Below are 253629 nucleotides of genomic sequence, written 5' to 3' on the forward strand. Positions count from 1 at the left end.
GTTACTTGGAAAGCGTTAACTAGAAGTTGTAGTTTTGATCCACTGGGATGAGTAGCTGCGCTTCCCTCTCATAATGGCGAACTTTGTAATATTTTGGAAACTTTCTATGACGGGGGGAAAGGCTTCTGTTGGGGAAATTCAGCCAGAAGTAATTGCATGTGGCACGCAACTTATTTGAATTCCAAAAGGCTGAGGGTTTAAAATGAAGCTAAGATCTCACAGATGAACACAAAAGATTCTTCAGGTCATACCCGCTGCCTTGAGTGATTGCCATAAACCAAATATCATCAGTAGTAGAGGGGTGTAGCTCATGTCAAAGTTATTGACAGCTGTCAAAATTATTTGAACCCTCTTCCAGAAGTGTTAGGAGACGGGTTAACCAGTTAGGACAGGGCATCTGGTATGGAACATGTGACACACACACCCCTCCGTGGTAATCTCCAATGTGCCCCCCAATTGGCCCAAACAGGGTCATGTGACTCCCCGCCTCAACCCGCCCCACCACTCCAACCATTAGGAACCAGTTTCGGATCCCTTTGATTCATGCGGACCAAGCAGAATGAAACAGAGCAAAAAGCTTCAGAGAGGGGAGGCTTCCCAACAGCTCTCTATACACACACTATACAAACCAGTCATTTTAAAATAAACAAGATTGTCAATCGAGTGGCTATGCAGATGTTTTCTAAGTATATAGTAAGTATATGAGGGGGAGAGGGTACTCAAAAACCTCTTAGCCTGGGATATTCGATACTGCCCCCCCCCCCCGAGTCTTTCTGAAAAATCCGCATCGGTCTGCATTGTTGGCAGTGAGAATAAGCTTCCAAATTGATTCAGAACGCTCTGTATCGTTCAAGGAGATGGAGGTGGCTCCATTTTATCCTCAAACGATGGCATGTGTGAATAACACTAGGGTTAAAATGACTTGGGGGAGATTCATGAACCCAAAATGTAATGGGAACAAGGATCCCGATATGCATCAGCACTGTAATCTGTATCTCCTTGGGACAAAAAAATATGAATGTAAATGCCCCCACAGCTAACAACATCTTTACTATACTGGTGTGCTTCTACTCATCCTGAAAAGTTATAATCAAAGTTTTCACATAAAAAAATCAAAGCAAAGCCAGCAGATGGTTAAGCTTTTTGCTCTGGGAATACACATCCCCAAAGTTCCCAACTTTCCCTGGCGAATAATATGTATCATTCAAGTTGCTTTCATGCCCTGTTTTCCCAGGTGATGTGAGTATAAACACACGACAACAAATATTTTTTATTGGAAGAAAGAATGGAAACACGTCCATCCCTCAGGAGTGGCAAAACATTGACGGTCTGTACACATCTGCTAGATTATTTCTCAGCACCATCCGCTTGCAGACCTTCTTCCCATGTGGCAAAGGATTAAGGTGGGGTGGGATCTTTATTTTTCCCTTTGGGAAAATATATTCATCTCTGTCAACTGATAACCCACCCACTAATATTTTTAGAAGCCTGAATCAATTGCCACTGTTTTATTCAAAGACTCTTCCTCAAGCATATAACCAAGAGTAGGTAGGTCTGGGCCAGGATCTCTCTCTTCAGTCTGAATGGTTTCAAAAGGCCTGCACCGTTCATGACATCCGAGGCATTCAAAGATGTCCCTGAGGTGATATGATAGCCCTGTTTAAGTATTTGAAAGGGTGTCACATTGAGGATGGAGCAAGCTTGTTTTCTGCTGCTCCAGGGAACAGGACGCAGAACAATGAATGCAAGCTACAGGAAAAGAGATTCCACCTCAAATTTAGGAGGAACTTCCTGACAGTAAGAGCTGTTCAACAGTGGAAGACACTCTCTTTGGAAGTCTTTAAAAAGAGGCTGGATGGCCATCTGCCGGGAATGCTTTGATTGAGAGTTCCTGCATGGCAGAATGGGGTTGGACTGGATGCCCTTGAGGTCTCTTTCAACTCTATGATTCTATGATGAAACTCAGTGGAAAATCTTGGACCAGTCCTGCTCCCTTTGCCTGACGTATTTCCTGAGGTTGTTGTGCAGATAAAGTAGGGAAGAAAGAAGGCCTCTATGACCGTTTGAGGAAAGATGCAATACAGTTGTAACCAATACAACACATTCACACCCTGATCAGCATCTCCTCTGCAAAGTTTCAGAGCAGGGTCCTTCCTAGCCATCATGGAGGTGGTGCCAAGATTTGAACCTGAAACATTTTGCTTGCAAAAGGTATGTGCTCTAGCCCTGATCTACAGCCCTGCACCAAGAACAGAAAACAACCATGCACCCTAATCCTTGAATCACTGATATCCTGGTCTATGGACACCTGTTCCTCTTTGGTTTCTTTCTACCATTAGAACTCTGCTCCATGCTTTAAGTACTGCTACCTTCATTTTAAAAAGCCTGAGTTTTTGCCTTTGTTCCTACAAACTCCTCAGAAATGCAAGAAAAAAAAATCTGATGGGAAAATAGCTAATTCTAAAACGGATCACCAGGCCCTGGAGTCTCAACATACTTTTAGTTGCTGCATTGTCTCCTCTTCAGATACAGCAAAGCAATCTTTCCTGAAATGATGTTCTGGTAGATGCCTCAATGCCACATGGCTTAGCTATTTGTTATCCTAGACTGTCATTTTGCAGGGGCCAGGGGAGAGCCCTAGAAAAACCAGTGAAGCTGACAAGTCGTCAGATTAAATGCTCTTATATACAAGACTATTTAAATTGCAGTTTTATAAGAAATGGAGTTGTTGCTGCTCCATGTTATCCTTTAAAGAGTTTGGCAGGAGATTAAAGTACCAGATTATTGAAAAATCCAACTACCTAGGGACATACTGGCTTTTCCCCTCCTCTCTTCTTTTTTTCCTTTCAGATATGTGCTTTCTGCTAAAGAAGTCAGCTGGCTTCATTTGTGGCAATGTCTGTAATTTTTGCATTTGATATGACCTATAAACTAAAGGGTCACTACAAGTAGATAAATAGATAAAGCAAGGACAGCATTTGCAACATGTTTAAACCATGAACACAGCTTGGGATTTTTCTTGGATAACAACTCCTGCCGTCTTCCAGCCAGCATAGCTAGTGGAGGATTCTGGATGTTATAGTCCAAGAAGTGTCCTGTCCCCCCGCCCCCGAGATGTATGATATGGCATGAAAGAGGAGGTTTTAGCATATACATATAAACCCTGCCACTGTCCAAATCTGTTTCGTCATGTGGAACTGAAGGAACAGCTAGCAATGCAAAGCACCTTGTAGTAGATTATCTACCGAGGGTTTGAAATGTGTTAGACTACAATCCCCATCATCCCCAACTAGCCATGTAACCCAAATACATTTGAAGGACACTAGTGAGGGGAAACTGGCTTGGATTTCTCCTACAGAGCCACAGAGAAGACTTATATTGGGGCGCTCTCTGGTTTCAATGGGTTTCCTACTTCTTTCTGCCTACTGTCAAGGGCACCTGGCTGTCCTTCCTTTCTTTTATTCTCATCTCTAGGGATATTCAAATGAATCAGTGAGACCATTTTCCAGCCAAGCTTCCACCTCTGTTTATCAGAATCAGGGCTCAAATCAACTAGAATTCACGGCTCAGGGTGAGTAAAATACTTTGCAGTGTATGTTTTTTAAAAAAGCATTTTTATTCTGTAGAGAATACCACGGGAATAAATAGCATGTTACAGGCAAGAGAAATAGTCTAGTTTGGACTGAAAGTGCACTCAAAATGATAGCATATCACATTGTGGGTGGATCAGATTTAGATGAATGGGTAAGAAGCAAATCATTCACACTGAGTAATGTCTAGATTTAAGACGGGGAAAGAGGTCTGGGAGAGGGATATTTTGCTACTGATTTTTCCTACAACAAGTCTGCCACAATTACAAAACAAAGCTTAGTCATACAATACACTTGTCCCAGCCCACAAAACAATATAAATGAAAATTGGATTCCTCCTCCCCATGCGTCTCTGGCCCACCATCATTTCTGGTCTTCTGAATTTAATAACATTGGAAATTGCCTTATTCTGAGTCTATCTAAACCAGTTTTGTCAACACTGGCTGACAACAATAGCATTCCAGATTTCTAGACAGAATGTTTTTATAAGCCTGCCTGAAAATTCCTGGTATCTCCTGATGGTTTCCCATCCAGCTACTAACCAGGCTCAACCCTGTTCAGCTTCCAGAATCAGAGACTGGATGTGTTCAGGGTCATATGATAGTGTCTAGATCTGTTTGCCACCTGCATGAATGAAAAATACTGACAAAATAATTTTTAACAATAGACGACGGGAAGGAAAACCACATTCATTCATTGGTTGCCAGATGAATAAACAGGACAGGGTTCCTGTATCTTTAATGGTTGCTCCAAAGAGGAAATTTCAGCAGGGAGACTTTGCATGACAAGCAACACATGCTGAAATTTCACCTTCTATGCAGCTGTTAAAGGTACAGGAGTCCTTGCCCTGTTTTTCCCCTGGTAACCTTAGTTGTGATGTGCTAAACCTTCCCCTCGAGAGTGAATTCCAATATTTGAATACCGTCAGCCATCTACATTTGCAGCTATGACTTTTGCATATCTGATTTATTTGAAATATGTTCTCTCTAGGTCCTCCAAAGTGACTCTGCTGACCATAGAGTCACACTGGTGAACCTAGAAAGTCCTAGAAAAAACACTTCTCTAGGTATTTGTAAGTACTCCAGTGCAATTCTATGGTCAACTACCAATGGATATGAACCACAGAGTCACAATGGAGAAACCTAGAGTTTCCTGGAGAGGTGTTCTCTCAGGTAAAAACAATAGTGATTTTTATTTGCATTTTTCCTACTTTCATGGAGGTCCTGCAGCCCTAACCCCAGTGAATGTGAAGGGCCCACTGTACTGTATTCAAAAAACAGATCTTCTTCCCTGATGATCAAACCATCACAGGAGAGCACCGAGGATTTTGGTGCTAACCAAACACTGAAAGTATATCTTAGTCCGCATTTCATGCAATGCTGTAGCAAAGACATAGTTCCCCTTTTAATGGAAATTATAACACTTCTAAAGCTCAGCTAATTCTCTTACCTTTAAGCCTTTTAAAAGTTCAAACCTGCTTTGCAACATCAATGGCTATGTGAAGATTGTCCTGTAGTTTTACTGGTAGGGGAAGGGGGTCCTAAAAAAAATTCTGCTATAGAATACCTTTTTATGTTGCTGTTTAACTGACTTCTCCAAGCCTTGGCAAAGCTACTTATTTGGACAACTCCCACACAAACCAATTGGCTGAAGCATCTGGGGAGATGTAGGCCAACTAAGTAACTTTTCCAACTTCTGTGTCTTCTTGCATTCAGCTATATGCAACAGAACGCTGGACGAGAGGAACTTTGCTCTGAACTTGGAGGACTTCTCTTTTCCTGCTTAAGAAGCTACCTCTAGTCACCATTGCAGGAAAATAGTAAAGATAACTATCTTCAAATATGTGATGGTCTGTCACTCAGATGAAGCCGATGTACTCACTGGGAAACTCTTCCTACTCATCAGGAGTTGTTTGATAGTACTCTGGGAAGGAGTACACTATGCTTCACTGAAACTCTTCAAAGACTGGACATCCATCCATCATTGAATCTTTTATGGAGAACTGGGTTAGAGCAAATGACCTTCAAGGACCCTACCAACGTAAACTTATACCAATGATTGTATGCTCTTTAAAATTTCCCACCATCCGCAAAATGAGTACGTTTTCAACAACATTAATGGTGAGGGAAAAAACAGTCATACAAAAAAAAAAGTAGCAGTGGGAGGGGAATTGAGTATTTCTGGCTTGCTATGAAAATGCTGATCTCCATTGTGGCATAATGCACACTTTTGGAAACATTCCTTGATGTTTTGCCAAGGACTCTTCAATATCCATTACTGCTCCCTCAGTACAATTGTTCATTCCCTCCCTTGTGCATGAATGATCTTCCATTTTCTGGTTTCCCATCTCCCTGACTTTTCTCATAAAGTTATCTCTAATTTGTTGGGGGAAAAATATGAATAATCTAAGGAGCACTCATAACGGAAGACCTCCTTTTTGCAAAGCCATGGGAATGGGATACATTGCTCAGGGCTGGAAACATCAGCAGAATGAAATCTAACTTTAGATTTTCAGTCCGCAGTGATTCCTTGCCCAATGCACTGCATTTATGTGGAATGGTTAAGTAGAAATGCAGACATGCGATAAGAAGATTGAAATGCACTGCAGAGGCCGCCTTCTTCGCTTCAGATATTAGAGTTTCAGCAAAAAATAAATCAGGACTGCTATTTGAGCTAGTTAAAGAAATGGATTTTTAAAGGACTAAAAAATGTACAGGAAATCGTACCACAACATCGTTCTAACAGAAAGTCTCCTCAAAATGGCTCTCAAAGGCTTTTATGTCCTTCTCAAGGAAGAAAAATCCTAGTCTGGGCCTCGATCAATGAAGGATGATTCCTGTTTGGGGCCTTTTTCCAGGCAGCGTTCTGGATTCTTTTTGCTATTTATTCTGCGGTTCACTTTGGGTAGAAACTACAGCCTAATTTGTCTTGTTAACCAATCTGGGGTTAAAACATGAATTTAAGATGTGAGATTTTTTAAAAGGCTCATTTTGGGGTAGAAGGGTTGGCAGCTAGCAAAAGGAAATGTTCCAAGGCTGTTGCAAAAAAAAGAGGTAGTATGGTATTCCTATATAATCAGGTGTACCTGCTATTGCTACTGACAGAATGTACTGTACCATTTTGGCTGGCAGGGAAGAGACCTCAATTTTGAATGCTCCCCTATGTAAATAGCTTCATGAAAGAAAACTACTATAGTTGTAACCAGCTCTCTGCCTCCTTCAATTGTATTTGTATGTCGCGGAGTGGGGAGTCCATATAAAGAGACCATTCTAATATCATATCCCAAGTTGCTGCCTAAAGTGTTACAATCCATTCTGCTTTATCCACCGACCCAACCAAGACAAGCTGTAAACAAATTGCTTTATGACACCTATTTCCAGGGTGTTGTGAATTTTAACAAAATGCAAAATGTTAATGGTAAAACTCTACACCACTTCTGCTTGTCTAATGAGCCTCTTCCTGACAACAAATGAAGATTCTCAGATTATGAAGCTATGAAAAAGAAATGTCCCACTCTAAGGCTAGGAAAGTGCTGTAAGAGATCATCAAATTTTTGCCAGTTCTTTCTTGGGTTGGCGAGTGAAATGCCAGTAGAATTCCCCAGCAAAATCCCAATGTGTTGCTAAGGTGGGCACAGTTAGTCAACAGCTGGTGGCAGTGAGTTATTTATTTAAAGGTGGTCTCAAGGGGTCCCTTCCACCTCAACAGGAGAGGAAGGGGTGAATTGTACTGACCACAATTCAGTAAGACTTACATCTTCATAAGAGGATGCACATCTGTGGGAAACAGAAGTGAACAGTTTTGCTATGTCCGTATTCAGCAAGTGGCTGCTGTGACATTACTACATGGGAGAGGGGGCAGTGAAGTGACCAGTACACAATGGGACAAGTGCACATCAGTAGAGCCTGGTGCACATTGCAACACTCTTTCCAGTATCCCAATGTGCATCTTCACAATTCATTAACAGGGTTTGTTAGTGCCTCCGCTATATGACTAAGTATGTGTACAGTTACGTAATGTAGACAGCAATAGAGAATTCTGGCCATTAAAAGCAACCACACAACCATCGGAAAGTTCATAGCATGGATCTTCAAAGTTCAAAAAAACGTTAGTTCCCATCCAGGATACCATTTGACCAACATTATATACAACTGTTTTTTCAACTTATTGCAGGAGCAGCTCAGAACAAGCCATGGTTTTGTTCCAGGTTTTCACGCAGAAAGCGACTTACCAAAAAGGTATCCATTCTTAGAACCAATAAAGCAGTTGTTTCTTTACATACATCCTTCAATTGTTTGTTAGTCTGACTCCAGTTCTATTTTGTCCCTTGTATCTTGCCCTTCAAAAGACAACTGTACCCAAAGTGCTTCCGTTTTCAATCCCTCATCCAGCCCTCTGCATTTTGGACTGCTGCTTTTCTGGACTCATAGCCCAATCTCCTATAGGGGTCATCTAGTCCCCACTTTGATTCTGACTTTAATGTATCTCACAAGGAAGAGTCAGTTTCATCAAAAGTACATTTAAAGTACCTTTACCCCCTCCCCCAAAAGTAAACAAAACCCCCACAAAAATCCTCAAGAGTTCTTCTCGCATCAGATAGGTCTAAATGTCATCAGGCTCTGCATGTGAATACAGTTCACTGAGTTTTTCAAATTTGGGGCCCCATTCTTTTATATCCCCATATACTGTATCTTCATCCCATCCAGAGGAACCAAGAGAACTTAGGCTGCTAGCTTCTGAACATTCGCCTTCTGTGTAAAATACCTGCAATGAATCGCAGGGCAGAGTGTGGTGCTGCTGGTCCATGTTTCTTACCACACCTGAAAGGTAACATCCAAAATCGATGCTTGAAAAGGAGGGGCCCTTTCCTGCTGAGAGAGCTTCCAGCTGTTCCTTTGGACTGATGTGGAAATCACAGCTCAAGGGACTCTGCAGCTCTGTCCGTTTCCCTTTCTTCTTGTAGAGAGAGTATGCCGGGCTGGTTTGAAGGGACATCTGGAGCTCTGCCATGTTATATGCATCCTAAAGGAAGAAGTTGGCATTAGGTTAAAGAGGAATTATTGCCAGAGAATATTGGCTTAATTCTCTGTCCCTGGATTTCATTTTCAGGAGTGGTTCCTGCTCAGTAGCCAACATTAAGCCAAGAGGTTACACATATCAACAAAACTTTGCTGCCATCATTCAGCATCACATTTGAACCCAGGTTTCCCTCTTGTCCTTGGATGTAAAAAATTGAATGTAAAGTAACCACCAGCAAAAGCTTACTTCTTTCAATATTGAGGATATTTTTTAAAAAGTGCATTTAAAAATGAATGCAGTGGGTGGACACGTCCATATTTTACTAGTATCATTTTCTTTTTTCAAATTGCCATTAAAAGGTGGTTGGAATTCATTATCGCAGTTACAAATGTGTAACCTACAGTTTAGCATTTGTGACTGGCCAACCAAAATGCGCAAAAAGATGATGCAAGCTTTTGAAACTCCATTGGCTTCTTCATCAGACAAAGCTGTTAAAAATCAAACAGGAGAAAGAAAGAATCACTAAGGCTCACTTTGCTGGTTTTATGAAAGGGCAGGGCATAGTGCCTGATGTGTCAAAGGAACAATGTGGATTTTCTCAAGATATACCCCCCGTGTGGGTAAACCTATTCCCCCCTTCCCAAACAATTTGTGAAGGAAGTTAATCTTATTAAGTGCTAATAGGATTTATATACTTAGCTCCCTATGTGCCACCTTGATGATAAATATCCCTTTAAGTGTTTAAAACACGTTCACAGAAAATCCATTCAGCTAGATGGAAGTTCCACATGTAAAATCCGAACCAATCTAGAAACTAGGTCTGCACCTTTATCTTTCCTCTTTAGTTGTTCTAAAGTTCATGTTGGTCAGCTGAAGGGATGGCCCTGCCATTAAGCTAAATGAGATGGAAACTTCAGGCAGCCATGGAAAGTCAACAATGTGTTTATTAATGGATTATTAGTACATTAATTTATTATCGTTACACCTTTACTCCCAGGAAAGGAGTTAAGAGATTGTGGAATTGTCTGTCCTAGGTGCACTAATAACTTTGCTGGCCTTGATACTATATGCCAGGACTTTTGGGGAAGGGACACCATTTGCTGCTTGCACAGATGTCAGTTGCTCCTTTCATAATACTTTGGCTCCATGAAACTCTTGCTAAAAGCCAAGTATTCAAGATATGGGGAGGTGTACAGTAGTCTGCCTTCTCTTCCCATTTTCTCTCTTTATTCACCATTTTTTAAATTCTAGCCACCTTAACCTCTTAACATCAACATCATTACTCCTGTATACAATCTTGGTAGAACATATCTGTCAAACATTCTAGAACAGGCTTTCCCAATTGTGTTGGATTACAACTTCCATTGTCCCCGGCCACCAAACGCTTAGAAATAGGTAAAAACAATGGGTTGGATCCAATATTAAGTCATACTTAGGGCAAACCTACTGAAATCAATCAAAATTAAATTACTCAATCAAATTAGTGACTAATCAGACACTTAAGAGGCTTGGTTTTAATGGCTCTACGTATTCTAAATCTACATTCAACCTAGTCTTGGAAAGAAAATCAGTCTTTTAGAGGATGAACATGTGTGTTTCAGCAAACAGCATTTCAGAAGCGGCATTCCTTCACATTTGAGAACAAAGGTGACTTCTTTCATTATGGTACTTGTGATCCACAATTTTTATAAGTACTCGCATTAAAATTATTTGGTTGGGGTTTTTTTGATTGTATTTTAAAATGAGCACCGACTTTTATTAGGCAGTTGTTTCTTGGTGATACCCCCCCAACTAGAAGTTCTTCCAAGTAGAGACATAATGCCTTGACAAGTCTTTTTCTTCAATGCTACTTTTCACTGAGATCACAGATTGGTTCAAAGCCCAGACCAACTTTCTGAAAGTAGCATGTAAGGTTTTCCTTCTGACGTTGTCTACTGCATTTACTGTTGCGAATCTCACCTCTTTTTTTAATGTTGCCTATCAGGAGCCTTGCCTTGATCTGTATGTTCTTGAACATCTAAACATGTTAACTCTCCATTTATTTATTTATTCATTATTTGTTACATTTATTTCATTCCTTTCTGCCAAAGATGACACTCGAGGCGGGTCATTAGCAGTCACCGCTCCCACAAAAAAGGTTGTTGTGCAGTACTTTAAAGGAAATCAAAAAATGCCTAGAGGCTTTTATCCTTTGTGAAAATATACAGTCTGAAATAGTGGGCTGTGTATCCACAAAAGCTCACTCTCAAACACCATTTTAAAGGTGCCACGCAATTCTTTGTTCTTTTGCAGCAACAAGGTAACACAGGTTCCACTCTGAAAATCAAAAGCAGCTTTCATGTGAAGAAATATGGCAGCAATATCAAATAAACCGAAAAGCAAACAGTTGAGGCCACGCTTACATACTCCAAATCTAAAAACTGTCTTACTTGATCTTGCTCGCCACCCCCTTCTTCATTATAGTTGAGGATGTTCTCTCGGATGTCCTCCAGGTCATCATGGCAGGTGGTGACATGATAAACTACTCCGTTCTTATTTTTGTGGCTCTTCCACCAAGTCCAAAGGAAAAGGCCACTAAACAGAACTGGATAAAGAGACAGGGAAAAAGGAAAGAATATTTAGAAACCACATGTGAAATGCAGCATCTCAACAGCAGGGACTTTCATTTTGGATAATGCCATGTGACATAACCGGGAGTCCACCTGCCTTGTTGCCTTTTAGGACACAAGTGTGTGCACATATGGCTGCAACCAGGCCTTAACTGAACACATTCCACAATGTTCATCACTTACGTGACTTTTTTCTCTCATGCCGACATGCCCAACCTCTGCTCTCAAACTGGCACCGTTTGAGTTTAGTCTTTGTACCAAGCTAATGGGATTGTGCCAGTTCAACTGTGCACCAATTCAGACCTTTAAGTAGACAATCCAATAAGCACAGCTAGTTTTAGCAATAGCTTAAGCTCTCCTTTTGATTTACTGCTATAAATAGAAGGAAAGCAGTCAGAAGGTGAGCAATATCCAGAGAAGAAAATCAGAGCCCACATTTAGCTTGCAATACTAACATCTCTTGTTTATATATATATGTTTGTGTGTGTGTGTGTAAGTAGTCTATCCAAAAGATGGTAAAGAGGATTGGGTTTAAAACAAGCCAGCTACATACTGATGTGACTTATCTGATGGGTCTTATCTTTCACTTCTCAATCTCTCTCAGCTAAAATGGGAACAATGACCTACCTCATATGTTTGTCACAGGAGATGAATGACATGAAGATGGAAGAGCACTTTACAGATGACAGACAAAACAAATGAGAGGGAAGAAATTCATGACACTGCAGCAATTCCATAGAAGTCATCTCTTGCAGACATTTGTGGTAAATCCTATTAATACATTAGAATCACAGAATTTTAAGAGTTGGAAAGAACCATGGGGGTGATCTAAAATGCAATCCCTTGCTATGCAGGAATACACTAGTCACAGCACTCCTGAAAGATGTCCCTCAAACCTCTGCTAGACTTGGCCATTTATCATCATCCCGATTACTATATTCTTCTTTTGACTGGCCTTCCATTTTCTCACCTTAGTCTTTTCCATTCAACATTTGGCTGCTAAGGTTATCTTTTTGGCCTGTCATTTTGATCAGGTTGCCCCACTTTTGAAGAGAAACCCCGCTATCTCTACATTGGTTACTCATTCCTTCTAGGATTCAGTACAAGCTTCTTTTTTCAACTTTCAAAACCCTACCGAACCTAGCTCTCTGTCTTTCAGCCCTTTTTTTCTTTTCACCAACCTATTTGAGATCTGTATTCTAGGAACTCTTGGCTTCTTAGCCAACCAAGGGTTTCTTCTTCCTTGGCTTGGCTTCGTCCTTTCTCGCTCCCTGCTCCGTACTCTTGTAATTGCCTCTCTGTACATTTGCAGACTGCTCCTTCCCCTCAGTATTTTAGATCTCAGATAAAAAGCTTTTGGAATTGTTAAGATTTTTATCATTCTGTATGTTTTGATTACATGTATTTATCAGTTTGTTTTATACTGTATTTTATTTTTGCATTTTATCTGGATAATCTGCTTTACAGTAGTATTGTATACTTTTATAGCTTTATTATTCCTCCCTCCTGCCCCCCTATGTGTATATATAAATATACATATATTTTAAATTGTACACCTTTGTCAAGGCCCCATTTGGGGTTGTTCTACTTAAAAAATGTCATGTACATCAATGGTGCTATATAAAGAAACAGTAACAATAACAATAACAGTGATGTGAAACTGGCCACAGCCTTAGCTCAATTTAAATCTATGATCAAAACACAACTTTAGCATCTTACATAAAATGGGAAACAGCACAAGCAACCAACTATGTAAAAGAACAGAAGTAATGACCATGTCATTAAACAAAGGGAAAAAAGGTTGTGCAGTATACATTTTATTACAAAAAATAATTCAGGCACAGCATTTGTGTTCTCTAAACTTATTTTTGTTATATGATTGAACTGAAGTTTACATGATTGCAAATGTCTGTAAATGTACCGTAAAGATGACTGAATGAGAAAGCCTGTCGCAATATGTTTTCACAGGGCCAAGCCAGAAGAGATGTCATTCACCTCATTAACAATTTTAAAGCTAAGTAAAGTAGACCTTTGGTATCTGTTGGGGTTTGGTTCCAGGACACACACACCCCATGGATATCAAAATCCATGGATGCTCAAGTCCCATTATACACAATGTTATAGTAAAAGAGTGTCCCTTATATAAAGTAGCAAAATCAAGGTTTGCTTTTTGGAATTAATACTGTATATTTTTGGAATATCTGCAAACTGTGGATAATTGAATTTGTGGATAAAGGATCCTTGGAGATGGAGGACCAACTGTGACAGGCATAGGGCTCCCCGATTCTGGTGGAGGATAGGAATGTTGACTCTTCCCCTCGAATACAGTGGCTTGGGTCTCCTTTTTGCATTGGGAACAAAGGTTCCCCTTACACCAACGGAACATTTTCTTCCAAGAGAGACAGGCATTGCCACACAGGTTGGACATTTTACTTTTTTAAATCTATAACTCTCAAGTAGCCATGCAAGCTGGATGAATTTTGATCACCCTAAAAACATATTCAGGGGTAGCCATGTTGGCCATATAGCAAAGTACAATTAACATCCAAAATCAAAATCCATGCACTTTCCCCACCCATGTTCTAAGGCAGCATAAACACAAAATTGCAGCCGCAGGGCTGCTATCTCAGACTTGTTGTATGTAATCAAGTGATTTAAATGTAATAAATAACACATTCCCATAATTCTACTGAAGTTCATGGCAAACGTTCCAATAAAAAACACTTTTAGGCTGAAATCATATTCATACTAACTCGACACCCTGGGGATTCTATGACTTGTTACTGAGTACACATGTATGGACTCTTGAAATAACTGCTGGAAATACCCAATATTCTAAGTTGCATTCCACTGGTATACCCATCTGGATTATACCTTCTTCAAAATATGTTCGAGAGTCTGATTTTGAAATATACAGTCTTGGAAAGCTTGCACAAACTTGATTCTGAAATACACTTACTTGGCACAATGTGATATATTTTGACCATTCAGAGCAACAACATCAGTCAAGGTATTTTATTGTACCTTTTCCTGTATCATTATGTATTATTTATATGTATTATGCTATTATTTCTTAGATTGTACGCCATGGGCAGGTTTACTTTATTTTATTGTTTGTATGTACAGCGCTGTGTAAATCTACAGCACTATATAAATAAAGCATGATGATGATGATGATGATGATGATGATGATGTACTAAAATGAGCAAGCACAGGTGCCCTTTAGACAGGGCCACACAACTAGGAGAACATTTAGATAACATGACTATCTCCCCAAGGGACAGAGTTTGGCTTCATGTTCCCAGTGCCTAGCACAAAAAGTGTTCTTTTCAGTTTACAAAGATATCTGTTTGAAAAAGAAATGTAATACAGAATGTAGCTCTGTGCCTTCCAAGATGCCTTTCTTCTTACACTGTCAAGGCCCAACTCTCAGAGGAGCTGCTCCTCTGATTCTGCTTGTCAAAAAGAACCGCTGGATGCAAACATTACAGGTAGAAGTCAACATTAATGTGCATCAAACTCAATGCAATATCCACTGAGCTCTCACAGAAAAGAACCTATAAGTACACTATGTTTTCAGTGCCGATGAACAATATTTAACATTGCTCCAAGCCCAACTTTTCTCCTCCTAATTGAAAGTAAAGGTGATACTTGGGAATGAACAGTTAGCTCTCCCTAGACTCAATAAGAGAACAATATGGCCTCATAAAAAGATGCCTCACATTTGGAAGAGAAAAGAAATAGTTGAATCTCCCTTATCCGAAATAAGGGAACAAAGTGTTTTGGATACTGGATTTTGAATATTTGTATTTGCATATGTATGCCTAATCTTCAAGATGGGACCCAAGCACAATTCATTTATGTTTCATATACACCTTACATACATAGTCTTAAGGTAATTTAAACAATACTTTAAATACTAATGTTTATGAAATAAATTTTTTGTATCTTGTACCAACAAAACGCAAAGGTTCCACAATCTCAGCCACCCATGAAAAAAACCTGGTTTTTGGAGCATTTGGGGTTCTGAAATTCCAGATAAGGAAGACTCAAGCTGTATCAACTCTTTACAATCTCCATTTACCTAAAGAGCAGAGGTCCCCATAATTCTGAAAGGTAATTCTGACTTTTCAAATAACTATTGTCCCATGTTTGCATGGCAAACGGATCCATTCAACTACAGTTCAAAAATGCAAATGTAGAAGTTCTACATACACATTTATACTACTCACATGAAAAACAAAGATTTGTCACAGTCAACCATCTGGAGTCTATAGCAGGCCATCAGCACGGTTTACAACTCGGATATTCCAGACTTCTAAGTCATGCAGGTGGTTCCCAACATATAGGCTGGCCTCCTATTAGCTACAAGGTGGTAAGCTAGACTTATGATACCGTAACTGTTTCCTATTCACATTTACAATGTGGTTATGATGGTAAATGCCTCTAAAACCCACCTTAAAATCTAGCCAGCTGCACTAAGGGGCAGATTTCTGAAGTGCTGGTGAGAAGGGCACTGAAAGATGACATGTCCAGCCCATTCCCACCAACAAATGTATGTTGTGACATGACTCTGTGGGGGTCTATGCTTCTGGTTAGTGCACCACCAATTGCTGGCAGAATGGGGCTGGATGCATCATCCTTCAGCATCCCACTCACCAGTGCAACAGAATTCCATCTCTCAGCAAGTGCGTTTCAGGGGTCACATTGGGAGGTGACACCACAACACCATATCTGCTGCAAGATCTTGGCCAAAAAAAAGGAGTAGTTAACTTACTCATTTTACAGAGATCTATAAAGATGGTGATAGAGAATGAATTGACATGTTCTATTCCTTATTTGCCCTTGATAAATAAATAATTAAAAAACCTACACAGGGCTAGCCTAGAAGTGATAGCATACCCCCCCCCCCCCAAATTAATTTTTAATTTCCCATATTGCTGCAAGATCACAACTTGATGACTTCAAAAGAAGCCATGGTAAAATTCAGGACAGAGTTAAATTCTGTTTGCAATCAAAGGATTCTATCCTGCAGAGCTGCCTCAGGTCAATATGTGGAACTTTGGGGGGAGGAGGTGAGTCACTACTGCATATGTTTCTCCTTAATGGAGTTCATAGGAAGAACCAATTTCCTTGATGGAGTCAACTCTTCGAATCTGCAGGCGTTACATTCTGAAACACACGCACGCACACACCCCATACACAGATAGCAAAATCCATGGGTCACACATCCCATTATTTCCAATGGTGGTGCAGCCACATGCACATGCCTCCATTGGGAAGAATGGGGCAGGGCCATCCATGGATGTTCCAGTCCGCAGACGGCAAACCCATGGAAGAAGAGAGCCATCTGTACGTTTGAAAATCTACATGTTGAAAATCTCCATTGGTAGCAAGATTTCCATGCTATGTGCCCTATCTGGCAATGGGACCACTGTAATCTAGTGACCAGAGTGCTAAAAATGAAACTGGGAACTGAGACTTGATACCTCCACTGCCATGGAGTTCAGCTGTCTCTGCCCTACATCCACAGATGGGAACAACAATAATAAATCTCACAAGGTTACCGTGAAGATAAAACATTTTGGTAAGTGCTTTGCAAATTCAGAAAGTGCTGTAGCGTAATAAATACTGTAACACTTAATTATGAATTCATAAATTATTTCATATCAACACATTTTACAATTTTCCAACTTGCTCCAAAATCATGTACAGTAGGTCTTTGGTATCTGCTGGAGTTTGATTCCTGTGGATGCCAAAATGCATTGATGCTCCCATTAAATACAACAGGATAGTAAAATAGTGTTCCTAAACAAAATGGAAAAACCAAGGTTTGCTTTTTGGATTAAAAAAAAAATGTTTCAAGCTGTGGATGCTTGAATCTGTGGATATGGAGAGCCGGCTGTACTTAAGTTGTTTCATGATGAATTTACTCCCTGCAAAACATTTCTCTATGAACAATTCATATTAGACAGCTTTAAGGGGCTGAACAAATGCATTAATGATAGCTCAACCAACAGCTATTTGGTATGTCAGCTAAATGGAACCTCCAGATCCAGAGGCAGTTATGCCACTGAGTTTCAATGGCAACAGAGGGGAAAGTCTATTGGCTTCACACCCAACTTGTGAACTTTCTGGCAGCATCTGGCCAGGATGCAGGATTAGATTGCTCTTTGGTCAGCAACAATAATGTTCTTTTCTAATGTTCATTTCTCCTTTCAGATACATGCTTGGCTTGTTCTTTCTGAATCAATTGCCAACAAAATAATGCAGAAATGCAGCAAATGAACAAAGATGGAAAGTTTAAATCAAATGCAGATGGATCACAATGGAAAGAAGAAATGTCTCAACTGATGAAACAAAGACCAAAAGGACAAAACAATGAAGGCATGATCCAGCAGGAGTTTTCGTAACATGTACACAGGACAACACGGAGGATGGTTTTGGTTCATCACCAAAGATAGTATAATATGTAGTTGCCATAACTACCTAGAAGGGCCAGAAAGCAAATACAGATAGCAAACATGGAGCTGAAGCTCAGCCCAGCATCCTTGTGAAAGATTGCCAGCGTGATTTCACAGTTACGGCCTGAGTAGCCATCGGGACAGTGGCATCGGAACTTGCTTGCAGACTGAGAGATACATGTGCCAAAATTACATGGCCTCTGAGCACACGCAGTATAAATGCAGTGCCGGCCAGTGGCATTCTCCACCAACATGTGTCCTGGAGGGCAACTGAAAGACAGAAATGCAGATCAAAAAATTCAGCAGCAACCTCAGCACTGGTTCATCCAAAGCTCTGGGGCACCAACTTGATTTTTATGTTCCCATTTAGCATCATCAAGAGCCAGTTCCAGAGTAATGCAATCTGCTTACGAATGAGCCCCATGAGTTCAGAAGGCTGGATACCTGGAACAAACCCAGCTCCTATGACTGTGTTTCAACATAGGCTCATGCAACACAAACACACACCAGCTTCCAAAGAGTTTCTCACTGTGGTGCCTTAAAGATAAGTATATTGTAGCAGAAGCTTTCATTAGCAAGAGACTGCTTTATTGATATCTCATCAGGTATTAGAAACAAGCTTTTGAAATGAATGAATCAGTTCTCAAGGGATTGCTGCACAACCTGCTAGCCATCAAGTAAATGCAAACTACTTACCATATTATGTTGTTTGCTAGGTAGTTGAAAACACAAACCCAACCAGTCCAACATTTTTTGCTGCCTAAAGTAAAGAACAACATTGCACCCCCTTTCCCCTTCCGTGTATAAAAAAATTAACCAAACAAATCCAGACTATAGAGAAACTCATTAAAAATAATGGTGTTACTCATTACTTTCCTCTTTAATACGTGCACACAGTATTATTTGCAGTACTGAAACATGTTAGTATATGCTTTAACAGATAGTGTTTACTTAATGTATCTGGAGACTGGAAGGCATTTTTGCAACTTTTACTATTTTAATTGATTTTCTTTAAAAGTAAGATGTTGGCAATTTGTTGTAACACACTACTAATGAGTAAGGCAGTGCATTACTTTTTTGAAACAGTAAAACAAGAAGTAACAACAACTTCTCAAGTAATGCTAACTTTAATACATTAGTTTAAAATTAATTTCCCCAAGATCTGATTATAACTTCCTTCAACATCAGTGGTGGGATAGACTTGTTCTCTACATCTGAAGGTATAAGGAAAGCTTAAATTGCACAGGCTATATAGCATTCACAATCCTGTCTGGCCATTCCCTGTTTCTTTGCCTCTTTCACCTAAGAAAACTGCCCTTCAGTGCCTAATAGTAAGGTCACTCTGACAACCACCTTAGCTTTGCAGTTTTAAGCAAAAAGGTAGTAGCAACAGTATTCTGGGAGATAAAAGAGTCTCCAAAACATGTAGAGTTGCACTACAAAGACTGGGCTACTGGCCAGAAGGAAAAGCTCACTAGTTACACAGGGTATCATCTGGACAGTGAAGATCAGTTCTTAGAAAAGTGATTTCCAATTACGCACAGAATCATAGAACCAAAGAGTTGGAAGAGACCCCAAGGGCCATCCAGTCAGAGCCTCTGCCATGCAGGAACACACAACGAAAGCACTCCTGACAGATGGCCATCTTGCCGTCTCCTGTTCTCCAGAAATTCTCAAAGATTATTGCCAGTAACTCGGAAATTACTTCTGCTATTTTTAAAAAAACACTTGGGATGCAGCTCATCTGGTCCTGGAGACTTAAATTAACCTAGATTAACCAGTTATTCCTGTACTACATCTTTATTTATTCTGTGCTGCATTTCCCCTATTGTGTCCTCTGCTCCATTTTCCTCAGTTTGAGCACCCTTTTCCATTTGTGAGAACACTGGGGCAAAGAAGGTGTTGAGTAATTCTGCCTTTTCTCTGTCCCCAGTTAGCATTTTGCCATCTTCTCCACGCAGTGGCCCTACTGTTTCCTTCTTCTTCCTTTTGCTGTGGACATATCCAAAAGAGCCCTTTTTATTGTTCTTAACCTCTCTAGCAAGCCTGAGTTCATTCTGAGCTTCAGCTTTTCTGACTTTCCCTACACATGCTAGCTATTTGTTTGAATTCCTCTTTGGTGAGTTCCCCATTTTTCCATTTCTTATACATGTTCTGTTTAAAACCTAGCTCAATTGAAAGTTCATTAGTCATCCATCCTGGTTTCTTGAGACACCTCTCATTTTTCTTCCTGATTGGAATTGTTTAATATTAAATCTGTATACCAGTGGAATTGATATTGGGTGAAGAATACACTGACCTTTTTTGTTGTTTCCTGCAACAGTGCCTTATTGTTAATTAATTTAATTTTGGGAAAAAATATTGCTATATTTTTATTAGGTTATCTGAAGGAATACTAAAAGGTCAGGAATACTGAAAGAGAAGGGAGTTCAGGACAGATGGGAGCTTCTCAAAAGGGAGATACTGAAGGCACAATTTCAATTTATTATTAGCACACCTTCCCCAGATATCCATCTGATGAGAAGCTTCACAAGTAATGCTACAAGGATTCATTTCCTTTGCATGTGAAAATATGTTGTAGATTTATGCTGTTCTTGTAATATTTGTTTTATTCAAGCAGCTGAGCATACTGGAGGCAAACCAGCACTCCCACAGCAAGCACCAAACCTGCTAACCTTGCATCAATTTCCAGAGAGAAATCCTGAACTTCAAGGTGCTGCACCTTCAGGCAAACTCATTAACTGCCAGATCTTCTTCTCAATTCAAACTGACTCCAAACTATTTTCCCCTCTGTTCTCTGATTCCAAGGGGCATCCTTTTCTAATCTGAGGATTCTAGATTAATGGTGGGCAAAAGACTCTTCCTTTGTGACTAATATAACATTCCTCTACATTTGCACAGCAGATTATAATAACAACATATGTTAAGTTCAGAGAAAGCCTTATCACTGGAACTTAAACAAAGGATTTGATCTCTTGGTTGGGGAACACATAGAGATTTTTTGCATTCATGCTTGCTCTGTGTATAGCTAGGTACTTGTAAGTACCTCTTCCAAAGGAACCCACCATACTTTCCCCCCAAAAAACATACACATTCTTCAAACCACCAGAACTGCAGCCCTGCGGGAGTGAGTTGATCTTACACTGTAATTTTATGAAACAATATTACCTTACCTGCACTCATGCATCATCCACAAGTCAATACATATAAACTGCTGGCTGCAAGGATTACTCTTGCAGGCTTCAGAGAGGCAGCCTTTTCTCACTCCTTGAGCACTCAATACCAGCTCCTTAAGGGACGGATCTAGAGGTAGCCTGTAGTTATTGAACCTGACATCCTTCATGCATCCTAAAGCGAAATACAGAACAGACTTGATTTTTTTTAAAAAAAAACCCCTCTTCATCAAGAATTGTTTTTGAAATAGTTGTGTCAAAAGCACTGCAAGGCTGAGCATGTATTATGTTTAACAATTGCCTCAGAAGTTCAGAAGCAGGTCAGAGCTCCCACTCCATTCCCTGCTTCCCAGCTGTGATACATACCCCCAAATGTGAAGAAATCATTCTGGGGGTATGTATCATTCTAAAGCTATCTCCACCAGCTAGTGCTGTCCAGATGCTATCAAATACAAATCCCATCATCCAAGAAGCCTTGATACTAAGGATGATAGGTGTAGTTAAAATCTGATGGCTACGGGGAGACTGCTCTAGAGGAAGTAGATTTCAATATATTCTTCTTATATTTATTGTAGAAAGGCAACAATTTATTATTCTCTTGATTTGATGACTGTCACAAACAAAAGTCCTGCATTTGTCAAATTTATTTCTACGATGAAGAAACCTTGGCATAACCAGAAATGGATTTTTGTGTGGAATTCTTTTTTCAAAAAATAATTTTTATTAATACAAACAATTATGCATGAATAAAAGTAGTTCTAAATATCTATTTTTTGCACTAGACTCCAGTTGGTGGATCATGGTTGTCAGGTAAAGTACACACCTCGATACCACATGTGTGAAATCTGCCCACCCACTAAAACAGTCTTTTGCATGTATCTTGCATTAGGATGAAGACATTGAGTTCATTCATTCATAATATACCTCACAGACATGCAAACCAGTAAGTAGGACATGGTATAAATCAAGAGTGAGAACCCTGCAGTCTTCCAAATGATGGTGAACAGCCTCCTATCAGCCCTAGCCAATTGTGAAGAATGCTGGGAGGTGCAGTTCAAGAATACCTGGAGGGCCATATGATTCCCACCCTGGCATGAGCCTTGACTCTTGCTCCATCCTCAATACCACAGAAGAAGAAGAAGAAAACAACTTGAATGTGTTTATCTTTCCTCAGGAATGTGGAACCTGCAATCCTCTACAAGTATTGGGCTACAATTTCCATCATCCCTGGATGAGTCACGCAGGCAAATACAAACACGAATCCAACAACATCTAAAAAACCAAGGTTCTTCACCCAGAAAATGTATATATATATTTTATACTGTGTATACATAATCAGTTGCAGAACTCCATGTCCTGCTTTTCACTATCCAATCTGAACCACTCTGAAAATGTACAGGGCTATTCCCCTGACCAACCACCTAAGAGGAGAAAAGAAAATGTGGACTTGTTCAAGTAGAATAAGTGGAATTACCAATCTCCCCTCCAGCACTCTTAAAATGTTACCTTCACCCCCACTGCAAATTTACACGATGTCACAACTTGCTAAGATTTGTAAGAAAAAAAGTTAAGCAGAAGGGGGAGGGTAGCAGGGGCTGTCGCAAGATGTCTCCTTGGGGCCCTTTCATATTTTTAATCGGCTAGCTTGTTAGCTGTGCAAGAACAACAAAGGAAAAGCAAGGGATGCTAAATGCTAATACACAAACACTATGGGTGCTACGCAAGTGCCATCTCATAACTCTTTTAATAGCTAAGGCTCTGTGATGGACAGTTATCCGAGACAACAGTTAAGTAGAATATTCTCTTTACCTTGGAAACTGTGGCTTTGATTGACAGGGTGTGTATTGCCAACTACCAAGCTGTTGGGATCAAGGATGATCTCTTTGTAGACTCCCGCTGCCTTCAAGATTTCTCTCTTCCCGCCTCCTCCATCCAGGCGAAGAATGAACTCATCTTCATTTCTCTCCAGGGAAATTTGATGCCATTCTCCATTATCAACTTGATAGGAAGGAAGGCTAACTGCAAATGCTCCATCTCCCAGGTTGTAAGATACTGTTAATAAGCCAAGGACCACCTTGCAAAGAAACAAGGAAAGGGTGTTAATAATCTTTGAAAGCTGCACAACTAGGTTCTAGGTAGTGCTGAAAAACAGAGCAAAAGTGGTAGGTGGAAGGACTTTGTGAATTCAGCTATGGGCTCCAAACTGCTTGAGTGCATATGTGTATAAACATGAAGACAGGGTCAAGATTCAGAGATGCATTTCTTTACACACGATTAGATAAATGCAGCAATCTTCCCACAGGGATGATCCTGTATTAATGTATCAGGGCAATGTGAACTGACCAGTAAATGTGCACAAAGCATACATGGTTCATTTATTTATTGTTTAGATTTATACTCTATCACATGGGAAAGAAGGCCATTCTGGGGGGGGGGGGGGGGAGCCAGCAGAAGCAACTATGGTTATGTATGTTCACATGAAAGTGCAGATAATGTGAGGAACTGATGGTATCAACAGAGGATTCTGCACGTTCCCTCATCAATATGGACAGTCGCCAATAGATGTCTGAGTGTGTGAACTAATCAGACATTTTGTAAATTGCCCAATTAAATACTCAGACTCCATGTAAATTTCAGCAATTGACTGTACAATGTGGCTAGCACACAAGTAGATAAACTACACAGCAATTGGCCAATGTCAATAAATAAGGATTTACCATTTGTCATTGTTGTGTGCCTTCAAATTGTTTCCAGTTTACAGTAACCCTAAGGCAAAATTACCAATGGATTTTTCTGGCAAGATTTGTTCAGAGGGGGTTTCCCTTTGCCTTCCTCTGAGGCTGAGTGTGACTTGCCCAAGGGCACCTAGTGGGTTTCTATAGCCTGAAACAGACAGGCCAAAAGAAGCAGCATCCGGCCACTTTGGGGGCGTGGTGCTCAGATAATGCATGCCCCCGAAGCATCCGGAAGCCACTCCGAAACAGCAAGAGCTGCTTTGGGAGTGGGCCATGTGGTTGCCACAGTCCTGGCACAATCGGTGCCAGAGTGGCCAGAAGCCACTACTTCCGGCCATCTGCTTCGGCCCTTTGTCTGAGAGCGGATTTGTACCCTGGTCTCCAGAGTCACAGGCCAACACTCAAACCACTACGCTATGATGTATTTCACTTTACCAACTGCTACCCAATTAATAATTTCCAGAGCGGAAAGCTGTTTTAATCTGATTGCAGTGTTAGCATGAAATATGTCTTTAGGGTCTTTTATCCTACATTTTAAACAGTGTTCATTTTATTGCAGTTAGTTTCCCAAGGGACACAGAACTGTTTGCTCTTACATTTGTTAGTCACTGCTAAGTTGCTGATATTTCAAACAGTGCTGTAAGTTTGCACTCCAAGTTAGATAACTAAAGAAACAATGTTGGTTTCATGCCTGACATTTATTTTACAAGTGCTTGCTTAAGCTAAAAGGTTCTATAAATGCTTAGTGTTTTCAGAATAAAGTTGTCCATCTTGACCACTCTAAGCTGAGACTGAGAGCCTTAGTGAGTGGGACTGGAACACCTTGGCCAATGGTGTATGTGTATGTTTCTTACTTCCTAACCATATTCAGGGCTCATGCCAGCTCCTGTATCTTACCTGGGTTATCACAGTGAGGCTAATATTTTGGTCTCCCCAACAACAGCAAGAACAACAAAGAGTTTTATTTTCCCTGTCAATTTGACAGTGGAAATAGATATGAAAAATATTTTTTTCCTTTTGAAAGGGAAACCATTACTCACCTTCACTGCATACATTCAAACTATCATTCATTTGCATTGCACACAGGCAAGAGTCCATCCAAATTATTCCATGAATGAGACATTATCATACATTGGAGAGCTTATTACACCAGACCAAGGTCACAGCACAGGGCAGAGAGTGCACCAAATTACTCAAAAAACTTTCTGACAGCCAAACTTCCCCAAAAAACATTCTGACAGCCAAACATCCCCAATGTAATTGCATCTACTTAAGGTGGGTTGCATGAAGAAAAGCTAACATGGAGAAGGTTGTACACATTGGGAGGCAACAGCTCATCTGTATAGCCATCACTATGGGAGAAAATACAAATAAAATTATGGAAAAGGCTCTTACTAGTTTCCACCTGCGCAGATCAGCTCACATCCTAATAATGCCTCATATGATTGCATAGCAATATATTGGAATTTTGCTGTGTGAACTGGCCTTAAGGTTTGGATAATGAAGACTCTGTGGTACTCCTTGGCAGCTTCTATAAATGTATGTTTTACAAAACAGCATGGCTGTTTTAAATTTCACTGGAAGGGTAGAGGAACCAAGGGCACAGCTGAATTATAAGCAATAATGATGAATGGAATGCATCAGGAGAGATCAATCTTGCGCATGCCTCGCTGGGTTGGAACAGAATTAACTCTGAATTGACATTTGACCGTCACCCATCATCATTTACCTGCAGGGTGATGTGTTCATCCTTGTTTCGGGAAGACATGCTCATGATGATACCGTTGGGCTCTCGCATCCTTATCATGGCCTCTACCAGTGTTCTGCGAGAAGGTGTGGTGAAAGAAAGCTGGTAACGAATGTAACTCCCTGGCCCAAATGAATATTCTTCAGCAACTAGAGAAATTGAAAAGACGCAGTGAGCCATAAATACACACATACCTTAATTTTTTATTTATATAATTAGAAGACTTGAGTCAGCTGCATAAACAGCAGAGATAGAAAACGAAAACCAGGTGGGGGCATCTCTCCCTCTCCCTCTCCCTCTCTCTCAATCTCCAAGACAGTTGACATAAGGATCATGACCACGCCTTCTATTGGGTTCCTGGCTGAGCATTAAGTGCCACTTTTCTAACCAACAGCTTGGTTGCAGAGTGTCTTTGTTCCTCCTCCCCCTTCTCCATGCCCTTCCACAGAAGCCTCTTCATGCTGTAAGCATTGCCCCTGGACCTATTCTGTTTGGAATCCCACTCTCACTCTTCACTTCTTCCATTCATCTTTGCGGTGACCGTAGATATAGGACTCAAAAGAGGAGGCAACAGTGGAGTTAGGGTAGAGTTTGCCCAGAGACCTCTGCCAATTGGAGGGCTTTCTCCTCTGGTATATAAAGGCATGTCATTAGACATAGGTTTGGTCATCTACATAGAATAAAAAGAGACTCTGGCTGACAAGAACTATGAATTCTGCACAAGAAGGAGGGAGAGAGGTAATATACTAGCAGTAAACAATATATGTTTCTTAATCAGGTTTCAAAGTTACATTGGGAACTTTCCCAGTTGCGTTTAAATATGCAAAGGGATTTTATAGCACCTATGAGACTAACTGATAGAAAGAAAGGTAGTATGAGCTTTCTTGGACTCCACCCCATGCAGGGTTCAAATCAACAAAAGTTCATGCTACCATTCTTTCTTTCAGTTAGTCTCAAAGATGCTGACAAGATCCCTTTGCATACCAATTTTCCAGCCTAACATGGCAATGTCTTTGAATTCTGCCCAAAAGGGAGAAGCACAAACCCCTCCAAGTTGCTTCCATCCCTTTCAATCTAGTTAATGGTCAAGTGAAACATTTTCACCACAAATCCCAGCTGTCTCCACAGTCTTCAGGTGGCAGAACAGAACAGCTAATCCTTGGGAGAGTTTCTTTTCTTGCAGCCCTTCAATCAGGGCTGCTCAGCAAAATATACTCTGCACTATACCAAGAATGAAAATCATTATTCACCTTTGTCACATTTAGAACCATAGTAACCCGGCAAGCAATGGCAGGTAAATGAGCTCCACTCGCCAAGACATCTCCCATGAATGCCACACGGAGAGGAGCCCATCTTCTCACAACTACCATCCGTCAAGGTGCAGCCAGGAGAGCTATTCAGAGACTCTGCTGGAGATTCAAGATCATATAGCTTTAAAAGGGGAAAAAAAAGGAGAATCATGGTTGGCTGTAAAAAAAATGGAGCTTCTGCCAACACTGCCAGAAATAAGCTTTCATCCCTTTCCAACACTGTGCGTGGTTAATCCCCTGGTAACACAAATGCAAATGTAATTTCATCCTCTCAAAAAGAGGTGGGGCACCTGTGGCCCTCCAGATGTTAGGTTGCAATTCACATCAGCTTAGTCAGCTGATGGTGGGCCACACTTTCCCCATCCCTGCTTGAAAAGAAACATATTGTATCATAACAAGATCAAAGAATTTTTTCATGTAATTAAATCTGACAGATAATTCTGTAGAAATTCACCTCCCTAAATATGGTGCACGTTTCCACTGATGTGTGTCCCTTATTTTGGTTACATTTTTGTTCCTAAAGTACAAGGACAAGGCAAATTATGCATTTGGTTGCACAATATGCAAGTCACATACAGGCAGAATGTAATGTGATGACCCCAATTTTGGGGGGGGAGATCTCATGAATGATAGAAGGGAGATAAAACAGAAGCAGATAAGACTAAAGTAGGTTAAAAGAGATGCTGAATCACAACCTTCCCTGTCCCAATAAAAGTGGAACTTTGCTGGATTGAACTAAAACAACCTTCAGATTCTTAGCCTAGAAGATGTATCTCTTATAGACTTGGAATGAGTACAAGGCTTCATTTGGACACATCTTAAGCTTAAAGCAAACTACTATGTGGGAAGCTCCCTGTTAGCATCATATCATAGAAGAAATGTCCATATCCTTTCTAATTTTTTTTTAAAAAAGCTAAAGCCTTCATTAGTATAATGCCATTTATTATTCTAAAAACATTTGACTTACCTGAGTGTCCACAATGAGACTGCGAATGCATCCATTAAAATGTTTCTGTTGTAACTGGGGGTATGAATATGGAATGGATTCCTTTACTCCACCCAACTGAAGAACCTGGTTCATGTTCAAGTACCTTCAAAACACAGAGGTGCTAAATAAGAAATGAATGTTAGTATAATTATGCTACAAAAAAAGAGAGGAGAATGGCCTAGAGCACACAAGTCAACTACTATTGCAAATCTTCAAAACTGACTCCTTTAGAAACATTCATTCAGTTACAAGCGTAAGCCAAATTCTTTGATGACAGAATGTCATTAAGTCAAAAGTGTCATTCAGTCAGAAGGTGTTAAGAATGACTGACAACAGTTACAAGGCAAGATGTATTAAGCACGTCCAGTATTGAATATTTTGCTTTTGGGGATAGGGGGAAATACCCATAGCCTATGCTAGAGACACATGGATATCCCACTGTTTACCCCATATAGTCAGGGCTTTAAACACTGTTTCAAGTGAATGCATCTAAAGTCACAACAGTAAATGCATATTTAAACCAATGAGTACATATTCCTGGAGAACACAATGCAGGAAGAGGAGATACTATCTGTAGGCACTCCATTTTCTTCCACGAGGATGCATCTGAGGGTCCAAGTCAAATACTCCTCTGTGGTTAAATGCCACTGTCACTTCTACCACATCAGAAAAGTCCTCAAGAAACTATCCACCCAGGATCAAAGTCTAGCGAGGTTCCTTGATACTGCTCATGGATAACTCAGTCTAACGGCTGCGACTGGGGGATATATAAAGGATGTGCAAGGCTACCAACAAAATTCAGGCCTAGCTATTCTATTAGGTTCCAAATATACTCTGCACAGGTGCAGTAAAATCCATATGTGTGATTCACAGACCACAAAGAATGAATGAATGAATGTTGTTGATATTATTGGCAAGCAGCAAACTAGCTTAGAAAATGCAGAACAGGTTATATGGCACAAACAGATGTGTCCTTTAGCTGAGAAGACCTGATAGTGGAGTTGAGAAGAACACAGAATTGGTGGCCTGACATGACTGTCTCACTCTACCCAATGATAGGTCCAGCCAAGTGATGATCATTGCCTTCCTTCTGGAACAAGATAAGTAGCTGGGAAGCCTTGGAACTCAAGGAAGAGGAAAGCAATATCAGTTTGCACAACCAGGCCTTGATAATTCGTTTCAGAATAAGGTGCTACCAGTGCTGTAGTTTGCTCCATTTCTGACAGTGGACATTCAAGGAGGAGTGTTTATCACTGAAAGCACTTTTCCTGTAATACTGGTAACAGTTCTACTCAGAGAGAGTTCTACTTTGTGAAGTCAAATGGCCTGCATCCATAGTTTTTTGTGGGTTTTTTGGGCTATGTGGCCATGTTCTGGAAGAGTTTATTCCTGGCGTTTTGCCTGCATCTATGGCTGGCACTCTCTGAAGATGCCAGCCACAGATGCAGGCGAAATGTCAGGAATAAACTCTTCCAGTATGCTAAGGACTTAAATTCAGCACGTTCAGTAGGTGTACGTGAAAATAAATCTGCACAGGATCATGCTGTTGAAGGATTAAATATACAGGAGAGTGTTCTTATACACAGCCTACCATCTTCCTGCCCACACTTATATATTTCCTGTCCACAGTAATATATTTCCAGATACTGCAAGGCTATTTAAATGTTACCTCCTTGCTTGTGGAACAAAGGCCACAACCTCACAATTTGTTCGGTCTTCAGTAGACAGCCATTTTCCTACTCCTTCCATCTCTGACACAATTGCAGCTCTACAGTGATCCAAACTGAATCTAACATCCTATGCCAAAACAAAAAAAGCCATTAAAATATTGTGAGGAAAAGAATTTTCAGGTGCAACACAGGGTAGCTCAAAGACGAAACAAAAAAGAATATTATTCATCACAGATTTTGTTCAGAGATGGTTTGCCATTCCTGAGGTTGAGTGACCCTTGGGTTTCCATGGCCAATCAGGGATTTAAACCCTGATCTCTTAGAATCCTAGTCAAATGCTGGAATGCATGTTTGCTCTCCTACTGCTGCTCTTGCAACAGAACAAAATGTACAATATTTATGGTCAAAATGGCAAGGAAAAACTATGCAAGTAAATAAAATTGGAGAGGGGTGTCAGTGGATAGTCTGGGGGCACTTGATACAATAGCAGTGCAAAGGTTAAGCAAATGCAAACCCAATCAGTTTTGAGGTGTGCATCATCTAAACATCCCTCCTCAAAATCAGGTGGAAACTGGTTTATTTGGCCCATATGTCTCGGGTCTTGGAGATCTCTCATTCATACCATCACCACAGGTCAAAGTTGACTTGAAGGTAGTTAACAAAAACAAATTTATGTGTAGTAGGTTTTACGTATAATCCTGTTCATAATGGTAAATAAATAAATAATGCTCACATATTCATATTTATAATACTCATATAATCATGTTCTTAGAAAACAAGTATGGCATCGTTTTAGAGTGCTGGACTCAGAAGACTGAGGTTAAAATCCATACTGACACATAAAATTCACCAGATGACTTTGACGTCATCACAAAGGATGGCTCCATACTACCCAATTATAGCAGCTAGATGCTATTTAAAGTCATCCTATGCAATCTTGGGATTTGTAACTTGGTCAGGTGCTTAGAATTCTGCACCAGAGAATTTGAATGCCATAATTCAGAGAAATGCACTAGAGACCTACTAATGCTACTGTAGTTTACTGTTTTATTTGTTTTGTTTTGTTCTGTTCTGTTTTGTTTTTGTCTTGTAATAATGTGTATGTGTTAATGTTGTTTAATTTGTTGGTTTTAATTATATTTGATTTAATATTTTTTAAGGGGGGGAGGGAATTTTGATGTACAATGTATTGTATTTTATTGCCGTTAGCCACCCCGATTGACCTCAAGGGGCGGGATATAAATAAATTATTATTATTATTATTATTATTATTATTATTATTTCACCAAACTACAATTCTCAGAATTCTATAGGATAGACCCACAGAAGTTCAAATGGTTCAAGTGGAAGCCAACTGCTCTAATTGTACAAGGTGGATACGTATATTCACAGTTTCTCAGACTAATTCACTTTACATGGTTATTGTGATGATAAAAGTGGGGAAGCATGTACACAATATACAGCTTCTTAGTGGAAGAGGGGTATATAAATGTAAATTAGAAATAATATTACTTCCAAATGTTCACTAAGGAGTAGGTAGACTTCAAGTGTAAAGACATATCATTAGATAATAAAGCAAGAATCATTCACATCATAGTATTCCCACTTTGAATGAATGAATGAATGAAGGTTTATTTATATACCGCCGTTCCAATGATCACGGCGGTTAACAATAATAACAAAAACAATAACAATACATTATATAACATAGGAACCCCCCAAGATAACACCATACAACATCATAAAAGCCATCATTCATTCCTAACTTAAAACCAATAAAAACATCAATAAAACCCACTAGCTAAAACACGATCAACAGCATAACAGGAGCAGGTAACAATTCAAGACATGGTAGGGAAAGCTTGTCGAAACAAATGGGTCTTCAAATTCTTCTTAAAGGACTCAAGGGAAAGGGCTGAGCGGAGCTCGAAAGGGAGAGAGTTCCAGGACTGCGGGGCAGCGACCGAAAAAGCCCTCTGCGCAGTTATTACAAATCTCGTCACAGGAACTCTCAGAAGTTGTCTCCCTCCTGACCTGAGAGTGCGGGGCGGATTATATGGGGAGAGGCGGTCCTCCAAGTACTCTGGGCCCAAGCCATTTAGGGCTTTATAGGTCGCGACCAACACCTTGTATTGCGCCCGGAAGCGAATAGGCAGCCAATGCAGATCTTTCAAGATAGGTGTTATGTGGCTGACCCTGGAGGAACCAGTGACCAGCTTGGCTGCCATATTCTGAACCAACTGAAGCTTCCGGGTTTGGTACAAGGGTTGCCCCATGTAGAGCGCATTACAGAAATCAAGTTGAGAGGTTACCAGTGCGTGTACCACTGTTTCAAGGCTCCCCCGGTCCAGGTAGGGTCGCAGCTGGCGTATCAGCCGAAGCTGGTAGCAGGTGCCCTTAACTGTCGCATCCACCTGAGAAGTCAGGTGAAGCGACGAGTCAAGAAGCACCCCCAAGCTGTGAACTGTGTCCTTCACGGGGAGCGTGACCCCGTTCAGGACAGGTGGACAAACCTCCTTCCCAGGACCAGGGGAACCTATCACTAGTACTTCCGTTTTCTCTGGATTCAGGCCGAGTCTGTTTTCCCTCATCCAGCCCATTACCGACTCCAGACAGGCATTGAGCGGAGAGATGCCATCCCTAGTCACTGCAACAGTCGGAGACACAGAGAAAACTATTTGGGTGTCATCAGCGTACTGATAACACCGCGCCCCGTGTCTCCGGATGATCTCTCCCAGCGGCTTCATGTAAATGTTAAATAGCATAGGGGACAAGATCGCTCCCTGAGGGACCCCAGATGTAAGGGCCCTCTTGTCAGAGCGACAGTCCCCCAGCTCCACCATCCGGAATCGACCCGAGAGGTAGGAACGGAATCACTGCAAAGCAGTGCCCCCAATACCCAACTCCCCCAGGCGCTCCAGAAGGATACCATGGTCGATGGTATCGAAGGCCGCTGAGATGTCCAAGAGCACTAACAAAGACACGCTACCCCTGTCCATGCCCAGACGGAGATCATCGACTAAGGCGACCATGGCAGTCTCAACCCCATAGCCCGCCCGGAAGCTGGTTTGAAATGGGTCTAGATAATCCATATCCTCCAAGACCCTCTGAAGCTGGAAGGCAACCGCCCTCTCGATCACCTTCCCTAGAAATGGCAGCAGTGATTCAGGCCGATAATTGTTCCGGATTAGGGGGTCTAGGGAGGGCTTTTTTAACAAAGGTTTGACAATGGCCGTTTTAAGATTAGATGGAAAACAGCCCTCCCTGAAAGATGAATTGATAATACGGCGCAACATTTCTGTTGTCGCCGTTCCCCCTTGAACTGCCAGCCAAGAAGGGCAGGGATCGAGAGAGCAGGTCGTCTTCTTCACACTATTGAGGATCCTGTCCACATCCTCAGTACTAACAGACTCAAACTGATCCAGTATAACTGAGTCCATGGAAGCACCGGACACTTTCTATGTATGGCTGGGAAAGCTGGACTCTAAAGAAAGCTGATAGAAAGAAAATCAAGTTATTTGAGATGTTGTGCTGGAGAAGAGTTCTATGAATACCATGCACTGCCAAAAGGACACATGTACAAGAGCAAATCAAGCCTGAGCTCCTACAAGAAGCCAAAGTGAGTAAAGTGAGGCTATCGTATTTTGAACACATAATGAGACAACATGACTCAATAGAAAAGACGATAATACTGAGTAAACAGGAAGGCAGTACAAAAACATTACAAACTGATTGACTTAATAAAGAACGCCATGGTTCTTAGGCTCTCTCATTATACGTCTCATCATTACAAGTCAAAGTGGACTTGAAGGTAAACAGCAAAAAAAACCAAACAGACCTGAAGCTTGCAGACCTCCCACACAGAAAAACACACCCTCCTTTTAACCCAAAGCTTCTTCAGCAATATAATTATATAACTAGAAGGAGAGAAAAATCTACAAGAAATCACCTAGACTGAATCTCTTGTCACCTCTGATATATGTCAAGTCTACAGAGAGTGCTGCCTTTTTAAATAACCACAATCTGTTCATCAACCAGAAGTCAGAAAACGGTAGTATTCAGTGTGTAGTTTACCTGCCTGCTGCTCCTCACTTCCAGGCGATGCCACCTTTTGTCTGTAACATTCACATAACTAGGCAAACGCAATTCTGTGGTGCCCAATCCATGGTCTACTTTCAGTACAGGAATACCATTCAGAAGTTCTAATATTAATGACAAAGAGAAGAGTAGGTTTAGATTTGGTCCTAAAGTGGCACTGAGGAGGAAGTAGAGGGTTGTTCCCTCCAGTGCTAATCTTTGCAAACTACAGATGATACTGAATGTATTGCTTGATGTTACATTTGAAATTGCATCAGAAAGCTGATATGGTGAGAGGCTTGGGATATTATCACACATGATTTATTCCATCTTTTCCCTGACGGGATACAAGCATGTTTAACTGTCAATGGTGGGTCTTATTGCATTCTCCCCTGACTGGTCACATGCAACCCATATTTAACCCATGCTTGTCCCATGGCTTTTCAAGAATGGTATTTTCCCATCCTTGAAAAGCCGCAGGATAAACTCAGGTTGCATATGGGCTGCAGACACCTAGCCACAGGAGAATGCGATAGGATCCGTCATTGACAGTTAAAAGGACGTGTGTATCCCATTGGGGAAAAGACAAGATAAGTCATGTGCTATAATTTCAGTGGAATGCAATTTGGGAGGTACTAGTTCAAGTCCCTGGTCAACAGTATCCATTTCATCGCATTTGCATCCCATCTTTCTCCTGAGAGAGAACCCAAGGTGGTTTACAACAAAATTAAAAACCAGGTGATACAAAAATAAAACAAAACAACTAAATTAGCTATGTTGAAATGTCCATCATTTTAAAAGTATAAAATCATTTAAAGGCTAAAATAATAAAAAATAAAAATGCAGCACATACACCTTGCTGAAAAGTTCTTCTTCTGCACATCTGATTAATCTCCAAAGGGCTGTTTAAATAGAAAAGTCTTTTCCACCTCAAGAAAGGAAAGCAGAGAGAAGGCAAGGCTAATGCTTCTGGTTACTATCTGGGAGTTGTGCTGCCTCTCCTTCTGTTGTGCCCTTTGCACCTGCTGTGCTGCCTTTTTATCTCCTGATATGCTTTCTCCATCTAGGAAATCTACTGGGAAGGCACAGCTAAAGAATGCAGTTCCTTCCAGTTGCTCTCTGTCTATGTGGTCCTCTGAAGAAGAACTATTGTTTAATGCCAAGTCAATTTACCCCAGTCAAGCCCCCTTGAGATCAGAATTTACTGCTTCCTCTGGTCCTTCTGGGAAACATCTGCATATTTCTCTAGTTTAGAAAAGGTGAGCTCTGATGTTTTATGCTTTAAACCTTTTTAAAATTGTTGGGGGGGGAGTAAAATTACTAACTTTATAGCTACCTCAGCTCTGTTGGAATGAATCTCCAATGTTTCCTTATGGAACTGACTTCACCAGATGTATTGAGACATACATCAATCTCAATTTAGATTATAAATCCAGGAATGTAACCCTGATGTACATTGAGAGCCACCTGCAATTAAGCCATGTTTCTAGGCAGAAATGAGACACAGGTCTCTTGGAAAGACAATATCCTAATAATGTTTTCAGAACTAAGTTTAATTTATCTTTGTAAAGCTAGTGATACAAAGCATGAATAATAAAGTTTTTAAAACTCTAAACAGCTGCTGAATGAATGGACCAGTCAGGACCATGGCGCACTGGAACAATGGCAGAAGTAAACTTATTTCCTTTCCAATTACTCCATCTACCACCATCCCAGCTCCAATCTGTTCTTCATCATGGGAGAGAAGCTCATCCACATTTTATGGCTTCTTTGCCCTTCTTCTACTCCATGTAGTACAGGGATCCATTCTTCCTTTAACCTCTTCCTTTGCAGGTGGTCAATACCTGCATAAGCGTGCAAAATGGAGCGAACTTGCCCAACATTCAAAATATGCTTTGTGTTATAATATATAGACATTGAGGGGAAACATCTCTAGAGCAACTGAAATTACTATTTTTTTTAAATTCCTCCTTTCTAAAAATAGGATGGTATGGCAGAATTACCCTTTATCTAACAAACCGCAAGTCTGTTTGAGGGAGCGGGAGAAAGAAGCCTTTTAGAAAGAGAACCTCTTAAAAACCAAGTCTGATAATTCCAGCACACCACCAAAAGAAAAATTTAAAAAAATGCATGAGTAGCTCTTCATTAATCATGTAATACCTGCCTCAAAAATATCTGAAACACTCAAAGCAATAAGATGCTTCCCAGTGGACTCCTTTTGATGCAGCTGTCTGTTTTGTTTTCTCTTTGAAAACATCAACTCAGTGATAAGCAAGAAGCCACAATCTGAAGGTACTATAATCACACACTACAACACACAAGATGCACTCAATATCTTTTAGAAGAAGAAGAAGAACTGACATATCATAAGGGACTATGAGCAACTCTGAAGAAGCACACCATGGTAATAAAGTCCAGGAAAACCCAGTTCTTATTCTATGCAAAATCTAAAGCTACCAAATACACATTTTTATACTTTTAGATGTGCCCCCTTCAAAAACAACCCAAGAGAATGCACAACACATCCTTCATTATTAATAAAGAAAACAGAAAAACAACAGCAATGAAGTATGAAAAACAAAGAGCAATATGGATTTTGCAAGAGGAGCCACAATATGTGTGCCTGTTTGTAAAACACACAATTGCCTATGTGTTGACAAGAAAGTTGTGAAAAGCCTGGATTTTTTTTTTGTTTTGGGGGGGGGGGGGAGATATATAAAAATGGCAAAGATGCGGATGCTATATTTGTTAGTCCAGCTTTCCATGCTTTATTTTGAATTGATAAAAACTGTCTAATTAAACAATGGAAGTCATCAGCAGAGTTCTCTCTGTATGAAAAATAGCCTGACACCTACTTTACACTCACAACTAGGACTTGAACTCCACTAAATAAACAAATAATCAATATTACTTGTACCATCACAGTAACCTGCATTTCATGTTTCAGGAGGTGCTCTCCTGTTCAATATATCTTATAGGAATACCTATTGCAATGAAGTTTTCTGAGTTCCCAAAACCCGAATCTGACAAAGGACCATTATACAGCAAAAGCCCATCTGGAACTGCAGTGATAAACTCGAGGGACAGGGAACTCTCAAAACAAGGTCTGATGGGATGGAACCACGCATAGCCATTCCCATGGAAACTGTGTTTTGTCTGCTGGCAATCTGGTCCATGAAATGAAGCAGAACATTGACATCTGAAACAAATATAAATGAGAAAGAGCGAGAGAGAAAGAGGGAAAGGAAGGGAGAGAGAAACTGTGGTAACAATATATGCTTCTTATTTTAGTTTTGCCATCATCATCATCAGGCACCATCTATATTTGTGTTGTTATAAATCTCACATTATGGCCCAGTTTGCACTTTAAAGTGCAAGAATTTGTTGCTGTTTTGGTGCAGGGGCTTGTTCAGGGCCACCACACCAAGAGAGATTCGGGGATCATTAAGATGGAACAAAGACATTGGTATAAAATATTCACTGGTGTTTTACAGATGCAGAAAATGTTTTATAGCAAACAAAGCTTTTCTCCTTTACTATCATGGCAGGCCTGCAAAACCATGGGAAAGTGCGCTAGAAGCCATCATGTCTTCTATGAGTATGTGTAAACCTTTCCATTGTGAGACAAGGCCAAAAGGATTACTGAGAGCAAATATCCCATCCTTTCTACACAACAGAAGCTTGTGTGAATTTTCCCTCCCTTCTACCAGCTCTGGAAATAGTAAAGCAAAGCATCAGACTCCCTGCTACCTTTTGTGCCTAGGTTCTCATAGGAAAATCTGTGCTCTCGTTTTCTTATCTTATCTAATGCACTAGTAGAGTAAACTGCTCAATAAGGCCTAGATAAATTGTCCGTTCTAAGTGAAGTAATGGTCTGTTGCCCAATTTCTGGTTGTTCACAGAGCAGTTGTCCATGACAACTATCTCGGTAACAGGAATGCATTCACAACGCTAGGAATTCAGACTTACAAGGAAAAGGGAATCATGTTGATCACCTTTTCATGGCTTCTCCTGCTGTTGAAAATAGCCAAAACAAGAGGACATATGTAGACTTCCACATGCTTTTGGACTTCAGTTCCTAAAATCTCTTACCACTGGCTAAATAGGCTACAGGGAATGGGATGTGCAAACCAAAAGTATCTGGAGAGCTGCAGTTGTCCACCCCTGAGTTAAACAAACCAGGAAGCTTCCATCCTTGTTGCTCTCCTAACATGCCAGAATCACAAGCCAAAAAACAAATACCAGTTTTTGATTCTGACTTGTTATGAAAGCAACAAGCCAGAGATCCTGGATCAGATAAATCACAAACAAAACTACAGATGGAGGTTCCCAGTTTGTTTAGCTACGCTGCTGGCAGTAGGAGTCAAGTGGAAGCTGTCCAACAGTTTGCACTGGCACACTTGCTTGTTCCTGATTAAGTCTGAATTATAACAAATTTGGGCTTACTGCTATGCCCAAATCAATCGTATGTTTTACTAATTTATGTACTTTATGGTTTCAATCATTTGGGGAACTGCATAGAGAACTTCAGGCACTGGCTGGTACAAAATTACAGATAAAAATACATAAGATGAAATAAAACAGGCTAAGTAGTGGCCCAAGGAGTTAAAATCTAAAAACACAAGAAAGAAAACAGAAGAAAAAGAGGGAAGCAGAGGCAAGGTCTGACACAATGGCATGCTGGATCTCCCAATATGTCCACAATTGAAAATGGTATTTTGTCAAACATGACCCTGTAGAGAAGTGGAGGAAAGATACTAAGAGGAAAACCTTGCAAAACATAGTCTTTCTCACCTGTAACCACTGAGCATGTCAATGCAAGTCCCTCCATTGAAACATGGGCTGTGAGAATAGGAGTTGCATGACCGATGAATTCTCTCTCTAGCTGCACAGGTACAAACAGCACTGACGCTGGTGGTTAAGGAGACAAGTGACACACTTCCAGTGTCCATCACGGTGGGAGTGTCACTCATTGTGATATAGTTTGTGCAGCCACTGCTTCCACTGCAGTCTGCCCTGTGGCATTCATCCACATCAATTTGAGAAACATTCACCCCTAAAGCCAACTGGATCTAAAGGGGAAAGGTAGTTTAGAAAACAGGCCATGAGTTCCTGAACAAGCCAGCTTGCAAATTTCCAGTGTATAAGCTCATGTACAAACTCATAAATGTGGCAAACACTATATGCATTTTATGTCCTTTCGACTATAATTATTCTGTCCACAACTGTGGCAAAGCACATGCTTTGCATGCAAAAATTCCAGCTTCTTTGGCATCTCTAGTGGCTTTACCACATGAGCCCCATTCTCGCTGTGCAATCGTGCACAGCGAGAATTATACCTGTTTGTATTCACCATATGTCTTCACAACTGCACAACTGCCACCATGGCGCACTCTTTCTGACTCCCTCTTAACCCCATTTCCTTTTGCCCTACCCAGCAAGCCTTCCAGGTTTTTAAATTTTATTTTAATTTATTTTTATTTTCACTTTTTTGCCCAATTCCAGAGATCTGCTACTGCAATTTCAGGATTTGCTTGTTTTTTAAGTAAAGGTAATCAGGATGGTTGGGAATAGCATAGAGGAAGAGTGACAGGGGGACAGGAGGGGACACTGAGACCATATGACTGCCAATAACGCAACTCCCCCAGCAGCAACATTTCACACCTGGGGAGCTCATTGACATGTTTTCCTTGTCAATGAAAAAGGCACTAACCCCTCCTGGGAGATCTAGCAGCTACGGGTCAAAAGCAACGTTGTGTGATAGGAATCACGAAGGCTGCTTTTTTCTGGGTCTAATTGCAGTTTAAAAGTTGTGCGTACTAATCTCCTAGGTAAAATGACCAAACAGAAGGTGATCAGAAAGAGATCATGCAGAGCTACTGTCTATCAGAGCACTACAAATGAAGAGACAAATAATCTAGACTAGAATGAAGTAGTTTTATGCTTTAAAGCAGGGCTGGAAGGTGGATAGATTTCTGGATACTTTGAAGTAGATTGACATTGCTTTCTGACTCCTAATTGCTTTAAGATTGGCAATAACAAAACAACTCTCCTTATTTATGTGCAAGGATTGGGAGTTGAATTCAGTTCAATTCTGGTACTTAAGACGTATTCCTCTATACCCCCTGGTAGATCTTAGACAAGCATCTGCTCTGAAATTATGTTTGTGCAACCCACAAACTTCTCACCCTCTAACAATCCACTGACTTCCCAAATTATCTCTCTGGAGCCAGTTATTGTGTCTTACACAGTGTGAGTATATGCACACAGTTAGCTTTATAGCAGCAAAATTTCAGGCTCACCTTGTTTTTAAAGGCAGCCATTTGCCCTTGCAGTTTTTCTGGCCTGTAATAGAATGAACCGTTCTGAACTGCAAATCTCAGATCTGTCTCCCTCCCTTCGATATTTGACACACTGAAAACAATGACATCCTCAGGGTGGACTGAAAAGATTCCTGCCAGAAGGTCTTTGAACTTGTCATGCCTGCTTTCTTCTGGCTCGTCTTTCTTTATGAACTCTTCTGCGGTCATGTCTGATCCGAAAGGGCAATTTGAAAAGAAAAATTGTGTTATTGTGTGCATGTCTCAGAAAAATTATTTACTACTTTATACACTGAAAGCATTTTAATCTCCTCTCTTTGGAGGAGCTCAAAATAGCGCACAGTGCCCACATCCCACCCCCTATTTTATCTTCACAATAATATGATGTAGAAGGGACTGAGAGACAGCAATTACCATGCAGTTGCAGAGTGAGTTGAGATTTATAATTCTCATCTGCTTCTCATTGGTTACAGGCCAACAGTATAACACAAAGATGGGGAAAGTGTGGTCTATGGGGCACTTAAAGCTTCCAACCCCCTTTTTTTAGACCTACCAGTCCTTCTAAGACACTTTTCATGATCCAGATGCCCTATTTAGATTTTTTAGGTGAAATACCTGTCAAATGGTACTACCACAAAGCATTCAAACCTGCAATGGCATAGGCTCGCTTCCCACCATATGCAGCAACTCCAAACACCCAAATGCCAGAAAGGAAAAGCAGAAGCTAAAACTGAAACTATAAGTGATATCAGATCACATATTGGTTGGCCTGCTGGGGATGGGGAGTACTGGGCAAAACTTTGCCCTATCTCTGATGCAGTTGCTCCTCACACTGCAATGGTGCTCATGGTGACTCCTACTGCAACCTGGCTGAAGTGTCTTTCACGTATCATGCAATGGCAAACCCAATGCTGCCACCATGATACATTCAATAGCCATCATAAGGAATCACAGGCTGGTTTCAACTTCAGATTATAGAAGCTAAAATTTCAAACAGCAAATACAAACAGAATGTGTTATTGTTACTGTTGTTGTAAAAAAAGCTAGCACTTTTTGAAAATTTCACAGTTGCCAAAGTGGTGGCAAAATATGAACACATTTGCTTTTCTTTGAATTTTGAATTTGTTTTGGATTTAAAGACATTGTGTGTGTACATCTATATCTTCTAGTCAACTGTAGACCTATGACAACCCCATTAATTTTGTAGGGCTCTCTTAAGTAAGGAATACTCAGAGGCGGTTTTGCCAATTCCTTCCTCTGAAATGTATTAGCCTATAGAGCCTGGTATTCATTGACAGTCTCCCATCCAAGTGCTATCCAGGGCTGACCCTGCTTAGCTTCCAAGAGCAGGTGAGATTTGATGTCTTTAAGATACTTAGGCCTATTAAAGGGGATTGCAAGGAGGGTTTCCAGCAGTGAGGGTTACAATCTATTTCTCCCCCTCTCTCTATCCCACATACATACATACATTTCTGCAGAAATACTATTTGATGCTAGTGCTCTGTGATTTGCCCCCAATTGTTATGTACATAAAATGTATAAACCAATGTGCCCACGTTGATGTCCATCTGATGGTACTGAACTATAGCTCCTAACACGTATGACAACTGGCATCATGTTTCAGGCTGATAGGAGTTGTAGTCCAAAACACATAGTGGGCATACAGTTAAAGAATCTTGTCATAAAAGTCTCATATAGTACAAATACTGGGCCGAATGCAACTGAGGAAGTAAGACTGAAGTCTATGAAAGCTCATGCTGCCAATTTCTTTCTTTATTTGGTCTCAAAGATGCTACAAGATTTCTCTACATACAAATACCATGAAATCAAAGGGTGGGCAGAATAAGAACAAGAAAAGGATGTAATTTAGAGGCCTAAATTGAATTCGACATTAAAGTAGACCTGCTGAATCAACAAGGTCTGCATTCAGCAACTGATTCAATAAGTCTACCCTATTTTCGACTAGCAATCTGATTTAAGCTATAGAAATGTACTGCTAACATCATGATTTATCAAAACCAATAGCAAAATAAGCATTACTCTAGTAGAGATTGGTATCCTGACATGAGCAAGATGTATTAGTACAGGAGTACGCAAGGCAAATGAAACTAACCTGCCAGACGCAGAGTTGCTGAGTTCCGAATGGCTTCATTCTGAAGCTGTTTGACATGTATTTCTACAGTTGCTATAACATCTGGCCAAATTCCATCTGACACTCTGATTTTTAACTCATATGTTCCCTGAGGAGCATTATCCACCATGATCAAAGAGCCAGTCCTTTGATTCAGTCTGAAAGATCTAGAAACACAACACAGCATATCCAAAACAGACATTGATTTTTTGAAAAAATCTGCATGAGCAAGCCATTTCATCCTCAAAGGACATTCCTATCACACCAGCCAAGTTTGTTTATATTAACATCTCAGGATATATATTTTTTTCAGCTGCAAAGTTCAATTCTTATTAACACGGAAAGGAAAAGAGATTCTCTTTCCATCCCAATTTGTTTCTAGCATCCTCTCTATGACTTTCTAAAGGACTGCTTTTCATGTATATGTCTTCTCCCAACAAAGATAATTGTATGACAACTTTACATGCCAACATGAAAGCCACATGGGTTTTACAGGAATGATCCACAAAGACCTGGTCTCCTGCTTTCCTCATTGTTGTCAGTCAATGTAAACTAATTCTCCATTATCTGCAGCATAACCACCTTGAACAAGACATTTCTAGCTGCTTAAAGTAATACTAATTCTGCAACACTGGTGGGCAAATTGTGGTCCCGCATAAGTTGCTGGACTTAGCTTTCACCATTCCTCCTATTTGCCTATTTCTTCTACAGCTGATGCAAGATACCCTCCAGCAACTCCTACTCTAAATGTTTATTCTGCAATTTTATGCTGCTAAGGGTGTGCAATTATACTAATGTCACAAGGCTATTATAAAAGCCAGTATGATGTAGAATTTGAGTTTTGGACTTGGACTCCAGGAAACCAAGGTTAAGATCTCCACTTGGCCATGGAAACCCACTGGTTGACCTTGGACAAGTCAAACTCTCTCAGGGGTCATTCACACTTATTTTTTTGAACAAAAAAATTCGTATCTCCACGCTGATTCAGAACCGATTCAGAATCGGTCCAGTCTTCCCACGTTTACCACGACTGAATCTCTCCATGCCACTTTAACCCTGTTGTCGTTCACATTTGCCACTGTATCGATTTAAAATGGAGATGCCTCTATTTCTTAGAACGATGTAGAGCGATCCAAATCGATTTGGTAGCATGGTCACCAAATATGTAGATCATTGCAGCTCTTTAAAAAAGAACTGCTAAGGGGTCCAGTGATAAATGCACTGGTTTAAGTGGCCTCACCTGGAATACTGTGTCCAGTTCTGGGCACCACAGTCCAAGAAGGATGTTGAGAAGCTGGAGCATGTCCAGAGGAGGGTGACAAAAATTTGGTGAAGGGTATTGAAATCATGCCCTATGAGGAGAGACTTAGGGAGCTGAGGATGTTTAGCCTAGAGAAGAGACGGTTAAGAGGTGATATGATAGCCTTAAATATTTGAATGGGTGTCATATTGAGGATGGAGCTAGCTGTTTTCTGCTGCTCCAGAGAATAGGACCCAGAGCAATGGATTCAAACTGGAGGAAAAGAGATTCCACCTCAACATTAGGAAAAACTTCCTGACAGTAAGAGCTGTTTGATAGTGGAATATATAATCTTGGAGTGTGGTGGAGTCTCCTTCTTTGAAGGGTTTTAAGAAGAGGCTGAATGGTCATCTGTTGGGGTACTGTGATTGTGTATTCCTCCATGACAAGGAGTTGGACTTGAGGGGTTAGTCTCAACTTTACGATTCTATGATTCTATGATCCTTGCAAACCAGCTGAACAACAGGAACAACATAGGAAACAAAATGTAGTGTTCTGGCTCCAACTCTGTAATTTTTCTCTCTTGTGTGATTTTTCCCCACATCTTTTACATGATGAAGAAGCCAGTGGAGCTTCAAAAGCTTGCATGGCAGATTTTAATGTATTTTGGTTGGCCTATAAAGCTATTGCTCTTTTGTGGATTTAGGATTTTGTTTTATTAATCAGAAGCTATTGTTCCTGATGATCTGTGCTACTTTGTTTGGAAGCAAGAGGTATACTGGAAGCAAGATTAAGGAGAAGCAATAGAGCAGGCTTGAAAACTCTGATTATGTGGGCAGCGGCTTGATGCCAGAAGACAACAAATTTAAAGACTTGAGAACAAGCACTGGGACAACAAAGGAGTCACAAAACACGAACTAGGATTTCTAAGGAGGCACATTTGTCATTCACACATTGAGTTTACTCAGTTTAAACATTTTGGTTTCCAGAGAGATCAGGTTTGATCTGGGTCCTTGAACAGGTTAAGCCTGAACTCTCCTTGGAAGCCAAGATGATTAAACTGAGGTTGTTGTACTTTGGCCATATCTAGAGAAGACATGGCTTATTAGAAAAGACAATAATACTAGGAAAGGTAGAAGGTAGAAGAAAGAGAGGAAGACCACACAGACTTAATTAGGGAGGTCATTGGCCTGAATTTAGAAGACCTAAGCAGAGAAATGGAAGCTAGTGGGTTCTGGAGATATCTCATACACAGGGTCTCCATGAGTCAAGGTCTACTCAAGGGTAGCTAAGAACCAGTAACAAACATTGCGTTCTCCACTTTGACACATACATGACTGATGGGCTAAATACAAAGCTGATACAGAATGGTGTCTTTTATCAGTCTTGCTTCACACCTTTTGCATTGGAGGATGTGATATTTAGCCACAGTGACAACAGCAGGATAGCACCAGAAAAATGACTGATTATTACAGTGTAACTTCCAATAAATGCAAAATACTAGTTTAAAAGAGACTGCCATCTCTGTACAAAACAACGATCCTAGCTTTATGCATATAAAATACAGAACAAAGCATAAGAAAATAATTACAAAAGTATAAATATTAAATATTACTCCACTTGACACAAATACAATCCTCACTTGTGCATTTTTCCTTCAGAGACAAATGTTTTATTGTCCCAGTCATCCTGATCGGGTGCAAACACTTCTCCAAGCGCTATTGTTGACCATTTTCCTGTTGAAATAAATTATAATAAATCTGCATTAATTTCCTGCTTTTCCAAAGAGCTTTATATGCCATAGCATTTATTGCTGCATTCATCATTTTTATTACCATTTGGCTTTCACAAAGGTTATGATCCGAGACATTTCAAGTAATGCAGTAGCAAATACGCTGATCTTTCATAGAAGTACAGCTGGGAAGCTAGACCACAAATATTACACATGTAGAATCGTATACACTCTGGTCTCAAATAAAATAAATCATGATTACTATTGCCAAGCTAACCCCAAATTCTGATATAAATAAAACTGACTTCTTCAGCCTGAATGCACTATCAAGGATAAGAACAACTGTCTCCTCACCACAGGTTTTTCTGGTTTGTATGATTTATTGTTGCCTCCTGACAGAACTACCAGAACCATAGAACCATGCAAAGCATGAGGAAGGTTCCAGGTTCATCCCTTCACATTTCTAATTTATAAGGATGCACCTCAATCTTTGGATAGCTGTTGTCAACTGACATAAACCAGAAGTTGGCAAAGGGCATTCTGCAGGTAGCCACCACATTGGTTTTTAACCAATGGGCTCAATCCTTTTCCACCAAAATTAAACAAGCTGATAAAACCTTACAAAAAATTAAAAACAGGAGCTCTAAATGCAGTGTCTTATCAGGCTGCCGCCATCTTTGCCCCCCACCAAAAATTTTATGTATATCTTCCAGCAAATGAAACCAGAAGTGGACTTTAAAAACATCCAGTTTGGGCCCATGGAACATTAGAATTTGCAAACTTCAGCATAAATGGTTCAGTTCTCCAACTCCAAGGCAGCTTCATAGCATAACAGTTTTCCTAGCTCTTCTCACCAAACAACAATTTCTAAGGTTCCCAGCAGAAGAATATGATGACTTTACAAGTTTTTACTGTAGATACAACTATGGTCAACCCAGTACTTACCTCTGTGTAGGTAAACATAAATTATCTTATGGCCAGCTTCATGGCTGTTATCGTTTTCATCTCCAATAGTTATAGCCAAGATGTTTGTAGAGCTCATGGGTGGACTTCCGCTATCAGTTATAACAATGGGTATATGGAACATTTTCTGCTGCTCTCTGTCAAAAGACCTCAGAGCAGTAATTGTCGCTGTATTATTTCCATTGTCAGTAAGAGAGAAATCCAAAGTGTCCTGATACTCTAATGGCAAGGAAAACATAAAGGGTGGCCCATTTTCAGAGCTGTCGGGATCAAAAGCCCAAAGCAGATTAGATGTAGGATTCATATAAACCAGCTGAGGTCCTGGTGTATTTTCCCAGACCACTGGTGTGTATGGTGCCTCAAACCTTGGTCCATTATCATTGACATCCAGCAAGTCAATCAATATTGTAACACTTCCTGTTCTGGCAGGAAGACCTTGATCAGACGCCTGTATGATTAAGCCATATTCTTCAATTACTTCTCTATCCAAGGCTTTTGACACAGTCACATGCCCATCTTGGTCTACTGCAAATTGTCCAGCGGGATCTGAATCCAACTGGATAGAATATTCAATGTCTCCATTCAAATTGGAATCCTCATCTGTGGCTGTCACCGTGATGATGGTGGTACCCACAGGTGTGTTTTCAAAGAAAGAGCTCAGCTGAACAAACTGAGAATTGAAAACAGGCGCATGGTCATTACAGTCTTCCACTTCAATTAAACAGAAGGCAATGCTAGAAAAATCCAGGTCTTGTACTTTGAGAGTAAGGTTAAACCATCTTTCGTGGATCTGCTCATAATCCAGGGTCTTCTTCAGCCTAATAGAAGCACGCTGATCTTCTTTATGGTTTTCGATGTAAAAGTTGTGTTCAGGATCCCCTCCAATAATGCTGAAAGTTAAAAGTGCATTTTCTCCATTGTCTCCATCCATGGCTGATACTTCTAGAACTTGTGAGTTGATAGTGCTAGTTTCAGGGATTACAACATGCCAAATCTCCTGTGTGAAACTAGGGATATGATCATTTATGTCTGCAATCCTGACGGTGGCAGTACCTGTTCCTGTCAATCCTCCCCCATCTTTTGCTTCAATTACAAGGAAATATCTGTCTGATGTCTCTCTGTCCAACATCCCTCCTGCCACATAGATGTTGCCTGTGGTGGGACTGATTTTGAACAAATCCATTTCAAAATCATTTTTTACATTCTCAATTATTTGGTACGTCAAAATTGCATTCAGACCGACATTTGTGTCATCCAAGTCTACTGCTGTCATCTCCATAACGAATGTGTCATCAAGAGAATTTTCAAAGACACTCCCGTTACAGTCATTGGGCATACAGGGGAACACTGGGGCGTTATCATTTATATCCCAGATGTTTATAATCACATCTGCAAATCCAGTAAGTCCTTCTCCCCCTTCATCGGTAGCCAGCACAACAAATCTCCAAAGGGCTCGCTCTTCTCTATCTAATATCTTCTGGGAATAAATGCTGCCAGTGTTCTCGTCTATTGCAAAAACATCATCTGCACCATGCCCATGTATGGAATATCTTATATCACCTCCATCCAGGCCACTATCAGGATCATTTGCCACAACCTAGAGAGATTGAAGTTAAAAAATGAATAGCTCTAGTAAATGTCATCATCATATGCCAATTTGCAAGATATAACAAGCTAGTGCTTGTTCACTTACTGGAGTGATGGAGAAGGCCCGCAGTAGCAGAGTGGCAACAATTACAAACCACATGCTTTGGACTGCAGTCCCTAACCCCCCTATAAACTTATTTATGCATCTCTTCCATCGCCTTGTTTCTTCTGACAAGCAAACAAGCATTCCTCTGTGTCCCACGCATGGAAGGCTTTGCCAGCATGGACCTGAGATCCATTTTAGTACTGCTGTACCACAACATGGAATCTCTGATCTTAAGGGATAAGTAGCAAGGGGCAACATGCAAGCCAAGCTATTACAAAGACTGATAGGAGGTACTGAATCCTTGTGGGACATAGATAAGGAGGGCTGTGACAAACTGGCCCTGACCATGCTAGATTGTGCTAGCTATTATTTAGAAGAGCATACCCAAATATACCTGAAGAACAAAGACTGGAAGCCCATCCAGTTCCTCAATCACACTTCCATAATATTCATTGAGAGCAAAAACAGGAGCTTCATCATTTTTATTCACAATGTTGATGATGACCACCGCATAATCCTCCCATTTTCCATCAGAGGCCAACAAATGAAGTTCATACAGCTGGACTTCTTCATAATCCAATGGCCGTGCAATGAAGATAATTCCCATCTCTGGTTCAACATCAAACACTCCTCCAGTGTTTCCAGCTGTAATTTGGTACCTTAATTTTGCATTTGTTCCTAAAAAAATGGAGGAGGGGAGGTAAAAGGTATTTCACACAAGACCAACATTATTAGTTCTTATAATGAATACTCCTGGCATTCAGAAGCAAATCACTTATTGTAGAAAAGGAGATCTAATAATTATAAGTCATCACAATTGTGCAGTATTCATAATTATTTACATGGATTCCAGCAAAGAATTTCTATCCTTGTTAGATAGCTGCCGACGTTATTAAAAACTTATCAAACAATTAGGTGGTACTGTGTTTTGCTGTCACTGTGCTGCATCTTTTAAAGCAGTGGCTTTTGATCATTGTGTCACATTAACATGAAATGCAGTAGTAGCATCATCGCAATGATTTTAACCCTTTTCCCCTCAACCTTCATTCCATTAAAAATCCACAAACATCCAAAGATGCTATTAGCCACATAAAAGAAACTGTGGAAGAGTTAAATCTTAAACTTCTAGTATTTGATAGGAACCTGCATCAAATCTCTTTGGGGAGATTACACCTTCCCTTCCTCCATCTGCAGTTCACATCTCAGCTGCCCTTTGCCATGCACAGCTGCTGCCAGAAATAGGATTTCAGTTGCCAAAGAATTATTTTTGTCCTTCTCCTTGCAAGCACAGAGAAAAACATGCTCCCACCATCCTCAACCTAGGCACTATTACCACAGAGAGAGAGAGACATGCTGGAGGTATCCCTGTGATGTATTCAAGTCTTTTACTCCAAGTCTCAAGTCATGTCTCCTGTCTCTGTCTTCCAAGTCTCAAGTGGAGTCTCAAATCCTTGCAAGATACTTAGAAGTCAAGTCTCAAGCCACGTCTCAAATATGAGAGCCAACTTTTAACAGAAAAAAGGCTCAATTTCTCAGGAGGAACAGCAATGGGCTTGAGGACTGTTTGGCAGCCTGTCCCTGCTGTATGTTGGAAGAGCCTTCTAAAGCTTTCCAAAAGCTTTAGAAGGACCCTTCCACCTCAAGCCCACTGCCTCATGCATTTGTTGTTCCCCTCTGAGAAATGCATCCTGTACACTTGGGGTAGGTCTTGCCTGCTGCTTGAAGCAAATGGCACTATCCAGTTGTTCACTAAAAATATACAAGTCACAAGTTGAGTCAAGTCAGTATCATTTATTGTTGTGTTGCTGAAGTGAATTAAATCTGACTTGAGTGTCATTAATTGAGGAGTTTTGGGGGGAACAGACTACAGAATTCCAAATTCCAGGATACCATAGGATGGAGCTGTTGCAGTTAAAATGGCATCAAACTGCTATAATTGTGTCATGTGTACATATCCCCAAACTGTGCTCACAGCACAGCCTGCCATAAATAGTTATTTGCCATAAGCCCTCATGCACCCCTTTCTGAAGCAAACAGTTACAACCTGTCAACCTCAAGACATGACTAGAGAGAAGCCTTTAAGATATAGAGAAGCCTTTAAATAAATAGAGACAGATAAAAGAGCTATTTTTCTACTAAAATATGGCCTCCACACTCCTGAAAAATTAACTCATTAATATTTTAGGTGCTACTACTATAAATTCTGAAGGGTTTACCTTCGTCTTCATCATTAGCACTGACAGTAATGACAGTCGATCCCACATCCTGGTCTTCATCCACATTGACTTCATAGACACTCTTGGTAAAGGAAGGCTTGTTGTCGTTCACATCACTGATAAAAACTCGCACGTAGGCTGTGTCTAGAGAGACGGGGAACAAGAGATTAAAATACTTGGCTGTGCCACTGCTGTCAGCTACAATTCCTTAAACTGTCTAGCTGCACATTAAATGAAGACGAATAGCACAGACAATACAGAAATGAACCCTTAGGGTTGTGGGACAATTTATAATACCAACATTACTCAAAAAAGCACTTGGATATCAAACGAATGCCACATTCAATTTGTTTAAGCAGATAACATGTGAAGAACTGATGTCTAATATGGCAATTGTACGGTTTTGTCACAACTTTCCTACCCTCAAGCCTAGAGGACCCAATTTTAACTCCTCCTTTTAGAACACTGCTAAAGCCCCTTGATAATCAGATTTTCAATGAATGCCTTGACCATTTCTGTCACTGTGTTCTATTGCTGGCTATGACAGCAAGGACCATATAGTATGCAGTGGTATGAGCAGCTTGTCCATAAACTGGCTATGCAATTATCTGAGTCTTACACCAACGGGGTATAGAGAGACCACATGGAGTAGTGATTAGAACAGGATGGGGAGACTATGACCCTTGGGCTGCATGTAGACCCTACCCTAAAGCCCCTTCAATGTCCCACAAAGTCCCCAAATCATTAAAGACATTAATTTATCCACTGATATTCGAATAAATCTTCATCCAAAAAACAACCAAAATGACTCAAAACCAGACACAAATACAATGGTTTACTTCTCCTAGTCCCAGAGTCAAAACTCTACAAACAACAAAGTAAAAAAGAAGTGCCAAAATGGCAGCCAAAAGTGATGTGATATCCCTTTTAACAAACACTGAGTATGACAGAGTGGTCTGGCAGTGGGGAGGGGATTCACCCCCTCCAGATCAGACTAGAGCCCCAGACAGGCTGCTCTTGTTGTTGTTGTTGTGTGTTGTTATATGTTTCTAACTTATGGTGACCCTAAGGGAAAGCTATCGTGGGATTTTGTTTAGAGGGGCTTTGCCTCTGAGGCTGAGAAAGCGTGAGGGCCTAAGGATACCCAGTTTGTTTCCTTGGTAGAACAGGGATTTGAACATTGATCTCCCAGAGGCCTTGTCCAATACTCAAAACCCCTGCACCATGCAAGCATCAAGAAGACTGAAAGTCCACCACTACTTACTTTCAACATTACATCAATTACATCATATGCCTACAGACCATTATCTGCTGCTGAATGTAACAAACCTAGTTCTTTCCATTTCTGAGCAACAGATCTTGTACTTCAGGGATGGGGAAAATGCAGTGCAGTGACCACATGTGCCCATTTTGTTCCTAAGGTAAGTTTTGCTGTTTAGGGGCAGATCACTCACTCTGAAGTTGGGTGGAAAATAAAATTCCCCACTTATGCATTTTGCCCCATTTTTTGCACCCTCCAAGTCAAGAAAGATTGTTTGCAAATAGGATGCATATCTGAAGTTGATCCCTAGGTTAAAACAGTCCAGGGGGATATGAAAGTGTATTTAAATTGCACCTTGTATTCCCTAGAGGGCATGGGGGAACATTTTGAGGGGGGGATGCAAAAAAAGATTTTTAAATTCAAGAAGGCATGGGAGGTGCCTCTAAGGGGGAAGCAAGTGCTGCCCTCCCCAATCATCATCCCTGTTATAACTGGTTAACTGAAAGGTCTTTTTTTTTAAATAAGACAAGTAATTTTTTTAAATTAGACTATATTACTGGTTTTGCCCTTTGTCCTCTCACCAGAATTTGGCTGCCCATGCTTTCCAGGACGAGCCGATTCTGAGCCATCTGTTGATTTAACTTCCAAGAGATATGATGCTTTCTTTTCCCTATCAAACACAGAGGTAGTATAGATTGAACCTGTTTTTGAGTCCAAACGGAAAAATGTATAGTCCCCGCTGCGATCGAGTAGCAGAGAATAAGTGATCTGAAAGATGGAGAGAGAGCTACAATGAAAACCAGTTTATTTTTGTCTTTGTGTTGGACAGGTCTCAAAGCAATATTTAGCTAGCAGAGTACACATACATGAATTTCTGTATACAAGAATTGTTCTGAATTATTTGTACAAAAAAAAAACAAGCAAAGGAAGGCAGACATGGTATCTCGTGCTCTTAGCCAGAATGTCACAAAGAATTGTACTGATCACAAATTATGATCTAAACTGATGTCCATTACTACCACCACAAACGGTTCAAGACAGATCTTGTCATTGGCAGTTCAGCAGATCCAGTCTCAGAGTTGCTCTAATGATGCTCAAGTTAATGGGCTTTCAAAATCACTTCATATTTTTAGCTGCAGTCATGAAAAAGTATAATGCGTGAGCACAAAACACATGTACACTACAAGTTGAGGAGCAGTGACTGCATATAGTTCCCTGCAGAGTGTACAATGGGTGAGAAAACATATGCAGGGTTGCTCCTTCTAAAGGCTTCCAGTATTGTCAAGTATGGAAACAACATTATTAAAGTTGAAACCTACCTCACCATTTTGGCCAAGGTCTAGGTCGGTGGCAGAAACTTGAAAAACTGGAGTTCCAACCTCTGTTCCTTCAGTTACCGAAGCTTCATAAATTGACGAGGTAAAGAAAGGGACATTGTCGTTGACATCTAAAATGTGTTTAAAATTCAGAAAATCAGTTCCTGTGTTTCATGAGAGTTGGAAGAAACCACAAAGGGCGGGCAGGCAGGAACACACAATCAAAGCACCTCCAACAGATGACCATCCAGCCTCTGTTTAAAAACCTCCAAAGAAGGAGATTCCACCAAACTCCCAGGGAGTGTGTTCCACAGTCATACTGTCAGGAAGTTCTTCCTATTTAACGTGCTTATTCTCAGAATATAGACACAGACAGATATAGGGGTCATGCAGATGGGGCAAAAGGAGCAGCCAGAAGTTGCTCCTGCCCTGATTAGTGCAGGACCACAGTGACCGCATGGGTACAGGCCCAATCTGGGCCGCCACGATGATCCCAAACAGGACGCTGGCAAAGAGCAGACTTTCTCTGCTCCTTTTCTGGCTAGTTTTTTCACAGTAAGGCAAGCTCTCCGCGCAGCTTCCGGCCATTCTGGGGGCATGCATCACATTCCTGCCCAGCACTGGTAAGTCTGGCTCTTCATCTGAGGGTAGCTGCAGGGAACTCTGCTCTGAGAGTTGTGGCTGCAAGGGACTTTGCTCTTTGGCTGCTGGGAACTCAGCCCCTGTGCTGGCTGCAGGCTCTCCACCTGGTGCTCCTGCAGTCCTGGCATGTCCCCTGGGCTCTCAGACTCTCCAGAGTTTTCAGACTCGGAGGACATGACATCACCATCCTAGTAGTGCTGGACCTATTCTCCAAGGTGGCACATTTTGTTCTTTGTTGGGCGTGCCTACTTCCAAGGAAACCTCCCACTTGTTTATACACAACATTTTATGGCTTCACTGTCTTCCATTGGGGATCACCTTGCATTGATTCTAGTGGAGTCTGCTCCAGGAACTGGACATCAAGCTCACCTGTAATCAGCCTACCACCCACAATCCAATAGTCAGACTGAACGGACCAACCTGACACTGGAGCAGTATCTCTGCTGTGCCTGGTTCATGCTGCCTGATAACCTCAGACCTTGTTCAATTTAAAGATAATACTTTTGCATTTCCCTCTTGGACTGCCATTCGGATTGATTGACTGTGTTTGACTTGGACTGGCCTGACTCTGCTGCTACATCATCCTTGCTGGCAAGCCACACATCCCTCAGGGATTCCTTCATGTTCTGCTGACTCCTGCACTCTCAATTGGGGGCCTAGACTCATGTTGGCACCGAAACAAGACACCCTAGTTCCTTCCACAGCCTGCTAAATATCTTCCCATATATCCACCAGCCATGAGAAGATGCTCTGTACCTGAACAACCAGCTGTTATTGTGGCACCTGATTCTGAACTCAATACCAGGCACCACTGCAGCTAAACATCTGACAAGGTCCTATACAAGCAGAGGGTTTAGCTCTACAATGCTAAAACTAAATTACAAAATACAGTATAGCTGATTTAACACAGAAATCTGACATTGTTCAGTAAAAGCCAGTCCAAAAGAAAAAATATTATCCAATAATGAAAATCTGATTAGTCTTCCAAAACAAACTCCATAATATATCACCTCTTTAAAATATAGTGATTAACACATCAAGATAGGCATTCTAGAATAGTTCAATTGGACACAAGGATGAAACAGGTATAACTAATGTGCTACTGTTTGGTGTACATTTTGCCCCGATGTTAAAAGAACATTACCCACCTGTCACATTAATATAGACAGTGGCAAATGAAGCAAGTGGAACTGCAGCAACATTCTGGGCTCTAATCCTTAACAAAAAATTCTTTGTGGTTTCATAATCCAAAGGTTCAGCTATGAGGATAGATGCAGAACCATCATCTCTGTTTGGGGTCAAGTAGAATCGGATTGGCATGTTGGTCTCTGGAACCAGCCCTTCTTCTAGATTATATGTTATGCGTGGGTCACCAAGAGGGGATGTTGCTTTGATCGTCTGTATGGTTCAAAATGTTTAGAGATTCAGAGGTAGTTCTTTGCATATACAAACAGACACAGAGACACACTAGGGGTAGGCAGACATTCATGCACATTTGTGTTGCACGCACACAACTTAAAAAATAAAGTATGAGTAAAACAGTTAAGAAATTTGTACTGTAGTTTTCAATCACTTCTAATATGATTGACAAACCTCTGCATCTTAAATCACAACACTATATATGCAGCGCTGCATGCACACCTGAAGTTCTACACCTTATCATCAACCCAGAGTGCTCTCAAAATGTGTTGGACTACTTGCAGGGGAGCACAGTAATGTAAGAACAGAAATACTAGTGGCTTTGCTACCACTACACCTTGAAGGCATTCAGTCACAAGGCTTTCAAAAAGAGGAGGATGAGGAGCATGTCCTTCATCTTCACCAAATGAAAAACAGAGTAAGAAGCAATGGCTTTACACCAGGAGATAGTTTCAAGCTGCTGTTGCATGAATATATTCCTGTATATCTATGAATATACATGAATGTGTGAACAAAGATACACACACTAAACAAACACAATATTTTTATTCCTATACTATATGTTGAGCTGGGGTGGGAGGCAATGTCCACATGTAGATGTAAAGGGGGTCATAAGGGTAAAAAGTTTGAGAACCACTGCCCTGAAAGCATTCTCAATTATCCATTTACAAAAGCAGCTGAAGTGAGAATTAAGAGCCACCAAGTTTCATATTAATGAAGAAGGAAAAATGAAACTTGGAGACACCATGGAAGAGGAGATCTGAGGTATTTTGCAGTGTCCTTTTCTCAGTATTTGGAAAATGAAAACAGCGCGTATAGCTCAACAGCTGAAGCTGAAAAATTCTAATTTCTGTTTTTAAGAAGCTTGCATCCCTGTCTCCTGTCCCCATTACAACTTACCACAATGGCTGTATCTCTTGTTGTATTTTCTGGAATGATTACTTCATAAGTGTCCCTTTCCCACTGAGGGGGTTGGTTTTTTGCACTGGTGATAGTAACTCTAAGTTCTACCTTACTGCTCCTGTTCCCTCCATCCATTGCTATGATTTCTTGCGTTATAAAGGATTTCTGCATAAAGAAGAAGAAGAGAAAGGTTGCTTCAGCAAAATATAGTGTGTGTGTTTTTAATGCTGATGTCAAACTTCATTAATATCAGTTCTACCATGTTTTTCTTTATTTTTGCTCAGAAATTATATGTTCCAAATAATGTTAGAGACAGACATATCTATTTTTATCTTTTTTACTATTACTGCTTTTTCTCCTAGTGTGGGACCCAAGGTGGCTCACAATATAGATTAAAAAATAATATGGCTAAATCATGATGGGAAAAAAATAATTAAACTAACAAATTAAAATACCCGTTTATTAGATTTCTACCTTGCCTTTCTCCCCTTCCTGTCCCCTGGGACTTGAAGTGACTAGGAACAAAAAGAATGAATGAAAGAAGCATGTGTTAAAAAGATAACAGAGAGTAATTAAAACACTGAACAACTTTTAAAGCAATTTTTAAAAATGTATCGAAAAGGAAAGGGGGGAAAGCAGCACATACAAATTAAAAATTCCTTTTCAAGCAGGCCAGTATAACCATTAAAGGCTGTCAGAATAAAACAGTCTTTGCCTATTGCTGGAAAATTTCCAAGGAAGGTCCAACCTAACTTCCAGAGGGGGGGAGTTCCACAGCCTAGGAGTAATGGCTTCACTGTCCATGTAATGAATGAAATGGCCTTATTATATCACACTGACAAAAAGAAAATACCAGTGATACGATGTTTTCAGAATGTTTTCTCACAAGTGGGTGATGATGTGCCACTCCAACTTCAAATCTTTATACCATTGATGCATATGTCAATCATGTTAATGGTCTTCTGTAGCAGCACTAGCAGGGAAGGTCCCCAAGCCACAGTCACCATAGTATTAAACCATAAGTATTAAAGCATAAAAGGGTCTGCACATTGCTGCCTTTCCCCAAAAGTTACTGGTCGAAGTACTTTCCTCAGCCTACATCACTAGAATCAACAGACACCATCTATTTAAAGCATTTCAACTGCTAGAGCTTTACAATCTCCCTAGTGCTAGTCAGAGCTCAGAACAGCAACTTGAAACTTTAACTTGTTCCTTTAATTACTGATGAGCCTCTCAAAATCAATAGACTATTCAAAATGTTACTAGTGAAAATCTTTCATTTAAAGACCGCAGGCTATCTGCACACTTTCCAGAGATGCAAACCAGAGTTCATTTCACTACAAAACCTTTATATAGCATCTTATCCCCAATCACTGACTGGAGAGTATAATTCAAGAACACTGAGTAACAGTCAAATTATACTACAGGTTGAGTATCCCGAAATCCCAAACATTCCAAAATCCAAAATTGTCCACATGGGTAGCTGTGATTCTGATGGTACACGATGTACAAAATTACTAATAAGAAGAACTACAAAAATTATGCACAAAGTTACCTTCAGGCTATGTTAATAAGGTGTATACAAAACATAAATCAATTTCATGTTTAGACTTGGTTCCCATCTCCAAGGTATCTCATCTATATGTAAAAAAACCAAATCATAAATCCAATACTGTACTCTTCTGGTCCCGGGCATTTTGGATGAGACTCAACTTGTATTTATGATACTAAAAAATTACTATAAGGGCCTTGCTAAATTAAAACCAAAATGTGAAAACGTTTTTCCTTGTTATTCAGGAAACGCCCACAAATTAACATAACAGGTTAATACCAAATTCTGTCTAGGATCTTATATTTCCACACCTTTTGTGATGACCATCGGGCATGTACTGTTTTCAAGCATCTCTCTTTCCCTCCAGCAATATTCAGTTTTATTCAGTTTGTAGATTTTTTTAAAAAGAGATTGTTAAACTTCATAGAGCTTTACACAAAAATAAAAATAAAAATAGATTCCATCCACTCCCTCTTGGATATGACCTGCCAACTTTGTTTCTTAGGGTTTTTCCTCTTTTCAACCAAAGCAGAAATCTGCATGATGTGACAGCTGTGAATGACTATATGCTTATGGAAATAATTCATTCAAAGGAAGCAGGCCCTTGGGTGGTGTATAACAATCAGAGTGACACTAATGCGCACAAGAAGAGAACCAGGACTATGAAAGCACATGCTTCTGCAACTTGGCATCTCTCTGAATCTACCAGCTACAGATTCCAGTTGACATCCGGCTACAGAGAACAAACCAACCTGCAACATACCTGCAACAGAGGCTGATTGACATAAACCCAGCCTGTGGTAGGATTGACATGGAAATGTTTCATTTTCCCATTGGTTGCAGAATACGTAATGGAAGCATTTGAGCCATAGTCATCGTCATGGGCTGCAACACGAAGAAAGCTAGTTCCCACATCTGTGTCTTCTCTTAAGAAATCTAGGAAAGTGGAATTGATGCTAGCTGTTATTAACTCACTTGCTCAGTATAACACACAAAACAGACTCGGAACTGTCACAAACTACAGACAGGATTATACACACTGTTCTTCATTCTGGGATTATGTAAATGTAATGCTTTAGTCTTTTGGATAAAGGATAGTGGGGAGTGGAATTATACACCCCTCTCTAAAAGATTCTCTTCACAGAATTTCACAGAACAGCAAAGTTGGAAAAGGTCTTATATGTCATCTAGTCAATTACATAATGAAGATGAAAACTCACTGCTATGTGTCACTAGAAATGGCTATGTGTTTGTATTGTGTGCCTACAGTTTTTTTCCACATTGCCGTAACCCAAAGGCGAACCTATAACAGGGTTTTCTTGGCAAAATTTGTTCAGATGGAGCTTAACTTTGCCTTTCTGTGAGGCTGAGAGAAAGTAACTAATAGTCTCCGCTTTAAAATGTTTAATGAAGGTTTATAACATAAGCTTTCATAGACTATGTCTGCTTCATCATCATATGCATCTGGGTCTCCTTCTTTAGCTGCATCTAATGAAGGACCCCTATGAATGTGGGAAAACCGTAAATAATAAAACCACCATTCTTTTTACCTAAGACAAGACCTATCTAGGAATCTCCAGTTCCTTCAATGTAACTCTATGGTCAACATCTGCCAGACGTTGGCCACAGAATCATGGTGGAGGACCTACAAATGCCTAGAAAAGTGTTTTCTCTATGAATTTCTAGATTCCCCAGCACAACTCTATTGTCAATGTTCAGCAGAAATGTGCTAGAGGACTTAGAGATTCCTAGAGATGTTACATTAATCAAAACCGCAAATAATCAAATCCACAAAAGTCAAAACCCCAAATGTGGAGGGCCAACTGTACAAAATCCCTTTGCATACTGATATAAACTAACATGGCTATATCTTTGAATATAACACTAGCCAAGTTATTTTGCTACCTAAGGCATAAAATTAGTCCACCGCTTCTCTTTATCACTGGCCATAGGACATTATAGGCTCCACCAAATGGCCAACAGGCACAGTAAATGTCGGGCTATTCTGTTTTCTGATTGCATGCACACTTTGTAGCAGGAGTTCTTGCTCACATCTAATGATACTGGAAACATACCAGGCTTCCAGCCTTCTTTGTGATGCCTGGAGTGCAACATGTCATCCAGAAGTATCATCACACTACCCAGAAGTCCATAAGGAACCAAGACAAGGGAAATGGATGGGGAAATAAATCCCTATCTAACTCTCAGGATAGGGGGGAAATGCCTGCCATGCATTGGAAAAGTCACTGCTGGTGCTGGAAATTCACAGTTAATTAACTGGGTCAGGAGATATGTCATTTGGATAGTTTTACAGTCACCAGACAGAACAGGCATAGTGCCCACCAAATCCTAGGCTTTTTGCCAGAGCTTTTACTTGCTGCCTGTGATGCTCTGTCTCTATCTCAATGAACATGCTTCATGAATGAACCCAGAAGAGTTTACTGGGAAAATCAGCACAGCAACACATTCTTTGCCAGAGCTATAGTAACCAGCTAAGTTTCACTTCTGTAACCATCTTGGGCTTTCCTCCCTCTTCCAATCCATGTTTTCCCTCACCAGCCGCTATATGACCTCGGATCACACACAACAATCCCCCAAAGCTGCTCATCCCATTTCACACACTCAAGCTCCATTATGGCTACAGCTCAGCTAAACGCCCAACTTTAACATGACAGAGAGCTATGGAGATTATCACACTAGAGCCAATCCCACAACTATAGCGATCTATGTTTCTGCACAGCTGCACAATCACGCTATATGGACAATATAAAAATGAAAGGGAAATGCACTTGCATTCTGCATAATCACTTCCCTTCATCATTATTATATCATGATTGAATGTTTGGTGCATGTGTCGTTTCCCCACTACTACACATATCTGAAAAACATGGTTCCATCCCATAAAATAAAATTTCTGTATCTAAGAACATGATGTTTATTTAGTTCAAACAAAATGATGTCCTGCACCTCAAACAGACACAAATCTCCTCTAAAAACAATCCCAGTAATAAGAATGAATTGTCTGTACCACAAAGCAGTCTGGGAAAAGGTCCTGAAAAGCTCCATGATAGTGCGAATGACTTCCGCACGTTAGCAATAGCGTGAAATCAAGCACTATTGAGAAACCATTCACGGGATTTCCCTGTGAATGAGAAGTTTATACAACCTGTACAATGACATGTACAGGTAATTCATGACCGAAGTACTGGATGAGCATGAGATCATGTGAAAATCTTTGCGTGATCATGACGGGACCATTTCATTTTATCCCATTTTAAATCCATGTGATAATCTCCTATAGGGGCAACTCTGACACTATCTTTTTGTAATACTCCAAATCTGCTGCTTAAAGTGGTCAGCTCACTGCTTAATGGTGTGTCATTCCCATCACTACAACAACTGAGAGAATGAACTACTCCTTTGGCACATGGTCTTTTCTTTTTTCTCTCTCTTCTTACATACAAGCAATAATAATTGAAGATTTAACTGCATGGGGGGGGGATTAAAGAACAAAAATCAAACAAGAAACACACACACACAAAAAGAGTTTGGCCCTCAGGCAAGTTCACAGTCAGATAACCGAAACATTGTCCAATAAGTTGCAATTACATTCATAGTGGGTGTTTTCAAATCTGGGGCTGTTATCATTTTCATCCAAAATGACCACATTGATCTGGCAGATCCCAATGAGAGGCTCTGCTGCCTGGTCCGTTGCTGTTACAGTGATTGGATGCTCCCTCTGTTTTTCTCGGTCAAATATCTGAAGTGTTGTCAAGATGCCTATAAATGTTATCACAAACAAAAATGGGTTAATTCAGCATATTTCACTAAGCACTGGACTGTAAGACAGGATTCATCATACATAATTGTCTGTTGTTTTCTAGAGGGTGATCACTGAAGGAAAGGCAAAAAAGATCCAGAAGAAATGCACATCCCCATCAGTAAGATATAAAGATGCCCTATGCTCACCTGCAATTCAGCAATAGCTTCTGCAGGGAAATATATATGAGCAAATGTAAACAATTTCATTACAGAAAAAGCAGAGAAGGGTATTGGTTTCTCGGGATTATTCCAAAATGTACAACTGAGTAATACTTTTACTAGAATAAGCCTTTCTACAGCTAATTTCTTCTATCTGCATCCACTACTTCATTTCCCTCCCTTTTCAAATCTGTACTGGTTTCAAATCTGGTTTTATCAATTTATAAGCTGCCTTGAGTCCCAATATTGGGATATATATCTATAAAGTAGTATAAAGGGTTTGCTGTTTTTTCAAGACAGCAAACCTCTTTTCTAAAGAAGTTACTGTTACTACGACTACTACTACTACTACTTCACTTACACCCCACCTTTACAGTACATACTTTATAGATATTCTCACTTTCCTAAGAGGGGAGTTCCAGGATCTGAGACTATACATAAGATGGCCCTCCCTTGCACTTCCTCCAAGTGTTCCTGTGAGGATGGCAAGATGAAAAGAAGGGACTCTCTCAAAAATGTCAGGGCATGGATGGTTTAGAATGGGAGGACTCAGTCCTTCACCAAGCTAGGAATTGGATAGGGTTTAATAAGTCATCAATAGTACTTTAAATTGCACCCAGAAACAGGTCAGAACCTAGTACAACTGCTGTAATAAGGGGATCATGTGCTCCCTTGTAACAAGCCCCAAGTTGTTTGGACCATCCAAGGTTTCTGAGAATTCTTCAAAGACAGTCTCACAATACAGTAATCCAAATGGGTTATAATTAAGGTAAGTGTCACCATGGTCAGATCAGGCATCTCCAGGAACAGCTGGCACACTAGTTTTAACTTGCAAACACACTGCTGGCCACCAAAGGAAGCCAAGTGTCCGGGTTCAGGACACCCAAACTGCAAACCTGTGTCTTCATGAGAAGTATAACTCTGTTCAGCAGAGGAGGAATCCTTATTCCCTGATCTGTTTTTTCTGCCTTAACAGGAGCACCTCTGTCTCGTTTGGATTAAGCTTCAATCTGTTTACCTTAATCCAATCCACTGCTGCCAACAGACACTGGTTTAAAACAAAAACAGCTTCCTTTGGATTTACACTGAAAGGAGAAAAAGAGATGATGCTACTGAAAACTCCACAATCCTTTCCTAGTGGCATGTGTTAAAGAGATCAGTCAAGCAGCCAAGGAATCAAACAAGAATCCCCCAGTACCACCTTCTCAGCTCACTCTTCTAGGAAGAAATTAAGCCATTGTAAACAATGCCTCCAAGTAGCAGCCCAACTAAGATGTTTCAGAATGCTACCTTGGTCAATAGTACAGAAAAACACCAAGAGGTGCAGGAAAATCAAATGGAAAATCCTGCCTCTATCCATTTTCCAGAACAGGTCATCCACCAAAGTGACTAAAGCTATCTCCAATCCTATAATCACGTGTGAAGCCAAGTTGAAATGCAGCTAGATAATCAATCTCATTGGAATGGAACCACATGCTCTAGCACCTTGCTCAGAAATGGAATGCTGAAGACTAGCTCATAACTATCCAATACTGTGAGATCCAGGGAGAACTCTTTCAAAAGTGATCTTACAACTGTCTTCTTCAGGAAATCTGGAAAACTGCCTTGCTATGGGGGCATTAACCACTTCTTTACCCACTCAGCCAGTCCTTCTCTGCCCTTTTAAATGATACAGGAAGGGCAAGGAACTAGCACATGTGGTAGATCTCACCTCTCTAACAAACCAATCCACATCCTCAGCTATACACATTGAAAAAGTATCCATTAACACTGGATAAGCATGAGCAAAGGTTACATCAACTGGGCCTGTAATATCCAAGTCAATGCAGCAAAAAATTTATCTTCAGTCGGACTTATCCCTAGTCTTCCAACAGAGTTACTCATTTCATTGCCATCAGCACCGTAGAGAAGCAGAAGATTGGTTTAGTTCCACACTGTGAGAGAAGATGCTCAGGAGCAATTGCGTCCATCACAGACATTTCTCCATTACAAGCAGAATTGCATTACATCAATCAGGGCTTGACAGAATCACCTGCTGAGAAATACCAATTACCAAAAAAGGTCTAACTTTCAAATCCACCATTCTCAAAGGTCACAAGGGTGGGATCACAAGCAGGACCTCTGAGGCTGATTTCAAAACCACAGGCAGGTTGCGAAAGTGGTCTTTAATATCCAACCTGATTTCTGAAGAGCTCAAACGTTTTTTCACTATTTCACAACATGCAGATTGGTCCTAATAAAAGTATTACCTGACTATAAATGCTGAACTTGATTTCATAACCATTATGGTACCATGTACGTCTGTATTTACACCAGGGTTAATCATAAAGCTGCAATTTACCTGTGTCAGGATGAATGTTAAACATGGGAAGAGCACCATCTCTATGCATCAAGCCATATTTCACTCTCCCATTGGTGCCTTCATCTGCATCAACTGCCTCTACTTGTAACACAAATGTTCCCACTGGCTGATTCTCCAGCACAGATGCATGTTCACGATAATGCTGGCACTATAAATAATAATAGTAATAATGATTTTTTAAAAAAGCACCACAAAACATTTTTAGATACTAGCATATGATGCTTGACTTTATGATGCAATCCACTGAAATCCAGCACAGTGGGTGGTGGAAGAAATCAATGGAACTTGAGGAGTTAGTGGGGATAATGATTCCTTTTTAAATATGAAAGTTCACAAAAGAAAATCTAACTGTCTCATTTGAGCTAACAGAGAAGGAAAAAGAAGAAAAGAAAAGAAAGAAACCTTCAATAGGCAGAAATAGTTGTTTGATCTTTCAAAAATTTCTCACTTGTCAAAAAGTATTTCAAGAATACAGAGCACAGTTTTGTTTTTTACAAGTGACCCTGAGGGAGATTTTGTTTGAAATGCCTTGGGTCAAATAAACACCATTTTTTATACCATAATGTCATTTCTTAACTGGAAATGCAAAATTCTCAGTGGTTGTATGCAATTACAGCAGCAAAGGTAACAGCGAGATAGTATCTTACGGTTGCTTTAACCATGGTGAACTATACCTTTGTAATATGCATTTTGATTCTGTTGAAATGTACAGCTGATTCTTTCAGAATCCCACATCTCTGCAGAAAGATTTCCATCACCCATAATCCCCAAAACATGAAAACATACAGGCACTCTGAAATATGAGGAGCATCCCTTTTGCACTTTTCTATCACACCTCTAGCAATCCACCCATATGCGTTCATAGGTGCCAAAACTTGTACCTTCTAAATACAACATCACTGGATCTTCAACAACCTCTGGGAATCCTTCATTTAAAAAAAAGAAAAAAGGATTGGGGAATGTTTGATTCCATGCTTCCTGGTAGAAAGCGGTGTTGTGTGCGCTCTTCCTGAACACAGAACTCTGGATTTCTCACTTTGATGCCCAGTTTTGTTTTGTTTTTAAAGACTTTAGATTTCCTGATAATTAGCTAGCTAATTCTGTTTCTTTATCAACAACTTGTCATTTCTGAACTGTTCTCTCTATCTGGCCTCTATAACAAATATGTATAAGTTACTTAAGTACTCAAGCTAGTTTTCTTTGCCTTAACCATTCATTTTTCTCTATGCATATTTTGGTCACTGTGCACACACTCACCAGTTCTAATGGCTTCATGGATTTTAAAGGAAGTCTATAAAACTGTTTTGAATTTAATATTCCAATTTCTTCATTCTTGGCCCTATAGTAAATTATCAAAACGGAAGCCTTCTGTTATCAGTCAATTTACTAGGAAGATGAAAAACAATACAGAACAGGACTGGGGAAGGTGTAGCTCCCCAGATGTTGTTGGGCTGCAACTATGACCAATATTGGTCAACATTGCCAATAATGACAGACCATAGAAATTGCAGTCCAACCTCATCCAAAGGGCTATACATTCACTATCATAATACAGAAGTTGAAGGCAAGCAAGAGATGACTAGGAGAAGCTAGATTAGTTTCTCTGTGTCAACAGGATAAGGGCAATAGATAGAACTTGGAAAAGTGATTTTTTAAGGGGACTTGAGCTCCCAGAATCTCCCCAACCAGTGTGTCAATTATGAGATAGAATACCAGATCACAACAGTTGGCATCAGTTGGCCACTTTTAATGCATACACTGCAAATAGCATTAAACTAAGGAAACAATTACAACTTTGCTTCAAAAGTAATTAATTTCTTACATGAAAAAAGCACGTCCATGAAAGGGGGGAAAAACAGAAAGCCCTTTTAGGTTCTCAAGAGAAGCAATTATATCCTTATCTACTTTTTCTGTCAGCATATTCACTGCAAGTCAAAATTAGTTATATCATTCCAGCACATTTTTGGCACTCTCCACATGCAATTTCCCACTGCGGAAATGTTTCTCCACAGCAGAAGTGAACAAGGTATGATCCTTTGGCACCCATGCAATCCTCAAGGCTAGAAATGTAACAAATTGTATTAAAAAGTAATTTTCTGGTCCTTGTATATGCTGAAACAGAAGTGATTTGTTACATCCAGTTATTTGAGGGGATACACAGCAACCTACTTACCTTATGAAATACAGGTTTGTTATTATTGACATCATCAATATGTACAACAACAAGAGCAGTGCTTGAAAGAAAGCTAGGTCCATCAGAAGCATTGTCATCTGTAGCTGTAACATTAAGTACATACTCTGGCCCTTGTAGTTTAGGAAGTGGGCTTGAGCGAAGGCGAATCAAGCCTGTAAAAGAGATTGTTCAGTTTTTAATATGCATATTTACATGGTGCTGCTGACCAGAGCTTCGTAGGCCCATGTGAAGATTAAAGCAGCAGCTGCCCAAAGAGTAACATCAAGAAGTCAAGTAGAAGCTTTAGGAGCTCTGAGCCATGACTCAAGGATGTGCCTCCTCCTTCCCATTCTCCAGTCCATTGCCACAGACAGTGCACCCCTTACTGTTTGCACTTGGGAAGGGCCTCTTCCACCCTTGGTATATGACTATCTCCTCATTTCAGAGGTAGGGAAAGGGCATGCCTACATCTTTTTTCTTCCCCCCCAGCCCGTACCTTTAACAAAACTCATCTCGTGGTGGCAGGAGATCTTTAAAGTTTAGGCTGCCATCAAAATGGCTAAACTGAAGTTACTGTGCTGTGGACAAACCACCAGACAGTGTGACTTACTGGAAAGGGCAATAATGTGTGGTGAAGTGGAAGGAAGCAGGAAAAGCTGAGGACCACACTGAAGATGGACTTATGCGATTATGGAAGCGACAAGGCTGATTTTGCGAGATCTATAGATGACCAGGTCTTTTGGAGATCTCTCATTCATAGAGTTACCATAAGATTGTTTCTCCAAAAATAAAAGATAATATCTCCTGATATGAGGCTGGCCAAGTTTGGAGATCTCCAAGGAATGGCTTTCCTTTGATCCCACCATCTTCACAGGCAGAAGGAGACAAAGTTATCCTCACCATCACTATAAATCAAAGAGGGTTTGTCTGAGACTTAGGGCGGTACTGCAGACACAGTGCATTTACTGTGAATTTCAAGCATACTGCCATTGCTGTGCATTCTGACATTATTTAAAAAGCAAAGCTGACAGAAGGTCTGCTTCAACAGGACCTCAGTAGATATTGTGGGTCATAGAAGGGACAGCAAAATATATGAAATTTTATTTTAAAAAGCAAACCAGACTTGAGCTACTTGAAAAGCTTGCAGTGAGCAAATGCCATTCTCTCCTGCAGTAATACCATCACATCATGTCTATTATTTATCCAGCGTAATAAAATGTGCCATTTGCAAATGGACCATTGTTAAAATGACAACTGTCACTCACATTACTTGCAAACACCCTGCCTTCGCCTTTGCTGCTTGATTTCTGACATGTGCCTTAGCTTCACCTTGACATTCTGATAGATCAAGAACACTTTTACTGACAGCACCATCTTAAAATATAACTGCCCAAGGAGACAGCATAGATTTGAACTGGGGGGTGGTTAATGACTGAGTGAGTCAAATCAACAGCTTTTACAGAAAATAAAGAAAAAATATGCTGCTACCATCTCCATAAAAGCTTTTAAAACTACCCTGACAATCAGAATTTTTTTTCTGTAGAGGAACTGGGTTAATCTTCTAGCAGCAAGAACCACAGAGAAGTCATATAGTACCTTGGAGACAAAGAGATTTATCATGGCACAGACTTTCACAGGTTTATGCCTATTTCTCTTCCCTCCCCCCAAAAAAACAATAAAAGACACATAAAACAAATAAATAACAAAAATGGTTGCTTACACATTTAAACCTCCATTACTATTTTTGTTACCATTTCATTGCAGTGTTCGTTTACCTGTCTCTTATCTACCAGGCTTGTAAGGACCACAGATCAACAGATGCCAGGACCTCTTTTTCTCATCCCTGATGCTACAGCTCCCTCCTCCTCACATATATACTGATTTTGTTAGCAAACGTGGAAATTCTTGTTAGGGTCCAAAATTCTAATATCAGACTCCCACCTCATTTCCAGTTTCAGAATTTATATCATAATCATATTTATTGCTGGAAAAACACAATGTTCAGATACTACATCTTTCAGCAGCAAAGCAATCCCACTTTATCGGTGGTTGAAATGCATCACTGAAACAGCTTCAACAGCAAAGGAACACTTTACACCAGTTTTACATTAATACCAGTAGCATTAAGTCCAATTAAATACTTGTAATATAACAAAAGCCATAAATGAGGTAGGGGAAACTGGAATCTACACATGATACTTCCGTCAATTCTTTCTTTAATCCGTTCAATTGCACCTTTTTTTCTGGCTCCTGAAATATATTCATATCTGGAACATTAATATTGCAAAAGCACTATTTGCATGGACATCAATTTTTCATAAGTGAACCCCTAAGACAGATCAAATGAGGAGGAGAAGGACAGATCTGTGGCATCTTATTTACTTGTGATTAGCTTCCTGACTCAGGGGAATGTACAAACCCAGGGTGTATAAAACAGAGAGAGAGAGATCAGAATTTTATCAGGCAAAGTTATCAGATCGTGTCAAATAAAAGTATAGTAGTGCATTTATTTTCAGTTCAAAATGTTTTTTCCTTGCTTAAAGAGATCTTGACTATTCAAAATTAATATGACAGTTTCAAGGTACATGTTAAAGCAAGTGGTGAAGTACATTCAAAATCAGACTACTGGTGGGTTTTCATACACACACACATACATGCACAATGACATCTTATATGTAACATATTAATTTAAACATATTAATTTAACTGACTGTAAAAGCTGTTCCGACAGCGGAACACACTCCCTCAGAGTGTGCTGGAATCTCCTTCAGGGGTCTTTAAACAGAGGTTGCATGGCCATCTGTTGGGGGTACTTTGTGTGTTTCTGCATGGCAGCGGGTTGGACTGGATGGCGCTTGGGGTCTCTTCCAACTCTATGATTCTATGATTTTATTAAATAAATGATATGTCAGTAGTCAGTGCTGGATACAAACAGTGGACCCTTGGTAACTACAGGTTTGGTTCCAGGATCCCTCATGGATACCAAAATCCATGCTCAAGTCCCATGCTATACAATGCCATAATAAAATGGTGTATTTTATATAAAACAGCAAAAATAAGATTTGCTTTTTGGATTTCTGTTTCTGTTTATTTTTGGGTGAATATTTTTGATCTGTGGTTGGTCAAATCCATGGATGCAGAATCCATGGGTATGGAGAGCCGACTGTAACTAGTTTAAGGTTCCAGAAGTGAAATGCTCTTTTACTCTCATCATTAAAAAGGCAGAGCATAGAAAGGATACATACATTGGAGGACAGGCTGATCCTGGGCAAGTCACTCTTTCTCAGCCAAGAAAATCCTGTGATAGGGCTGCCACAAGTAAAAAATAATACAACAACAAAATACACAAAAACAACAACACAGCACACAACCACAATGAAATATATAGGAGCAGATCAAATGGTGTTCTTCTGCTGGTGGAGGGCTGTTTTACTAGTTCAACTGAAATGCTTAACAAAAATGAGGCTTATGTTCAAGCATTTTTAGGACCAAATCATAGGATGCTGATAAATGGCTGAGCTTGCACCTATTCCTGCTCCCCTTCCTAGTCTTTATGACCATTGCTTTAGTCCTTGACCTTGAAAATGAACTTGCCACAGAAATCAACATCTTCCAAGTACACTCATCATGGCAATAGCTAGGAGTGTGCAACTTTCAAGGCTGGGGGAGGTTTCTGCTAAACATTTTCTGAGGAGTGGGGGAAAGATATGACAGAACCGCTTAATACATCACAGTGTCCTGGGTTTGCCTTCTTGCTGAAAGGGGCAATATAACCCCAAGCATTTCCTCAGGAGACTGGCTTCATGGAGAAATGCAAACACTACTGCAGAGAAGAAATGTGGATGTGAAATATTGTCAACAGATGCTTGAGTGTCTAGGATACCAAGTGGCAGGGATCAGCTGAGACATAAACAGCACAACCAGTGCCATCACTAGTGGGGTGTGGACCGCACCAGATGACACCTTAAAAGGGAGAAGACACCACTGTTCCTCAAACACTTCGCTTTTGGAAGATATGGGATGTGGCATTCACCTGCTTCCTTTTAAAATGCTATAAGAGATGGTGGGAGTGGGGAGGGAAGTTCAGTGGGAGGAGAAAGGAGAGGCCCCACAATTAATTAAAATTTCAAAAAAATAATTTTTTAAATATTTTTAAATTTTCTTTAAAAACATCACATTTTACCCAAATCTTCACTATGCATATGTAAATACATTTAGGATGGATTATGTGTATTTTTCACCTTGAATCGGAGTGTCCCAGCTTCTTTTTGCTCCAGTTTTTAGTCCCGAAGCATGGCTTAATTTCGCTTCTCAACCGCTTTCAACTCGTGTGTTGTCTAAACCGCCCGCATTCAAAGCGGCTGGAAGCTACTTTATTTTGTCCATGTGTTTGACCGCACTGTCACTATAGCCTCTTACTTAACTGCAGCATGCAACCTCACCAGTGCCAAAATGGACTGAAGTAGGAAGAGTGAGGGGGGGAAAAGACTAACAGGACTAAGATCACACAGTGATTTTTCAAGACAGCAGGAGTTTGAATCTAGATTGCCCCCATACTAGTCTAATGGACTAAATTTTGTTTTTTGTTTTGCTCACTAATTTTTGTTTTGCCCACTGAACATGTTGCCCATTCCTGGTCAAGCCTGCCATCTTCCAGTTTCCTCTTATGAGTAGAGCTGGAGACTTGAACCAATGGCAATGGCAATGTTCTTTGAATTCAGTACACCAGGACAGAGATGAGGAGCAAGTCCTAACATCAGAAGAGAAAAAACCACCAGCAAGATTAAGTAAATATACTTCACATGTATTTAAACACATGCATAATTAAGATTAGACACAGACTCCAACCCATTTCGCCACAGGCAACAATTAGAAGTCACAGACCTATAAAAGTCACACAAATTATATCATTACCTTTCTGAGGATCAATAATAAAATTTCCCTTTTGATTCCCTCCAGTAATGTTGTAGGTAACACCATCTCCATCAGGGTCTATAGCATGAACTGTTGCTATCAGTGTGTTGGGACCTGCATCCTCAGAAACGAAACTCCTGTATCTGTCAAACACATAAGATTCAATTCAGTTACCAGACCAGATTAAAGGAAATTCAAACAGAACCATCAAATGCAATGGAAAAACATCACCAAAAGATAGTTTTTTGTGGGTTTTTCGGGTTATATGATGATGTTCTAGAAGAGCCACATAGCCCGAAAAACCCACAAAAATATATGGATGCTGGCCATGAAAGCCTTCGACTTCACATCACCAAAAGACATTACTGATTGCCTTCTTTGTTGGCAATAAGAAAAGAACACTTCAAATTACCCTAACAGGATGTCCTGTTAGAAAAAGGGCAAACTACATATTGATTTCTTATGTGCCTGTCTTTATTCTGAAGAACCTAACACCAAACAATATAAACAGAGTTCATAAGCAATACTGTATTATGTGCTAGCTGCAAATCAAAATGTGCCTTCTGACTATCAACAAGGTGAAAGATCACAATCAAATCAACTTCAAATGTTAATGAGTTCCTGCATGTAAATAAGTTTGCTAGTGAACTTACACATATCCTATGTGTCAGTAATCAATCAAACAGGTTGTTTACTTGTAACAGTGGTTCTTTCACGATCATTTGTGACCTCACACAAAATGGATATTTGCACCTGTGAAGTGTGATTTCCATAGTATATAGGCCGTCCTGCCCATCTGGTCTCAGTTTCAAGTCAGCAAATCAGGAGAATTCAGGAAAAAAGGTTAGCAGAACATGAAAGGGGAGGAATGCCGGGATTGTGTAAGGTCACAGATGACTACTCGAAGAACCACAGGTAAAGGTAAGCAACCTGTTCTTCTTTGTAGCCTCTTTGACTCACACAAAATGGGAGATTGACAAGTTACTTACCCCCAGAGATGGGAGTGCCATGCCACAGATGGAGAGAGTAATGCCCTGCCAAAAGCGGCTTCCTTTTGGGAACGATTGTGCATCCTGTAGTGGGAGACAAATGTGAAGGATTGTGACCACATGGCAGCCCCAGATGTCTTGTAGAGGGACTCCAGATAGGAAGGCCATTGATGTCATGTCACTCTGGTAGAATGACTTCTAATTTGAGAAGCAGGCTGTTTGCCCACCATCCTTGTATAACGAGTTGATCGTAGCTATCACCCATTTGGAAAACCACTGAAGTAACACTGGCAGTCCTAGCCTGTGAAGTGTGTAATAAATGAAGAGACGTTGCGTCTTGCCTAGTGCAACTGACCTGTCAATACAGAAAGCCAAGATGCAGTGGGCATCCTTGGAAGGGAAGGATCATTCAAGGCCAGTGGAAAGGTTTTGCATGAATGCAGATAGGGTAATGTCTTGGTAGAACTGGAAATGTGAGACAACTTTTGGTAGGAATGTGATGTCAAGACAAAATACTACCTTATCTTTGTGGAAGTGTACGTAGGATGGATCGGTGTGGAGGGTGCATAATTCTCCTGCACGCCTCACAGAGGTGATTGCTACAAAGAAGGCAGTCTTCTATGTCAGGATTCTGAGGTTATTTGTGGCCATTAGTTCAAAGGGAGGTCTCAAACATTAAGAGAAGACCAGGTGAATGTTCCACTGTGAAGTCAGGGCTTATACTGGGAGGTGTGAGTTCTGGTACCTCTTGAGAAACAGTCATAACAATGGGTGTAGGAAACAAGATGGGTTGCCTGCATGTTGAAAATGGCAAAAGATAGCAGATAGGTAGCATCTAACTGAGCAGAAGGACAGTCCTTTATCCACAAGGAAGATGAGGAAGTCAAAGATGTAGGTAGTGTTCGTAGTCATCAGGAAAACATCCTTGGAACTGAGGAAGGCAAGGAACAATTCCCATTTGTATATATATGATTTCCATGTGGAAGGTTTATAGGCCGTTTCCAGGGTCCGCCAAATTGCAGAGGGGATGCTATAGAACAGTGGTCCTCAAACTTCAGGCTACCACCTCCTTTCCTCTTCAGCAACGACCCTAGTGCCCCCAACACCTATTTCTTGATATTAAATTATTCTTTATGTAGCAACCAGCTGGCCAGTGACATCTACCTCAGCTGCATCCAGTTCACCACTGCCTCCTCAGCTTCTTATGTGTGGATACAGCAGTGGCAGCAGCCCAGGCCTGCTCCTCTGTCTCATTCACACTGGTCTTACTACAAAAGGAAGACCAGTTGACCAGCTGCTCAGTTGCTATTCCCAGGGTGACCAGATGCAAAGGAATCAATGACCAAGCAGCTGGTCAAGCATCCTCTCACCTGCACCAGGCTTGCAGCAAAGGCCAGTGTGTGAGACAGTCTTCTCAGTCACTGATAGACTGGCTGCTTGGTCACTGTTCCTTTTTCCCCAGCCACCCTGGAAATAGCAACCATGCAGCTGGCTGAGCAGTGACTGAGAAGACTCTCTCCTGTGCTAGTCTTGCAGTTCAACCATCTGCTCAGTTGCTGCTCCCAAGGTGATTGGGTGCAACTCCACACATATACACACCTCTTCTCTTGGCCTCTCCAACAAATGAAAGCAGAAGCAACAACATAGCTCCAAACTGCCAGCCAAGTCCTGGAAAGCTCAGAAAGCAGGGTCACAAATGTGAAAGCTCTTTTTTCCTGTCACTTCTCCCCCACCACCATGTGCGCTCACTCTTCACTCCAGTCAGTCAGTCTGTCCCAAAAAGGTACCACATGAGTGTGCTCGCACAGAAAGGCCGAGTGAGAAACACCACCACACGAAGCATTCAATGAGGCTGTGCACTGGTTCTAAGGGACTTTGAAAAAGAAGTTTCGTGAAACCCTCATCCTCACCATGGTCCTAAAGGCCATTGTTTCCTCTTCTCTCTTTTCTGTGCTCCAGTATTTTGACTGAAAGCCCTCTTGCTGCCCCCTTTTCCCTCACCATCCCCTGGAGCTTTCCATCATCCCCAAGGGAGCTGTACTATCCACTTTGGTAGATGGCGGGGAGATCCAGTTGGGATGGAGCTTGGCAATAACCCGTGTGATCATGGGGAAAAGACAGAAGGCATCTAGGAGGGGGTCATGCCAATTGAAGAAGAATGTATCTCCTATCTTCCCTTCTCCCTCTGGGCTTTAGGAACAGAATTCCGATGGAGTTTGTAGGTATGACAATTGAAAGCACTCCAGCTGGAGAATCAGTCACCTCTCTTTCTGAGGTATGCTGAGTGTGGGACGGTTCCAGGAAGGTATCAGCAATAAAACTGGGATGTCTTCTCAGTTGACTGATGAGTTCATCTAGGATCATGGCCATTGAGCCGGTGGGTGGCTTTGTTGTATGGGTAGGTCTTGAGAAGAGGATGGTTTAGCTCTCTTTCTTTTTATGTTATTTTTTTTTTGTGTGTGACTCCTATTTGGGGGTTGGAGAGTAAGGCGGAGGTAGATTACAAGATCATTTCCATGTGTAAGGGTGGTGTTGAGGAGGGTGCTGGTACTGATGGTGTTGCTCTGTCTGCAGAGCATGATGCCAAGGTACCCACCGTTGTTTCCATGGTTAAATGCTTGATTGCCACCCATATGGACAAACCCATCCAACTTTGGGAAGGCTGGATTTTTGTCAATTATATCAACATTGTATTCAGGGCCATGTAGTCCATGAACAAGGCTCTAAGGGGCCTTTTCTCCAAGAAGAGCATTGAGATGGGAAGCACACCTATGGTGGCCCTGGAGGGGTGAATGACTGGCCATGAGAGGCACTTAGAGCGTCCATCCTAGTCCTGGATTTGACACACAGAGAAACACAAGTGAAGCAGGGTTTGAAAGAAGCTGATGAGGCCATAAATAAGTGGTGCAAGGTGGAAAGGAGTGAAGATAAAAAAAACTAGTCAAATCACAAAAAGTAGTTAGAAAAACAGTCCAAGTTGTAAACCAAAAGTGAAAGAAGAGTGCTACGGAGAAGCTCTAGTCAGCACTACTGCTGTGGTAGATGAAAAGGAAATGAGACCAGATGGACAGGGTGACCTATATACCTGAGGTGAAAAGGTCTGGGCTGCCACCAGAACAACAGCTCTAAAGCTTTAGCAGCTCCAGAAATCACACTGAGTAGACACAGAGATCCATTTAATGTGAGTCACAGAGACCATGAAGAAGAAACAGTGATTCAGAAATACTACATAGATTTGTTTTTAAAAGATATGGCAAGTAGTTCTCCATGGCAGTGCTGCATTTACAATCTTCCGGTCCTTGTATAGGTCCAACTAATTGTGACTCATTTGTACTAACAAAGACTCCTTGAAGTTACAATCAATTCTCATTCTTGTAGCCTTTAAGAAGAATGCTGAGACACAACTTTTCAAATTTGGCCTTTTATTTATTTTATTAAAATATTTATATCATACTCTGTACCTAAAGCTCTCAGGAAGATATACAATAAAATCAATTTGAACAACTGAAGAAATTATTGCTGTTGTTGTTTGATTTATTTATACAGCACCATCAGTGTACATGATGTTTTACAAAGTAAAACAACAACAACAAACAGCCAGCCCTACCAAAGCCATAGAACCAACAAGGTATGCATGCACACACACACGCACACCAATACACACACACTTAGGGAAAGGAAGGAGTAATACAAAAATAAAACTAATGCAGTACAATTGTAAAACAATCCAGACAGAATTACAATGCAATACAAGAGAAAAGAAACTGACAAATACATATGATCAAAATATATAAGATTATAAAACAATATTAAACTAAAATGTCCAAAGCTTTGGAAAACAAGGAAGTTTTAAACAAATAATGTAAACAATGAAGTGATTTTAGAAGATTAAAAACATCTTAAACAATTTAAACTTGATTTTTTTTTCCTCTCTCCAACTTCAGCCATCCATGCTGCCTAAGAATCCTGCTTTCGAATGTTGGGAAAGCCTTTGGACCTGGTTTCTGACACTACAGAAGGCTGGAGAGGAAGAAGAAAATCATAATTCTGTACACCACTGGATCTTAGCCCTTGAACTTTCTATTTACAAACTTACTTACTTACAAGATTTATATAACACATTTCTCCAACAATGGGATTTTTTTTTGGGGGGGGGAGGCTCCCAGTGGTAACATTGCATCCACCTGTGTATTCATTTTTAAAAAGCCTCTCTTTATACAGCCAAAACACCACCACTTATAAACCAGAAGAAAATATCCATGTGTTCAAAAAACCTCTGGTATTTGCAGAGGTCTGACCTTTAGAAAAAATATCCCCCCAAAACAGCCTGCTCACTGAGGTAAAAGGTAAAGGAGGGGGGGTCTGGAACGGATGACATGAATGTCTAGTCGTAACCGACTGTAGGGGGTGGTGTACTCAGCCCTCTCCTTTGCTGCTGCAGTAGTGTCACAACAAAGTTGGGAGGGATGTGGAAGAGCCCCATGTTGCTGCAGTGGAACCATGAGGGGTGCACTTGCCACTACTCAGCCCACAACAGGGAGAGCACGCAACCAGATGACATCTCTTCTGGGGTGTCACCTGGTGTGGGCTGCACCCTCTGCACCCCGTAGTGATACCACTGGTTGACTCACTGGAATCTTGGAAAGGAGCCCATCACACTGAAATTTTTCATTGTACATCACACTTTGACAACTAACACTTAGCACTTCAAAAAGCCTGAGGGTGTTCAAAGCACTTTGCTTGCATCATGACAGAATTATTATTTTTTACCCTCAAAGGCAGCCTAAACTGTGGAACGCAATCCCTTGAGAGCTATTATCAGTCTTCACTCTGCTGTTAGAAGAAGTGCCAAGACACACGCGTTTAACTCAGCTTTAAAAACTGTTTTTAGTAGATTTCCATTTTTTAATATTTTAAATGATGTTTTAATGTTATGTTTATTTATGTTTTAGAAAGTTGCTGTCTTCATTTTTAAAAAATTAGTTACATACTATCCTGGTAGTTTTTATAGGAAATCTATACAAATTTTTCTCTTTTTATACATGCACACACAAACGAATACAAAATATTGTCAGAAGACAGAGAGAGAGACAGACAAACACATATTATACTACAAGTAACAATGTAAGAAAAATCAGCGTTACTACACCGATTCAGCAGTTAGGGAACTAAAATTGTGAGTAAATGCCTCTGCTAGGGACAAAGAAGTTTTATTACTGATGAGATATTCAACTGCACTATCCGTTTCTTAACATACTGCTTTCAAGAAACACTGCCGGCATGTTTGAAAGTACACACAGAAAATGCCCTACGGCAATGCAGATGAATCAATAGATAAAGCTCTAATAAAGTGGCACACTTATGGACTTACACTGATTGTGAGAACTTAGGCACTTCATCGTTGACATTTGAGATACGGATCCTGACTGTTGCTGTCCCAGTCCTTGGTGGTTCTCCTTTATCAACGGCCATAATTACAAACTCATACAGGTGATTGGGACGTTCATAGTCCAGCTCTGTTGCTGGGAAGATGGTGCCATAATTAGAAATGCTGAAATCAGGACTCAGTGTGTAATACAGCATTTCTGCATTTTCTTCAGAATCACAGTCACTGGCTGACACTGTAGGAGGGGAGAGGAAGATGAGAAGCTCTTTCAGCGCTTACTGCAAAGTTCAAAAGAATGATCAAGTGGTGGGAAAACCAGCAGAAATAGGAACCACTAAAAAATATAACAAAACACTGTCTTCATGACATCAAAGCAGCTTCATGCCATGTCTGTGCTGTTTCTCCCATGAATATATGATGCTCACACATTAAAGAAACACACATCCAAATCATCCTATACAGAAACTCATATAATTTATCACGTCAATTGAAACACAAGCAGCTCAAAGATATCATCCAAGAGAAAGGAGAAAAAACATATGAAGAAACTTTACAATGACCATATTTACATGTAATGGTATATCATATATCAGAAGGAGAAGGAGCCTCCCTGCAAAAGATATCCTCCCCAGCATAACATCTTTATTAAGGAATGAAACAACATGCAGGCATCTGACTAACATCTCAAGTTGTTTTGTTTTTTCCTGTTTGGTTTGTAACATCTTGCCCTCTTGTACTCTTTTTATTCTACACTTTGCTTGACACAACAACTAACCCTCAGATACTGAAACAGTAGTCAAAATATCTGTTTTTGGATGGGCCAAGCCTCACAACATGATGTGCAATGTCTCTTTTTTATTTAAAAAAATGTTGTTAACCTTGTAGAAGTGCTGTTGTTGCAGTCACTGTTTCAGGAACATTGTCTTTTATGTAGATTGACTGCTGGAATTCTGGGGCACAATCATTCACATCCATAATTACAACCCAAACCTAAAATGAAAAAAGAAAAGTAGCATGTTTATTAGTAGCAAAAACGAACTTTGGTACTTACTCGTGATACAAAGAGAACATCCTGCTAGGAGCTTAGGCAGGAACAAGACTGAGGCCCAGGGGGGCTAGCTCCTCCCTATATAGGGGCTGGTCTTTTGTTTATTGTCCCTGCCTACAGGAGCGAATAGGAGGAGCTAAACCCAGAATACAGGAGGTTAGGACCCTGTCTGCTGGGAAATAGATTATAGATTTATTATTATTATCATCATCATCATCATCATCATCATCATCATCACTACTACTATTTGTTACAGATTGTGATTTGTATATGCCACATTTTTCTCAGTCTGGGACGCATGGAAGATTATATGGCAACCCTAAAGCAAACTTATCATAGCATTTTCTTGGCAAGATTTGTTGGGCTACGGGTGTTGTCTCTACCTTGCTCTGAGGCTGAGAAAGTGCAATTTGCTCAAGGCTACTCAGTGGATTGCCATGGCCAAGCAGGGATTCAAACATGGTTTCTATAATTGTACTTCAACGCTCAAACCACTACACCATGCTGGCTTTCATGCAAGCTTACAAAAATTAAACAAGATACACCTAAAATGTTTATACTGTAACTAGGAGGTTGTCTGCACTAGCCAAATAAAGCAGCTTCGACCCACTTTGAAGCCTAGCTCTTTAGATGACTTACAAGGCAAAACTGGTTGGAAAATGAAATGAAGCCATGCCCTGGGACTAAAAACCATGGCAAAAAGAAGCTTGGGTACTCCAACTTAACTCAAAGGATGTGCATCATTACACTAGCATATAAACAGCCGAGCACCAATGTGGGAATGCGGCAAAACAAAATCACAAAAATACATCAAACAGGACAGATCACCAATAATGCAACTGATGTAATTGCAACATACACAAACCAGACAGTGCATTTTTTTCTTATTAGGCTACATTCTCATTTGCCACAAAACCAAAATTCTCTTTTTCCCCATTTTCCCATGGGTGCCCTTCCTTCTGCTTTCACTCCATCAAGAGATTGACCTTGGATATCCTGCCACAAACTCACAAAGGAATGTGGGCAACACTCGTAGCAATTAACACTATTGTATGTCCCATCCTTGAGCAACTATAATACATCGTAAGTGCACAAGGCAAACCTATGGCAAACAAATCCAACTCTCTGGCAGGCAAGCTGAAGCACTCAGCTTCTGACAGCATTTCATCATAAATAATAAACATTAGGTGACTTCCAGGGAACCAATAGTATTAATATAAAAGAACTGCTGAGACATTCCATTTTTATTTAGCAGCAGAGCAATATAGGTGCTAATAGGAGAAAAGCTGAAAATGCCTTAAAGCATTCTTCCTCCTTTCCTGAAAAAACAGGGAATGATTGCTTTGCTTGTGCTCAGAGCAAGAAGGAATTATCTTTCTGGAAGGTACTGAACAGGTGGGTAGATCATAGATCACTAACATTTATATAGGCTGACTGGCTGTACAGACCAGCAATAAATGGCAGCATCGGGATGGAGTGGAGGCATGGCGACCATACGGCGCACACTCTTACTTTGCGCCAATGCTGGTACCATGCCGCATGCCTGACCAGATGGCAGGCGGTGTCACACAGCTTCTTTGGCGCAGTGTTTAGATGCGCTGAGCCAAAGAATTAGCGAAAAGCTGCCGCCATGGCAGCAAGAGCAGCTTTTTACCATTCTAAAAGGGAGTGGCAAAGCACAAGATCAGGGCCGCGGCGTGTGGTTGCCACAGCCCCAATCCAGCACTGAAAGGGGCAGTGCAGAGCCACTCCTTTGGGGTGATCTGTAGAGCCCCTCTGAGTTGGTATAAAACTTACTTTGGCTCCTTGCTAGTGTAGCTAGAATTCAATATGGCAGGGACTAGTGTAACATCAGGAAAAAATTTATTAGTACACTCTAAGGTGAGACTAGTAGCAACCCACCAGAGAGCATTTTCATCAGTTGCACCAATGTACTGGAATAAACTTCCAGAAGAACTTCGGATGACCTCCACATTGGACGCCTTCAAAAAGGCTTTGAAAACCCATCTCTTCCGACTAGCATTCCCTTCGGACTCCTTATAGAGACCGTCTCCCCTGACATAAATGGTTAATTACAATTGATAGATTCCATGTTTGTTTTACTGATGTTCAGTTTTTACTGGTTTTTATTGATAGATATATTGAGATGTTGTTTTTATGATGTGAAAATTTTAAATGATTCTGTGAACCGCTTTGATCATCTCAGAAGAGCGGTATATAAATAAAAAGCATATTAGTGTGTGTGTGTGTGTGTGTGTGTGTGTGTGTGTGTGTATATATATATATATATATATTACAGGCTTTGTTTCTGTGCCCCCCAAAGCCCACTATGTCTCCCCCAATCATTTAGGCAGAGTCTTTTACCAACTGCATGTGACTCCACTGAATGCTGTATATACAAATGGAGGGATGAAAGTGCATAGTTAATAAGGAGCACTCACCTCAACTGTACTGCTCAGCTGCCCTGGGTTTTCTTTTGCTTGTACCACAAGGAGGTACTGGTGTTGATCACTCTCATAATCCATATTTCGACTGAGGTACACATCACCTGTTACTTCATTAATGCCAAACAGCCCCTTTGGATTAGTTATAAGGCTATAACTCAGTGACTTGTTTTGATGGGACAAAGCAGATACCGTCAAAAACCTAGAATAAAAATTGTCAAGAATAATTTTAGCTAATTCCCAACATATCATATCCTAGTGCGACTAAGAAATGGATAAATCTCCTATAAAGATTAGGAGGCAGTTTGAACTGCAGAATGCATTTTTGTTGTTGGTATCCACCCACATGTTTAAACTATCTAAAACCTTTACTAACATTTAATGCTATCCAACCGTTGTTAAAATACTGAGTTTAATTTATCAATCTAATCCATGTTTAACTACACAGATGTACATACACCTTGAGAGGCAGAAATTTGCAGACAAGATTTAAATATGTTTGTAAGTGTTTTAAACTGTTTTTAAAGTAATATTGTTATTTAATTCTTTTTATTTTTGTAAGCTAATGTTTTAGCTTAATCTTTTTAATTAAGCTAAAAGTAAGCCATCTTGAATCCAATCATGGAAGAAAGGTAGAATATAAATTCATTAAATAAAATAAAAATAAGAGTATCACTAATTTTCATTGGCTAGGGTTATCAGAAGCACGGGAAAAGCTAATCCCTATCTCAAATTATATGTTATAAAACAAGAGAAGAATTCTGTGTAACCCAGGGGTCAAAATGGCATATAAACAAAATAAACATCATGATGATGATGGTGATGATGATGCAGATCATAAAATTATGTTTTGCCGCTAATAACTATTCCTAACAGGCATACAAAAATGTCTGAAGTATGTAGGATACAGGCCTCCTCAGTAGGGTCAAAATCAATTCTGGATCAGTCCAGTAGCGCCTGATTTCATGATATAATATGTCCAAAATTCATAAATTCCCTGATGAGCTTCAGGTATGAAACCACAGATCCAGTTAGGACTGTGTCCTCTTATACTTCACATCATATTGTCTTGGTGGTCTGATGATTAGAAGTGATTTATGTCCTACCTTCATACTGACCAGATTTGAGCCATAAGAAGGTATATATTTTTTTGCTTTCAAAGGAATAGTTAGAAAATCTACTGTTCTTCGAATGCATAGGCAGTAAATCGGATAGTAAACCATTTAGGTTTAATCTGATTGCACATGCACTAAATTATGACAGATTGTCAGATCAGCTCCAAAGTTCAGTAAAGTCTAATAGACTTTAATGGGTCAAGCCCAACATCTGGAAAAATTATAATACTGCTTATCCTGAAAAAGAGGATGAGTTGCTCTACTTGTATATCACCTCACATACTTGTTAAGTATCATCCATTCATATTTCTCAATGGAAAAGCTACAAACTCCATAGAACCCGCTCGCACCCAAAAGATAGCAGTCATTTGAAAGCCAATGGTATCTGAGAAAAGATTTGGGAGATCAATATAGCAAAAGTGACTAATTAATCTGGGGGACAAGAGGAGCATTCAATGTGAGGGAACATTAACTTTCATTTAGCTCAGGCCCTCTTTTCCCTCCGCGAAAAGTAACCTGAACCTTAGCTTTGCAAAAGCCCTAATTGTAGTGCCTTCTGGGTGGACCCCTGTTAAATCAGTGCATTTTCACTGACATAACAGCATTGGATATGTCCATCAGTGCTGCTACTTAGTGCCAGAATGCCCTGTTAAGTGGCACTGTAGAAAATTAGAATGGCAGCTGCCAGACACTCAGCACTTAAAATGGGGGTAAATGCAGGCATCCATGTAAAGACTATGTAAAGACTATGGGGTCCAGCAATGTCAAGGGTACTAAATATCAATGTCAAGGCTATATACTACACTTTCTCTATGAATGAGTATTTTTTTTTCACTCATGGCTCACCCTCTACTACAGCAATCCAAATTCTGGTAATACAGGCATACCTCACTTAACAAAGCCTCTTATAAATATCCATTTGACAAAGTCTGTTTACAACCAGACCCACATTTTCTCCTTGCCCTCTTTCTAGCTGGATTTTTCCTAGCAACTTCAGCACTGATAGGAGGCTGGTGAAATACAGACTTTGATTGTTTACTGTCTGTAGTAAGCAACACAATTAAGCTTGAGCTGGGAAAGAATGGGATTCTACTCTAGCTGATCCTACTACAGCTGTGTGTGTTTGCCCGCAAGAGGCAAGGTAAACAGCCTCTGACACAAGAATCACTTACTAACCATGCATGGACAACAAAACAGAGATAAAAGAGGAGAGTAGATATGCCTGCCTCATCAGATATCTGTAGCATATTAAAAGAAACAAAAACATAGATCTGTAACTCTGGGCCACTAAAGTGAAAATAAGAAAAGTGGAGTCTGGGGAAAGAAGTGTACACACCTATCCCTATTATGTCTCTATTCTGGTATTTCAGTGTCTGGTACCAAACATTCAGTTAAAGAAATAATGCTCAGTAACACATCTAATTGTTAACTGAGCCATAACTGTACATGAATTTGGAACCATATTAACCTATTTTGAGTCATAAACCTCAGGGCATGCAGCTGTAGAATTCAACTCTTCAATTAAATAATGAAACCTCCTGCTAGTACTCACGATTCTTCTGGTGGAGTATTTTCAGGAATGTAAACAGCATACGATGTGTTGTGAAACTGTGGGGCTCGACGGCCAGCAACCACAGAAACATAGGCAGGAGAGCCTTGGAGACCAGGTTTGTCAGCTGCTAGCACAGTCAGTAAATATTCCCTCTCCTTTACCAATGGCAAACCTGTTGTTTTGATCCAACCACTGTCCTTTTCAACCTCAAATCTATCTTCTCCACCTACATAGAAGCAAATAGAAAAATGGCAGCTGTGATCAGGAACAATGAATGAAACAGGCAGCTTCTTTTAACATGAGCCATTTTCATACTGTCTGTTTCATTTCAAGCAGTCCCTACCCATTCCCTATCTACGTTTGTTTATTCATTTAGGGACCAACCTGTATAACTGTATGACTATGAATTATGATTTTGAAAGGAAATTCCCAATGGGAGGCAGATGCTACTCCATGAAGTGGCGGAATTCCTTGTGACATTTCCTTGCAATGTTTAAGAGTATCAGCGGAGATGTCCTGGTAAACCTGCACTTCAGTATCTCCATACTGTAGATTGGGTAGAACCTTTCATAAAAATTAAGGCACTGTGTGTCCTTAGCATTTGGATTTTACAGGGATACCATGCAACTCTTACAATCACATTATTATTATTATTATTATTATTATTATTATTATTATTATTCTTTATTTATAATAGTGCTGTAGATTTGCACATCACTGTACATACAAACAATAAGACAGATACGAGTAAACCTGCCCATGGCGTACAATCTAATCCCATATTCTGTCTGATGTCCGCATGTTGACTCGCTTACTTCAAGACCTGTATGCACATTCCAGTTCATCTTCAGTTAGTCCCAAGTCTGGGCAGAGTTGAGCGAGCTAAGTTATAATGAATTTGGCCATAGTACCATTATTCTCTTTGCCTTCAGAGATTCCGCAAAAGTGCAGGTTAAGCTGTGAAAGTCTCTTTTCCTGGTCTTCAAGCTTAGTCATAAGGAGATCCGTATGGGCATGGAGTTGGCTGAGGAAATGCTTGCTTCTAACCAAGGTTTAATGCTTCCAATGCATTTAAGAAATGCTAGCTGTACGTTTGTTAAATTTAAGGTCTCAAGTGTCATTCATTTCTTTCTTAAAAGTCTGCCCTCTGCACCTTAAAATGTTCTCGCAAATGGTCATCCATTTTGGGATCTATCTTGCCCATTGCAACCTTGATGTTTTTTGCACTGCCGGGTGCCATATTATCTTCCTCCACTTGCAACAGTGACTCTGAGTCAAAGGGCTCTTTAAGCATAGAGGAACTAGTTAACACACAGCTCATACATACTTCCAAATAGCAGCAGAGACATTCCCCAGACAGTGGAAAAAGTTGTGAAAAGACACTGGGTGCTTCCTGGAGCATGAGAACATGCCAAGTGACTCTCCTATTTGTATTCAGGTTGACTGTCAATCAAAAGTTACTCTCTTTCATGCAGGCTGATTCCCATGAACTCGTACTGACCTGATCCCCATGAGCTCATACTGCTATGATCAATAAAGTGGTCCCTCGGGCAAACGACAAGTTCTGGAGTATATGGACCTCTCTCAGGAGAACTCCCTTGATCTACAATATTGTTTATTTATAAGTAGGTGCCTTCCTTGGTTGGTTCAGAGTCTACCCACCATACCTAAGGGGAACTTACTAGAGTTCTAGGATTCCAGATTTTGCCCAACAACGCCAGGACTGAACCTGATACATGAAAATCAAGCATCCTCTTCATAGACCTTTGTTCCTTCCAACAGTTAATTTGACAAGATTTTGTTCAGAATTATGTTTTACCAGTAAGCACAAACATCCAAATACAGACTGAGGCAGGAGGGGGAAATGAAATACATATACATAGATGTGTATGTGCTATGTCAGATATTAAGAGCTGTATTTACCTTCCACAAGAAAATATTCAACAGCCCCATTTTCATCTTCATCTTGATCCTCAGCCAAGAGCTTGTATACTTTGGTGCCTGCCGAGGCTTTTGGTGAAACTGTGGCTAAGTAAGGAAAAGGTTTCATGACCCATTCCGGGACGTTGTCATTGACATCTGTCACTGTAAGTTCTAAGTTTATGAAGTACCAGTTCTTTCCTGTAGATTAATAAGGGAAAAGAAAAAGGAATGCTTAGTGCTAACAAACAGCCCTTCTGGAACAACAACAACAACAACAACAAGAAGCAGCAAAATAAAAATCCAGGGGTTATTGTTTCATTTTAGATATCCTTGTATATTTAGTTATCCTGGTACATTTTGGTTATCCTGGTGTTGGGCTACAATCCTTTCAAGTTTCTACTACATGGGCTTCCATTCTGCATTCCTAAAGGATAGGACTCTGTGTGTGTGTGTGTGTGTGTGTGTGTGTGTGTGTGTGCGCGCGCGCGCATGCGTGAAAAAGAGAGAGAGGGGGGTGTGTACAAAGGCTGCCCCATGCCTGCCTTCCTTGGGGCTTTCTTTGCACCACCACTACCAACACACACCATCCTCCCTAATACACAGCATTTGACAGGGAAAGTGAGTGTGTGCAAGGGGAAAACTGTTTATATGCAAAGGCAAACCAGTCCTTTGTAAAGTGGGATGGGGCAGCTTGAGATGGCAGCTTTGGGTGGAGGGCAGATTTGTGTGATTTGCTGTGGGGAGATGGCAGCTGGAACTGAAACAAGCTCTTATTAGCTCTTTCATTCTCACTACACTCCTCTCATCTCTGTCCTTCCATTTTTCTTAAATGTTATGTGCCTTCAAGTTGTTTCCAACTTATGGGAACCCTAAGGTAAACCTATCATGCAGTTTTCATGCTGTATATTTCTGTAAATGGGGGAGAAAATCTCTTTCCACCCATCTACAAGCCCAGATCTTCTGCACCAGACACTGGCTGGATCACCAGGGGTGCCACAGTGATGTCCTAAAAGGGGAGGGGTTGAACCCTTCCTCTATAATTTCAATAGCACAACATCAAAAACTTGTGACAACACACTTGCCAGGCGAGGATGTCACCTCCCACCAATCTGTCCCTCCCTCCCCTATAACCACTCCACCCACTGATTCCACCACCCCGATCCCAATTCAGGGCACACATTTAAAAAAAACAACAGCTTTTCCAAGAAAGTGTATAGTAAAAAGTTTAAACAGAACAAAACCTCAGGCTTTCACTTCACATCTAGAGGAATGACATGTTTTCCAATAGGACTGGGATCGAGGTAAGTACAAATTATTTTAAAGATGTGGATTCAGCAAATGAGAAACCTTCCTACGGCTGATAAAAATCACCTGAGAAATCAAGAAATTACTGCACCCGAAATCCACGCCAGGTTACAGGTGGGTCGTAACTGTCAGTGGTGGATCTTATCGCATTGCCCCATGCCCGGGCAGTAGACAGCCCATATCTAATCCGGGCTTCTTCTGCAGCTTTTCAGCATGGATTTCAGGTGCGATAATACTGGTCAGCAGCAGCTTCTGGTGACAGCAAGTGATACCTCATTCCCACCACTCTCCATCTTAGACCACAAACCACTGGTGTCTGTGTCATGTCAGTGCAAGTGCCATGCTTCCAAGGTAGTTACTATACTGCTGTAAAAGTGGCCACCATGGCTGTGAAGGGTTGATGAACACAGTAATGTTACAGCTTTCACAAGAAAGCCCTAGCACACAGAAGTAATTTTCTACCAGCTCTCAAGGAGGCTGCGATGTTTAAATCAATGCTCACTTTAACACACAATTGCTAAAATGGTCTTAGCACCTGGGACCATCTTCCATTTGCCATTGTAAGAAAGGTTCAAAATTGCTGCTGCATTCTAGATTTTAACCATCTGTGATTACTAACATACTATAAAGAAACAGCACTATCGGTGCACTTAAAAGAACCCTCCATTAACTGAACAATCAAGCACACGGAGCATTCTAAATATAACCCTTTGTTACAAACACTTATCTGATAAACAGTATAATCTTCTTGAGGAACTATAATATCCCTGACGCACCTTCTAGGGCATGCCATATAGCTGTAGAGATTTGTTTTCCATCGCCATTAGTTCCTATATTTTGGGGAGGTGGAAAGAGATTTCTTGGGCTTTCCTGCTAACTTTGCACAGTCGTTATCTATTAACCCTTTGTTGATCCATCAGATATAACAAGTCATATGAAAAGGGTTTTATTGGGACATCTCACGGCATGGTAGAAAGTTTAGCTTGTACAGTACTACCATAATCTGTCATCTATTTACAACCAGTAAGTGGATTCTGGCAAAGAAAATTCCCTGGCGCAGCGATTAACTATTCCAAGTTTAAGTTTCTTAGTATAGACTCCAAAGTCTTAACCTTTTACAACCCTTAAGTACTTTCTGTCCTTCCTAAAAATAAGTGCCACTCCACTGGCGCTCAGAGAACAAAAGCCGTCGTGACTTTTCGCATTCACAACACACCAAGATCAAATTAATCACACATGCGTAGGACTTAAAAAGTCTGCATAACTGAGGACCACATCTCATTCCCTGTTATTTTTTTCATAAATCCCTGATTGTCAAGTCAAACAGATGGATTTTCTCCCAATCTGGATGAGTGAAAGGTTGAGAATACACTGAAATAAAGAATATAAAACTTTGCATTTCTTTAATTATATGCCTGAAGTTGCCCACAGTAACAATAAGAGTGTGTCATTCTCTTGTTAAAAAGACCCTCACACTGTAGAGGGAGAGAAGGATGCCTAGGTAAAACAATGGGGTACCAAACCTGCATAGAAGGAGCCCTGTTTCCCTCAAATTCCATCCCTAAAAAAGAAGAGAAATCCCAGAGAGGATGTCTGTTATTAAGGTGAGGCAAGAAAAGATAAAATGAGTGGAGAAAGGATAAAATCAAGGGGGGGAAAGGCAAAATGAAAAGCAAACTAGGCAGCTGAAAAAGTGGGATGACAGAGGATTAATTGGGATTGTTCCATGTCAAATCAAGACAATTGGAGGGTAGGTAAGAAAAAACATTTTTGACTTTCTCCTGTACCATGACTGCAGTTTAGGATTTAACAGCGACCAGACAAGACTGTATGTTTTCTACACCAAGACCTACAAATATAACCAGACAAGTTGTGGAAACAAGTCTTTCAGTGTCTGGTGAAGCATAAGTTGACAAGGGCTTGCCAGAGGACTGAGAATGCAATGCAGAGACAAACTGACATGGGAAATAACATGCACTGTCTGTATATAAAGCAGGACATTGTGCTAAGGAATGTCCAAGTCACACTTACACCAACAATCCACTTCATACAATTCACACCAGCAGCCGTTTCAAAAAGTGCTCCCTTGTGGCCATTAATTTCCAGACTCCAATTTAGATATTTTTGTTTTGAACATACCAAAAACTGGTGGCATAATTCTGCAAGGCATATTGTTTGTATGTAAAACTGATATTGCAAGAGTTATGATGACTGGAAAGGAATAGTGATCATGAACAAATTGGCAAAACAATTTCCAAAACACTGTCTCCCAGCTTGGGAGGGAAAAGTAGGAGATAAAGAAAGTAAATGGATAAATAAATTTACTTATTCGGAATAAATAAATTAAACATTTATCTTTTTTTCTCCACAATGTTCAACGCTGAATGGGAGAACACATGCTCTAGCTGTATTTCCAACTGTGCAGCATGAGAATATATTACTTGCCTGATCTACCCTTTGATTTGAGAAGAATTTAGTCAAAACAATCCGTGATTAATTCCTGGATTTTGTAACCTTGCTTTCCTCTCCTTATATATTCACTCTGCTTTCCTTTTGCTGGTGGTGGTTGCAGAGGAATGTGTCTGGCAGTGCTTTTTGCACACATGGGCTCTGAAGCAAACCTTGCTGCATTTTCTTGTATATCAACTTGCATATCTTGTATTTCATCAACATACTTCAGTATGTAAGAATGATTCCTTTTGGCTATCCAGTTGAGGTAGGTCAGACAGAATCTGTTAGAAATGTATTTGGATACATTGTTTTCCAATAGCTTTTAAAGAGGTCAGCCCTAGACCAAAATGGACCATCTCTCAGTGGAGACACTGAACAATAATGAACAGCAAAGATCAAGCCTCACCAAAAACACATATGTTTTGGTATCAAAATGTCATATCGAAAGGAATGTCATTGTTGTGTACTTTTTTTTTATTCTTGAAAGCATCATTTTTTATTCCTAGTCTGAAGGAGCTCTAGGCACACAAAGACCGCTAAGATATGTTGACAGAAAACTTGAAAGAAGGGTGTGCGTGAAAAATTTAAAAACAGACTTTTGACTTTTAATCTCCACTGCTGCCAAAGGACAAAGGTTTCTCATCTATTATTTTATTTTCTTTACTGGCAACGAACAGCATGCTTACTATAAATCTAGGGACTTGGCATGAAAAATATATGTTTTGATTCTCAAAAACAGCTAGGAAGCCTATAATTATTGTTGACAGCCGAACTTTCATGTCCAAACTAATTTCTCATGGTGCTGGATTCTATCATATACATGCATGAGTAGATTCTACATAACGTATATATCGACTATAAAGTCAACCTCATGTATAAATTGAGGGCAGATTTTGGGGCCAAAATTAAGGGTTTTGATGTGACTTGTGGATAAGTCAATGGCAAAACGTAGGGGCATGTAACAGAGGATCAAAAGGATGAAGCAAAGGAAAACACTGCCAAAAAACAAAATCCCAGCAGGCATAACTGTTTGTGCTCTCACTAAAGGTTGGATGGATGAGAGAGTAGAAGGGGATCAGAGCTTCCAGGTGAGACTGCACTCTTGCCTTTTTACCAGGGGAAGGTTCCTTTTTGAAATAAGAAAAACACACTACTTACATTGACTTATACGTGAATGTATACTGTAGCCTGGGTTTTCTTCACTACTCAAAACAGAACTTCAGACTGGAACTAGACACTAGGACTAATGCCCAAAATCACGTTCTGCATCAGGTTCTCTCCCTCTCATTCACAATGTTTAATAATATAAATGAATAACGACAACAACAAAAAACCACCATACAAGTTTCCCACTTCCCGCAAACCAATAAAGTGGAACTTTACAGGAGAATGACCAAAGCTTGGAAACAACTGACTACTTGTAGTCAGTCCTTTCTCTGTAATAACAAAGGTGTAACTATATGACATTTTATTTGTAAGTCAGTGAGAACTGAGATTTTGTGGTATGCAAAGGGATCCTGTATCACTTTTTAGATTAACCGAAAGAAATTTGTAGCATAAGCTTTCACACATAGTCCAAGTCCACTTCATTTTCATTGCTCTTAAAGTTACAGGGTATGACCTCACTAATGTTGGATGTAAATAATGACATGGTTCAAATGTTTAATTAATTATTAAATATGGCTAAAACATTTATATCCCACTCTATGCCCCAAAATTTCAGGACTTCTTGGACCAAGCCCAACTCATGGCAACCCTATGGATGAGACATCTCCAAGCCCCGCTGTCCTCCACTGCTCTGAGTAGGTTCTGCATCTTCATGCCTATGCCTTCCCTGATGTAGCCCAGCCATCTAGTGTATGGTCTTCCTCTCTTTCTACTACCTTCTACTTTTCCTAGTATTATTGTCTTTTTCTAATAAGCCATGCCTTCTCATGATGTAAATTCTTAGGCGGTTTACAGACCGCCCCTTTGGGGCGGCCTGTACCCGCCCCTTTCCCCACCAGATCGGGGCCCCTTTCTACTTTGCGTCGCTGGTGCAGCCATCTAAAGGCTGCGCCAAGCAACGCAAAGCTGGAAGGAGCTCTGTTTCGGAGCTCCTTCCGGCGCTGTCATTCCCATTCCTAGTCTTCTTCTGGTTTCTAGATTACAGTCCCTGTTCTGATCAATATTTAATCCAAAGTACAAGAATTATTTGACTATTTTGACTTCCTCATTATCTAGGTTGAATTTATGTAGATCCTCCATAGTCATTATTTTTGTTTTCTTTACGTTCAAAAGTAAATCTGCCTTTGCACTTTCTTCTTTAACTTTCATTAGTAATTGTTCCAATTCTCTGATATCTTCCTCTAGGAATATAGTGTCATCTGCATATCTTAGATTGTTAGCTTCTTCCTCCTATCTTCACTACTTTTTTGAGTATAAATTTGATCTTTGTATGATATTTTCTGTGTACAAGCCGAACATATACAGTACAGTGTATCATAAAATCCAAACAATATGAATGGTTTTAAAAGGCTAAAAATATATTAAACCATTTAACATTCAAGACCATTTTAAAGCAAGTTTAAAAAGTTTAAAGTAATTTCCAAGTAATACAATTAGGCGCCAAACCTTTATTTAACAGTGATGCTAAGATCTGGCACCAGAATGATAACACCAAAATGGCAAAATATCACCAGAATGTTACCAGAATGACAACAGTGTTAGCACCCATCAGATTTTTAAGGGAAAGTTTGTGTAGTTGGTTCTTGGTTCACAGTAATTCTTGCTCCGTGGGCACTGAGGCAACTATAAAATGGATGGGAGTCAGCGTGATATATTGGTTTAAGTGCTGCACAAGGGACTTCATTAGCCACTGAAACCCACTGGGTGACCTTTTGTAAGCCACACTCTCACAGCATCAGAGGGAAGCAATGGGAAACCTCGCAGAACAAAACTTGCTAAGAAAAACACATGATAGGGTCATCTCAGTGTTGTCATAATTTAGAAACACCTTGGAGGAACACAGCAACAACATGAAAGGAGACAGTATTTTGTATAGCAGCTTGTAGCACTCAAATGTGCTTTCTTTTTAAGAACAACTTAAAGTCACATTATGAAAATGTAAAGAGTTACTTTGAATCTTGCAAATACAACTATGACTATTTGAGGTGCTTTGGAAATGTAACTATAGGTAATTCCATTTTAAAGTAAGTTTCAGTTCTGTTGGTGATAGTGCATCCATGTACTTTGGTTCAGAAGTCCTTGTCCACAGGAAGGCAGCAGTGAGGGGTCCAAAGATTAAAGTCTCATGAGGAAAAGGTAGAAGAAATAGGTATGTTTAGCATAGAGAAGTGAAGGTTAAACAGGAGATATGAGTGATCAAAGATAACAGTGCTTATCTGAGATAGCATTCCCAACTGGGGATGTGAATGGGATAAGAGATTCATTTTGTGGTCCCCTTGCTATACAAAGGGATGGTGAGAGATGGGCTCAACGCAAAGAGAAGAGCCTTAGAAAAAAACATTATCAGGAAAAACCATCAACAGTGGAGCAGAAGCCCACATTCTTGTTGCAGGAATAACCTGTAGCAGAAAGGAACACTAATCAGTATAATAACATGAGGCCAATGGGGAGGGAAGGGGTGACACCTGGATACAAGAATCTGTCCTTCACAGATGGCTTGAACCACTTTGCATCTGACACAAAGGCAACATTTTCTAAACCTGTTAAATCAACACAGTTTGGTAAAACACATACACACACAAACTATAAATATTCCAAGTAATGAATACTGGTTAACATATGTTATCATATGTTCTAAGGGCCACTCCTTTATAAAACCCATTAATTCTTTGGGATACATTCCCAAGTAAGCATGTACAAAATAGTAGTCTAAACCTTTACTGGAAACAAGTTATACTTAACAGGTTGTTTTTTCAAAACTCCAACAGTGTGGGATTTGCCTCTAGACTTGTCATATTACCATGTCAAATCATTAAAAGCATTGTCCATCTACAACATTCAACATATTTGCAGGCTTCTGATTTCATTAGGCTTGTTCCAGTTTCATTTTCTCAGCAATGAATTGCAATGAATATTTCAGATTTAGTTTCATAAATCAGAAATACTCAAGTCATTATCAATATAACATTCTGTGTATCATTATAAAGGGGGGTGGAATGACAGTCTCAGTGATTTAAAAGGAGGGAAAAACTGACAAGACTGGGCATCTTACTCGGGTGAACATGTCTCCACAATTAGAATCTATATTCTGTATTCTTTTATTTTAGTGAGGGAAGAGGTATTGTATTACTATGATTAAACAATAATGTCTGAGAAGTCAGGTTGGGCTTGGCGTTTTTAGGTCATTTTAATGTATAATGCGTGTGTTTTAATGCTGTAGGACAATAAAAATCTTGGAAGTCTTCAAACCAACAATGTCAGACAAACCTAAAATGTACAGCCCATCAATAAATAAAGATAAAAGTTCTGATCTGTATTGTTTGGCAGATGCAATTTACAATTTTGTTTAAAGTTCCATCAATGTCTGTTAAGATTAATATTCAAAGGGTTCTTGTAGCACCTTTGAAATTAACAGTTCACTAGAAGTTGCAGCATACACTTTCATAGTCCTGGTCTACTTCCTCAGATATATGGATCTGAGGAAGTAGACCAAGGGCCTTATTGCCCTGGTCCTTTATATCATGTTAATCTATTCCAGTCATTTGTGGTAGGATTGCTGCTTGTAGATTAACTTGCCACCTTTCTGCAGTAATCTCACCAACAGCGTATTCCACAAATGGATTTCTCTTCTATAGTGCCAACATCATAACCTCCTCCACTATCCTGCCTCTCACTTAATGACTGGTCTGGGATTTTTTGTTTTTTGCTGTTGTGGTGTCACATCATCAAGATAACACCAGGTGACAGATAAAACCTTTTCTCTCCAGTGGTCAGACAGGAAAATAAAGTGACCATGCTGCCCCTGCCATTTCTTTCCATTCTGTGTAGATGAATGCCATGACTTTTCAACTGTGCCAATGCATAACTGTGTTTTGCCTTTTATGTGGTAGGGTCCTCTTATGTCCTCCAGCATGCCTCCTCCATTGCCCTGGCATGCATGCTTAGGTGAAAAAACTTGTGAAGTACTCATGAATTGTCCTTATTGAAAATTCTATGAAGCTGTTAAATTATAATGATAAAACATTAAGGCACTATCATATTATGATGTTATGACAGCACAAGAGAAGGATGTTGTTGTTTTTTAAAATTAAATTAAACATGCCATAAAAGTTGTCTTTGCCACCCAAGCAAGTGGTCTGTGCATTGCCTGCACAGATCTCCTGGGGAATCTTCAAGAGAGAAGCTGGCCACACACAGATCCTGTCCACATTGTTGTTATTTGTTGTGTGCCTTCATGTCATTTCGAACTTGGCAAGATTTGTTCAGAGGAGAGGAGAGATTTGCTATTCCCGTCTTCTGAGGCTGCCTACCCACATCCCATTCACTAATGGACTTTTCATGGAAGGAAACGCACAGGATGTTTCACAACACAAAACGTTTCAGGTTGGTAGCGAGAAAAGGAGTCATTAACACATTCTTTCCAGCATGAAAAAAAAAATTACATTTACAATGGCACTATGATGGTATGACACCAGGAAACTTACAACATTATGCAGCGAGGCATAATCACTGGCAGTACTGATGTGTCACTGTGGTGCTATAGCAACATTAGGGCCTTAGTCTATGAAAAACTGTGCTGCAACTTCTTTCACACAGTTAATCTCAAAGGTGCTACAAGACCCCTTTGCATACTGATATGTCAGACTAACTCAGCTATGTCTCTGAATTCTACTGTCAAGATTAATATTCAAGTGGCATGCATAGCTGTGTTTTAGACAAGACATCGGCCTGTTACAGACTGCCAAAATAAAGCTGCTTCGATTCTCTTTGGAGGTATGTTGTTTAAATGATGCATGCATCCTAAGAATCCGGAAGATGCACCAAAGCTGCACTCTAGTTCTTAGGGCTGGAGCATGGCTTTGGTGCGACCTCCAGACTCTTAGGACCCATGCATCATTTAAACAGCATACCTCCAAAGAGACCCGAAGCAGCTTTATTTTGGCAGTCTGTAACAGGCCATTGTATTTTATGGTTGTCAAATGACTTTTTTCAAGGAATCCTGGTGGTGCAGTAGTTAAATGCCTGTACTGCAGCCACTCACTGACAAACCACAAAATTGTGAGTTAAATACTAGCCAGGGGCTCCAGGTCAACTGAGCCTGGCATCCTTCTGTAGGTCACTAAAATGAGTACATTGTTTTACATAAATCCAGGAGGACAATGAGTGACTGATTCTTCCTTTTAAGACCAGTTCTCTGTTCATTCATAAAATATAAACCCCTCTAAAGAAGGAAGACAGTTTGTGTTCTTCACCCAGACATCTTACCTTACTCAAACTAGGTAAAATAATATTACTTTATCACATACCTATTTTTACTCTCTCATCTTGCACTTAAAACTAAAGTGTTTTTAAAAATCCAGGAAGCTAAAAGCAAATAGGGAAAAAACATTCAAGACAGTAATACTTTGGTTCCCAAATTTCTCAGGAGAATCCGTTTCCAAATACAAGATGCATTCAGTGGAACAAATCAGATACTTCTACAGAGGCTGCACTTAGGAAATGTAAATAGCAAAGACTTGTAACAACTACTGATGAAAGTTAAGGAAGAAAGTGCAAAAGCAGAGTGACAGTTTACTTTAAAGTGGACAATGAAGATATTGAAACAGTTCAAGATTTCGTGTACCTAGGCTCAGTCATTAATGAAAATGGAGACTATAATCAAAAAATCAGAAGACAACTGAAACTTGGAAAGCTGCTAGATAAGATCCTGAAGTATAAAGATATATCACTAGGTATGAAGTTAGGATCATGCAGGGAATAGTATTTCCAATTTTTATTTATGAGTGTGAAAGCTGGATAATGAAAAAAGTTGACAGGAAGAAAATCAATGAATTTGACATATGTAGCTAGATGAGCATTCTACAGATACCATGAACTGCTAAATAGATAAATGAATGGGTGTTAGAGCAACTCAAGCCTAAACTGTCATTAGACACAAAGACAACTACAGTACTAAGGTTGTCATACTTTGGACATACAGTGGACCCTTCCCATCTGTGGCGGTTCAGTTCTGGAGGGCCCTGTGGATGGGGAAAATGCAACACTCCATATTATTTAATTGGTGGTGACATGTGCACATATGCCTCAGCATATCTGTATGCATGTGCACCCACTGAATAATATGGGCAAGGTACTGTTTATTCTGACTAGTTGCAGCTATCCAGAGGCTTAGGCTTACAGTATAAAAAAGTCTCTTCCACCACATTCTACCTGCTCCTTTTTAGCAGGAGACACCAGAGAACAAAGCTCCTACAAACAAGGATGGCAATCTTGGCCTATATCCAAATGCCCTCCAGAAACAAGAAAGAAGCAATGAGTCAATTAGTGAGTTCCAGAGGTGGAGAGAAAAGGCAGCTGCAGAGAATGAATGATGTGGCAAGAGGCAGGCTGGAGCAGAGGACGTAAGTATACAACTTACAGTTAGGGGGAAAGAGGCCACAATTTTATTGTTTACCACTGTCATAATGTTGGCTTGGCATGACACAGAGATCCAGAAACTGGATACCCTTCCAGTTATTCAATATACCAGTCCCCTGACTCACCTGCCAGGGAGAATCTGACGTGTGACAATTGTGAAATCCATGCCAGCATGCAACCACTATATGGTTGCGTGCCATCTACAGGTACAGGGGTTACTATAGGTCCCTTGGCCAGCCGTACCTCATTTGCCTACATCCCCAAGGAAACTTATGGGGATTCCATCAACTGTGAAAGAGGCTCACAAGCACTGCTTCCTCGGTTGGAGCTTGTCCATGCCATACCTCCAACATTGTGATAATGTAAAACAAACATGATCTACTGCATCAACGTATGACACATACTGCATCAACATATCCCCATAAAAGAGGGAGGGTGGGAATTCAGTCAGAGCCCAAAAGCTGGACAAGCTCCAAAATTTTTACCCACCCTAGCTAGTCCACAGTGAATTCCTCTCTTTCAAGGTCTAGTCTAGGGAAAATTGTGTCACCCTTGAGCATTGATTGGCCAATCCCTCAGATGCCTGTGAAAAGCCATGATGACTCTAGAGAGGAAGAGCCAAAGGAGCCATTCCTCACTATTGGTGATGTAGGAGCTGCAATTGAACCATGTCTAGAGCCATGATTTCCACCTCTAGCTGAGGACATGGAAAATCCAGGTTTACATCCCCACTGAGCCCAACTCACTAGGGCAAGTCTCTCTCCCTCTCTCTCTGCCTGACCTACTTCGTTGGGTTGTAAGGCCAAAAAGGCCAAAGAGAGGAGAGCCATGCCCACTGCTGTGAGTTCCCTGGAAGAAAAGAGGAATATAAATGTAACTAATGAAGGACCCTATTGAGCTCAGTGGCAGAGTCCCTAGTGTAACCTTCAAAATCTCTAGACAGTGCTAGAAAAAACACCTGTTTGAAACCTTGAAAGTCCCCTATGAATCAAAATAGTGCTAAGCAAGATGGTCCAAAGGCAATATTAGAAACAACTGCCTGTGTGTATTAAAAAGCCATAGCAGCACACGTTCCAACAGAAAGAAATAAAATGAGTAACACATTATTTTTCATATTTGCTCTGCCCCCTCCCCCCAAAAAATAGGTAAGATGAGAAGTCTGAATATTTTGAGAAATGTACTGGTGCTTACTAATAAAAATTTGCAAATCCAAACACACGATAAACAAATCCCTAAGAATTTACAAATCATGTAATAAACATTAAATGACAGATTAGAGGCTGAAGAAGGGTAATGGAATAAAAGAAACTAGGATAAACAGCATTTTGACTATTAAATAGTCATTTCAAGTGAAGCCAACAGCATATCAGTCTCATGGCATGCCCTCCAATTTATAATGTTACAAGCCAGCTTTAGGAGTCAGATAGACTTTGTCCATATGCTCAACAATTTACATCTGTCACCAGATTAACAGATTTGTGCTGAAATGCAGTTAGATCTGGAGTGAAAGGGGGGAACAAAAGCTGACGGCTTCTGCAGAAATTAAAATGTTTGTATGAAGGGGAAGGGAACCACCAGCAGGACTAAAAAGCTTTGGTGCTCAAATGCAAGTAGTCTCTGATGTTTCTAATCTGACTGCCGGCAGCAAAAGATGTGCTATCTAAATCTCCTGCACGCATAAAACTCTGAGACAGGAGAGAAATAACATTGTTTCCTAAATTACCCCCCCCACACACACACACACACACACACTGCATTAATGAATAGGTAGAGGCAAAGGGCGGGATGAAAGCTTCTCTCAAATGTGTTAGCTGAAACTGGATGAACTGCCTCTCACAACTTGGAAGACAGTACAAGTTGTTCTCTGGAGAACTGCTGCATGTTGAAGGAGAATCTGTTTGCCTCCACTATGTTCTGCTTGTATAAATTAAATAAAGGCACTATTACAAGGTGCCAAATGCATCCAAATAATATTAAGTGCTGTAATATCACCCTGTGCTGTCTCACAGACTGTAGAAGGGAAGAGCACATGGTACACATTAGTTTGGCATACTAATGGAATAGTGTAAATAGTTCAGTATCTCTCATGAATAAAATTACAGCAATGCTCTCTCAACAAAACCTTTTGGTTGTTTTTCATGCAATGTCAGATCCAGGTAACATTATGCTAGGGAAAGGAAGAGGAATATGTTGTCCTTCAGATGTTGTTGAACTGCATCTTCCATCATTCCTAATTATCAGCTACACTAGAGAACACTGATAGCCATTGCCGACCAACAGCATCTGGAGAGATAAGAAGTTTGGAAAAGACACTTCTGCAGAATCCCCACAATCAGCATGGCCAAGAGGATTCTGGGAGGTGTAGTTAAAAAGTCGTATTTCCATCCTCTGGATATAAAAAACTGTTCTTGTGAGCTCAGCCTGTTTCCCATTTGTGAATCCTGTGATCAACGTTAAGTGTCCAATCAAGACTCAACGCTAATTTGGGATCTAACAACACTATCCATTTTAATTGGCTTCTATCCACACCACTTGCAACACATATCCACCTTAATTATAAATACTGCCCTATGGCAAAAGCCCACTCCTCCATCTGCCCCAGTAATATCAGATTGACCTGAGTAGTTTTAAATTAAGCTGTGAGCTGGCCTTGTTCTTACATTTGTTTCTCATGCACTTTGTTCCTTTGTTGTAGAAATTTATAAATCATATCAGTTCAGACTTGTAAGGGGTAAGATGGAAACATGGGCTACCGGCCTCCTACCAGGCTACAAAGCTGCTAGGAGACAGAATAATTTGTTCTTCCTAAGCCAGTCTCGCTGGTTTATCTGCTAGCTGTGGAGAATTAAAAGCTTTCTCACCTGCATGGAATTCCTAATCGCCTATTGCCACCAGGTAAGTAGTAGCAATAAACTATGCCTTATCAACACTATTTTAAAATGTCTGGACTTTGAATTGTCATGTTTATTGCTATTAATTTGATACAGTGCAATCCACTTTAGGCATAAACTGGCGGGAAAGAGACATACAAATAGAAGAACAAACAATGCACACAAAAAGATGAGAGGCTGAAATAATGACTATGATGGGAGGCACTAATTCTTCATGCACTAATGTTTAATGACCAACTGGTCCAGCCACTGAGGAAGACAGCTCTATGAGACTACCTGTCTTGGTTCATATTGGGGGAAAGGCCAGACATATTCTCCAACATTTCACAAATTAAAACCAGAACACTTGTAGCCAAACAACATAGAGAGTGTGGTCAAAACGGCAAATGTTATAAATGAGGAGGATGACACAAGTCAGAGAGGCTGCAACACTTTGCTTTTGCTTGAGCCTACCGGGAAGGGAAAGATTCAACCCACTCTTCTGCTCTACCCCTTGAACAGTTAACTGAGTGCAAACTACTGTTGCACTTTCAATTCCATTTTCAGCAATAGAAGTTGCAGAGGAAGGAGAAAAGGAGGACAGAGAAACTGGGACATTCCAAAAGCAACTGAAAATGTGGGAGGCTAGAAGATTCATCCAAACTATCCCTGCCCAATTGCATCAGTTGGAGGGTATGGAGACATACTATCCCACCATTCTGCTCCATATTCTACAGTGTAGGGCAAAGTTGGGGAACTTCTAGCTCACCATATAGTTTGGCTTAAAATACCCATCAATCTTATCTGGCATTGATAAGGCTAAAGGATTATAGAATCTGAAGTCCCCAAGAAGTGAAGCTTGAATGCTCTCTCCCCTCGCTGCAGAGCTCTTTATGTGCAGTGTTATCACCCTGGGGTGATGATATGTACACTAGTTACCTATTCTTCTGGCCATTAGATGTCTGAAGGCATTCTGAGAGTTTGGGTCCAAAAATGGTACTTTTCTGGACAGACCATAAATTATTTGATCCATACACATGAGACTTCATCCTCTTTCTTCCCTCCCATTCTACCTCTATCTCTTGGTCAAGCGCTCCGGTCAAGCCAGGACATGCACTCTCAATACAGCTAGCAAGCTACAGCCTCAGATAAAACTTATGATCCTTTGCTTTCATTAAAGTGAAAGCCTGGTGCGATAAAATATTCAAATACCAGAGCCGAGTTTTCTCTGCAGTGTACACATGGCTTAAGTGATACAAATATGTGCTTAAATAAAATATAACAAGATCGACGTTACCTATTTGGAGAACATGCTAAACATCCACCCATAGTAAATCCCTTGATAAGAAAAGGAAAAAGGGGGGGAAAGTGAAGGAAAGGGGATTACAAAGCTAATGCCAAGGGATGAAGGAAGGTCAGAGAAGCCCAACATGACAGAGGATTAAATGAGAAAGGATCTTTCAATGCATCCCACCCAAACATTAATGGAAATCTGTAGCCTTCTTAAAATTAAATGTCAAAGTAATGTTAAAACATTAATGCTCATTTCAAAGTTAAGCCCCCTTTCACCTTCCTTTTGTAAGCAAACTTAATAGTGCCTGTCAAGAACCACGAACAAATTACCCACGCACACCTCAAAATTTTAATCTCAGATATGCCGGTGCAGAGATACAGGCATGAGAGCCAGTGTGGTGCAGTGGATCAAGTGTTGGACTATGACTCTGGAGACCAGGGTTCGATTCTCAGCTCGGCCATGGAACCCACATGCTCTCAGCCTCAAGGAAAGGCAATGGCAAACCTCCTCTGAACAAATCTTACCAAGAAAACCCCATGATAGGTTTGCCTTAGGAATACGATAAGTCAGAAATGACTTGAAGGTACACAACACCCTGAGAGAGAAACAGGCATACCTCCTTTTTCAAAGCCTCTGACAAAGAAACTCCTTTTTACAAAGTGTCTTTATGGAAGCCTGCCCCTTCTCTCTCTGTATGTCTTCTGCCTAGCTGGAAGTTTGTTGTTGCTGTTTTGCAGCATTGGCACTGGGAGGGTGATGAAGGAGTGCTTGAGCAAAACAGACTTTCAAGGCTGGAATGCAGTAATGTGCCTGCAGTAAACGATCTAATAAAGCTTGACCTGGGAAAGAGTGGCATTCTGCTCTAGGAGATCCTACTGTAGCTCTGTGTGCTTACATACAACAGGGAAGGTAAACAGCTTCCTCCAGAATCATTTATTAAGCGTGTGAGAAGAGCAAAAGAGAAAAAAACAGGATACTGGCTCCTTGTTTCTCTGCCTTTGCTTCAGTTGCCTGCATGGCTGCCTATGCATCATCCACCAAGCAGGCGAATTTTGGCTTCTCTCCTCTTCTCTACCTCGATGAGATCAGACTAAGCCTTGTACATAGCCCTGGCTCTGCTCACCTCTCCATACTGCCACTGCATCCAGCATTTCTGACCAACTTTTATACTTCTTCCCCCAAGCACTCTACCTCGATGGTGGAGTCTTCCAGAGAGAGGTGAGAGATAAGGATGCAAATTCTACAGTTCAGGGGAGTAGTTCAAACCCAGGTAAGAGGAATGGGCTATGAGCAGATCCCCTAGTAGAGCATCACCTTGATACAATTTGCAAGGATTAAATGATTTCATGCTGCAACTTGCAAGGCGGGTATATGTGTTTACTCAGGTAGCTTCTCTCAGTCCTTGTGGTGACAAGGCTCAAACACCACTCTGCTCTGCATCCACCTTCTGGCTAGAAACAAGTAAGCTAGATGAAAGGTTCCTTCTCATCTCCCAAAGTAAGCTATAAGGGATAATCTCCTCACTTCAGCTTGATCTGGGAACAGATCTTATAGCCAAGATTTCTCTCATAAATTCCAAACAAGAAAATATGTTGTGAGGGAATGACAAGCTGTGAGCAAGTGTGGTTGGAGTGTGTGTGTGCCATTAATTTAGGGTTGTCACTTGTCCCAGAAAACCTGAAAAATCCCAGATTGAAGGCACTAAAATGTCCCAGCTGCCTGGGCCACTTGAAGCAGCAAATCCTGGATTTCTCCTTTGTCACAGGACAATAGTTAAAATGTGCCAGTGGTAATGAAGCAGAAAACCATGCAAGAAGACTGGCATTGGCAGGAGCCTCATTCCCCCCACAGTCTCTGGTTGCTACTGCACAGGGGATATTCAATGTGCAGATTCTTCCTGGGTCATCTGGATATTCTTTGCAGGCTGATACTGTTACTCTTGCAGTTGTCCATTACCTTGTGGTAATGAGTTCCATAAATTAATAAAGCACCACATGAAAAACCTGAATGTCCCACAAATCAGGTTCATTAGATGACCCTGGGATCCAGTATTAGAAGGAGAAAAGAGGGAAAGCCATTCTGTTTATTTTCTATAGCAAATTGTTATCTAAAATTTTGGGAAAAGGAAGCAAGTGTCAAAATTAATTGCAGGTTATTTGACTATACATATTAAAATGACAGGATCATGAAAAATGAAGGTTCAACATAATAGGAATGACCAATTTGTCCATTAGAGGCCAGATCCAGCTCAAGAAACAATTTTATCCATTTTCTGGTGGCCCTAATAAATTTTAAGCAAAATGTAGATTTCAGGACATTTTCATTCTCCCTGTCAAAAATGTTGCTTTTAAAATAAGGCTGCAAGAGATAAGGACATGTATATCACACAGGGATTTGTATTTCTGCATAGCTGTTCCTACCAGCTTTTTGTAATAATGTTTTTCTGGTATTTTTTCCCCCAATTCATACAGCAGTTTCCTTCGCTGTCAACTTAACAACTGGCTCAGCACCACAGGATAAGCCAGAGTTCTGAAAGCAGTTATTTCTAGAATCTACCCATTTTCCCCTCCTTCAATGTGCCATTCTCTCTCTGCTGGAGCTAGTACACATGACACAGAACTGGCAGAAAACATTAAAGAAAATGGATTTGCTCTGGAGAAAAACAAGACGATATATTGGAGCCACTTCAAGAAGCTTAAAACCATGCTTTGGAAAAAACCGTGGGGAAATAAAAGATGGCAAGATAGAAGCCACAACTGGAAAGATATCTTCCTGACAACATTAAAGTCTTTGTGCACTCTTTGGGGCCCAAGGAATGGGAGGGAAAACATCACGATATGCTGCTCTGAGTTTTATAAAATAAAAATTAGAGCACATTCCAGGAAGGCAGAATCCCAGCTGAATAGAATGTCTCATTCTAAGAACCGTCCCCAGTACTTTGAAAACATCCATCTTAAAAGATTTCTACACAACCAAGGAGGGTTTATTTTTCCTTTGAAGTGTTTATATTTTATTCTGTAATTCCACAAACTGGAAAAAAATGTGAGGTTCTATAACTACAGCCCCAACAACAGACCTATGTTGTGTTTGGTGTAGGGTGGGGGGAAGCTATTTTACTAGCAGGACAGCTGTCAACAGCAGAAAATAAGGACAGCTGGGACCAAGTCAAAAACAGGTCAGAATGCAGATGTGAAATAAAAAGAACCTAAGACAGACAGAAAAACTGGCCAACATTAGGTGTAGAGAATCAGAATGAAAGAAGAAGAAGAAAAAGCAGACAGAATACCCCAAATCCTCCCCAGCCAAGACAAAAGTACAGAAAACAGGTAAGAACTACAGCCCATCCCCTGAAAACAGATCCGAATAACTTTTTAAAAGGGAACAAATTAGACATATCAGCAGCATCTATAGTTACCCCATCAGAATATTATCTTGCCTGTGTTGCAATGCAAAGCAACACTTGGGGTGCATCTACAGTGTAGAAATACAGTCGGCCCTCGGTATTTGCAGGGGATCCATTCTGCTGTGCCCCACCCATGGATACTAAAATCCATGGATGCTCAAGCCCACATTGTCCCACGCATCTGCACCACCATTAGAGACAGCCCCGTTGTCCCATGGTGGCACATGCATGCAGCCATGCCGCCATTGGGAACAACAGAACTTAATGGCGGCACAGCCACATGCACGTGTAGCCTTGGGACAATGGGGGCTGTCCCTAATCGCAGCATAGCCACTTGCAGGCACTGCCATTGAGGATAACATGGGCTTGCTGGCCACAGATGTTTGGATCCGGAGATGAAAAGCCCATAGATACCAAGGGCTGACTATATAGTAGTTTGATGTCACTTTAACTATCGTGGCTCCTGCCTATAGAACCCCAGGATTTGCAGTTTTGTGAGGCTAAAGATCTTGTAAAACTACAAATCCCAAGATTCCAATGGATCACTTAAAGTGCTGCCAAACTGCATTATTTCTACACTGTAGACATATTCTTCGAAATCAAGAGAAAACATATTCAGGGATAGCCTTCCTTCACACCTGATGCACTGAAACTGTTGTCTCAGGCACTAGGAAGCATGCCAGGCAGTATTGTTTTCAAGTATGTTTGAATTATGAACACTGGCTACCTCCCCCAGAAAACCACTGAAACTGAAAGTGGTGCTGTTCCAGGGAAAGTGAAGAGCAAGCAAAATCATTAAGTAAATGGGGGAAAGGAGGGTCAGCACAGGCTCAGGAAGGGGGAGGCACTGGGGACATTCAGCGTCAGTCAAGAGAAGCAGTTGATGGCTCTGAGAGGAGAGGCACTTACCAAAAGGTAGTGTGTGAGTACAAAATATGAGCTTATCTTTCTTGCAGTTAGATAATACAGACTGAAAAAAGCTAGAATCTTGCATTTTCTATGGGGCAGGACACTGAACATGCCACAGTCCCCACTGGTCCACTTCTATTCCCCTTTGGCTTGGCAAGCGAAGGTTTAAGTTAGCAACACCTGGTCTGAATATTCAGCAGGAGGCATCAGCTCTCCATTCCCTTCACTATCACTGAGCAGTCAGAATATACGGTAAGGAAAGCACAGGAGCATCACACATTAGTGCCTCATTAAGACTGATCTATAATTGCTGCCTGAAAGAGGTACTATGAGGTGCAGCAATATTCCTCCTGGTAGACCAAGGTGGCAACTTGTAGACTTCCATTACAACTCCCACATCTCTGACTACCAGCTATATTAACAAAAATTATGGAGTTATAAGATAATAACATCTGGAGGGCTGCAAGTTGCCTCCCAGTCTGTGTCATGTGCCCATGCTGATCCTGCAGTTCCATCAACTGCCCTTTCAACTAATGGGACTCAGCAATGGGAGGAACACAATTGCTCTGTCACTGAAAAGAATCAGATGGGCAAAATCAACACTGACAAAGAACCTGTAGAGAAAAACCTTGAGAAGCCGCCTATTTTCTTCAATCCAGTTGTAATGATAATGAACACCATGGGGCTGGTTCACATACCTAAGCAACACAACTGCTGCCTCCAAACAGCTGATGTCCACCTCATCATGGTAATACATGTAAACACACACATATAGGTAAAGCCGTACCACATACAAAGCTGGCACCAGACACTGAATTGCCTGAGCCAAAAGACACGGTGGGATCTTCCCAGTTTCAGTGACAGAAGTTAACTGGGCAGGCAACTGAATCTGACTTGGGTTTCAGTGGTGGTGATGGAACACCATCCTCCACACCTCACCTGAAGGCAACAAGGTGAACATTAGGCAGGCATGCAATTTGGAGTATACAATTTTTTCAATGTGGTGGGACTAAGAGGCAGTCAAAGAGCCATTGCCGCTTGTCTTTCCCTGCATGTCTTCTCAGAAGCAACTACCTCATATGGTCAGATGATGCAGCCAAGCCCCACACCAACATCTGAATGTGGCATTCCTATGCCACTATCAACTCCTGCACAGGCAAAAATGCAACCACTGAAGCTTTCCTTCCATCTCCGTATTGTTACTATATAGTTAAAAAGAAACTAGAGTAACACCTCAGCAGAGTGTCCACCTCTACTGATCCACTGTTCCTTCGGCCTCCTCTCTCAGTCTGTCTTACAGGGTTATTTAATAAACAAATAATATTGAAATTCATTTATAACATGCAGAACAGCAAAAGAAAGAAAACAAGAAAAAGTAGCATAGCACACTTAAGAACACAAAAATGACCCAATGACCACAACCAACCAAGCAACCAAGACTAAAGGTTTTCCCCTTCCCCGTCCTCCCACTCCCTTGATTTCCTCCGCATCGTTCTTATTTTTATTTTACACTTAAAATTACTCCTTTCTAACCTGTATCCTAGGATGGATGGATAGATGTGTGTGTGTGTGTGTTCTTTGCTACCATGCAGAAAAGAATTGGTACTTAAATATCAAAACGTTTTTATAACATCCTCTCCTTTACTGTGAGGATAAAGTGAAGAGGAGAAAACGATTACTGCACATACTCAGGTGTAAGTCTAGAAATTTAGGTTAAAAAATTGACCCCAAAAGAGTCGACTTATCCACAGGTCAATGTAAGTACTGTATTTTAATACAGTGCACCCTTCCATTTTGTGGAAGGCCACTATATATAGTGAAAGGCAAGAGTTGAATCTCTCCTGGAACACTGACCCCCTTCTACTCTCTCAGCCATCCAGCCTTTAGTAGGTGCATAAATAGTTATGTCTGCTGGAATTTTGTACATTCTTTGGCATTGTTTTCCTTTACTTCGTCCTTTACACCCTTCATTACACGTGCCTAAGTTTTACCCTTGAGTTATCCATGGGTCATATCAAAATCCATAACTTTGGTCCCAAAACTTGCCCTCGACTTATATATGAGGTCGACTTATAGTCGAGTATATATGGTATTTACAGTTTCAAATAATATGTTCTTTCCAAGAATCTCTATGTCCTCCAGCACAACTCTTCCAGAAGTTGACCATACAGTTGCACTGGAGAACATAGAAGTTCTTAGAGAAAACACTTCTCTATGCATTTGTAGGTCTGCCAGCATGGTTCTGTGATCAACCTCTGGCAGATGTTGTCCACCGAGTTGCACTGGAGGACCTGGAGATTCCTAGAGAGGTGTTCTCTCGGGTTAAAAGAATACTGGGCTCTTTTATTTGCAGTTTTTCAGCATTCACAGGGGTCCCAGTGAATGTGGAGGGACCACTGAATATACCAAGAACAATCTAGACCAGGCTACTTCAGGTTCCCTGGAACCCAAGGGCTCCACCAGACTTTGCTGGGAGTTCTGCCAGATATCCTTGGGGGGGTAGGATGTATGTAGCAATAGTAATAGCAGCTTCATTTATATACCGCTTCATACAGCACTGAGCAGTCTCTAAGCAGTTTACAACTGTAAGCTAATTGCTCCCCATCAAGCTGGGTACCCATTTTAGCAACCTCAGAAGGAGGAAAGACTGAGTCAACCCTAAGCCCCTGGCTGGGACTGAACACACAGCCTTGTGGTCTGTGAGTGAGTGTATGCAATACAGGCATTTAACCACTGTGCCACCAGGACTCCTAGTAGAACCATGTTTATGGCGGCGTTCCCAAAAACCTATACTTACTCTACTGTGTGAGTTTTATAGATTTACTTCAGTCAATCCCTTCAATGTGAACTCGAAGGGTTTCACAGCCAGCATCCACAATTTTCAGTGGGTTTTTCAGGCTGTATGACCACATTCTGGAAGAATTTATTCCTAACGTTTCGCCTGCATCTGGTGTCTTCAGAGGGCGGTGGCATGGAAGTATGTGGAGCATATATACCTGTGGGGCCCTTGTTTGGGAGGAAGTGGGTTTGTTGGTGTTTTACATGTTCATGGTGGAGTTAGTTTGAGTATTGTGCAGTGCTGAATGGCACAGCCTACAGGTGTGTTGTGTGGAGGATATGTGAGGGGGATTGGTGTCTATTTAACTGGTAACCCATAATCTGCGGGGAAACCCCTTGAGCCTAGTGGGCTTCACTTGCTTGTCTTCAGTCTTGATTTTGGTGTTTTACAGGGCTGGTAGCCAAGCTTTGTACACTTTCGGTGTTTCTCCTTTCCTGTCGAAGTTGCCCAGGTGTTTGTGGATTTCGATGGCTTCCCTGTGCATTCGGACCTGGCAGCTGGCAGCATGGTCCAGAATTTCAGTGCTTCCAAATAGCAATCTGTGCCCTGGAATTCTGGACCAGGCCAACAACTGCCAGGTCTGAATGCACAGGAAGCCATCGAAATCCACAAACAGCTGGGCAACTTCGACAGGAAAGAAACCCTGAAACGTGAAAACCACCTCCTCCCAAACAAGGGCCCCACGTGTGTGTGTGTGTGTGTGTGTTTGTGTGTGTGTGTATTCAGGCAGAAGAGAAGGAAAAGCACTCCTTTCCTATGGACTTATCCCATTCACCTGCCTGGGAAGAGGGCTCTGAAAGGGCGTTGCTTTTTCAGCTCTGCCCACAAGACAAATCCGCTCCCAAACTTTCAATAGATCCCCCTGGGAAGGAAAGAAGGGAGGAAGGAAGGAAGGAAGTTGAAAAGGAAGTAAGGGAAGAAGGGAAGGAAGGAAGTTGAGATGGAAAGAAAGGAAATAACAAAAGAAGGAAAGGAAAGACGGATGGATGGAAGGAAGGAAGTTGAAAAGGAAGGAGGGGAAGTAAGAAGGAAAGAAAAAGTTGAGAAGAAAAAAGGAAGTAACAAAAGAATGAAAGAAGGAAGGAAAGTAGGAAGAAAAGAAGCAAGTTGAGAAGGAAGGAAGGAAGTTGAGAAGGAAAAAAGGATGTAACAAGAAGGAAAGGAAAGATGGACGAAAGGAAGAAAAAGAAGGAAGTTGAAAAGGAAGGAGGGAAAGCAGGAAGGAAGGAAAAAAGAAGGAAGGAAATTGGCATGGAAGGAAGGAAGGAAGGAAGGAGGGAGGGAGGGAGGGAGGGAAGTGTTGGGAAGGCGAGGCCTGTGTCCGCGGGGCGTGGGGCGCTGTCTTATACCTTCTTGGTCGTGGGCCCTGCAGAGGATCTCCCATCGGGGCCGCTCCTCCCTGTCGAGGGCGGCGGCGAGGGTGACCCTTCCGCTGCGGGGATCCACTCGGAGGGGGCTGCGGTGTTCCTGGGGCGAGAGGAGCTGGAAGCGGAGGCCGGAGGGGGCTCCGGGGTCGATGGCGTCGAGGAGCAGGGTCCCCGGCGGGGCGTCCTCGGGGAGGGCCAGGGCCAGCGGGGGCCGGGCGTTGCCTCCGGTGCTCCTCCTCCTCCTCCGCCGCCGCCTCTTCTTCCGTCGGGGCTCTCCTTCTCCTTCTCCTTCTGGGAAGGGGAGCCTGAGGGGCTGCGGGAGGACCTCGAGGAGCAGCGGGGCGCTGCGGAGGGAGGGCCGGCCTCTGTCCCTGGCGAAGAGCCGGAGGGGGATGGGGGCCCGTCGGTGGAGGAGGGAGCGGACCAGGAGGACCCTTCCGCTGCGGGGGACGACGAAGAAGTGCTGGGAGCCCGGGCCCAGGGCGAAGTAGCGGAGCTCGGCGTTGGCCCCGGCGTCGGCGTCGAGGGCCAAGGCCTGCCAGACCTGGGCCCGCAGCGCCAGCGTCTCCGCCACCGGCAGCCTCCGCGGAGGAAGCAGCAGGAAGCGGGGCGCGTTGTCGTTGGCGTCCAGGACGGCGATGCTCAGGGCGGCCAGCTCCGAGGCGCCCCTTCCGTCGGGGCAGCGCTTGCAGCAGAGGGCCAGGCGCAGCGCGTACGAGGGCCGGGCCTCGCGGTCCAGCGCCCTCCGCGTCCGCAGCCAGACGTGGCCCGAGCGGGCGTGCAGCGCCGCCTGGAAGGCGCCCCGGCCCTCGCCCAGCAGCTGCAGCTGCCACCGGCGGCCCTGGACCTTGGCGCACCACGCCTCCCCCGAGGGGCCCAGCCGCGTCAGCGGGATGCTCAGGCCGCCCACCCGCGTCCCCGGGGGACGGTTCTCCGGCACGTGGCCCGAGAAGGACGGGCGCCGCCTCCGGGGAGAAGGGGAGACCGAGGAGCCGGCGGGCGCCCGAGGAGCCCAGCCCAGCAAGAGCCACAGAGGGACCGCGAGGAACAAGAGGCGCATGGCGAGAGAAGCGCCCTCGACGGCGGCGCCGATGCCACTGAGGAGACTCCGCTGAGGAGAAACACCGGAATGGAAAGGGGCGGGGCTACGGATGCCGCCTTCGGACGCTATTGGATGGCACGCAGAGGGGCGTGGCCTTCGCTGGCCAATCAGGAGGAAGGGGAGGAGACGACGTTCACCTGGGCGCCACAACAGGTGGCTCCCTCCATCACTGGAGCATCAGCATTCTCTAGCCTTGTCCTCCTTTTCCAGGACACGCCCTCCTAGTGACGTCACTGGGGTGGGGACACAACAGGTGAGTGCTGCACTCTGGGGCTTTGTAGTTCGGTGCCTTGGGCTGAGAGTTCTAAATGCCCCTTTTCAAACTGCAAATCCCAGAATGCAACAGAGGGCAGCCAGGGCAGCCAAAGTGGAAGAGCAGCACTATATAAGAGGGTAGTAGTGGGCTAATGTGGCAGGAGTGGCCATAGCAGGTGACACCATCCCAAGTGAGGCCACTGGGCTAAGCCTTGATTCCCCAGTTGAGAATAAAAACCCACTGAGTGACTATGGGCAAGCACCACTTTCTCAGCCTTGAGTTACCACACCGGGTGACAACAACACTAGGGACGCCATTGGTGTTGTCCCTTTCAGCGGCCTAGTATCCCTCCCCCCCTAAAATAACAAACCAATTCACACATTAAAACATACCTTAAAATAACAAATAATATTCTTTCATTTATTGTGTATTTGTGCAATTTGCTTAAGGTCAGCCAGTGGGTCTCTATGGCTTACTGGGGATTCGAACCCTGATCTCCAGGGTTATATTTGAATCAGAGTATAGGAGGAAATATATATATTGGGTCAACCCTTAACGCAAGTGAACAGGAGCAGCAAAAGCAGCAAACAGGCTGTTGAATATTTAATTGAACTATCCATTTTGGCTAAGAGAGGCACACGGCGGCGTTTTCCCTTAATCTGTTTTAGGCCTTCTTATTATGCAAGTGTTTTGTTGCTTAAATGTGCGTTTTAAAAAGTCTGAGGGCAGTCCTGAGGGAATGTAATTAAAGCACGTAGCTATAGGAAACAGTTACTTGAAGTATGTAAAATGCTTCAGTTACTGGGGAAGTAGTGAGTGTGTTGTTGTTGCAAAAATGTACTTTTTTAGCAAACCGCTCTCATAATTTATGGGAGCCGTGGTCCAAAACGACAGTGTTCCTGAGCCCCAGAGTCCAACCCAAGATATTTTGCAGCCCAGGGCGAACGGCAAGGAGGTCTATTCTATGAAAAGAAATCAATGTGGATTGCGGTTGAATTTTATTTAAGGATTACATTGGCATCGGCCTGTTACAGACAGCCAAAATAAAGCTGCTTCGAGTCACAGTGTAGGTATGGTGTTTCAATGATGCATGCATCCTAAGAGTCCAGAAGTCGCACCAAAGCCACGCTCCAGACTGGAGCATGGCTTTGGTGTGGCTTCTGGACTTTTAGGACGCATGCATCATTGAAATACCATACCTCCACTGTGACTCGAAGCAGCTTTATTTTGGCTGTCTGTAACAGGCCATAGTATCCTCCCCAAAGCTTGAAACAATCGAATGGGAAGCCAGGAGCCCAAATCCTGGTGTGAATTAGTGAGTAGTAGCCACTCATTTCAAACAACTGCCATATTTTAGACATGTTAAAAAATACTCTGGATGAATTGCTAATCCTTTGAAGAGGCATTTTCTTCTTTGCAGTATAGTCCAACAGCCCCATCCTTTCCAAGGGAAACCTAGAATCAGAATAACACTCTTCAAAAATGGACTGTGTTCCTCCTGACCCTAACTCCGGAAACAATCTCCTGTTGTTCTCTCGCACTGACACCTGGAGATAAACACTGTGGTTACAACTCAAAGTCCAAATCATCTGGTGAAACATCTGCATTCCTTTTAGCTTCCGATTCTCCACAGAGACAACTTCCCATTGCTTAGCAAGGAGAGCGTTGTGAAGAGGAGCTGCAAAAAGGGATGGTGTTTCTTGATTTCTTTGCCTACAACACTGAGCATGAAATGGCATCTCGTGCTGTCTTCATTGCACCCGAGGATAAAAGGACATAAATTAGACATTAGGAATGGGAATGCGCAAAAACCAGTGGCAGAACATTTCAATCTCTGTGGGCATTCCCTCTCGGACCTCAGAACAGCGGGCCTTGAACAAAAGAATTGCAAAGGTAGTTGGAAACAGCAGAATTAGAGTTCATCCACAAACTACAATCCTTCAGCAATAGATTGAACAAAGATAATGGCTTCCCGACACACTACACACATTTCAACACTGGCTGCATCTTCAGGGGGCATCCTACACTCATCTGTTCTCTTCACCATAGGCTAGTTTCTTTGCCAAACTGGATTTGCCACGTCATTTCCATGCACAATGGCTAGTTTACAGTGCTTTTTGTTCACAAACAACCATTGTTAAAACTGGGCTTGCTATTTCATTTCCATACACAAAGAATTTTGAATTCAAATTGACATTCTCACACACCTAGGGCATATATAAGGATCTTATCCCATGGTGTTTTAATTCGGTTTACCTCTATCCGGTTTAAACCTCAATTTGGGCGGCATCCTTATATTATCAGACAGTTTTTGCCACCTAATTTGCCGCCCAAATACAGCCTGGGTCCACCCCTGCTTCCATTTTTAGAGAGAGGCTGGATGGCCATCTGTTGAGGGTGCTTTGATTGTGAGTTCCTGCATGGCAGACGGGTTGCACTGGATGACCTCTTCTATGAAGAACAAGGACTATTGGGCGGTGGGGTTGCACAACTGAAAACTATTGTGGGTACTGCCTTAAAGATCATTTAATCAGAAGATGGGCGTACATAATCAAAAGCAATAAACTACTGACTTTCCACTTGTATATTCAAACAGCTTTTGTTTTCCTTTTCTCTGGTCTTTTTTTCTTTCAAACAGAAACAGTCAGAAGGGTTTTAAATTGTACGTTTTGAATTTTGTTTTAATTTCAGATCAGAGACGCTCCCAAACGCTTTCATAAACTGTTCCTGAGTCAACTTTCCTTAAAGGAACCTAATTTGAATATAGGCTTGTTAGACTTTATTGTTTTGACTTGACGTCTTTTTGTCTCTTTGTTGTACCCATTAAAACCCTGTCATTCTTTTCTTTTTTTCTCAGATTTAAAGCCATGCTTTTGTCTCTGGTTTTTGTTTGTTTGTTTAATTTTAAGTCTGGCCTACACATTTGCTGTCTTAAGTCATAAGCACGACTCTGTCAAGCATGGCTATTAATAAATCACAAACAGAATTTTATATAAAATATCACTGAAGTGTTCCTTTAATAGCGTTCGCCGCGTCGAACGTAGACGCAGCTTCCTCTGAATCCTTGCCTGCCAAAGAAGAAAGAAATGGTTACGTAACTTCAAAGCACATCTTCTAGAAGGGGGACGCACCAGACAAAAATTCTCTGTAGGCTTTCAGTCTCTTTCCCTCCGCTTCTCCCCATTTTCCCCTTCATCAAAGTCACCCTTGAGATGCTGAACTTTAGCTAGATACTTATTTTTAGGAAGCCTTTGGCCTTTCTCACGTCTGGTTGTAGCATTTGAAATGTTAGCAGTCTCTATCCGCTTATACTGGGGTCGGCAACTATAGCAGGGAAGGGGGCAATTTTCACCCATCCGCCCTTCTCCCCGAGCAAAGCAACCAGACCCCTTAAAAAAATTAAATCTGGCAATTTAATTAAATTTGGAGAAAGAACATGGGAAAATCTTGTTTTATATGATCATAGCCACCACAGCAATATATGCCAAATATTGGAAAGATAAGAAAATACCACATGTAATAGAATGGTATTCAAAATTATATGAATATATGGGAAATGATAAATTAACACAGCTAATTAGAAATAAATCAACTGACACATTTGAAAAAGATTGGTTGAAAGTAATGACCTTTTTGAACTCAATCTGAAAAAGGCAGGAATCATAACAAATGTTTGACTTACAGATATGAAATGTCAAAAATAATGTGAATTATGGGGTTAAAGACATTGGAGGTTAAAGACAAAACTAAAGAACTGGTTATAAATGCATGATCATGTAGAGAGTTGCATTTTTTGGTTTATAAAGCCTTAGTGAGAAATCTAAAAGTTGGTAACACCAAAAATCAGAACTGATAGTAGGGGAAGGACCTACACCTTAAAAACTTGCTAGAACCCATAAAATTGATTGAGGAAACTACTGTGACATTGGTTTGGTTTGGGTTTTTTGTATTAAATTTTTATTTCACTTTTACGCCATTTGTTGTTGTTGTTGTTGTCCACCCTTGAGACACTCTCGACCCATGGCACCCTGTAGATGAGACAAGTTTGTCTGAAACAAGTTTATTGGCAACAAGCATGTGAAGGATGTTGCTTTTAATGTCACAAGATGATCGACACCAACATTAATGGTGGGATAAATTTCTGCTTGACTTAAGAGCCATTGTGCAAGAGGGTCTCAGCTGGGGAAGTAGTGGCAGCCCCAAAGGAAATGAGAAAGTATAGCTGCTTGACTTCATAGAAACTTTGCAAGTGAAATCTCCTTCCTTGGAGGTCTTTAAACAGAGGCTGGATGGCCATCTGTCAGGGATGCTTTGATTTAGATTTCCTGCATGGCAGGGGTTGAACTGGATGGCTCTTGCGGTTTCCTCCAACTCTATGATGCTATGAGACACTGGGGCTCAAATAGGGAGGCAGTAGTGGCCCAGAGGAGGAGAAAGACAAATTTATTCTGCTCCTCCTTGGGGCCACTGCCACCTCCCCAGCCAAGCGCTGTTTGCTACATTTCTCTGGAGTCAAGCAGCTCTACGTGGTCAAAGGCTTCAACCAGAATAAGGCACCCAGCTATGAGATCAATGGTGAGGGGGGTGATCGATCACACTTGGACTGGGTCTTCCCAGGTTGGAGGAGTGGGTTGGTGTAGACTGGGATGACTGCCTACCAAATAATGTGATAGCAGCCATTTCAGTGTCAGTCCCCCTGAGAGTGTCACCCAGTACAGTCCACACCCCTGCACCTCGTAGTGTTACTACTGATGCTGCTTATTCACAACGGTTAGTATGTTAGTAGTTATGGTCGGATGAGCAAAGGAACGCGGACCTGAGGACAGGTTCAGGAAGCTTATTGTAGGGAAGAGTTTGAAGGTGGCTGTCTAGAGTAGTAAAGTTGTCATCCCTGTGGGAATAGAAATAAGTGAAGGTCAGTAACAACAGAATAAGCACTTGCCACATCGGGCTTCTCCTCAATATATTACACAACCTGCTTTCTCCCCCAGAATGAATGTACATTCAGGTACACTTATACCACCTCTGCTGTACGTAACAAGTTGTATCTCCATGTGCCCTAAATATGTGTGCCTTTGCTCCAGCCCTAAACCAGTGCAGCCTTTTCCCATTCTTCCATCTCCCCTACACCAAGATTGCCAGATGCTTGCTGTGACAAAGCCGCAAGGCCCTGTCATGAAAGATTAATGTAGGTCCCCCAAATCATTGAGTCTTTGTTCTTCATGACTGACTTAGCAATTGATAATATTAAGACAGCTGTTAATTAACCATTCATCACATCCTTTCCCTGACATAGCATTAGTGCTCTCTCTGTGGGTTTTTTTAAAGTGGCATTAATTTTTTCTTATATATAATTAGCAGAGAACACAAAAGGAGTAATTTTTACAATTGTATGTGCTGGCATGTCAAAGGAAGGATGCTTGCTCACCTGTTCTGGCCACGGAGTACACCCTGCAATTGAGTCAGATAGCTCCTGGCAAGCTGGCATGATATGCATTATCAAGCATTATTTGCTTCTCCTTTGATCAAGAACAACACTTGCTTCTAACAAGAATATACAGTCGAGGACATTTCTACAGTTTTGCTACAGGAACAAGGGTGGAAAGAGGTTGCCTGTGGTTTTAGGGTTTTAGGGCAATATATAGGGTGCATCATAACCAATAGGACTAGCAGCAGTGGCACATGAAGTCTTGTTCTTTCTATCACCTCTTGTTTCCAGCTTTTTGCACAAAGCAGGAATACTTTCAGATGGTGGGATCGCCAAAAAAAAGATTAAATTTCAGGTATCAGATATTTCTTCTTGTTCTTGTTATTTTTAAAAGAATCGACAATCTGGGAAACTCTTGAAAATGTCGATGCAATTCACATCTCACAAAGCTTTGCCATTTGTTCTGCCATATTTCCATAGAGTCAGTAATGGCATTCCCCTGCAGTGCAACCCAGGACAAATGCATGCTGTATACCTTCAGTAACCAAGAGACAATGGCTGGCTCTGCACTGCAGAAATAATCCAGTTTGCCACCACTTTAACTGCCATGGCTCACTGCTGTGGAATTCTGGGAATTGTGGTCTGTTATGGTACTAGAGCTCTCTCTGACAGAGAAAGCTAAATGTCTCACAAAACTACAATTCCACAGCATCGAGCCGTACCGATTAAAGTGGTGTCAAACTGGATTATTTTTGCAGTGTGGATGCACTGGTCTTTTAGAGCTAAGATATGGAGATCAGATATCTTTCCTGAAGGCATAACTTCACAATTTCTAATTGATCAGACAGTTAGAAAGCATGTAGCCACTCCAGTCATGATCCAGTAGTAGGTGTTGAACGCCTCTTTATGCAGCAACTTAAACAGCATCTACACAGAGGCTTATACCTGGATATGTCACCAACAAGATTCCAGCTCATTAACTGTCACCAAGGTATATCTGGGACAGATTCGGAAGAGACTTTTTGTGCAGTCATAAGCTTACTTAGAGTGCAACTGGATGTTGATGGACATTAGGGAGCATATACTTTATTGACCAACAGCAAGCAGGAGTAGAGGCAAAAAAGCTCCCTTATTGGACATGTCTCTCAGACACATGTTCCTGCTATCATTCCCAGATACCAGGTCCTGGTCCTTCAGTTTCTGTCATCTCCAGCCAGGAGTTGAGGGTGCAGATTCTCAAGTTTTGGACAGCTCAGTTCCAGGCAAGAGGAAAGAGCTGCAGATATCCAGTTCATTCAGGTACAGCACCAGTTTGCTGCAATTTGCAAAGCTTCATTGGTTTTTTGCTCCAACGTGCAAATACTGTCTAGTGAGTTTATGTATGCATTTACTAGCTTCTTTCTCTCTCAGTATTTTTAATGCCAAGGCCCACCTTCTATTCAGCTCTGCATCCAAATTATGGCTGGAAGCAAGGAGGCAAGATTAAATGTTCCTTATCCCATCTCGATAACCAAGTGCAAAGGAATAATTCCCTCCTTTTGCCTTGATCTGGAAACAGCTCCTTTAGCTAAGATTTCTCTCTTAATTTCTAAAGGGAAAAATGGGTTCTGTCCCTCATCCCACCTCCGTTCCAAATTTGAATTACAAGCTGTAAACAACTGCGGTTGTATGTAATGCACAAAGCTTAATGACATTACCAAGGACCATTCCTAGGTCTCAGGTTTTGGTCCAGAAATTTCAGAACTTTGGGACAATCTTGGATTCAGAAACACTGCATACCAGATTGGCAGATTCAATCAGAGAAGGTAAATATATCTGATGGGATCCAGCTGGCATAATAACAGCTCTCTGTGATATCTCTACAGCCATTAAAATTGCTTTGGAAAAGAAGGAAGAGTTTTAAAAGCAAAAACCTTACTGTAAACTGGGTTAATAGAAGACATGGGGGTAGGGAAATAAACCAAAATTCCTTCTAAAGAGTGCAGTGGCTCTCCTACTTTTAAACTAAAATGCCTCTGTTTCACCAGAAGAGCAGCTCTCAAAGAAATAACAAGGAAAGTCCATTAGAGTCCCATTTCGGTGTGTTTGACGTCAAAAGCATTTGGCATTAGCAGACTGATGCATCAGGGTCACACTATGACATATCCACTATGGGAAGGGGAGACAAAAACAAAACTAGCAATATTGACAACCCAAAATGAAAGGCTGGGAATTCAAGAGTCTCTGGAGACTTGGCGCAGGGGCTGCCTGTGACTCCCAACTTGGCTGGTTTTGCTTCCTGAATCTTCAGATTGCCCTTTTCTGGTCAAAATGAAAGGGATGAATTGTGTCTCCAGGAAGCTCCAGAACAGAGGTGACGAATCAGATAGGGATTATAGCCACAACACACACAACTTTTCAGAGATGAAAACTGGGGCTTATGTGGTCAAGATGGCAAATATTAGTGGGGAAGAACTTCAAGCTAGGAAATGCTGCAGCAGTTTTTCTATGCCTGGGCCTACTGGAAAGGGCACAACTCTGCCCCTTCTCTCCTCTCCCCTGTTGAGCTGAGTGTAAACTGCTTTTGCACTTTGAATTCATTTTGCAGCAACTGAAGTAAGTTAATGGCACTAGGTGAAAGGAGGAGGAAAAGAGAGAACCGGGGACATTTTTATGGTATCTGAAAAAATGAGAGTTGGAAGAAACTACAGGGGCCATTGAGTCCAACCTCCTGCCAAGCAGAAACACCAATCAAAGCATCTCCACCAGTTGGCCATCCAGCCTCTGTTTAACCTCCAAAGAAGGAGACTCCATTACACTCCAAGGCAGCATATTCCACGGTTAAACAGTTCTGACCATTAGGAAGTCCCTCCTGAGATTTAGGTGGAATCTCTTTTCCTGCAGTTTGAATCCATTGCTCCTTCTCCTAAGTCTCTGGAGCAATGGAAAACAAGCCCGTGCCCTCTTCAATATGGCATCCCGTCAAATATTTGGAATATGTTACAGAAAAACCATCCTACATTCTTCTTTTGGGGCTCTGAGCATAAAATCTTACATTTCCATGGTGGCCGTGACCATTCCAAGGGCAACAGGGATCTGGGGAAGATTTAAGTCCACCACCAAGAACAATTATTATTATTATTATTATTATTATTATTATTATTATTATTATGCCTGACAAATACCTTTAATGCCAAACATCCAGAGCCATTGTAATTAGCCATTTCCCTTGATTCCCAGATATCTGAAGGCAGTGACAGAACCAGCTACTAATTTGGAAAGGTACTTTTGCGTGGTAGATGAGGATTAGCATATATGTGACCCCGAATGACACTGTAGATAGAGGGATCTAAATTTGGTGAAAAATAGAAGCTAACGCGCAACCCAGAATTATCAGTGCTGCAGCAGATAGGTGATATTTGAAGTATGAAAACAAAGTAGCTATGGAACAATAAGCGGAGTTGTTCATACTTTTAATAATTTAATGTCTTTGTAAATGGTATACAGCATATGTGTTGCTACAGTCCTGGAAGGCAGGGTAGGCTGTAAAATACCCTTTGTTTATAAAGAGCTACCACTAATGTAATTAATAACTTGCTCAATGCTTAGTAACTCATAAATGAGATGCAGTTTAAATAGAGAGAACAACAGGGTCCTTTTCGAAGGCATCCCTTAAGCCTTATTCAATCAGAAATGACATTTTAATACCCAGAGTCAAACAAGTTGACATCCCTTCAAACGTTTAACATATCGAGTCACCTTTAACCTTCTCTTTAGACTAAACATACCCAGCTCCTTAAGCCGCTAGTCGTAAGGTATGGTTTCCAAATCTTCCACCATTTTGGCCACCCTCCTCTGGACCAGAACTGGACATAAGAGATAGATAGTGGCTGCTATCTCCTCCTTCTGACATTGGAGTCAGGTGCTCTTACAGTTAACCTGAAAGTTATTCCACAGATACTGATGATGATATAGCTACAGACAGAGCAAGTTAATTGAAATCAACAAGGCTTAATCGCAAATAACTTGTGTGATTAATTTTTAATTAATTCTGTGTAATTAGGGCTGGTGTATTTGCATGTATCGTTCAGATTGAAAAGTCAATAAAATATAAAGCGCCAAGCAGTATATAAAGCTGATTGCGCATATCTGTATAAAGCATAAAACACTGCACCACCTTTCCAGAAATATCTGTTGTGAATCTTACTCCTTAGCTATCGATGTGAAAACCCTAACAAAGAGGCAAAATTCACACCAGAGATTTCCTGAAAGGGAGCAAAGCCTTTTAGGTTGTGTATGTACAAGAAAGCCATTCCTTATCTCATTCTCAGCCTGTAGGATAGGCACAACAATGCTAGCTTGCCTTTTACAGGACTGTTTTAAGAATGACTGAGGAAGCTGATGTCAAGGCCTTAGAACAATTTAAAACAAAAAGGGAAAAAGAAAAATGTACACATGCCAAGCATAGTGCTAACTGGAGTCCTTGATGCTCGGCTGCTTCCATAGATGTGCTCAGTACATATGTCTCGCTGACCCACATGTGTTTCCAAGATATTAAACACAAGCTGCTCGTGATGAATGCTCCTCGAGTGACAGAGAAGGAGCTAAACTATAGGATAAAGCAGCTTGGCTTTAATTCAAAGATGAGCAACTGCCCTAAATCTGCAATTCTGGCTGGCTGTTTACAAGCAAGAGCTATTCTGGTGCACAAATCACAAACCAGCCCAAAGTGCTGTGCCATTGATCTGAAGGTCACATTTAAAAGACCTATATGTTGCACATCCTGACTGCTGTATATCATAGAAGCACTAAACTGGGTTCAGAGGCTTGGGATTCATAATATCATAGCCCACTTAGGACAGGCATTGCTCCATGCCTGTGATAGTATGGCAAGGCATTGATCTCTAGTCTCTGCACACACAGTTAAGTCCAGCACTGTCGCCTCTTTGCCACCACCAATTTTTAAGCATCTGTGAAAGATGCTAATGCTGGGTTTAGCAGGAAGGTCTAAGGCCACAGATGGCCACCCTTTCATGCAGTTACTACAGGAAACATATGGTAAGCTTGTAAATGGCTGCCGTGTGGCTCTGAGTTGTCTGAATCTGTCCTACCAAGGCATGTCTACATTGGAACTTGAGCAGCAGGGTGAAGAGAACCAAATGTCAGTTCAGGGCATAACCTATGCCTCTGTATTCAGGCATAGAGAACTGATTTGTGTGCCCTGTCTCTTTAGGAAATGCTTCAAGATGTTATTTTTTGGATTACAGCTCACAGGATTTGACAACCAGACCACTGGCCTTGCTGGCTGGAGGATTCAGGCATACCCTCCAACATTTTACATGTGAAAAAAGTGACATGTAAGCCCAAGCAACATCTGAGTGCGATCAAGATGGCAAAAGTTAATAACAGGAAAAACACTCAAGCTAGGAGAGGCCATGGCCATTTGCTTCTGGATTGGATTATATTTCCAATTCCCCTTGTCTGATAAACTCCACAGTTTCAAGTATAGCAGGGACTCTAAATGCCACTGAAACTGGCAATGCCAACTTCTCTCTCAGAGGTGACTAGGGCTTAACAGCTGAGTTCATGTTTTGTGTTTCCCCGCCGAGAAAGATAAATGTGCAAGACTGATCTAATATAAATGTTTGACCTTTGTTTCAAAGGACCTTACAAGGTAGCTTGGGTCTTTTAGGTTCAGCAGAGTCCTAGGTCATTGGAAAGCCAAAATCCTTGCCAGAGGCATGCACTAACCATAGACAGGCATAGCTGAGACTGACACTGGGAAGTGGAAGAAGGAGGCAGCATGCAAACATCCTTGCCTCCGCTTCCTCCATGATTCCTGGTTTCTTCAGTCTTCTTCTTCTTCTTCCCTCTTGTTTTCTCTTCAGGCTTTCTTTCCCCTTTTCTCTTTCTATTTCTTGAATCCTACGTTTTATTCTTACTCTGCTGCCCTTTCAGGTATTATTATTATTATTATTATCATCATTATAATTATTATCCATATCTTATTATTTTTAGGCTTCCCTGCCTTGGGGGGAAATCCTTTCTTTTACCTCACAGAGGTCCACATCACACAAATATAATCCAGTTTCAGACTGCATTAACTGCCCTGGCTCAATGCTAGGGAATCCTGGGATCTGTAGTGTTTGTGAGCCATAATAGACTACAAATCCCAGGCAGGGAAGTTAAAGTGGTCTCAAACTGGGTTATTTCTGCAGCTACCCTTGAATGTTAATAATAATAATAATAATAATAATAATAATAATAATAATAATAATAATAATAATAATAATAAAGCATACACCTTTTAAATGATAAAAAGAGAGAGAGAGAAATGCCAAGCATTGCTGGTCTCAAGTGTTTGGTTTGGAGAAGGGAGGCTCAGACACCTTTCACCTGGCAAAAGAAGAGAGGAAGAAGGCATCCAAGTGCAAGATTGCAAGACAGAGTGCAAGATGCAATCATCATCAACAACAACAACACCTGAGTCTCCTCTGGATAGACTTCGGTTTGATCAAGTTCTGGCTCATAAAGAACATTCCTAATACAAGCGCGCCCTCTGGTGCCCACTCTAGAGCACTGCAGCCTCTTTGAGCTTCCTACTAACTTCTATGGATAGACCCAGAGATCGACCCGGAGAGAGAGAGCGAGACCTAGAGATCGACCCACAAAGAGAGAGAGAGAGACCCAGAGTTCGACCCAGAGAGAGAGAGAGAGACCTAGAGATCGACCCAGAAAGAGAGAGAGAGAGACCCAGAGTTCGACCCAGAGAGAGAGAGAGAGACCTAGAGATCGACCCAGAAAGAGAGAGAGAGAGCCAGAGTTCGACCCAGAGAGAGAGAGAGAGACCTAGAGATCGACCCAGAAAGAGAGAGAGAGAGCCAGAGTTCGACCCAGAGAGAGAGAGAGAGACCTAGAGATCGACCCAGAAAGAGAGAGAGAGAGCCAGAGTTCGACCCAGAGAGAGAGAGAGAGACCTAGAGATCGACCCAGAAAGAGAGAGAGAGAGCCAGAGTTCGACCCAGAGAGAGAGAGAGAGACCTAGAGATCGACCCAGAGAAAGAGAGACCTAGAAAGCGACCTAGAGAGAGAGAGAGAGAGAGACCCAGAGATCGACCCAGAGAGAGAGAGACCTAGAAAGCGACCTAGAGAGAGAGAGAGAGAGAGACCCAGAGATCGACCCAGAGAAAGAGAGAGACCTAGAGAGCGACCCAGAGAGAGAGAGAGAGACCCAGAAACCGATCCCTCCCCTGCTAGGGCTCAGCCGAAAGGCCCATTCTGCAGCAAAATCTATTAAAATTACCATATATATATATATATATATATTAATGGCACCCCCCCCCCCAGTTCCTTCCCTCTGGCTTTTCATGGCGGTGCTTCTTAATTGGTCACCCTGGGCTTTGCCGTCCTCTTGAGGCTGAGACAGAGTGACCAGATGTGTAGTTTGGCGAGAGCCTTGGTCCACAGTCCAGGGAACTGGACCAGCTTGAGGACCTTGGTTCCATCCAATGGATGGCAATTCGCCTCAGACTAGAGAGACAGTGTGGAGCAGTGGTTGGGAAGCTGGATGCTGACTCAGGAGCAGGGATTCCCCTGACATCTGGTCACTCTGTCTCAGCCTCAAGAGGATGGCAAAGCCCAGGGCGACCAGAGGCCCTCCTTTCCCAACCCAGGTCCTCCATTTAAACCTTGTTCCCAGGAACAGGGATTCCCAAATGCCTTCCAATTCTGACATCTGGTTTGAAAGTGTAGGGAAACTGTTAATGAGGAGTCACTGTGTCTTGACATCTTTCCAAAACACACTGCAGAGATAATCCAGTCTGAGACTGCTTTCACTGCCTTGGCTCAGTAGTGCTAGGGAATCCTGGGAACTGTAGTTTGTTGTGGCCCCAGAGCTCTTCCTGACAGAGAAGGCTCAATGTCTCACAAAACTACAGCTCCCAGAATTCCCTAGTATTAAGCCAGGGCAATTAAAACGGTCTCAAACTGGGTTATTTCTGCAGTGCGTTTGGGACCTAGGTTCTTCTCTCCCTCAGAAATGGGAAAGGGGGGTTCGGCGCTCGGCTAGCTCTGTCTGCCGGAGTGGGAAAAAAATCACCTCAGTGAGTGCTTTAGGTTTTCTCTCGGCGTTCGATTGGTGCCGCCTGAGTGGTTCGGAGGGCTCCGCGCAGGCGCACAAAGAGGAAGCGACGGCGAGGACGGCCGCGCATGCGCAGAAGCCGTCAAGCTGAGGGGTCCTTTCGCTCAGTGCTGCGGCCTCCGCTTGTGGCGCAAGGATGGCGGACGAAGAGCTGGAGGCGCTGCGGAAGCAGAGGCTGGCCGAGCTGCAGGCCAAGCAGGGGGTGAGGAGCCCGGTTCCCCTCCGCCTTCCACAGCCAGGGCCTCGGGAGCCTCAGGCTGAGAGAGTGGGGCTTCTCGCCCCCAAAGGTCTCAATGGCAGAGCCAGAAGTCTGTATTGGCCCCTCCCCATTCGCTGCCAATAAAAGGCCTCTCTAGGAATCCCCAGGTCCTCCAGTGCCACTCTATGGTCGACATCATAGACTCACGTTGGAGGACCTACAAATGCCTAGAGAGGCGTTCCCTCTAGGAATGTATAGGTCCTCCACTGCAACTCTACGGTCAACATCAATTGGAAGTTGATCATAGACTTACGTTGGGAGGACCCAGAAATGCCTAGAAAGGTGTTTACTCTAGGAATTCCTACCTTCTCCAGCGCAACTCTATGGTCAAAGTCTGGCAGAGTTGCGACGGAGGACCCAGAGATTCCTCGACGGAATCAAAACCGTAAATAAAGCCACAAAAGAGGGCCAACCATATTGATTTTAGTGTTAGACTATGACTGGAGAGCAGAGTTCGAATCCCCGCTCACCATGAAAGCCCACCGGGTGACTTTGGGCAAGTCACACTCTCTCAGCCTCATGGGAAGGCAGTGGCAACCCTGCTCTGGAGAAAGTGGCCACGAAAACCCTGTCATAGGGTCTCTGTACGTCAGAAACGCCTTGAAGCCTAATGCTAAAACCTCCACACCGCCCTGGCTCTCAAATTCCCTCTTTCTCCTGGAGACATGGCAATTCCCTCCCATTTCCAGCCTGGCAACTTCTACTCCTAGCACAGTTCAGGTGTCTTCTTCTCTATAGAGCAGCAGCAACAACAACAACAACAAAATTACCAGGTGTAACAGTGTGTAAATGCCGGTCCTGCAGCCATAGTGCTGTAATTCAGATCCTAAAAGAGGGCTCCAAGGTCCACTCAGCCTTCCTTCCTTTCGTAGGTTGGTAAAATGAGTACCCAGCTTGCTGGGGGCAATTGGCTTAGGCATTGTAAACTGCTTAGAGAGTGCTAGTTCACTGATAAGCAGTATAGAAATGTATTTGGTGTAGTAGACCACAAGTTGAACATGAGTTGACAGTGTGATGCAGCAGCTGACAAGGCCAATGCAATTCTAGGCTGCATCAATAGAAGTGTAGTGTCTAAATCAAGGGGAGTAATAGTGCCGCTCTGTTCTCCTCTGTTCAGGCCCCACCTGGAATATTGTGGGCCCCACAATTCAAAAAGGATGTTGAGAAACTGGAGCGTGTCCAGAGGAAAGTGACCAAAATGGTGAAGGGTCTGGAAACCATGAAGCCCTGTGAGGAAAGACTCAGGGATCTGGGGATGCTTAGCCTGGAGAAGAGAAGGTTAAGAGGTGATATGAGAGCCCTGTTTTAAGTATTTGAAGGGATGTCATATTGAGGAGGGAGCTAACTTGTTTTCTTCTGCTCCAGAGAACAGGACCTGGAGCAATGGATGCAAGCTCCAGGAAAAGAGATTCCAGTTCAACATTAGGAGGAATGTCTTGACAGTAAGACAGTGGAACAGACTCCTTCCTTGGAGTGTAATCTCTTTCTTTGGAGGCCTTTAAGCAGAGGCTGGATGGCCATCTGTCGGGGATGCTTTGACTAGGAGTTCCTGCATGGCAGAATGGGGTTGGACTGGATGGCCCTTGTAGTCTCTTTCAACTCTGACTCTATGAGCGTACTTTCCCAATCCCACCATTGTGAAGTGATACAACCCAGACACAAGTTTACTCTCCAACAAGACTGATACAGTTACCTTACTTATCTTAATTTACCTTATTTTTTAATCTTTCAGGATTCTTCCAGTGAGATTGCACAACAAGAATCAAAACAGAGGTATGGATCGACATCATTGCATTTATCACGAAATTAATGTGTAGGGTTTTTTTAAAAAAAGGCAAAAGTGGAGAAGATACTGAACCTCTGTAACTGGATCTCTTCATGGTTTTCCCATAGAAGAATGTGTCTTTGGTAATCTGAGTTTAAATTCCTTTATGCTTTGTGCCTGGTGATTCTGATACAAAAGTGTACCTTGTTGAGCAGCTGTAATGTATTGTTCCTGGAAGCTCATACAGAAGCTGCAGAATTAGAGTTATGAACCTTAAAAAATTATCATGTTGAAACGCCATGAGGACAATAATTCATAGGTATATTATGCTTCAGATATGTGTACAAAACCATGACATTAAAACATGTGTTTTTCTGAATGAAACATTTAAGCATGTTATAGTAAATAGTTTGGGTTGCCTTCTTGCAGTGTTCTATGACTGAAATCCTGTTAGTTCTGATGAGAGTAGACCCACTGGAAACAATGGAGTCTGCTATGTGTCGATTCAGAAATTCAAAAACTGATTCATTAGTTGTATTCTAATTAGAATTAACTGACAGGATAACATAACATTTGTATGTTAAAACCTTTGGAAGCTCTGTTTTTTCCATGTAAAATGAGTATAATTGCATCATTGCAGGGAGGCAGAAATGAGAAATAACATTTTAGCTCAAGTTTTGGATCAAGCAGCTCGTGCCAGACGTAAGTATGTATTTTGCTCTGTAAATAATGTTGTCCTTCTCTGAATCACATCCATATATTGTCCAATAACTTTCATAGGACGAAAAGAGGACTATTGCATTACTGTGCACACACATGCGTGGGTTTACTCTCTGTCGAATATATACTTCGGTTTCTGATACTACTTTGCTAAATTGTAAACCATGGCTTGCTAGCATCATAGTTGAGCACTCATTTTGACATTGAGGCTACCTATAGATCAGGTTCTTATGTTCATTTATTAAACTTCCTTCAGTCCCGAATAAAGAAATTGTCTATTTTTACAATCTTGACAATAGCTATTTGTGAAGTTTCGGTTAAATCTTCCAAGATTGATTTCAGATGGCCCTGTGATTTGAATTATTTTAAGCCTTTTTCCCCTCAACTGAAAGTTAGTAAAAGGGACAGAATAAGTAGTAATGAAAATGTAACCGTCCTAATAACCTGTTCAGAAAAGCAGTTTACCAACAAACTTAAAATACCAAGGGTTGTTGTCTTTGTTTTTAAGACCAGAAATATCCCACTACTGTTATGTTTGGATGGCGCAAAGAAGAAACTGGTATGCTCCTTACAGTCTTTTATTTTTCTTCTGCAGTAAGTAATTTAGCTCTTGTAAAGCCAGAAAAGGCCAAAGCAGTTGAAAATTATCTTATACAGATGGCAAGATTTGGACAGTTAGGTGGGAAGGTAAGTGTATGTTCTTGTTTGATTTATGTATATTGTCTTGATTGAAATTTTTAAAAAGTAAGATGGAGGGGATTCTTTTGCATTTTGGTCTTTTATTCCACTCCCATTTGGTTTGGGATGGAAAGTAGCCCATAACTAACATGCTGAGTTGTTACTTCTTACTATTTGAAGCTTATTAAACCCAATACTGTATAATTTCAAAAGAAGCTGTTTTAAAAATTACTGTTTCTAGTGGGAAATGAAAGTAAAAGATGCACTATAAACCATTCCACCAAATGGGATTTTCTGCATGGTTGTCTTTTGTTTTCCCTTGGCTTCTTAGGTTTCAGAACAAGGGTTGATAGAAATACTTGAAAAAGTAAGTCAGCAAACTGAGAAGAAAACAACAGTAAAGGTAAGCCATCTTAAAATTAACATGTATTTATAAACAGTACAAAATTGCATATGTGTATGACCTATAGCATAACTAATTTGTTAATGGCGTAGTTCATCCATAAATGTGTTGTGTAAAGCTTTAATAGCTTATACATGTTGAGTCTCCATTATCTGAAAGGCTCCAAATTCCATAATCTTTTGAGTGCCAACATGACAGGGCAGCCATGGAGGTGGCGGCAGACCTAAGCTGCACATTCTTTGGGCTCTCCTTCAAAACTTCCCTACACAGATGAAGCCTGAAGTCTTTCCCTAATATCATTGCAACTCTGAGCAGCTCTGTAACATTCCTGCTTTCAGAAAGCAGGTGACTGTTAATGATAACACATGCAGCCAAACCGATCCATCAACCAGAGAGATAAGGGCATCAGGGTGGCTTATGAAATGCTTAAACAGTTAAGCAGTGAGTGAGGAAATCCTCAGTCAATATTTCCTGAGAGAACATAGGCTAGCCTCTATGTTGCTGCCTTTCCATCTGTAATACAATTATAATGCTGGTCTACCTTAAATGATAGATATATTTGGTTCTGTCTGGGTTGGACAGACTTCAGGCTTGCTGGAAAAACTTTGTTTTTATGCTAGAAACCTGAATCCAAACCACCAAAATAAAATGTGAGAGGTGGCTGTATGCATAGAATTAAGGAACAATGCCTCTGAGTACATGATCAGCCAAGAGATATATAGGAAACCTACAAGGCAATACAAAAGACTCATATTGATGATAGAATCAGCAGATAAGCGAGATATATATTGGAAAAACTGTATCCCCTTGCTTTTGATTTTTTTTACAAAACAAAGACATTTTCTTGCTGATTCAGTCTTGTGTCAAACAGTTGTAAAGCTGCTTTCACGTGTACTATATTCCTCCCCTTCCCCCCAGTTCAACAGAAGAAAAGTATTGGATTCAGATGAGGAAGGGGAAGAAGATTAATTCATGAAATACAAAGATGGACATCCACCACAAATCATCTGGAATATGTCAAGGAAAGTATGCTGCACCTGACATAGCTATAGATGAAAAAAGTTTACACCATTTTTTTTTCTGTACACATTTTTTATATAAAGGGAAAAGAAATGATCTCATGTTCTGAATAATAAAATTAAGTGAAACGTTTTTCTTAGATCCTTTTTATATAATGGGTGGAGAGGTAGATTTTTGCTCACGGTCTCTCAGGCTTCAGCTATCCTTTGGCATGACCTAGGAGAGTTCCCTCTGCTCTTGGCATCTATTAGTGTCACATTAACACAACGGGGAGTAAAAAAGATTGCATTGCAAGAAGTCACAGGTTTTTCCAGTGCTAGTAGAGTTATGTCTGGGGACTAAAGAGAGGATTTTCATTTTGTGTAAACCGTTGTGAAGAAGGACTGCTATACACTCACAGGTATAAATCCAATTCTAGTCCCAACTAAACAAAAACTGTATGGCAGTTATTAGGCACGGCTACTACAAGTCCCATTGATTTCAAAGTGTCAGTTGTAAATGGGATTGAAATTGGATTTAGCCCACAATATTCCCAGCCTCTTAACTACAGCTAAGGGATTCGGTGATGGAGGAACCTCCCCTCCCAAGTGCTTATTTTCCCTACCATTTCATCAGATTACCTTAACCATGGTTAATGTCAGCCAGGATTTGTTGCCAGTTTTTTAAACTAGCTCCAAAGAGCTGGTTGATAGCAGAGCCTTGTTAGTGTGTGCCATGGTTTGAAAGAATCAGGAGTGGCACGAATAGCTTGCCCATGAGTCTGCGTGGTAATAGAACACTTCTTGTAGCTTTGCTGAAATCTTTTTTAAAGCCAAACGAGAGAGGTTGGTTGGCAAAAACATGGTTGCATGATACTGTATCTTGCTAGGTGGTTGTATTAGAAATCAGAGAGATCTTCATCATGAGACTGAATTATTAGATCTGCAGAGGAAGGTTTTATTTGTTTTACATAGGTGTTTTTTTCTTCCTAAGGTAGCCACAGTGCTCCAATTATTGGGCATGATACACTATAGTTAAGAAAATTTAAGTCTAATTTCAACAGGAGACTGATGCATTGTGTCTAAATTGTCTACGGTAAAAATCAATTACTTATCCGTAGCTTGACTGTATACTGTTATGTAACAGTGCAACACAATGCTATGTAAACAAAAGACTTGTTTTTCCTCAGGCTACCTCCATTTTTCAATTACACAAAATAGACAAGGCAGTTGGCCAAATGTCTCATGTTTGTCTTACATGCATGATGCCATTGTAACTTGTTGTGCCTTTTGTTGAAGAATAAAATAAAAGTTTGATTCATACCAACATTGTACATAGGCCAGAATGTAAATTGGGAGAGAGGTTGTTCCCTCTCTGGTTTGTGGAGGTGAAGTATAACAAGATGTTTGAAATGGATATTAAAACCTTTCCCTAAGTGAGTTGTACTGAGCAATTCGTTTGACTTTTTTCCATGAAAAGTCTTATTTCGTCTTACGTGGATATTCATCCTCTTTGTGCCTATACATAGATTGGTGTTCACAGCTTTAACGTGTAAATTATGGCCTGTGTGACTGTTGAGTGTCCATACTCCTTTTAGTAGTACCCAAGAAAAAGCAAGCATACATTGCTTGTATACACCTAGATGTGTAGTGTTTATACTAGGCAAGTTTACATCAGGCTTTAAGACTATGCATTGAAAGTTAGAACACAAGCATCCATCAACCCAAGTTGAAATCATAATATGCTGTAAATATGAGAGCCACACACTAAGAGCATAGATTTATTAATGTTATTCCTTCCATCATTTGGCACAGGCCCAAGGCACATAAGAAAATTAGATGAACTCAGGTACTTAGTAGAAAAATATACTTATCCTCCTTCAGGAACACACTGGAGCTCTACTTTTTGTACAGTACGTTATTCTGTGCAGAGAAATCTTGACAGACCATCCAAAATAGATTAACAATAAAAAACCAAAGTTTTGTATACAAATATTACATAAAAATCAATGTAAATTGACCAAAGTTAACTGTGCTCTTCAAGTTACAATTCTACCCCTTTTTAGAAGTGGAAAATTAAGAATAAAATTCCTAAATTCGATACCCCATTTCTAAAAGTGCACAACGGGCTCATTTAGGAGGTTCTCTAAGGGGAGGGGGAGAATAAAATGTTTAATACATTCCAGATGATACAGAAGTACTCCCTTTTACTAGACTCAGTGAATTTAGTAGCACTGTTTTCTTGTGCATGAATATTTGCTATTTTATCTTGAACGGTAGCAGGCTATAGCCTTGAATTTCAGAATCTTAGCATTGGCAACATAACAAAATTTAAGCTTTCTTAGTATATATATATGAAATCTGCTTCTTTGCAGAAAATTCTGTTAAATTAGGCTCCAGGTCTAAGACAAAATGCATCAAGCAGTTATTGTAACCTCCAACACTGCAATAAAGCCAATGGAAATAAAACTGACTGTGCAATCTTGCATCAGGGTTTATATACATCTCCCAATTCTGGAGTGCCCCAAATCCTTCTGAGAATTAGCAGCACAAAACTTGTAATCACTGCTTTTTCAAACTATAAGATTTAAGCCCATAGAAATTCTGTGGGTTTTCGACATATCCTCATACGTTACTGCTGAAACTGACTTGGCGGGTGCAAGAATACAGAAATGTCTACATATTTAACCATATCTCCTGATGAGGTTTGTTGATATAGATTAACTTCTTGGATTGTGTGAATTTATCTGCAAGTAAAATGATTTAATTCTCCAAAAGTGCAAACTCCATTTGGATTGGAGACTCCTGATCCTCCTGATCCAGTTTTGAAAGCCTTGATCTTAAGCATCTTTTAATACTTCAGTGCTGAGTGGAAAGAGTACGAAGCTGCTGTTGCCCCTCCGAACAAGTTTTCTTGTCTGTGGTTTCTGAAAATATCAATCAGAGCAGCCTTCTAGTGAAGAAACACTTTCATCTCTGGATCTGGATAGATCATAGATGTCACTGACGTCTGTAGCTGAAAGGGCCACATTAACAGTGTGTCTTCGATGCATTAGTTTACTTCTAATGGGTGTTGCTGCTTCTTCAGTGTTGTCATCTTCCCTGGTGGGTTTGCTGCTGTTGCTGGCATCAAGGCTGTGAGTTTGACTTTGCTCCAGAGGATCCACAGGCTTCAGTTTGCTCTTATCAAAGCTCTTAATAGCTAACTTAGGGGGGACAGAAGAACATGAGTTAGGTGTTTGGGTTAACTAGCAGCTAAAAAATCCAAAGCAAATGAAATCATGAATCGACAGAGGTATTGTAGACCAACCAGCCTACATGCTGCTTTACGTAGGAAATCCAGTACTAGAAGATACTTTCTTCCTACCTGGTGAAGCAATTCATCATCAAAGTTAGGTACGCTTTTATCTCTCGTTATAGTCTTCCGCAGGTCTTCTGATCTAAAGAAAAAACATGAACAAGATGGAAATAAAACATTACATTTTTAATACATCTCTTTTGCTACACTAGTGCCTTCCAGCCAGCCACTAGGTGGCAATATGTCAAAAGACAAAAGGTGCCAGTTTGTATTCCTTCGTTTTTAATCCTGGGTCTTGGGAGCCAGTCTGGTGTAGTGGTTTGAGTGACCTGGGGATCAGTCAGAAATGACTGAAGGCATCATCAGACGTTTCTCCAACCAGCTAATGGGGAAGGAGGGGGCTAATTTGGTATTTTTTTATCCCCAACAACATAAAACAAATGTTTTATGCTCTTAGAGTTTTCAAATTAAGTCAAATATGGCCAAGACAAAATGGAGACTTCTCATTATTGATGAGTTCATGCTCCAAAACACACTACAGAAATAATCAGTTTGAGAGAAAGAAAGGCAGAGACACCAGTAGTTGCAGCCCATCTTGTTTCCCGTACAACATGGTTCCTCTTCATCTATCGCTGAAGGATTTTCTGCAGAAGCAGCCACTGCCATACTTTCAACACTGGAACCCTGTATAGTGTCTTTTTTTTTTATTTGCTCCTTAGGACAGCATAATCAGCGGTTAGAGATTTAGAACTTACTTGTTAAATCGATTGATTGACTGGACAAGTTGAAGGCGCCGGGTGACAAGATCATCGGCTATCTCAGGAGACTTAAAGCTGACTGCAGGTTTAAGTAACAAAAACCATTTAATTGGCATTCTTCTTCAGTAATCAAGTCCACATAATCCTGAATTAAGAATTAAAGTTGTCATAAAATATGTTTTTAAAAGAATGTGTCCAAGTTGTAGACAAAGAGATGGCAACACAGGGTTCATAACTGAAGCAAGTCTTAAAAGATGCTGAAAGGGAATCAATCAACAGTTGGATGAAATATCAAGAATGAGGGAGGAATTAACTGGCAAAATGAACAGTACCAGATGTTTGTAGGGGACCATCATGTTTGAATGCTGACTTTTATAGAGAACTAAAACTCCTCACAATGAGAGGGAAGAGCAGAGATGAAGTAGGTTTCAACCCTCTGCCAGCTCAACATTTTACCATATTCAAGTGAAAATAGTTACAAATACAGAAACTGGTTTCTTTGTCACCTCCCTGTGTAGACCAAACTAGTACATTTGCATCACTAACCTCAGCATCTACAACACAGGCAGATATAAGCTGAGCAGAGGTCAATGTAGAAAGTGGGGTTCCTCGCCTATGGTTCTCCTCCATTCAAAGCTGGCCTTTGTTTAGGCATGTACATGTTTATGCAGAGTAAAGCACATCCAACTGAGCAACTAATTCTTCCCCCTTAAAGTTGTGCTTTGCTGGATCCAACCAAAGTCCCCTAGTGTGGCATTACTTCCAAGAAGCCAGCAATCACTTAAGTGGTCCAGTTAAAACTGGCTAGTGATCTGCCAGTAGACAGTAATCTACCTGCTACCCAGCCCTGCCCTGAGGTATCTGATATAATCTCCCAGCTACCCCCACCATGCTCTCTAACCGAAAACAACACATATAGGAAGACAACATTTATTTTAGCACAGCAAGGAAAACAGCATCCCAGCTCTATCCAGCTACCATAGTTCTTCTACTTGCTTGATACGATAGGCCTTGTTCTTGATTTGCATCTGCTCATCAAAATGCAGCACTCACTTTTTCTCCTGATCTTTCCAGACATGTGAGTTTTGTAATTGGTCTCTCTTCCTTCTGATGAGATTGCTGCGGCATGTAGCAGCTTGAGAATAGCTGAATTCTTTAAACAGGGTGGAAGAAAGGAGATAAAAGTGAGGTTTAGTTCTCATTAAAAATTGATGACTAAATTTCTATTTATGTTGTACAGGTCACTTGAGTAGGAATATTTTCAGATTTAAAATAGGAACCAATCACCCCACATTTAAATCTTTGACACCTAAGACACACAGGAAGGTCAATGGTAGAGCACATTACAACTCCTAGCAGCTCCAGGGAATTGCTGGGAAAGGTTCTCCTACCTGAAACCTTAAAAAGTCAGCATAGACCAGCTGGGCTACCTGCAACCCTAAGGTGCAGCTCTTGGACTAATTTCTAAAGAGCTTTGCAAGTAATTGGTTCAGATATCTGCAGGAGCAGCCCACTGTGTGACCAGAAAGAAGGGAGAGAATGAGTTAGCAAAGAAAGAGAGGAAGAGAGAGAGGTGGCAGAAAGAGAGAAAAAGACTGAGCTCACTTACTTTTGGCCCTGCAGTCTGCTAGCTTCAATGATACCCACCGCCAACATGCAGACTGTGACACAGTACCCTTCAGAGAATGTGACCCTCAACAGAAAAATAGTTGCCCATCCCTGGAGCAGAGATGGTATACCATTCTGAGCCAGACAGACCAATGATCTGATTTTGGGCAGCTTCCTATCTACCAGTGTTTGCCTACTAAGCATCATGCTAAAATTGGGAGGTTTATTGCCACCCCAAGTTAGATTCAGCATGTCATAATTCTGGGAACCAACATGGCACTTACAGGCTCAGCATAGTCAAGAGGTGTGCATTGTCTGTTGTTCCTAATGTGCGTTGATGCTCCATATTGCAACAGCAGCTGCACCAAGGCTTCATAACTCCCAATCACAGCTTTATGGAGGGATGTATTGCCTTCATTATTGGAAAGGTTAACCAAGGCCCCATGCTGGAAAAGGGAATGAAAGAGAAGAAGGTCATATGCATATGGCAATACTGAAGGGAAGCAAAACACATTTATTTTTCCAATAACAATTAGGGCTACAGACTTGAGTTGGCAAATCATGCAAAAATGCTTGCAGAACTACTACTATCTATTTCACACTTACAGTTCTTTGCTTTCAACACCTAGCATTCACATTAAGGAAGGGGGAGATTAGCTGATCTGGATCTGTGAAAAATGCAAGAGCTGTTTTTTTGGGGAAGGGGGGAATTGCCATTCTGAGGTTAGATTTTTCAGATGTCCCTTTATGCCATCTCAGTCTCTCTTAAATGGATCTGACAAACACAATATAGTTCACAACTAAAAGAAAAAATATATATTTTTTTTAAAAAAATGTGTACCTGAAGATCCCTCACCTGTAACAAAAAAGCCACTATCTCCCGATAGTCGTTCAAGCAAGCGTACATCAAGGGCGTATTTCCATGAATGTCCTTTTTATTTTGTTTAGCATTGTTCTCTATCAGACACTTTACTACCTTTTGAATGAAAAACAGAAGTATTACCATTTCAGTTTGAAGGAGAATCAACACAAAACAGAGAATTTAAAAGTTTTTGACTTCACACTCTAGTTAATAATTTAACCAGTAGAATACAGTCCAATGCACTTAAACACATGGCTTAGGTTAGAGGCTTTTGAGCTCTACTGTCTACAAAAAGGCTGTGGAACTACTGAAAATATCTGTAGTTCACTCTGTACTTGGTGGCTTTTTGTTTTCTGACAATACAGACAGACTATTTTGACCAGGCCCAGATTACCAAATAAACTAACAACATCCTGGTCCAGGATCTGCAGTTTTCATGATATACCTCTGGTACATTATACTATTTCCCCCCTACAAAATTATAATAAAAAGGTGCCTTTCCCAGTGGCCTAGAGCCCTTGGTTTTCTTATTACAGCTCTGGTTTTGAGTATTTTGGTACTGAAGGGGGGGAAGTGTCATTAAGATACAAATAATGTATGCAACTTGACATACCAATAAATAAATAAGTAAACTAGCTTGTTCACCAAGAACTTCATGACCATTTTCAAACCATATATGAAAACAAAACTCAGTTAGGTGGGAAGTCACAACTATTACCATTCATTCAGTGATATATGGGAATTATGATTTTATGAGTAATGTTAGTACAAAAACATTACTAAGGGTTCTATGTGGTGTGGTATGGACAGAGGTCAATGTGGGTGACACCATGGGTTACAGGGTGAAACCAAATCTAGTGATGCCACTGTTCCTTTATAGGCCATAATGCAGGAATGGCAACTGCAAACCTGTCCAAGCTTTTTGAACTCCAGTTCCCCAAATTATTCAGCTATATCTACAGGACGTTACAATCTGGAAGGCTACACAATTTCCATCCCCAGCTACAATGAGATGTCCCCAAATGAATGCCACTCCCAAAGTCTACCTGTGCTCTTCCTGTCTATCCAAAGCCTAGTCTGGTTGTAATTTTACACAGTGGCCAACTATATTTCATTCCTCTTCTAGTTCACTGACCTGTTAAAGAAAATGTACTTACCTCCAAGTGACCATTCTGGCAGGCTAGGTGAAGAGGCACTGTGTGGTTAGCATCTTTTGCCCCAACATCAGCCCCAAGTTTCAGCAAGAGCGTGACCAAGTCATCATGTCCATGGAGTGCAGCTATATGGAGTGGGGTCTGACCTTCTTGGTTAGTAACATTTACGCCAAAGCCATTACTGGGTACTCTGAAGAATTTCTGTTGGGAAAAATAAAAATTAACCCAAGGGAAATCCAGAACCACACTTTCTCAGCTCCTCACTTATAAAATAAAGAACATGCAGACAACCATTGAGCACCAGCTACTGGTCAGGAACAGACAGAGAATGTGAACACATTATTACAAATTCAACCAATGCAAGGCACAGGGATGTAGAAAAAGAGGCAACACAGAGATCAAGAGCAACGGTCTCGTCTAACTAGCACAGGTACAAAAATTCCTTCAACCTGAGGGCAACCAAATGCTAGTGTCCACTGCTTGAAAGAACAAGGCAATTCAGGAATGTTAAATTCTGCCCTCCTGTCCAAAGTTTTACAGCCCAGCTCCCTCTCTTCACTCAGTAAAATGAACTTCTTGACTTACTGCTACTCAATCCTTGCAAAAGCCTGATTAGCCAGGACTTCATCCCATCAGGTCATGAACTCTATTATGGATGAGGACATATTTAAGAGCTGTTCCGAATTAATCACAGAGCTCTTGCAAACAGAGAGGGAGGGAGAGTGTTGGCTCAAGACATCAGGATGCCTGTAGGAGAAGGCAAGATGTTGTCCATTCCCCATAGAGAAGCCAGGTAGGTTGGCAGCTAAAACATACGTTAGCTGTGGCAATGAAGAGGGATTATCACCACAACTGGGGTAGCAAGCTAATTTGGAGAGCCCAGGAATGTTTCTGGACCTCTATCTTCCAACAGAGAAAGTGCCAATGAGCGCAAGATGAACAGCTAGGAAACTGAGAGTTGCCTTTCAGCATCTACCACCTGAGGCAATTGTTTGACTCTGCCTACTGGCAAGGTTGGCACTAAGATAGGGTGAATCAGGTAAGATAATTGACCAACCTTTTGTGCAAGACCACATTTGGAACACTGACACAAAGGATGACAAAACTCCAGTTTCTCTGCACTGCCAGCTTCTTCAGTGTCTTCAAGATCATCTTCCACCCATTCCAAAAGATAACGTACCTAGAACAAAAACACAGGGTTCAGGCAGAGGGAGAGGAGACAAAAGAGCCATCCTTTTGTCATTTGAACCATAAGTCTTGTTCTCACTGGGATAAGACTATATCTGAGCTATATAAATTCTGAAGGTGGGTGAAGGCTCATATAATGGAATGAGGGAAAAGAACATCTCTGCACACTAGAGTGTCAGAGAAAAGGAAAAGGTACAATCTTTCTTCCTTGAAATCTAGTTTTCTATGTCAAGGGATTCTTTTCTATATAAAGTAGAGTATCCTTCAAATCATGGCAGACTCTACATGCAGTTTGAAGCAGTTTAGCCCAGACAGGGAGAAACTTTCTGCAGTTTTTTTCAGAAGAGGCAAGGTAATTGCTGAATTAAATGAGATGTACCAAAAGACCTAACAAGGCACACTCATGGCATCTCATTTCCTCCAAGTAAAATTGTAGGAAACTGAAAATTAGGGGAAAGAAAATGAAAACATTCTTGCTATCAGAACGAGTTTGTCTTGAAACTGTGAAGTAAATGAGAAATGACTTCCTGAGACTCTGATCCTCCTATTCTGAACAATGCCTCTAAGATCCATTTAGCCTGGATTGCTGAAGATTAAAAAACTAAAGCATATGCCCCAGAAGATGCCAACGTGATCCCTTCACTGTCACCATTTTTATTTTGTTAGCGCTTTGGGCGTTGGACTATGACTCTGAAAACCAGGGGTCAAATCCCAGCTCAGCCATATTAACCCACTGGCTGAGCTTGGGCAAGTCATACTCTCTCAGACTCAAAGGATGGCTGAAGAAACCCCTTCTAAAGAAACTTGCCAAGAAAACCCCATGATAGGGTCACCTTAAATCAGAAACAACTTAAAACCCCAGTTGAAGTTGGTCTATGTCAAAGCCTGCAGGATATGGTTTCTCGTCTTCTAGCCGACAAAGATAAATTTGTTACCTGGCGAGATGCTTTGTTTTCCATTGCTGTGAACAAGATTAGAAAGAAACACCTAGCAGAGATAGCTATAAACTGTAAAGGTGACAATTACATTTAAACATGTTTACTTATTATTTAAATTATTTTAACCTTTTAACTTTAATTTTTTTAATAGTTTTTGTAAACTGTTTTATGATTATAGGTGGGATGTATAATGTTTGAGGTAAGATGATTGATGCTTATATGTTTTGTTGTTATTTGGATATAGTCTGATGCAAAGGCCTTTGGCTAAAAGCAACAATTTTTTTACTCTCTGGGTTTAAAACCAAAAGGTAAGATACACAATGAATTCTAACAGTATGTAACTCCCAAATAGGCAGAGAAACAAGACTGATTTCTCCTTAAGTTTCTTATCCCCTCCTTTTCAACTCAACGTGTATTACATATACTTGAACAACAGTAAGTATTCACTCATGCAGGCTTCTCCAAATGGTTCACTGTAAAGTTTGAATTTGTGCCTTGACAATTTAATAATGCTATTGCCATCGTATCTGTTTCCAATGACAATGGATTAACAGGGGATTTTGGTCAAAAGGTTAAATGTGCTTTAAAATAGGTGCACATGTTAAGTAGCCCTTGAAGCCACTATAATCCCTTCTCATCAATTAATGCATGTCACTCTGTGTCTTCCTTATATTTCAGAGCAACAAGGAGTCCAAGAAAACCAGTATGCTAGAGAATGCTCCCTGGCTCTGCAGAATTTTTGACTCCTTGGAGTGCAAAACATCTCCTATTCTGATGTTTTTGGCCCACAAGTCACATCAGCCTCACCCAGTTTAACAAATGCTAGGGGATTGTAGGGACACATATTTTGGCAGCTGCTCAACCAAGCCATTCTTTTTGTGTCATTGTTGTCAATGTGTGCCTTCAAGTCATTTCTGATGTACAACAACCCTAAGACAAACCTTCACAAGGTTTTCTTAGCAAGATTTCTTCAGAAAGGAGTTGCCTTTTTCTTCTCCTGAGGCTGAGGTCATGCAGTGGGGATTTGAACCCTGGATTCCCACAGTCTTAAACCAATACTCAAACCAATACCAACCCTCTCTGTGTGTCATACAGGCTTCATGTAGACATCATGTCAAATCATATTTTGTCCTTCTAATCATACACCAAAGCAGGTTTTACATTTACTCAGCACTTCTGTTTTTAGGTACAGTGGTCTCCAGAGGGGAGCAACAGCTTCTAACAGTGTTTTATCAATTTAGACACCTTTGTTTGGCAAACCCCATGGATTCCAATTTCAGTTTACTCTATGGTTTTGGATTCCAACTTGTCAGATCAGTGGCGTAATATCTGAACAGAACCACAGTGTTGTGCAATCTTTTGTATTTTTTTAAAGGGAAAACTTCTATCCATCAAACATACAGCAGTATAATTTGCTTTACTGTTAACTGCCTTGTGCCAGAATTTTAAAGGCTTCTGATGAAAAGAATAAAATTGCTATGGCATTCTAAGTCATCATGGGAGACAGTAAATAATGCAAATTATAGGATGGGAACAGCCAAGTTGATATTGATGCATAGAAAGTAAGATATTAAAAATCAAAACACACTCAATTGCTTTTCATTTCTGTAAGGCTTTTTCTGCATTTGTTGGCGGCATAAAGTCTGCCATAACGTCTTGCTCAGATCTGATACTATTATTATAAAACCATAAAGATACAGTGCCTGGCTTCCATCTCCAGATCACCTCCCATCAACATTTTTGCTCCTGGATATGAAGGTCTAAGTAGGACGCAGGTGTCACTGTATCAATAATGAAAGGCACAGCTATTTTAAAACATGGGTTTTCCTCATCCCCTCCCCCCTTTGGGTGGATTGCAGCATTTAATTTCAATCAACTATGGATGTTTAATTTCAATTAACTCTTGGCTTCAGAAATGAAAGATGGGTGTTAATGAGTGCTGGACACTCTTCCCCTCACTCAGCCTTGTCTTCTAGCAATGGAGAGAAGACCAAAGCATATCCTCTTTGGATTCCCAGCCTTATGTGCGATATCAGCTTTCTCAGTCTGGTCTCCTCCAGATCCAATAGTGATCATAGGTGGGGATGATGAAAATTGTGATCAGGAGGACACCAGGTTGAGAAAGGCTCAGCTGTATCATGTACTACAACAGTTACAATTTGCTGAACTGGGGGAGTGGGGACGGACATTTCCAGATGTTATAACTCCCATCAGCATGGCAAATGAAAGGGGATAATGGGACCTATAGCCTAAAACTTCCCCAGTCCTGCTTTAAAGATTCAGCTACGTTGCCACCATCAAGGTGAGGTGTTTATAAGGTGAAATGCGACTTTATAAGACTGCAGCTTCCAGAATCCCCAGTCAGCATGGATACCAGCATCTTTGGGGATTTTGGAGGTTGTAGGCATTTCTGTGCACCTCCTGCCCAAGACAATAGGCAGCTGAAGCACAGGGATGCAATCCAGCCTGGACCCACAGGAGGAGAAAAAGAAGAATCTTGGGCACTTCTATTAAGAAATTAATAAGCATTGCTACTTGATTGCCTTTAAAATTGTACATTATTGTGCTTTAAAACTGTATGCTAACATTGTACACTCTATAAAGTCATCAACACATATGACTGCAAACACCATCAACAAAAGTTCAAAGAAATAACACAGGTTACAAAAACCTTACCATTTCCAAGTCTCCATCAGCAACTGCTCTTAAAAGTTTGTCTACCTATAAAATAAATAAAACCAGAAAGAAATTGAATTTCAGTCTCATTGTTTGTTGTTAACCACCTTCGAGTTGATCCCAACTCATGGTGACCCTGTGGATGAGACGTCTCCAAGACTCCTCCACTGCTCTGCTTACATCCTGTAAATTCATGCCCTTGAGCTCCCTAATAGTCTATCCATCTGGCATGTGGCCTTCCTCTCTTTCTTTCTCTTTACTGGACATGGTGGTGGTGAAGACAACTCTGGCTTAACTCTATTAAAGATGTAATTATTTGCTAATTTTCTTCCTGAAAGAAGCAATTAGTAATTTTAGCAATTTTCTTTCTCCTGTGAGAAAGTCTTTGAAAACGATGCTGTTCTTGAAGCCCATTCACAATTTGAGACTTATTTTGTACAAAATTTGTGTTTGGTTGATTTGGACAGAAAACAGCACTTTCTGCTCAGGAAACAGAGTAGAAAATGCTGTTTTCTCCATAAATCAGCCATGTGCAAATTTTACACAGAATTAAGTCCCCAACTGCTAAGATCCTCATCAGTCTAGGATTGTTCTCATCAGGCTTTCTTAACATTAAAAAAATATGTTTTTTATCACGTTTTGAATATTTTGGCATATTCTTTCCACCCCTAAATTCAATACAGTGAACGTGCAACAAAATGTTGTCTTATTCAATAAGAAAGAACTGCAACAAATTACAGGGAAATGGCACTGAAGTAAAGTTGGATTAAAGAATGAGGCCATGGGCTTCAGAAGCTGAAAGGCCTAAGCTGTTGGTAATCTTTTTTCCCTTACTTGAACTACATGCAGGGGCATAGGTTGGTCCCTTTAAGGAAAAGCAAAACAAAAGAAGTGGCTCTCAATCTGCAACTCAACAAGTGTTCACACTCTACACTTCTTATTTCTACAACAGCAGCTTACAGCCATATCTACACATAAAACAAACACCCCTAAATTCCCGAATGACAGAAAGAACTTTTAGGAAGGAAAAGCAGCTTTGCAGGAAGGCTTGAAAATCCCCTGCCTGCATCAGGGCCCTTGTAAATAAAAAAAGGAATTATTCCAAACCATGCATGACATATTCAATGTCATATTGTTTTAGAACAAACAGGGTAATCCTATGGGGCAGGAGAAGCTCTTTCTACTAAGGAATAATAGATTTGTTTTTTGTCCAGGATTTGTTTTTAAACCCTTTAACTTTCCCCTCCCAGTGATTCCAAAGGGAGCAAGTTAGCTTTTTCCTCCAGTGTCAGAGTACAGATAGTGAACTTTTCTGTATCTGCAACAAGGAAGTCTGCAGGCACCTTCTGAAAGGAGCAAATGGTCTCTCTAGTTTGTGAGTCTTCCTTATTAATAATCTTTGTTATCTTGACCATGTTCTGATGTTCCTTGACCACATGTGTCTTAGTATTCACCTGTGAAATGTTGGAAGGTATGATTTTATTGGATGGGTGCTTTGCTATTATGAGGGATAAAACAGGAATTGCTTTGACACTCTGGATTTCCGCCGCACTGCCAGTGCCGCAATGCTTCATCAGCTTACCTCTTTATGAATAGCTTTTGTTTCTTCTTGTCTCACTGCTGTTGCTGCTGACGCTATTGGAGAAGATAAACTGGTGACAGATGATACTTGGCTGATGGTGTCTTCACCACACTGAGAAGATCTAGCTAGGGGCTGACAGAACCAGCAAAGAAAAAAGGAGGCGGCATCAACATACTCTTAGTGCTTGGGCAGGTAAATATCTTTACACTAAGGAAAGGTTTGCAACAAGCACACTTGGTTTACCTGAGAAACACTCTTCCCTCTTTCAAATGTGAGATATTTCAGCTCCATTAAAGATAAAATCTTCAGGGGGAAAGATAAAATATTAATGAACAAACAGTTTTAAGTTGCTGATTGGAAGACAAAAATGACCTTAGCAAAGAGGAGACGAGATATAAAAGTAAATCAGAGAGCAACTCTGATTTATAATAGTGATCTTGTTTTCTATACATTTCAGAAGGAGAATCATGGCCTTCCTCTACTCAAGGCAAATGGAAATTATTTTTAAGAGGCCCTGGTTCTTTATCTTCTTATTAATTTTAAGCTGCTTTAAAAAAAATCTCAAGAGAATTTATATTTTAAAAACCTCCAAAGAACAGATAAAGAACTGAATGCACATCGCTGGGACATCTCAGAAACAAAATAATGACCTTCATTTGTCAAAACAAAGGGAATTTTGTTACAAGGCCCTAGCCATTTTCCTCTTTGCAATTAAGCAATTAAAAATCACAGAGGAAATTGATTTTTAAAAAGCTTCCAGAGAACAGTTAACAAAAGGTACCGTAGAATTTAATGCACATTGTGATGGAGTCTCTTTCATCCGGTTTTGAATATCTGGGTTGGCTCCATTCTGCAGCAGCACTTCTATGATCCCTTGGTAACCCCAGCGGGCAGCTATATGTAGAGGGGTGTCTCCTTTTTCATTTCCAATGTCTAATTTACAAGAATGGATGTCATAATACACTAAAGCCTTGACACACTGGAAAGGTAAAACAAAACAAGGAAGAGGATGAAAACATCATTCCTCCAGGCAATGGAATTAGAAACATGTAAAACTAGTTTCTACTTAGTAAGACAATTTATCCTGTTGACATAAGAAGAACCATGATGGATAAGACCAAAGATCTATCTAGCCCAGCATCTGGTTCACACAGTGGCCAATCAATTGAACAGGTAACGTGCACAATATAGGACACAAGAGCAAGAGTACTGCCCCATTCCCATTCCACAGCACTTGATACACTGCGGCATTCTCTGATTCTAGAGGGAATGTATATCCATCATGATTTGCAACCACCAATTGCCCAATTCTTCATGATTCCCCCCATTTAACATGTCCAAGTTGGCAGCAATCATTACTTGTTGTAGCGATAGTCTAATCCAATGTGAACAAGTATCATGGTTAACTTGGAATCTCTCTGTCCTATTTTAAAACTCAAATAACTACACCATGCTGGGAACCCTGGTGACATAGTGGTTAAATACGTGTACTGCAGCCACTCACTCACAAACAACAAGGTTGTGAGTTCAATACCAGCCAAGGGCTCTGGGTCAACTCAGCCTGGTAACCTTCCATAGGTCCTAAAATGAGTACCCAGCTTGTTGTGGGCAATTAGCTTACACTTTGTAAACCACTTAGTGCATCGGTAAGCAGTATAGAAATGTACTTGCTATTGCATGCTGGTGCAATATTTTTCTCTAGATAGGACTACAGCAATGAGCCCAAGTTCTAGCCTTCAAGGATGCAGAGATAGCTCTGAAAATGTGATGCCAATTTTTCCCCCAACCCACCGTTTCAATGAAAGCTGAGATTCTACACTATACACATGATAGGTACTAATTAAATTTGCTACAAACTACTTACATCCTCGTGTCCATAAGTGCAAGCTAAGTGCAGTGCTGTGTTGCCATTATTGTCTTGTACTTCATTCTTTGCCTTATAATGCAGCAAGAGGAGCTGAAAGAGGAAAAGCCAGCAAATGTATTTATAAGAAGAGGAGGGAGGAATAAAATGATACTTTGGCACACTGAGCTTGGAAATGTTACTTTTTCAATAGAGTTTCAAAATAACCAAAAGTTAGAGGAAAGGAAGTCATTTTAATTTGATGTGGTTGTGAATGTGAAGTTTTTTTATGTGCTTAGATGGATATATGTTGATAACTATGTCAGTTGTGTTTTGTTATTATGTCTGTGTATAAAAAAAAAGGGGGGGGGATGTTACTTTCTCTGACAGTAATTTCCAGATACCTCCAGATACCTGGATCTAAGATTCTGGGGGTTGTTATCTAAAACAGTAACTTTTCCAAGGTCTCTTTCAGTGGCTCAGCTAAGTGCCCAAGCAAAATGAAATCACTAATGCACTTCTTTTTTTGAAAGCTGCTAAGAAATAATACCACTCTTTCATTTTATTTTATTTTTTTGCTACTGCTTGGACTGCATTTCTAAACCATTTAAAAGCCTCTTGTCATGCACTATTTAAAACCTATTCAGAGTTATGGCCAAGCTAGATAGATGCTGTCTCCCATTAGAAGCTGCAGAGGCAGGCTCAAGGTACATCTCATGCATGGAGTCAATTTGATGGAGGACTTCCTCACTCTTGAAGGTCACAGTGGCTATCATTCAAAGAGTTTCTTTCAATAATGACATTAAGGATTCAAAAGGAACATCTCAAACATTCCAGTTACTTCCCAGATTTTACCCCCATGATACATCACATAGTACACAAGGTGGATTTTATATGATCGTGTTTTTCCCTGCATGTTTTTATCCCTACCTTTCTTCCAAAGTGTTTGGCATTATAGTTATCTGATAGCAATCCAGCCAGAAAAGTTGAACTAGGGTGCAAAACACCCTGCAGAAATAATCCAGTTGGAGACCACTTTAACTACCCTGGCTCAGTGCTAGGGAATCCCAGGAATTGTAGTTTAAGACAGGTAGCTGAGGATAAAATAAATGAAATGGAAGCCCTGCTGGTGAAATGACAGCAGCCCAAAGATGCCAGGTGCTGACTTCACCCCTTATATCTCATATGAGGTAAGAAGTGTTAAACTGGAAGCCCACACCAGGGATTGAGAACCTTTGGGTCTCTAGATCTAGGGGACGTGAGATGGAATTTCAGGGGTGCAACAAAGATACTTATGTTAATCTGGATTCAGTATTCTTTTGTCAATCAAGACAAAATCTAGAGGTCACCTGAATCCATAGACAGTCAAGGAAGAAAGTTCCATGTTTTGACAAAATCATAAATGAGAACTAGGAGCAAAGAAATCATTCAATTTTATGTGCATAATTGGGATTGATTTACTGTTTACATTTTTTCTGAATACATTAGAGTCTAATTGCTCAATTTAGATTTGAATTCCATGCACTGAGTTAAAAGCTTATTTCCTGAATTTCAGTTTGTTCACTTACAGTTAAAAAATTAGAAATTAGACTTTTTCACCTTCAAATGTGGTATTATATTTGCAGAGGGTGCAAACATTCATCATACATTTCCTAGGGTTTTGGGGCATAGAAAAGGTTGGGAACTACTGCTCTAGATGTTCTGGACATCAGTGCCTAGAAGTCCAACTAGCTGACTCAATCATAAGGGATTGTGAGGACTGTACTCCAAAACATTTGGACCTAATATTAAGCAAAAAACTGAGCAAAATCCCCAATTTTCCTGTCCACAGAAGCAACTGAAGGAAGTTTTGTTTTGTTTTGGGTTTTTGTTTTGTTTTGTTTTGCTTTCAACAAACAAGCAGTACTAGACTAAAAAGTACATTAAGTGTTTCTGGGTGATAGCTGGGGTGATGATGATTTTAAATGAGATTTCAGTAAAACCTTTCATTCACCCTTTGATGCTTACAGTAACATTCTGATATCCTTTCTGACAGGCCAAGTGAAGTGGTGTTGACCCATGGTAATCCGTAGCATTGACAACGGCTCCTTTGGAGACTAACAAATCTATTAGCGAGGCTTGCCCTGTGGGGGGGAAAGGCTTGTTACAATCAAAATATCATCTGTTTCATAGTCAGCAAAGGAAGTTTCATTTTTTGAGTCAAGCAGTGAGGTTAACTATCTTTTCCTTTCCCTTGCTTGTACAAAACATATGGTAGCTCTCCTAGCATTTGTTCAAGTGTGAAATGTTGTTCCTCAACTGCCAGCAGGGATTGACAGCAGGTTATTCTAGGTTTGGGTTCAGCAAAGGACTTTCTAACAGTAATAAATGAAACAGACCTCTCTCTGAAGGAAACCTGGTAAGAAAGGAATGCACACGCAAATTATAGGGACCCATAAGAGTGTTCTGGGTAAAGGAATTGTAATTAAGCAGCTTCCCAAATAATAAATTTCCATGTCAGTTCTCACATCACTGACCTACATTCATGGTGGAGCTAAACTCCTGATGCAGCAATAAGGATTAAAGCAGATATTCAGGACAGAATATCTCAGAGTTTTAAGGCATCCCAAAGGCTAGGCATTCCAACCCCCTGCTAAGCTGAAAGATCATCTCAAATAGTCAAAACAATACAGTTGCTACTGCAAATGAGCTGTTTCAAACATACTCTAGAATCCTATGCAACACCAGTAAATACACCAGTGTCTGCTGAAAGTAGAAAGCTAGAATACTACTGGAATATTCCAAGTACATAATATTGCAATGCTCACCACATATTGCGGCTACATGAAGCGGAGTATATCCTCGGTCATCTCTACAAAATGGGGTAACAATGGAAGGATCATTCAGTTTCCTAAATATAAAATTAAAAAAATTAGTTGGCAAAATATTGTATATTTCACAAAATTGCTTTCCTTCCCTCAGACACCAAGAAAGATGGATATATCTATACTACAGTACTTTAATATGGTGGCTACAGTCAGCCCTCCATACCCACAGAATTTTTTATCCATGGATTCAAGCATCCATGAATTGAAAATATTGCAAAAAATATAAATTCCAAAAAGCAAACCCTGATTTTGCCATTTTATATAAGGGACACCATTTTATTATGCCACTGTATTTGATGAGACTTGAGCATCCATGGATTTTGATATCCATGAGGGACATGGAACCAAACCCCAGTGGACAACAAGGGCCTACTGTACTGTCTTTCCTAAGGACTGATCTCATTACCAAATGTTCTTTCAGATTCAGTATTCTCATCTGAAATACTGGAATAATAACATGAATTTACCTTACAGAGCTGTTGCAAGATGATTAAAATAATGTACGTGGTACACAGTGGGTAATCTATGGCCTCCATTGTATGCAGGATGCCACTTTAATTTAATGGAGTTATGCCCAAACACATTACTTACCCAACTGTTGTCCTTGCCAACTCTGTCTATAATCCCAGACATATTAGCCCACTGTGAGGTAGGGATGGGGGTGTGATCTTCCAGATGTTGTTGAATTCCAATTCACATCAGCCCTAGCTAGTCTGGCCAATGGTGAGGCATCATCAGAATAGTAGTTCATCAACATTTGGAGGGCCAAAGGCATCCTACCCCTCTGTAGCGAGGGGGATAATATTGAGGATCCTGTCTTAACTAAGGTTATGGGACCAGAACAGATGGTTTTCTCATACATTCCAGGTATGAGCCACTGTATCTCTTTTACATGGCTCTGATATATTCCTTGAATTCACTCCCTTCACAAATTAGAAACAAAAAATGGGGCCGCTTACACAGAGCTGTGTCATATAATTCATTCTTTCCCCCTTGACAACAACCCAACTGCATGCATATTTACTCAGAAGTAAACCACACAAAGTTCACTTGGGCTTACTCCCAATCTGCATTCTGCAATTTTGTTCTATTAATTCAGGATTGATTTGATAATTGTCAACCCACACACAGTTTCATTTTTTCCAGAGATTTCAAACATCTGTCCTTGTAACTAGTTTGCAGTTTAAAACAACAACAAAAAGACAGTCTACGGTAACAAGGCTTTGTATATTTCTCTCCTCAAAATTATCCATGACTGTTTCAAACTCTCCCACATCCAGTTTCTGAGATTATTCAGATATAAAAGTAAACATACAATCATGATTTGTATGTGTCTGGAGCATAAAGAATTATCTGTATGCATCCCAGTGAAGACTGAAGTGCTCATCTGATGTTCATCCATTATTCCCACTTCATCAAGTAATTTACACACAATTATCCTTCACTGACTTACGCTGCAATCCTATAAAAGTCTACTGAGAAAGTCCCTCTGAAGTGAATGGGACATATAATTTTCTAAGCACAAAAATTATTTAATTATACATTTTTCTATGTACTATTTTAAAACTGCAGGTCATGTTAACACAAAGTGCTGAACAACACCAAGGTTACCTCTGAACCAACCTGCCATAACTGAATTTATCCTGCATTCATTCCCAGTTATGACTTGAATTACTGCAAACCTTTGAAAACATTATCCTTACCCAGAAACTAGTTTCTCGCATGTATCACAAAAGCAGAGTGGATGGCACATTTTTTGTACAATATCCTTATCGTTGTCTCCCTGGCTTAATAAGTGTTCTACTTCTTCCTGGTTGCCTGAAGCAATGTGCTGCAAAGAAGAGCAAAAGATAAGGGGGGTATTCATACAAAATCAAAACCAAACTTGAGTTGGCTTCGAAGGAGAAAAAAGTAGAATAGTGAGTATAATTTGGAGTTCATTCACACTGTTCAGCAGACACGAATCTATGTTTCCACCATGGATTATCTGTTTTCTGTAATATTTGAAGATCATATATGTGTTCAAAAACTCACAAAATATACAAGCTGCAACTGGCATTGGATTTCAGGCTCTTCTTCAGTGTAGGCGACAAATAAAATAAACTTAAATACAAACAATTAAGGATCTGGCTATGAAACTGGATTATTTATGCAGTGTGGATGCAACCTTAGTTAAATGAGGTACCTGTACTAACTGGACCTAACCTTACTTAGCTTCTGATATCAGATGAGATTGGTTGTGTAAGAGTGATAAAACTCTAAAACAGTGGAGACACGGCATGATTAACAGTGATGTTTATCTTGAGAAAGGATGCTTAGAAATTATCAGAATGAGATACCATGGGTCTGAAATAGTCTCAGAATATGATAAAAGAGAAGCATATTTGCAAAGTTACTGCAACATGAATTCAATTCATACCTGAAACAAGCAGTCTATTGGGGTAACAGACATCTGAGACAGCAAGTTCATTCTTTGTTTTAAGAACAGCTTCTCACTAAATCCTGCAGTCTCCTAAGAAGAGAAAAAAGGGCTCAATATCATAAATAATATTTAACTGAAAACATATTTTTAACACAACTTTTTCCAGTTTAATGCATAACTTTGGGTTGATTAGTTTTGCACAGTTAACACCACCAGATTAAAGATGTCAGAGCTGAATCTGGGTTTATTCTACAAAAACATACATTTCCAACACTTTTTTGAAAATATATATACATTGACCTTTCCTTTCTAAGGAAATGAGTCCAGAGGCTTTTAAAACTAAAATCAACATTAGCAATAAAAAGTCACAGCACAGAATTAAGTTCATATAATGTCACTGATTGAACTGAAGCCGCAGCAATAACGATTGTTTCATTGAAAGCATGGGCAAACAAAACAGATTTAGCTTGGTGCAAAATAAATACATAAATAAAAACCAGTAACGTTGGCATTGGACGAGTATCTCTGACAATACTTCCAAAAAGGAGTATCAGTGCAGGGAAGGCCCTGTCTTCCATCACTAGCCACCAAACCTTTGAGTATAACTATTATTTTATTAAATGAATCACATTGGCCTAATAATTTGCTATTTACAACCAAAATAGACCAACTAAATCAGTGGAACTTGCGTTTAACTTTATGTGATTTGATAGGTCTACTCCAGTTAGGATAGCACTTGGATTTAGGTGGCTGTTGTAATTTTTAGCTGCCATGAAGTCAACTTCAGCGTATGATAATCCCTTGAATGACAGATCTTCGAGTTATCCTACCAACAGCCCTACTCAGGTCTTGCAGACTTAGGGCCATAGCTTCCTTGATTGAGTCTATCCAATTTAGGTTAATATATGTATTTATTATGTTAGAATAAATTCTTAAAACAGAAAAAAGGCAGGAGCATATGACAGCTTCTCACCCGGCAGCTAGGAATTTCTGCCACAAAAAATATCCTTAAAATGCAGCTCTACAAGCTAGTGGCCAGCAAGAAACATTTTTCTAGAACAGTGCTTCTCTGGCTATCTGATGTGTGGGGCTGGCAATCCCAGGGACTTGCACCATATTTGTGTCTATAGGCTATACGTGTTTTCTTTCTTTCTTGCAAACCCACCATGGACAGGCAAGCAATGGCTTACAGAACAGCATTGATCCAGGGGCCACCACTTTAAGCAGCACTGCTCTATTCAGTTCCACAGAGTATTCACTAGTCCTTCAGCTGCCAACTTTTGAGAGAATGGATGTATAGGGAACATAATGCCTGAAAGCAGAATTTGCAGGTGGATGGTTTTAGGAATAGGGTTTGAAGTAAATTTAGGTTGCCACTTCTCATGCCTGTATCCACACTGCAGAAATAATCCAGTTTTATACAATTTTTAACTGCCATAGCTCAATGCTATATTCAGGGAAGTGTAGTTTGTTGCGGCACCAGAGCTCTCTGACAGAGAAGGCTAAAGTCTCACAAAACTACAGTTCCCAGAATTCCTTAGTATTAAACCAGGGCAATTACAAGTGGTGTCAAAATGGAGTATTTCTGCAGTGCAGATGCAGCCTTTGTTGTATTTTGGGACAAGGGGTTTTAGTTGCAATGGAATCATGTGTACTAGTGGTACCTTCCTCTCTTTAGTGTGGTGGTACAGCAAAGGAGCTAAAGCTACCTTCTGCTGGTATTATATCTGGGGATGTGGCTACATGTTCTATATACTATTCACCTTGTGCTTAAAAATCTATACTCAGTTTACCTCTTGAATTTACAGTCCCGTTTATTCATTTCAACAGGGTTCTGATAGGGCGAGGCGGGGGGAACTATGTCAAAGAAGTTGGAATGATGGAACACATGTTATTCTAGCAAAATAAAATGAACTTGACTCATGACAAACAGTATCTGCACTTTATAGCCATTTGTGCACCAACTCTTGGAAAGCAAGAACTACAAGGGTGTAAATGGTCATCTTTAGTTCCTGTATGGCCCAATTTAATCAACTCTACAGTAGCTTTCTCTAGATGTTGTTGGACTGTTTGTTCCAGTGCTGTAGCCAACATAGCCAATGCCATATCCTGCATCAGCCCTCCAGATGTTGCTGAACTCCAATCCCCAGCATTCCCCACAGTTGTCTGTTGTCCAAGGCATCTGGGATTGCAGTCCAATACATCTGGATGATATCATCAGTCAGCTTACCTGAACACCAGTGCAAACACATCCAATGCTGATCTGGAAGCATACAATTGAAACGGCATAGTCCTCACAGAGATTGTTTGCCATGCTTTAATGTGAAATTTATGGCATCTATCAAACAGATGCCGTGATAGGCAAGGCAGGTGGACTTCCAGATACTGTTGGACTGCATCTCCCATTACCTCTACTCAGTATAGCCAATGATGAGGAGTGCTGGGAATTGCAGGCCATGTATGGAGGGCTGGCTGATTCCCACCTGATTCTTATACTAGAGTCTAGAAATGGAAAACTCCAAGGCCAGCCCTACTATTATGCAGAGATTTCAGGCAGCAGAGTTTGGTGCCATGAAAAGGCTGCAAATCATTAAATTGTTTATTTTTGTAGCTTTATTGCCAATGAGAGAAGTGTCTGTTGTGTCAAAATCACTTCAATTTCCACCCCAGTTTCAAAGGGTCTAAGGCAGGCTGGGAAACATAAGGCCTTACAGGTATCGTTGGACTGCCTTTCTCACCACTGGCTATGTAGGCTAGCGCACTGACTAACCAACAATAGTTGCAGAATGCTCTTGGAGAGCTGATCAAATTAGACTATGCTGGAACAAAATATGCCCATAATGTCTGACCTAGGAAATTTCCTAGAACTAAATGGAAGGGATCATGACTAGATTAGGAAAGAGGGCTTAGGTTTGAGCTCGGGTTTTATTCACAAAGGGCTTGTACGCACCAAAAGGCCTGTGTTTCCCCCAGCCTTTCATCATCAAGTTCAGATGATGCAGGTCAAACCCCCGGGACCAGGATTGAGCCCGATCTTGGAAGACCACACATATCTGATAGATCTAGCCAAATCCTGGAATAAACAGCCTGTACTCTTGGGTAATTTGACTCCTAGTTTGCTAGTTTTCTGGCAACCCCATGCCAAACTCCAGCTGTTTACACAGCCCTCCACGCTCCTTGCTGCACTGTCAGTGGTGCTCACAGGCCCTCCGTTTCCACATCTGATATGAAAACAGAGGACCTGGGCACATGAATACAACCAGGTGCCCCGTTTCTGTGTTAGATGCAGTGAGAAATGGCTTCTGAGTACCAGCAATGGTAAGGTAAGGAGCACATGCCACCAGTGGGCCCCAGGTCAGCACAGGGACAGGTGTATTAACACCCATCTGTCCCCACATTGTCCCAGGTGAGCACTGGGGCCAGGATAGCAAGGGCTGAGCCTGGCCAGTCTGCTCAGCTCCACACTTGTAAAATAAAAACAGGTCAGATCTTGGAAAAAACCTTGAGCAGACACCCCCAAAATTTGCCTTGAGGATTCTGGGAATGGAAGTCCAAAGGGGTAAGTTGTCTAAGCTCAGGCATGATGTTGCTCTCATTTACCACCACTTACTTTTCTTTACTATTAAAGCTAGTTTTAATTTATTTATTTATTTATTTATTTATTTGTATACCGCTCTTTTCCCAGGAATGGGGCTCATTTTTAAATGTTGCTCCAATGTATATTTTTCTTTTGTAAGTGAACGGCACAAACCCAATGTCTGTGAAAAAAAACAGTAAACATGAACTAGCTCTGGAAGCTGCTATCTTTAGTCTGGGGAAGAGAACATTAAGAGTCGACATGATAGCCATGTTTAAATATTGGAAGGGATGTCATATTGAGGATGGACCAAGCTTATTTTCTGCTGCTGAAGACACTAGGACACAGAGCAATGGATTCAAACTACAGGAAAAGAGATTCCACCTAAACATTAGGAAGAACTTCCACACAGTTAAGAGCCATTTGTCAGTGGAACACGGTGCCTCGGAAGGGGGTGAAGTCTCCTTCTTTGGAGATTTTTAAACAGCAGTTGGATGTTCATCTATTGGGGGTGTTTTGATTGTGTAGTCCTGCATGGCAGGGGTTGGTCTGAATGGCTCTTCTGGTCTCTTCCAACTCTATGATTCTATGATACTCCAGAGCCTTTCACACTACACAATTATAGTGCTAAGATACCATTTTCAACTGCCATTTATTTTACAAGATGGAAGTACAACATAATGAACCACTATACTATACTGGCTTGCTGATTAAATTGAAATCTGGCCTATTCATTGAAATACAGTAGCCATTTTGAAACTAACAGTGAAAAGAGAGCATATTTACACCTTGCTCATTGCTTACTTATTGCTTCTCCACTTTAATTTCAGATTACAAATGTTAGCATGGCTGGGCAACGTATTTGGAGGGAGGCTATATAGAGGTCTGATATTTCCCATTACTTCTGTATTATCTAGGTTGGATTTTAAACATGGGACTACCTTTCTATAGAAAAGTGCTCAAAATTTTTGTCATATCTTCATGGTGGCCTCAAAACAGCTGGAGGGCTGCATGTCATTCATGGGCTAGACTTGCTGTACCATTACCCTTGCACTAGAGCATCCATTCTGCTTTGATTTCCTGTAAAGAGGTGTCACTACAAGATTTTAGAAAATTCTCTTTCAAAGTAAAAATTCTCTTTCAATGAAGTGCAGTTGTTTGAATTCAAACCAATTTTCTTACTGGCAATCAAATAAATCACCTCTGTATTTTAAAAGACAAGCATACACTTGTTGTTTTAAGCTGCTTTACTTTAAAGAATTGCACACATTCATCATCCAGATTCATCAATGCATTTTATTATAGATTCTATTTTACAAAAAGTACCATATGTCGCCCAAACATTTCTACATTAACCTTTTTTTCTGACAGTAAGCTAAGTAACTGATATTATAGAACTGGAAGCTCAAGCTTCCTTCACCTAGAAGACTGAAATCTTACACGTGGGCATTTCTTTTCATTTATCTTCTTCCTCTTGGACATGTTTTTTTTTTAAAAATTAATATGGCCTTCAGATCTAGGAAGCAACTTGTGGTCAACATTTGCATTTTAAGAACAGGATAAGCCAAGTACCACAAGCTTGCTTTTCAATACCAAATCTTAAGCAAAGTGAAAAGTGTTGTAAAAGCCATTTAAAAGGCTACAGCTTTTGTGATGTGAGTTTTATAGAAGACCCTCATCCCTCTCCATTTGTATACAGCCCTTCTGACTGAGCCATTAAACATCACAACTCCATTCCTTTGCTGTGGGGTCAGGTGCAGATTTCATTGCAGTACTTTGTTCACATCATTCAGTCTTCAGATCAGATTGGAAGAACCTAGTTTTGGAAGGGCAGAAACTCCAAAGTGTTTGTCATCAGGTCTAAGAAAACTGTACTACCTAGATAATTTTTCCAGGACTCTCTCTCTCACACACACATACACACACACACTCTTACTTTAACCAGAACTTGAAAAAAAATGGGGACTACAACTCCCAGAATAACCAGACACCAAGGTAAGTGGTTAGGTGGATTCTAGGAGCTGCAGCCTAGAAAACCATCTTTTCCAAGCACAGATTTTAAACTATTACAGGAGGTGCCTAGTAGTTTCACGTCTCAACTCCTGGAGAGGATAGCACCTGCTCAGTTTCAGTAATGCTACAGAATCCCACTTAGTGGTCCTCCAAACAACTCATGTTTGAAATCCAAATAGACTATGCAGGCCAGATTTGTTTTGTTTTGTTTTGTTTTGTTTTTTTTAAAGGCGTGTTTTTAAGGACACCCTCTCTACAACTATCATAAGCAGAAACATAACCAGCAAATCCCTGATTAATGAAGATATGGGCCTTCCTGACTCACAGGGCCATCACATTCCTTCATGCACATCTTCAATGGAACACTTGTAGAGCTACAGATTAGGGAGCAAATTTTGACTGTGAAACCGAACAACTTGGAAAGTTTTCCCTACCTAATACTCTCCAAAGGTTGTATTAAGTGTTTCCAGCCCTTGGCAAATTCAGGATCAGGAAAGAGCAAATCTCCAATGAAGCCATGTTTTCAACCTATCCTATTATTAGTTCATTAGCATTTTTCTATCACAAACACGGGAATCATCTGAATGCATCTGCGGAAGTAGACTCAAGTCTATGAAGGGTCATGCTGCCAACTTCCTTTAGTTAAATCTCAAAGGTGATACAAGCTCTCTCTACATACTGTTCTACAGATTAACATGGTTATATCTTTGAATGGGAATCATGTGGTCATCCAAATGCTGTTGGACTGCAATTCCTATGATCCCTTACAACTATGCTGGCTAAAATGTTAGAAAGCTACTGTACAAGATTTGGAGGGCCATATGATTCCTCAGGTAACCCCAAAATATTGAAATGCTACGGGTTTCTTTTCATTTTGGACATCATCTAATCTAAATATGGGACCTCATCTGTACAAGAAGCAAATGGAACACATGCTAGAGGATGGGCACACATCTATCTCCAGATCATTCCTGGAGATTATGTTCCTTAGCTCACTTTTGTCATTTTCACTCTTTACCCATTAAAAGAAACAGTTAAATACAGGTGTAAAGAGCTTAAAAGTTGTTCTGTTACCAGCCTCACTGGACAACGTAAGACTAGACTTGTTACAGAGACATTTCAAAAGTGTGCATGGGCTAAATATTCCAACAGAAATGTACACCAACAAGCTAGCTAGCCAGAGAACTAGCTAATACAACAGTGAACTACTGCATATCTACAATAACAAGCTCTCTGTGAAATCTTCATGTTGGGACTCTAAGATTCCCAGTAAAGTGGCTTACCGTTGGCCTGTCAGAGAGGTTTCCTTGACGGATGTATTCTATTGCAGCCTCAACTGAGGTCAAACAGTATCCTAGCTCATCCTTTGCTGAGCTGCAAAACCTGAAGTTTTTGATGTAACTCAGATTCGCCATCCTAGACAAGCAAAAAATTATAAGACTAGTACACACAACTCAAGAAAAAGTTTGAAAAGATCATTTATGCTTGTAACTATTTCTCACTGGCCCTATTTTCTCTTCAATAAACAGGATGAGAAGGCTTTCCTAGTAAAAGCTTTAAATTCAAGAAATGGAGAGCAGGAACCACTAGCCAACAATCTACAATCTGACAACCTTGTCAAAGGGAAAACTTTTACCTTTTTATGTAGCCTATACCTCACAAGGCTTGGCTATCTTAGCGTTACAAACAATATACAGTCTGCCCTCTCCATACGCAGGGGATCCGTGTCGGACCCCACCCCACCCCCCGCGTATGGGGAAAAGAGCGTATGCTCAAGCCCCATAGGAAATAACGGAATGCGTGCTCGCAGCAGCGCACGGCACACACGGCATGAGTTCGCACCCCATTATTTCTGCCTGGGCTTGCCTTCCACGTGAGCTCAATGCCGCCGAAGGCAAGCCCACCTATAAGGAAGGCTGACTGTATTACATTCAAAATGCTCAAAAAAGTTAATTCCACAATAAAATAAAATAGTAAAAAAATTAGCTCCACATTAAAGATTCTTAAACGCATACCATACATTAATTTGATAAAATTATTAAATTTTAAAAAATCTAAAACTATTAGAAATAGTAACAAATAAGCAAATAGTAACAAATAGTAACAACTAAACAGGGAATGTTGATTGTTACTTAACTGTGACAGTGCTGACATTTAACAATTAAAACAATGAATTTTAAAATGTCTGTTGGAAAATGTTAATGAATTCAGGCTTAACCAGTTAAATTTCTAACAAATTATTTCCAAGTTTTAGCACTTAATCATCAATAACTGTACCAAGAGACAAGTGACCTATGAACCAGTTACAGCCATGCACCACACTGTGACTTATGCGGCTCTTTGTTTCAAATATCCACGCATTTACAAAAAGGCATCTAACATGTGCAAACTCAAGACACACGGATTAAAAATCAGCACTACGTTATAACTGACGTCCAAGACCATAAGCACATTTTGTTAAATGCACATAATCCCAGGAAATAGCACTCTGCTAATACAACATTTCTGCTGCAAGCATTTACATTTTCTAGTTTTCCATTTGCATTATAACAGGGCAAAAAATGGCCACTGTCTAATTTTGTAACAGATGTTAACAACCTATGCATTTTTCAGATTTGTGGACAAAAATATTACACAAGGATTTGGGAAAATGGATTTTTGGCATAAGGTAGCAAGGAACATGTAAATATGTTTTGTACTCAGATGGCATTAATAAAGCAAGTGTGAGTACTTTGGTCTGGGATGCTTCTTGGCTGGAGTTTAGCATAGCCATCTGTCAGCTATGCAAAGATTTTACAACATATGTATCCATAGGAACACAGCAAGAGAACATACCTCTTTGGTATTTTAATAATATCCAAGTACTGTATTTAGGGAACCTATGGCTATATAACCAAACCCAGACTTCTTGTAGTCCCAATCTAGCTCTCTGGGGATGGCCCTGAAGGTGATGGCTCCTTCTTCACAACATCATCATTTGGAGGTTTCCCCAACTTTTGTTTGGGTCTTTCACATTACAGAACTTTGACATGCCCCTTTTAAAACTATGCTCCTATTTTTGATCACAGGCTGTACATTTTTTTGGCTGCCATGGGAAAGGGTTTTGCTACTACTGGCCTTGCCCATTCTTCTCTAACTACCTTCATGAAATTGGCTGTGAAGGGAACTTCTAGGGACAATGGTCCCGGCTTGAGAAATGAATCCCCACTTCCCGTGGCAAATCATTGTCCTCAAGCTTTTTGTCTGTGAGGCATGGGAGTTCTAGGATTCTTATTGCTTTATATAAAAGTATCTTAAAGTCTTCACTGTGAAAGAGTCTGGTTGAGGCATTACTTTTTGATTCTGTCTCCTTATCCTCCTGTATGAGAGTTCTCCCACTTGTAGCTCTGAGGCACCCTTTTGGTGTGTCAGCTGTCACAGCCACTATCTTTGTTTTTGTTCCCTTCCTCACATGACTCTCTCTCTGGATGCATCTGGGGCAGAAAGGGGATTGCCACCTCTCTCTCTGGGAAAGAGGAGGGCAAAGAGAACGATTCCCTTCTGATTGCTGGATGAAATGCCTCTGCCTTCTGGGCAGCACACTGCCACAGTGTCCTCTTAAGGCCCCAGGTATGGGAGGTGGAAATGGCAGGGATCAGGGTTTTCCTGTTTGCACTGGCTGATTTGTTGGTGATAAACATCCTGAGCCAGGTGAAAATGAATGCATAAATAAAGTAGCATTCTTTGTAGATGACAGAACACACTACATACCAGTTTGGAATCTCTGTCTTCACAAGGAGGTAGAGCAAGACTGAAAGGAGGTCATCTGCACACATGGTCTCGATGTTCACTGAAAGGGGAAGGGGAAAAAAGATACTTTTCATGCTTTTAACTAGGGCAAAAGCGACTGATTAGAGGACCTCAGAAAAACTAAAAATTCCACACTCCTTCCCAGTCCCTATTGCAGTCAGCAGCTTTTTTTTTAAGGGAGAGTGCTTAAAACACTGAGTGATAAGAGCATCTTGGAGATATGCCCTCTATGGAAGTGAAAAGAAAGCAATAGGAACTTTCAGAAGAGCCCCAGGAATGCACTCTGAAGTCCAGAGATGAAGAATGCATGAGCCTCTAGGTATTGTTGCACTGCCGTTGCCATTAGCCCTAACCAGCATAAACAACTGGAGGGACTGTCGACAATGCAGTCTAAGAGAACTGGAGAGCCCCAAGTTATCCATCCCAGCCGTAAATGATTCTCATATCAACCACCATATCACTCCAGCAAACCCATACAAAAGAAGACAAACCCATGGGTAAATATTTGCACCGCTGGCGTTCTTGCTACTCTGGCAGTTCGAGTGCTCATAATACAACCATATACCCGTGAATGAGAGCAATCTTCCCTAAACAGGGCACCTTCCAATTATTGGGACTACAATGTCCATCAACCCTAGCCAGGGATGGTGAATGTTGTACTCCAAAAAATATGGAGGATACAAACTAGGCTAACCTAGACATAAGGAAACCTTTGCAATATATTATTGTGATATTTATATTTGTTGTTTCTTGTTGTTAACTGCCTTCAAGTTGATCCCAGCTCATGATGACCCTGTGGATGAGACATCTCTAAGACTCCTAATTTCCCACTGCTCTGCTTAGGTCCTGTAAATTCATGTCCATGAACTCCTTAAGAGTCCATCCATTTAACATGCCACCTTCACCTCCTTCTACATCTCTCCACATTTCCTAGCATTATTGTCTTTTCCAAAGAGTCATTCTTTATATGCAGATCTAAACTGTAGGCTTTTTACACTGACAAAACCAAACTCCCATCCCAAAGCCAACTTTGTGACTCTTTCCAGAGTATAAATTATAAAAATAGTATAGTAAAAGATGCCATCATAACCAGTGCCAAGAATGTATGTGTATTGCCTACAACTTGCATCTTCTATTCCAGCTCTTGCAAGGGCTAGTGATCTCAGAACAAACACTGCATTCTCCCTACCTTATATCTATATACAAATGTGCATTTATTTTAAAAGTATGTGGCAGGCGCTTTCTACATTACAGATGGATACTCTACTGAAAGTAATTATTTCACTGCCATGGCTACAGACCTCTTTGACTTGGAGACTGCATTATAATTTGAACCACTTTACGGAGGCAGAGGAGCTTCTGTTGTGGAGAGGTGCACTTATTCAGCTGGCTCAGTTCACGTTTTGCACGTGGTATGTTGAAGCTGCAAAGCATTTGTTTAAAAGAAAATATTACTTCACAACAGACTGAGAAGGAATAGGAATTAGAGATCCAGTGTTTAAAAGCATTGTGTTCATTTTAAGGCATAAAAATCTTTTTTCTTAATTACTCCTCCAAATCCCAACTCCTGCCTTTCCGGGTCACACAATATATATACCCAACTCCTTTCCAGGCAAGCATTCTCTGAAGATGTCAGCCACAGATGCTGGCGAAACGTCAGGAATAAACTCTCACAGAACATGGCCACATAGCCTGAAAAACCCACAAAAAACTACAAAAGATACAGCATTGAGCTGTGCTTTCAATGCTCAGTGAAGAAGTGCCTATTAACAGTAAGAAGTTAAAATAACCCCACCTCACACCCACTGCTGGAATGCAGGGCCTGAGACTCTTCCCAATCTGGAATTTAGACCGTGTGCCACAAAAAAGTAGCCCATTCCTGATCTAGACTGCAAAATTACCATCATCCCTTCCAGCATAAAGGTGGATGGCAGAGCCTCACTTCTCCCTCCCTAATTTTCCCTAGCAGCAGGTTATAATCCACAGGCCTATATATTTCACAAAAATATATTTTGTCTTGCAACAAAATCCAGGATTTCTTTGGAGTATAGAGCTGCTCTGAGAAACAGCCACCAAGTTATTTTTTTCCCTCTCATCACACTCCCCAGAATACAGCCAGGAACAAAAACAAGTTTTAGAAAAAGGTTGGTGTCTTTTTAGGTAACACACCTGAATTCAGGCTTGATACCCAGGTCTTTCTGCTGCAGGTCTTGCAGACTTCGTGTAATTTTGTTGAATGCTGCGTCCTAGTCAGGAAGTAAAATGAAAACTTTTTTTCGATACTGGGAAGAAGCTGTAGCTGAAGATACATTATACACTATAGAGCACAGCTGAGAAACCTCTTTCAGCATTCGGGCTGAATTCAATTTCAGATAAATTCTCAGGAGCCATACTGGCTTGGGCCCAGGGCAGATGGATGAGATAAAAAAAATACTAGCATACTTTAGCCTACAGCTCCCCCCACAGAAACTATGCCTTAGAAATAGGATTTCAATTATTTTTAAAAAAGAAAACACCTACCTCACTTGCCTCAATAGTCCCCACATATTTAAAGATCAGATCATAAAGAGCATGGTGAATATAGATCTATAGAAAAAATACACAAAAATGAGTCATATTGGAGATACCCATGCATTACTTTGTCCTTTATAGACCAATACAAACCCTTTCAATCTCTGAAATTATCTGTGTAGCCCCTCCTGGAGTTGTGAAATGCTCTGTAGTTCTTCCAAGCAGGGTGTTTAACATGGCATTCCCCCACATGCACACAATTTGGAGAATACTACTCAGAATACTACATCTACACATTCTCTGGAGACTCATTTTTAGGTTCATGATAAAGCCTTAATTATTTTTGCAACCTTTCACAACACAGTTCATCCTACAACATATTTTATGAATCTAGATACTGTAAAACTATTTTATATTTTTTGGCATAATGTCTATTTTATTTAAGTACACCTCTCTGAAAACTTAAATGTGAGCAATTTAGAAACATCCATGAACACATAAACATAACTACAGAGTACTCACATCCACAGCTTGCTTCATCAAATTCATTTGTGATTCCTGCTTTGCAAGCATTCTCTAATTATCAGAGGGGGAAAACACAGTGTTATATATTGTTATCAGGAAGAAGGGCAACACTATTCTTATGCATTACATTAAAGGACAGTGCCAGTAATGTCATTTTCACTGTTAGTACTTCCTGTCATCTAAATTTAGTTTGACCCCACTGTCAGTATTATACATGCAATATATATACACCTGAGGCTCTAAGATTATGCTTCATGTATCTTGGAAAGCAGGTTGTAGTCCACAAAATTAATACTATAGTACATTTGATGGTCTTAGAATTGGCATTCCTCTGTTGCTTTAAAGGCAATAGACCAACATGGCTATCCCTTTAGAAAATTCATTATGTACTCACAAGGTGGGAGTCCCTCAATAACTGCTGAATGCATTTGGTGTAGAGTGTATTCACAGAATCCTGAAGACAAAAAAAAAAAAAAAAAAAAAAAGAACAAAATCCACACATTAAGGAAAAGAAAGTGTCAAACTACCTAAGAAGAAAAGGAATGGGGCTGGGAGTAGTACTGTAATTTTTGCTGAGGATACACAAAGGTATTACAAGAGCTGCAGACGATTAAATATATGGAGCACAAGTCAGTCACCAAGAGTTATATTACTGTGTATTAGCTATTCTAGATTTGGTATCTCAACTGCTCTTTGGGAAACAGCTGAAAGACATAAAAACACTAAAACTCAATTAACTTTTATTTAAATAAACCATATAGAGTTGAGTAGAGGTACAAGATTCAGGCCTGCTTTAATGAGATACTTACTATGTAATGCCGAAGGATTTTCCTGTCATGCTCCTTGAAAGTCCTGTGGAAAGATGCAACAGCTTTATCAAATTTTTCAGTGTGCTTTCCCAAGAACTCTCTCACGTCTTCAATGTTTTTCAGCGAGTAAGAATTTGATGCCGTTGAAGATTGTTCTGAAATGGAGGGCAGTGGTTAGTATCTTGAAAGATCTCCACATACTTCTAGAATTAGTAGCAATTCATACTGCAGTCATTAGATATAGCCAGACACACACAAAAAGCAGATGACAAGAAACAATGATTCCCTTATTCTTATTGCTACATTTTGACTTGCTATGAAATTGTTCCAAGCAAAATCTGCTATGATAAGTTAGCCTTCATTCTCATTGCTTCATGAAAAGTTTCCAATTCTGTCCAGAGTGGATAGGATGCCTGTTCCTAGCAAGAGCGGACAACCTGTCCTTCTCCAGTTGCTTTTGAACTGCAGCTCTCATCAATCCTAGATATACCAGCTAGGATTAGTGGAGATTGCAGTAGAATAACATTCTTCAGTGTATTGTGCATTTCAGTTGGCCAATCATTCTTCAGTGTATTGTGCATTTCAGTTGGCCAATAAAGGTATTACTGATTGATTTTTGTTTTGATTCCCAAATCTGTATCAGGGTTGGAATTGTGCAGACCTACCAATACTGTTGAACTGCAACTTCCAGCTTTCCTTATCAATGACTATGCTGACTAGGTGTGCTGGGAGATAATGATAATAACAGATATGTTTTAAACTAAAACTAAGTAATAAATAAGGCAAGTATGAATGAGCATTAGGTTAAGTAAGAACACTAACTGCATGTTAATACTGCTGGGACATGAAGTCCATCAACATCTGGGAAGCTGTACAACTCTGAGTGCCTCAAAAAGAGTAATAATGTAAAAACTGGACAAAATGGCAAAAAACAGCAAGCAAGACTGGTCCAAGGCATTTTGCTGGTTGAGTGCTGAGAAAAGCACTACTAACCTTTGTTCTCCTTTTTTTCCAAAGAATGAGCTATACAGAGGATGCTAAAACTCTCTTCCTTCTCATTGTAGAAAGTTTCCTCAAAGAGTACAGGTATTGAGCAATGATGATTAAAGCCAGCCCCAAGTATAATCAAGTTTCCTTGTATGAAGATCTCCTGAAGGAATAGAAGGTAGAAAGAAGTAATAAAGTCAAATAAATAAATAAATAAATACTTGGTCAGGGAAATGTAAACAGTATTAACAATAACTTCAAGCCTAGTGTCAAGAGAGATTGCAAGTTTTGCCCAAAACTAGATGCAAATAAGAATTTGTAATTTACTAGTCGCTCTTTGATAATGCGTTATGAAAAAAATCTTAGATCGTACAACAGTTTTAGGATAAGTGCCCTGAAATATCTTCTGTCAGGTTTTGAAACATTACTTGCAATTTTCTGACAATCCACTGAGCCCACTTAGGTTCAAGAAACTGAATAGACTGAACTGCTCCCCATCATTATCAAAACAAAGGATTCCCACCCTTATACACTATGTACCTTTCCATTCAAGGTTTGAAAGTTTTCCTCCACTGATCTGAGAACATAAGAGTCAAACTGGCAAGTTGAGATGAAGCTGCTTGAAAGACTTCCTTTGCATGGTACTAGTATCTAGAGAAATAGGAACACCATGTCAGAGGTACATATACAAAGAAATACCCTAAAAGCAAAATTATGATATTAAATCAAACTATTAAGAGACCAAATACTGATATCAGACACTTCTGAAATAAAAATTAGTCCTAGTTACCTGACAGACAATTTCCTTTAACTGTTACAGAAAAGAACCAGAACACCAGCAAGGTGGAATAGGACTGGCCCAACACATTTCGCTGCCAGAGATGGACAAGATGGTACTCTCTCCATTAGACATTTAAAAGTTGATTGGACTCCCACTCGAACTTCAACGCTGGCAATAGAGAGCATTTTCTATCACTCCTGAGGGCAACTGGCTAGCATAGAGGATGAAAGGCCATATGGCGCACACACAGTGTTGTCTACTAGCAAAGAACAGAGTACTGACATTGCTGCCCATCAGCATCTGCTACCTGAAGCACTTGCTTCAATTTGTCTAGAGATAGGGCTGATCCTGAGTGGCTGGAAAGAGGGAGAAATGCAACATGTTGTGGAACTGACCTCAATGGAGGCCATAAACATCAGTATTTTACCTCATATCTTTAATAGTTTGACTCCATGTTCTCTTCCAAAACCAGATTTTAAACAGACTTCACGGTAAGAAACAATACATCTCAGTTAATACTTCTCTTTGTAAATAGTCCTATACTGCAGTGATTTAAGAACCTTTCAGGTACAATATCCCTATGTGGAGAACACCAAGAAGTCCTTCTCAGATAGTCCTCTGAGGTAGATGGACCTGCCAGAGTCCTGTTGTGGTACTAAGCTGTTATAGAATAGTTGTGCAAGCAGTGTCACTTTCTCAAAACCTGTGTAAGAGCAGATCCTAATTAGGTGCAGGCCTCTATTCCCACAAAGCATCACATTTTACTTATAACTCCATACCGATCATTTTAAAAACATATACAGACCATATAAAGCACTGTGCAATGAGAAGGGGTGTCTTGGTAGTTTCCCACTAAACAGAAACTCTTATTTCTTGAAGGCATCACATTTTACTTACAATTCCATGCAATTCTGCAACTTTCCTGCAGAGATCTGGACGCCGCTTCTGCATAGTTAAATAGAAGGGGTTCTTCAAGAGATCTTCATCATACACAGCCATAGGGCCTTCAAGCATCTGACACAGAGGCTTTCTGGAAAACAAGTGAAAGAAGAAAGAAAGCTTGATAAATTCATAGTATATTTTGTTTATAGAGAAGTACCACCCAGTGGTGTCCCACACTGGGATGTCACCCGGGGCTGGGGGCCCTTTTTGGGGGTGATGTCAAAAGGACACACCCTCATCCTCCTGCCCGGCCTAGATTTACACACAAGTAAAGCTGACCGGACAAGGAGGAAGGGGTGCCCTGGGCCTCTCTTTCCCTGCCTGGCACAGCTTTACACATGAGTAAAGCCATGTTGGGCAGGGAGGAAGGGGCGCCCTGGGCCTGTGTGTGGGGAGGTGTTCAACCAGGTGTCACCTAGTGTGATCTGTACCCCACTAGTGACACCACAGGTACCATCCCAATTCATTTCATGGTCATAACATTCAGCAGTAAGCACAAAGCATATGCAGAGCGTGAGGAGAAGAGAGAAGAGAAACAACAACACTGAAGAACAGTTTCGGGTAAAACAGGTCCTACCAGCGGCTGCAGCTTACACTTGGCATGAAGTAAGACAATGAGCTACAACTGACCAATATGCCTGCTGGCCAATCTACTCATTACCCATGTGCTGCAGAAGTGAAGTGTGTAGACGGCACAAGAAAAGAGAGGTGCTCAGTTAGCGGATCCAACCCAGCATGAATGTGAGGCTGACTGGACTCCCTGCACATTAGGCCTCTCAAGGAGCAACAGTAATACTGAACTTTAGAAGAGATGCCAACAATTCTGATGAATTAAAGAGGCACGCAGTTACTGTGAAGAAAGGAAAAAACCACTGGCAAAGCCAATTAGCTGAGGCATAAGATTCCTTCCTAGCCCTATTAACTGAAAATCAACTGCTGTCCATAACAAGCATAGGATAAAATGAAAGAAAGTGGGATGGAAGGAGGGCAGGCCTACGTAGTCCCATCCAAATTAATTTCATAGTCACAAGATTCACTAATATACAGAAAACATCATTCAATTTTTGGCATTTTTTAATGTGACAAAATCTTTATTTCTACAGTTCATTTCTATAATCCTCTTCTTTCTGTTTCATCCTTCTTTTTCGTCAAGGCAAGAAAAAGCAAGTGACAAAATTAAGCAACTCCATGACTCCATAGGTCTCTGGTTGTACCAAGGTCTGTGATAATATATCCCATATATCTACCGAAGGAAGAACTACACGATGAGACTGTGACTGGATCCCCTCTCCACTGACTACTCATTCGCCCCAGCCACACTCCAGTACAATTCTTTTTCCTCATTTCACCATAAAGAGCCATAAACATGGATACAGAAAATAAGCAAAAATATTTGAGAGTAGACTCGCCCCTCCATATTCTCTAGGGTTAGGGGCACAAGACCCCCGTGAATATGGGAAAACCGCAAATAACAAAAACACCATGTTTTTACCTGAGAGTGCACCTCTCTAGGAATCTCTAGATCCTCCAGGGCAACTCTGTGGTCAACGTCCAACAGACACTAACCATAGAGCTGCGCTGGAGGAGCTACAAATGCCTAGCAGAGTATTCACTCTAGGAATCTCTAGGGTGGGTTACAACCCGCCATAAAATACGTATTGACTACGTATTAGGGTTAGGAAGGGGCGGTGCTTCCGTACCTCCCTAACCCTAGTACATAGTCAATACGTATAATATGGCGGCAGCTGTTCCACACGGCCACCGCCATATTGACGTAGCGGACGCAATGCGTCCGCACGTCGCGTGGCACTTATGATGTCGCGAGTGCACCATTGGCGCCTTGTGGTGTCATAACCGCGCCACAGGAAGAAGCTCCATTTTGGAGCTTCTTTTTTGCTCCGCAAGGGAGTCGCGCGGTTTGGCTGCTGCGGCTCCCTCGTGGAGCAACAGCAGCGGCGGTCTGTAATGCTCCACGGTCTTTCAGTGCAACTTTTAGTTAAAGTTGACCATAGGGTTGCGCTTGGAGGACCTAGATATTCCTAGAGAGAACATATTAATCAAATCCGTGAATTATCAAATCTGCAAATATCAAATCTGCAAATATGGAGGGATGAGTGTACAAAGGGAACGTAGAAAAGACAGAACACTGGAGTGTCAGCCACAACACTAATGTATACTTCTATTGTTAATTCAAATTTATCTTTCTTTGCAGTGTACAAACAGCAACATAGTTCAAGTTTCACAGAAGCTTCTCCCCAAGGTAACAGTGCCCACTTTGTTCTGAACCAAAATCTGGTACAGCTTCAGTCTTCAGTAGAACATCTTTCCGTTCCTAGCGTGATCTCATCCATTTTTGTTCTATCCTAGAACTCCAAGTTTTCTTCCTTATCTCATGTCTGCTCAGGTTAGTTTCTTTCTCTAGGCAAAACCCCATTTTGTCATCATACAACCTCAACTCACATTTATAGGTAAAGGGAAATGATAATTGTAGGTAAAGGGACACAATCTTCCAGGAACAATACCTATTTTTTACTTTACAAAATGTTTATTCGAACTGGAGTTGATTTCACTGCAGAGAATATGGCTGATAGATGCTGGATGATGAACACATGAGAAAGAAGATCATGCCATGTACAAAATGTATAAATAAGGTGTGGCCTATGTTCAGTGTGGGATGCCGTTGTTAGTGGATGGTTGGATAGTCATTGGTTTGTATACAGTGCTGTAAATACTCTGTATACTACAATAGGGTTGCCTTAGGATTGCCGTAAGTCAGAAATGACTTGAGGGCACGCCACCAATACCACAGCATCATTCCTTCTTAGGGTCAAAAGCCTCAGGTAGTCTTTAGAAACAAAAATAACCCCACACACATCTGTAAATATTGCTATGTTAGTTAAAAATGCATTTACTTCTAAATGTTCAAATGGAGATAGGTTCATTAAGCCAATTCTATCCAGCCCAGATCATTGTGATGTGAAATCATTTTCATTTAACAGATGGCAACTGCAACTGCCCAGAAGGCGTTCCAAGAGAGAGCAATGACAGCAGTTCCCAGGAAGTGGGATTACACGCCTCACACAAGTAACTAGCTCTAAACCGCTTAGTGGCATCAGAAGAGACACAGGCCAAACCTGCAATGGTTCTTGGGGCCAGCTGACAGCTTTCTTCCTCTCCCTGCCTCTTCGTTCTTTCATTATTTTCAATTCATCTGAAAACTCTACAGCCACCTAATCCACACAGATTCATTCAAGCCAATGCCACTGGATGAAAGCCATGCCTATACCATCAGCACAACGAGGTGTGGAGTATTTACAGGAGAAGACTGAAGTATGTCAATTTATATGATGGGTGGGGAAGAACAAGCCAGATACTGCAGCTTTACTTGGCTGCCATCTCCTACAAAATGTACCAGGTTGCATTTATGTTCCATCTTTGCATTTTGTCTCTTCTGAAAGCAGCTCAGACAAAGATGTTGGAGTCTAACCTTTTTATGTTTACAATACCAGTTCTAAAGCAAGCTAGATTGGGAGCTAACTATTCCTGAAAGTTCATCTATTAAACCTAGCATCCTCAATTCAGAATTTAAACCACACATTCAGCAGAAACCACATGGTCTCAGGGTATTACTTCAGAATGTAAAGAAGGCGAGTAGGACTTCATGATGAACGCTGAGCTTGCATGTCAAACAACTTCTGCAGCAGATAAAGAAGTGCAGTACTTGCCTGGTTCATTTTCCCTACCAGAAGCGTATGGGAGCCTTTAGATCTCACTTCCCTGAAGCCCTCAACCAGCAACAGTAAAGGTCTGTGAAAGTTACAGTCAACAACCTTTGCTGAAAATGCAGCAAACACACACACTCACACACAAAGAACAGTTCTGGGAGCCTTGCTTGTCTGATGAAGCCTAACAAGGAGGCAGAATACTGAGAGCAAGCCTGAAAACATGTTTGTAGTGCAAGACTTCCCTCTGAAGATATATGATATGATACTAGGGGCGGGGAATAGCTGGCCCTCCACATCTTGTTGGACTGAAACTCCCATCAACCCTAACTATCACAGACAGCAGTAAAAAATGATGGGAGATGCAGTATCACAAGTGGATGGCCATATGTTACCTTTAAAAATGTTTTAGTCTGTTGCATATCTGGTTTGCTTTTATCAGGCATGAGGAAACTATAGCCCTACAGATGTTGTACTACAACTTCCAACAGCTTCAGGCAGCATGGACAAATGGTCTTGTACTCACAACACACACAGAGAGGGTCACAGGTTACCTTTTTCTATTGTAAATAATACACATTTTAAGGGTATAATGAGCTGTCTTTTAGAGGAAGCCAGGTCAAGCTGCCCCCTAAATTTTGCTACTTGGAGAAGTGTGTGCAACCACATTTTGGTTTCAGAACTAGGGATTTATTGCCTTTCGTTTCAAGTATTCAGTTATAATTACATTTGCTTCTATTTAGGCCAGACACACCAAGCATCAAAATGCCCAGGCATAAACCATTCCATTTATTTGGACACAATTATCCCCTTAAATCAAATCAGATAGTTCTTTATCAAGAGACTATCCTCTGTGACAGCAAGAACATCTTCCTCCCAGTTCTTCAGTCTAGTTAGGAAAACCTTCCAGTGTATTTCAAGCAGCCATCGCTCTCTTTACATGTCAGTAATACCTGCTGGGTCACTTAACTGACCTATGTAGTTAATCTCTGCTTAAGCTTACACTACTGATTTGCAGCAGAATTACAAGTCAGGCATAGAATAAAGTGATCTTTCAACACAGACTGTTCAAACAAGACAGGCAAAATGGATAGCTTGCATTCCATCAACAGATGCCCATAAGGAGGAACTAGTTGGTTTACATACAGTAAGGAGCAAAATAGGGCACTGAGCCAGAACCCTTTGTACTGGATATATACACACAGAGAATGTGCATCACTTCAAGCATCTTCCTGGACTATCCTGACCAGTCAGATATTTTTGGGAAGCCTACAGAAGGCATTATAATTTCATAGCAACCAGTACTGTATTTGCAAATACTTCTTCTGAAGTAGCAGTAAGCAACTGTGGCTCTTCAAAACTTACTGGAATGCGATACCCACCAACTCTAGCCAACAACACCAATGATAAAGAATTATGGAAGCAGATGCCACCTGCCACCTCTAAGAGCTTGCAAACACCACCACCTTAGTACCTTAAATTGAAATAACGCCGTAGTATGAGACTCAGCATAGCGTAACAAAGGCGGAGGAACTGTTAGCTCTTTGCAAGTCATTTCCAACTTATGGAGACCCTAAGATGAACCTACCATGGGATTTCCTTGGCAAATTATCAAATCCATCCTGCACACAAGGGCATAATAAAAATAGTGTCCTTTCTATAAAATGGTAATAAGATTTGCTTATTCCGTCTCCAAAATAAAAAGTTCTGCCAGAGGCTGTGCTGGGCCCTCTCCAGAAGGAAGGTAAAAGGCCCTTTGATTTAGGCCAACATCCATTCACCAACTGGCTGCTAGTACTCCCAGATGGGAAAGTGTTTCCCCCTTTCTTCTCCTATGGAAACAAAACATTTTAGATTGTTTTAATGCAGTGCTTGTTGGATTATCATAACTGCTTGTCATACCCAGCCTCCAAAGCCCTGGTGTGTTCAGGCATAATACAGTAGGCCCTCCACATTCACAGGGTTAGGGCACAGGACCCCCGTGAAAGTGAAAAATGAGATTCTCTAGGCCCTCCAGTGTATATGTCTGTGATCAATCTCTGCTGGAAGCTAACCACAGAATTGCACTGGAGGACCTATAAATGCAGAGAGAAGTGTTCTCTCTAGCTCCTACGATGTGACCTACAACATCTTGACAAAATGCAGGCCTGTGACCCACCAACATCCATCATAATGTGGTTGGAGTGTTGGGCTATGACTCTGGAGAACAGGATTCAAATCCCTGCTTGGCCTTGAAAACCCACTGGGCAAGTCACACTCTCTCAGCCTCTGAGGATGGCCATCTCTCAACAAACCTTGCCAAGGAAACACCGAGAGAGACCCACCGTAGGGTTGTCGTAAGTCGCAAGTGATCTGAAGGCACACAACAACAAGAACAACATGATTTTAAACACCTCTGCTTAATGAAGAAGCCAGTGGGGCTTTGAAAGCTTGCCACGTGTATTTTGTGCATTTTGGGTGGCCCAATACAGGCATCGACGTTTTGAGCATTCTGGGTGCTATTGTAATAAAACACACAAGAGTGACACTGCGACAGTGGCGGAAACACAACCCAAGATACTTTGACACCATTTCTCCACCTCGGGCTGCATCCACACTGCACAAATAACCCAGTCTGACACCACATGCTATGGGATTATGGACAGTTTGGAGCTCTGGTGTCACAACCAATTACACTTCCCAGAATTCCACAGCCCTGAGCCATGGCAGCTAAAGTGGTGTCAGGTCGGGTTATTTCTGCAGTGTGGACGGAGTTTAGATGAAAGCATTCTGGGAAGCGCATGAGGGAACATGCTGAGACCTCCGCCTCGTTGGGGGCCATTATTAGCTCACGCTCTTAGGGCAGTGGTCCCCAGACTGTGCCCTTTAAGAGATGTTGGACTCCAGCTCCCAGAAGCCACAGCCATGGTGGCCCATAGGGATTCTGGGAGCTGCAGTCCAAAAGCCCTTAAAGAGCACAGTTTGGGGGGGACCACTGATTGTATGTATAGCATTGGTCCCCAAACTGTGCCCTTGAAGAGCTTTTGGACTCCAGCTCCCAGAAGCCTTCAGCCATGCTGCCAATAGTCTAGGATTCTGGGAGCTGAAGTCCAAAGTACCTCGTTGTCTAGCTCTTTGCTATGGAATTCTGGGAGTTGGAGTTTGTTGTGGGGCCCCAACTCCCAGAATTCCAAGGCAAAGAGCCAGACAACGAGTTAAAGCGGTACCAAACCGGGTTATATCTCCACTTACCACCTCCTGGAGGCCTCACTTCCCTCCCAGGCCCAGCTCTCCTCCTCGGCGCCTCCGCCTCGCCATCGCCCTGCTCTCCCCTCGTCCCTTCCTTCCTTCCTTCCTTCCCTCGTTTCCCAGCCTCTCTCTGCCCTTGTTCCGACCAAGCCCTACCTCTTCCGACCCTCTTCCTCCTCCTCCTCCTCCCCGCGAAGGTGGAGCTTCCGAGGGGGGAAGAAAGAGGCAGAAGAAGAAGGAGGGTTTGTGGGCTGGCTGTTGCCTCGCAGAGCCGGCTCCGCTGCGCTGGGAAGAAGGAGCCGAGCGGCCTCTGAGGGAGAAGGAGAGGCGACCGCTTCGTCCCTCAGCTGGGCGGCGTTTCACGTCGGGGGAGCCCGACTGAGGCGTTTTTAAACGCAGACTGAACCCACCTGAGGCGTTTCTTAGCGCAGAGGGAGCGTTTCTGAGGCGTTTTTTAACGTAGAAAGAGCGTTTCTGAGGCGTTTCTAACGCAGAAAGCTCACCTGACTGGCTTTTTAACGCCGACGGAGCCCACCCGAGGCGTTTCTGAGGCGTTTTCGACGGGAGGAGAACCCGCCTGAGGTGTTTTCGCACCCGTTTGGGGCGTTTTCAACGCGAAAAGAGCTCACCTGAGGCGTTTTTAACCGATGAAGAGCCGTCTTGAGGCGTTTTTAACGGGGGAAGAGCCCACCTGAGGCGCTTTCGCACCCGTCTGGGGCGTTTTTAACTGAGGAACAGCCCTCTTGAGGCGTTTTTAACGGGGGAAGAGCCAGCCTGAGGTTTTTCTGCGCTTAAAGTGAACAAGGCGCAGAGAGTGTCCGACTGTCGAGGAAGAGGAGAAGCTGAGCCCAGACAGTGCCCCTTTCCCTCCCTTTCTGGTCGAGGGAGAGAGAGGGGGAGATGCAGGGGCGTTTCTGGAGCCCCTCGAGGGCCACCGTCTGAAGGGCAAGAGAGCTGAGGGGGCAATGTGTCAGGGTCTCAGGGTTTTGTGAGGGAGCGAGGAAGGGGTGCCATCATGGCGAAGGAGGAGTGCAAGGCGCTGCTGGATGCGCTCAGCAAAGTGGCGGCCTGCTACCGTCACTTGGTGCTGACCGTCGGAGGTACTTCGGACTCGCAGAACCTGCGCGAGGAGCTGCGGAAGACGCGGCAGAAGGCGCAGGAGCTGGCGTCGGCCTCGCGGGCCAAGCTGACGTCCGCGCTGCGGGACAAAGCGGTGGGCAAGGAGGACAAGGCGGAGCTGGAGCGGCTGTGGGTGCTCTTCTCCAGCTGCCTGGAGCTCCTGGAGGCCGACATGCGGCGGGCGCTGGAGCTGGGCCAGGAGTTCCCGCTCAACGTGCCCAAGAAGCCCCTGGTCCAGACGGGGATGAGCGGGGGCACCTCGGCCGTGGCCGCCCGCGCCATGAGCGCCCAGAACATGAAGTACGAGGCCGAGGCCAACATCGACGTGGCCGACCTCAAGGACCTGGAGAACGAGATCAACCAGGTCGGAGAGATGCGCTACGACATGGAGATGAAGGTCAGTGTCCCGCAGTGGACCGTTGAAGCTAAGCAGGACCCCGGCGCAGAGCTCAAGTCCACTATCAGCGTCGGAGCCTCCTCCATCGGCATGGCCTCCGTCGAGGAGGAGAACAAGGCCTTCTGCGACATCAGCAAAGTCCTGGCCGGCATCATCTTCACCGCCGTCCTCCTGATAGCCGTCATCCTCGCCGTCTGCGTCGCCAAACTCTCCTGAGGCTGGACACAGGCCTAAGGCCACTTTGCACCAAGAAAAAAGGAAGAACAAGGCTGTCTTTTGCTCAGGTTACAAGGAAGGCTCTCACCGTGGGTGAGGCATATGGCCTCATGGCCAAGCCACCTTTTTTGACATATTCTAGCTTTAATGAAACGGCCTATCCGAGGTACAGCTGTATTTGAGGGAAAGGACACTTGTCTGTTTGCAGAGGGAGCTTCAGGGTTAATGAATGAGGGGTATTACAACTACTGGCAGCAGCGACCTTAACGTTGGTGTCACCCAGTGGTGTCCGCACCCCCCGCAGTCACTGGTTGCATCCCCATGTTGCTGGGAAAGGGATCTGGCCTCCCAACCCAGCCATCTTTTTAAAGATATCCTAGCTTTAAAGAAACAGTCTATCCAAGGTACAGCTTTTATTTGAGGAAAAGGAAACTTGTCTGTTTGTGGGGTTAATGAAAGAGGGGCATTACAACTACAGTACCAGCAGCGGCATCCCTAGGGTTGGTGTCACCTGGTTGCATCCCCATGTTGCTGAGAAAGGGATCTGGCCTGCCGGCCCAACAACCTTTTTTGAGATATCCTAGCATTAAAGAAACAGCATTTAAAGGTATCTTTAAAGGTACAGCTTTTATTTGAAGAAAAGGGAAAGGATACTTGTCTGTATGCGGGGATCCTTCAGGGTTAATGAAAGAAGGGCATTACAACTACTGGCAGTGGCGTACCTAGGGTTGGTGTCACCCAGTGCTGTCCGCACCCCCAAATTACACCACTGTTTGGGTCCCCATGTTGCCTGTTGCCCTGTGGTTTGTGAGTGAGTGGCTGCAGCGCAAGCATTTAACCACTGCGCCACCAGGGCTCCTTGTCTGTATGCGGGGGACCAGTGGCATCCCTATTTCAGTACTCTTTCAGGACACCCCAAATCTGCCACTCAGGGACCACTGACTCCAGTGGTGCCCTTAGGGTTGGCGTCATCTTAATTACAGTCATAGACCAGCACAGGGTTGGTATCACCTGGTGCAGTAACTCATGGTGTCACAACCACCCCCCTCTCTATTGATCTCCTCTTCCCATACCACACAGAATCCTCAGTCTTTTGGACTAATGCAGTGGTTCCCAACCTTCCTAATGCTGCAACCCTTTAATACAGTTTCTCATGTTGTGGTGACCCCCCCAACCATAACATTATTTTCATTACTACTATATGTGTTTTCCAGTGGTCTTAAGCGATCCCTGTGAAAGGGTCATTCGACCCCCCAAAGGGGTCCTGACCCACAGGTTGGGAACCACTGGACTAATGTTACTCATAAATTGTCATTCCCGCATGCCACTGAATGCAATCTTCCCCCTGAGCCTCATCCCACTCAGATCATCTCTTCAGCATTTTAAAGAAATACAGGTGAATGCCACAGCCCGTTTCTTTCCAAATGCAGATGTTTGAGGAACAGCTGTTTGAAACCCCCCCCCCCCCTTTTAGGTTGTCACCTGGTGCGGTGTGCACCTCCCCAGTGACGCCACTGCAGGGCCCTTCAGGGTTAATGAAAGAGGGGTATTACAACCACCAGCCATAATAGGGATTTGGTTGCTATTTGTAGATGACTGTTCTAAGTAACTAGAAACAAAATACGGTTTATGAATAGCCTCTGATGGTGGCCTGTGTTTACAAACTGGTTACAAGTTTTGTGTATCATTAGGAGGTTGGAACGGCTTACGGGAGAAAATGGAGAGATTTAGGAATTATATAGCATTCCCTCCAGACCTAAGGGATATTGTGTCCTGGTTGAGCCAAGGATTGGTTTTCTCCTTCTTAACCGTTTTCTTTCTTTTTTTAAATCTCTGGAGTTAGGACTTGAAAGTCTTTTTCTAGAATTAAATCTTATAGAGACCTGAACTTTTAAAGCGGGAGAGGAGTCTAATTGCACTTTTTTGGCAAGTGTACAATGTCAAATGCAACCCAAATCTACAGGAGAAAGATTAAGCACCATTTAGAGTGATCTTAAGAAGCCGTTCTCAATTTATGATTGCATAACATAGTTTACCACGACTATATTATGGGGGAAGAGACTCCAGTCCCTTTTGTTTTGGGTTATTCATTCCATACCAGTCAAATTTAAATGCCCCATATAATGCCACAATATACACAGAGAGAGATTTACTTCCAAATACGTGTTTATGGTTGGCTTCCTTCAGATTATTTCTTTACTTATGGCTGAATCCTCTGCTTAGTTTTCTGGAAGTTAGCTTGATTGAATTTGCTGGATTTTAATTCATGTGTTTAGGCACTTTGGGATTCATGTTTGGTGCACTGAAACACACTTAAAATTTTAGGGCTTGTGTGCCAGTCTAGGTTTGTGGGTTACATTTATATGGAAGTATTTTCTGCTTATGTTTGTGGAAGTTGCTTTGATCTAATGTTGGTGAGATTTGGGATGTCAGTGTAACTAAAAACCTGTTTTGTTTTGCAGTGTAGCATGATGTTAAATCATAGAATCATAAAATCATAGAGTTGGAAGAGACCACATGATGTTAAAAAGTGGGAGTATATGAAGCTGCCTTATAGCAACACAGATAGTTCTACATGACTGACAGTGACTCTCCAAGGAGGATACTTCAGGATCTTCTGTGTAACCTTAGCTAATAGTCTTTCCCAGCCCTACCTGAGATGCCAGAGACTGATCCCGTTTGATTCTGTGGTACAAATAAGAGACCTGATCTCACGTTGACACTCTGAGGTTTACACATGTGCATCTCCTATTACTGTTAATGGGATTTATATATTTACCTGCAGGAATCAAGGAGATTAGAATCAATCTTATAATCTTGACATGCTCACGCATTGGCAGAATGTGACGTGGACGGCACATAAGAGCTGAAATTTATCAGCATCCAACACACACCTACTATCTCTAACCTGTTCTTTATGACATTTATAATTTACAGATTATATACATGTATTTTAAAGGGGATTCATAAAGAATTCAAGTGTGCAGACAAATTTCTGTTTCAAATATTTGTAACACGAAGAACAGCATTTTACTCAGAGTGGTTATTTGAACTGACCGACACAGATGGCACATAATTTGAACAAGGGGGGCACTTCACCCACCATTTTGGGATATGTCTCCCCAGACAATAGGCCTCCCCATTTGAAAATGTGAGTAAACACACTTAAGATGTTGCACCTATACATAGAATATGTGTGTATACTTGACAAAGTGTAGCCTGAGGCAGGGTTAATTTTAGAGCCAAGATTTACAAGTGAAGTTCAGTTCTGTAGAGACTGTATATGCATAAGGGGGGAAACTTGAAATTCTAGGTCTAATTTAAGACCCTGTGTCCTCATTGTTTGGTTTTTTAGTTCTGTACTTTGACTGATGGAGCATCTGTATAATGGCCAGATCCAGTCCTTGGCATCTCCAGCTAGTTTGTCATGGGTTGGGTAGGAGAGCTGGGGAGAATGCTATCCAAAAGATCATGAAGTGCTACTGCCAGTACCTCTAGACCAGTGGTCTCCAAACTGTCCTCTTTAAGAGATTTTGGAATTCAGTTCCCAGTATCCCAGACTATTGGCCAACATGACTGAGGCTTCTGGGAGCTGAAGTCCAAGATCTCTTAAAAGGCACCGTCTGTGGACCACTGCTCTAGACCTATGGTCAGGAACTGTTTGGTCCATGAGTCGGATTCCTGCTCTTTACACTTGGGACCAAGTCAGTGGGCTAGATGTCTTGTGGAAGAGGTTCTCCACCCCTCCCTAGCATTATTTACACTTACCTCCACCTCTTACCCCCACACACTGCTATGTCAAGAGCCTAGATTGTACCAACCAGTAGTCTGACAGTACAGGGTAGCTTACCATATGTAATTCAAGCTAATGATTCAGAAATGGTTCCACAGCCACAACCAAAGTTGTGAAATTATTGAGAAGCAAGTGGAAAAAATCTCCATCTTACATTTTTACCGCGTGCATAGCTGTGTATAGCCACATGGACGTAAAGGTACTAAAACTGCTGTTTGCAAGTCTGTTGAATTTAATTGTAGCAATACTTGAACATGTTTGAAGGGAACGTTCTTAGGGCATGTTCAACATCAATATGCTCTCCCATTAATGTCTCTACAACTAGATATGTACAGCCCAGTCCTAAGTATGTTTATACAGAAAGCCTCACTGGTTTCAAGGAATATGTGTAGTTTTACTAATACTGTTGAATAATGTTGAAATAAGTAGAAGATACTTCTGGCTGTAGATGTAACAGACTGTCTTGCATTCCTTTGTGTACTTATTTAAGGAAGCCCTATTGAAATCATTGAATTTAATATAAGGCTGAAGCTGTCAGTGAAAACCTGTGGCATCTGCTTTCATTTACATTGTCTAAGTTAGATGGCTAGCCAAATCTATTTTGGTTTTGAGGTCTGTTTCATTGAAAAATTATACTAAAGAATGGGTTTGGGATTTTTTTTTATTTAAGACTACAGGAATAATCTCAAAATGTTGTATTCTTATTGGTGCTAAACTACCCAACTCTGCATGTAGATATACTCAAACTGCTGCTATTGATCCTCTGTATCTGTCCACTGTCAATGTTGAAATCATTGTTCATTGCGAGGACCTTATCCTCGCTATCACAAGGGCTAGACATTTCTCTTCAGTGACAGCCATATTGGGAGAATACTTGCACTCAAACTGTCTTAAATGCTCTACAAATACATATGTTTAAATCCTGGAAAGAGAGGGGGGACTTCAGGAGACCGACTCTTCATGGTTGGATTGCCACTTACAGTATTCTTGTCAGGAACAAATTTTGTATTCTTTGCAGATTCCAAAATCCAGTTCAAGTAGTTTCTGCAGCTGTGCTTGTTCTGGAACAATCAGGGAACCTAGGTTCAGTAGCTGAGAGTTGGGATTTGTTATCATTTCAACCTGGATGTGCTGTTACTCATCTGTGCATTTTTGTAGAACTGTCACGTTTATGAGTTGTAAATCTGTCAATTTGGCTGATGTACAGGATTTGTTTTGCAAATGATCTGAACTATTTGTTGCAAAAATTCATAACAGCAGAAGACACTGCTTGCCTGGACAATTTTTCCGTGGCTAATTTCTAAGAAACATTATTTGAAAATAGGTTCTGTTGACAGCACCATCTCCTATTTTCAAGTAAACATTTTTTAAAATGGAGATTTAGCGTGTTTCTAAACCAGTAGCAGAGTTGTACTGCTTGCATCTCCCTTAGAACATAATTCAAAGTTCATTCACTTGACTGTTTTTCAAGTTCAAGTTCATTCCCACTGTCAGCTGGTCTGTCAATGTTCATGAACTGTAAAGACAGAGGCAAGCCTGACACAGGATTGTCACCCTCTAATTAGCTAATGCTCCCAACCTTTAATCCCCCAAGTCCGCCCGGGACAATGATGTGTGCAATGTGACCCACGGACAGATGCCTGTCACTTGGTTGCTAGGTTGACCAAATACAAGGGAGGTCAGGATTCCTATATCTTTCATGAGTAAAGGAGAAGACAGCATTTTGACAGGTTTGGCCTGTGTTTGCAGGAGTCAATAAACAAAATATACTCCTGAAATGCCTTCTTTTGTGCAGCTGTGAAAAGATAACAGAGATCATCAGTCTCCCTTTAAGGTTAACAAGGGCGGAAGGCAGACATTCCCCTCCTATCAACTTGTTTTGTGGGACTATCTTACTAGTGATGAGAGATGGCATGGTGTAGTAGTTTGAGTGTTGGATTATGACTCTGAAGACCAGGGTTCGAGTCCCAGCTCTGCCGTGAAACCCACTGGGTGACCTTGGGTAAGTCACACTCTCTCAGCCTCAGAGGATGGCAGTGGCAAACCCCCTCCCCTCCTGAAGAAACTTGCCAAGAAAACCCATGGTAGGGCCTTAGGGTCGCCATAAGTCAGAAATGACTTGAAGGCACACAACAACAACGATAGTAATAAATTTGTTCTTCAAACCATTCCCGTGAGAGTTTGGTTCCACCAAATACATGGACCTTTGCCATTAAAATAAAGTCCAACACATTCCAATGCTCTTCTAGAAGGACTTAGGTAGGGCCCACATGGATGGTTGAACCACTTGGGTGTTTTTTAAAACAATACTTCTTAGCAAATATATTTATGTACACTGTGCTACAACCACTGACCTATTTACTGGACACCTTTTAAAAGACGACGATATTAAAGCTGAAGTTTAGCTTTTGTTAAAACATGTACAAACTTTTTTTAAAAAAGAAGAAAAAAACAGCCTGACGACTCTCTCATGTTTACAGCCTTAGCTATTTTTACTGAGTAAGAATGTATATTTTCACTGGAAAAGGCAAGGAAGACTTTTTTGTAAAGAAGATTTTTTTAAACAATCAAACTGCTAGATATTAAGGAGTATGACTAATTAATAATAATAATTCAGGTATTATGACTGTGAAGGCGATCAGGGATTATCAATATCAAGTGTTTTGTATAAGAGGAAGAAAAGCACTTTGGACTTCTACTGATGAAATGTTTGTTAAGGGTCTATGTTACAGAATTGTTTTACTATGAATGTGCAAGTGTTGAATTATAATGAGCTGGTGTCGTTCCATCTGTGGAAGAGCGTGGCTTTTGTGCTCAGGATAAAGCCTGTTGCTATTATTTATTTAAAATAAAGTCTGTTCTGTTAACTTGCCAATGTGTTTCCAATACCCTTTTATGTGTGTATAAAATGACAGATGTCTCAGCAGAAGCTTATCAATCAAACTGAGCTGGATTCCTCACTAAATCACTTAGATCATCCAAATAACCCAATTCAGTACTACACAGTTAAACCCCAAACAGTGTGTAAGTTTAGAGCAAGGGCAAGGAACCTGTGCTCTGGGGGTATTGGACTCCAATTCCCATCATCACCGGCCATTGTTGATACCGGCTGGGGTGATAGTAGTTAGAGGCCAACTTCATCTGCAGGTTCCCCATCCTTCCAGGGTTTGGTTTAGTTTTTGTTTTTTGGTTGGATTGGTGTCTGTGTCGCTCAGGACTTGGACATTCACATGTACACAGAGCTAAAATCACCTTTTGGATGAGGGTTTCAGACTTACAATATGGACTTATTTTACTTTCAACTTGAGCCAAATATAGACATTCACATTTTTAAAATATTGTAATTGCATAAAGCAGTGGAAATTTGCTTTACTCTAAGTACAGAGAACTCTGAGTCAGGTTTTCATAACACTGGTATCCAAGCTGCTTCTCAGGCTGCATCTGAACTGCAGAATTAGTGCAGTTTGACACTGCTTTAACTGTCATGGCTCCATCCTATAGAATCCTAGGAATTGTAATCTGCTGTGGCCCTAGAGCTTTCTCACCAAGGTTTAATGTCTCACAAAACTACAGTTCCAAGAATTCCATTGCACTGAACCATGGCAGTTAAAGTGGTGTCAAACTGGATTTCTGCAGTTCAGATGAAGCCTCAGAGATATATTATAGCTAAACCCACCTAGACAATTCTATAAATAGGGAATGGCACCAACTTTAAAGCAAGGGTGTTTAGATCAGGGTTTTAATCTTTTAATTACAAGGGTAGTACTACATATTCAGTAGAATTTATAGCAGCCAAGCCTTTCACATAGAAGAAAAAGAAAATGAAGCCAAGGAATTTAGAGTTGGCAAAATTGAATGTGAGTCTATATATCTCGAACTAACGGTACACATGTGTTTAATCTGGTTTTGTTCAAGTTAAAATAAAAACCGGAAGCGGGATTGGATAATGAAAGATACATTTTCTCATGTATGACATTAGAACTGAAAACAACGAAACCCGAAAATCCATGTTGTGTCCGGGGATTGTATCTATATAAAAACAAAATCCAAGAGGTCTTAAAGCTCCAAGCTTCCGGCTGAAAATTAAGAGTGCAGAATAATTTGTATATAAATAAATGTTTGTGAAGCTCCTCATCAACATATTTACCCTTCACAGATTTTCATTATATAAAAAGTCATTCAGGAAGACCATTGGATTATAGTCCTCTAAATGCTCTCTCTCAATACGATTATGTTAGTCTTTTAATGCAGGCTGAGGTCTGGGTGGAAGAGTAAGGCCACAACGTGAGCAGCCAGTTGCAGTGAGAAGCATACAGTACAACTGGGATTACTGAAGAATGACTGCTTTTAAATCTTGCCTGTTTGTACATGTGGCAAGTATCTGAATAGAGCAGCAAGAAAGAAGACTACATGGAGTGCGCAAATACATGGTACAAAATGCAGTTACTCACTTTCTGCTTTAATTCCACAAGGTATACATTGCAGGTTGTGTTAAAAAGTAAGTCTTGCTAAGTAAGTAAAAATAATGCTTTAGGAAAATATACACTTAGAGGGTTACTCTTCTATGGATGAAACAAATGAGTATACACTTGCAGGGGGAATAAAGTTGCGCTGAATCCCCTGCACTGCATCCTCTCCACAATTATTCATAGCAAGCAGTGGGAAAATACGAATAACGTTATGACAAGATTCACAGAAACAAGGCAGGCCAAGAAAGCCACATGAGACACTCTGTTATCTCTTAAATGCCATTATTGACAACTGTGTATTGATATTTATTGATTGATTTCCAAGATTTATATCCCGCCTTTCTCCCGCAATAGGATTCAAGGCAGATATCCAAGGTCAACATTAATACTTCCACTTTGAAGAATTCGAGTGTTTTGAAGTGACAATATGTTTCAGGGCGAGTTTTACAAATAATTAATATTCAGAGTATAAAACTCACAAAAGAATAAGACAATTAACTCAAGAATGATAATGTAGAACATACATAATATTACTTCACTTTAACTATATGTGCTTCTGTCTCTATTAAGATTATGGCCCGCCTTGTGGCACCCTTAGGCCAAAACTAGGGCTTGGGAGCACACAGCAACCACATGCTCCCAAGCCCTAGTTCATGTGGATGGCATCATTGTTACACAGCACTGTCCACATAGCACATGTATCGATGATGTCATGTACACACCGCTTCCAAAATGCACGGCGCATGCATGATGTCAATGTGACGCCCCAGGGCAGAAATGGTGCCTTGGTGGCATCATGGCAAGGAGCTCTATTTTGGAGCTCCCTTTTCCTGCAGATCCTTTCCTGTGGACCGTATGGTTGCTGCAGCCGCAGATTGCTGGCTTATGTCTATAGCGTGTGAATCTGTGGACCACAACTCAGCTGTTTGGTTCCTTTAATCAATCACATTACAAATATTTTATGTGTTTTATAAAACAAATAAGAGGAAGAGTTTTCCAGATGTGTGGCAAGAATTTTCAGAAAGCAAACTGAATCTCGTTTATTCAAAACTGAGTCTTGAGGAACTGCTAGTAAGTACACAAAGGAATTCAAGAGCAAATTAAAATATCCAGACATATTTGAGGATCAAGTCTGTATACCTTTACATCCAAACTAGCAAAATATTGTATCTAAGAGAAAAATAGAGCAAGCAGATGTCCAGTTTTGCGTGTGTGAGTCTGATTATAGTTATGCTGGTGGTTTGCCCCAGTTTTTGTTTAATGTGATCAGCCAGCTGGCTGACCTCTGCTAGTCTGCCAAGCTACCAAAATGAACTTGCAGCCATGCTATCAGGCCCTGTGCAAATCTTTCAAGTGAATTATCTGCCACTGAAAATCTGTTTAAAATGTTCACAACCTGGCATGGTCCAAGTTAAGGATGGTTAAACAGAGACAAGCAGACAGATATGATCTACTAGGTCCTCAGTGTTTCCTCTTGTCTTACAATAAGTGAATGTGGAAGTAGAAGGGATGGGTTCTGGTACTCTGCTTCCAAGTGTAATTTTTAAAATGATGTTAAAGGGCAATAGATTCACGGAGAAGGTAACTACCACATCATCTAGGAATGCCCCCTTCTCTCAATGTAATGAATGTGATTCTATAGATGTAGAGAGCAATTTCTTGGATTTGATGTGGAAGACTTGTTACCTTTCCTTAGCCAAGGAGTTCACTGTGTGAGCAACATTAATTCAGTAAAAAGAATGGTTATGCATATAAAGGTAAGGCATTTTCAAAATCCCCCCTTGAAAATGTAAAACACTAGATACACAGAGGCTGAAATCCTAAGAACGCTTTCATTGAAGCATTGCTTATGATAATGAGATTTATTTCTGAGTAAACATTTAGACAGAATTGTGCAATCCAAAAAAAGTATAGAATAGATGTTTTATTTCAAAGATTAGACTATATATGTTCCCTTTTGCATTATGAAGGAATGCTGCAAAGTGTATGGCTGGCCTGTGTCTTCTATTTCTTTGGGACACCTAAGAGATACAAATGAAATCTAAGAAGAGGCCACTTTTAACTGTACTTTTGTGAGACTGCCAGAGAGTAATGGTACCACAATGAACTATAATTCTCAATATTCCCTAGCACTGAGCCAGAGCAGTTAAAGAAGTCTCAAACTGGATTACTTTTGCAGTGAGTTTTGGACCTCTTAGGAGCGTATTGCATGGACAAAAAGCCTGCCTGCCTGCCTCCCAACATGGCTGCATCCAGGCTCCTAGGTATGCTTTGGAGGTTGCTTTAGTGGCCTCCAACATGCGCCTGGGACCCAAGATGCAGCCGGACTGCACTCGCATGGCAGAATCAGCAGCAAGTTATGTGCAATAAAATGGTGAAGGGTCTGGAAACCATGAAGCCCTATGAGGAATGACTTAGGGAGCTGGGGATGTTTAGCCTGGAGAAGAGAAGGTTAAGAGGTGATATGAGAGCCCTGTTTAAATACTTGAAGGGATGCCATATTGAGGAGGGAGCAAGCTTGTTTTCTGCTGCTCCAGAGAACAGGATCTGTAACAATGGATGCAAACTATAGAAAAAGAGATTCCACCTCAACATTAGAGGAACTTCCTGACAGTAAGGGCTGTTCGACAGTGGAAGACAGTGGAGTCTCCCTCCTTGGAGGTCTTTAAGCAGAGGCTGGATGGCCATCTGTCACAGGGGATGCTTTGATTGAGATTTCCTGCATGGCAGAATGGGGTTGGACTGGATCAGGGCCCTTGCGGTGTCTTCCAACTCTACGATCATCCCCACTTGCACCGCACAACCCACCTGCGTCCCGCTGGGGTGCAGCCAGGTTTATTGTCCATGCGATAAGCTCCTTACTTTCTCTACTAATCATTGTGTTCTGTTGGTGTGCCTAAAGAGCCTCATGACAGCAAGGCCCAGAGCAGAGCATCTCCCATGTAACCACCTGTTCTCTGTTTTAAACATCCGCCGCCGATGGGGAAGCCATCGCTGGAGAGAGGAACCATGGCAGATAGAGAGGGGTCTGATTTCAATCTGGTTTCCTTTACATCTTAGGAATTAGTAATCCCCCCCAACACACACACAGCATCTACTCATCCCAGCGATACCTTACTTAGATGTTACAATGCCATGCCATGCCCTCCAGCATCTCACAGACATGTAAACAAGCAACATCAGTCTGTTCACGATGATGGGAAAGTTATTAGCCAGGAACAACACACAAAGCTAGAAGAAGCCTGAAGTCCAAGATCATCTCTTTAAGAGGAACAGTTTGGGAACCATTGGTCTAGAAGCAGTGGACCCCAAACTGTGCTCCACCTTAAGGGCCTTTGGACTTCATCTCCCAGAATCCCAGGCTATTGGCCAACGATGGCTGAGGCTTCTGGGAGCGGAAGTCCAACGTCTCTTTAAAGGGCAGAGTTTGGGGACCACTGTCAATTATAACTCTAGTATGTTTCTCAATCAGTGTTTCGGGGCTTCTGACTCCATCTCCCAGAATCCCACTCTACGGAGCAACGTGGCCGAGGCTTCTGGGAGCTGAAGTCCGAAGGGCCTGGGAGCCTGGCTGAGGCTCGTGGATGTTGGGAAATGCCAGGAGGAGGAGGCGGCGAAGGGCGCGTGTGTGGCATTAGCCCCAGGAGGGAGGCCATTGCCCTGGCCGTGCCCTCCTCCTCCTGCTGCTCCTTCCCTCAGAGGCGCGGCCTAGTCTTTCCCCGAAGCCGCTGGGAGGCCTGAGGAGAAGGAGGAGGAGGATGAGCTCCCGGGTGCGGCCTTGGAGGGAGGCGGCCACGGTGCTCCTGACGGCCGGCGGCGGAGGGAGCGGAGAGGTGGCCGGAGGCTCCTTCGACTACCAGCTGCTGCTCCTGAGGCGGAGCCCCCGCAGCGCCTTCCTGCCCAGCGCCCACGTCTTCCCGGGCGGCGTGGCCGACGCGGCCGACTTCTCCCCGGAGTGGCTGCCTCTCTTGCCCCCGGAGCCTCGCTGCGGCCTCCTCCCAGGAGGAGCCTCCGCCAAGGCCCCGCTCTTCGCCGCCGAGAGGCCCGAGCTGGGCAGCGCCGCTTTGCCCGGAGAGGTGGCCTTCCGCCTCTGCGCCATCCGCGAGACCTTCGAGGAGGCCGGGGTGCTGCTCCTGGCGCCCGAAGGGGGACCCTCCTCCTCCTCGGCCTCCTCCTCGGCCTCCCCGGCTTCGCTGCTTCCTCCGGAGAGGCTCCCTCCGCCCGCGGAGCTCTCCGAGTGGCGGCGGAGGGTGCAGCGGCAGCCGGGGAGCTTCCTGCAGCTCTGCCGGCTCTTGGGCTGCGTGCCCAACCTCTGGGCCCTCCACGAATGGAGCAACTGGCTCACCCCGGTCGGAAGGGAGGGCCGCGGGGGAAGGAGGTACGACACCGCCTTCTTCCTCTGCTGCCTCGGCCAGGCGCCCCCCGAGGCCTCCCACGACGAAGGAGAGGTCACCGCCTGCCAGGTGAGACCTCGCTCCCTTGACTGACTCCTCCTCTGGCTCACTGCTATGGAATTCTGGGAGTTGGAGTTTGTTGTGGGGCCCAGAGCGGAGAAGGAGTTAAAGCGGTGCAAACTCCAACTCCCAGAATTCCATAGCCTTCAGCCAGGGCAGGTTGAGTCAAGCATCTTCACATCAGCAGTGCCCCCCCCCCCCAAACTCTGCCCTTTTATAAGAGAGATTTTGGACTTCAGCTCCCAGAAGCCTCAGCCACGTTAGACCATAGCATGGGATTCTGGGAGATGTAGTCCAAAAGCCCTTAAAGGGTAAAGCTTGAGGACTCAGTCCGCATCTAGCACTGAGGGAGTAATTCCTATCAGAGCACAGGCTGAGAATGGAGGGCTTGCTGCCCAGGGTCACCCAGTGGGTTTCTGTTCTCAGATGGGGAACCAAGGCCTGTTCCAGTGGCCTCCCTGGGGTTGGTGTCAGCCCCTCCTCTTCCATGGACCACCTCCATCTCCTCCCATTTGACACCATACAGAATCCATAGGGATGCTTGTTTGCGCAAATGCAGTGGTCCCCGAACTGATTTTGGACTCCAGGTCCCAGAAGCCTCAGCCACGTTGGTCAGTAGTCTGGGATGCTGGGAGCTGGAGTCCCAGATCCCTTCCCAGTCCCAGGTAGAAGGTCCTTCTCCTTGCTGCTCATGCTAGACCCATGGATTCTGTGAGGTTTCATCCAAGGCTAAAATCATATTGTCTGCATCCGCACTACTGCAAAAATAACCTGGTTTGACAGTGTGCATTAGGAACTAGGGTTTTATGCGTCTGACAATATGGCCTATAATCAGGAACAGGAATGTTTCTTAAAACAGACAAGATGAAGGCGCATACTATTTCCTTTCAGTCTTTTAATCTTATATTAATAGTCTATTATTGGGACCAACTACCAGGATGCTTCACCTGTGTGATCAAGGAAGACACAGGCATGAATGTTTGCCTAGCTGCTTTGGATCCAAACCGTGTTGCTCTTTGCATCATGGCCACAGGGTTCATTGGCATCTGGAAGGTACTGGCTTTCACCACCAGGTTTTGCAATGACTTCTGCCATTGCATAAATCGTCATCTCTGATCCAGTCCATAGTACCAGCTCAAGGCCAGTGTGAATGCGTCAGGGACTGTCAGTGAGGTTGCCTTGTCAATTTCTATCTTACTCCACACATCAAGAAGTGCCTCTTCAGTACTGGCCTTTGAGTTCCTTTTGCATTCAAAACTTAAACTATATCATGGTGCTTTAAAAATAGGTCAATCGTGTGTCTTGTTTGACTGTCAGCGTAACCCTCCTTTAAAAGATTACAGGAGAATAATGGGACCTCACATGGCTTACAAAAACTAAAAACAAGATAAGCTGAAAAGATGATCATTAAAAAGATTAAAACACAAATAATCAAATATTCAGAAGGCACATTTCATTGGGAACTTTAGACCATGGAGACTGTCTTAACCTTCCTTCTTTTTCAGTGGTCAACGCCCTCAGAAGCTGTCGAACTCTTTAAGTCGCAAGACATCTGGATAGCACCGCCGCAGTTTTACGAGTTATGCAGGCTCTGCAATTTCTCGTCTCTTCGCGATTTGCATGCATTTGGCTCCAAGCGAGCTTTGGAAGGATGTGAACGTTGGATGCCTGTTCTGTTGGTTGCTTCAGATGGCCACATGCAGATTTTACCAGGTAGATGAAAATGAGGTTCAATTAGGTTGCTTATTGAAGTAGTGATTGGTTTTATTTACTGTCTTCAGGCAGTATGGACCAGAATCCAGTTGGTGGCATGCCGATGTAACCTGGGGCTAAGGCAGCACATGCTATTTGGGGAATATTGTGGGAGAACGTTTTTAATAGCTCCTTGCACAGCCCCTCTCCTTCACAACGCCAGCGCATACCCACCGTAGCCATTTAGTGGCCCAGGGACCATCTGGATGTATATCTGCACCCAAGAAAAAAGCTATTGCCATCCTGGTTTTCCATTGTATACTAGTGTACTCACAGAGATACAGAGGAGCGATGTCTCTTCTGATGTCCTGGAAAGTGGGTGCTACCCAGGCATTGCCAGTTCTCCCCTGGCCAATAGACAGCTATGACCAGGAGGCAAAATGTTTGGCCAAGAATCTTGGCCATAGTCACCTTTATGTACCACCGCACCTTTCTGAAATGATATTTTGAAGAGTTATATGATATATTAACTGTTTGCCAAGAAAGAGTGTTTACACTCAATTGTCTGGTTTTAGTTATTGTAGCAGTGAATAGCCTTGGTTCATTCTAGCTCACTTACATTTCCATCAAATGTAATGGAATAACACTGATACAACCCAGGGTTCAAATCCCTGCTTGGCCACAGAAACCCACTTGGTAACCTTAAAGAAGTCACACTTTCAGCCTCAAGGAAGCAAAGGAAAACTGCTCCCCTGAATAAAACTTGTCAAGAAAGCTTTGATAGGTTCATAAAGGGTTACCACAAGTCAGAAATGACTTGAAGTAACCACACAAATTTAATTCTACGACTTCCAGTTATTATGCCCAATGTTTTGGATTGTTTACAAACAGTTGCATTTATTTCTGTGGTGGTATGTAAAATAAAGCAACTGCTCTGTTCAAAGAAGAATATGCCACAGCAGACCATGGGTTCATGCACACTCCTTTCTGTGTGCAAGAGGGGAAAGTTTAATGTTTTCAGTCATGGAGAACAGCGGTTTGTTCTAACCAACAGATAGGTCAAACAAGGATCTTGATTTATTTGAACTGTTGTCGGAACAAACTACAGTTCCCCATATTCAGACGCAATAGGAAACTAATTTCTCCAGAAATATGTCAAGAAGCTTTAAACTTCCTTCCTTGGTACATTTAGATGGAAGCATGTGAGCGCAAAGCTAGTGTTTCTTTAACCTTTTTAATGCCGGTCCTTAATTTATTGTGTTACATCTGAATGGGAGCTATGTGTATGTACAGCCTGGAACATGCAAATCTGATTTTCCATTCCATAAATATATACAGTCTGCCCTCCACATTCATGGGGCTTAGCGGCGCAAGACTCCCATGAAAGTGGAAAAACCACAAATGGGCATGGCCAGTGGTGCCCCAGGCATGGTGTCATCCAGTACAGAGGGGGAGGCAATGGGAAGCTTACTCAGCCTACCTAGGGCTGCCTTGTGGTGACTGGACAAGTGAGGCAATGGAAGAAAGTAGGAGGCGCATGCAAATGCACATGCCCTTCCTGGCTACTCTGTCCTGGGCTGCTTCTCTGGTGGGAAAGAAAAGGAAGGAAGAGGAGGAGCATGTGCGCATAGGGAGCTGCAATGGCAGGGGGAGGGAAGAAGTGCCCTTCAGAAACTGACAAACTCATGAATAATCAAATCCACAAATATTAAGCCCTCATATTGAGGATGGAGCAAGCTTGTTTTCTGCTGCTCCAGAGACTAGGACCCGGAACAATGGATGCAAGCTACAGCAAAAGAGATTCCACCTCAACATTAGGAGGAACTTCCTGACAGTAAGGGCTGTCCGACAGTGGAACACACTCCCTCAGAGATTGTAATGGAGTCTCCTTCTTTGGAGGTCATTAAGCAGAGGCTGGATGGCCATCTGTCAGGGATGCTTTGATTTGGATTCCCTGCATGGCAGAGGGTTGGACTGGGTGGCCCATGTGGTCTCTTCCAACTCTATTATTCTATGATTCTATGAAATGTGGAGGCCCAACTATATAATGTAACATACACTTTGACAGGGAGGCCCCCTTTATTGGTGCATTGGGATCCTTTAATGCTTGCCCTGATGTACTTGCATTTAGACCCTCTTACGAAAAATTATCTCCCGAACCGCTTCTCAATCTTTGCAAGCTTCCATCCTGCTGTTTGATGGCAGGATTACTAGAGGCAACCAGAATGTTCACTGAAGCAAGCATTGTTTATGTATAACTGTAGATTTATATATAATTTAATTTTTAGGTGATGAGCTATACCCAGAAGATCCTGATCTGACAGGGGAAAAGAAACCCGTTTTGACGTCAGATAAAAAGATTGAAGAACTAATGAAAGGGGCTAATAAACTTCACCGGATAGTGACCCAAAACCTTAATCACGTTAGCGTCCACGTGAACATCCGACAGAAGTACAAACACATCAACCCACTCATTATAGACTCTAAAGCTGGAAACAGCGCAGACTGTAATAGCAGGCTGTAATATATTTTTTCTGATATTGGCATTTTTAAAATAGTTAATATATTTTTATATACAAGGACCCATATGGCAGTTCAGGGTGACGACGTTCTTGTGCCATTTTAAGTATATACCTCAAGCCTAGCATAAACGTATTTAGTGTTGCAGCTAAATATTTGTCTAAATGTGCTAATTCTGGAGCTTAAGAACCTGACCTTTGTTTATACAGTTATGGATTCAGGTCACTAAAGTGCCATGTGGCGTTTCAGCCATTTAGCCTTGAACAGTACTGGGATAAGCTGAAGTCCTTTAGTATCGATATAATTCAATATCTTCAGTTATCCTGCTTTTGTCATCTCTTAGATACAGAGATAGTCCTGCATGCTTACTTACCGTGTTTATTCACATTGACTTTGAAACGACTGCTTAAGATTCCAGTTTTACATCTGGACAAGTCCTTTTAAATTCAATGGACTATTATTAATACGACGTTCAGAAGTTCTGCTTTTGGGACCGAAGGCACTTTGCTAGAGATGTGGAAATGTGTCTATCTGTAAAGCCAAGTAAAGTTTATAAAGTGAATTTTTTTAAATCTGTGGAAATATATTTGGGTTCAAATATTTTATTATTTCAAAAAATGCTTAATGATAAGTATTTATAATTAGACGTTTTGTTTGACTCTTAATTTATTCTTTACACGGATTGTTTAAAAAAAATAAATGTTTATTTTGAATAACATTGCTCTCCTTGACTACTTTCATCATCGCTTACCTTCTGAAATTCAATTTGCTTTCCAAATGACAACGATTTGTTAAAATGCATGTATTACGAAGGCGAAAAACAATGGAGGGACAAGCGCATATATTACGTTGATATATCTTCGTTGTTATTTGCATATAAACGGCAAGGGTCAGCCGGAGCCTAGTTAATAATAATAATAATAATAATAATAATATGTTTTATTTATAGACCGCTATTCCGCGATGATCATAGCGGTGTACAGTAAAATCGTAATACAATACGATAGTTCGCAAGTTGGTTTGCTATTTCTCCAGTGCGGATGAGGCCAAGGGTTCGAATCCCAGGGGCTCAGCCATGGAGGCCCATTGGGTGGCCCTTGGCCAAGAAGTCACACTCTCTCAGCCTTAAAAGCCAGAAATGGCTCGAAAGTACACACAACAAGGGTCCCCAAAACACACACACACCCTTCAGAAACAATAATAATAACAACCCAGTTTGAGACCAAGGCTTTAAACTGCCCTGGCTCAGTGCTAGGGAACCCTGGGAATGGTAGTTTTGTGAGACATTGAGCCTTCTCTATCAGAAAGGGCTCTGGTGCCACAACGAACTACAATTCCCAGGATTCCCTAGCACTGAGCCAGGAGAGTTAAAGCGGTCACAAACTGGATTATTTCTGCAGTGTGTTTTGGACCTTCGTTATTAAAAATGCTCAAGGTCCAATCCATATTGCAGAAATAATCCAGTTTGAAACCGCTTTAACTGCCCTGGCTCAGTGCTAGGGAACCCTGGGAATTGTAGTTTTGTGAGAAAGAGCTCTGGTGCCACAATGAACTACAGTTCCCATGCATCTGAGGAAGTACGCTTAAGCCTAGGAAAGGAGTCGGGGGCTGAGAGAGAGAGAGAGAGAGAGAGAGCTTCCTGGGGCTGTGAGTGTGTGACACTCCAAAGGGTTGGTTGCTCTGTAGCCAGCCTCGCTCTCAGAGTCAGGGCTGGAGCTGAAATGGGCAAAAGTCACCCAAAATGCACTGAAATAGAGCCAGGCACCAAAATCACACCAAAAGCTCTGAAAAGTCCCCGTTTCCGTGTGAAAGTCACCACATTGGCCCACACCCGCACGCCTCCACTGAGGCCCTCTGTCACTCTGATTGGCCTCCTTCCCAATCACTTAACGAATATCTGTCTCTTTATTGGACGACAGGTCGGAATAGCCCGCCCTCCATCAATAAGAACAATGTGGGGCTATTCCTCCCCCATTGGCCTCTTCTCCAGTCACTTAACGGGCATCTGTCTTCTTATTGACCAATAGGTCGGAATAGCCCGCCCACCGTCCGTCCTTCAGCATAAGAACAATCCAAGTTCTATGCGAGGAGGGGGGAGACAAAAAGAGAACAAAATGGGGGAGAAATCTTCCTTTTTTCCTTCATGGCAACAGTTTAGAGTTTCTTCCCCTCCCCTTACAACGAGACTCACAGCGACATCGAGTTGTGTCAGCGGTTCTCTTTTAATCTCACATTTCATTTCCTCCCTACTCCCCCCTCCTTTAATGAATGGTTTAGCCCAAGGTAAACTCTCGCTTTGGAATGGCTGCGAGGCGTGGCCTAATTGGTGTCCTTTTTTTTAACGTTAGCGCTTGAAAGGGAAGCCCCGCCCCCTGGGGCATCATTTCGGGCCAGAAGGCGTCGAGAGGCGAAGGAGAGCGGTCGTGTTTTGTGAGGGCTCCTTCTTCTGAGGTGAAGAAGGGAGTGACTTAGTCGGCATGATTGAGGAAAATTAAAGCCCTCAGAGAGCCAACAACCTGCGATAGGGATATTTTTAAAGGAGGGCTGCGTCCACACTGGAGAAATAACCCGGTTTGATTCCGCTTTAACTCTTTTTCTGGCTCAAGGCTATGGAATTCTGGGAGTTGGAGTTTGTTGTGGGCCTGGGGCCCACAACAAACTCCAGCTCCCAGAATTCCATAGCCTTGAGCCAGACAAGTTAAAGCGGGATCAAACCGGGTTATTTCTCCAGTGCGGACGCAGCCTATATAACTTCTTATTCTTCTTACTATTATTATTATTAAGTGATTAAAAATAAATTTATATTATTATTTATATATTATTATTATTATTATTATTATATTTATTTGTATCCCCCTCTTTTCCCCAGAACTGGGACTCAGAGCAGCTTCACAGCATTAAAACAAACAAATAAAAGCAGTACAGTTAAAAAAACAGAAAGAAAAAAGTACATTAAAAAGGGAATTAAATTATTACAGTATTAAAACAGATAGCTCTTAAGAGAATAAAACACATTAATATAAATAAACTCTTGATTTTGGCTAAGCAGAGACAAATCTTTACCCCGAAGGAGGTGGAAGTTAAGGTGATTTATCTGTTGCTTAAGAATTATATATATATATATATATATATATATATATATAATTTTGTAGACTTGAGCATACTTTCTCAGATGCATTTGGAGCTTGTTGTCAGCCATATATCTATATATGTATGTAATGATGCAGTATGTATACATATATATCATATATATATATTATATATAAAACATATATATAATGTGTATAATATATATATATAATCTCTCTCTCTCTCTCTCTCTCTCTCTATATATATATATATATATGGCTGACAACAAGCCTCAAATGCATCTGAGAAAGTATGCTCAAGTCTCCAAAAGCTTGCACTGCCAACTTCTCTCTTTCAGTTCTTCTCAAAAGTGCAGCGAGATCCCTTTGCATCTTGATTTTTCAGAGGAACACGACGATCTCTTTGAAGACCAGGCTCTGCTTCTCATGCAAAGACTCTGCATACTAGACTTCCTCTCTGCTAAACCGTGGCTTAGTACTGCATCTGAACTTAGCCTTTGTAGGTTGCAACTTGCCTATGCAGTGATGGATTTCATATTTCAATTCAGACAACTTTGTTTATAAACAACAAGGAGCTTTAAAAAACTTTATGGCATAGATTTTAAAGCTGCAGTATTGCTCACTTGGAAGTGACTTCTGAGCTTCAAAGTCATTCTTTTTGAATTCAAGTCTTCTTTGAGGAAATTGCTCAGACATATGTAACAGCCAATTTCTACCATTTGTGTAAGTGGTAGCTACTCCATGCCTGACCTTCCCACATTTTGCCCCTAATGTTTTTACTGTTCCCCTCAAACAGAGTGGAGTCCCCTCTTCTCACCTGCTGCATGCACATCCAAAGGAATATTACCTGATTCTGTGCTCAGAATAACTTGGTTTAAGAAGCAGTTTTCCTCAAGTTGGGCTTGATCGTTCTTGCACCTCCAATGGAGCAAGTTTTCAGTACAATCCTATTCCTGTTTGCTCAGAAGTGAGTTCAATTCTGTTTAGCTCACTACCTTTGTGCTAGGAGGGCACCTTTACTTTTAAAGGTAATTTTTTCCCCTTTGACGTGATTGTCAAGTTGTGTCTGACTAGTCATCTCCATTACTAAGCCGAAGGGCCAGCGGTGTCAAAGACTGCATGGAACACTGTTATCTTCCCACCAAAGTGGTACCTATTTATCTACTTGTGCTTTTACATGCTTTCAGACTGCTAGGTTGGCAGAAGCTGGGACTAGTGACAGGAGTCACTCTGCCACGCAGCACTTGGTTGCCTACCTGCCGACGTTGTGATCTTCAGAGTCAACCTCTCAGCCGCTAAGCCACCATTGTGAGTCTTTATTCTAGTTAGTCTATTTGTGTTTCGAATTTAACACACAAACATGTGCCTTTTTGAGTACATCATTTATTCTGACTTGGAGGATTCATGATGAGGACTTTAACAGATTTAGGGTTTATGACTGATGAGCAGATGGCTTTTACTGAAGTAATTCTTTCATACCCTTACCAAATTACATTCAACACCTTTATATTTTATCTAGTGCAATTTTTAAAAGAAGTTAGTTCATTTTGTGGAAGCACTTTACTAATGTGTTGCTTTTTGTGTTTTCAGATTTGTATGTAAAGCTTGAAGATGATTGAAGTCTTCATAATGAAGGTACTGTGATGTTTTGAAGGTTATATCCACCTGTAGGACACAGTTTGAGTATATATGATGACTGTTAAATGCCCAAGTGTGTTTCAATGTTTCAATTATGGCTTGCTTATTGACCAGATTGAAAATCCAGGCTGCTTTTGGGTCGGCATAAAAGGAGGTGGAAATTTTGTAGAGAACGAAATGGAATATAAAAAGCTTCAGTCTTACATGAATCAATTCTATAACAAATATTATAGATGCATGGATGAAATCAAACCATCGGTATTGGAAGAGGGGCAGGTAATTTTTGGCATTTAATGTATTTTTTGTGGATATGAATCTTAGGACAGGGGAATGGAGATTAATGTTGCAACATTAGTATTTTGCTTTTCATTTAAATGCAATTGCATCTCTTAGGTTTGAATAGGAAATATGGAAATAGAAGGTCATTTGAGGTCAATATTTGTAATTGGGTTTCAATGCTTATAGAAGTATTTGTGTGAGTATGATACCATATTTCCGCCTTTTTTGTCTTCCCACACAAGCAATAACCATTGAAAAACAATGGTACTGTTACTCACATTGGTAAGATGCAAGACAACATTATAAAGGAAGCCACATACCAATGTGATGGGCTTATTTAAACCCCACATAGAATTTACAGGCTTATGTCAGTGAAAACCTCTGAAATAATTGTATATGCCCTCTTTCCTCTTTGTCCACTGTCTAGCTAGAAAATATTGTAGCAACACCAGCATTAGGCAGATGGTGAAGGAAAGTTGAAGGAACGCAGACTTTTAGAGGCTAAACACACGGCTATAAGGCCCGTGTTGTTCTGTGCGGACATTTCAGGCCAGTAGCCCCAGGCCAGGATCACCCAGTCCAGATGCCAGCCTGATGGTTCCAGAATGATCCCAGCCCAAAAGGCCCTTAATGTGGACTAAAAAGACTGGCTGTTTATAGATAAATTTCCTAGAAACTCTGCTGCAAGAGCCAGCAGACTGCACATCCCTGTGTACTCCTTACCTGCTGTTATGTCCACTCTGAAGGCCTCAGTTGCAGCCCCTGATGTTGGAAGGGAGCGCCTGGCCACATGGATGTAGCAAGTCACCACGTTTCCACCCTTATGGGCTGCTCCAGAAGACTTCAGAGTGGACATGGTGGTGGCAGGTAAGAGGTGTGCTGTGGCACCAGCTCCACAGTACGATAGTGTGTTCGCATTTGAATGCCTGTACATTATCACTTTTGCCCAGAGACAGAACTGGATCAGAACTGCGGGCAGGATACCATGGGGTTGGCCTGTGGTATCCTGCTAATTCATACCTGGAGTCAGTAGCAGCAACCTCTCTGCAGTAAACAGTGCATTAAAGGCTCGAGCTGAGAAAGAGCAGGATTCTATTGTAACCGATCCTTCTGTAGTGATGTGTGCCTGTCTACAGCAGGTGAGGTAAACAGTAATAGTTTCCAGAATCCTTTAGTGATCATGTGTGAAAAACAATAAAAAAAACCCAAGCAAAACATAAGTCTGCTTCACTAGTTGTCCTACAACTTGTTAAAGAAATATAGATGTATAAGTTTGGTTACCAGAATTGAAATTAGAAAAATGGAGGGGGGAAAAATCATTCCTGTGAGCATTTTGGAAGAAGCTTCCCAATGGTCACTAGATTTTAAATGTTTTTGTTATGCATGGTTTACCTGACCTGGTGCATATTATTAGTCTCCAAAAGTGCATATTGTGGCCAGTTTTAAATGTGCCAATTTTAAATGTTGAAGTAGTAGTAGTAGTAGTAGTAGTTCTGTGCCTTCAAGTCATTTACAAGTTATGATAACCCAAAGACAAACTTATGTGGGGTTTTCTTGGCAAGATTTGTTCAGACCTTTGCCTTTGAAGCTAAGAGAGTGTGACTTGCCTAAAGTCATCTAGTGGGTTTCCTTGACTGACTGGAGATTCGAAACCTGGACTGCAGAGCCCTAGCCCAATGCTCAGACCACTACACCACACTGGCTTTTGTGTTGGTGCATATTGACAGTTCTGAAAGATGCTGGACTGCTCTTCTTTTGGGAGGGTATAAGACCCTAACCCTATTTTTTCCATATTAATCCTGTCCAAGAACACAGTAATTTCTTAACTGAGCTATACCTATATATAAAATTTTAAATGTACACATCATGTGTTTCTTTTTCAGGTTTGTGCTGTTTATTATCAGGAGCAGAAATCCTGGTGCAGAGCTATTGTTAAATCGATAATTTCATGTACAGATTATTACCTTGCAGAATGTTTCCTTGTGGATTATGCCAAAAGCATTCCTGTGAAAAAAGAAAAGTATGTGATGGTACTAAGTAAAATCAGAGAGCAAACATTGTGTATACTGTGACTATAGAAATCTGAACAATATTTTAAGTAAAATTACCTCAGTGTCTTACTGCATGGGTTTAAATGTCTCTACAGTAATGCACAGTGCATGGGAAATAAACATGATGAACTGGAACTCTTAATGCAGCATAATAGATATGATGCTGTAGGTATGACTGAGAGTGTGATGAGTCTTATGACTGGAATGTAGTAATTGGGGGGTATAACCTGTGTTAGAGAAATAGACCTAGCAAGGAAAGATGAGGAGGAGCTTTATATATTTGAATGCTGCCTCGGAGTGTAGTGGACTGAGTCTCCTCCTTTGGAGGATTTTAAACAGAGGCTGGATGGCCATACTTTGATTGATGTTCCTTATTGGCAGAAGGTTGGCTTGAATGGCTCTTGTGGTCTCTTCCAACTCTATGATTCTATGCGTCATTGAGCCAGTATCATCCTGCTATATACTAATGTATATACTATTGGAAACTACTACATCAAAATATAAACTTTTACTAAGGACTTGTTGGATAATCTTAAAGAAGTTTCTGATTTAGTCCATGCTACCATTTCAGTCGTGGGAATAATATTGTCCTTCATGAAATGGTTGTTAAGGACAAAACAAATAGAATTATGTCATATTTATATTCTGCCTGGAAATTTTATATGTTGTACTTGTGCCGATGGTTTGAGTGAAGTGTATTAACTCTGTTCCACAATCTTTGTTTTCAGGATTTGTGTTGCCTTAGAATCGTTTATGAAATTGCCCTACAGAGCAAAAAAGTTTAGATTATACTGTACAAAACCAGTAACATTGTGTTTCAACTATTACAATGACAATGCAGAGACAGTGTAAGTATGGTTTGTGAGAAATTATTGTATTTTGCAGCGTTATGGCTTCTGTGGATAATTTACAAACAGTATTTTTGAGTGATACTTCCCATAACTACAAGAAGAATCTTCTCCACATATCTCTTTCCATCCTGTTGAATTATCTCATTGTATATCTGCCAAAACACCATGCTATTTTTATATGTAGATTTTTTTTCTTTCCAGTTTTTAAATCTGTAAAATGTACTAAAGTAAAAAATGTTTAATAAATACAGACAAATAATATTGTAGTAAAATAAACATGTGCTTTTTTATAGCCCTGCTGCCAAATGGGATATCGCTGCTATCCAGTATTTTCAAAACCTCTTCAACGGTAATAAGATACACAGAAAAGCATATTATATCATCTCAGACATATGGTGAAAGCATTAAGCAATAGATATAAAATAATCCATGTAGCAGTTTAGGTTAGCAGATTTATATGACACCTAAAGTAAAGAATATTGGTGAACCCAGTGTTCAGAATTTAGTATTCCAAATTTGTTGACAGGTTGTAGTTAGAACTAGAGTGGATTCTGTCTCTTGGTACTATCATTGGCTAATATGGGGTGGGGCAATTTACAGGACCTCCAATCTGCAAGTGACTAGCTCACCAATATATTGGGCCCAGTGTACTTCTAATCAGCTTAATTTGAAGCTAACATACTTATTTACAATTTTGCTTAAGGCAATTAAATAGTCTTGTGCTATCAACTTTCCTGTTTGATTCCTTGAATATAATGTAGGAATTCAGTCGTTTCAATATCCTTACTGGGAGTAGTCTGTGTTGATACACTCCTTTTTCTGACAGGTGAAGATCTTTTTATCTAAGCAAGCCCTTGTCAGTTACTGCTAAACAAGATGTTTTTATGGGGGGATTGTCTGTGTATTCCCCCCCACCAATCGTTTTTAATTTTTTTTATTTAGTTGAACTGAATTGAATTTTAGCTGTGTTTCTTTGTAAATCATTTTGTGAACTACCTTTGGTTCCAATATTGGGAGAAGGGTAGAAATAAATTCAATAAATAGTTAATGTTTATTAGCTATTTATTAGAAAAAACAACAACAAAATTTGGAGAAACAGCAGAAATAGATTATTAATTCTTATTGCTTCTATCATTTATAGAAACTACCCAAGTGGAGGCCAAGTTATGTTCTGTTGAAGATGACACTTTTGATGTCTATCTTTATGTCACAGTAAATGGTGAAAAGGTAACCAGGTGGCATAAATCTGTTTTCATAGAATATTTAAAACTTGAGTATACAATTTGTCCAGTGAACCAATGCGATGTAACAGTTTGAGTATTGAACTAGGACCCTGGGAACCAAGGTTCAGGTCCTCACTTTGCCATGAAACCCATTGAGTGACTTTGGGCAAGTCACATTCAGCCTCAGAAGAAGGCAGTGGCAAAACCCTTCTGAACAAATCTTGGCATGAAAACCCATGATGGGTTTGCCCTAGGATATAAGTCAGAAATGACTTGAGGACACACTACAACAATACAATTTGTCAAGGTAATTGGCAGCATCTGTCACTCTCTATGGAATATTACTCTGCCTCCACAGTAATCTTTCCTGTACTTGGAGCTTACTTGGAGTGGAGAGTTAAGGTAAAGGTCAGCTCCCCACATTAAAAAACAACAACAACGAGTAGATCCTGTAGAGCTGTAAATAGGAGATACAGAACGGATCAGGGGTTCTTACTTCATGGGAGCAGACATGCAAAGGCAAGTAGAAAAACAAAGCTGGCTGATGTAGATGCATTGTTTAGAATTAGAGAAATGATACCCTTGCAAAGAGGAACTGTGCATAATGCAAGTAGTACTTTTTCTTGATAATAATGAATTGAGATTTAAGTTTATAACTCCAAACTATCCCTATTTATACCTTGGCAGAGAGCCACCATGCTGTATAGCTTGTGTGCTGGAGAAGTTTCTTTGGGCTTAAACACGAGTAACTGTTTGCTCTTAAGATAAGAGTAAATACTGCAGGGAACTGCCTTGCCCAGTGGCCCCTGTTAACAGAACTAATTTTGTAAATCCTGAATAATTGGTACATCCATGTCTCAGTGGAGCTTGGGAAATTTTCTTTTTGGAGCGAGAGTTACAACTCCCACAGTTGTACAGCCACAAGCTGTGTCTCTAACTTGGGTCCAAAACGCTGCAGAAATAATCCAGTTTGAGACTGCTTTAATTGCCCTGGCTCATTGTTTCAAACTGGATTATTTCTGTAGTCTGTTTTGCTAGGCAATTCTGGGAACTGTAGGCTCGTGAGACATTTTATTTTCTCTGTCAAAGAGCTCTGGTGCCACAATAACCTACAGTTCCCAGGATTCCCTAACACTGAGCCAGGGCAGTTAAAGCAGTCTCAAACTGAATGATTTCTCCATTGTGTTTTGGACCATAGTTAACTGAAAGCAGAACTGTTTTCCCCAGACAGCCACTTTTGTTGAATCATTCATTAGAATCCAGTTTTCTTTAGTGCTTTTGCTTTCAAGCTGTGTTTCATTTCTTCAATTAGTGCTAATCTTGCTGTGTAACATTGGTGATCCAAATATTGCAAGTGCACACCTTATAGTTGCATCAGCAGTCTGCTGTTCATATCCTTCCATGACTGGTTTATCTCAAGAAACATGGGAAACATCAATATGTTTTCTATACTCTTCCAGTAGGCTTGCAGCATATGTGCACATGTGCAATCCCCTAAAAGTGAAAAGAAGCTGCTTAAAATGTCTGTGCTTTGACCACTGTGATAATCTAGAATTGCAGCTAAAGGCCCATTAGAAATACCACAAGGAAGCTATTTCAAACTGTTGTTTCTTTCAGAGTTCATGTATAGAGCAGCAGCTAGAGAGTTTTTGGTATGGTGTGCTTTCATAATGCTTGTAGTCAGTATTCTTCAGCATATGGGAGATCATTTAAAGTGCTGCTGCAGCCTCATTATTTCAAGTTGATTCCATGTTTTATTGGTCTTCTGCACTATATTGTTACATGTTTCATTTCTCTTATTTATGCTAACTTTTCAAATCTGTGACATCTGTTTACTTTATAGGTGTGTGTGAATGATGATCTTATTGCTAAGAACTTTGCTTGTTATGAGACAAATGAGAGAACATTTCGTATTATGAATGACCAAACTCCCAAAATGTTAAATCACAAGTCTCTCTCAGCCACAGAGAACCTCAGTCCTGCCAGTATTCTATGGCCAAAGTTGCTGAATCTTGAAGAATCCAAGGCTCTTGAAGTGTGTGAGTATGGCAAATCTGTTCCTGAAGTAAAATTATAGTTTGTGAGGAATAGTAAACAATGGAAGTGGATACTTAGCTGTTGCTCAGTTGTTGTGTTGCAATCCTAGTATGTAAACAAGCACAACATTGTGCATGAAGCATGACATCATATCCATCAGCAGAGTCATGACAGCATGTCAATCAGGACAGAATCATGGCAGAATTAACCCAATCCTGACATAACTTCACATAGAATCATACAATCACAGAGCTGGAAGAGATCACGAAGGCCGTCCAGTGCAACCCCCTGCCATCCTGGAATATACAAAGCACTGCTGCCAATCACCCTCTGTTTAAAAATCTCCAAAGAAAGAGACTCCACCACTCTCTGAGGCAGTGTGTTCTTCTGCCGAAGAGCTCTTGCCGTCAAGATATTCTTCCTAATGTTTACATAGAAACTCATTTCCTGTAGCTTGAATCCATTACTCCATGGTTTAGTCTCTGGAGCTGCAGAAAACAAGCTTGCTTCATCCTCAATGGTCTTCCTCGAAGAGGACCAGCCCTCCCTTCAGCCACCATCTGGGAGAGAGAGGCAGGTGAGCTCCAACTGCCTTCCTCGAAGAGGACCAGCCCTCCCTTCAGCCACCATCTGGGAGAGAGAGGCAGGTGAGCTCCAACTGCCTTCCTCGAAGAGGACCAGCCCTCCCTTCAGCCACCATCTGGGAGAGAGAGGCAGGTGAGCTCCAACTGCCTTCCTCGAAGAGGACCAGCCCTCCCTTCCGCCACCATCTGGGAGAGAGAGGCAGGCGAGCTCCAACTGCCTTCCTCGAAGAGGACCAGCCCTCCCTTCAGCCACCATCTGGGAGAGAGAGGCAGGCGAGCTCCAACTGCCTTCCTCGAAGAGGACCAGCCCTCCCTTCAGCCACCATCTGGGAGAGAGAGGCAGGCGAGCGCCAACTGCCTTCCTCGAAGAGGACCAGCCCTCCCTTCAGCCACCATCTGGGAGAGAGAGGCAGGCGAGCGCCAACTGCCTTCCTCGAAGAGGACCAGCCCTCCCTTCAGCCACCATCTGGAAGGGGAGAGGCAGGCGAGCTCCAACTGCCTTCCTCGAAGAGGACCAGCCCTCCCTTCAGCCACCATCTGGGAGAGAGAGGCAGGTGAGCTCCAACTGCCTTCCTCGAAGAGGACCAGCCCTCCCTTCAGCCACCATCTGGGAGAGAGAGGCAGGTGAGCTCCAACTGCCTTCCTCAAAGAGGACCAGCCCTCCCTTCAGCTACCATCCTGAAGGGGAGAGAGGCAGGCTAGCTCCACCAGGCCTGCCTGGAAGAAGCAGAGCCCTCCCTCCGGTCCATCTGCCTTGGTCCAGGCCTCAGAGGGAGTGAAGAATGCTGGACCTGATCCCCTCCCCCCTCACCATTCCCTTCTCCTTTTGTGTCGTGTCTTTTAGACTGTAAGCCTGCGGGCAGGGAACTGTCTGGTTAAAAATAATAATAAATGTAAGCCGCCCTGATAGCCATTAGGGCTGAAGGGCGGGATATAAATACCTAAATAAATAAATAATAAATAAATAAATCCCTTCAAATATTTAAACAGGGCTATCATGTCACCCCTTACTCTTTTCCAGACTAAACATACCCAATTCCCTAAGCAGCTGCTCATATGGCATGATTTCCAGATCTAGGTCTGACTAGGCACAAAGTTTCTTCTTTCGGAAAAACAGTGTTGCCGACATGGGTGATGCTGAAAAACATTGAAGTAATGCCATTAAATTCAGGTCCTGTTCTTTTTCCAGAGTCATCCTTTGAGGAGTATCTTCCAATTTTTGTGTTCTTCCTCCATTGTCTGAAGCATGAACTGATATGATAGGTGTTTCTGCTGTTCAAAACAAAAGCATCAAATATAGCTTTTGAGGGTTCCTGAAATAAATTTTTATCACTTGTGATTTATTAATTTTAACCAGTTGTTGCATTTGGACATGAACATTAAATATGGACATTTCTGTGGAATTTTAAAAATAATTACATCTTTAAAAATAATTACATCTTTTACAAATAATTACATCCTGCATGAGGAATAATATGTAGAGGTCGATGTCTTGTTTATTGTTACTTGAGATCATAAATACGTTGTGTGTAAGAAATTTTACTGAAACCTCCTACACTTCAATTGTGTATTTCCTTTAGCTCATCCTGCTGAGAAAGCAACAAGCAACATTCTACCAGAAACTGCCTCATATAGTAAAGTAAGTGAATCTTGGAGTATTGAACATAACTTTCTTCTCAGCTGAAACTTAAATATTGTCAGATGTTTACAATATCAGTGGCCTGCCTCAAATGAACAGAAATCATCAGTCATTTAGGTCTGAACCCAGTTGCAAGTACCACTGACAGTAGCCTGTTGAATAAATGGCAAAAAAGATGATAAACAATTAAAATAGTTTTTATTTTATTTTATCATTTTGCTGTAGTTACGCAAGCACAGCAAAGATAAAAATACAAGAAAATTCTGGCATGCTAAGGCACAGAGTTAGCCTGCTTTGGGGATAGGAGAAGAGGAGACTCAAGCGTCATCTTGTCACTTGACTGGTGTAATACCTGAATTGAAGTGAAGAAGGTTTTCACCCTACAATACCCATATTATAATAGTGAGATTGGGAGCTCATTGATAGGTTTTGCCCATCAGATGTATGCTACACTAACAGGGTGGCAGCAGGCGGGACATAACAACATATGATACGTACCAGCCAAATACACTTTTATCCCGTTAAAGCCCTGCTTTTTAGCCTCGTGGTATAGTCCTAAAACTGTTACCTTACATGTCCTTGGGAATATGGGGGGGGGGACTCTGTTCAAGTAAATGGGCCTTATGATTTACACTTCTTACGTACACCTCTTCTGTTATCATGCATCTCTTTAAAAATAGAAGTGGAATATCTATTCCCACACAATAGTACTTGTCTATTTTTCAAATACATTTTCATGATTGGTGCATGCACATCATATTGATTACTGTAAAATTCAGCTCATCTTAAAACCGTGTGCAGAATTATCATGACTGTGTGTATAGTTGTTTTTGCATCAGTTTTAATGATGGTGAATATTCTCAGTGTATGTGCCTTCAAGTCGCCTGTTGACTTATGGCAACTCTATGAATTTCATATAGTTTTCATAAGCAAGGAATACTCAAATGTTGTTTTGCTAGTTCCTTTCTCTGAAATATAGCCTACACTACCTAGTAGTCTTTGGCTTTCTCCCATCTAAGTAGTAACAAGGCTGATCCTCCTTAGTGTCCAAGTTCAGAAAGTTGCTAGTACCTTTAGGAGTTTTAGGTTGTACAATTGTGGGTTGTTTTTTTTAGCAATTCAAAACTTCACAGCTTGTCCTTGGTGAACAAAATGTGCTGATACCACAAAAGAGGAATTAAGTAACAACCCAGTACAATCCTTTTGATTGTGTTGGCAAGGTAAAAAAAATAGCATCAGTGCTAGATGGTCTGCCTTATACTGTATTTGGCCTGTTACAGACAGCCAAAATAAAGCTGCTTCGAGTCACAGTGGAGGTATGGTGTTTCAATGATGCATGCATCCTAAGAGTCCAGAAGTCGCACCAAAGCCACGCTCCAGCCCTAAGGACTGGAGTGTGGCTTTGGTGTGGCTTCTGGACTCTTAGGACGCATGCATCAGTGAAACACCATACCTCCACTGTGACTCGAAGCAGCTTTATTTTGGCTGTCTGTAACAAGCCTTTGTTTGTCTTTTTCTGACCAGTTTCAGAAATGAAGTAGCTTCATCTAGAATCATAAATATTGCCTGCTTCCTAAATCAAGAAGAGTAAAGCTTTGGGATATTTTTGTTTACTCTCTTAGGGTGCTGTGATGACTATTCCTCCCTTCAAACGAGGTATAACAGTTTCTGTAACAGATCTGCCAACAGACAGGTATATCTTTTCTTCCTATTTTCTTAAATAGGCAAATGTTTGAACCTAGTTCGTTAAACTAAAGCCATGAATACAAAATTACTGATTGGTCCAAGTCACCCTGTCATTACACATCCTACTCAGGTCTTGCAAACTGAGGGCTCTGGCTTCTATGATTTGAGTCTATCTACCTGCATTGGGGTCTTCCTCTTTTCCTACTGCCTTCTTCTTTGCAAAGTATTAGTATCTTTTCTAATGGATCATGTCTTCTCATGATATGTCAAAAATAGGACAGTCTTAGTTTAGTCATTTTGGCTTCTACCAACAATTCCAGCTTGATTTGTATTAGAACCCATTTATTGGTCTTTTTAGCAGTCCATAGAATGTGGTTCTCCAGCACCACATTCAAATGAGTTGATTTTTTTCCCCTTTCAGCTTTCTTCACTTGTCCAGCTTACAGAACCATGCATAGAAACTGGAAATACTGTGACACTGGGGAACAAGCAGGGGTTTAAAATAAATTAATAATGTAAAGAAAACAGCCATCATGTACAGCATTTTACATGCAGTCATTGTATATTTGCCACTATTTTCTTTTGACTAAGGTTTTGTTAAATTATGTGTTTCATTCTAGCACCACATGTGAGAAAACTACTTGTATAAAGGAGAGGAAAGAAAATCTTTATGAAGAAAACATTACTATGAAGTAAGTTTTCCTTTACCTCTGGACTGTATCACAACAGCCTGTGATCCCACCACAGTAGCGCCAATTTAAGAATGGAAGCATACCAGTTTGGCATCATTTCTTATCACAATTTTCTCCATGATAGTGCTTTGGCGATCCATGATTATGTGACTTGTTCTCCACACTGCCAAGCACTACCTTCAGGAGGGCAGGGGAACGAGCGATGGAGACTGCCAACCACCTCCCAAGGCCATGTGCTGTGTGAATATATATAGACAAGAAGCTTCAGGATGGCGTTGGCAGCTGTGATTGGTGCTCCCCTCCCAAAGTGCAAGGCTGGTGTGTTCACATCTGCACAACAGGCCTGTGTTTTGTGGCGGGAGGGGGGACAACAACAAGTGTTCATGTAGGCCAATTACCTCCTGAAGCCAGCTGCTGTTTGAATGTGCACTCAACAAACAGCTTCAGGAAGGTGTTGCTGGTGCCATCGATCAGCAGGGAGAGGAGTGGAATCACATCCACTCACACCACATGAATTGCAGAGAAGCAGAACTGCAGCAGAAGCAACCTATCACACAGAGGCAGTAATGGAATACCAGTGATATAGGCTTGGAAATGGGTGTAGTGGAAGAGACAGAAGAAGGTGAGCATGGGTCTGTGGAGTTAAATCTCTCCAGTCCCAGAGAATCTTTTGGGAGAGTTTGTTGCAGCAAGGGTAAGGGTCAGTTGGGCTAAGGCTGTTCATTTTTTTTTTAACCTAGTGGAAGCTTGATTGTGTGAGCAATAGTATCTGATGTTATATTGTAGTTTGGAAACCTTTTGTCCATTGGGTCAAGGTTAATTGGTTTGTGTGAGCTGAGTGGAGGTGTGATTGTGTGCTTGTTAGCACTCTGTTGGGTATAGCCCCAGGTCTCTTTCCTAAGCACCTGTTCCCAGGGAGGAGGAGCTTTTGCTCAGTAAGTTGAGACTTGGATGGGGGAGGAATTAGCAGCCAGTAGCTTTTCTATATTGCTGCAGTCTCAGTCTCTGGAGATTGGCCATAGAGCTTGGCGAGCAGGCTTGGAAAATGGGTATTTATCAAGGGAGTTTGAGGGGGATGCTCAAGCGTCCTGTTTTGGTGCCTACCAAAGTCTGCTGCACATGAATAATGAGGGAGCTGCTGTAGTCACTTGTAACAGCTGTGATATGTTTCTGTTCTTGCCAGTGGATGTGGGTAACCTCATCTGTATGTAGGGCAAGTTGGTAGCCCTGTTGGAAGAGAAGGTCCAGCAACTGGAGACTCCAGTATGTACATTTCAGCATATTAGGGAGCAAGAGGTTTTTGTGGACAGAATGGAACCTGGGTGGGGAAGTTCACATACACAGAGTTCATATACACAGAAAGTAGACAGTTGGAGGAATGTGAACTAAGAAAACCAGCATGCTTGCAGTTAACTGATTTGAAACTCCCTGATAGAAAGTCAGATGCTTTAGAAACTGGAGACTGTAGAATGTCAGATGCTTGATTTAGCAATTGAACAAAAATGATCAAGGCTTAGCTTACTGCTGTCCTACATTCCAAATTATTTTCTGTGCAAGTGACTTTGCAAAAATTAGACCTTTATAGCAGCTTTATATTTGAAAAACCTCTTCTTTTATGTTTTCAGGCTTCTTCAGTTTTTAAACCCTGAGCCTTTGAAATCTAAGAACAGACAAGATGAGGAAGAGGTACTGTATCGCTGCCTTGAGTCCCTATATTGGGAGAAAGGAAGGATATAAGAAAATAACAACAACAACAACAATAATAATAATATTCCAAGAAATGAACTGCTTCATAGATTTTTACATAAAACCACATTTTAATATTGTTACATTGGTATTAATATGCAGCCAGATGTTCTAAAATATTTTGTCTTGTCTAAATAGTTTCTGAATTGATAAACGTTTTACCTAAGATAAAAGTATGGCTAAATTTTACAAAATCTTGTTTGATTCCAGATCTATTAACTAATCAGGTCTTTTTTTTTTTTTTTTTTTTTTTTTTTTTTTTTTTGATAGTATAGGAAGGCTGAATTAATGAAACAATATGAGCTTGCATTAGCATTTGTTACCTGAAAGTTGAATCAGTTCAGCTTCTTCTTCATAGTCTCTATGACTCACACAATTGGGTTAGCTTGCACCTGCAAAATGCATCTTTTGCAACCATCTAGAGTATTACGTAAGTGTTTTGGGGGTAGCCCTATCCACCTCCAGCACTCTTTTACATGGTGCTCCCAGCCAAACCCACCAGTTTTTCCAGCATCAGTAGAAACTGCATTCTTCAAATAGACCTTTGGTTTTGTCAGTAATATTAAAAACAGTAATCATCATCATCATCATAAAAATAATACTGTTAAAAGTGGAAGAAATTTCAAGGTTTCTTGAACCCTCTTCATATTTCTTCTTCAGAAATCAATGCCAATTAGGATTTTCTGCTTGTGTTGTCTTCCAAGGGATTGTCTTTGTCATTGACTCAGTGTTACCTCACTGCAATATCTGCAACTTTCCAGCTGCTTGGGAAGTCTTCCTGCTTCCTTGATCCTCTTGTGAAGAGGTTCTTGGGGGGGCTACAAGAACCTCCATCCTCTGATTTAGGGCCCGATACCAAAGTCATGTGTGAGTCATAGAGACCATAAAGAAGAAGGACAGGTTGCATGCCTATAACTGTAGTTCTATTATTCTAATCTGTGAATTCACACAGTCCCGCCCATCCTCCCTTCATCATGTCATGCTGCATCAGAATCCATGGAACTGACAGTTTTGATGAGAAGACCCTTATATAGGGGTACTAGAGGTGAGTGGGACAGCTGCCAAAACACTTATGTAATGCTCTAGAATGTTTTAAAAGATGCATTGTGCAGGTGCAGGATAACCCATTTTTGATAGATCCATGCATCTGAGAAAGTAGGCTCAAGTCTACAAAACCTTATGTTACCAGCTTCTCTCTTTCAATTAGTCTCAAAGATGCTACAAGATCCCTTTGCATACTGATTTTCCAGACTAACACGGCTATGTCTTTGAATTCTACCATTTGTGTGAGTTCACAGATGACCACTCAAAGAACTGCAGTTAAGGTACGCAACCTGCCCATTTTTTATAACCTTATCTTTCCGAATCTTAATACTGTGTTTATGAAATACATGAAATTTCTCTTCCGTGATATCTTAACCTGCACAGGTTGGTTGTATGTTTCTTAAAGGAGAAAAAAAAGCTGACAAAACATTTTCCATGTAATAGAATATTAAATGACAGCCTTTGTGTGTATCATATATAACAGTACTCTGATATTTCACTTTTAGGAGCCTCAACTGAATATTAATACACACATTCCAGTTGTTCTTAGTAATAAAATTGAACCATGCTCATCTCTTGAAAATGCACCACTGTTTCCTGCTCTAAAAAAGGTAATAGTCATCATATTATATAAAAAAGAGGGGGTCTTATCTCTGATATAAATTCTTAAATACTGACAACTGCAACTTTTTCAAGCCAGGACATAGTAACAGTGACACTTGTTCTTCTGGAATACAGGCATATCTCAGTTGACAAAGCCTTTGACAAGGAGGCTTCTTTTTATAAAGTCTGTTTAATAGCCAGCCCACTCCCCTCTTTTCTTGTCTTCTGTTTAATTGTTGTGTTTTGTTTTTTTGCGGCTGGGTATGTTTAGCCTGGAGAAGAGATTGTTAAGACATGATATGATAGCCCTGTTTAAATATTTGAAGGACTATCATATTGAGGAGGGAGCAAGCTTGTTTTCTGACCTTCTGTTCCATGCCAGCCTGAAGTCCTGATCTGCCTCAGAGTAATAGTTAATCTTTTTCCAGACCAGATCCTTCTTCCTCCAGTGTTCCTTTCCCTTCAGGTTTCATGAATGTGGTCAGAGAAAAGTGGTCCAAACTAGCCACGATGCATCCAGACTCCATAGCAGCTAAATTTTATAACTTACCCAATTTATAACTGCCTCTAAATTGCAAGTGAAACTGAAGCTGTCTTCTACATGGAAGATGTTGACACTAACAACTTCCATGGGACCGGCTGCTTCAGTATTTGCCATGGAATGCTCTGTTTTGGTACCCATGACACACCACCTACTACTACTCCAAGGGGCTGTATGGCAACAGCATGCGTCTGCGCAGAGAACTCCATGGAAACATCCCAGAGCTGAGTAACTTGGCAGAAATAACCTGCACCCACCAACTACTCCAGCATGCATGCTCCAGCTTGCCAAGCTACTGTTTCCTCAGTTTCGAAGTCCATTGTAGACGAGGGACCTGAGAAGAGGAGATGTAGGGCAGGTTGCGTGAGGACAAAGATGAGCACTCAAAGAACCACAGTTGCAGGCAAACAACCTGTTCATTTATAACACAGTTGTAAATAATTCCTGACACAATTCTAGGATCACAGTTGATGCTACTCCCCCCCCCCCCCAATAATGTTTTATTTTTCATATACAGAATTTTGAAGTGCCTACCCTGTCTGACATACGCATCTCCCTGAGAGGACTACACTGTGATCCAGTAAATCTTATACACATCAAATAGGAACAGTGTATACAAAAGAGGGTTTTGGGGAGTTTCAGTAGCAGGCCACTTACATTTTTGAATAGTCAAACACCTTGTTAACAGAAAAACTCAGCCTGTGTACATATTGTAGCTTGATTTTATCACAACTGAACCCTTGATTATCTTATATGCACGGATATATCAAACATATATGCCTTTGTTTCTGACAGGATCTTCTGAGGAACCATTTTGTAGGTCCCAGTCATGTGCAGTCATATTCCTGGCCAGCAATAGCTCGTGGTTGTGATTCAGTAGTCATCTGTCCTGAAAATGACCCACTTATTTATCTGCTGCCAATTATTACATTTCTGCAGTCAAAAGGTTGCTACCTATCTTTACCAGCCAGGAATGGTGTAAGTGTAATATTCAGTGTATGCTCAGAGGGTTCCTTAATTTCTGTAACAAAATGTAAGATTGTTTAAGCAAATATGTATGACTCTCTTTCTGTGATTACTTTTGGGGAAGTGGGTTGTGTGCTTTATTGTGCATGGCCTCTGAAAGAGAAGAACATGTGGATTATGTCATTTGTCTGAAGACATTATTCTAAAGCATAGCAGTCATAGTGGCTGTAACCCAGTGAGGTAGCAGATATCTTCACTTTTGACAAAGCAGTTAAGCCCTTTATAATGATCCCTATACAGCTGCTTAAAATGCTAGGAAACAGAGAAGTGTTTATAACTGTAGCTTCTTACAAAAATGGATGAGCCCAGTCAGTTGCTTGCCAAAGTAGTTACAGACAGTAACAGTAAATGTTTGAATGTGACCCCAAGTTGTCTGAAGCTAACTAGACCAACAGACGTCAAGATTAACCCCTTAAATTGTGCAGTAAAACATTAATCCAAGAAGGAGAATGCTTCTATTTGAATAAATACTTCTCAGGTTTCAAACAAAGGATTGATATCCAGCTTTGCATAAGTGAACTTTTATTTGTCCAGTGAAACTTCCCCTCTCTTCCCTCCCCCAGCAGTCCTCCTCCCCCCACATCTATTCCAAAGGAGTCCCTCAGTCCTCACTATCAGATTGTATCCATTCTGCTGGTAGATGGTAAATGGAACAATGCAAACATGTAAGCAAGCAAACTGGAAACGAAGAAAAGCTAGGAGCAAAAGTACTGAAAACATGGAATAAGCTCCAAATGAAATGTGCAGCTCAGATTGTGAACTGGCATGAGAATCATGTGGTCCTCCAGATTTTGTATTCCCTCTGTATTCTTTACCATTGATTCTGTTGCCTTGTGCTGCTAGACTTGTAGTCAACAATATGTGGAGGGCTTGCATGATTCAGTTTCAGAGGAAGGAACAGGCAAAACCACCTGTGAGTATTCCTTGCCTAAGAAAACCTTATGCAATTCATGGGGCTGCCATAAGTCAACAGGTGACTTGAAGGTACATAGAATATGCACATGATTACATATCATTCTAAATTGCAGTGCAATTGTTTTCTCTATAGGTGTTTAAGAATCTTGGATGGTGCGTATTGGTCTAAACAGTAGATTTTTTATAATGATGTACGGTAAAAGCTCAAGTCTTATCTAATGTTATTGTAATGTGTTTTATGTACGCATATAGCCAATAGCATTAATCATTTGTCCTGGACAAAGGAAAGCAGAACTAGTTTTTGAGCTTCTGGAGAAGTACAGTCATTGCTCCAGGCCTCTTCATCCAATATTGCTCTTACTGGGAATGAACAAAGAAGAAATCAAGAGTATGAAAATTCCTAGAGTATGTAAGTAAAACATGACATTTGTTACACTGAAAATAAGAATAAATTAATGAATAACCACATCTGGACTATAGGACTGTAACATTATATAAAATGCAGTAACAGTATGCTATTATTGTAACCAAATATTTCTTACAGAATTTCACTGCTACAGATGGAAAATATTGGTACTGTAAGGAATGCTTTAGTTTTGCAAAAAAGGGTAAACATTAGTCTAACTTCAGTAGCATATTGTGTTGCTTCTACTATATATTATTCCTTTGTACCATATAAACTTATATTAAGAGGCTGTACAGATCAGGGCAGAGTGGGGGTGTGGTATCCACCCAACATGTTCCCCAACGCTGCCCTGATGCTGCTGTCATGCTATGCACTCAACTGCATGGCAGGCGGCGTCACAGCACTCCTTTGCTGCTGCGTCCAGATGGTGCAGTGCCAAAAGAGCGCCAGAAAGTGCTGCCTGGGTGGCAAAGGTGCCTTTTACCCAGCGCGAAAAGAAGTGGTATTTTGCTATTCCTTTTAGCATCAGGGAAAGGCCAGATCAGGGCCGCAGCGTGTAGTTACTGCAGTCCTGATCCAGCGCTGAAAAGGGTGCCAGCAGTCCACTCGAAAGGGGTGGTCTGTTTCGCTCCTAAGTCCCCCTTATTTGTGTTTGGTATTTTTTCTTGCTTTGGACAACAGGTGTTTATCGTTTGTTCCCATGCTCTTTTATGCATTTCTTTTCATCATGGGAATGGATAGGGGTTGTGTGGGGGTGGGTGAGGTGGTCCTTTGTTTTAATATCCTGTCCCCCTCTTTCTCCTGTCATGGCATGACAGCAATAGTAATTTATCACCACCAGATGGAGCATCACACTGCCAGCAAATGCACAAATGTTATGTAGAGTATGAGTTATTCTCCCTGGCTGGATACTGGGATGTGATTCCATGGATGACAAAGACTGCAACCTCCTCTCAGTGTTTTCTGTTTAAGATTTGCTCCTTATTGCAAGGACCAAATGCGACCTTAATTTATTTACATAGCACATTCATGAACCTTATCACCCTTTGTATAGAAACAAGAAAGGATTGGCCAAAAACCTGTGGCTGATATATGTGGGCATAACCTGGGTTTATGTGCATGTATGTCATTTTGTGGAGGGGGAAAGAGGAAGTATTCACTACTTCTTTTGTACCAGCTCCACAAAGAAAGGGTTACATCCAATCAGGTAGGACACATCCCATGGCAGCAGAGTGGGCAGAGGTAGTTTTGCAAATGTATTGATTCCCACACAACCATGTGGGGAAAAGCAGCACACATTCACAGTATTGTAAACCATATGACTGTAGTTTTTTTGTGGGGTTTTTTTTTTGGGCTATGTGGCCATGTTCTAGAAGAGTTTATTCCTGACGTTTCGTTGGCATCTGTGGCTGGCATCTTCAGAGAATGCTGGCAGGGAAGTGTCTGAAGATGACAGCCACAGATGCTGGCAAAACATCAGGAATAACCTCTTCCAGAACACGGCTTTTTGCAGCTCCTTTTTTGGGTGACTTCAAGGCAGATTTGGGCCGCGGAGTATCGTTGCTGCAGGCCCAATCCGTCTTCAGAAAGGATTCAAGCTTTCTTCAAGCTGCCCCTTCCACCCGTCTATTTCGGCTCTTAGTCTCTGAGATACTAACACCTTTGCTTTCTGTTGGTACACAAACTTCATTTCATGTACAAAATTAGTAAAAATGTTGTATATAAAATTATTGTCAGGCTATGTTATAAGGTGTATACAAAACATAAATAAATTCCGTGTTTACACTTGGGTCCTATCTCCAGGATATATCATGTATATGCAAATATTCTAAAATCCTTGGGGATCAGGGAGGAAGGAACATCAGGAAGATTCAACATACCTGGGCAAATACTGATATCTGTTAATATGAAGACAACATTATTATTTTAGCATCTTTGTAGCTGTACAGGCTTTTGTTTTAGCTGATAATGATTTTAATAGACATTGTGCACTGTGAATACAGTTTATTTCTAGGTGACAAAACCAGGAACTTTTTCATAATCCAGATAATAGTTTTTTGTTTTGTTTTTCTTAGGTTTTGTATAGCCCTTGAAGAACTATTCACCACAGGTGTATTGGGGCTGAATAGTAACTTTAGTTAGATCACATGGGTAAATTGTTAATTCAAAATTGTAGTAACTGTTTTCTAATTTTATAGGTGAAGTAATTGTAACAACTCCACATAGCCTTTTGCGATTGCTTGAATATGATAGCTTACTGTTCCTTAGGCTGTGTCATCTTGTGTTTGATGAAGCTGATGTACTGTTCTCTGAAGCCAGCCATCAAGTAAGTGTGGATTTTGTTCATGATAGAAAAGTGGTTCTATGTGCACTCTTCTAATGACCATATAGCAGTGTTTGGACTAGGCTAAGCTTTCACACACCTAGCCAAAAGTCAACTGCATTTTATGCCACTTGTTCCAGATATAGAAAGGTTAGATAAAATTCAGCTCTTGAAACATTGGACTGCCAGTCCCATTATTCCTCACTGTGGGCTCTACTAGTTAGAGCTGATGAAAATATCCTTCTCTCCCAACTTTCAGTTCTCTCCCGACAACAGCAATCTTTCAAGGGCTACATCTTATCCACCCCTGAAATATGTGTTGTTACAACTTGATTCCCTTTCTGTGTAATTGAGTGCATATCGATAAGTAAGAGGGAAAAAGAGCAAGTGTTGAGCTGGGAAATGGTAATGTTGCTGCATGAACCACGCAGATCTAACTCATGTTAAAATAGCAATTAGTCAAAGATGTTGCCCTGTTTTCCATTCATATCTGTGCAACTGAACTATAGTATTACACTCTTGAGAAAAGTGGAAAGTAATGATAATGGTTAATTCCTGTCTTGATAGGTATTTAATATATTAGAATATTACAAAACAAATTTGAATGTTGAAGGGAAGGAGTTTGTGCCGCAACAAATTGTTGCTGTTGGAAGCCGCTGGATCAAAGATATAGAATATTTAATTAAAGAGTTCATGAATGATCCATATATTGTGATCACATCCTTGGAAGAAGCTGCAATATATGGGAAACTACAGCAGGTAAAGTAACGTGGCTTTTTAAATAATTCATAACTGTTTAATATAATTTGTATTAATTTGTGGATGCAAAGAATGTGCAGCCATCTCCATCTTGCAAAGAGCAATTTTAATGGGTCTTTTGGTGTTTGCACATCTTTTAAAAGATCAGTGTAGACAGTAATACAACTAAAGGCCACTTTTTTATCCTATCCAGGTCTCCCATCATCTTGTCTGTCATTTTTCAAATTTTTCTCAGCTGTGACTGTGGTGAAGGTTGCTTTCCCTTTATAGAGGGACATGTAATAATGGAAATTAGTTGTATTTTCTCCCCTTTTTGCTTGTCTTTGTGTGAAATTAGAAGCAAAACCCATGCAGAGAGAATGACCTCCTACCACTATAGAAAAAATCATAAACTAATATATATATTTATTTCCTAATGTAAGAGGCAAAAATGAAAGCTGGCTTTCTAGAATAAGACTTATTTAAGACAAGATCTGACAATTTTGAACTACTTATGCTTCTAGGTCGTACTGGTTTGCCTTGAATGTAACCGAATCTCAACTTTACTTCAAACAATGGATTTTACTCCTACTAATGCTCAGAAGACATTGATTTTCACAAGTTCTGTAAAAGAAATAGATGCTGTTTACAAGGTATTTTTTTCTCTCTGAAAAATACAGACTTTTAAAAGAAAAAAAATCAGAGGTTCTAATAGATGGCCTCTCTTGTGAAAATTGACAGGATTTGTAAGAATTCGTGATTGTTGGGAAAGATATGGTCCCTTGACAGTGAACCAGTAACTATATTTTAAAACTGGGGTAGACAATAAAACTATAAACTGTCTTTTCTATGGAAGAAGTCTGCGGTAACCTGTAACCTCCATCCACTGAGAGATGAAAATTTCAGTGTTCTTTTCTTGCTCTTTCCCCTCCTCTATTTTCACTTTGTATTTGAATCTGAACATCCATGTTGTTAAAGCAGAAAACACTCAAATTGACATCACTGGAGCCCTGGAAAAAGCCCCTCACAAGCAACAGTGGGGAACCTATTTCAATCTGAGGACCAAATTTAGTTTTAGCATTTTCAGTGGCTGCATTACAGTGATGGATGGCGCTGAAAACAAAAGGGTAGGAGGAAAACTATCCATGTATTTTAGCTTATATCTGTTGCTGGTTAACCCTTGGGAGAGGTATTTCAGCTTTTTAGAAAGAAAAGAATGTATACAAAATCTGGGAAACCACCAAATAATGGCATCATGGAGATGGGACTAGAACCGTCTGGGCAACCCCAGAGAGCTGAACTGAGACCAAAGAAGGGCCACACTTACCTCCAGGACCTCAGTTTCTTTACTCCTGCTTTAGAGTGCCAGGATATTCCCCTTTCAGGTCGTATTTGATGAGGTTGGAGGGTTTGGGTGTTTTTTGTGTTTTTTTAGCACAGTGGAAAAATTGGCAGCACCCTAGATACACAGCTCACATTAGAGAAAGTTTTCTTATGCGTGGATTTTTTATACACGGATTCAAGCATCCACGGTTTGAAAATGTTAAAAAAAGTATAAATTGCAAATATCAAACTTTGATTTTCCATTTTTATAAGGGACACCATTTTGCTATTTCATTATATTTAATGGCAATTGAGCATCCACAGATTTTGTTATCCACGGGGGATCTTGGAACCAAACCCCAGCCTATAAGAAGGGTCCACTGTACAGGGTTTCTGTGTCTCTTACAGAGGCTAATGAGTGCAACCTTGGGAATTGAAGTGCAAGACAAGCAACTGGGGTGGTACTGTTGAAGCGCAATAGGAGAAACCAAAAGCAGTACAAAAAAATTATGGGTGGGACAAGGACAAAGATTTTACTACTGCTGATAGATCTGTGCATAGAAGTGATATGTATTCGATATGAACTCTTATCATATGTTAGCTGGTTATACAAATGAATACCTGCATTCATAAATGAGAACATTAATTTAAAAATATATTGAATAATTATGTTGGATATTTGAGAAACCAATGAACAAGCTTTTAATCCTGAAGATAGTAACAATATATTGATTTAAAAACAACAACATTGTCTGCTCCAGCATTCTTAAGTAATTGTAATTCTTCTGCAATTCACATTGCTCAAAATAATTCTTAATCTTTGTAATCAGGCTGTAGAGAGCACTTCAGTATTTTGCTTGAAAATACATCCAGAAACTGGATTTCATGTCACTCATGTTGTAGAACAGTGGAACAAAAGATTTAGCTCTGGCACACATATTGTATTGGGTAAGTTGAGGGGGTTTGTTCTTAGTGTATTTATTGTATGGTCTTTATCAATATCATAGTGACTTTTAGTTTCCCTGATAAGTGTCTGTCTTAATTTACATAACATTATTTAGTTTCAGACTAAAAGCAGCATGGAATCAAGTCTCTTCATTAATGGACGGAATTAAGTGAAGAGAGTGAGAACTTACTGTAGAACAGTTTGTTTGCTATCCTTGCTTTGTTACTCCATTTTATTGTTTTTAATGTTTCCCTCCCGTGTAGTATTTCTTATATAAAAGGTAGGTATAACTTGCCACATTAAAGCTGTGAAGTGTTTTGCAGGAGCTTTCCCATAACTGAAGAATCAGAAGATGAAATGGAATCTGTGCTTGTCATGACTGATGTTATAGGATATTTAACAGTTAGAGTTTGTGTAAAATGGGATTTTGTTTGAGTTCTTGAATAAGAGTTATTACATGTGACAGATATGTTACTGTTAATACTCATGTACAGTATCTGTCTAGAAATTTTAGTCAAAAAATTGACCCAAAAAACCTGAGTCGACTTATCCACAGGTCAATGTCAATACTGCACTTTAACACTTACCAAAAAAGCAACCATTCCCTGGTGAAAGGTAAGAGCGTAAACTGTCCTGGAATCACTGCCTCCCCCTCTAGTCTCTCATGCATCCTATCTTTAGTATAAGCACAAACACTTATGCCTGCTAAAATTTTGTAAGTTCTTTGGTATTGTTTGCCTTTGCTTTTCTGCTAGAAACTTTGCTTTGTTACATGTCCCAAAGTTTTACCCTCGACTTATCTGTGGGCCATATCAAAATCCATAATTTGGCCCCAAAATCTGCCCTCGACTTATACATGAGGTCAACTTATAGACAAGTATATACCGTACTTGTTTTTATGTGATACGTTTTCCTATGTTCTTTCCAGTTCTAACAGATGAATGCTTGCCAGCCTTAGGAATTACAGATGCAACGTGTGTCATTCATTTCAGTTTTCCTGCATCTCCAAGAATCTTTGGTGCACGCTTATACAGCATGTCTGATCATTTCCAAAACTCAATAGAAAAGGTATCTAATCATTAGTCATTTGCTTCTTTCCCTTCTCCTTGCCACTTCTGCTGTCTACACAACTATAATGTAGATTTGTTAGACCCATCCTTTTGTTATAATACTCTGTAAAACCTCATGAGTCAGTTTTGAAAATCAAAAGTAAAATTTCCATTTCCTTCCCCCTATAAAGGTTTCACCTCTAGTAAAAGAGCAATCAAAGGCAAAATCCATCTTACTGTTGACAGAAAATAATGCATGCCACGCTGTTGGAATATTACATTATTTAAAACGCACAGCAGCCGACATTCCACCTGAATTAAGTGATTTTACATCTGGAGTTCTGGAGACTAGAGAAGATAGTAAGACTGGGAAGCCTCTTTGTCACTGCCTAAAATTATATGGGTTTTGCAAGTAAGAAAATTCTGAAGTTCCATTAAATTTAGCTACTTTGTTATGCAATTGTATTAAGTTATAAAATGTTAAGATCATTTGTGAAGTAACAAAAGTAAATGGTATTTGTTGCCTATAGTAACACATTGAAGCACATTTTTTTGTCCTCTATGGAGCCTGCATTTCTGCTAGCATTTGATGTAGGTATGCTCCAGAACCTGCTGGAGAAAATATGGTGATATTTGAAGTGCAAGGCCATAACCTGTGGGTGCTAATAATGTGCATTAATTGAAAAGGGGAGAAAACTCTTGGGTGTTTATTAAAGCACTGGAAATGAACATTTAGTTTCAGCATATGACTGACGTTCTGGGAATAACCATCTGTGCTTCTTCTTTGTGATCCCTGTGATTCATACAAATGGTTACTTGCCCAATGCATCATTTAGAACCTTCTAGAGCTAGGGAATAAATATTTTGACAGTAGCTTCATCTCCACTCAGCCGTGCAATACGCACTATTTCTGCTTAATTCTCCAATTCTTTTTTGTCCACCACAGCACCAGGAACGTTTCTGACCTTGCTTTTCTCGACTTTCTGAATTTCTGACTTGACTTAAAGACCTAATGTACATTTGATTTACCTTTCTTTTCATTTGTCATTTTGGGTTTATTTATTTCCCTTCCATCATGGGTATCATGGTGGTTGTCAGCTGAAACATTTGATATCTTTTTTCAATCTAACATTGTCTTTTCAAAGCTGGTGTGCAAAACTCTGTCATATAATAACTGCTTTATAATACTTCATTATCCTTGTTTATTCTGTCACTTTATGGCTGTACAGGGATAAAAATCGTTGCCCAGATAGACATCGAATTAGTTTACCAGCAGATTTGCCCAGAAAAGTAACAGATGATGTTCTACCAAAAGCTGGAAATATAACTGTGAGTTAGTGAAGCAATTTAATTTTTGCATCTTAATTGTACTGCACTATATTTCGACAGAGATGTACCTTAGCCATAACAATGAAAGTGCTGGGGTTAAGAGCTTCTTGTGCTATAGCTAAATCAGTTAGCCTTTGCCTTTCAGACATAATCTCACCCAATACAGTAAAAAAAATAAAATAAAATACAGAGACCTTGTCTGCAAATTTTGTTTGTAGAATTGGGTAGAAAGGAAGAGGTGGGAGGGCTGATTTAAAACATCAAAGCTGGGTGCACAAATGAGAAGAGCCAAATCCCATTGTCCTTTCCTGGCTTTGGGATATCAATACAGTGGTACCCCGGGATACGAAAGCACCGCCTTACGAAATTCCCGGGTTACGAAAAAAAATAATTTAAAAAAACTGTTCCGCGTTACGAAAGTTTTTTCGGGTTACGAAAAAACTTTTGGTGCTTTTCGGCGCTATTTCGCACCAAAAAGCGGCTTTCGCTATTAGCGCCTATGGCAATTCGGCTTGCGAAAGTCTTCCAGGTTACGAAAAGGGCAGCGGAACGAATTAATTTCGTAACCCGGGGGACCACTGTATTGACAGTGAGCTGGCATCACAAATTAGAAGAAAACACTTTTGGAGTTCAAGGAGGTAAGCCGGGTAGAAATCACCTTTGCTTGCCCTTTGCTCTTTAACTTACACTCCTCACCTCCTGCATCCTCTGTGATTACAGGGTATCTGAAGGAAATAGTGGGTTACTTCAGTCACATATAGTTTTGAGCCTAAAAGATTAGCCTCATGTAGGAAGGGGAGTGGATAGAGCATGGGTAGGGACCTATGGGAGATCAGGGTGCCACCCAGGAGATCAGAGGACTGCATGCCCATAATACCCTCCATAAAAAAAATACCCCCAGATGCCAACTAGTGGGCATGAGGGACATTTTGCCGTTTTTGTCCTCCTTGGCCAATTTTAGGCACAGAAGAAATCTTCTTCAGCGACAAAATGACTGGAAGTCACTTTCTGTTTACTTCCTGTTTTAGAAAAAGGTCTTTACAACACCTAAAATTGCATAGGGAGCAACAATGTGGCAAAAATGCCTCCCTCGGAGGGCATGTGTGGGCCACATTTTTTTAAACAAATGATTCCTGGGAGGCCTTGATGACCATAACAATGACCATGGGGGCCATATGTGGTCCATGAAACACACCTTGTCCACCTCAGGGTTAGAGAATATAATGCCAGAAAAAAAGTTGTATTTTTAATAAGCATTAAATCCAATGATATATATTGCCTATTTCCTGCAAACATGCAGTTACTCATTTCTGCCCTTTCAGATACTGCCTCTTTTTATCGTGGATGCCACAAACTACTTTGGCCGCATAGTAGATAAAACAAAGAATCCCTATACTGCTCTGGCAGAAGAGATGAGTCAATATTATACGAAAGCTGGCAATTGCAGATCAGTTGATACAGTGGAGGAGCATGCCTTATATGGATTACATGAGGCGAATTCTTTTCACAGGTTTATTTTGTTCATTTCATTTCATTTGTCTGGTGCCTTTCTCCCAGAATAGAACCCAAGGCAGCTCCAAAAGAAAATCAGTTCAAAAACCTTAACAATAAACATTTTAAAATCCACACATTAGCCTGTATAGCAGTATAACAGTAAACACAAGTTAATGCTTAATCTTGAAAGAACTTTGAAACACACACGCATACAAATAAAGATTTCAAAATACATAGTTTTGGGGGGGATTTTCCGGTTTATGTGGCCATGTTCTGGAAGAGTTTATTTGTGATGTTTTGCCAACATCTCTGGCTGGCATCTTTAGGGAATTCTAGCATGGAAGTGTCTGAAGATGACAGCCACAGATGGAGGGAACATTATAAGTGCACCAGCAACTCTTAGAAATGAAACTTCCGGTCAGGAACCTACAGAACTGTCTGTTTGATTTATTTTAGCAATTGCAATTTTCCCATTTCCTTTCTTACCCATTCTCTTACAGGATTCAGGTGTTGGAAGTGTTATCACAAGAAGAAAAAAATATGTTTTGTAGAGTGTATATCAAGTATATAGACGAAGGCAGAATGGGTCAAGTTCAACGTTATAAGTTGCTTTACTTACCAGAGCAATTTCAAAGCTTGCCCCCTCAAGCTGTGGAATTCATTGTCTGTAGGGTTAAACCCATTGATAATGAAGTAGACTGGAACCCAAAGGCAAGTTCACTCTTATTTATCTTCTGGGCCAGTGAGTTGTTTGCAAATCTAATGATTTTTCAAATAATTGTGTTGGATTGTCTTGTGGTAGATGATGATTGAGAGCCAACGTGGTATAGAGGTTTGAGCGTTGGACTAGGACACTAGGAGACCAGGGTTCGAACCCCACCTGAGCGATGGAAACCCACTGGGTGACCTTGGGCAATTCTTTTAATGTGAAAACCTTTTAGTGTGTTTGTTTAAAGGTGTCACTTCCAAATTAGCTTGAGACCCATAGGTGATATTTTTCTTTGGGGGGAGAAAATGACAGTGCATCAAACAATGCATCTTGTTGCTAATTCAAACTATAATGTTTTTAGTTAACAGCAAAGTATGAAATTCACATTAACAATACCATGGGCCCACCTTATCAGCAGGCTAGTGATCCATAGATCAGATCATCTGCGGATTGATACACACCCCATATTATCCAGTGGTAGCAAGTGCTGACACAGATGTGCACGTGTCACCACCCATTGAATAATATGGGGCTTGAGCGTCCATATTTTTCACCATCCACAGTGGGGTGGGCAGAACTGAACCCCCATGGGTGGGAAGGGCACACTGTATAAAAATTTGCCTTCTCTGTAACGAAGTCTTTTTTATAATCTGTATAGCAGAGATGGACAAAGAGTGGCCACATGCAGCTGTCAAGTTGTACTTAGGCCTGTTACAGACTGCCAAAATAAAGCTGCTTCGGGTCTCTTTGGAGGTATGCTGTTTAAATGATGCGTGCATCCTAAGAATCCGGAAGCTGCACCAAAGCTGCACTCCAGTGCTTAGGAATGGAGTGTGGCTTTGGTGCGACCTCCGGACTCTTAGGACCCATGCATCATTTAAATAGCTTACCTCCAAAGAGACCCGAAGCAGCTTTATTTTGGCAGTCTGTAACAGGCCTTAGTGTCCCTTTACCCCTCCAGAGTTCCTGCTGCTTTTTCTGGCCAAAAAGGGGGGGGGGGGAGAGGGTTGCTCTTCATAGAATCATAGAATCCCCTAGGAGCAACAAGATCATCTTTTTGAATAAGTTGCAGAGGGGTGGGCTGCACCATTTAGCATTTTTTCAAAATCCATTTTTTTTCAAAACCAGAAGCAAACTTCTGGCTACTTCCAGGGTTTTGTTGTTGCTGGGTTTGTTTTTTGTGGAGGGCAGTAGCTACACACCTGTGGACGGGCATTCTGTTAGGAACATAAGCACACATAAGTGTCTCTTACATGTGCAAATTTACTTTTTTAGGCACTGCAAAGGTTGGTATTCGCTTCCTTTTCTGCAGATCCCCCCCCCCAAAAAAAAGACTGAAAATCCACTGAAGCTGCCCTGCATAGCCGTTCTGTGCTTTGCAGCAAATAGACAGAATCAGAGAAGCATCTGATGTAGATGCAAAATGATTTAGCCGGATACAAAATTATGACATCAGCATTGAGATCCACTGATTTCATAATTCAGCTGCTGTAAACCAGAAAAGGTCAGTTGAATTTGCTCCAGGTAGCACACAACAGTACAATGAATGCTTCCCCATTCTGCATTCAGCCATGGATAGACCCAGTTTGGAACAAATGGGGGGAGTATCCTATCATTTTGGACATTAATAAAGGATTCCAAGGTCATTGCAAGACAGTCTGATGTAAAGATGAATAATTTTCCCCCCCAATGTACATAGAATTGCTACCATATTTGTGACATATTGTTACCATATTCACACAGTTTCTTGCAAATTTGCTGGCTTGGAAACTGGCATTTGTCCATGGAACACCACTTTTCGTAACATGATTGTAAGATACATCATTCTTCTCTGAGAATTGTTTTTGTGTTTTGACTTAGGTTACTAGATACATAAATTACAAGATTAGCGGAAAGCCACATGAAGCAAAAATAGTACTTGCTCTGAACAATACAATTTGGGTGGATCCAGTGGTATGTAATGCAACTTCGTTGTTGATTTTTTTTCCTTTCAACTCTTTCTCCCAGAAGGATGGCTCAGGATAGCTTATTAAACTTTTCATCTAATTTTCTTATAAATGTCCATGAAGTCTTCCCATTTTCTTCCTTTCATGAGTACTGCACATTTGATGTAGAAATTACTTTTGAAGGTAGAAGGAAATACATGATGAGTTAACTTACTCCATCTTCCTTGTTACACTTGTCCAATAAAATCAGATGCCTATGACTTTGTGTTTCCATCATTACTTCTCTCTTCCTGTGACATAATGGCTGTAATCCTGTTGGTGAATTACACTAGTAGTTGCATTTTTCCAGAACCACACAGTAGTGGCAAGGGAAGGCAGACAAAATCTGTTGGCTCGTTGCACAAAGTCATAGGCATCTGATTTTATTGGACAAGTGTAACAAGGAAGATGGAGTAAGTTAACAGTTCAGTATCTGACTTTTTTGAGGTAACCATGGGCTCCCCTCTTCTGCCACTTGTATCAGCATGCTTAAGGCCAGTATAGATTTTAACCTTAATCTAAAAACCATAATAAAAATTATTCATTGGAATTAGGTTTAATATTTGGGTTCCAGTTTGGGTAAAGTGTGATATTACATACATACATACATACATACTGGGAATGCCATGTTAATAAAATTTTCATTTGTATATTAGCAGTATATCGTATCAAAACAGTTGTATTACTCTATACTGATTATGTTTGGAACAAAGTAAACGTCTTTTAGTGAGATTAGGGGTGGAGTGCATGCAAGCCTCCTGGTGTTGTTATTTTGAAACTTCACTTCTAGGTTCGAGTCACCAGACTTCCAGATCTGAAAACATCTATCAATGAATACAGTATTCGCTCTGAAATCCTAGCTACAGGATTGGGAGTTGATAATCCTGAACACATACATGAACTCCAAAGGTTATTTAGAGATACTGAAACAGCCTGTGAGAAAAAAGACTCTCCTGCATTGTAAGGAAATATCCTTGAATTCTTCCTTTTTTGAACAAATTAAGTTGTTTTCATTCTGTAAACTTCATAACTGGTAAAGATTAGAATGCACTGAAATTAGGAGGTAATTGCTCATCATCATGTTGTAGTCATTCATAATATAAACTTAAAAGACTGAAGTAGCCCATATTCCATAGCTTTTATGCTACTAAAAACATAATATCCTTTTTTTCTATTCGAATAGGCTTCAAGATGTGGATTTTCAGAAGTAGTGTAGTGACATTTTCTACATGGAGTAAACATACCATGAACATTAGTGGGTCTTTGTTTAATAAATGCAGTTCTCAACTCTGGTTTAGCACTGCATGTTGTCCATTTAGTTTCAGAGAGGATGGAATCAGTAAACCTTTCCCGTGATTTTCAAGTTCAGTGTACCCCTATCTTTCCATCAGAAAGTGGTGAAAGCATTGAGCTAGTTTTGAATTGTAAGATTATGAGCCAAGAGAAGCTAGACATTGTAAAAATGGAAATGGAACACATGAACATAGCAATACTGGGTGTGAGTGTGTTAAAATGGACAAGAATGGGGCACTTAAAATCAGACAGCCACACAATGTTCTACTCACAGAATGAAAAGACACAAACGCTTACTAAGAAAAGATTGGCATAAGCAGTCAGGATTCAATGCAAAACCAGAGAACACAATGAACAAGATAAAAAATCTAGATTCTTGTGAAGCATACTGTAATACTTTTCCTCCCTTTTTCAGAAACCAGTCTCTGAAGTGTGAAACAAGTGAGCAGGCCACATCTTCACTGAGCATCTTAGACCAGGCTACTCACAGTTCAGAGACCACTGAGGAACAGGTCGTGTCCAATGTTCAAGAGGGCGATGCTATTATTGATGGTTGCTCTCAAGTAACTTTGCAAAACCATTCTAGTAAGTATGCTGCCCTGGGGGGATTATTTTGAAAGAAAAGATATAAATAAAATAAATAAGAACATTAGACTTACCTATGAGATGTTCATTTTCAGTAGAGGATGGTAAACCTCGTACAGCGGGTTGTTCCTCCCATTTGCTCTGATAGACGTGAAGTTCAGAGTAACAGCCATCAAGGGAGAGCAACCCACAAACAACTCAGTAGATCTAACAGCCATAGAGAACCAAAGCAGGCATAACACAAAAGGAAAGGCACGAAGGAAAGGGGGGGGGGGGCTACAATCAACAGTTCTGTTCCTCTCCATTCCAGTACTGTGAAAGGTATCTTAGTTCTGGAGATGAGATTTCCCCATCAACTGCTGAAAATGAACATCTTGCAGGTAAGCCAATGGGACATATAAAAGCTCCCAATCATTCGGTAGATAGAACTGAAAACTCCTAAGTAGACACTACCTGCATCAGAGTGTTTCTGCCAAATGAGGCCTCTGCAGAGAAGAAAACATCCAAATAGCAGCAGACAGTGAAGAACAAATGCCAGCCCTGCACATTTCTGCTAGGGGAGCATTCATAGAACATGTAGCAGCATTACAAGTAGAATGAGCAACAACCAAACTAGGCAAAGCAACCCCTGTGACTGAGTAGCATATAGTGATACAGGCCTTAATCCAGCTAGCCAAGATGGAACGTGATAGCTTCTTGCCCATAGTAGTGGGTTGGAAAGAGTCAAACAGACTGTTGGAGACTCTGAAAGGATGAGTACATCTGAGGTGGATTTTAAGGGCTCTACATATGACCAGAGTATGGCTGAATACATAAAAAAGGAAGAAGGATGATCTGTGACCTGTGAAAACTGAATATTTAGAATGTATAAACCCTGGTTTCTAATTATTCCTGTTTAAGATTCACTGAGGGCAGTTATTCATGCTTTTCTTCTGTATTTTCTATATTAGAATTTACTTTTTTTCCTGACAAGGTGTAATCTGTTCAAAGTATTTGGCAGTAACAGCATCACTGGAAAGGTTAGAACTGAATGCTATGAATCTGGTTTGGAAAAACAACAAGAGACAAACCTACCCTGCCTGTTTGGTTTGTTTTTTTAATTTTTCACCATGGAAATTCTTCTCTGCATCGAAGTTACTCTCCACTGGCCATTCTGTTTCCTCCCCCTTTCCATTTATCAACCTGGGAGTTCTTCCTATTCAGCACTGTGCTTTGTTGAAGTATAATTATTATATATGCTCTAAAATTAGTTTGTTTTATTCCTTAATTTAGATGGAATGGTTCAAAGTAAGAAAGAATGTGAATCTCTCCAACCTCCTAATGAATGGTATCTGAATTTTATTTCACTGTTGTACATTTCTGGGGGGGGGGGGGGCTAGGCAAGGCTGAGAGACAATAGATAGATGCTTCATGTACATAAAATACTATACCTATAACTTGCTCTGTCTCAAGACTTGGGACAAATGCTTTTTCTGTTATTTTCCCCGCCATCCAAATTCTAATTCTATACTGTTCCAGAAATAGGTCCTTATGTGAGATTTGGCAAGTCTAACATTACAAAGACATTGGAGCTCATAGTTATGTCTGAGGGTGTTGCCCCTAAAACCCTACCTTTGGAGCCTGGCAGCATCCCAACTGATGCATTTCAAGGTGCTGGAGATCAGGGCACTGAGAAATGATGTGTGCAATGTTCTCCCAGTCATGTACTACAACAAATGTGCCAAAGAATAAGCAGCTAGAGAGACCTCACAGGTACCCTGCCACAACTGCTTGTATCAGAGCACTGCAGATTACCTTCCCTGTGCCCTAATGTCTAATGTCACACAAACACTCCAGTCAGGATGCTGTCTGGCTGCAAAGGTAGGTTTTCATTGTCACATTCAGTTGTTAACCACATCATAATATGGATTTAGTCTCTGTTGTACAAAAAAATCTCACTTCCCCCAGATACTTAAAACATCTAAGTTATTATATTGGGGGAAAGGTGGCATGTAAGTAAATATTAAAAAAAAAATTTAAGGCTCTACTTACTGAAATCTCTGAATCAAGTGTTACAGATGAAAAGGAACTTGACCTTTCCTGTAATCAGGAGTATTGGATTATAAAGGAACCTGTGTCATTAAAATAAGCTCTACACCCATGAAGTCTCTATTTTAAAACCACATGAATTCTAACTACTTTTCTTTAAAAATTTCAGCTTCCACCCAGCAATACAATGGTTTGAAAAACAGGATGTTGTTATTCTGAAGATAAAAGTACAAAATATCACTAGTCACAGCTGCATGTTTTTTACACAGAGGATCATTTTCAGGTAGAAAACTACCAGTGCACAAATAGAATGTGATTTTAGCCTCCATATGATAGACTAATATTTAAAAAATCTTTTCAGTGGATCTGCAGAAGGCAAGTTTTATTGGGCTGATATGGAACTGAAAGAAAATATAATTGAAGAAAAATCGAGTTGTGTGCTTAAAAGTAATGAGGCTGTAATTACCCTTGCAAAGGAAAAGGAGGGATCTTGGTGCCACTTGCTGAAACAGAAGGTAAGTTGCAAAATCAAGAGTGGCTTATGTCTCTTTTTTAAAAATGGCATAGTATACTGAAATATGTAATATATTTGTTAACAGAACCCACATGTATCTTTTGACTTTGATCACTTGGAAGATTCTGAAGAAAGAAGCACTTTCCCTAGTGGTAAGCTGATAATTACATTGCAAACACATATTACTCAGTGGGAGTTATCAACAAGTAAACTACCTCTGTTTCTTTATAACAAGGATGGGAGACTGTTGAAATTAGGGGTCACATTGGACCACAGTATACCTTGGTTCCCCTACCTGCTAGCCTTGGCTATGCAGGACCCTCTACCTGTCAGGAGTTGTACATGCTTTTGTCCTGCCATAATGTAGTAATGAAATATGTAGTACTGATAGCATGTTTTAACACTCCGCTTTAGAACTGTAAACACAGCCCAGGTATTGAGATAAGCCAGGAAAGGAGGGGAGCATGCCCATCTGCAACAATTTTTTTTCCATCTTCCTTCCCACATTTTATTTATGCTGGGGTAATTCCCATTCATGAATGGGTGAGAATCCATGGCTGAGAATGGCACATTGGATAACTTATGGTGAAAATCCATTCTGGCCAAAAAGAAGCCAACCACCTGTACCCTGAGGTGGCACTGCCATTTCACTTTTGCTGAGGGTTTTTCTTTTCTACTTGTCCATTTTCTTGTCTTGGGGATGAACTGAGGAGGAGCCAGGGATCAAACAGGAAATATTTTCTTAAAACATGCAATCCCTTGCTTCGTCAGCAGTGACAGAGATGGTTCCTTCTTCTTGGCTAGAATGGACCTTCATGGTAAGTCAACTTGTACATAGAAGCAGGCTTTTATAAATGTGTGTTTAATATGTTGTTTTCTTACACCAGGCACAGCTACTAAGAGAAGACATAAGACTGGTAAAGTGGTCTGTGAAAAGGAACACGAATCCTTTCAGCACAGTGATACAGATAGTGATTCGTCCACTGATTAATTCTGGTTTGAAGATCTGGATTTTGTTTTTGATATGAGAGTATACGTTTAGATTTTGCAATCATACATTTAGACATGAAAGGTTCAAACAATGTGTGTCATTCTTATAGTGGTAGAATCATTGCTTTTCAAACATCAGGACAGTTGTACATTTTGGCCATGATTTTGAAAAGACAGGGGATGAAGCTATTTGCTGTTTTGATAATTATCATAAACTGTAATCCTACACAAGCTTATTTGGAAGTAGGTTCTCCTAGCTGCAATGAGATTTAATTCTATGTAAATCCATTCAGAATGGAGGAGGTGTGTTTAGTTAAGAGTAATGGCAATGGGGACACACTGTGATGGGAATCCCTTCAGTAACTAAATGTATGGATAACTAAATGTATTGACTGGCATTCACAGTTGCAGTTAGAGATTCATAACCTAGAGTTACACATCCATAACTGGTAGAACTAGAGGTTACATTATAAAAACCTTCAGTTTAATTTGTCCCTCATGTAACATGAAAGGTGCCTTAATTCTTTTAAAGTATTACTTCTCTGTCTTCTATGAAGTATACAGGCATATTTCTGTGCCAGCTTTTTGCCATTTTACATATAGCAAAAAATGCTGTTCTTCAAATTAAAATGAATATTGGATAAGAAGAGGCTTAACTGTTGGACTTAGGTCCAAAACACACTGCAGAAATAATCCACCTTGACTGCTTTAACTGCCCTGGCTCACTGCTAGGGAATCTTGGGAATTATAGATTATTTAGCACCGGAGCTCTCTGACAGAGAAGGTTAAATGTCTCACAAAACTACAATTGAGCCAGAGCAGTTAAAAAGGTCTCAAACTTGATTATTTCTGCAGCGTTTTTTGGACTTCAGTGACTTAAAAGCATTTTACTGATATAGTTAATGCTCTCAAGGATTGCTGTAATAATGGGAAAATAATAGATGCAAACACTTGACATTTGTATAAAAATCTGGATGGTGAAAGTACAGGGAATGGAAGAGTATTCTGCAACACTCTTAGCCTAAATTAGCTGGCTATTGTCTTTAACAATGCAAAATTTCCATCCTGATCCTAGCTATTCTGGATTGGCAGTATGTTGTAATTGCCCTGACTCAGTCTCTCTGATATTTTTAAAGGATTGATTTAGCACATCTTCAGGTACCAGCATCTGGAATTGCTGCTAATCCTCCAATTAAATCTCTTTCCACTCTGTGTCATCAAACATATGGCACGATAGCAGCTTATTCCATGAATAAATTGTTCTGGTATCTCATTTGATTCTGGCTTATGTTGCTGCTGCTGCTATTATTTTTATTTAATTATTTATATCCCACTTTTCTCCCGATATAGGGACTCAAGGCAGCTAATGTTAACTCCCAACTGTCTTTAACTTTGTTCATTGCAGCATACCACTTGGGCTTATTGGTGTAACAAATTAAATTAGACCTGAGAAACTGGAGCTAGGTTGGATGTTGCATAGGAGAATCTTTAAAGCAGTTTTGGGCCTCTGGATGCTTTGAGGCTAACTATCTAGACTGATAACAGGAGTAGGCCACACTTGTCCCCTCTTGTTTTAAACCTGTAATCCTGTGCAAATGAACTCAGTGGGACTTCCATACCCATATGCATAGGAGAGCACTGTAAATTACTCCCACTTTAAATGTTTAAATTCAGTATGGTATTTCAGTAAAATGTTACAAGGAAGGACCTGTTTTATTCCTTCTCTGTTGTTACTATTTTCTTAAAATCCTATGTAGGTGGAATGGAGAGCAAATTTAAATCAAAAGGCATCAGAAGGTAAAAGAGCGAATTGGCTTCTTGAATACATGACTTGCCTTTCATGTTAAACATTGAAAAAAACGTTTCTGTATCAGGTTTGTATTGTCTCATTTGTCTCTTAACACAGCACATTTGGCCTTACACTTTCACAGAATCCTGTTGCAGTGTGTGCTAATGGAGAAAACTATCATATTGCAATATTTGGTGTTGTTTCTCCATATTTGATTTTCTATTTGAAGAGTTATGACTGTTATTTTGTACCTTATAGTATTAAAAAGCACTCTTAAACCTGCCTTGTTTGCTGGAAATTTTTAGAAACTTTATTTTATATATAAAGCATAATAATATATATAATATAAACAATTGGCATTCACAGTACACTAGAAGTTAGTAATGCTGGAATATTGAGTTTTGAGGCTGTCCAGGGAAATTTCTACTATCCACCATCAATGAAGTCCCCCGCAATATTCTGGCAAACAAACTAGTAAAATGTGGGCTAGACAATGCAACTATTAGGTGGATTTATATTTCGTTGAACAGCTAAACTCCAAGGATGCTCAGCAATGGCTCCTCTTCATCCTGTAGAGAAGTGACTAGTGGGATGCCACAGGGTTCTTTCCTGGGCCCAGTGCTAGTCCTCTTCTTTATCAATGAGTTAGATGAAGGAATAGAGGGCATGCTTATAAAATTTGTAGATGACAGGAAATTAGGAGAAGCCCTAGAGGACAGGATGAAAATACAAAATGATCTCAATAGATTAGAAAGCTAGGCCAAAACTAACAAAATGAATTTCAGCAGGGAGAAATGTAAGGTACTACACTTAGACAGAAAAAATGAAATGCACAGATAAAGTATAGATGACACCTGGCTTGACAACAGTACATGTGAAAGGGATCTAGGAGTCTTAGTAAACCACAAGTTGAATATGAGTCAACAGGGTGATGGTTACAGCTAAAAAAAGTGAGTGCAATTAATAGTAATACAGTCCTCCCTCTGTTCTCGCGGTCTCTGGATCTGCGTCCTTTCCTTATGCATGAGGGACGAATGGCGGGAGAATGAATGGGGCACGTGCGTAATTAATTAGATATCACTGTTTGATATCACTATAAAACCATCACCTAAGAGACAATGGCTGAAACCTACATTTCTGAGAGTTTCAAGACAGATGATGAGAGACTGAGTGGCTAACTCTCACAGATGCTTTAACTGATTCTTGTATTAGTAGTGTTGGTGAGGCACTAGACTAGATGGCCCTTGGGTTATCTCTTTCAACTCTTGAGTCTATAAAACAGCAAAAAGAACAAACTGTGCTGGTGGCAGCTTAAAGCATTCAGCATGCCTGATCATTGACCATGTTAACACAGACTTCTGGGACTTAGGCAGAAAAGATTTAGTGTAGGCTTTCCATCCCTGCTTTGGTTATTAACATTCTGGTATCAGTAAATATTACTCTACACAGTAAAATTCACAAGCAACTTGACTATCTTTCCTTTTAATATAGAAAAATAATCACCTTGATGATTAGGCTTCTGAGTGAATCATTTGTATGCCTGCCTTGGTCCTCCAAAGATCCAGAGGTTCAGGATGTTGAACTAGAACTACAAGGATTAGGATGTAGACGTTCATTCTTTGGGCAAACAAACGTTTGGGACACTTGTCTGCCATGGCCATGATGCTAGACTGACTTTCCTTTAGATCCTGTGATCAGTACCCAAAATACACAGTCTATCAAATCCGTGAAACTTAACTTCAGTGTAGAAAAGCCAATCCCTACCATATATTTGAAATATTCAACAGGAAGCTCAGCCTATAAACATTTCCATATTCCGTTGATTTCAAATCCTAGCAGTGTGCAATTGCAAACATGCCCTCCTTGATCCTCCAAGAACTAGTGTTTGCTTAGCTGTCGTTTCCTGGCATGTCAGATCTTTGCATATCCATAGGGTATGGTTAATACATTAGATTTTAGCTTTGTGCTTCCATGTTTGTTTGCTGATAGATGGCACTGTAATACAGATCTGTTCATCACCAAATGAAAAAGAGAAGTATCCAAACTAACGAAAGTTGGAATGCTTTCCATTTTGATTTCCAAATTTGAAATCAACAGCCAGAAATATTCAGGGTTATCCTCTTCTGCATAAACCTACCTCCTTATGATTTCACTGCTCTTTTGAGTTGTAAGTGCTGTAAAACAAACTATATGTAACCGCAAAATAACATGTAAATATGGCTGAATACGTCTTCAGGGCACTGGCTGCCTCGCAGAACTTCCCTAATCTTCAGAGAAATTAGAGCCATGGAAGCGAAATGATGCAGCATGTCTCCTGAGCCATTCAGAGGATTGTGCCTTTTGAAGGATGAGGTGATCAGTTTTCCTCAATAACTCCTTCTGCTGGAACAACTTCCATCAGCATCTGAAGATGCATAGTAATGGGTCCTGAAATAAGAGTTTTCAAAGGTTAGAGATCACCCTTAGGAAAGCATTACTATTTTTTTCCTTTCCTTTTTTTATTGTATAACAAAACATACAAAACATATAACATGAAACAATATATAACAATACATCAAACGGCATAAAAGATTACTTATCGATTTACATCCAAATTGTTACCTGACTTCCAAAATTACAAGGCATTATGTACTATTTCCCAAAACAACCCACCGAAACTCCCACATGTTCCCTACGTGGGCTCTGTTTTTTGACCAATGTCAGATGCAGAGGCCTCTTGTACTTTATTGAAGTGTACATTAATTCAAATAATTTCAACCAGATTCATAATTTCCTGTAACTAATTTATGCATCCCATTCATGTCTGTTTAAGAAACTCACCTAACAATCTGCAGCTTTTCTTTTAGAGCAGGATTTCTCCAGGGTAAAAAGTCCCAGATACATTTTACAAAACATAAACACATCTTTCTTAGTAAGAAATTGCCTGTGAAAAATAACCACATACTCACTTGAGATCTTTTGAGCCCAAGCAAATTTAAAGTGGATGAAAAGTACGTAAAAGATGAGTCCGCTAAGAATAAACAGGACACAGTACAAATATGGCAGCTCAGGTTTAGTGATAATGGGTGCCAGGACCAGAACGACAGCAACAAGTGCCACAATGATGGGGATGATAAGAGGGACCTGCAGCAGAGAAATAACAGAAAATTCAGAATGGTGTATACTGTGAATAAACTACAAGTGTGAATGAACACTGTTGGTAGAAGGAAAGCAAGTAGAATATCTGTACTGAACTAGCAAGAGGAAGAATGATGCCAGAGATATTCTCTAACATAGGCAGACAATAATGGGTTTCTGTCTGAAAGGACTTGTGAACTTACTTTTGGTACTGATCATGAATTCCCCTAGAATATTCTAAAATGTTCAAAAAATGATAGAAAGAACCCTGTCTCAAGTGTCAGGAAACCCCAATGATAAGAATCCTGGACTGAAAAATAGCTTTGCATTTTGGGACCTATTCTATGCAAAATTCCCACAAAGGTCGTTCTGAGCAAGAAACAGCGCTGCACAGAAAAACAGCCATGTGCCAATTTTGTGCAGAATAAGCCCCGAACTGCAAATGGTTCCTGAAAAATGTCTCAAATCAGCCTCTCACAGTAAGAAGAAAATCGCTAAAATTATTCATTGGCTTCTTTCAAAAAAAGAAAAATGAAGAATTACATCCCTAGCATGTGTTTAGAGGAGCCCTAATGCTCTTGAAGGGGCAATTGCAACCCATTAAGTTTGCCTGATGGAAATGAAAACTGCTTGAACTGGTGTGTTGTAACGGATCAACACGGCTGCCTACATTTTTGGACAGTCTTTGCTGGTGAGATGGAGATAGTCCTGATGACTATCTGCACTTCATAATTTAGTACTGCACCACTGTACTTACACGGATAGGCCTCTCAAGTTCTTTCCTAGTAAAACGCATGACAACGAGTCCCACTACAGTTAAACCATAGAACAGCCAAACTGCAAAGCTGAAGTAGTTGATGAGTGTGTTGATGTCTCCTGGGATGATATAAATAATAGCTATTGCACCCTGGAAGAGAAAAAGATAGATTGTGGAGTGAAGGGGGCACAAAAAGAAAGTGTACGTTTCAATGCAATGAACATTATTGATTGTTCATAGGATAATTTCATTGAAAATTTCCAATCAGACATCCAGCCTGACCCTACTGCTTATTCATCACAAGGCTCCTTTAGTTAATCCAAAACTGGTAGCCCTGATTCTTGGTTCTCTCTTTTTAACAAAGAACTTTCAGGAGACAATTTTGCACAAAGACAAGAAGCAGTGTGTTGTCTCAGAGCTTTCAGATAAATTAAAGCCTGATTATAGAAGTCCTATTATTCAGTTACTGTGCTATAAGTTAGACTTGCAACCTTATCTCTATTTCCTGTTCACAGTTATGAACATAGTACTATTGTCACAATCAAAAATGCCCCTGAAACCCACCTTATGGGTTGGAGTTCTGTGGCGCTGGCAAGCAGGGTGCTAAAGGATGACCAGGCAGACTTTTCCTGCAGTGACCAGCAGTGTATCCAGGAGTTGCAATAGAACTTTGCATTGGTGATCACTGCCAAGAGGAAGCTGGATACATCCTCCTTCATGGCTCCATTTGCCAGTGCTGCAGAACTGTCCCTTGGTGGGTTTTAAGATGGGTTTCAGGGGTCAGATCTAGAGAGAGATTGTAGCCTCAGCACCGTGGCTAAATATCTGATGCAGGAACCTGGCCACCGTTTCTTAAAGCCGAAATATTGTACTTCAACACTTTGGATATAATACTTACATAAAACATGATAGCAGGTGCTGGAGTTAAACGCTTAATGCTGATGTAAGATAACACCTTCAACATGTGTCCTTCACGACCTGCTACATAAACCAGTCTGGTGGGGGAAAGCAAATTGTTTGAGTTAGAAAAACTGTTCAATACGATGACCAGATAGAAAGGGGGACAACAAATGCTCCTGTACCTTTAATAATGTCATGAAGGAATTTGGGCAGGAGCAAATAATTTGGGTGGGATAAATAAGAAAATCCACATCTATAGTATTTTGTGGGGTTTTCAGGCTATGAGGCCGTGTTTTAGAATCTCTTCTCAGGAGAAATGTGATAAATAAATAAATATTTATGTGTACTAAATTATTATGTCTAATGGCTATAACTTTAGAGTTTTACCTGCCAGCAGTAAAGCAAGTCCCATTGGCTGCTCCAATGGTCGAAAAAGCCACAAAGAGAGGAACGATCCAAGAAGCAGGATAAAGAACTCTGTCTCCAAATGTCTGTGTGGAGGGAATGAAAATAATTCACACTTTTAAAATGCAAAATCTAAAAGTCAGCTGTTGAGATACAGTAAGAGTAAATTCAAATAAAGCCAGAATTATACCTACTGGGAATAACAGATGAAATAGTATATAAAAAGGCCAGGAATATTGCAATATATGACATTGGCAGCTAGAATTGTCACAGCCCAGAAATGGAAAGTTCAATCCCTTCAATACAAGATTGGTCACAAAAATTAATTGAGATGGCTGAGTTAGAATGTTTGTTTTATGAATTGTATCTGTTATGTGATGTTTATTTTTGTTATGTAATGCTCATAATATTTTGTATTTAAAAAATCACATCCTCGCTCTTACAGTCAGGAGTCAAGACTCACCACCGCGACGGCTTGAGACTGCAGAAGTTCTGTCGCTGTCATAACCGTGAAATAGGAAACATTGATCAGAACGTAACATACGGTGACCAGCGGTATTCCAATAATTATAGACAGTGGCAGATTTCTAAATATAACAAAAGATAAAATAAGGATATAGTAAGATAACACAAAGATAAATCAACAGCAGGACAAACTGATGTAGCGACTTGAGTGTTGGACTATGACTCTGGAGACCAGAGTTCAAATCCCCACTCCGTCATGGAAATCTCCTGGGTGACCTTGGGGAAGTCGCATTCTCTCAGCCTCAGAGGAAGGTAATGGCAAAACCACTTTGAACAAACACTGCCAACAAAACCCCATGGTTGCCATAAATCTGAAATCACTTGAAGGCACACAACAATAACAAAGATAAGGATGTAACATATAATAAAGATGCACAACAAGATACAGTTAATGCTTCCATATCATTAGAGAAAACTACGTACATTAATTTGTCATGCGGAAGCAACGGCAAATGCATACCCTCCAAACTGTCCTGATTTGTCAGGGACAATCCTGATTAAATTTGTGTCATCTGTCATGGAAAAGAGATCTACATCTACATCTGTCATCTACAGGAAAAGAGATTCCACATAAACATTAGGAGGAACCTCCTGACAGTAAGAGCTGTTCAACAGTGGAACACATTAGTCTCCTTTGAAGGTCTTTAAACAGGGGCTGGATGGCCATCTTTCAGGGATGCTTTGATTGAGAGTTTGCTACAGAGCCAGAGCAGACATTTTGCTTTAAAAGGTTTTGATCCCAAATACCCTCCAATGCATTGTAGGGGTTTGGAGGGGGCAATTTGCTATGTTTTAGCCCATCTCTTCACCTAAAACAGAAAGTGACCTGCAAGCCAACTTCTTGTTCACCTCTGGTTTACTATATATACTCATGTATAAGTCTAGAAAATTTTGTCCAAAAAATGATCCCAAAAAGCTAGGTCAACTTATCCATGGGTCAATGTAATGCTGTATTTTGCTTTGTACTCTTCCCCTTCTCTGAGTAGAGTGGCAAAAGGTAACAGCTTAGTTCATCCTGGGATCACCCAAAAGAAGCTCCAATCCTACTCTTTCCACCATGATGCAGCTTTCTGCCTTTTTGAATGCTTAGGTGGGAAAATGGCAGTGGTGGCACCTCTTTGGTGCTTCTCCTCAAAGGAGTGCCAAGAGGAATTGGGCTTAGAAGGATATGAATAAAACAGTTCTGTATGAAGTCAATAAACTTTGTCCTTTACATCCTTTGTTACATGCCCCTAAGTTTTAGCCTTGACTTATCCATGAATCATATCAAAATCCATAATTTTCGCCCTGAAACATGCCCTTGACTTATATATGCGGTCGACTTATAGTCGAGTATATATGGTATATAAAGCCCTCTCCTAGTCCTAAAATGGTACAGGAAGGCTGAAAACATGGCAAACTCATTTCCATATTTCCTTAAAGGCAAAACAATGTTGTTTTAATTATTCAAAAACATTTTTAAAGGGAGGCCAACCCTGTTTTAAACAAACAATGCTAAAGGTTTTAGTGGCTTAATTCAAACTTCATGGGTCTCATCCACAGGGTCGAGGTTGACTTGAACGTGGTTAACAACAAAATCTAACACCTGCACGGTGTGTCATATTTTTCTTACCTAAAAGGATCTTTCAGCTCTTCTGTAATATAATTGAGCTGATTCCTGGAAGAAAAGAAGCACCAAAATGTTACCTTACAAGGCTGCTATCCTATGCAGCATTAACTTGCAGGAATGCTCCATTCAACCTAATGGGATTTATTTCCAAATAAACATGCATTGACTAGTTCTTTGGTTTAATCCAGCATGTTCTCAAATTCCTAAATCAGACCAAAATTTGAAGAATTAAGAAAATTACTAGGAAGTGCTAAAAGAACTCGCAAAAGTCATAAAAAGAGGAGTGGGAGTCATGTGGCCCTCCATGTGGGCATAGCAAGAAATTCTGGGACTTGTAGTTCAAAAACACTTGGAAAGCTTCCACCCCTGCATTAATACACCTGCATAGTACAAAAAATTAAACAACATGAAGCCTCTAATACCAGAAATCTAAGACTGAAGAGCTGGAGGTTTGTAGACATTATGTTTTCTTTTCATTAGCCCTTGTGCCCCATCCAAGACCTCCCCTTAAGGCACCACATCAATACAAATATGTAGATTTTTCCAGGCTCTTTTGAAACTGGGAGTGCGCCTCCGGTTTAAAAAAACCAAGGAAACACACTTTCAAAGCTCTTGCTTTGCAGGAGAATCACAAGTTCTGGAGGTTTCCAAGATGCAATTCACTTTATTTCATCACAGAGAAAAAATTAACCCGGCAGGGGAGGGCTTAGGGCCCACATAAAGAGGTGTTGCTCCACATACGGCCCATGAAGCCCAACATCTTTTAAACCTATTTTAAAAGCTATTTAATCTAGTTTAGTTGTGAGTTCTGTAAGCCAACTAAGTGCTTAGTCCTCCTCCTCAAAAGTCAATGGAAGTTAAGTATCATTTCATCCCTGTCAGTCACAAAAGCTTTTGAGATAACTTATCTTCCCACTCTGATTGCAGCTTAAAAGATTAAAATCAGGTCTAAATTGTTATAATTTAACTTCGAACAAATAAAATATATATTACCATCCATCATATGCCCAGAGGCCATTATAAAATGCCAGGCTAATAGTGCCCACGGAAAGCGGGGGACCGTCAAATGAATTTTGAAAGTTCTGAGTATTTCCTGTAAAACAAACAAACAAACAAACACACATAGTACCTGACCAACACTTCATACCTCTGACAAACTAGACACTGGTCTACTGCACCTTTCTCACAATGTTAGTCTTACAAGATGAATACTACATGTACCTTTTGTTTTTATACCAGTCTTAAATAACTGTCTTTAACTACAATATATTTCCACATATCTTTTTCCCCTGTCCTTTTCAGATGGCATTTTGTTGCATTAAACAACAACCCAACATTGAAATCAAATCAAGTCTTTGCGGGAGCAGCTGTTGTACTAAAATGCTAATATTACTCATAGATAGAATGAAGACAGAACATACCTTTTGCTAGTAGGACAATGCCACTTATAATGATAATGACAACGATCACCATTTTAGCAGCAGTAAAAAAATTCTGAACATAGCTTGCCAGCTTCACACTCAATGAATTCACTATTGTGATGGTCACTAAAGGAAGAAGGGGGAAAAGACACATTAAAAGTATCATAAACCAGGCGTCAAAACTCTAATGAGCTAAAACGTTTGGAAACTATTCCATCCTATTATTTCAAGACCAATTTAAAATGCAACTATTGACTGCTTCCAAATGAAGCTTTTATTGTGCAACTGTTTTGTCTCCAAAGTTTTCATTTTCTCTTTGGAACCATTTCTGTCTTTTTTTTTCTTACCTTTTTCATGTCAATGCCCAACAGTACCACCGAAAATACATTAAGAAGGATTAGCTACATATCATCTTTGGCAGGTAGCACTATGAGCCATCTGTTGTGCTTCCAACCCATTGGACTTCAGCTCCCCAAATCCCTGACCACCGGCTCTTCTAGCAGAGGCTTTTGGGAGTTAAAGTCCAAATCTGGAGCACCTGGTCTAGAATGACTATATTCCTGCTCTTCCAAATGTCATATAATTTTCATCAAGTTATCCAAGCGCAAGCCATTTCTCAGTGGTAGAGCATCCGCACTAAATACAAAATGTAAAAAAATAAAGTTCAAGAGTTATCTCCAGGATCTCAAGTTAAAAGAAAATCTCTGGAGACAGGTAATGGAGAAAGATATGAAGTCGAAGGCAAGTTTATTCCTGACATTTCGCCAGCATCTGTGGCTGGCTTCTTCAGAGAATGGAGAAAGACTTCTGATTAATATCCTTATTAAAATACTGAAGGGTTAAGACCTCCTGATGCAGACTTTAGTCCCCAAAATCACTTTTTCTTACAAAATCCCCACAGAATTACATCTTACAGCAGAATGATCTGCAATAAATATTTTGAAAAAGAATATAACAGCTCCTAACTTGTATGCATCTAATACAAAACCCACTCACAAATCTAAAGGCATCCTTATTTGTCTGAATGTTTTGCTGTTATCACCAGATACTGTTGCTGCTTGTTTATTTGGGGGGGGGGGGAGGGATTCCAGCGAATATTTTCACCTAACCAAAAGCCAAATACTTACCTATGGCTACAGTTGCCAGGCACTTGATAATAACTATGGGAGGGTCACATCCTGGATAAAATGGAGCTGACACATATTCTGCAAAACTGAGGCAAATTATGGCAAAAGATGTGGGCTTGATGACTACTAGACTTGCCCAGGAAAACAAATATGCAGGTATTGGGCCAAATGCTTCCATCAGATATGGATATTCTCCTCCTGATTTTGTTATCATTGTGCCAAGTTCGGCAAAACATAGCGCACCTGGAGACAGAAGAAGTGGAATAATAACAATTAAAAAATTATTGAGGTACCACAATAACTCTCTTTCAATACAGTGATCCCTCCACATTCGCTGGGGTTTGGGTTGAAGGACCCCCATGAAAGTGGAAAACCGGAAAATAAAAAAAAGTCTTTGGACCTAAGAGAACACCTCTCTAGGAATATCCAGGTCTTCCAGTGCAACTCTGCCAGAGGTTGATCATAGAATCGTACTGGAGGACCTACAAATGCCTAGAGAAGTGTTTTCTTTAGGAACTTCTAGGTTCTCCAGTATAGCTCTATGGTTAACTTCTGGCAGAATTGCACTGGAGAACCTAGAGATTCCTAGAGAGAACATATCAATCAAAACTGCAAGTAATCAAAATCACAAAAGTCAAAACCGCAAATGTGGAGGGCCAACTGTATAGCTTTTGTTTGGATTGTCTGTGACATATACTGCATTCTATGGGCCTATGATAACAGGTCCACAATGGCTCAGGTTACACTCTTTATTTTTTTGAACAGGATATGCAACCAGCCAAGATCTTTCCAAACGAGCAATTCTGTTGTTGAGGAATAACATTGCCTTACCAAAAACAAATCTATGAGAATGGCTATTTTCATCCTGATAAATCCATCTATTCCATTTATGAGTGCAGTGCTTTGTGTTGCTCTGGAATATAGTTTGCTCCTGCAAACAACACTATGATGTTCACCTCCATCACTATGGAGATGGGTATAGTTTGGAACAAATACTCTGGGCATGATGAACCTCACTGAATAAAATGGGAAACAGGTTTTCATCAAAGTAACTTCAGGTTTCTGGATGTTTGTAAGAGCAGAAGCAAACAACATTGGTGGGGTCTGAAAATGCTCAGTGGAGTGAGCGACAAGAGCACTGCTAATCTTCTGCGTTGCTGCTGAGCACTGATTAAATTTCCTATTTCAATGTCAATGTTATATGCCCATTAGGGCCAATTCTGCTGTTGGGCAAACTGGGCAGCGTAGAATAAATAAAGAGGCAGTACAGGAATACTGGGTTAATCTAAATGAATTCAAATCTCCAGATGTCACCATTGCAATCAATCATAACAGAGCTGCGAAAATAACAGGGAACCTGTGATCTGTCTGTTGTTACTGTACATGAGAAATACTAGAGATGGTTACCCAGTGTGGCAAGCACTCCGCAGGCTGCCCAGATGATTAAACAAGGTCCGATTGCTCCAACATTGGCCAGCACTGCTTTGGGAGAAATAAAGATCCCCGAACCGATCACAGTCCCAACAATGACAGAGATGCCACTGATCAGACCCACCTTGGAAAGGAAATGGAGATGAGTGAATTCAACAGTGGTTTGGTATATTTAACATTAACATTAGACATTCAGACATCCATCCTGGTTTCTTTAAACACTTTCTATTTTATCTCCTCGTTGCAACCACTTGAAATTGTGCCTTCACTATTTCACTTTTAAGAAACCTCTATCCATCATCAATTCTCTTCTCTTTTATACTCGTGACTATGGGATTACCCCAAGTATTTCTCTAGGTGTAGTGAAATCAGCTCTTGTAAAGTCTAGAGCGCGTGTCTGACTACACTTGGCTTCTCCTCTCTGCTGGAGAACAAATTCCAGGAGAACATGGTCATTCCCACCAAAGGATCTCACCACTTTCACCCTATTCACCAGGTCATCACAGCTGGTTAAGATCAGGTTTAAAACAGCTGACCCCTTGTTGCTTCATGCTTCTTCTGGACAGAACTGCAGATTTGATCAGCATCCCCAAGGGCCAAAAGAAATGGTTTGGCAAAACAATTTTCAAATCAATAGTTTTCATGTGCCCCTGAGAATGTTTGCTTGTCTGTACCTAGGAACATGCTACTGAAGTAGAATATGTCATTACCTGAAGCTACAGACCCTAGACAGACAAGGAACACAGAGTGAGAAACACTCTGTCCTTAAACAGCCCTTTCTTTGTGTTCAGCATCCAGCTTGCAAGTTCTAATTTTAAACCTGCCAAATGGGCCTGATGGGAGAACACAACATGCAGGGCTTGTGTGCTTAGCTTTTCCATTGCTGTAGTCAGGTATAATAAGACAAACACCGGTCACAGCATGTGCTGCAATGCAAACATCAGCCAGGCATTTCGGGAACAGAAGCTTTACTTTTAAACTGCAGGATGCTTCATGATCACCTAAATTAACACTTTATTAATGAACTCAGGGGAGAGTACTTTCTTTGCCTGCCGTGAAGTGTTAAAACTAAACATGCTAACTGGATCATTTTTTGTTGTTTCACAACACAAAACTTATTAAGTGCATTTGCACCTCCTAAGAACCAGGGGAATGTGCCTCATTCTAAACATGCTACATAGAGGTATCTTGTAGCACCTTTGAGACTCACTGAAAGAAAGAAGTTGGCAGCATGAAGTCTACGAAAGCTCCTGCTGCCAATTTCTTTCTTTCAGTGAGTCTCAAAGGTGTTACAAGATCTCTCTATGTACTGATTCTACAGACTAACACACCTATAGCTTTACATTGTAAACCACTTAGCGGTATAGAAATGTACTTGCTATTGCTATTGCTATCAATGTCCTTGCTTTACTTTGCATTTGACCTCACCTCACACACAGAACACAAGGCAAGTAGAGGATATACCTTCTTATGTCACTGTTTGCCCAGCTTCAGAGGACAGGAGACCAAGACACCAAGGCAAAGAAGCTTTCAAGGGGCTCTGAAGGTGGGCAGTGGGCTCCCAGAAATCATATGGACCTTGGCAGCTGCCCAATAATTCCAGCTCATGGAGCCAGCCCTGATTTTCAGGGATCAGACTAGAACTGACCGTTAGGATTTCTCGCAGTAGGTAGTCGGCAGCCTCAGTCAGTCACTTTGAAGATTATGATCTGGTACTTTGAGACAAGGCCTTCTTAGCCTTCTCACTACCTCCTTTGCTCAATATAACCTGCCCCACCCCAAGCTATTAATCCATGAGGATAAAATACAACAACTTCTATTCTCCCTGCCCTCACTAACAGAGATAATACATCAGTATTAGCTCAGAGCATAATATACATCAGGGAAACAGTTAAGCATTCTCACTCATGTTTTCATACTATCTTCAGAGCGCAACTGCAAAGAGACAGCTCAGTCAGGAGCAAAACAACACCTACAAGCAGTCTTCTGAATCTTCAGACTTGCATCTAATATGGCCCCAAATCAGCAATATTTACTTCTGAGTAAACCAATCTAAAATTGGGATGCTAGCATTCACTCCTAAATGAGGTCAAGCTGGTTCCATCCCTTCTAAGTTTCCAACAGGCAGTGAAGACTGTGCCACTTTGCATAGCCTTTGGATCTTTGACTGTCCCAGCTGTCTTTTAAATGGATTGTTTGGCTTTAAACCTATTTTAATGAGTAGTTTGGACTGTTTTTAGTAATGTTTAGCTATGTATTTAATGTTTCTAAAGTGTTTTGGAAACACTTTTATTTATTTCTTTATTTATTTGCATCACCCTCTAAAGACATGATTTGAATGAATAAATAAATAAATATAGATGAATTCCACTTTTTACAGGGCACAAATTTTGTCAGGAGGATTATTTGAATAGAAAGGCTTAATGTACCGAGAATGGCTACTTGTGATGCGATCAAGTAGATATTACAGACACACGACTGCAGAGATCTCTTTTTCCAAACTGAATCAAAGTAAGGTAAGTGTTCTCTTTGCAACTTCTTACCCAATAGGAAAGAGCATATAATAATATTAACAACTATATGGCTAATCATACTCCGCATAGCAGCGGCTGCAGCCAAGAATGAGTTTAGACACAAAGCGAAAGAGAATGTTTGAGCCACACAATTAAATGCATTTAGTTGAACACAAAATTCAACAATTAAAGACAATGTATTACAAGAGTCTTGCCTCTTTTTGTAGATTCATAGATTTGGATTGCTTGCTTTGAACAGAAAGTCCATCTGGTCCTTGGTCAGAACTCTGTTTTCTGTGTTTTATGCTTCCTTCAGCCATTTGCCTTATGTGATCTGATAAACCAGCAGGGTTTATTCTGCAAACAATAATCCTGCAAACAAGACAAAGTTAACTGTGACTATATGATCAAAAAGTTTCTCTCTCTCTCTCTCTTGAGGGACAGACAGAGATATATATTTGCTTTTGGGTTCAATTTTCAAAACAGTAAAATTGATCATGGCAATGATCCATCACCATCACAGAAAGAACCTTCCCACCAGATCTGCCCCTTCTGAATGAAAGCTTCTTAGAAACAGATATGAGCAGATCTCCTTTTCGTGAGGTGGATTCAAATTTTGTCCAGTTATTGAACCAACAACAGTACTTGAAAGGAGGATCACCCACCTCTGCCCACTTTGACAAAAACACAAAGTTCATTAGTAGCCAGGAGTGAATCATACCTGCTCCATTTCCTGCTATAAACATATGCATTGAGATGGATTGACAGAGAGGAGGACAGATGGATATATACACAGATATGGTAACAAATGAGAAGGCTTCATGCGTCTGATGCAGAGGGCTGTGCCACAAGCTTTCTGGAGCTCATTAGCTTTAATAAGGTTCAGTGATTATGCCATTATTTTACTGTTTTCCTGTAACCCAAACTGATTACAATGTGCTGGAGGACCTAGAGATGGACAGGAAATGTAGCTCGATCCTGCATTTTCCAAAAGCGGTTCAGAACGCCACTGTCTGCACAGCCTGCTCCCAAGGTGGGCTGAACACCCACAGGCGCATGGCACAGCGAGCGTGAGGCTGCGCTGCATTGTTTTTTGTCGTCTCCTCACCATGCATGCGCACCATCACACAAACATACCGCCTGTGACTTTGAATTACCTCCCATGTCCTGCCCAGATGCCATTCCATTTGATCAGCCACACAGTTGCACGTGCAATGCACTACCATGGCAGGGCATTGGTGCATGGGTGTGCCAAGTGATACATTGGCAAAAAGGAATGTGAAGTGACAGAATGATTCCTCTCATGCCTGAGGAATGGGAGGAAGTAAAATTACTGTCTTCGCCACTTTGAGATGATTACAGTGTCTCCTTCCTCCAATGGGGCAGAGCGAACCCATTCCAATCAGGGGTGGAAGATTCCTTTTGAAATTGTTTTATTGCATCAGTGCAATAATAGCAATATAGAAAGTACATTTCTATATCGCTTATCGGTGAACTAGCACTCCCTAAGCAGTTTGCATTGTGTAAAGTAATAAACCAGCAGGGGTTCAAGAGTCTGTGTATTTTCACATTGGGAAAGTCTATCAAGTGCCATAGGGAGCTGTCTTGCCAATGAGATGTTAAAATTGTGTGTTGTTGTTTTTGCAGTGACTGGATTCAAATCTGTCAAAGCTAAAACAGAAAACGTCACACAAGGGAGGAGGAGGGCAGAGGGAGAGATAGTCTGGTATAGTTTATTATGAGTGAAGAAGACAAGCTGGAATCCATTTTAACTACAAGTCCTATCGCTGGAAAGGGAGTTATTGGAGCTGTAGTACAAAACTTCTCCAAGCTCTAATGCTCTCTCTTTCTCTACCTTGCTCTTTTCAGCACATGCTATAACGCACCAGATTCAGTGGAGTTATTGAGTCCAACTATTGATGAACTATAAGTTCCAGCAGCCCCTAGCTGATGCAGCCAATGTTGAACAATGCTGGGAACTGCAGTCCAACAATATCCAGATCTTGGAAGCTATGCAGGGTCAATCAGCCCTGGTTAGTACTTGGATGGGAGACCGCCGGGAATATTAGATGCTGTAGGCTAGAAGGAACTGGCAAAATCACTTTTGAGGATTCCTCACCTAAGAAAACATTAAAAAACATTTTTGCTTGCCTGGATGTTTTTACTGGTACCTTTAAACTATTTTTCTTTTCTTTTTACCTGATGATTTTTAAGTTATTTGTATCTTATGTTCATTATTGGAGGCTGCTTTGGAAAAGGTTTTACCTTAAAAAAACACCAACCTATTAATATTTTAAATAACTAAAAAAAAAAAGGAAGGTTTTTAAAATGCTCTTCATGGCCATGGTTAGGACATATCTCTGAGAGCCATCCTTGGCCATGGATAGAATAGATCCTTTTAAATCAAAAGGACTCAAGTTTAACATCAGCCATATTGATTCCAATAGGTCTAGTGTAAATATTTATTTGCTTCAAATCAAATCGAGTAAGTTGAACAAAAACAGATTCTATTTTAAAAGTAAAACGGATAAACTAAACATGAAAACGGAAAGCAACTAAAACACATCAGTCGGGGAAAGAAACAAATGACTTAAGTCTAGATCCATGTCAGTACACTATATAGATTTCCTCGGCATAATTCCCATTGTGCTGAATGGGTTTTACTCCCACATAGCTATGCATTATTTATTATGGTATTTATACCCTGATCTTCAGCCTTAAGGCTATCAGAGCGACTTACAGTTATTATTTTTAATTAGACGGTTATGAGTACCTAGAACCTTCTAGCAGCGAATAACAAATTTAGCCATAGAATTCCTATGCCAGTCGCCGTTTTACTCACAAGAAACCCTTATGTGGAATACAAGCTCAAGCCCATTTCCTCTACTATTGGAATCAATGGCACAACTCACATTATTATTATTATTATTATTATTATTATTATTATTACTATTCCGCCCTTCTCCCAAGATTAGGACTCAGGGCATCTTACAACATTAAAATTACTCAAAAAGAACCTTCCATCTTTTAGCGGGGCAAGGAGAATGGCACTTACTATATGTTGTATTACTCTCCGTACACCATAAAAATGCTTCCTCCAGCGCCTTCCTTTACTTGTTCAACGCAGCTTTTCTTGTCATTCAGTAGAGAATGTCTATGTCTGTGAAGCTGGAGAAGTTCAGCTACTTAAGTACAGAGGTTAGGGAGAAACAGGTAATGATTAAACCTGAATGCTTCCAAGAAGCATTAAGAGCCCAATTAATTTATCTACCCCCCCCAAAGGTCTTTGATAGGTTCCACTTGTTCTCCTTTTTTATTCATTGCAGCTTGTCCAAACAGTAAATTGCAGGCTGCCATGACTTTATAATACGTCAAGGCTTTCTGGCCCATATAAAAACAATAACCTGTACTGAGAGGAAGAGCTTGGCTGGTGTATCTTGTGGCTGCAACTATAAAGTTATTACAAAGAATAGCTTTGTATTAAGATACTGTGTTTTGAATGTGCCTTTAAGTCGCTCGGATTTATGGCGAACCCATGAATTTTGTAGGGTTTTCTTGGGCAAGGAAGACTCGGGGTGAAAAGGTAACATTTTCCCATTTCATTTTATGGCTATTAGGTTTTGTTTTACAGTTCATGTGCCAAAATAAGACAATACAGTGTGCCTGCGCCATATGTGGGATTGCCATACGCTGATTTCAGTGTACGCAGATGGCAAGCCCGGGAGGACAAAAAGGCACCAGGTACGGGAATGCGCCCCTATAGAAAATAATGGGGTTTAAGCTTACATGCTGTTCCACATACCCATGTGTGTTTGTCCAGAACGGATCCCCCACGTATAGGAAGGGTCCACTGTATTTTATCTTGCCAGTTCCTTCCTCTGAAATACAGCCTACAGCACCTGGTATTTATTAGCAGTTTCTCATCCAAGTACTAACCAGGGCTGATCCTGTTTAACTTCCAAAATCATATGGGGTCTGGTGTTATTTAGGCCTCTCTGGCACATGCACTAAAATAATGACCACTGAAAATCTGTAACAATTCACCCAGATAAAGAGAGCATTGAAACAGTCAAAGAGTTCCCATGCCTTGGATCAGATATTGATCAGAACAGCAACTGCAGTCTAGAAATAAGAAGACTAAGACTGTTAAGGGAAGCTATGAAAGAACTGGACAAGATCATAAAGTGTAAAGACATAACTCTGAACATTAAAGTGAAGATCATCCAAGCTGTTGTATTCTCTATCACCATGTACTGATGGGAGAACTAGACAAAAGCTTATAGGAAGAATATCAACTAATTGGAGGTGTGGTGCTGGAGAAGAGTGCTGAGGATACTGTGGAAGAGCAGAAAGACAAAGGACTTTATCACATTGCAATTATCCTGTGAATAAAAGAGGAATTATAGAGCCACTTTTTATTCATGGAAAATCCCATTAATAAAAAGCAGTGCTAGAATTCCTCTTTATTCACAGGATAATCATGGGATAATCACGATGCCGTGCGATAATCATGGTGCTATCGTGCGATATTGACAGGAGCATCCCGCTATGCTCCTGTCTTTTTTGCCGGTGTGATAAAAGTCAAACAGATAGGTTCTATAACAGATCAAGCCCAAACTATCCAAGGAAGATACAGAACTTGATCATTGCATTAAGGTTTAAAATGTGTTAAATGGTTACAATGACATTCACAAAGCGGTAGTGTTAGTAACACAAACATCCTGCTTTTGGTGAGCCAATTAACACCTGGAATGGTGCTTGTTCTAGTAGCCTAACACAGCTAAGCCTTTGGGAATATTAGCATTTATTTATTCATTGGGTTTATATTCCGCCTTTCTCCCAAAATGGGATTCAAGGCACCTTCCAATAATTTTAACACATAGAATTAAAGCCTTGATTACAGAAGTTAAAAAATGATTTTGGTGTTACTCCCTGCCCTTGAGTCGATTTCGACCCATGGCGACCCTGTGGATGAGACATCTCCAAGAACCCCTCTCCTCTACTGCTTTGCTTAGCTCCTGTAAACACATTAGATATGACTGATATTAAAACATAAGTTTAAAACAGCAAAATGTAGAGTAAAAAAAGTTACTTTTTTAGACTACAGTAGAGAATTTAAGAGCTCATATAAATTAACTTCCCCAAATCCTGCTCTCCTGTGGGGAACCAATACTGATACAAAACACCTTCCTTGCATAGCTTTAAAATAAAGAAATAAATAAATGATTTGCTACTCTTGGTGTTGAAACACACACTAGGCAACACTCTTTATGTGGTAAGGATTATCCAAGGCAGGAATAGCATGGTTAATGTTTGGTCTACTTGGTATTTACAGCACAAACATGCTCCACGTTAGATCAGTCACTGTGTTAACAACACATGGATGCTTCCAAGACTTGGAAGAGACTGTCATCAGAATGCAAGAGGCATTTAAAACTGGTGTCTCCTATCGCAATGCCTTCCCTGTCTTGCTCTTTATCAGTTCACTGGCCTTTCCTGTCTTTAATTCCAGGCTCCTGTTTGGTGTGTTGCAAATGTCTCGTTATTTTTTTTTCCTAATTAAATTTTTTAATTGAGTTTTTACAGTAAAACACATAAGGTCTGTAGAACAATGGCAAGAACAACAAAAACAATTTAGCACGTTTAGCAATGGTGAAAGATTGTGGAAATTGTAGTCCAATGACCTCAGGGAAACTCTAGCTGCCAATCTCTGACCTACAAAGATAAATACCTATTTACCAGCATTATGATAGTGTATATATTCTCCTCATAGATATCAAAATAAATTTGAATGAATGAGGCTTATGCAAATTTCCCTATGAGAAATTTGCTTTCCAAAGCCCTTGAGCATTCCCAATGTTTAATTTAGAAGCTATAGGTCTTTGGTATCTTCCGTTCATTGACATTCCTTATTTATTCTTATGTACTTTGCCCTCTCTCTTAAGCTTAATAAGAGGGAAGTGAAAAAGTCTGTGATAGCTACAACATATTTGGCATTTCTTTATAACTCTTTGGTCTATTGCAATGAATTACATTTCACAGAAATGACATTGATAGTTCTGCAACACAACCTGACCATATATATAGGTTGTTGCCCAGGGAAATGCTATAAACCCTGCCACCAAAGGAGGGGCCTACTGCATCTTACCTGGATCAAACTGTTATTACACTGATCACTGCAAGTTAAAGTCCACAATGAATTAACTGTATATTATCGTGATGCATCAGCATAATTATACAATTGCTTGCCTCTCTCTTTACAATATCCAGAAGGGTAGATATCAAAGGTATAGCTGTGTTGGTCTGTAGAATCTCTATGTGAAGAGATCTTGTAGCACCTTTGAGACTAACTGAAAGAAAGAAGTTGGCAGCATGGGCTTTCGAAGACTTCATTCTACTTCCTCAGATGCATTTGGTGGAGTGGAAACCGGGGACAGACATATATATGCTATTGGTATGTGAGAATGTCAATTCAAATTCATTGTTACTCCATTTCCATACACAAAGGTGATTTGTTCAGAGCAAGCTTGCCATTGCCTTCCCCTGAGACCGAGAGAATGTGACTTGTCCAAGGCCACCCAGTGAGTTCCCATGATCGAGTGTGGATTCAAACCCTGATCTCCCAGAATCCCAGACCAATATGAGACTTCTTTTAAAACTGTCTTATCTTGGGCTAGATCATTTGTCCATCACCTAACTCAATGGTTTCCAAACTTGGATCCTCCAGATGTTTTGGTCTTCAGCTCCCAGAATTGCTATCTGCTGGCCTAGCTAGGAAATTAAGTCCAAAACACCCGGAGGACCAGAGTTTGGGAATCACTGATCTAACCCAATGTTACAATTTCGACTGGCAGTGGTTCTTCACAGTGAGAGACCAAACCTTTCCAGCCACTTGCTACCTGATCCACTAAACAGAAGATGCTGAAGAACTGAACCTACAACGCATGTGCTCTAACCGCTGAGACAGCTTTCTACATCTTACCCTTTACTCAGTTTTTGCCCTGACCTGACCTGTCTTATCAGAACGAAAAATTACAGCTGATGACTGAACTGTGATTTTCTTCCCCTTTCTTCCTTCTCATCCCATTGCAGGTTGATGAGTAACAGAGAAAGAGGAAAAAACAGAATAATCAAATGTCTATGCGATGGGTATCAATGGAGAAGGGGAAATCTATTCTTGCATCAGAGTCCTCTGTTTATTCAGAGGTTCAGACTTGTGTATGGAAAGGGATTGTCAGGTAGGCACTCTTGTCCCAGCAATGCAAATTCTAGGCCCCATACAGACAGGCCAAAATAAAGCTGCTTCGGGTCACTTTGGAGGTATGCTGTTTAAATTATGCATGCGTCCTAAGAGTCCGGAAGCTGCACCAAAGCTGCGCTCCAGTCCTTAGGACTGGATTGTGACTTTGGTGTGGTTTCTGGACTCTTAGGACACATGCAGCTTTGGATCAACCTCCGGACCCTTAGGACACATGCATCATTTAAACAGCATACCTCCAAAGTGACCCAAAGCAGCTTTATTTTGGCCTGTC

At 40.9% G+C, this 253629-nt stretch overlaps 7 protein-coding genes and 1 long non-coding RNA gene across 23 annotated transcripts; 4 read left to right on the plus strand and 4 right to left on the minus strand.

Moving 5' to 3' along the window:
* Positions 1 to 3616: 3616 nt before the first annotated feature.
* Positions 3617 to 109817, minus strand: LOC149305909 (neural-cadherin-like). Of its 3 annotated transcripts, XM_089476999.1 has the most exons (33): positions 108662 to 109817; positions 84658 to 84855; positions 82735 to 82960; positions 80065 to 80269; positions 77454 to 77565; positions 76561 to 76810; positions 70201 to 70343; positions 65287 to 65459; positions 63093 to 63261; positions 60380 to 60550; positions 57534 to 57706; positions 55216 to 55383; positions 54045 to 54294; positions 52258 to 52385; positions 51520 to 51706; positions 49678 to 49821; positions 47856 to 48139; positions 45751 to 47365; positions 44716 to 44809; positions 41816 to 42000; positions 39685 to 39914; positions 38177 to 38454; positions 36367 to 36581; positions 33380 to 33507; positions 29305 to 29432; positions 27615 to 27738; positions 26588 to 26768; positions 25320 to 25486; positions 22665 to 22929; positions 20856 to 21030; positions 17708 to 17952; positions 11039 to 11193; positions 3617 to 8612 (listed from the first exon to the last, which is right to left on the minus strand). In XM_089476999.1, exons 1-33 carry the CDS (start codon positions 109737 to 109739, stop codon positions 8193 to 8195), a joined length of 8664 nt encoding a protein of 2887 aa, XP_089333125.1. In that variant the 5' UTR covers positions 109740 to 109817; the 3' UTR covers positions 3617 to 8192. The 3 variants fall into 3 exon arrangements, with proteins under 3 accessions (XP_089333125.1, XP_089333126.1, XP_089333128.1); XM_089477000.1 differs by lacking the exons at positions 3617 to 8612; positions 20856 to 21030 and having other exon boundaries at positions 11110 to 11193; XM_089477002.1 differs by lacking the exons at positions 3617 to 8612; positions 11039 to 11193; positions 17708 to 17952; ... (2 more) ...; positions 25320 to 25486; positions 26588 to 26768 and having other exon boundaries at positions 27683 to 27756.
* Positions 109818 to 112470: 2653 nt separating this feature from the next.
* On the minus strand, positions 112471 to 123868 carry LOC149305910 (uncharacterized). The gene is made up of 3 exons (XR_016282474.1): positions 123543 to 123868; positions 114854 to 114928; positions 112471 to 113105 (listed from the first exon to the last, which is right to left on the minus strand). It is a non-coding gene; the product is annotated as an uncharacterized LOC149305910 (long non-coding RNA).
* PDCD5 (programmed cell death 5) lies at positions 123637 to 128561 on the plus strand. Its single transcript, XM_089540158.1, has 6 exons — positions 123637 to 123786; positions 125576 to 125616; positions 126249 to 126310; positions 126924 to 127015; positions 127338 to 127409; positions 128328 to 128561. Exons 1-6 carry the CDS (start codon positions 123721 to 123723, stop codon positions 128376 to 128378), a joined length of 384 nt encoding a protein of 127 aa, XP_089396284.1. The 5' UTR covers positions 123637 to 123720; the 3' UTR covers positions 128379 to 128561.
* Positions 128562 to 130119: 1558 nt separating this feature from the next.
* Positions 130120 to 173476, minus strand: ANKRD27 (ankyrin repeat domain 27). 9 transcript variants are annotated; one of them, XM_089540149.1, is made up of 30 exons: positions 172491 to 172615; positions 170848 to 171091; positions 165493 to 165625; positions 164355 to 164465; positions 163821 to 163977; positions 162828 to 162982; positions 162413 to 162472; positions 162016 to 162069; positions 161503 to 161568; positions 161152 to 161228; positions 160284 to 160405; positions 158944 to 159022; positions 156477 to 156609; positions 149601 to 149693; positions 148885 to 149012; positions 147122 to 147204; positions 146322 to 146437; positions 144336 to 144428; positions 143253 to 143450; positions 142715 to 142774; positions 142472 to 142603; positions 140890 to 140934; positions 137145 to 137267; positions 136091 to 136288; positions 134928 to 135047; positions 134356 to 134517; positions 133517 to 133616; positions 132461 to 132542; positions 131775 to 131847; positions 130120 to 131613 (listed from the first exon to the last, which is right to left on the minus strand). In XM_089540149.1, exons 3-30 carry the CDS (start codon positions 165607 to 165609, stop codon positions 131344 to 131346), a joined length of 3207 nt encoding a protein of 1068 aa, XP_089396275.1. In that variant the 5' UTR covers positions 165610 to 165625; positions 170848 to 171091; positions 172491 to 172615; the 3' UTR covers positions 130120 to 131343. The 9 variants fall into 9 exon arrangements, with proteins under 9 accessions (XP_089396275.1, XP_089396273.1, XP_089396277.1 ...); XM_089540147.1 differs by lacking the exons at positions 170848 to 171091; positions 172491 to 172615 and adding an exon at positions 173117 to 173476; XM_089540151.1 differs by lacking the exons at positions 170848 to 171091; positions 172491 to 172615 and adding an exon at positions 172991 to 173055.
* Positions 172668 to 180887, plus strand: RGS9BP (regulator of G protein signaling 9 binding protein). Of its 2 annotated transcripts, none has more exons than XM_089540156.1 (2): positions 172668 to 174385; positions 176682 to 180887. In XM_089540156.1, exon 1 carries the CDS (start codon positions 173503 to 173505, stop codon positions 174217 to 174219), a length of 717 nt encoding a protein of 238 aa, XP_089396282.1. In that variant the 5' UTR covers positions 172668 to 173502; the 3' UTR covers positions 174220 to 174385; positions 176682 to 180887. The 2 variants fall into 2 exon arrangements, with proteins under 2 accessions (XP_089396282.1, XP_089396283.1); XM_089540157.1 differs by having other exon boundaries at positions 172668 to 174312.
* A 4940-nt stretch (positions 180888 to 185827) lies between these two features.
* Positions 185828 to 191818, plus strand: NUDT19 (nudix hydrolase 19). Its single transcript, XM_089540087.1, has 3 exons — positions 185828 to 186944; positions 188441 to 188648; positions 190916 to 191818. Exons 1-3 carry the CDS (start codon positions 186240 to 186242, stop codon positions 191149 to 191151), a joined length of 1149 nt encoding a protein of 382 aa, XP_089396213.1. The 5' UTR covers positions 185828 to 186239; the 3' UTR covers positions 191152 to 191818.
* A 1718-nt stretch (positions 191819 to 193536) lies between these two features.
* On the plus strand, positions 193537 to 232537 carry TDRD12 (tudor domain containing 12). Of its 5 annotated transcripts, XM_089539789.1 has the most exons (33): positions 193537 to 193598; positions 195424 to 195544; positions 195827 to 195871; positions 195989 to 196150; positions 198037 to 198173; positions 198933 to 199052; positions 199349 to 199404; positions 200197 to 200282; positions 202122 to 202317; positions 204480 to 204538; positions 206161 to 206231; positions 206845 to 206916; positions 208542 to 208602; positions 210213 to 210317; positions 211646 to 211828; positions 213044 to 213200; positions 215396 to 215523; positions 216088 to 216279; positions 216783 to 216911; positions 218412 to 218529; positions 219456 to 219595; positions 219768 to 219988; positions 220806 to 220905; positions 222228 to 222415; positions 222900 to 223110; positions 224969 to 225061; positions 225884 to 226053; positions 226802 to 226971; positions 228244 to 228298; positions 229169 to 229282; positions 229361 to 229514; positions 229599 to 229665; positions 230401 to 232537. In XM_089539789.1, exons 3-33 carry the CDS (start codon positions 195848 to 195850, stop codon positions 230502 to 230504), a joined length of 3843 nt encoding a protein of 1280 aa, XP_089395915.1. In that variant the 5' UTR covers positions 193537 to 193598; positions 195424 to 195544; positions 195827 to 195847; the 3' UTR covers positions 230505 to 232537. The 5 variants fall into 5 exon arrangements, with proteins under 5 accessions (XP_089395915.1, XP_089395917.1, XP_089395919.1 ...); XM_089539791.1 differs by lacking the exon at positions 195989 to 196150; XM_089539790.1 differs by lacking the exon at positions 195424 to 195544 and having other exon boundaries at positions 193554 to 193598.
* A 2046-nt stretch (positions 232538 to 234583) lies between these two features.
* Positions 234584 to 246417, minus strand: SLC7A9 (solute carrier family 7 member 9). Its single transcript, XM_089540238.1, has 12 exons — positions 246313 to 246417; positions 243561 to 243708; positions 242154 to 242396; positions 241027 to 241152; positions 240599 to 240698; positions 239609 to 239653; positions 237935 to 238058; positions 237454 to 237557; positions 237065 to 237161; positions 236167 to 236316; positions 235241 to 235415; positions 234584 to 234719 (listed from the first exon to the last, which is right to left on the minus strand). The coding sequence occupies exons 1-12, from the start codon at positions 246415 to 246417 to the stop codon at positions 234649 to 234651; spliced, it is 1488 nt and encodes a 495-aa protein (XP_089396364.1). The 3' UTR covers positions 234584 to 234648.
* Positions 246418 to 253629: the final 7212 nt, after the last annotated feature.

The sequence above is a fragment of the Sceloporus occidentalis genome, unplaced genomic scaffold (genome assembly GCF_023333645.1).
Source record: "Sceloporus occidentalis isolate IW3139 unplaced genomic scaffold, rSceOcc1.0.p SCAF_10, whole genome shotgun sequence".
NCBI lineage: Eukaryota > Metazoa > Chordata > Lepidosauria > Squamata > Phrynosomatidae > Sceloporus > Sceloporus occidentalis.

Coding starts and splice junctions, on each gene's coding strand:
- NUDT19 (XM_089540087.1), top strand. CDS start 186,240: ATGAGCTCCCGGGTGCGGCCTTGGAGGGAGGCGGCCACGGTGCTCCTG. Junction 186,945..188,440: donor GAGAGGTCACCGCCTGCCAG/GTGAGACCTCGC, acceptor CTTCTTTTTCAG/TGGTCAACGCCCTCAGAAGC. Junction 188,649..190,915: donor CCACATGCAGATTTTACCAG/GTAGATGAAAAT, acceptor TTTAATTTTTAG/GTGATGAGCTATACCCAGAA.
- ANKRD27 (XM_089540147.1), bottom strand. CDS start 165,609: ATGCTTGAAGGCCCTATGGCTGTGTATGATGAAGATCTCTTGAAGAAC. Junction 149,013..149,600: donor CAATAGACTGCTTGTTTCAG/GTATGAATTGAA, acceptor TCTTCTTTGCAG/CACATTGCTTCAGGCAACCA. Junction 146,438..147,121: donor TCATGTAGCCGCAATATGTG/GTGAGCATTGCA, acceptor TCCCCCCCACAG/GGCAAGCCTCGCTAATAGAT.
- TDRD12 (XM_089539789.1), top strand. CDS start 195,848: ATGATTGAAGTCTTCATAATGAAG. Junction 200,283..202,121: donor TCACAGTAAATGGTGAAAAG/GTAACCAGGTGG, acceptor TTTACTTTATAG/GTGTGTGTGAATGATGATCT. Junction 216,912..218,411: donor AAATAGATGCTGTTTACAAG/GTATTTTTTTCT, acceptor CTTTGTAATCAG/GCTGTAGAGAGCACTTCAGT.
- LOC149305909 (XM_089476999.1), bottom strand. CDS start 109,739: ATGCGCCTCTTGTTCCTCGCGGTCCCTCTGTGGCTCTTGCTGGGCTGG. Junction 52,386..54,044: donor TGTCTATATTAATGTGACAG/GTGGGTAATGTT, acceptor AACACATTTTAG/ATGTCAACGACAATGTCCCT. Junction 36,582..38,176: donor GACATGCTCAGTGGTTACAG/GTGAGAAAGACT, acceptor TATTTGTTTCAG/ATGTCAATGTTCTGCTTCAT.
- PDCD5 (XM_089540158.1), top strand. CDS start 123,721: ATGGCGGACGAAGAGCTGGAGGCGCTGCGGAAGCAGAGGCTGGCCGAG. Junction 123,787..125,575: donor AGCTGCAGGCCAAGCAGGGG/GTGAGGAGCCCG, acceptor TTAATCTTTCAG/GATTCTTCCAGTGAGATTGC. Junction 127,016..127,337: donor TTGGACAGTTAGGTGGGAAG/GTAAGTGTATGT, acceptor TTGGCTTCTTAG/GTTTCAGAACAAGGGTTGAT.
- RGS9BP (XM_089540156.1), top strand. CDS start 173,503: ATGGCGAAGGAGGAGTGCAAGGCGCTGCTGGATGCGCTCAGCAAAGTG.
- SLC7A9 (XM_089540238.1), bottom strand. CDS start 246,417: ATGGCTGAAGGAAGCATAAAACACAGAAAACAGAGTTCTGACCAAGGA. Junction 243,709..246,312: donor CTATGAATCTACAAAAAGAG/GCAAGACTCTTG, acceptor TTCCTTTCCAAG/GTGGGTCTGATCAGTGGCAT. Junction 234,720..235,240: donor TTGGGCTCAAAAGATCTCAA/GTGAGTATGTGG, acceptor CTCTTATTTCAG/GACCCATTACTATGCATCTT.